Consider the following 288,358-nt stretch of genomic DNA (forward strand, 5'->3'; position numbering starts at 1 on the left):
AAATGTGTGCCTAATCAGTGTTTTTGTGTGTACAGTGTGCTACTTTCATTAAGGGATGTGCTGGATTTATTCCCTGCTTTGCAGGTAAACAAAATCCAGCACATCCCCCGCTGACAAGACAGAGCTCTGAATTGTTTACATAAGCAGAGCTCCGTCCAGTGTGTCACCTTGCCAATCAGTGGGTGCCTATCCATTGGCCGGCACCCACTAATTGGCTTATGCTGTGACTTATCACATCAGAAGTGGCGCACCTTCTATCCGGCAGAGCAGAATCATGTATATATAGAAGATTCTGCACAGAGTGGCCGCCGTGTAGCAGTAAAGCTACAATGGGGGCGGTAGTTAACTGGCTTAGTGTGGTCAGTTTTCTGACTGTGCTGGAAGAACAGCTTGCCTGTCCTCCAATGATCAGACATGTGCCGACATGCTCCTCTGCACAGCCATTCACTAGGAAGATCAGTGTACTGCTGAGAACAGAGATTATGTTCAAAAAATATAGAAAAGATGGGGCTTTCAAGACCAATGGGAGGAGGAGGATCATGTATAACACAAAATGTAACTTTATTGTACATGTTATTATGAAACTAGTACATAATGTACTAGTTTTATAATAACATGTACAATAAAGTTACATATTAGATACATTTGGTGTTATACAGGTCCTTCTCAAAAAATTAGCATATTGTGATAAAGTTCATTATTTTCTGTAATGTACTGATAAACATTAGACTTTCATATATTTTAGATTCATTACACACAACTGAAGTAGTGCAAGCCTTTTATTGTTTTAATATTGATGATTTTGGCATACAGCTCATGAAAAAACAAAATTCCTATCTCCAAAAATTAGCATATTTCATCCGACCAATAAAGTGTTTTTAATACAAAAAAAGTCAACCTTCAAATAATTATGTTCAGTTATGCACTCAATACTTGGTCGGGAATCCTTTTGCAGAAATGACTGCTTCAATGCGGCGTGGCATGGAGGCAATCAGCCTGTGGCACTGCTGAGGTGTTATGGAGGCCCAGGATGCTTCAATAGCGCCCTTGAGCTCATCCAGAGTGTTGGGTCTTGCGTCTCTCAACTTTCTCTTCACAACATCCCACAAATTCTCTATGGGGTTCAGGTCAGGAGAGTTGGCAGGCCAATTGAGCACAGTAATACCATGGTCAGTAAACCATTTACCAGTGGTTTTGGCACTGTGAGCAGGTGCCAGGTCGTGCTGAAAAATGAAATCTTCATCTCCATAAAGCTTTTCAGCAGATGGAAGCATGAAGTGCTCCAAAATCTCCTGATAGCTAGCTGCATTGACCCTGCCCTTGATAAAACACAGTGGACCAACACAAGCAGCTGACATGGCACCCCAGACCATCACTGACTGTGGGTACTTGACACTGGACTTCAGGCATTTTGGCATTTCCCTCTCGCCAGTCTTCCTCCAGACTCTGACACCTTGATTTCCGAATGACATGCAAAATTTGCTTTCATCCGAAAAAAGTACTTTGGACCACTGAGCAACAGTCCAGTGCTGCTTCTCTGTAGCCCAGGTCAGGCGCTTCTGCCGCTGTTTCTGGTTCAAAAGTGGCTTGACCTGGGGAATGCGGCACCTGTAGCCCATTTCCTGCACACGCCTGTACACGGTGGCTCTAGATGTTTCTACTCCAGACTCAGTCCACTGCTTCCACAGGTCCCCCAAGGTCTGGAATCGGTCCTTCTCCACAATCTTCCTCAGGGTCCTCTTCTCGTTGTGCAGCGTTTTCTGCCACACTTTTTCCTTCCCACAGACTTCCCACTGAGGTGCCTTGATACAGCACTCTGGGAACAGCCTATTCGTTCAGAAATTTATTTCTGTGTCTTACCCTCTTGCTTGAGGGTGTCAATGATGGCCTTCTGGACAGCAGTCAGGTCGGTAGTCTTACCCATGATTGCGGTTTTGAGTAATGAACCAGGCTGGGAGTTTTTAAAAGCCTCAGGAATCTTTTGCAGGTGTTTAGAGTTAATTAGTTGATTCAGATGATTAGGTTAATAGCTCGTTTAGAGAACCTTTTCATGATATGCTAATTTTTTGAGATAGGAATTTTGGTTTTTCATGAGCTGTATGCCAAAATCATCAATATTAAAACCATAAAAGGCTTGCACTACTTCAGTTGTGTGTAATGAATCTAAAATATATGAAAGTCTAATGTTTAACAGTACATTAGCATATTGTGATAAAGTTCATTATTTTCTGTAATTTTTTGAGAGGGACCTGTATATGATCCTCCTCCCATTGGCCTTGAAAGCCCCATCTTTTCTATTTTTTTGCCTATATTAGTCAGGGGTATGGGCCCACCAACACGGTAATCTGCTATCTAGAGATTATGCTCACTTTTTAAAACGCCATTTCTATAAAGGTATTTTGAATGTGCTAGACGCTTGGCTGTCTTTGGCTTCAATACTTTAAAAATCTCAAGTCATTGATCTGAAACAAATTCAGATCCGGAAAGTCAGAAATAAGTCAGAGCTCTTTTCAGCATACTTGTTCCTAGGCAGTGATTCAGATTACTGAAGCATTTGGATCAGCATGCTAGCCAGGGAGCCTGTATTTTTAGAAGGAGACTTTAGCAAATTTGGAGTCTTCCACTAATTTTAAACTGAAGATTGTGTCCCGTTTTATTCTTTTGGCGTTCATTAATGCCTGCTCTGGGTGTACACAGAGGTTCATACTATCCTTGAATTCAGCATGGCATAATTTCACAGTTTAGGCCTGTGCAATATAAAGTGCATATAGGCTTCCTATGTGCAGATTACCTATAACAGCAATAGCTCTGCTGGTACTGATCCTCCATCTTCGTACGTGTTTGGACTTCCCTTCTTTCATGTAACTGCTGTGTGTGTGTGTGTGTGTGTGTGTGTGTGTGTGTGTGTGTGTGTGTGTGTGTGTGTGTGTGTGTGTGTGTGTGTGTGTGTGTGTGTGTGTGTTTTGGTCTGGTGATGTCAATATGTACATACATATTTTATTATGCTCGCTTGCATTATCTGAAAATATTTGTTTACATATTGTGTTATTTTATGGTGCAGTAAAATGTGGATGGTTTTTATTGAAATGCTTTTGTTAAATAGCCAATTTTGACGAAGTGGACTTTTGTACATGTGAATGATGGGTATTGCAGATGTTATTTTCCGCAAAATGCAGCTTCCATTTATTTCATTATGTGTGTACTTGCTTAATCTGCGTCCTTATCATGAATGTAAGGACTGAATTGCATATAGATTGTATGATGACTTGTTGATTTTTGTTGACCTACTATTGGATTTAAAGATTGACATCTTTCCTCTTTTGTTGACCTACTATTGGATTTAAAGATGACATCTTTCCTCTGTATCTAATATCACATAAAGCTGTATCAAGAACAAACATAGCATTCAAACTACACTTAATATGCAGCTATTAAAATTGTGTTCATTTAGGCAGATACAGATATTTAGTGAAAGATGGCAGTGATTGGTCACATTAGTGCAAAACATTAGCCCTTCACAGACTGGAAATGAAAAAACCTATAATTTAAAAAAATATATATACTAGCTGATGGCCATTTGCCAAAAGACTGACCTTTTTGTGGCTAGTCTCAGTACTGTAGTGGAGTCATAATGCACTGTAAACAGTATAAAAGTGACTGCAAAGCACTAGGAAGAATACCCTGAGAGCTGAATAGTGGCAGTGCTGGAAGTGGACCATTATCATTCGGTGACCACCAATATTAAATGCTCCCTAACACACATGTAGCTCTCTTTTGGGTGCAGGGACAAGTATTAGAGGTAAGTAAACATGACAGAAGCAAAGCTGACTTACTACCCAACTATATTAAACTTGTATGGAGTTATGGAAAACATCAGGTTTGTGTACAGCAAGAGGCTGTGGATCGCTAGGTATAGCATTCATTTGTAAAGAAGCGCTGATGGCCGTAACCTTTAGCAGTCTCGGGTAGCTTGTCTGCACTATCTTACACTCTTATGTACTAATTATAGCTTCCTATGTTCAGCACTTTGTTAGACATATAGGACCTCATTTGTGACCCCGATTTAATAAATTTGAATGGTACAGGTTTAGGCTTTCAGGAACCTGCCAAAGCTTGTAGTTTAACTTTTATTCCCATAGACCAGGGTTTCTCAACCAGGGTTCCTCCAGAGGTTGCTAAGCGTTTTTTTTGAGCAATGAGCACTTTCTGCCTCTCCCACTGACACCATTGATCTTTTTTGTTATCTGTGAGGGGGAATTCTTCCCAATGACCATCACACTAATGTATCATGAGTTGTAGATAGACATTTTTTGCAGAGGTTTCCTGAGACCTGGAAACTTATTTCAAGGGTTTCTCTGTGTTGAAAAGGTTGAGAAAGGCTGCCATAAATTCACTTTATTGTGCCTTTACAGTAAGACTTGGACACAAAATATATATATATATATATATATATATATATATATATATATATATATATATATATATATATATATATATATATAATTTTGTTTAACACAGTGCACTACATGAGCACCCTGCTGCATTGTATACATTTCATTGTGACAAAACTATACATCAGCGTGTGTGTCCATTAAAAACACTAACCTCTTTCCCTAGTAACACCTTTTGAAAACCACATCCATCCATCCAATGAAACCAAAGTAAGTTTCTCTAATTTGAAGACCAAGTAGTGATTTAACGTTTCTAGGTACTATGTTGTACAGACAACCATAGAAGATAATGGGATAGTTTGTGTATTTTGTCTTAACCTTTTTGATGTTTTATAACGTTCATGATTAAATCTAGTGTGCCCCAGACATAAATGAAGCTTTGAGGCAATGAATCTTAAGGAGACGCTGCATCCCTCCTAGATTTTGTGCATTACTTTTCCAGATAGTAACAGTGTTATTTATCAAGATTTTTAAATGTGCACTATTTTAACAATGTATTCAAATGGGTTTTGCATTTAAAACAGACCCTCAAACTCTTGATGAAAGCAAGGAAGAGGAGTCCTTCCCTCTATTACCTTTTATCTCCACAGGATAGGACAGAGAGCTATATGTTTATATTTCACCTGGTGAAAACTGGTATTGCAGAAGGTTGAATATAGCTATAATAGGGATCTTGGTGCACAACTTAAGATATATTGGTGTAAGAGCCCCATAGTAACTACTTATTTGGTAGGGGGAATGAAAGGGTCACTCCATTATATTGCACAGGCTGGTCCATGTTCTTCTTAAGTGAAAAACCCATTTGATTTCATTACTTGACAGATCATTTGTTGTATAGTGTTGAGAATTAAAAAAAATAAAAAAAATACAGAACATCCGATATCTGTAGAATATGTTTACATTGAGTGTAATTAGGATAACTGTGTTGAACACTTGCAGCTTTGAAATGCATATGATATACTATTTGCACAATGTCCTGTGGGTGTATGAAACAAGTGCACTATAATCACTATAGCCGTAATACTGCATTTTTAGCTATTTGCCTTATTGTACATTTTATATTTAGTTTTATGAAGTGTGGTACCTTTAGTGTATCTTCAAATGATTTTAGGCAGTTGTGCTTCCAGTTAATCAAGATTCACACCTGATTTATATTTGCTTAATAAAAACACAGCTATAAAATAATGAATGTATTGCAATCGGTGTTTAAATTGCAATCAGTGTTTAAATAATGAATGTATTTACAATTTGTGGTGACGTTTTTTCAGTATAGTGGCAGTTGTACAGATTTATTGAAAAAGATATTAAATTTATGCTTAGATTTCAATTTGTGTACTGTCTTCTTTTTTTTTTTTTTTTTTCTTTTCTCTCCTCCGACACATTAGATAAGACCATAGGATACCGGATACACATTTGGAATATGTTGACCAAATAAAAACCTTTTATTGAGCGCTATGCTGAGCTTGTGACTAGATGGACGTGCCCAGCATGGCAGTTTTCCACTTTTTTGTTTCGAATGATCACAAGCAATATACAGCACACGAGGTGTGTCTAAAAAGTTTGGTGAATGGTATCAGAAAATAAACAAAATAGAAGATACAAAAAATTACCTTTTTATTGGCCTTAAAAATAATCGCCATCCTTCACAACACACTTTTGGCAACGTTCATAAAGCTTCTGAGACTGTCAGTAAAGCCCTCTTTGGGAATCGATCACAGAACCGTTGTCACACATTCTTGGATTGCCGCCACGTCCACAAAACGTGCGCCTTTTTATGACGCTCTTTAGGTGGGGAATGCCATTTTATTGATTGCCGCTTGGATTTGGATCGAACTGGTAGCACCAGGTTTCATCCCCTGTGAAAATGGTTCACAGAAAAGATGGGTCCTGGTCACACTTGGTAATGAAATCTCCACAGGTTTCCATCCATTTTGCTTTCTGTTCGTCTGTCAGCTTGTGCGGCACAAACCGGGAACAGATCTTCCCCTTACCCAAATCTTAGCAGACGAAGGTGTGCACCATGTGCTTGCTAATGCCCAATTCCTCAGCCATCAATTGTAGAGTCAGTTGCCGATATTGTGCCAGAATTTGCCGCACTCGCTCGATCATGTCTGCGGTTCTGCTTGTCAATGGCCGAACGTGGCTCATCCTCAGTGGTTTCCTTTCTGTGGTGAAAGCGTTTTGAACCAGTTGTAAACACATTTTCTGCCCTGTACGCTTGCACCAACATTTCTTGCTTCTCCATCGTCGTTTTCCCCAATTTGTAGCAGAGCTTAATGTTCACTCATTGCTCTATTGCACTGTGACCTTATCTCTCACACTGACTGTTTAACTGCACGCAGCTGGTTTACCCTGACTGTCATGTGTACTCCATGCTGGGTGGTGCTTGTTGACATGTCCCTGGATAGCCAAGTGCATGTGCGCCCACCTGGCCCATGTTGCTGTTGAGATATCGGACCATTTACTAAACTTTTTAGACACGCCTTGTATGCTATGGGTCTGATATACTAAAGGCAAATAGTGTAGTTGCTCTAGATCTGAGGGGAACATGCAAGAAAAAAAAAAAAAAAACATAATTTTTGCTTACACATGATTGAATGATGGAAATCAGCAGAGCTTTCCCTCATTTCAAAGCTTCCCCCTCAGATCTGGTGCAACTGCTTTTGCAATACACTTGCAGTGCAGACTTTTTGTCTAATTTACTATTTTGTAAATGAACCCCTATGTGTGTTATGTGAGAAAAGGTGGTGGGGACCTTGTTAAATGAAAACTTTCCTAAGCGAATTATTGAGGTTGAAATTGCAGAGACTGCAAATGCAAGCTGCTTGGTTGAAACGCTGACCCCTTTGGCTGAAGCCAAGACATGTTTTGGGTTAGTTACATTGAGTTACTAATCTAGAACAAGTATGCAGACAAGGCCTTTTGACATCTCTCTGACTTTCTTCATCTAATCTGCAATTGCAGCCTCTCTGAGAGCGCCAAACAGTTTGATAATCTGAAAATGTTTAATATTGGTATTGGTTCACAACCAACAACACGAAACAGCCAAAACATTCTTAAAGAAGGGGTGGAGGTTGTTGAGCCCCAAAATTCATGTTTTTGTTTGTGATCCAATACTAAATAAATGTTTTCTGAGCTCAGACTGTTTGGTGCTTTCATTAGACTTTATACACCTAAATATTGAAATCTGGGCCCTTTGTTTTAGAGGAATAGATGTCACTGTAGATGAATCTGATGGACGCAGTCAGATTTAGCAATGGCTTTTTGCAGGGAGGAACTCTAAGCCCCTTGTGTAGCAGAACACAGTGATCAGCTTGCATTCTTCCTCCTGTGGCTACTGGTCCCAGCAGCACCTCTTCAGGCACTGCCAACTCACCTGGCTGCAGCTGCCCCTTTCACTAGCCCTCCAGGCTAACTTTCCTCCACAGTCCTCCAGACGGTCCCTCTCACCAGCCCACCTGGCAGACTCATTGCAGAAGATCTCCCAGGGAAGGGATCAAGACTTGGCACAACGCTGTCTTCAGGGAGAACTGGCTACGTATTGCAGTCTCCCCCCTTGGAAGTCCCCAGTAGTGCAGCTCTACTTACTGTCCTGCACTTGCTTTCCTCTGTGTGTTGTGGCCGGATGCTTCCAATCCCTGGCCCAAGGTCACCCCCCCCCCCCCCCTCACCCCAGACTAGGAGGTACCCCAGAGGAGCTCCGACAGTCTCCACAGCACTAAATCTCCATCTTCTGCTGAACTTTCTACAACCTTCTAGACCAGAGGGAAACACCAACACTGAACCCTGACTCAGAATTACAATTTAGACTTCGCTCTGAGCTAAATAAATGGACCTTCACTAATACCTAGAACACACCTTGAGGCTGCTATACTTTTATCATACTAATGATATTATAAGGTTTGTGAGTTTAGAAATCATGTATAATGTATCTGTTGTATTTAATGCTGGCATGGCTTTTTCATTTGTATATATTTGCTATCTACTGTGACTGTAATAATGAATTCCTTAGTTGAGGTGTATTAAATCAGCTCTACGTAGATTTTTTTCTTTAGCTAGCCGGAAATGTTAACATTTTTTTAGACCAGAGTTTCTGTGAGAAATCTGCAACAAATCAACATTGGTTTTCCGGCACAAACAACAATTGTTTTCTTGAGAGTGAGTACTATAAGTGCACATTGATATCCAATGCCACCCCTGTAGTTGGGGCTCCTGTGAACTCAGAGGGTGGTGCCTGGCGAAGTAGAGAGAGTGGGCGCGTGTTGCTGAAGGAGTTGAGATGTGTATGGAAGCGCTGTATACAGACTGCAGAGAGTGGGAACACATGACTGAAACAGGAGATGGCATCCTATGTTTGGCTTTGCAAAATGCATACTGCAGAGAATGGGAGCACGTGGCTGGTGGTGGTGGCCGGGTGCCAGTGCCGTGTGATGAGTCGGGCCTGGCGCGTCTGGCTGTAGTGCTGCAGCTGCAGTGCTCTGGTGAGGTCAGGTGACTGGTCTAGAGTCGACTCTCTTGTAGTAGTCCACTCCTCACGTCGGACGTCACAGGACACGCCACGCCAGATGCCACACAGGCGGAGCTCCGTGAAAACCAGAAGTTGGGTAAACGTCCCTGCCTCACATTCTTGTTTAGTTTTTGTTCATTAACGAAATTGGATTTGATTTTCGTCATAGTTGTCGTCATTTGACGAAAATGTACTATACTTTTGCGTCTCGTTTTTCGTCAGTTGAAAAATGCCGGTGGCGAAAACGTTTTTTGTTGACGAAATTAACACTGCTGTAAACTCCATTGGCTGTAATGTCATAGCACAGATTACCTGAATATATTACCAACATTAAATATTAGGGAAAAATATAAGAAAAGCCTTTTTCCTAATTGTTTAATTTTCAGCAGCTTAGTAGATGCCCCTTACTTACGCGTATGCGGTGGTGCAATACATGTTTAAACTTTAATGTGCTATTATTACATACTCTGGATGGAATTGTGTTGCCGATATAGAAATGGCCAGCAGAGGAGTGTTAATTTTGATGTCAATTTTTTATTTAGTTTTAGTTAGTCTTATGACTAAAATGCCATTTTAGTTTTAGTCATATTTTAGTCTACTAAAATTGTGTTAATTTAGTCGACGAAAACGTTTTCGTCGACGAAATTAACACTGCTCCGCACGCAGTGCGGCTCAGTGGGGATCGGCGGATCGATTCCCCGCTGAGCATAGCATGGTCCGCAACGGAATGCGGACCGTGTGAAAGAGCCCTTACTGTAAATTTTTATTTTTCCAAGAGCAAAGAAAAACTCCACCGACTGGAATCCTCTTCAATATGTGTAAATAGTTTACTGTGCACTTTATTTTAAAATATGATTTTTCCCTAATTTAAAGCAGACCCAGGCCATAACTGGATGACATTTTATTTTCCAAAACCCTGTGTAGCACAAACATTTGCCATGTTTTTTTTTTTTGTACTATATACATTTTAGTTTTTTTCATCTTTTTTAATCTATTTTGTGAATTTGTATTTATGAGAGGAGCCTGATAATAAGCATCTGCATGGCTGCTTACACGCTCTACTGGGTTGGATGTACTCTAATACTGTATCAATCTGAAGCTCATGTGAACTAGGCACTTGAGACTGTTCAATAGATGTGCATTCAATCACTAAAACTTTGGTAAATCTTTAAAGGATAGGTTCACCTTTTGAACATGTAACACCCATATTTAACCACTTTACCACCAGAGGATTTTTCTGTCTTACGTCCAGGCCACTTTTTGCGATTCGGCACTGTGCGACTTTAACTGACAATTGCGCGGTCGTGCGACGCTGTACCCAAAGGAAATTTACGTCCTTTTTCCCACAAACAGAGCTTTCTTTTGGTGGTATTTGATCCCCTGTGCGATTTTTTACTTTTTGCGCTATAAAAAAAAAAAGCGTACATTTTGAAAAAATAACTATTTTTCACGTTTTTTTTTTTTATATGAAATTCCCCCCCCCCCCCCCCCCCCAAAAAAAATGTAAAAATCTAAATTTTTTTAAATTTTTTGGCCAATTTGTTTTCTGCTACATATTTTTGGTAAAAAAAAATCGCAATAAGTGTATTTTGATTGGTTTGCGCAAAAGTTATTGCGTTTTACTAACTAAGGGAAAGATTTCTGTCATTTTTGGTGTTTTTTTTTTTTTTTTTAATGAGTAATGGCGGCGATCTGCGATTGTGGGACTGCGACATTGCGGCGGACAGATCGGACCCTTGACTGTCATTTTTGGGGGTACCAGTGACATTACTGCAGTAATCAGTGCTATAAATATGCACTGTTACTGTAAAAATGACACTGGCAGGGAAGGGGTTAATTTTATTGGAGAGGGAGGGGTTAATGTATGCCTGGTGCTTACTGACATGTGTGGGGGGAGGTGACTGAGTGACACAGGGACAGATCGCATGTTCAGCTATGCTGAACCATGCAATCTGTCACTGTTTGTCCCCTCGACGATCGGGGAAGAGCAGTGGCGATCGCCGCTGCTCCTCCCCTGGCCCGACTCCCGCTGTGACTGAACACAGCGGGAGCGAGCCTCCAGCGGCGCGCAAGCGCCGCCCATAAGGGGAGGAGTCCAGCGACGTAGTACTACGTCGCTGGACGATAACGAGCCACATTGCTGCGGTAGCAGCAATGTGAGCAGACGTAAAGTGGTTAATATGTGCCATGTTCAAGCAGGCCCCCCCTTGATTATGACAGTGAGCAGGGTTCTTCCCTTTGCAATCATTGTCACATGTGATATTGACGTGGCTGCGTGGGATCTGTTTATGAATAGACTACAAGTCAAGCCTGTCCCCACGGCAGACTTCTAGTTTTAATGGAGTGCAAGCATGCTGATGCCTCCCTCTTAGATTGTAAGCTCTAACGAGCAGGGCCCTCTGATTCCTACTGTATTAAAGTGTATTGTATTTGTACTGCCTACCCTCAAGTTGTAAAGCGCTGCATAAACTGTCGGCGCTATATAAATCCTATATAATAATAATGCTGATCAAAAAAAGCTCATAGTCCATTCACACTTCCCACACAGAGCTGTAGGAAGAGTGAGCAGGAGCCTGACATTGAGCCCATGATCCACTGCAATGCTCTGCAGACTCCCCTGAAAAAAAAAAAAATGCACACTTTTTTTCAGCAAAATGAATTTAACCTTTAACATATTCTTTGCAATTTATTTTTATTTAGGAAATATGAGATATTACAATATCTCATATAACATATACAGTAAAACATAACCTTTAAAAATTATTTTAAAATGTAGCACCCTTGTCTTAATGCAAGGTTGCTGTTAAATTTAGTTTGCTGAGCCTTAGCTAGCTTGGCTGTGATTATTCTGTGGTCATTGAATTTCCCTTCTTAATCTGTTTGACTGCGTTTCTCCCTTCCGTCAGTAGGTGGCACTGTAGCCTCTGGCACTAGAGTGAGAATTACAGTTAAACAAACTGTTAATGTCCATGTGTCCCTCAGCCAATCACAGTGTCACTACGGCATTGTGGGGGATCTTATTTAAAGGATGGGAGGTCCAATAATCGGTCTCTTCCCGCCCGGACCCCCCTTGGGGGAGGGTGTGTGCTGCTGTTTGCTGCTGACTTGGCCTGAAGCCTGAGGCCTGGTCAGATACCTGGGATTCTGCTGAGGAGAGCCAGCGACCCACAAGGGAAAGATCATCCACAGACATCCAGTAACCTGTGTGAGTAACCTGCTTGTATCTTATGGAGCTTATACAGCTGTCCAGACAGTACAGACCACAGAAAGGGATTGTGTCTAGTGGAGAGAAGATGTCTCCCAGATCAATCTGAAGCTCATGGATACCTAATAATTCTCTAAGGTCTGCTATCCTGTACCGCTGTCTGAATAACCTGTCTTTTGCAATAGGAGTCTGCCTAATAGACTGTTCTTAAAGGGTGTCCTGGACCCTACCCCTCTCTCCCTCAGTTTATTCTTGTCCTGTTGAGAAGAAATAAACGATTCCTTTATTTCAGCATAAAAGTGACTGGCGCCCAACGTTTATTTTACCTGCATCACTACCCACCATGCCTGACAATCCACACCCACAGGAGGTATGTAGCCCCTCTCTGCCTCTGAAGGTCATAACTAGGCCCTAAGGGGTTCTGGGGGGTCCGCTACAAAAATTACATTAATATATTAATTTAACTGGCACTTGGGGTGAAAAAGTTCCATCTTTCTCCCTATCGCTGTCCTATGTTGTCACCCGGTCATAAATGATTCAGGTGGATGCTATAAGTGGCCGGGTTCACACAAATTGCACAAGCATGTTGTAGTTCTGATCAACAAATGATAAAAATAGGTAAAAACAGTAAAAAAAAAAAAAAAAAAAACCCACACACAACCAAAAACTTGCCAATCTATTATCCGCATTAGGATCTTTTGTAAGCTGCAAACCATAACATGTTTGGTTCAGATACACTTTAAGTTTGCGCTATTCTTTATTGCCCCACAGCTACCACTTTGGTTTTAATCCTCATTTTTCAGATGTCATTTAATGGTGCAGGTTGAATCAGATCAATGGCTGTGGGGAACAACAAAAACCTTACCTATGGTAAATAAGAATGTGATTATAAAAGATTCCCAGGCAGAGACATTAAAACATTTTATTTACAATTTCACAGCAAAAAGAGGCAGTAATTTGATGAACTGCCCCAGAGCAAGGCTCAGTTCTTCTGGAGGCAGGAAACACTACATTCAGAAAATGAATGAGCCAGAAGATATAAATGTGGCAAATAGTCTTTTTCTGTCATTTGATAGGTGGATTGCTACCATTGTCTTATTTTACAAGGCAAAAACAGCTGTTCTTGTTTTATATGTAATGCTGAATTTTCTATTCCTTTTTTATTTGGTTCGCACGGCAAAGGATACTAGCTGCTGCTCATCCGAATCCTAAAAGAAATCAAAAATGGAATAAAATAAACCCATATTTGCAATGATGCCTATCGTAGTGAAAATATACAGATTCACATGACCTGAATATAAAATGTATGTAGTTTGTGAATGGTAAAATCTAGCTAACACACTGTACAAAAAGTGGTTGTTGAGCTCTGTGCAGCAGCCAGAGTTATTTTGTTTGCTTTTTCTAGTGCCACTGAGCTGCATGCAGGCAGCCTATAGAATTCAGTGATGGCAAACCTTGGCATCCCAGATGTTTTGGAACTACATTTCCCATGAAGCTCAACTGCACTGCAGAGTGCATGAGCATCATGGGAAATGTAGTTCCAAAACATCTGGGGTGCCAAGGTTTGCCATCGCTGCTATAGATAGTCATTCTCGGTCGTGTGGGTGAGTCTGTGTGATCAATGCGTACCTATTCACTGACTGGTGTACATGGGCAGGGGCATGGAGCTGGATGCACAGGGTCTGTGTCTGGGTTCATTCACCTGTCACTGCATACCTGTCTGTCTGTATGGTCAGTGTGTACCCATTTACTTTTTATGGGCTGCCTGCATGCAGCTCAGGGGTGGAAAAAAGTAAATAGATAGTTTTACAGTAAATGCTGTATGGATCACCCATGTAAATGAACCTGAAAGCAAACCAGCATAAACAAAATTTCAGGATTAAGAGAAAAGATAAAACAAAGTCAACTAATTCTGTTAGTGTAAAAAAAATCCACTTCTTGTAGAACACAATATTTTGCAACATAATTGCTTATATAACCACGTATTGGCTTGTGTAGACAGCAGTTTATATATAGTGTAGTATGATGTACTGCTGTATTATAGAACATTTACTTACACTAATCTTGTTCCTTTTAATTTTATTCAGATTCACTTAATGCATCCCCTTGGACAAATCTACATATAATTTATTTAAAGTAGAATTCCGGGCTCAATCTAACCTTAAAATTGCTTCTATCCCCCTTCTAACACCTATACTAACTACCATGTACAAAAAACATGTATATGCTTGTCTATTCTCAGGCTGCTCTGGTCCGGTCATCCTCCCCGTGTCAGCCAATGCCAGCTACAGGGAAAAGGAGAGAGTGCCGACAATAGCTTAAATGCCTGTGTAGTGACATCAAACATAGGCTTTTTATGGGCCATCCGTTGTTGCCGCTCCCTCCCCTTCCCCAAAGCCACTGGTAGTTGCCAGAGGGGAGCCAATCATGTGACCAGAGCAGCCTAAAAACAGGTAAGTATATACAGCTTTCTTCCATGGACATGTTCGTGTAGGTGTTAGAAGGGGGGTCCGAGTTTGACTATCCTTCAGTGCTGAAAATGTGAATATCTTAGCTATTGTGACCAATGAGTTGACTGTCAAACTGTGGGTAGACCTTCAGGGTCTATTTACACTTGTCCATTTTAATGCAGCAGCAAAACTCATGTATTTTGTTGCATGAAGATGCATTACAAGTAGAAATGCAATTCTCTATGTGGCAGGTTTACATCAATGTAATGTAGTATAGGAAAGCGAAACTGCTGGATGTGGATCCATTCAAAAAGCAAATACAAAAATATCTGTGCTAACCCTAAACCCCCCTCAGCCCAAGCTACAAAGTTACATAGTCAGGTTGAAAAAAGACACAAGTCCATCTAGTTCAACCAATAAAAAACCTGTACAATCCCATATACACAACCCTATACCCACAAATGATCCAGAGGAAGGAAAAAAAAACCCCAGCAAAGCATGATCCAATTTGCTCCGGCAGGGGAAAAAATTCCTTCCTGATCCCCTGAGAGGCAATCTGATATTCCCTGGATCAACTTTACCTATAATTGTGAATACACAGTTATATTATATTTATTTAGGAAAGAATCCAGGCCTTTTTTTAAAGCAATATACTGAGCTGGCCAGAACCAACTCTTGGGGGAGTCTATTCCAAATGTTCACAGCTTTTACTGTGAAGAAACATTTCTGTATTCGGAGATTAAATAAAGAGTGCCCCCCTTGTCCTCTGTGATGACCTTAAAGTAAATGCCTCAACACCAAGTTCACTATATGGACCCCTTATGTATTTATACATGTTGATCATATCCCCCCCTTAATCTCCTTTTCTTAAGAGAGAATAAATTCAGTTCCTCTAATCTTTCCTCATAGCCGAGGTCCTCCATGCCTCTTATCAGTTTGGTTGCCCTTCACTGCACTTTCTCCAGTTCCCTGATATCCTTTTTGAGAACTGGTGCCCAAAACTGAACTGCATATTTCAGATGAGGTCTTACTAGCGATTTGTACAGGGGCAAAATTATATCTCTCTGCTGTATAAATATCTGAATGATATTAAAGAAACATATGCAACATACAGTGCTACACAAAATGTATTATATAAAAAATGTATTATGTATACCAAAACCATATTTCTATAGGTTATTTGTTAAGGTATGAATTATTTGTTGTCATATAGATTTATTGTGGGGTAGCGCTGTATGTTGTACATAGATTTATGCACATCTAGGCATACAAAGTGTGAATCCAACTTTACAGATCATAAACATGAACACACGTTGAAAGGAAGGGCAGCACATCTCTGTCACTCTTTCTCCTCCTATCAGCATGCATCTTGTCAGCACATGAACAGATTGGATTCCTTGTGCTGCTTTTTCTTACACTCCAACCCTGCTGTACAAGTGTACAAGACTGAAGGAGGCTTATACCAAAAACTCAGGTACATATACTGCTTGCATTTTAAAAATGCATTTCATGATGTATAAATGATTACAGAGCTACATTAAAGTGATTGTAAATGAGTTTGTAAAAATAACAAACTGGTTTATACTTACCTGCTCTGTGCAATGGAGTTGCACAATGCGGCCTAGAACCTACTCTTCTCGAGTCCTCCCCCGGTACTCCTGGCTCCTCCTCCCCAGCGAGTGCCCCCAAAGGAAGCAGATTCCTATGGGGGTATTTATGCAGGCTCAATCCTGAGCAGCAGCAGCAGATGCGTCTATTGACACAGAGAGCGGGACTCAGCCCTGCCCCCTAGTCACTGGGTTTGATTGACAGCAACGGTAACCAATGGCTCCCACTGCTTCAGAAAACCCAGTGAGACTCTGAAGTGAGGGCAAAGAAGAGCTGTAGATGTGCACAGAACTGGATTAAATGAGGGCTCAGGTAAGTAAAGAGGAGTGGCGGGGGGGGGGGGGTGAGGGGATGATAATGATACCTTAAACATTTTTCCCCTTAATGCATTCTTTGCATTAAGGTAAAACATGTTAAGTTGTATATTATCTCTGTCTAGAGTTCAGCTTTAAAGAAAAATTTTGCTTAATGCAAATATTATTACATATCCAATGTTTGTATATTGGATGATTTAGAAAGGAGCTTTCAGACTTTGTGACAAATCGGCAAGTGTTCCACTGCACGAGGCCCTGTAAGCACTCAGAAATTTAATAGGAGGATCTTTAAATAGCTGATCTTTTTCTTGCCATCAGTGTGTCATGGTTTCCTGCACGAAGCACTGTCTGCCAAGTACAACACGTCATATGATAGTGCATTCATTTACACTATAGGGTCTATTTATCAAAGGTCAAAATTGGTATTCAGAGCCTGATTTGTAATAGAAAATAAACTGTTTTTAAAAAATATTTTTTGCTAAGCACGCTTTAGAGACAAGGTATGATTTACATTTTTTTCAATTTACTACAGTTTTTTTTGCATAGATCAGGGGTCTCTAAACTGTGGCCCACAGGTCAGATGGGGCCCTTTGCTTGCTTTTATTAAGCCATTGGGGCACTATTCCTTCCTCTTGACACCAAAGATGGGGCACTATTCCTCCCACTGACACCAACAGTGGTGTACTATTCCCTCCCACTCACACCAGAGATAGGGAACTAATTCTCCCACTGACAGCAATTATGGGGCACTATTCCTCCCATTCACACCAATGATGGGGCACTGATTCTCCCAATGACATTAATGATGTAATTTGTTTTACTCCCACTGACCACCAAACCTACGGCATAATTTACTACCACTGATGCCAGGGAATTTTCTACTCCCACTGGCCACAATCCGGCCCCCTCTAAAGTTTTATTTTTTTATTTATTTATTTTTTTTGTGTGTGTCCTTTATTAGATCTTCAAACATAGGACTTTTGGCAGTGAGTACAAGATAAGCCAAGCTACAAGATAGCATTATATGGTATACATTGTTAGGGAGAACAAAACATATGATTTGTGCACATTATCAGACGATTAAGCGGGTCTGCAAGTACAAATCTGTCATTGCCCCCAAAAGTTTAAAGGGCAGTAAACTGGCTCTTTGTTTTGAAAGTTTGGAGACTCCTGGCATAGATCATTGATGTTGCAGCATGGACATTAAATAACTGATTTTTGCTGTATTTTATATATAAAACCAAGTTTAAGATAGGCACAAAATTGCACTGAATACTTACAGAAAATGGATGATAAGCTGAATCTGATGTGGGCTCAGCTGGAGTGGTTGCTGTTGTGGCACTTTCATACATAGGGTTTGCAATGTTTGATGATGGTTTTGTGTCAAACTCAGACACAGTCACAGAGGGTTTATCTTCATCCTGTATTTATTAAAAAGAGAACTATGTTTATTATCACATGTTCAAAAAAAACACTACATTAATTATACCACGGGGGTGTGTCCGATGAGGTCCGATCTGCTCAGCAGGGGGATCGATCTGCCGATTCCCGCTGAGCAGACGGATGACAGCTCTGTCTCCGCTCTGTGTGCGGAGAAGGAGCTGTCATATTCCCCACTGTTCTCTATGGGGAGATCAGGCAGTCCGTTCTCATCCGATCCAATCCGCCAGATGGATGGAAAATAGGGTTTCCATCCGCCCGGATTTCATGGATAGGATCGGAAGTGGATAGCAGCGGGTGTCAGTGGAGATGTCTCCGCTGACATCTGCTGCCCCATAGGGATGCATGGAGCATCCGATCCGGTCCGCCTGAAAAACTGACAGGTGGATCTGATTGGATCGTTCGTGTGAAAGGATCCTAAGAGAGACCTGAAAAAATACAAAATTACTCAATTTAACTACACAGTTGAAGGAGATGAGTAGACTGCCATCTCCTTAAAATAATTATCTGGCTCTGTGGCTTGAGTCCTGAGTGGAGCTGGCTATTGACTGTTGGTTTTGGACTGAACAGAAAAAACTGATTTCTCCATCCACACAAACACTGCCGATAGAGAAATCCCCTACATCCCCGTCATTCATTGTATTCTGACAGGAAGACTCACTGTTGCCCAAATATTCTGGGGACAGGTGATGGGGGTGGATAGAGTAATGGATTAGGGAAGAAGAGGGGGGCAATATGGAAAAAGGGGGGGGGGCAGAAGAAGAGGAGACCCAACTGGGAGGGTAGCCACTGTAAAGTTAGATGAGAGAGAAGGGACCTGTAATCTTTGGAACTGGATAAGTCCTAGGCAACTAGAATTTGCCAAAGGTAGCCTATATGCTATATTTCTCTGAGTACAGGTTTCCCTGAAGTGCACCTTTGCCCAGACATTAGGCATTAAAGTATTTGCATATTGGAAAGCAGTAAAGGAGATTTAAAGCAAGCCATATATGACCTCTCCCTAGCTGCATGTATTGTGAAGTTAATTATTCTCAAAGATCACAATTGAGGCCCCAGCTGTGTGTTTGCATTACTGTAGAAGGCTGTCCGGCTGCCAAGATTGTGCTGAAATAATAAGACAGAAAGCTAAGATTTTAGCGCCTCTGCTGTGAAACATGAAAAGATTTTTTCCTACAATGTCTACAGCTGCAAAAATGATAGGTGGATTTTTTTTTTTATTGTGCTTTTACTACTTGTTGAGAATACACAAATAATTAAGTATGCATAGTCTGGGCACAGGTTCACTTTAATTTCCCCCTTGTCCTGGTAAGATTCCAATAGCCATAGGGTAGTTAATGACGTAGGGCAGGGTTAACACTTATGGGAAATGGATGCGGGTTTCCCTGTATCCAGTTCGCATGACAGGAGGCTGTGACTGGCTCTCAATGAAGCCGGTTCACACAGCTCCGGGGTGGCTGCGGACCACACTGGAAAAGGATCCTGTGCGTCGTTGGCTTCATTTCATATCTGAATTCAGGCAAAAATTCTGACCTGATTCACACCTTAAATGGTGAACTGGGACGCACGGGACCCCTGCTGTGAGCCGTGGCTGCAGTTAGTGCAAACTCGGCCTGAAACAGCTGGATTACTTTGGTTTACTTCTCTAGCACAGCACTCCACATGTAGTTTGGCATCACCAGCATTCTTTTAATTGTACTATAATTTTAGGTTGAGCTGCTTATTAGGCATTCAATAGATGAAATGAAAGTCATTCCTTTTGTGGCTCATTGTTGAACAATACAACAGGGACCATTCACCCTTTGCAGTACTGAAGCTTGTGTTCACTGTCGTACATTAATGTAGGTTGAATTAACGCAGTCCATTCAAAACAATGAACTGCCAATGCGCCATATTGGACAAAAAAATAACAGATGCAGCTTTTTTTCAGGTGCAGTACACTCCAATGCCAGTAGTGTTTTTCTGGCTTTGTGGTTTGCCGCATGTTTGTTGGAGGTGCATTGGTTAGTGCCTGGGGATACCATTAAAAATTATAATAAAAAACGTTTAATTTTTAAACGTGTGCTTTACGAAATGCACGGCTGTGGAGAGGTGTGAATGGGTCCTAAGGGATGTCAAACACAACAATATTTGGATCCCTCTGGCATAGAGGGGCATGCCAAATGAAAATTTAGGGAAACACAAGCTGTCATGATCCTGTAATTGTCTTTTGCCCTAGTACATGTCGGTATGATCATTTAGACTAAGGCAAACAGTTCAGCGTGCTCTGGTTCCAATGTAAAAATAAACAGTAATAAAAAAATATCTACTCTTTTTATAGTTTCTGTATTTCAACTACATTTGATGGCATCAAATAACGCCTAAAGGTGTGATAGGCTGCTAATGATTTTCAGGGCAAGTTTGATGAATACCTATTTTAGTACGGTATCATGTGGTGGTATTTACAGTACTGAAGTCACAGGCTTAGTGAGCTGTGTGATTACAGTCACAAGGGTCTGTGTGTGAGTGAATGGCTTCATCCCAGCCAGTAAATAACACAGACATCTGATTTATACATTTCTCTGCTGGAAGTGGCATTTTATTGAACCACCCCATATTTATTTACCACATTCTGACATTTACCGGTGACATCATGGTGTGCTGTTTTCATGAAACGTCTTGAGCTTGTGAGGTATTATCTGTATGTGCAAAACAAAATAGCATTCGGGGTATATTTTTGTAATTGTTACCTCGTGAAACTGCTGGAACTGGAAATCCTTTCTGCTGAACTTCTTATAGGCGTACACTGCTAATGCCAGTAAACCAACGACAAAGACGATGCCAAAAAATATGCCTGCTCCATGGCCAGCATGTAGGACCTAGTCACAGAGACATTGCTGAGTAAGGGTAGAATGTATTTCTAGGTAATAAACAATATTGCATGAGGTACAGTTCATAAGAGTGGGGAATGATTTTCTTGATGAAGATAGGTATGTACATCACGTATGAAAAGTATGCCAATAAGATACGTGCTTGGGCTGTTACCAAGCAATGAGGGAACTTTAAGGCCTAGTTCGCATCTATGCAGGTTGCAGTTGATGCATATTTCATCTACATTTTGCGTTTTTCAATAGGGGTTTTTGAGCCTGTGAAGTCTACGGAACCAAAAACTAGGGATCGACCAATCATCGACAAAGCCAATATATCGAGGGCCGATATTCACTTTTCCGGATATATCGGAATCGGCCCAGAGGTTACCGATATTGCCGATATTTCAAAAAAAGTGCATGTACCGGAGTGATGCCTGCAGCTAGAGGCATTACCCCGGTACCAGCGTCCATTGCCGACGGTCAGCTGTCTTGTAATGACAACCGATGCGGCCGAGAAGCCGCTCAGCTGTCATTACAAGGAGCGGGAGGGGACGCCACCGGGAGACCCAGGCAACCATCCTGCACGGCCGCCGAAGACTCGATCAAAGCCACATTTGGCTCTGATCAGGTCTCCATGCAAAAACCCGGAAATGATGTCATGAGTGACATCACTTCCGGGTACTGTTTGGTGCCAGATTAAAAAAAATGACAGCATTCAAAACAGCCAAACTTGGCGTTTTGGATGCTTTTAAGTGTAGAGGAGGGGCTTGGGGTCTTTTAGATCCCCCAGATCCCTCCACAAAAGTACCTGTAAAAAAAATAAATAAATAAAATAAAGTTTTTTTTTTTAAATATACAAAAATATCGGGCCAATATCGGTCGATACCAATATGCATTGGCCAAAATATCAGTATCGGCAATGAAAAACCGATATCGGTCGATCAGTACCAAAAACACAACCTGCTGGTCCCTGGGCCTTTCCATAAAATTCACAGATGAGAACGGGACCCATAGGAAACCATGTTAAATGGACTGTAGTGTGTTTCTGAAAAAACACTAAAAAAAATGCATAAGTACGAACCAGGCCTTAAAATTCAACTCCACACTTCAATACAGTTGGAGTCTTATTGGCTGCTATAGGCACCAAAAACATTTAGTGTTAGCAAGTTTTTTAAATAGTTTCTTCAGTTTCAGCCCATTTCCTTCTAAGAACTGGAACCATTGTTCCTACAATCACAAATCAGATTAGGGGCCCCTGTAGCATATTTCTGGTGCCCGGGATGCCCTAGAGCTGCTTACAGCCACCTATAGACTGTACGCAGCTATTTGCATAAAGTAGCTCACGCACACGCAGCTATTTGCATAAAGTAGCTCACGCACACAGACGTAATGAACTAACACACCCAATGTGCATGTATGGTGCACATCACCATGGCAGTATAAACCCAAAGTGTAGTTCAGGTGAACTTACACATAGACACACTTTACTTTATTTTTGAATAATTAGTAGTGATTCATGTTATACTCACTATTGGGGCAGGAGGGGCTTTCAATGGTTCAGATATCATATGTATTATTCCATTTGAAGCAATGTAGTCCCATTGTATTATACGCTTTCCACCTACATATCTTGTTTGATCCTAAACAAATAAGGGATCAGAAAACATAAGTATTAAGACCTTCTTTACAAACCAAATGACTAATCAGCAAGGTTCTCTGAATTTTTTTTCTTTTCTAAGGTTAAACTTGATGGACTACTGGTACTACTGATGGACTACTACTGGTTTCCTACCCCCTTCAGACTGTGCATTATAGTGATTAGTTATCTTGGCGCAGAAAATCGGCTGGCAACGTAATTGCTAGAGTATGTCATTAAATTGTTTGGGTTTTTCATATCAAGCATTTATATTTTAAATTACATTTTTATTAGCAAGTAGTTGATATTGCTAAATGTCTGGACATTTAAAAATAAAGATGGTACTCTATAATATTCTGTTGCGAGTATCTGACATCCTGGAGATTCTGTTCCTAGCAACTGTTTTTTTTTTTTTTTTTTTTTTTATTTATTTCTGTTTTTTTATCTATTTCTGGTTACTGAACCGTTACAGATCTCAGTCGTAGAGCCTAGACCAAAAAAATGAAAGAAGCAGGAATCATAGGTAGTTGTATCTGTACAAAGTGAATCGTTTAGCACAGCCTTTTTCAACCAGGGTTCCCGCAGATATCTTCAGGGGTGCCTTAGCAAAATGCCTAAAAATTGCACAAAAATTGTATACAAGCCAGCAAGTAGAACAAGACTGCCATCTAGTTACAAAAAGTCACAGATGTTTATTGTGCACCATTACGACCTTCTAGCTACCGGTGTCCTAACAACCAATGACGTCAATTAATAAGGAGGATAACAGTTGCCTGCACAGCATCCTTATTTGACCCTCCCCTGCCCCTCTCCATCAGTGTTGGGTTCTCATTAGCTGAGTGATGGAGGAAAACTGAGGGAGAAGAGAAACATTGGAATACTTAGTCAGTACCAGTGTTGAAAAGTTTTTGCTTTGGAAGAATAAATCACCTCTAACATTTGGAGTCCTACATGTGTGGATGTTGCTGCACTAAGTAAAACTACTAGAATAGTTTTTCAAATTTTAGAATGGGGTGCCTCGAGATTGTTCAGAATTTTGGAAGGTGAAATTGGTAATAATTTTAAAGGGTGCCTCGACTGAAGAAAGGTTGAGAAACACTGATCTAGCACATAGCTGGTAAGTTACAATATGTGTCATTTATGCAGAAACTGGTGTTTTTTCAAATGTATAGAGAGTAAATACTGAAATGTATATACACTATGAGGATAGGATGCTTTATTCTCAGAAATATCAGCTGTAAAAACAAAGGGGGGGAAAACATAGCATCCACTTCTAGTAATTCTGGTATATAGGGTGTATTTAACATATAAGGTATAAACATATTAACTTTCTGTAATGACATTGTCGAGGTATAATAGAAACAGGTTTCCCTCACCTTGGTTTGGGAATCTGAGGAAGTGTCGCCAAACAAAATAAGGAGTTTGTCACCCAGCCGTGTCTGAAGTGATGTTCCATTACTGAGGTCCCCAAAATATACTGTGCTGACATTTGCAATATGATATTCTATATCCCGTCCAGAAAGAGTCTATTGAATTAAACAAATTAGGAAATCGTTAAGACAATACTACTATGCAGATTAAGTACAATCATTTTATTGTGTTATATAAATATGTATCCTTCTATTTTTACAGCTCTTTTGATTGCATATGTTGAAGACATTCTAATTCCACCCACCAATAAAAATTTTGGAAGAAGAGTCAATTGCAAAGGCAGGCAAAGTGTGGGTCCAAAACATCTACCATCCAAATTTTGACTGTGCATTTCTTTTTGATTAAAAGGAGAAGTACAACCAAAGCTTGTTTGGCTGTACTTCTGTGGGTCACAGGAGTGCAGTTCATTCTACACTCCTGTGACCCATTGTGAGCCTGGTTTGGTTGGATTCCCCGACATGCTTGGTCCGGCACCCAGCTCAGCCTTTGCTCAGGGAGCTGTGAGGACCCAGCGATTGGCGATGTTTAATTGCTCCGTTCGCAATGTTAGAGCCGATGGGGGACAGATGCAGCATCAGACCGATGCTGCATCCACTTAGGTAAGTATGACTAAATAAAAAATAGGATTCCCATACTTCTCTTTTAAGAATGGCACCATTCGCTTTGCCCACCACCGAGCTGCAACTAAACTGTCCATCATTTTTTCGAAATATGGGGAATGATTTTCTAAAGGCAAATATACTGTTCACTTTGCAATTGAAGTTGCAAGGGAATATTCCACAGAGCCTATTGAATGAGGTGAGGCTCTACTGGTCTCCATCATCCAATCATGTGCAAGCAAAAACACATTTTTTTTATTTTTTTCCCTGCATGTGATTGGCTATTCTTTACAAAGTGATGATTCACCACATTAACCTAATCTTGCATGCATGGTCTTTGTGTGAAGTGAAATGTGAAGGTTGCACTATTTGTGACTATACATAGAAGTAATGATAAAATAGATAGAAAGTCATCATCTTCACCAATATAAAACCCAACAGAGAGTCAGATGTAGCATTCTCCCATACAACTCTTTATTATGTATGTGGCCACACTGTTGCTTTGAATCAAAAGTTCAAAGTGGATATTTCTTTTTTTTAAATCAACTCCACTGACCACGAGATAAGGAAATTTAAAAAATAAACTTAAAAACTAGTATTACATTTGCCTCAACAGTCTGCACACTGGACCTATTATTTACTCAAACAATGCACATACTCCTGTGATAATGTAAATGTTTCAGCTCTTAAATTGACCCATTTAAAAGGTCCCGTGTTCTCCTAATTACCGTTTATCGCATTCTGAATGAAGCAAACTGCAGCAATCAACGCATGGATTTTCTTCAAGGGGACAAACGGAGGGCATTAGCAGCAGATGTAGCTGCATTATGAACTTACAGAGGATAGATTTTGTCCCTGGAACCCCCAGAGTAAACCTTTAATTGCAGCCAGACATTAAACTGTGACTCCAATCAAAACACTTTCTTATGGGGTTGAACAGCATGGGGTATAGTTAGAGCCTTCATTCCTGTTTATGACCCTACTGAAGGGGTTCCCTACACTGTATGACCCCATACACATCTGTGAGGCACCTTAAAGCGGAGTTCCACCCAAAAGTGGGATTTCCACTTTAAGGCCTCCTGACCCTGACATGCCACATTTGGCATGTCATTTTTTTGGGGGGGGGGGGGGGGGAGCGGGTACCTAGTTTTAACACTAGGCCAGACAGCCCGAGCTGAAGTTCTAATCTCCCCCTCCCTCCCTGCAATCTTCTGGGACATGTCACAGGTCCCAGAAGACTGCCGTCCACTAAGGACGCGCAGCTTGTCACAGCTAGATGCCCACAATAGAGATGTCGGTGCCGTGGGGAGAAGAGGGAGAGAACGGAGGCTCTCGCTGGCCACATTTCTGGATCGTGGTACACTTTTTGTAGCTGCGGACTTTTAATAAACACAAAACGGCTGGAACTCCACTTTAACACGCATTTTGTCATTGCTTTAGTGCATTTGGGTGGCATATAAAATGAGTGACACCCCAATGCATGTCTGCATAGTGAGCTACCTTGCATTGAAGTAAAGCCATTCTAAGTTACAGTGGTCATGAGGACAGAAACTGCGAAAAAATCTCTCCAACAGGGACAAAAGACAGTAATGAAAAAATTCACAGAGCCTCTAGCACTATTTTATTAAATTGATTGTTAATTATTTCTGTATGTATGTCAGTTGAATATATGTTCTTTCTTAGTGACCACCATCACTAGGACAGGAAGCTTCCCAGTGATTTTGCAGACAGTATTAAAAACCTGACAGAAGTTTTATCCCTTCTTCACTATTATTTACAAAAATGTTTTTTGTCTACAGTTCAAATTTGAGAAAATCTCAAAGCTGGTTCCCTATTGGTCAGTCAGAAGATGCATAATTACCACATTCTCATTGAGGCTATCATTACTGGGGGCAAAAAGGGTTGCTTGTATGGACAGGTCACTGAGGTAGCTTACAAACTCTTTGCCTTTCACTGATGAATTTGAGTATTTGAAGATTTCCTGCAAGAAAAAAGTAGTGACAATCTATTATATCATCAGCTTTTCTTATTTACCAAGGCAATTCTGCAATTAAACATTTGATGTAAAAATATCAAACTCATTTTTTTTTTTATTATTTAGCCCTGGGAGAGCTGAAATGGAAAAAAAAAAAAAAAGGTCTTATATATGTTAACCAATTGCCACTGGTAACTATAGTTCAACATGATCACAGTAAATGATAGCTCATGATAACCCATGCTGGCACATTTGTTTCACAACCTACCAGAAGGAAGTTAGAGAACTCGGGGAAGGTCATGAGCATTTGAAGTAGGTTTCCATTGCACTGGTAGCCATCTCCCACATAGCCAGGCTTGCAGGTACACTGCACATCTGAAAAATAGCATAATTATATTCACAGTGGAACAATAGAAGATACAGTTATGGATACATTGTTTCACAGCCTGCCTTCACACATTGAACATTGTTTCAGTTGTTTAAAGATGGATTCCAGGTATGGATATTTTTGCATAGTGGCATTATTCCAGCTTAGACCTAAATAAATATGTACAGTATGTGCCATACCTTTGGAATCCTCTTAGAAGCTGGAAATCACTTTAGAAGGCACTGTCACCACAGTGATCTCCACTTGCTTTTGTGTCCTGTGATGAGCTGCTGCCCTGCTGCTTACTGAATATATGAGATTGCTCGCACCTCAAGGATGCCATTCTGAGAACGCTTTGTATTTTTGCATTCTCTGATTGGACAAGGTGTAGATCATGATGTCACTGCCTTGCCTCTCCCCTTCAGCCCATCAGAGAATGCTTTGCAGTCATTGAGAAAATGCAAACTGTTCTCTGAATGGTGCCCATGCCAAGCAAGTGTCCACCTATGTTAACAATGTAGCAGTGCCATTTGGCACAGAAGCTGGTGGAGATCCCAGGAGTATCCATTTCTACTTTAGATATTTCCAGCTTCCAGGGGGATCAGCCAGGTACATGCATTAGTAAATTGGACCAATGTAACTATGTAAAAATAACCATAGCTGGAATTCATCGTAAACAATCTGCAGCATCACGATCATTAGCCTGCTGACAATCCAGAATCCTACTTCCATGATGCAGGCCTCTGTTTTTCTATCATTCTACCTGCAGAATGCCTTCATTGCAGGACACCAACAGGTTCACAAAGAGTAGTGGCCCCAGAAGCAGGACACACTCAATTGACTTTTACTTTCCTGTACCTCTGCCATGAGTAAAGAAAACCTAGTACTTTTAGGTATGGTAGAAAATGAGACTTCCTTATATGTATCAGCTTGATGTTCTTGATGTGTGACCGCTCTGGCATCCTGTGCTGGCACATGGGCAGCAGGGTAGATTCTTAGGAGTGAGCTTCAGGTTGCACTAAGATCTTATGCTCAATTCACACCTATGCATGTTGCTTGTAAGTGTTTCTGCAGTGCATTTTTTAACCACTTTAGCCCAAATCAGTATTTTTTGCTAAAAAAACTACTTAGAACCCCCAAACATTATATATATTTTTTAGCAAAGACTCTGGAGAATAAAATGGCGGTCATTGCAATATTTTTTATCACGCTGTATTTGCACAGAGGTCTTTCAAACGACATTTTTTTGGAAAAATTACGAAAAAATTACATTTCACTGCATTTAAAATAAACTAAACAGTAAAATTAGCCCATTTTTTTCTATATTGTGAAAGATGATGTCACGCTGAGTAAATAGATACCCAACATGTTACAGTTTAAAATTGTGCACACCCACGGAATGGCGACAAACTACAGTCAATAAAAAAGATGGGTTGATTAAAAAAATGCAGATCGTGGTAAAAACACAGTAAAAATGCATTACATGCTTTTCTGCAGCTTCTCCTTTGACGTCTGTTGTACCAAGAATGCAAAAAATAAACAGTTTTGCATTTAAAAAAGTCCCTGACCCTTTCCAAAAATGCAGAGGTACAAAAATGCATTGATGTGAACATGTTCCATAGGAACCCATGTTAAAAAAAAATGTAATACAATCCTGCAAAAAGCATGAAAAAAATGCATTGGTGTGAAAGGAGCCTTATAGAAGGATCACGCTCCTTAGATAAAGGCAGCTCTCTTTATCCCTGACAACTGAGTGGAGTCGGTAAGTGAACAGAAAGCTGGTGGTGGGACTGGTATTGATGTGAATCCTGCATCATGGGCAAAGCACTGATGGTGCCTTGGCCCAGTACAAGAGGGCAGGCTGTAAGGCCTTATCAGCGGCCCTGGGCTTGCTAGTTAACTTCTTAAAAAAAAAAAAAAAAGGGCGCCGCGCCCTTGGGACCTATGTCCTGTTCCTTGTTGTTCAGGTAGATCTCCACCGCTCAAAGGTTACCTACCCCTGATCTAGATGAAAGCCACAGAGAGGCTAAGTTTTACAATATAACAATAAAAGATGCAGTATTATGTAGCCCATACTGTGTTCCTAATGGTCAGACAGTGGTCTCAAGGAAGTCTGCGTCTAAAGCCTCGTACACACGCGCCGAAATTCGGCCGACGACCGATCTGCCGATTTTCGGCTTGTTAGTATGATGCTTCCGACAACGGACTCCGACTTTTCGGCCGAAAAAATTCTGGTGTGCAGGCTATAAAATTTTTGTCCTCCGATTTTCATGCAGTCAGTACAGATTTCGACAGGGAAAAATCTTATGAGCAAGGCTGGGCATGCTCAGAGAAGAAAGAACACAAAGAAAGCAAACCAACCCATGACATCACTTCTGAAGTAGAATTTTGTCGTGCGGGAAAATTTGTGTGCAGTCTAGGCACATTCCAACCAACAAAACACAACTCTGGACAAAAGATGGACGACCGGTCGGCGGAAATTCGTTGCGTGTGTACTAGGCTTTAGATTCTCAACACACATCCAGTTCCATAGAGAACATTCACCAACTAGACCATGTATTCATAGTAAATTACAGCAGGAAGTATAGACATACATGTATATAGTAATTACCTTTAAATCTGTAACAGAAAACATCCCATGTCTCAGACATATTAGGACGAACCCCATAGTCCACAATGCCAACATATCCAGATCCACAGTTTGGATTAGGGTATGCTGTAGGATAGCCCACTCTTGCTTCAGCAAGCCACCCAGCTGCACAAAAATGATAGTTAGCCTGTAATAAAATAATATTAGGCTATTTAATATTATTTAAAATAAACAAAAATGCAATTATTTTCTAAATATTGAGTGGTTGTCAAATCAATTAAAGGGTGTTTAGGTTTTTATCTCTTTATATGCATGTCTTATGTTGATTATGTATATATAAATAATGTAACACAGATAAGCACTCCAAAGACATACTGGTAGGTTAATTGGATCCTGTATAAAAAAATAAAAAAAATTGACCCTACTGTGTATGTATGTGAGTTAGGGACCTTAGATTGTAAGCTCCTTGAGGGCAGGGACTGATGTGAATGTACAATGTATATGTAAAACGCTGGGTAAATTGACAGCGCTATATAAGTACCTGAAATAAATAAATAATAAATAAATAAGTATAATTTGCCATCTTGCAATACGTTCTAATAAATGGTCACCTGCTGAGCATAGGCTAGTTGGTTATATGTAGCTAAGGTTGCATCTTCTTCTTTGCAAGCTTGTGTAGCTTCACTGTAATTGTATTTGTACTGTCCTTTGGGAGAACGTAAATGAAATACTCCAACCTTTGCATCTATGGGAAAAAATATAATCAGAAAATACTCTTATAATCTTAAATCTCGTCTGTAATGTACTACCTGCCACATGGTACGGTATAGTAACCTCTACAAACCTTTTACATTTCAATGTTCTTAGCTTGTGTTGGAGATAAAGTAAAAATTCAACTTTTTTTTATTATGTGAAAAATCACCACTATAGGATAACAGAGGGAGAACTCACATCTTTGTTTCTTCATTGAATTGTATCATTGTTTAAAATTCTTACTGCTTTGCAATATAATTGTTTTTATGTTGTTCTGGCAGTGCTGACATGCAGGCTCCATTTCAGTGCAGGGATTAAGCAGCAGAGTGGTGAGACTGGCAAGGGCTGGTATTGAGATCTTCAATGTTACCATGAAATGGAGGGTGCAGGAACAAGCATAATACACAGTGAAGAGGTGCATTTGAATTACTAAAGGATTACACAGAGTGGGGTGGCTTCATTAGAGCAGTCAATGATATACAGTACAATAACACAATGAAGCTGTTAGAGACAGTAGAACTCTGTTTTGCAAAGAGAATAGGCACACGTTTGTGAGTACTAATATTACTGTGAAAGGTAATCCCAGAGTAATGGTGGGCACACAATGACTGACATACTACACTGTAAAGCAAGGTTGCACAGCATATATAGCTTGTTCACCAATGAAGGCCTCTATGGCATCTTGTGTGGCCCAGCAGACAGATGAACTTAGTGTGAAGGTTTGACCAGTTGGGTCAGTATACTGATACTTTACTCTCTTTTCTGCTCCCCTTCTCCCCCTACCACTTTTTTTTTTTTGGGTTATTGGGTCACTCCAATTGCCTCCTGTGTTATAACTGTACAAATGTCCTTCCTTTCAAAGAAGGTAGGGTTCAGCTCTGGGAGTAGGTGGTCCTAGGGGGAGAGGGGCTTAAGCTTCAAGGGCAGAGAGGGGCTCATGTTGACAGTTGACAAGGTTAAGGGGGGGGGGGGTTCTGCAGCAAGAAGTAGGTTGCCCATGTTGTCAAGGCCAGAGGGAAGTAAGGAGTATATGGCCTATGTTTTCAAGGACAGATAGGGGCAGGGAATCTGTGGCTCTGGGGAGGGGAGAGGGGCAGGGAGTAGGTGGCTCATATTGTAAAAGGAGAGAGGCCAAAGCTGAATGCTACATCGGCTATTGATGGCCAATATTCCATTTTTGTTTTTGGGTTCAGTTTTCCTTTCTGTAATCCTTTACATAATTCCACTCAATTTGCCTATGGTTTCATTTAAGTTTGGCATGATTGTTATAAACTAACCAGGAAAACACTAGGCAAAATGCAGATGGTTGTTATGAACATACAAATGTATGAAGCAACTGCTTTGTCAACATGACATAGAACTGTACAAGATAAACAGAGGCTAAGCATGGAGCCATTATTTCTATGTGGCATTCATCATACATTATTGTTGTAATATATCTTTATTAATGACATATTTATCTATTCTTTACCTACCTAGAAAGTGTAAATCTGCACATAATGCATCTGTGTGACATTGTCCATTATCCTGCATACATCTGTCGATGGGTGTTTTCTTCAATTCACAGTTTATACCATCTCCAATGTATTGGTCCTTACATTCACATTTACGTTTGTCCTAAAAATACAGCAAACACCATGTTTATAGAGAATACTAAATGCAAAACACAGTAAAAAAACAGGAATAATGCTACTGGTACAGCAATACACCAGCTGAAGACCCCCAGTATGTGCCGTACCTAATCCAACAAATCAAAGCAAAAGGTGCTAAGGTTCTTAAGCTGCCTTCAGCCAAAATACTTTACAGTTAGGGACACCACTTTGCAGAGGTTCGTGGATCCAGTAGCGTGTATCTGTGAATGTATACATAACTAAAACCATACCTTGGTTTTACCCTTAGGCTTTTTGTACTGACTAGCTGAAGAAAATGCTGGGGAATATTTGCATTGCTTAGTATATTTACGTACCCCAGTGCACGTTTTCTTATGCTAGTTTTAAAAGCATCAACTTCAAATAAGGGGTGCTACCTAGCTGGTAGAATTGGGATTTATTGCAAGTGTTAATAAAAAAAAATTACACGATATTACCAAAAGTATTGGGACGCCTGCCTTTACAGGCACATGAACTTTAATGGCATCCCAGTCTTAGTCCATAGGGTTCAATATTGAGTTGGCCTACCCTTTGCAGCTATAACAGCTCCAACTCACAAGGTTTAGGAGTGTGTCTATGGGAATGTTTGATCATTCTTCCAGAAATGCATTTGTGAGGTCAGGCACTGATGTGGCTTAGAAAGGCCTGACTCACAGTTTCCGCTCTAATCCATCCTAAAACAGCTTCAACTCTTCTGGGAAGGCTGTCCACAAGGTTTAGGAGTGTGTCTATGGGAATTTTTGACCATTTTTCCAGAAGCGCATTTGTGAGGTCAGGCACTGATGTTGGAGACTAATGTCACAGTCTCTGCTCTAATTCATCCCAAAGGTGTCCTAATAGGGTTGAGGTCAGGACTCTGTGCAGGCCAGTCCAGTTCCCCCACCCCAAACTCTCTCATCCATGTTTTTAAGGACCTTGCTTTGTGCTCTGGCCCAAATCATTTGATGGAGGGGGGGTTATGGTGTGGGGTTGTTTATCAGGGGTTGGGCTTGGCTCCTTAGTTCCAGTGAAGGGAACTCTTAAGGCGTCAGCATACCAAGACATTTTGGACAATTTCATGCGCCCAAATTTGTGGGAAGAGTTTGGGATGGCCCCTTCCTGTTCCAACATAACTGCACACCCTAGCACAAAACAAGGTCCATAAAGACATAGATAAGCGAGTTTGGGGTGGAGGAACTTGACTGGCCTGAACAAAGTCCTGACCTCAACCCGATAGAATACCTTTGGGATGAATTAGAGCAGAGACTGCGAGCCAGGCCTTCTCCTCCATGTCAGTGCCTGACCTCACAAATGCGTATATATATTATACACACAGTACTATGGTTCAATCTGTACTACAAAGTACTATCACACTATAGAGATATAGTATAGAGAGCTTTGTTTAACACAATCACCCTATTAATTTACCAAACTGAAAAAAGGCACAGTGATATGTAATAACTAAGACATCACGGTGCTCTGTATTGCTATTAAAGCTCTGTTACTTTTCAGTTTGGATCTGACTGATGGACTAATGTTTGCTCTGGAAAAGGTTAGTGGTAGTAGAAGGAATGTCTAAGAGGCTAAAGGAGGAATATGGAAGTGCAGATCATGATACTGCCAAGGTATACATATTAGTCTACATTGATCAGCCAAACTTTATGACCACCTACCTAATATTGAGTAGGCCCCCCTTTGCCACCAAAACAGTTCTGACCTGTTGAGACATGGATGCCACTAGACCTCTGAAGGTATTGCTGTGGTGTCTGGCACCAAGCTGTCAGTAGCAGATCCTTAAGGCTCGGTTCACAGCAGGGGTCTGGTGCGTCCCTGTTCTCCATTTCAGGACCATGTTCTCTGTTGCACCGGCTCCCTGCTGTGAGCTGCATTCGATTTAAGTGGGAACCCAGCCTTATGGATGAATCAGGCCCAAATTTTTCCCGGAATTCGGACCTGTTATTGGAGCCAAAGGTGCACAGAACCCCTGTGCAATCCACTCTGCAGCCGCCACGATGATGTGTGACCAGGCTACACTGAGAGCCGGGCAAACTCTCCTGTCATGCGAATTAGATGCAGGGAAACCTGCATTCAATTCGCACTAGTGTGAACCCAACCTCAATTAAACGGACTTGATTTTCCAGCACATCCAACAGAGACTCAATTGAATTAGAATCTGGGGAATCTGAGAGCCAAGGCAACACTTCAGACTTATTGTGTTTCTCAAACCATTTTTGATCCATTTTTGCCTTGTCGCAGGGCGCATTATCCTGCTGAAAGATGCCACTGTCATAAGGGGACACTATTTCCATAAAGAGGTGTACTTGGTAAGCAACAATGTTTAGGAAGGTGGTACATGTCAAAAGAACATCCATATGAATTGCAGCAGGAAGGTTTCCCACCAGAACATTGCCCGAAGCATCACACTGAGTTCGCTGCCTTGCCCTCTTCCTATATTGCATCCTGGTGCCATTTCTTTCCCAGGTAAGCAACGCACACACACCCAGCCATCCACATGTCAAAGAATATGTAATTCATCAGGCCAGGCCACTTTCTCCCATTGTTCTGTGGTCCAGTTCTGATGCTCATGGCTCAGGCACTTTTAGCTGTGGAACAGTCACAAACACAATGCCTCCTGCGATTAGGAAAATAGCCTCTCCAGATGAGTATATTTATATCTTCATTACACTTGAAAGCGCATAGCCATGGTCTTGCTGCCCTCAAAGACTTGGGAAGTCTACAACACTGCAACCATACAAAAACACACAGAGGGCGCACCGACCTAGTGCATTATCCTGAGACAAATAAGAAGAAGAGGAATTTCTTGAAATGCGTCAGCCCACGGGGGACTGCAGTATCTGTTGTACACGTTTACACAATTTGGACGGAACTATGCTGAGATCAGTGATGCGCTTTTAACAATTGCAACTTTGTGAGTAAAATACTTACCATGTTTTAATACAATAAATTATTTATCTCAGGATAATGCACTAGGTCGGTGTGCCCGCTGTGTGTTTTTGTATGGATGCACTTTTGGCTGTGGACATGGGTCAGCATGGGCACCTGGACTGGTCTGTGGCTACGCAACCCTATACACAACAAACTACAATGCCCATTTTTTTCTGGTTCAGGGACAACATGTTTACTCGCTGCTTAATATATCTAATCGACTTTCAGATGACATTCTAACAAGATGAATGAATTCAATTAACCTGTCAGTGGTCATTAAGTTATGGCTGACCATTGTATGTAGTGCATTTGAATATTGCAAGCCCCTTGTTTTATTACTAACAATATAATTAGCATTATCAGCCAAATTGTCTAAACTATGGAAAACATTAGTAAAGACTCAATTCAAAAACATGCAGTCTATTTTGTTGAGGTAAATCATGATTTTATACTTTAATAATGAGACAATCATTTATGTTAGATCCCTTTAGGAGGAACACTGCCTTACTATAACTAAAGAATAACTGAATTAAATAAATGAATATAGTAACACTCTGAATGTTTGTAAAACAAAATATTTTTCTCCGTCAATAATTGGAATTAACAGACCATACCGGTCCAGTCATGGTACAGATGGCATGTTCATGGCACCCGCCGTTTAGTCCATCAGCACATGGGTTAATGGGTGTGCAGATAGTTCCATCTCCACTGTATCCTTTCAGACAGCTGCAAGTCACTTTCACACCACTTTGTGAGCACTTAGCATTCTTATCACAGCCACCATTATTTGTCCGACACAAATCTACCACTACAGGGAAAAGAAAAAAAAATAATAATAATGCCATGATCTGCTATAAAATGGGTGCAAATGTCATATTTGAACCATACTAACACCACTGCCCATCATTCTCTTCTCTATATACATATCTGCAGGTATCTCTCTTTCAAAGGACTTTAGTAAAAGGTGAAAAGTAGCTTTCAGGAAAAAAAGTTAGACTGTGCACAGTAAGAATGAAACATTTTATCTGCTACTTTGCTGACACCCATTGAGTGTTTGGAACATCACCTACATTATATATATAAAGTATTCGGCCCCCTTGAACTTTGCGACCTTTTGCCACATTTCAGGCTTCAAACATAAAGATTCAAAACTGTAATTTTTTGTGAAGAATCAACAAGTGGGACACAATCATGAAGTGGAACAAAATGTATTGGATATTTCAAACTTTTTTAACAAATAAAAAATGGAAAAATTGGGCGTGCAAAATTATTAAGCCCCCTTAAGTTAATACTTTGTAGCGCCACCTTTTGCTGCGATTGCAGCTGTAAGTCGCTTGGGGTATGTCTCTATCAGTTTTGCACATCGAGAGACTGAAATTTTTGCCCATTCCTCCTTGCAAAACAACTCAAGCTCAGTGAGGTTGGATGGAGAGCGTTTGTGAACAGCAGTTTTCAGTTCTTTCCACAGATTCTCGATTGGATTCAGGTCTGGACTTTGACTTGGCCATTCTAACACCTGAATATGTTTATTTGTGAACCATTCCATTGTAGATTTTGCTTTATGTTTTGGATCATTGTCTTGTTGGAAGACAAATCTCCGTCCCAGTCTCAGGTCTTTTGCAGACTCCATCAGGTTTTCTTCCAGAATGGTCCTGTATTTGGCTCCATCCATCTTGCCATCAATTTTAACCATCTTCCCTGTCCCTGCTGAAGAAAAGCAGGCCCAAACCATGATGCTGCCACCACCATGTTTGACAGTGGGGATGGTGTGTTCAGGGTGATGAGCTGTGTTGCTTTTACGCCAAACATAACGTTTTGCATTGTTGCCAAAAAGTTTGATTTTGGTTTCATCTGACCAGAGCACCTTCTTCCACATGTTTGGTGTGTCTCCCAGGTGGCTTGTGGCAAACTTTAAACGACACTTTTTATGGATATCTTTAAGAAATGGCTTTCTTCTTGCCACTCTTCCATAAAGGCCCGCCCCGGGTGCCACACATTAGGGGGGTGTCAGGGAGCACCAGGGTGACACCCGGGGCCGGCCGCCGGACTGCCTTCGCCGCTCGCTGACACAGGAGCGCAGAGGAGGAGAAACTGTACAAAGCAGAGAATGGAAGAGAGACTCACTTCGCTCACGAGCCCTGCATACACAGCGGGAAATGTGCTAGATAAAGAGAAGGTGATTGGTTGCTAGGACCGCCTAGCAACCAATCACCGGCTCATTAACTAGCACAGTTAACTCCGGCATTTCCCGCCGACCGCTGTGTATGCAGGGCTCGTGAGCGAAGTGAGTCTCTATCCCATTCTCTGATTTGTACAGTTTCTCCCTCTCTGCTCTCCTCCTAATAAGGTAGGAGGGGGAGGGGCAATTGTATTGTAAAGTCGTTCTATTGGGGGGGGGGTCTGCATTGTAAAGGGGTTTCATTGGAGGGGGGGTCTGCATTGTAAAGGGGTTTTATTGGAGGGGGGTCTGCATTGTAAAGGGGTTTTATTGGAGGGGGGGTTGTTTGCATTGTAAAGGGGTTCTATTGGGGGGAGGGGTGTCTGCATTGTAGAGGGGTTTTATTGGGGGGGGGGGGTCTGCATTGTAAAGGGGTTTTGTTGGAGGGGGGGAGTTGTCTGCGTTGTAAAGGAGTTCTATTGGGGGCTTGTATTGTAAAAGGGGTTCTATTGGGGGGCTTGTATTGTAAAGTGGTTCTATTGGGGGGGAGGTCTGCATTTTAGAGGGGTTCTATGGGGGGGTTTGTATTGTAAAGGGTTCTATTGGGGGGGTTTGTATTGTAAAGGGGTACTATTGGGGGGGTTTGTATTGTAAAGGGGTTCTATTAGGGGGGTCTGCATTGTAAAGGGGTTCTATTTGGGGGTTTGCATCGTAGAGGGGTTCTATTGGCGGGGGTTTGTATTGTAAAGGGGTTCTATTGGCGGGGGTTTGTATTGTAAAGGGGTTCTATTGACAGGGGCTTTGTATTGTAAAGGGGTTCTATTGGGGGGGGCTGTATAATGTAAAGGGTTCTATTGAGGGGGGGGCGAGGGCTATGTCATGTAAAGGGTTCTATTGGGGGGGGGTGGAAACTGTGTAATGTAAGGGTTCTATGGGGGGGGCTGTGTAATGTAAAGGGGGTCTTCCTACATTTTACTCGCAGTTATTTTTTTTCTGCATTTTCTGAAAGCGCACCAAAAGTCTTGCATGCTACATCTTTGGCACGCTTTCAGAAAACAGGAAATAATTTTTTTGGGGGGAGTGACACCATGGTTTACTGCACCAGGTGACACCAACCCTAGCGACACCACTGGCAGTAGCACACAGTAAGTATGCCACTGCCAGTTACATGTATTTCTGTCTGGCGCCTCAGGTCAATCGGCGCCGTTTTTGCAGAGGAGGAGGGGCCTGGTCGCCGGGTCAATGTGCGGTTTCGTCGCCTGCACGCCGGGGGGGGGGGGGGGAGGGAGGGTGTCAGATATAGGATCCGCCCCGGGTGCCAAATGCTCTAGGTATGCCCCTGCCCACTTGTTGTTGATTCTTCACAAAAAATTACAGTTTTATATCTTTATGTTTGAAGCCTGAGATGTGGCAAAAGGTTGCAAAGTTCAAGGGGGCCGAATACTTTCGCAAGGCACTGTATCTATATATATATATATATACACACACACACATATACACACATATATATACAGGGCTTTTTTTCCTCAGAGAATAGGTACAGGAACTCCCCCTTTCCAAGTCACCCTTTGTCTCCACCCCCTACCCATACCCCAAGCACTGTTCCTTGGTTTCACCCCCTACCAACCTCCCAAGACCACCCCTTTTAGGAGAATACAGAGGCATGTAACATTGGTACTAACTAATTTGTATTGAACTTGTTAATGGTAACAAGAAAAGCAGTAAGACAAGATCCCCAGCAGCCAGCAAAAATGGACTACCAACAACCAAATACCCTCCCCCCAGCAACAATAGATCCCCTGCAGCAACAACAGATCTCCCAGTAGCCAGCATCACCAGACCCCCAGCAACAACAGATCCCCCAGCAACAACGTACCACCTACAACAAATTACCACCCCCTTCCTTCAGCAACAATAGATCTTTAAGCAGCCAGCAACAATAGACCACTCTCTCATCAGTAGATCCCTTCCAGCAACAATTGACTCCCCAGAAACCCAAGACCCACCCCTAGCAACAATAGAGCCCCTGCCAGCAACAATAAACCTCTCTAGCAACAACAGCCCCCCTCCCTGCAAAAAAATAGATGCCCTTCAGTTACAGTGGATCCCTCAGCAGCCAGCATCAACAGACCCTGTAGCACACCCCAGCACCTCTTTCCAATACATACATTCAGTCCTGGAAGTGGCGGAACTGTGTTCCCCCGCGTTTCTGCTGAAAAAACTGGATTTTTTACTTACCGAAAAATCCTTTTCTCTTAAGTTCATTGACGGACGCAGTTCCCTGATCCATATCAGTAGGGTTATACTGCCCCCAGTAGGAGTAGGACACTAGGCAGAAAAAAAAGTTCTGGCTATGCCTATGGGCAGTCCCGGAGGGTACACCCTCTCTCTGCCTGCATAGGATGTCAGTTTTGTATCAAAGCATTGTCAGAAAGTAACACCAACCCAACTCAAATAGGAGCGGGTACTGCGTCCGCCAATGAACTTAAGAGAAAATTATTTTACGGTAAGTCAAAAATCCAGTTCTCTATCGTTCATTGACGGACACAGTTCTCTTATCCATATCAGTAGGGACGTCCCAAAGCAGTGCCAAAAAAATTAGGGGTGGGAACAACAGAAAAGAACAAGTCCCCGAGGCTAAACATTGCCGACCAGGCAACATAAGACTCAACAGAACAAAAAATGAGGCCTACCTGAAACAAACAGTAAACACCCTCAAGGAAGGCCAAACGATCTCCAGACAGCAACCAGCAAAAACTTGCAGCCAAAAGAGGCATCTGCAGATGCCAGCACATCCACCTCAAAAATTTGGTAAAGGTGTGAACAGATAAAGTACTAACCAGGCCCAACCCTGCTTAGCTGCCGAGAGCAGATGAGACCGGGCGCATTCAGGGTGGTGTGGCCGTAGGCCCAGGTGACCGTCTTTCAACCTGAAGCACAGATGCCTGTATGGCGAAAAGCCCAGGAAGCACCAGGCGCCCGAGTAGAAAGCGCCGAAACAGGGGAAGGTAGGACCTGACCCTTAATTGAATAAGCCTGCACCACCGACTGTTCGATCCATCTGGAAATAGTCGCAGCAGGCACAGGCAGCCCTGTTCTTGGGCCATCCGTGAGTAAAGAGAGTGAATCTGACTCACGAAAAGACTCAGTAGTCGCCAAGTACACCTTGAGTACCCGAACTCTATTCAGAGTATGCAACGCACATTCCTTAGGATGTGAGGACTTAGGACATAAGATGGTAATACAATGTCCTCGTGCAAGTGAACACCAGAAACCACCTTCAGAGGGAAGGACGAATCTGGATGAAGTTCCACTTGGCCCCATGAACCAACACATAGGGAGAACGACGAGAGTCGCCAGTGCCGAAACCCTGCGCACAGAGTGACAGCAACCAAGACGGCCACCTTCTATAATAAGGTAGGCAGGTGATACCCACGAATACTCGCAAACGGAGGTTCTTGAAGAACCGACCGCACCAAAGCAAGGTCCCCAGTTGGTGACGGAGGTCGCACCGGAAGTACCAAATGTCGCACCCCCTGGAGGAAGTTACGCACCAGAAAATGGGCGACCAACGGCCTTTGGAAGAAAATTGCCAAAGCCGAAACCTGACCCTTGACAGTACTCAAGGCCAACTTTTTGATCAACTCCCCATTGAAGGAAGCCAAGATTCAGGCCACCGAGTAAGAGCGAAAGAGGTCCGAAGGGACGACCATGTGCAGGACAGCAACAGCTGAACCGCAGTCCGAAGTTTTTCCCCGGAGGGAGAAAACTCCCTGACTGAGGACGAGTCCAAAGTCAGCCCCAGATAGTCCAGTTTCATGGAAGGGACCAGGGATGACCTCTGAAGGTTCAGAACCCACCTGAACTCCTCCAGAGTTCTCATGGTGACTGCCAACTGCGTTGCCAGCATCGTAGGGGACACCACACAGAGAAGCAGATTGGCCAGGAAACCAGGACCAATACGCTCCGCTGCCGCAACAGTGCCAAGACCGGAGCCAACACCCTTGTGAAGACCTGAGGAGCAGAGGCGAGACCAAGGGGTAATGCCCAAAACCGATAGAGATTCTTCCCCGCGGCAAAAACTGAGAAACCGTTGGTGTCCAGAACATAACGGATGTGAAGTCCATGGAGGCCAGGAATCCCCCTGATGTAGGGAAGCCACCATCATGCGAACCGATACCTTCTTGAATTTTTGATTCATACGGCACCATCAAAGGGCCAGTAGGTCCAGCTTGTTGAACCAGAGCCTGAACTGCCCCACAGAACGCCTGCAAGCAATCCGGGAACAGCCGTACATTGGAAGGGAAAACCTTGCTGGATAAAAACGTATCGAAACTCGATCTTGCAACCGGACCTCAAGACCTCCTGAACCTAGCTGCCTGGGAACCAGGCCAGCTGCAGGTCCAAGAACCGACAAAAATGTCCCCCCACCCCATAAATGGGTGAGGACACACCTTCAGGCCGAGTAGGCCTTGTCCGCAGGTCTGGAAAAAGCTGATCTCTTGTTCGCCAGACCAGGGCCGTTTGGAACCACCCGAGGATGTCTTGAAGGACTTCAACTGTCCTCGAGAGCCAAAAAGGAGGAACCCCGTCCACGACAAAGGCCCTTACCCCTGTTAGCCTGTGGAAGAAAAGGCACTCTTACCCCTGTGAGACCCTTATATAATGTCATCCAGGGGAGCACCAAACAGGTGATCCCCCCGAAAAGGGAGAGCCATTAAAGCCTTCTTAGAAGTTTGATCCACAGACCAACACTCCGGTCAAGTATACGCCGGACCACCACCGCCGAAACCGACAAGTGACCCGTCCAGCACGGTTTCGCAAACAAATTGCAGCCCCTGTGCCAGCTGGACCAACAGCTCCCCCAGGGCAGAAAGGACTTGCCCCTCACCAAGTCACGGCATTGGAACTCCGCCCTTCAGGCAGAGTCTGCGTGGTAAGGGCAATCATGAACACCGTTTCCAGTGCAGACCCCACCAGGGAGTACAGATCATGGGCCAGAGCCCATGCCATCCTATCCCCCAAGTCCTTAAAGGACGGGGATTCCTCCACCGGAACAACGGTGGTCCTATGCAGCCTAGAGACCGTACGCCCACCAACGGCGGAACAGAGAGACTCGTCTAGCAGCTGCTTAGACACCCCAGGGGAACGTCTCAGATGGCCCCATCCTACATGAGCATGCTAGCAAAATAAGCTGAATATGGCAGGTGAGTGCCAGATGCTTCCTGCGCCCCAGGTGCAGCCGCCGCTGCATCCTCCAAATTGCAGGGTGTCACGCACCGAACAACCAGTGCATCCACCAGCGCCTGTATCATGCGTGGCAGGGGAGGTAGAAAGGTCATCCTCATTATCCGAGGAGACAGGGCGCAAGGTAACAGATCCAGCAGGGAGGCCCACGTCTGCAGCAGCTGAGTCAGACTCAGAATCCGAGACATCAGATGAGGTATATAATGTGAAACTGCAAACAGAATGGAGCAATATAACAACTGATTAAGTGTATTACCTTTACAGGTTCTTCCATCACCTTCATAAAACTTCTTACACTCACAGGTTTTATCCTTTTTGCACACAGCCTCTCTTGAGCATGGAGGTGTGCAGACTGGAGGCAAATCTATAAGTAATTAGGGAAAAAGTTATATTGACATTATTATATGTCCAATACTGAAACCACTCAGTGCTTGAAGATACAAAAATAATTAAAAGTAACCGAATTTAGTTTCGCAGCGTCTTCCAATCCATCCTCTTTTACAGTTGCACTCCCCAGTTCCAGTGATGCCCTCGTCACACTGCCCATTTTCCGTGCAATCACAGACTACAAGACATAAATGGTGAGCTTGGCTCAGAAATAATCACGATTCATCAATGCATAAGACACCTTACACTATTCACATTATTCATGTGCAGAAAAGGAATGAGGAGCACACAACACAGAGTGTTAACCTTGTTTGTGTACAGAAACATCTCTATGGCATGCAGTAGTACAAACATTCATACAAAAATAATAATTATTATGTCAGGCTTAGTGAAAAAATACAGTGAGAAGTATGTGAGCTGCCATTTCTGAGATACCTCTGAAAATGCCAGTGCCTGGCTGTCATGCTTATCCAATGGCTTCAATGCCCTAAAGGGCGAGTCTACCACAGGGCTGCTGTTAGAAATTATCGGGCCCTGTACAGCTTTCCTGATTGGGAGCCTAACCCCCCCCCCCCCCCCCCAGAGGTGCAGCAGAACAGCGGCACTAACTTTATCCGCCTACACCCCGACAAAAAAAAAGTCCTAACTCCTGGGCCCCTCTGTTGACATGATGGAGCCCAAGGAAATGTAATTTAAGCCCTGGTGGATAGGAGTGGGGTGTGGCCCAAGAAAATCAATTTATTCATTTAGGCAGAAATTAACAAAGCTGCGCTGGGCCACCCTGTTTAGCTGATGGGGCCTGGGCCCAGTACAACAGGACCAACTGTACTGCCCTATCAACGGCCCTGGTCCACCATAATGTAATATTTTAGTTATAGGCAGAGCCTGGTAGACTAACATGTGTCTTAAATAAAAGTGAGATAACTCTACCATAATTCCTGACTTCACTTCTATCCACCTAGAATTTAGTTTATCTTATCTGCCTTTGAGTACCCCACCCTCTTTTGGTGTAATCTCCATAATGTAAAATAAATAAAAACTTCCAAAAGGAGGGGTGGAACCCCTAATATTGGTCCTAGAGTGTTAGCAGAACCAGGAAATCAAGTGCAGATGTCTGGCATATGTGCTTAAGTGTTGACAGAAATGTGCACACAAGTGGTCATGACTATAGACTTGCTGTGATCAGACAGGAACATGGACACAGGAAAAGCCTTTGAAGATTAGCTGGTGTTCACACTGGAACTGATTCTTTTCCAGTGAGCTTGATGCAGCTTAGCAGGTCAATGCAGGTGAGAAAGAGGCTAGGTGCAGATCAAATATACCTGTCAATACACTCTGAATGATCTCAAATTTCCCAAATGCATGGAGAATGTACCTGAAATCAAGCTACATTTGTCCATTAACACAACTCCAAAGCTTGCCAACACAGAGACTAATTCCTCATTGAGACACGAGAATGAGAGCTAAAAAGCTGCTGTGATCAGACACAAAAGAACTCTATGCTAATAATATGCAAAAAGCTGCAGCCTTTTTGTATGTGGACAGAACTGCAGTCCCTGTTTGTGTCCAGCACCAGTCATAACCCCTAATTAGATGTAACTGATTAGATAAACGGTTACAAGAGAACAGATTCCTCCATCTACGTTATACAGTGTGAGTGGATGAATCTCCCTCTTAGGCTATTGTATTCTGACAGCCACTGGTGCTGATTGTCAGTGTACCCAAACAGAGCAGCTCAATCTAATTGGATGCAGCTGTTTGGCCAACACGTTTCAAGCAAAAAAATTTTGGGCAAGAGGGGGTCCATTGGGGCCACCAAAGAAGTGAAATTCGCACAGTTTTTGGGCAAGATCATCAATGTATTATCTGTGCACACATAAAGTACCGTATTTATTGGCATATAACACACACCTTTTCTCCCTGAAAACAGAGTGAAAATAATATGTACGTGGTATACACCGATATACGCATTGGAGGGGAAGGGGGGCGAGTGCCGCTGAATAACACAAAGTGGGGATCTCCCGTTTATTCGGCTGCCGCTGTTATACGAAGTCCCGCCTCCTGGACCGGCTCCTACGATAGACAGCACACTGGTTCAATGCCGGGACATGTACTGTCTATAATAGAAGTCAGTCCAGGAGGCGGGACTGCATATAACAGCGGCAGCCGAGTAAACGGGAGATCCCTGCTCTGTTTAATCCAGCGGCTCTAATCTCCTGAGGTTGCAGATGGGCACTGATCAGGCTGCAACGGTGAGGCTGCAGATGGGAACTGATCAGGCTGCAATGATGGGCAATGGTGAGGCTGCAGATGGACACTGATCAGGCTGCAATGGGGAGGCTGCAGATGGACACTGATCAGTGGTGTATTTAGGTTTTGTGCTGCCCTAGGCCTGACTAAACTTGTGCACCCCCTAATTTATATATGACCCACCCCTACCTGTAAAGGCCACACCCCTTACTGTTTATGACCCGCCCTGTCATCTGTGAACCACAGACCACAAGTCTATCAGTGCCCATCAGCGTAGCCTTATCGGTGCAGACTCATCACTGACCGCTTTATGGGGGTGTCAGACTGATTTGCCTCCTGGACTCTGCCCTCTGGCCCAATTCACCCCATAAGATTCACACTATACTAAAAGTGTAGCCCAAGCCGGCGGGGACCCTTTTCGCGCGGGACTCGGGAGGAGGCTGTTTTTTTTTTTTTTTCGTGCAGGGTGCAGCTTTTTTGCTGCCCCCCTGCAAAGTGCCGCCCTAGGCCTGGGCCTTGTTGGCCTAGGCCAAAATACAGCACTGTGTAAAACTGTGATTTGCAGCGCTGCTTAAATTAGTTTATAAATATATCAAAATATATCAAAAATTCATATAAAATAATAAAATAAAATACTTCATATAAATTAAATAAATAATACAATACATAAAACTCATAAAGTGCTGTAGTATTGGTGAAAATAAATATATGGCTCAATGTCCATTATATCATCGTGTTGCCGTGATGAATCTTTTCACTTGAACTCATACAGGTGCTAAAGTGCTTGATTTGTGCTTTGTTCGGGGTCTCCCCCTTTGGTTATCTACTCACCGCTAGATGGTAGTTTTCAGGCATGTAAGGATAGTTTTGCCCTGCTTCTCCGCTTGATGTATAATTATTTCTGTGAGTATTGATTCCTCCCCGATGTCCTCATGAAAAGAGAGTCATTCATGGTGAAGATCGTTTAAAAAGGGGGGTGTTTATTGGCAAAAACAATGGGAATATACTCACAAACATAGTATAATATCATGCAAAAAAATGTGAATGAATGAAGAGAGCGGCTCGGCGGCTGACTGCTCCCGCAGCATCCACTACACCGGCCGGAGGTCACGTGATACGCTCGACCAATCACTAGACGCGTTTCGATGTGTAACACATCGTCCTCTGTAGCTGCACATCGAAACGCGTCTAGTGATTGGTCGAGCGTATCACGTGACCTCCGGCCGGTGTAGTGGATGCTGCGGGAGCAGTCAGCCGCCGAGCCGCTCTCTTCATTCATTCACATTTTTTTGCATGATATTATACTATGTTTGTGAGTATATTCCCATTGTTTTTGCCAATAAACACCCCCCTTTTTAAACGATCTTCACCATGAATGACTCTCTTTTCATGAGGACATCGGGGAGGAATCAATACTCACAGAAATAATTATACATCAAGCGGAGAAGCAGGGCAAAACTATCCTTACATGCCTGAAAACTACCATCTAGCGGTGAGTAGATAACCAAAGGGGGAGACCCCGAACAAAGCACAAATCAAGCACTTTAGCACCTGTATGAGTTCAAGTGAAAAGATTCATCACGGCAACACGATGATATAATGGACATTGAGCCATATATTTATTTTCACCAATACTACAGCACTTTATGAGTTTTATGTATTGTATTATTTATTTAATTTATATGAAGTATTTTATTTTATTATTTTATATGAATTTTTGATATATTTTGATATATTTATAAACTAATTTAAGCAGCGCTGCAAATCACAGTTTTACACATTTCAAAAGAGCACCCAGCACTTTTACACTGCAGCTAGCAGCTTTTTACACACAATTCACTAGTATATTGTTGCACTCAAGCACTTTTTCCATAAGCGCAGGGTCCTCTCAGTCTCAAAATACAGCACTGACACTGATCAGACTGAAATGATGGGCAATGGTGAGGCTGCAGATGGACACTGATCAAACTGAAATGGGCAATGGTGAGGCTGCAAATGGGCACTGATCAGGCTGCATTGATGGGCAATAGTGAGACTGCAAAAAGGCACTGATCAGGCTGCAAGTGGGCACTGATCAGGCTGCATTGATGGGCAATGGTGAGGCTGCAAATGGGCACTGATCAGGCTGCATTGATGGGCAATAGTGAGGCTCCAAATGGGCACTGATCAGGCTGCATTGATGGGCATTGGTGAGGCTGCAGGTGGGCACTGGTCAGGCTGTATTGATGGGCAATGGTGAGGCTGCAGATGGGCACTGATCAGGCTACAATGATGGGCAATAGTGAGCCTGCAGATGGGCACTGATCAGGCTGCAATGAGGGTCATTAATGAGAGTGCAGATGGGCACTGATCAGGCTGCATTGATGGGCACTGATCAGGCTGCATTGATAGACACTGTCCTTATGTTGCTTCAAAGTTCTTTATTTTAAATGTATGTTTTTTTTAGGAAACTTTCCTCTTAAAATTAAGGTGCGTGTTATACTCCTATGCGTGTTATATGCCGATAAATACGGTAATTAAAACGAAGTGCCAACTGGAGCAAAATCATTGGTGCACACAAATGTAAAGGAAGCAGGAGCTGATTGTATTATGTGCAGAATGGAAGAGGTGCCATTTCTATCAATATTCGGTGCTCTGCTGTTTGCGAGATCCTATTATCGGCTTCTTTTCCTTGTCTTTAGATAAATGAAATGCTGTTCAGTGAACCTCTTTTCTTTTTTTGTTAAATCAGAATAAAAGTTTACTAAGAATTAATAAACAGTAGAAAAACATTTTGAATTCTGGAGAGTTTTGTCACTCAGTACATTGGAAGAAATTGAAATACAGAGATACTGTTACATGTCACCTAAACCTTTATAAATGTCAGCCCAAACAGAGTACACCATCAAAAGTTGTTACTCCCAGTCGATGTAGTCACTTATACCATAAGTATTGATGCCCCCTATACAACCCCTACTTTGATGGTTGTGCTATGAAGAGTGTGAGCATGTCAACCTCATAGCAAGAGTCTACTATCCAAGACTAAATCCAATGGAGTGAGACCTGGAGTAGCTAGCCAGCATTCCCAAATCTTGTTAAACCGAGTCAGGCTGCCCCTATGCTGGTAGATAAGGTGTTCATATCTTAATATTACTCCCATATTAGTTAACCAAATTTCTGATGTTGGGGGAGACTGAGATCCAATGTTGCAATGTCAGCTTACAAGCTTGCAATAGGGCCCTGGATTCTGCCTCCCTGACATATACATCTGACATCATCCTAAAAGCCCAATAAACATGGCTTAGAGTCAAGGGATATGTCCAATTGAAAGGTACTGTCAATGGTGTGCACTGTACTAGTCCAGTACCTATGCAACTTGGTGCATATCCACATAAGATGTAAGAGATCATCGTTATCTCTACAGCACCTTGCACACAAGGGGTCAGGATGAAACCCAAGATTTACAAGAAAACAACAAGAGAAGGGCGCACCGACCTTGTGCATTACCACTTAAAAGGTCATTAAAATCTAAGAAGGGTAGCGTACAATATACTCACAAACGTAGCCTATGAACGAGCATATATGAAATGGGCACCGCTCGCTTCCAGGACACTTCTCTACTGCTGGATAGCGTGATGGCGTCCTCAAAACCTGATGTGGCTTACACGTTTCGAGGGAGGACCCTCTTCCTCAGAGCCAAAACCACCACGATCAATGGTGGCGATTTTGGCTCTGAGGAAGAGGGTCCTCCCTCGAAACGTGTAAGCCACATCAGGTTTTGAGGACACCATCACGCTATCCAGCAGTAGAGAAGTGTCCTGGAAGCGAGCAGTGCCCATTTCCTATATGCTTGTTCATATGCTACAATTGTGAGTATATTGTACGCTACCCTTCTTTGATTTTAGTAAACTTTTAAGTGGTAATGCACAAGGTCGGTGCGCCCTTCTCTTGTTGTTTTCTTGTAGTGCCTTTTGGATACCCTTGGTCCTGAGGGGGGGCAGCAAGACCACTTCATTTGTGACATAAAACCGCCTAGAACATTCACCTTCCTGCATACCACTCGAGCGCAGGAGAGATATTGTTGAAACCCAAGTTTACACAGTTTAAGGGGGTTGCACTGAGCCCATAATAGAATATATAGTTGGGACAGCCTTTGAGTGAAATTCAATGAACAACTGCGTACCGCCTCCAGGGCCAGACCAATGATTCCCAGTTATGACACCTAAAACTTTCTCCCACTTTTCCATTGCCTTGTTAGGGAATCCATCCACATATTCCTCCAACACCATCATATAATATCCAATAATGAACCCTTTGGTGGAAGTCGACTGCCGCATCATGTTAAAAAGAGGGGTTGGGGATATCAGTGAGCCCCTTGATAGCAACTACAGATGCAGATACAGATTGTCATTTGAGTAAGCTGTGAGTCTGACTGCTATCTTGGATGCCATATCCAAGATGGTGGTGCCCAGCAGCATTATCAGCCCTGTTTCATATCATACCATCTTCTACTGTATAATTACAAGGGGATTACATATATGGTACAAGGTAATTTATTATATAATCTTATGTGAAAATAGTAGTATTTGGTTCCTCAGGCCAGTAAGTGGGACTTTAAGGCCTTTTTGCCTTAAAGTCCCACTTACTGGCCTGAGGAACCAAATACTTCTTTGTATACATACCAGGGATGTTGGCGCAACTACTCTTAGGAATCATCTACCTACATTAACAATCTTTCAAAAGGTTTTCTAGAGCTCTAAACTACCAAATCGCATGTGAAAATAGTAGGGGGACAGGGTCTTATTCAGGCAAAAAAAACCCCTCCAGTCATAGAGGGGTCATCGTCAAGCTGTTTCAGAGGGCACAATTTCTATAGATAAAGTAGAAATTAAACCCCTTCTAATATAAATTAATACTTTTATTAATAAACTAGGCAGCCTGTATTAGCATTGTTTTCGTCACCATCTTTATACAGAAATTCTTGAGGACTAAAGCAGTGCGAATTATATTCATGTTTGCTCACTTCAGAGATCCGGCTTCTTGTGCAAATATAAAAATAAAGAGATAAACCTACTTTTACAGTCTGGTCCATATCTCCCTGGCATGCATAGCTCACAAGCTGTTCCATTAAATTCCGGGCTGCATCTGCATTCTCCAGTGCCAGCATATCCTTCATCACATGTTCCATGTTTATTACATGGAGTCTCAGGGCTCCCAGGACAGGCTGGCAGAACAAATACATGAAAACACCTTAGAACTTACTGAGAGATAAAAGAGATGCAAATGTGTATATTCATTCAAAATCAGGTTAAAAGTATAATGCATTTTCGGTACTGTTATTACAAAATTTTTCTTAAAATGAACCTGTACTTTGTCCACACAAAGCAACAGGTTCACTGTGACCTAATTTTCCCAGCATTTTTTTTTAAGCAGGTACATTTATTTATAAGCATATATCATGTTAAACATAGCAGTATACACATTGTTATAGCATGTAAAGCATACAAGCAGTATCAATGGCGTGTGCATCATAATAAATGAAACCGGGTATAGAGCCTCATGAGTCATACAATACAAAACAGAACTGACACAACGTTAATGAAACGAATAGTATTTTTTGCATAAAAGTGAATGTAGAGCTGGAGGGAGCATAAACATAGACAGTAGGGGAAATAATTATTTGATCCCCTGCAGATTTTGTAAGTTTGCCCACTTACAAAGAAATTAAGGGTCTATAATTGTTATCATAGGTGTATTTTAAATTATATCAACCACAAATCCAGAAAAAACACATGAAACAAATGTTATAACTTTTGTTGCAGTTCAGTTAAAAAAATAAGTATTTGATCTCCTACCAACCAACAATAATTCTGGCTCCCACAGACTGGCTACAGTATGTGCTCATGTGGTACACAGATTAGTACTGACAATTTAGGAAGGTGCTCCTAACAAAAAAAACACCTGTCCACAGAATCTCTTTCTTCCATTCAAACTTCACCATAATGGGCAAGACCAAAGAGCTGTCAAAGGACATAAAGGACAAGATGGTAGACCTGCACAAGGTTGGAATGGGTTACAAAACCATCAGCAAGAAGCTTGGTGAGAAGTAGACAACTGTTGAAGCGATTATTCGCAAATGGAAGAAATACAAAATAACCATCAATCGACCTCGATCTGGAGCTCAATGCAAGATTTCGCCTCAGGGGTTAAGGATGATCATGAGAAAAGTGAGGGATCAGCCCAGAACTACAAGGGAGAAGCTTGTGAATGATCTCAAGACAGTTGGAACCACAGTCACCAAACAAACTATTGGTAACACAATATGACCCTAAGAACGTCATCCCTACAGTCAAGCACAGAGGTGGAAACATGATGCTTTGGGGCTGTTTCTCTGCTAAAGGTACAGGTCGACTTTGCCGCATTGAGGGGATGTTGCCATGTATTGTAAAATTTTTGATGAGAACCTTCTTCCCTCAGCCAGAACACTAAAGTTCGGTCGTGGATGGGTCTTCCAGCATGACAATTACCCAATACTTACCGCCAAGGCAACAAAGAAGTGGTTTAAGAAGAAGCACATTAAGGCCATGGAGTGCCATAGCCAGTCTCCAGACCTTAATCTTATAGAACATTTATGGAGAGGGCTGAAACTTTGAGTTGCCAAATGACCGCCAAGAAACCCTAAGGATTTAGAGAAGATCTGTAAAGAAGAGTGGACCAAAATCCCTCCTGAGTTGAGTGCTAAACTGGTAACCAACTAAAATAAACGTCTTACCTCTGTGCTTGCCAACAAGGGTTTCACCACCATGTACTAAGTCATGTTTTGCTTGGGGATCTGTCAGGGTGCTAGGAAACCAGACCACATGGAGATGCAGGTAAAATAAAGCAGTTTATTAGAGCAAACAATAAACGCACAGCAAGAGTGAGGAGCGAGATCAGGAACAGCCGGGGTCAAGTCCAGAAATGGGTAGTCATCCAAGCCGGGGTCGAGTCCAGAAGCAGGTAGTCTGCAGATGTGGGGTCGAGAGCCAGGAGAATCGTCAGCCAAACCTGGTCATACATGGAGGAACACGGAGAACAGAGGGCTGCTAGCAGTAATGCACCTTGGAGCACAAATGCAAGGGCAAGGACTGCAACCCATCAGGTGATTGATATAGTCAGGTGTGCAGCATCATCACTGAGCGACACCCAAGCAGCAGGCAACTGATGAGGCAATCAGAATTTATAATAGACAGCAGTCTGCACATGTCCAAGATGGCTGCCAACAGGAGGGCAATGTAAGATCTTGACAGGATCAAATACTTATTTTACTCACTAAACTGCAACTCAATTTATAACATTTGTTTTATGTGTTTTTTTCTGGGTTTTTTGCTGATAGTCTGTCTCTATCATTTAAAATACACATATAATAAAAATGATATACCCTTCATTTATTTGTAAGTGGGCAAACTTACAAAATCTGCAGGGAATCAAATTCATATTTTCCCCATTGTACCTGAGTTTTTCCCTGCAACATATAATTACTCTCCTTATGCTCGTTTGCTGCCTTGTTTAACAGCTGGAATTGAAGGCAAAGCCCTGACTAAACTACAATTTGGTGGTGTTATATTGTGTTACACCAGGCTAACGACTCCCATTGTGACAGTGCTGATTGGCCAACATGGAGTAAGTCACATGCTCCTCCTATTTTAGCTCCCAATGTCATAGTTCCAAACTGTCATTTCTTTGAAGGGACTATTCCTCTTTTGAGACAAAATCCCTCTGTCCCCCTTGTAGCCTTAGTTTTCCCTTTTTTGGGTCTGATGTGTACTTCTCTATAAAAAAAAATATGCTGCACTAAACGTTTTATCCAACCTCTAAATTACTGCATTTGATTTTATAAAAAGCAAATATAAAGAAAAAATAAAGGTAAAAAAGAACTTTTGTGGTTTAGCCAACTATTTTCTGCACATCTTTGTGGCCTATGTAATTGGGCTGTGGCAGCAACATCTCCTTTGCCTACATACTGTATGCTTTAACATTTCAGAAAGTTGGAAGGTATGCCCAGTGCTGAACAGAAGGACAATGTGTAGGAAAGGTAAGCTTTATGCTGGGGAGGTATATGAAGGATTAAAGCCAACTTTTTGAGTTGCCATGAATGGGAAAAGCACAGGTTTTTTTTTAAGCTAAATATTAATTGTAAGTTTATTATTTTTTACATAATTGATGTTTAATTTTTTGTATTTTTTTTTTTTTTGCATTAAATGTAGAGATTTGTTGATTAGCCACTAGAGAGAGTTCTGTGTACCCCTACAGTCACTCAGACCTCCCTGCTGAGATTAGATTGTTGAGATAGAATATTAGTGACACTGGGGAATGCTTTCATTGAGTCCACTGATTTTCAAAGTGATATAGAGTTGTTAAGCAGAACTGTTGTGTAACATTTCAAAATAGGAAGCACAGCCTGTATAAACAGTGATCAGTGTATGGTACCAAAAGCAAGCCCAATCTATAGTAAAAAAAGCAGGTAGGCTAGAACAAGGAAACCAAAGTCAAACAAACTGTGGTGTCTCCAAAACTGAAAAATTATCTTCAGATTTGTCACACTTAGCCTGCATAGTTCTCACTGATGGGGCTGGATTTTTTATAGGCAAAGTTCATCCATGTGGATTACCAAAACTCTTTATATAATCCCCATCACATCAGCATGCATGTTTTGCTGGACCACATTTTACTTTCTACACAAGAAAATCAGCATGAAAAAAGCCAATGCAAACTTTACGGCAGTAGTAACACTATGCTGACTTTCGATCTGGACAATCCAAGACCATTGTGCCCATTCCTCCCCAGTTGATTCCCGTATGCTCTTTTTACTTTACCACAATATTGTTCTGTTAATCTTTGTGATATAACATTAATGAAAGTTGGGATTGTAATATAACTATACTTTTATTTCTGTACTTTTTACTTGTAACTACCCTATGCAGAATATCAATCTAGTAAGCTTGAACCAATAAAGAGACAATGCATAACTGGGTGGGGATTGGGTTTTGTGTTGACATACCTAACTTTTACTGAAACCCTTTTGAAAGAGTGCACTCACAGTCATAGATGTGAGGGGTAGGTATTTATATTCAGCAGTACCCGGAACAGCATTAAATATGATACAGCTTCCACTTATTGACCAGAAAGCAAGGTGAATGGCTGGAAATGAATTCATAACGCATACCTTGGCAATCTCTTCCATAGTATCCTTTACAGCATTTGGCCATCCACAGAACCAGGGAACATTCCTGGCGGCAGCCCTGTATACTCCGCCTGGAGCTTAAGTCATACTGACATTTGGTTTTCTGGCCCTGTGCAATGGAGGTTAAATACAAGTTATACAGTATTCTTAGTTTATTCAGTAACAAAATTTGCAAATACACCTAAATGACTGATCATAGGAAGAGTTCCAGTTTATTCTCTGACCAGGGCCACATTACGATACGATGTTCAAAGCTGGCTAGTGGCATACCTAGGTTGGGGGGGTACGGCCCTACCCGGATACAGACAGTTGTGGCGTGTTCTACAGGTGTAAGCACAGCTAGGCAGCAGTTTTGTGTACTGTTTTGCAGGCCTATCTGAATAGCAGTAATACAGTATGCTGCCCTATACAGACTCGAGCTTTGGGGAAGCCTGGAAGATGCTGCTCTGTTTCTGAGGTCTGGTAAAACTCTTTGCATAGCAGCTCTGGAGAGATTTTTGCTAAAGGAGTGGGAATATATTTCTTCTGGTGGGTGTTGAGAGGGAGATTTTTTCTGGGAATATGCGAGGGAGGAATTTTTGCTCGGGGGAAGGGGGTTGTGGCAAAATTGGTGCTGGGAGAATTCCTATACACTGTAATGATTGCTGCTTTGTTGCCGTTAATTGGCTGTTTGATGCCCACCTATTTAACCTTTGCCTAATGGTTGCCCATGTATTTTTGTTGCCCTTGTATTGTCAAATACACAATGTTTGGTGGACCATGTTACTATAATTTATTCCTCAGCAGGCCTGTACTATCCAAGCACACTGCTATTATCAACATGTTTCACCATGGTGAACTATATGGCATGTTTATACATACAACATACAGATAAGGAAATATGGCACATCTCAGTATTTTTTATTTTTTTTTATGTCTGTTCATTCTTTGTATTAATCTTATTTTTGTTTATTAGTGAAAATAATTTTGCAGTACAAAAGAGTGCAAGAAGTTGTCAAATATACTAGATACACTACTGTAGCAGGTCATGCATAGATGTAATTCTGATACTTTACACACAACATTTAGTTACATTACCTTGGGCTTGCTTCCTGATGGGCACTTTGGAACGTTAAAGCACATACCACAATCACCCTATTAAATATACAGACAGAAGTGTTACAAGGTGGATAAATCTATTTCAATGGCACAATAAGGAAGAAGTAAATAGAAGGAGGAGACAAAAAGAAGCAGAATATTAAAGTAGAATTCCAGTTAAACTTTTCTCATTAGAGTAGAGCTCCATTTATGTTATGATGCGGTCATTGGGCTTGTTAGGGAAATATTCACTACTTCCTGAACCAGTGACACAACAGTAGCAGACAGTAAGAATATCTACCTAATTGGTGGAGACAGAAGCAAAAGCCTGAGGTGATAACCCTTTCATAGCCTAATAAGAAAAGTATTTTTTTGCTGTCTTGTATTCCCAATGGAGAGATCCCTTTTATCTCCTGTTATGGGGACTCAATGAAGACAGTCAGCAATAAAAAAAATAAAAAATCTAACCCTTTACCTCAAAATATGTTTTACTTATTAATGTGAGATCTTAAGGATTCTTACAACAGTTAATTTAAACTTACGGACATATCCAAAGTAACTAAGTGGTCACATCGTCCACCCAAACTAAGAGGTGTAAGAAGGCAGTCAATGCCATAAGCTATTCCTCCATCGAAAAGAAGCTGTCGCTGGATGATCTTGCACTGTCTATTGTCCATAAAAATATCCCCCTGAGAAAAGGAAAATATGTTATCAGATATGTATAGATTTCATTGATAATAATCACCCTCACATCTGCACAGATCCCACAGTTATTGCCCAACTGCTTTGCTTATCAGAGTTTTTAATCTTAAAATATATGCATCGTAAACATTGTTGTTCAATAACAGAAAAGCTGGTGATTGGGAAACGCTACTTAGATTTAAAAGAAGACTGGGTAAATCTTGGACTATATATAATTAATTAATGAGTTATGATAAAAGATTAGTAAGGGTCTGTTCACACCATAAAATGTTGCCTCAATACATAGAAGTGCATTGTTTTATGTGTTCTGCGGTGCATTGTTATGCAAAGTTTATTGCACCCACTGCAAGCCTACAGTGCGCTATAATGCATATCCATTTTGGTTTACCGCAACACTCAGATGCATATGGTCTGTGCACCATGTTGTCCTTTGCTAAAAAAAACAAAACTTGCCGGATCTCTTTTTGCACATTTAGTATTGGGTTCCCTCATGCAGTGCATAAAAATGTGAGCATAACAGCACACTGAATTATTACCCAAATGGGCCCTTGCACATTGATCCCATGTGAAGGCTAATACCTAGTACATAGGGAACGAATGTCAGGAGACATTGGCCGGTTCGATAAAAATCGGCCTGTGTGTATGGCAGCTGGTCCGACAAAAGCCGGCCAAACGGCTCCTATCAGACGAGGAAAACCAGCAGCCGACTGACTCTCGATCAGCGCACTCAGCCCATGACTGAGAGGGCTGACCGGAGTGTTCTGGCAGGGGGCATCCCCTGCACAACAGCTCAGCGGAGAAGATCGCTGTACTAACGTCGGTTTGAATGAAAAAAACTATTAGTTTATAGCTAGTAGTCTATTTAGCTATATGCTATAGCTAAACTTCATGCTGGAAATGCAGTCACTCCCTTTTCCTGGGGCAGGAAGGTGTAAGTAGTTGATGTGAAGCATGTACAACATTTAAAGCAATTCCTTCAAAAGAAACTTGCGCTTAGAAAAATGGGGGCTGCCGTTGTTGACCTACTTTTCAAAATGCTGGCCGCCTGCCTCTCATGCTGAACCTGTGACTTCAGGAGTCGCTGACCTGGTGAAGCTAATGAGGTCAGAACTCCTAATTCCCAGGTAGTAACTAAAAAAATATTGACGTAATTTGACCATTATGTTGGCACGCAACTATCATAAGGGGAAATCAGCAATGGCAGCCTATATACAGTACCTCTCTTAAAAATTTTAAAATTTGTCATTGTCTGTCCCCACAACTAGGTCCATAATCTTTTATTTTCATGCAGATCCTTGATTTTATCTTGTTTACATGAAATGTCACTGTATTGTGTGCTCACGTGGTTTTGTTCACACTAGCCTGCACGATAAAATGCAACATTTTACTGTGCAATATAGTGTAGGGTGGGCTCCAGTAGTGACAATTCGCTGCACAGCTTAGCTGCACTAAAGATGATCCAATAGGGACATGCCCCTCCTGCCCTCTCTTCCATTGAGAAATGTTCTTTCACCGACTGCTCTGCCTGTAACACAATCTGTGAATGGGGGAGATAATCCTGTGACAGATCAGACTCTCCTCCACTCACACATCATGTGAGTGGAGCCCTGCAATGAAGGTTTCTATAGAATCCAGCAACCTGCACATTGTGGTATATACTTCACTACAAGTAAGCAATGCAACTTAAACTGTAGAGAAATAATTTTTTGCAACTAAACTTCAGCTTTAAAGTGTAAATTCAGCCTAAAACGAAAATTTCTAAATCTACTTGCATCCACAATATAAGACTAACCTATCTAGCCCTGTAAAGCAAAAATCGCTATACATACCTTTTCTGAAGCCGCTACGGTCCAATCTCAAGCGGCAGCAGCTCTGTGCAGGAGACTTGGAAATGCCTGGGAAGTGATGTCACCCATAAGGCTACTATGGGGCTTTCATTTTCGCGTTGTCGGCTGCCTCTTCCGCAACTGCCTACACAGAGAAGCTATCGCTGAAGGCTCAGTGTGGGACAAGACTGAATAGCATCAGGAGGACATCCTTGACTAGGCTAGGGTTCTCTGAACAGTCTTTCTGCTAAGGGTTAATAGAAATTGCCAGAACAGACACCCAGTAAGTTCCCAGAAAAACTACTGCTGGTGCCTGGCCCAGAAAAACTACTACTGGTGCCTGGCACTTATCCTTAAAAGTAGCACATAGTCACTTTGATCTTGAGCTCAGGTCTATTCTCACAAAGTCTCTCCAGGACAGCTGAACTCCCCCAGTTTCCTCCAGACATCTCTATGTCCCAGGACAACTGCTCAGTTCCTACCTTTCATCAGACATTCTTCAGTGAAGGAAGGATTAATACTCACAATGCCCCCCGACAGCTACACATTTTCCAGCTTCCACCGGGCACTCTTCAGTAAGTCTTCCAGACCAGTCCTTAGGTGAGACTGCTTGGTTAGCTCCAAAGTTAATTAGGAATAGGCTCTCCAGCTCTGCCACAGCTGGGTTCTCCATAATCACCACCAAATTTCAGCAAAACTGTCTCAGAGGGGCAGAGACCCAGAGGCTGGGAATTTAAATTAAAGCCACCTATTTGACTTTCCTAGCCCCTTATATTCAAGAAACCTTTAGATGGTAGGAGGAGAGCACTCAAACCTGCAGGCTGTGAGATCCAGAACAGCCCAAAGAAATCAACAGCTGCTCCAATGATTACAGGGTAGACAAAAATAATCACCCTAGCAACTTACCTAGGAGGGTGCTACTGTAGCACTGTTACACATATGCATAGATATGAAAGACATATACATATAAAAAAGTCTTTAACTGTAGAGTGGCTTCACACTGCCCTGCTACGCTTTTGCTAAAGTGCAGTTAACCCTCATTTTTTGTGCAGATTAGCTGCATTTTCCTATAGACTTCTATGAGGTCCTGTAGTTTTGCTGCAGTTTCAGTAAGTGCTTGCATGATACATCTCCAGAATCATGCATCTTTGGTGAACTTTCTGAAACCAAACCAAAACCACAAGAACTCCTAAAAGTCTATGGAACATGGAGCTAACCAGCACAAAAACAGTGGGTAAGCTGCGCTTTGCACAACGCACAGTGGAACTGCACTGGGACAGTGTGAAGCCACCCTTAGAGCACAGAAAATATGTAAGATTTACGCTAAATTGGGAAAACACAGGCATGGCAAGACTTGGCAGTATTTAACATGCTTGATAACCATTTTTATACATGAGCTACTTACAATTGTAGAATCCTTGTCTCCACATTTCATACTAAGGTCAGAACCTTGAAGTGTTTTTATTGATCCCCTAATAAGGAGGTCATTAGCTGTAATCTGAAATAATTGATACACAAATGTTAAACATAAATATAAGTGCAAACGCATGCAACAGAAATAGTTTAAAGGGTTCCTTTTCATCTTCTGGTTTTGCAGGTCGACTCTTTAGGACATTTATTCCACGAGTATGTTTGTGTATATACTGTTTATATATATATTCATGTAGACATGGTGAATTAAAGGTGATTATATTATTTCCTGTCATCTTACAAGAAATCCCCTGTATGCACTTTGCTAAGGCTATGGGAACTAATATAAAAGTTTTATATTAACTTTATTTTTAATAATAACTTTATTTATTATTAATGCAAAAAAGAAAAGAAGATGTTTTTGATTGCGCATCTTTAATAAATTGTGGAAACTGCCAGAGATGAATGTTTGTTAAAACACTTGTATGTGAGCTATTCTCAATAAGCACATGAATATTCACAATATCCGTCCATCACTATAAGCATCAGGTCAGGAAAGGCTTAGTCACTGAACCCAATCCGATCTCCTCTAACAACTTTGGATACACTTTCATTCAGCTGCCATGATACCCGAGCCCATGTTGCTGACAAGCTTAGCAAGACTCATCCGGCCTGGGAAGACAGCTCTCAAGCTCACACTTTGCACACACTTAGCTGCAAAAGTAACTTGCTGACAACATATCTAGTGCAATTCACTTCAAGTACATATAAACCTCAACAAAGAACGCTTGTTATTATATCAGTTCAATAGGTGATAAATATACCAGCTGACTCATCCAGAAACATACTGAGTTGATAACTTTCTGAGCTGTTATTAGCATAGTTCTCAGCTCCTTTTGTGGACTACAGAACACCTCCCATCTATATTATGGGGAAGGGGAAAGGTGTTATCAGAGGCGTAACTAGAACCTTCAGGGCCCCGGTGCAAGAAACTATGAAGGGCCCCCAGGACCCCTGGCCCGGGGACCTTCCCTTCAAGCCTTGGGGCCTCCCCACGGTAGTGGAATGCCAGGGCCCGGTCGCAAGTGTGACTTTTGCGATCCTGGAAGTTCACCCACTGGTGTCAGTAGTTTTTATTTTTTTGGTATTTTAATTGTATTATTTTTTATCGTTTTATTTATTTATTTTTTTACAATGTCACTGACTATGACTATGTCCATTCAGAAAAGGAAGGAGCTGGTAAATTACATATTTACCGACCCCTTCCTAGTTCTCAATTGTGACACATCCCCTGCAGCAGCCGGCAGGAGAGGGTAGGGAGCACAGTGGGGGGGGGGGGGGGCAGCACAGTGGGGGGGGGGGGGAACAGGGTAGCACACAGGGGCCCAGAGACAGCAGGACACAAGTGAAGTGGATAGGAGGGGCGGCGGGGGCAGCATACCGAGGAACCAATCTCCTCCATTTTCCTTCTGCAGCTACAAGAGGAAAAAGGAGGACAGTGATTGCTCTACATGCTGCCCCCGCCACCCCTTCTATCCAGGTCTACATGGGAGCCGCATGGGCCCCCTGGAGCATGGGGCCCGGTTGCGATTGCAACCCCTGCAACCCCTGTAGTTACGCCCCTGGGTGTTATACAGTCCTAACAAACCTGCTATTTTAGGGTGACAAGAGACACTGTAACTCCATAGATGCAGTACAGTGTTTGTAAGCCTTGCCACCCAAGGACGGGAAGTGTATTACTAGTAGGATCACCAGGTGAAAAAATAAAAATAAAACAGAACTGTGTATATATATATATATATATATATCCATAAAATGATTATGTGTTAAAATCTTTCAACATATGCCATGAAGATGACAACACCTGATGCTGCCTGATGTTGTCTGATCCCAATGCATTATGAACAGAACAATGTTTGAGCATGCTGAAAAGAAAAAGAAGATTCCTGTGACGGCTTCATCCTTCCTCCACACACTGGCAGATACTTTAAGGCCTGCTTATTGGGCTTCATGTACACTAGAAAGCTAAAAACTGTTTTAGAAACACTGGACGAAAAATGCTAATGTTTTAGCGTTTTTTTGCCAGTGTTTAGCCTGGCGTGCAAGCTACATTTAGTACTTTTGGTAATAAACCCACAACAGTAAAATCAGGCTGCATATAAAGTAAAGCATGCTTGGTATACTCACTGTATTATTTTTCCAAAGGTACAGCCTTGGTGTACTGTACATAAAGTACTAAGGGGTTAATCCTCAACAATGTTTAAAAAGGCTGTTTAAATCTGTCTAATCTGATCCTCCCCTACTTTTACTGTCCCCAATCCATCTGCTGATAGTACAGAGCCTTGGAGGCACTCTTCACATTCTCAGTTTGGTGTGTATTGCGAGAGAGTTTTTTTTTTTTTTCTTCTTTTGGGAGGGTGCATGTGTTTAGCACAGGGCCTATCAGCACTGCCCATACAGAAAGTCAGGGGTCACCCAGCCTCATAGGACAGTCAGAGGAGAGCGAAAAACTCCTCCTACAAGCTTTAATAGTGCTCAGATGGACACAGATAGAAGTCACTAGACTGCTATATACTGCTGATGAAAAAAAGGTATTTAATAGTTTATATTTACTAAAATAATGGCATTTTCATGTTCTGTGTACTGTGGGAGACCAGATATAGTGAATGCAGAGTCCTGGGTTTAGTAACACTTTAAGGAGCGCGGGCTACCAGCATCCTTAAAAACCAGTAAATGGCTGGTTGTTAAGGAGCAGGCAGGGAAGCCGCATCCTTAACAACTGATGAGCCATCAGCGGTCATCAGGGTTTCCCGCTGACAGCTGAATGTAAATAAAAAAAACATTGCTGGCAATAAGAAAATAAGAAAAAAATGGTGTGAGAGGTCGCACCTATCCACACTAGGCCCTTATGTCTGGTATAGATTTTAAAAGAAACCCCCCCATCAAAATTGATAAAAAATGGTGTGGGGTCCCCCCCAAAATCCATACGACCCTTATCTGAGCATGCAGCCTGCTAGGTAGGAAAGGGGTGGGGGAAAATGCGTGAGCACCCCCCTCCTGAATCATACCAGGCCACATGCCCTCAACATGGGGTGCTCTGGGGCATGGGCACTCTACCCCCCAAAGTACCTTGCCCTAATGGGGACAAAGACCTTTTCCCCACAACCCTGGACAGTAGTTGTGGGGTTCTGCGGGTGGGGGGGGCTTATTGGAATCTGGGACGATGACATGATGTGCTGATGTCATCAGGTGTTTTAATTCCCAGAAGTGTAGGTTGGCTGTAGGCTGTTTTCCAGCCGATGAGGATTTCTTTTAAAGCGCTATTTTCATTATATCTATGTAAATGCAATCTTATATTTTAAATAAATACATTAAAAGGTTTTACACTATGTGGATTGTTTTTTTCCCATGTTTTGGGGAGAAGCCTATGGAGATGATGTTGAGACAAACTTTACTGCTCAAACATCTGCCCCTAAAGGAATCCTTTAGGGACGCTTTGTGAAGACCTTGGCCGGGTTGTTTGACCAGACACTCTGCTGATCTTTCTTTCACAACTTTCTATTTGCACCTGGACTATACTTAGATTGTTTTTTTATATTTTATTTTTATTTTTATATTTTTGTGCACAAGTTATATCCACTTGCCGACCGCCGCAAGTACATTTACTGTGGCGGTCAGCCCCCCCCCCCCCCCTGGGCAAAGTGACGTAGTACTACGTCGCTCGCCCAGGAGCCTGTCCCCGGTCCCCGCACGAGTGACCGGCGGCTCCGATGTCCGCCGGTCACTCGCGATCTCCCGCTGGAGAGGGAGAAAGGCAGACGGCTAATGTAAACAAAGCCGCCTGTCATTCTCCCTGGTGTAACAGCAGAGATCATACGATCCTGCTATGTAGGATCGTATGTCTCTGTGGTTACATCAAAAGCCACACCCCTCTACAGTTAGAAGCACGCCCCTAGGGACACACTTAACCCCTTGATCTCTAATAAAGTTAACCCCTTCCCTGCCAGTGTCATTTTTACAGTAACAGTGCATATATATAGCACTGATTACTGTAGTAATGTCACTGGTACTCCCAAAAGTGTCAAAAATGTTAGTCAGGGGTCCGATCTGTCCGCCGCAATGTCGCAGTCCCGCAAAAAAAAAAAAAATTGCAGATCGCCGCCATTACTAGTTAAAAAAAAAAAAAAGACATAAATCTTTCCCTTAGTTAGTAAACGCAATAACTGTTGTGCAAAATACGCCCATTGCGATTTTTTTTACCAAAAATAAATAGCAGAAAACAAATTGGCCTAAAATGTTAAAAAAAATTAGATTTTTACATTTTTTTTGGGAATTTCATATAAAAAAATGTGAAAAATATTGTTATTTTTTCAAAATTGAAGCTTTTTTTGTTTATAGCGCAAAAAGTAAAAATCGCACAGGTGATAAAATACCACCAAAAGAAAGCTCTGTTTGTGGGAAAAAAAGGTCGTCAATTTCATTTGGGTACAGCGTCACACGCGCAATTGTCCGTTAAAGTCATGCAGTGCCGAATCGCAAAATAGGGCCTGGTCTTTGAGCAGCCAAATCCTCAGGGGCTTAAGTGGATATACACATTGTTTATGATTGTTATATCACTACTGCAAAGTAGCATGACTTTTTTACGTTAAACTTGAGTTGCACTGTGCCAATATTTCACAGTAGAGTCACTGCTTTTGTCACTTAAGGTTTTTTTGGGCTCATTTTCCTTTCTCCTTAACCATAGTTTCTTTTTTATTGTTAATGATTGGATAAGAGCCTGGTAAGGATTTTGAAGCAGGCCCTATGCCATTTTTTTTTTATTTTGGCGTGGGGGGAGGGGGGACACCCCACGCCATTGTTTTCACATTCTTTTATTGCCGCCGATGTTTTTCTCACATTCAGTTGTCAGCGGAGATCCCCACCGACAGCCAATGACTCATCCGTTGTTAAGGGCACGGCGGCTGGCTTCCCGGCCTGCTCCTTAACAACCAGACAATAACAAAAAAAACCTCTGCTTGACGCTGTACACTGGCATGTAGCAGAGTTTAGGAGAGTTTAGTAAAGTTTAGAAGCTGTCAGCATTTTTTCTGCCTAAACACCGCTGCTCCAGTACGCGCTGGCAGAGGGATTTTTTTTTCTGCCACTAATTTCTCCTTCCAAAAAATGCTGATAAAAGCCTCTGTACATGAACACATAGGATAACATAAAGGGGAGTTTAGAGGCAGTTGAGAATGAAATAAATATCTGATGCCCAAAACAGCAGCTGTAAAAATGCCCAGTGTGCATGAAGCCTTATTGAGAAGTTAGGTCTAAAGTCACATTTTCTATTTATGCAGGCTTAACCACTTGCAGACAAGCCGCCGTACTTATACTGCGGCAGGTAGGCTCTGTCCCATGAAATGACGTACCTGTACGTCATTTCGCAGAACAGTTAGTGAGGGCGCGCGCACACGCTAATTGGCCACAGGGGGAGCCAAACAGCGGGTCCGGTGGATGCGATGTCCGCCGGTCACCCACGATCGCTCCCCGTGGAGACATCGGCAGGCTGCTGTTCTGTCAGTGATGAACACAGGGATTTAGGAACACAGGTCTCTGTGTTCATCCAGCAAGTCCATCCCCCACAGTCCATCCATAACCCTTTGATCACCCTGGTGTTAACCCCTTCCCTGTCTGTGTCATTAGTACAGTAACAGTGCATATTTGTAGCACTGATTACTGTAGTAATGTCACTGGTCCCCCCAAAAGTGTCAAAAATATTAGTTGGGTGTTTGATCTGTCCGCCGCAATGTCACAGTCCCGCTAAAAATTGCTGATCGCCGCCATTACTAGTAAAAAAATAAATAAATAAAAATTACATAAATCTTTCCCCTAGTTTGTAGACGCAATAACTTTTGTGCAAACCAATCAATATACACTTATTGGGATTTTTTTTTTACCAAAAAAATGTGTCAGAATACATATTGGGCTAAAATAATTAAAACATTTGGTTTTAAAAAAAATTTTATTGGGAATGTTACAGAAAGTAAAAAATATTGTTTTTTTTTTTTTCATAATTGTCCCTTTTTTTTTTGTTTTTTATAGCACAAAAATTAAAATCGCAGAGGTGAACAAATACACCAAAAGGAAAAACTATTTGTTGGAAAAAAAAGGACATCAATTTTATTTGGGGACAGCGTCGCACGACCGCGTAATTGTCAGTTAAAGTAACGCAGTGGCGTATCGCAAAAAATGGGCTGGTCATTAAGGGGGGTAAAATCTTTCGGTCCAGAAGTGGTTAAATAGGAAGTAAAGCGCTGCTTTTTTTTTATCTGACCTGCAAAAGCAAAGGCATAATGTGCTAGCATGTATTGCATACTAGCACATTGTGTGAAACGTACTTGCAAATGAAGCCCTTGTTGAAGCCCTTGTTGAAGCCCATCTTTCTTCTGGGTCTGCGGACCCCAGCTGTGTGACACCGGAGCCGCGTGACGTCACAGGACTCTGAGGAAATGGCACGTGTGGCCATTTTTTCAGTATGCGCCAATGACGTCATTGGCTACATATATAATAAATATCTTCTAAATGGTGCACGTTTAGGAGATATTTACAGTACCTATAGTTACATAGTTAGTCAGGTTGGAAAAAGACACAAGTCCATCTATAATAAGGCTAACTGCAGGTATAGGATTGTTTTTATATGGGATTGTATGGTTAGGTTTTCAATACTGTTTGACACAAGTCCATCGGGTTCAACTGACAAAAAAACCAAAAAAAAACAAACAGTATTGAAAACCTATCCATACAATCCCATATACACAATCCTATACCCGCAGTTAGGCTCCGTTCACATGTAGGCGTTTTGGGCCGTTTTTGGGGAGTTTTTCTGCTCTAGGATCAGCTCTCAAAACGCCCAACAAGACAAATCCCATTCATTTCAATGGCCCCTGTTCACATATGAGTGTTTTGACGCTGTGAGCAAAACGCCCAACGCTCAAAAAAGTACATGAGCTTCTTTTGGGCAGATTACAGGCGTTTTCCATTGGTCTCTATTCAATCTAAAAACGCCTGCACAAAAATCGCGGTAAAATCGCGGTAAAAAAACGTGCGAAAACGCTACGCTCAGGTGTGAATGTAGCCTTAGCCTTATTATAAGTTTACCTATAAGTACAAACAATAGATGGAAGTTTAATTCCACGTTAAACAAGTCATAAACTGGACATTCTCTATGTATTGCAAGATTCACCAAAAAATATTTGTGTCTCACCCTGGCATCTCTGACAATGTGATACTTCAAGTATTGTGTAAGCTTATCTTTGTTTTGATTATTGTAAAGAAAATCTCTTTGCTCCTGGGGTAGGTCTCTTATTGCCTCATCTGTTGGCAGGAACAATGTTACTGGTCGATGTACAGGATCGTCAATAAATTTCATTAGCTCAGCATCCTAAAAAACATTAGAGTAACAATAAAAACATATATCATTACATTATACTCCAGAAAAAAACAACTAAACGACAATGCACATATAAAATAAGACCTCCAATCTCTATAGTTTAATTATAATAAATCCTTTACATATATTTATTCTCCATTTATATAAGTTCATAGCATTGTTTCAATGCTTGACATGATTATCTCCTACCAGATTATTTTTATTTGATCTTATTCAATAAAAAAATGCAAGAAGCAAAGCATTACCAGAAAAGTTCTGTAACATGACAACCAGCAAGAATCTTGTACTGGTCTGATTTCAGTAAAGTGATTAGTTGCTATGGATCCGTGGATTAGTGCACTTTTCAGATCACGCTTTGTTCTTTAAACTGTAGACTGCAAATATCCAACATGTAGGCCTACATCTCATCATGTAATACATACAGTATGTAACACCCAGGGACTATCTATAACAATTATTACAAGAATGCAGCATATTTTCTAGTGGTTATCACTACAGAGAAATCAGCCAGTTCCAGTGTTTTTCTAGCTGCAGCCAGAAATTGTTTGAGCTAACCAACATATTTTACAGCTCTTTCAGCCCCTTAGGTTAATAAGCTGGTTTACTGAAGGAGCCACTGGTTATAACCAGCCTTCTCTAATCCAGTGTAGCAATACAATACGAGACACAATAAACAGTACCAGTGGAATCATTTCTGTGCTACTTTCAAAAATCTACACTCCTCAGATTTGTATTGTTAAAAAAAATACCTAATAATAACAATATGAAACATTTTAATTTTATTAGTGTTCTCCTTAAGACCCCTTTCACACTGTCCACTCCGTCGGCGGACTCTGTTTTTCTCAGCGGGGGATTGATCCGCCGATCCCCGCTGAGCAGGCGGATGGCAGCTCTGTCTCCACTCTGTGTGCGGAGACGGAGCTGTCAGGTCCCCGCTGTCCTCTATGGGGGAATCAGATGAGAACGGACCGCCTGTCCATTCTCATCCGATCCCATCCAAATGGAAAATAGAGTCTTTATCCGTCCGGATTTGACGGACAGGATCGCATCAGATGTCAGCAGACATGTCTCCGCTGACATCCAATGCCCCATAGAGATGCATGGGGCATCCATTCAGATCTGCCTAAAAAACTGACAGGTGGTTCTGAACGGTCCGCATGTGTGAAAGGGGCCTTATGGTAAAGATTCAATAACTCACCAACACAACAGCAGTTACAGCATGGTAGTAAAAAAATTAGATAAAGTAAAAAAAGATTTGTTTTGTTAAAAAATTATACTTAATAATTATAACAATATGAAAAATGTACTTTTTATTAGTGTTTTCCTTTAAAGCGGTTGTAAACCCTGATTGGTCATTCTACCTACAGGTAAGCCTATATTAAGGCCTACCTGTAGGTAAAATGAATATCTCCTAAACATGCACTCTTTAGGAGATATTCACCCTACATGCAGCCAGTGACATCACTGGTGAATGTTCTCTGAAGGTCCAGCATACTTAACGGATCTTTAGAACATTGTGCTGGAACCAAGGGCTCCTGAGCAACTGCAAGGGATTGAAGTAATCGCGGCTCCGGCCAATCAAATATCCATATCATGCGAACCCAGGAGAAAGACAAGGGGAACATGTCAGTCCTCTCAGCCATGACATTACAGCGCTGGAGGGCTTAGTTCCATGGTGAATATTTCAAAATGTGCTAGTATGCAATGCATACTATCACATAATGCCATTGTCTTACAGGTTATTATTTTTTTTTGTTACAACATCGGCAGTTTACAACCGCTTTAAGGTAAAAATCCAATAAATCACCAACACAACAGCAGTTAAGGCATTGTAGTGAAAAATGAAATAATGTAAAAAGATTTGTATTGTTAAAAAAATTGTACGTAACCAATATGAAAAATGGCAATTTTATTAGTGTTCTCCTTTAAGGTATTACTCCAATAAATTAATAAATACTCCAATAAATAATACTCCAATAAATCAAAGATAAAGTAAAAGAAGCTGCTACAGCGGGATCTCAGACAGCAACAAAAATCTGACATGGGTTCTAACCCTTCCCTATTATATCCAAAACTAAAAACACTCTACTCTATGGCAGAAGGTGACATGACCATGGATGTTCACTTTGCTACCTATTTGAATAAATTGTTCATCTTACACAGAGACCATCAGATCCAACACAATACTCTCCCATTTCCATTGATATGCTTTTAAACATGATCTGAACGTGTATAACAGAAAACTAGTAACTAATGTACCTGTAGTAATTTAAACATTGTATTGTAGCCATTCGATTCTGCAACATTTTTGAGGATATCCTGAAAAGAAGATAAAAATGATGAATACAACTGTAAAAGTGAACATCTACAATATTTATGAGTTATCTAGAATTGGAGGAGACCTGCTACCTACAATCTCCAAAACAATAGACGACCTTTCACTTATTTTACAGGATAATAACATCATTTTAAACTTTGAAAAAGTGTAGTACTTAATGTACAGTACACCAAGGCTGTACCTTTGGAAAAATAATACCGTCATTGCCAGTCATACCTGAGAGCTCTGTGCATAATTGAGTCATCACACCCCCACACTGCACTATCTATAGGATGTAGGACTATTCACTCTACTTCCTAGCAGTTAGAATCAAATTTGATTTAACCACGTGGAACAAAAAAAAGTAGACCGTTGTTTTCAGTATAAGCAAATATTCTTCAGCCATAAATTTGCAAGTGTATGAGTTGTAAATTCTGTCTTGGGTTTCTTGCCCTATGTCAAGAAAATGGCAAGCCTGGGAAAATCTAGGTAGTATAGTCTGCTAGAACCCTTACGTTTTTAACCAATGGTATAATTACTGCAAATCTTATCTTCCATTAAAATTTAGGCAAAATGAAAATACTCCATAGCTGCATAAAGGCGATCTTTTAAAAAAATAACCCGTTTCCTACTTTATAGGAGGCGCCATTAGGATCCTTTAATATAATTGTGACATTAGCAGGCTTGAGAACATAAATTAACATTTCATCCACATTTATCAGATTTATATTGTGATGCGTAGCACCTCCCATGAGCCCTCAAGGAAAGGTATAGATCTTCACTACACATATACGGCCCAATTCACTAAACAGTGTTTATTCTAAAGTGCAGAAACTCACTGCAATCCTTTAGAATCCATCATATATGGATTTGACTTAGCAGAGTGAATCTTGATTGGTTGCATTCAAGAATCCGCACTCTTTTGAAGGAGACTGATAATGTGGACTTTGCTGTGTTTATAATGAGAATAACTAAACAGATGTATACCTTATACTGCTAATATGAAAGGTCACAAATCATCATGTATACTTCTTTATTGGACTGAGCCCTGTATAATAAAGGCCTTGGCTGAAACACCAAGCGTTTTCATACATGAGGGGCAACATTGACAGTGTTTTGTTATACATTCCCAATAGTTATTCTGACACCAAGGGGCCTATTTATAGAAAAATTGTGCTTGGAGAATGCTTAAGCCTTCACACAGTCATCATGAATAACCCCAACAATGTGGCTGATATGTATATATCCTATGATTTTCAGATTCATTTAGTGGCCATAATGCGGTCGTTTTTCAAAATACCGCAGTCAAGAAATACTGCATTATAGCCACTAGATGGAGCAGACAACCATAGGAAATACACATATTAGATACATTACAGGGATTCTTTGCAATGGCTATAAATAGACCAGTGGTCATCAGTGAAAAGAACAAAATGCTCTCAAACCGAAAGCGGAGTTTCACCCAAATGTGGAACTTCAGCTCATTTGCTTCCTCCTCTCCTCCGGTGCCACATTTGGCACCTTTCAGGGAGGAGGGGGGAACGGGTACCTGTTTTTGACAGGTACCCTTCCTCACTTCCGGGAACAGCACCGCGGCAAAGGGAGGACTCCTCCTCCACCGCCGAGCCAATCCAAATCCGAAGCGGGCTTCGCGCATGCACAGTAGGGACCCACCCGAGAAGCCACAAGGCTTCACTGCCAGGTTCCCTCACCGGCAATGGCAGCGGGAGCACCCGACAGCCGATGGAAACATCAGCTGCGGTGCCGACGTCGATGGACTCCAGGACAGGTAAGTGTCCTAATATTAAAAGTTAGCAGTTACAGTATGTGTAGCTGCTGACTTTTTTCATTTTTGGAGGGGGTAGGCTGGAGGCTGGAGGCTGGAACACCGCTTGAAGTTCACAAGCTAAGCATGTTCCACCAGAAATATATCTGTTATTCACTTAGTGAAAGGACCACAAGCACATGATTGATCTGCTGTGTTGATACTGGCCTGTATTCCCTTCGACATCATGAAGGAGCTTCAGCAGTTAAAAAAAATATGTGGTTCCTCCATGCCAAAGTAAGTAGTGAAAGATTCTTGAAGGGAGTTTAATATGCGTCATATATTGCTATCCATGCCTTTGTCCACATGTTAAAATATATCCAAAGCCAAAACTTTTGATAGAAAATCGAGGAGTTAGAACTCCTATTAGGGACACAGACCAAAAAAAAAAAAAAAAACACCTGTTAGGGAGCTACACTCTGTTTAATATCACCATGACTGAAAGTAAGGGAATATCCCAAATTTTGAGCTGCCACCAGAACAGCAATAGAGGGGTAATCTTACAAGAGGGACAGCTGTTTCAGTGCCAGCTGTCTGAAAGAATTTCTGTTTACTTCCTGTTGTCACTATAGAACAGGAAATTGTCCCATACATACACTATATTACCAATTATTGGGACACCTGCCTTTACACATACAGGAACTTTAAGGCATCCCAGTCTTAGTCTGTAGGGTTCAAATTTGAGTTGGCCCACCCTTTGCAGCTATAACAGCTTCAACTCTTCTGGAAAGGCTGTCCACAAGGTTTAGGAGTGTGTCTATGGGAATGTTTGACCATTCTTCCAGAAGTGCCTTTGTGAGGTCAGGCCTGGCTCAGTCTCCGCTCTAATTCATCCTAAAGGTGTTCTTTTGGGTTGAGGTCAAGACTCTGTGCAGGGCAGTGAAGTTCCTCCACCCCAAACTTGCTAATTTTTTGTGCACTGGTGCACAGTCATGTTGGAACAGGAAGGGGCCATCCCCAAACTGTTCTCACAAAGTTGGGAGCATGAAATTGTCAAAGATGTCTTGATATGCTGCCGCCTTAAGAGTTACCTTCAACTAAGGGGCCAAGCCTAACTCCTGATAAACAACCCCGTACCATAATCCCCCTCCACCAACTGATTCAGACCAGTGCACAGAGCAAGGTTCATAAAGACATAGATGTGCAGGTTTTGGGGTGGGGGAACTTGACTGGTTTGCACAGAGTCCTGACCTCAACCAGATAGAACACCTTTGGGATGGATTAGAGCACAGGCTGTGAGTCAGGCCTTCTCAGCCACATCAGTGCCCTGACCTCACAAATGCATTTCTGGAAGAATGATCAAACATTCCCATAGACATACTCCTAAACCTTGTGGACAGCCTTCCCAGAAGAGTTGGAGCTGTTATAGCTGCAAAGGGTGGGCCAACTCAATATTGAACCCTACGGACTAAGACTGGGATGCCATTAAAGTTCATGTGCATGTAAAGGCAGGCATCCCAATACTTTTGGTACTATAGTGTAGATAACTCACAGGGTTTTTCTTTTTTCATTTCCTACTCTAGCTAAATTAAAAAAAAAATGGTTTAGGGAGTCTGGAAGGCTTTGTTATAATGCATCTTATTATTAAATGATAAACCAGTCAGATTTAAATCTTCTACAAACTATATGTAAATCATGCATTACATAGCATGGGGAGTTTTATGCTTCCACATATAACCCTAGACTAGGTTTCCAAAAAAAAAGGAGTTCTGTGAAAGTTTTTTCAGAATAATTTGTAGCATGAGAGTGGGTTTTGGAGTTTTATTTTTTCTTTGACACATGGCTTCACATTTGTATTCTTTACCTGCTACAGTGGACAGGGAGAACAACATACTTGTCACCAAGCGTTTGCATTAATATTAAAGTGGATGTAAACCCCATACATGAAATCTGACCTGGGCACATCTATCTGTAGTGTTTACTTATCTCTGTCCAAAGCCCTAAATCCCATTCTTTCTGCTGCTCCATTCCTCTGTTATCAGCAGGATAACTTCTGACAAGCTCTCCAACACAGGAGATTAAAGCAGCTGAAAATTTGTGTCAGGAAAGGGAGAGACAGATAAGCAGAGAGCTTGTCTATTAACAGCACATTGTCTATTAACACTTGTCTATTAACAGCACAGCCAATTAGTTCACACACAGTGTATGCCACAGTGTATGTACTCCCCTTCCACTGCTGAATGAGGAAACAGAATTTGTAACATGATGTGCACTTTCTAAAGAATATAGAAAGCTGAAGAAAGCAGACATACATGTAAAGTAGATTTGTCTTATCTGTGTGTATCATCTGAGGCTGTTCACTTCACTGGGTATATGTGAGGGTTTACATCCACTTTAAGTTTCACAAACATTTAAACAGTATGCCTTAGATGGGCATAGGGCTAGTATTTTTGAGAATGAAGTCCACACTTTTTGGTTTTCACTTACTGTGTTTTTTAGTACTGTAATAATACATTAAAAGAGTGGTTTGGGTGCCGATTGAGTGACTGGGTTGAAACTCACAGTGAATAAGTTCTGCCCATGAATCTAAAAGTGAAAGTACCAGCGCTACTAAATATGAATTCTCACAAAAAAAAAAAATCGAAATAGTATAATTAATATTAATGATCGTGGCAGCTATATCCAAGCATGTGAATTACGGCACATAAAAAGATTATATAAATAAAGTGTTACAGCGCGACTGATCCAAATAAGGTGTAACAAGCAAAAATGATATGTGCAAAGTGTGCAAATGGGTGCCCTATTGCAAACCAAAATCAAATATTGCTATATATACTTGTAAAGTGCTCACATCATTAATAGATGTATACCTAACATAAATACAAAAAATATGTACAAAAATGCAGATATACTAAATTACCAAGTGTAAAGTGCTACTACAATATTAGTGTAAACTTTAGCAAGATGCATCAAATAAATGCAAATTGGCAAAAACAACACATATTACATATGATGCGTCACGCTAAAGTTTACACTAATATTGTAGTAGCACTTTACACTTGGTAATTTAGTATATCTGCATTTTTGTACATATTTTTTGTATCTATGTTAGGTATACATCTATTAATGATGTGAGCACTTTACAAGTATATATAGCAATATTTGGTTTTGATTTGCAATCGTATATAGGACACCCATTGGCACAATTTGCACATATCATTTTTGCTTGTTGCAGTTTATTTAGATCAGTGGCGCTGTATTACTTTATTTATACTGCCCATGAATCTGCCTTACTTAGATTCTCATATTTGGGGCATCAGTTCATTCACTGCAATCTATGTCTACAGCAATAAAATGTTAGTGCTTACATATGATGTACTAGGCCTCTGTTGCATTTTCTTAGGAACAAGAACTTTATCAATTAAGTGCACCACACCATTAGTTAGGACAATCATCTCCTCCCCTGATGCTAATTTGGCATCTCCATTCAGGACTAAAGTATTCTGAAACAGAAAAGAACAATGATCTTCTGAGAAAAAACATACCCATTACATGAACACAAACATCAATTATTAAATAAATACGAAAAAAGTATACATGTGTACCTAAAAAGGACCATTCTTGCAAAATATTAAAACCTACCATAAATATTTCAGGAAAAGTAAAAGCTCCTCATTTAAAATGAGACAGTGTCTTTCAATTACATAGCTGACCTACATGCATGTTGACTTAAAACGTATGTGAACCCAAAATGTACAATCTGATATATACATGCTTCCTTGCTATACTCTTTTCTTTTTATTGAAGTTTTAAACATAGCACAAACATGACACCTGTAAAGTGACAACACAAAAAGAAAAAAGAAATACAGTAATACCTTGGTTTGCGAGTAACCTGGTTTACAAGCGTTTTGAAAGACGAGCAACATTTTTTTTTTCAATTTGCCTTGATACGCTAGCGCTGTCTTGATATACGAGCAGTATTAGACTCACAATGTTAAAAGTTGTTTTAGCAATGCGAACGTGGTTTAGTACAGTATTAGCATGCCATCCCCTCCGATACATAACCTTATGTGTTCTTGTGTCTGTACTGTATAAAAAAAAAGCTGATTTCTACTGTATCAGAGCGTCTCCCGGCGCTCATGTGACTCCTCGTCTCTCTGCTCTCCCTGGCGGGTGGGGTCGAGCACTCCCGTTGACGTCATCCGGGGAGGAGAGAAGCAAAGAGCCAAGGAGTCACATGAGCGCCGGGAGACACTCTGATACAGTAGAAATTAGCATCTTTTATTTACAGTACAGGCACAGGGACACATAATGTTATTTAACAGAGGGGATGGCATGCTTCTACTGTAAAGACAAGAACTCACTGCTCAAGGTGGTGTGATTGCCTGAGGACCAGTGTTAATTTCGTCGACTAAAACCGACTAAAACTTTTTCGTCGACTAACATAATTCAGATGACTAAAATACGACTAAAACTAAAATGGCATTTTAGTCTTAAGACTAAAATACGACTAAAACTAAAAGGGCATTTTAGTCTTAAGACTAAAATACGACTAAAACTAAAATGGCATTTTAGTCAAAAGACTTAACTAAAGCTAAATGAAAATTTAGATTTTGAATATTAGATTTTTCACTCCAGGACCAGCAGTAGTATATAATAAGTTTGGAAATTGTAGAGAAATGCTTAAATAATGCATTACAAATTACAATTGAACTACACCCATTCGATTATAGATGACTAAAATGAGCTTTAGTCGACTAAAATGTAAGATATTTAGTCGACTAAAATATATTGGAGTTTTAGTCGACTAAATACGACTAAAACTAAAACACTTGCAGAAGACTAATATGGGACTAAAACTAAAATGCCATTTTAGTCCTAAGACTAAGACTAAAACTAAATTGAAATTTGCTGCCAAAATTAACACTGCTGAGGACTCATTGTCCTCAGGCAATCACACCACCCCTGTGCATGCCCCGGCTCGCCTCCGTGAAAACTTGATAAAGGAAAAGCAATTGGCAGCACTCCAGGTTGAGTCAAAATCCAGATTTATTGACTGGACATCCAAATATGACAATCGTGACAAGGTAGACGTGTTTCACACACTGACTGTGTGCTTAATCATTACCAATTACCAGTAATGATTAAGCACACAGTCAGTGTGTGAAACACGTCTACCTTGTTACGATTGTCATATTTGGATGTCCAGTCAATAAATCTGGATTTTGACTCAACCTGGAGTGCTGCCAATTCCTTTTCCTTTATCATGCTTCTACTGTACTTATAGATACCAGCATATCTTTATTTATACCAATAAATGGTTGTGGAAGGAATAATCTGAGGTTCTATTATTTCTTATGGGAAAACTTGCTTTGATATACAAGTGCTTTGGATTACAAGCATGCTGCTGGAACGAATTATGCTCGCAAAACCAAGGTATTACTGTAAAAAAGTAAGAAAAATCATAAAAGAGTCATACAACACAGCACAAGTGGCCAGCATGGCCCTGACTAATAGTAGAGGACTATCTCAGGAGAAAATCCAACTACAATTCCACATAAAGAATTATTTTCTTTTCATAATAGTATTATACACTACCGACTATGGCATCCAGATATAAAATCAACTCTTCACAGATAAATCCCACATGTAACACTGACTGATACATATTACCAATTAGATTATAAACCTGAAGCACTACATGCGATTTTATGGTATTGATAAACAATTGAACTACATATTCAAAAAGAGACAGCTCTCACTCTGATGCAGTAGATGCATCGCTCACCCAGCCTCCCCGTATTTTTTCCATTAACCCTCTACCGGCATATGTAGCCTTATAAAGAGGTAGGGCTTTGTTTATTCAAGCCTTCCAGGCAGTGATGGTTGGAGTATTCGATTAAAAAAAAAAAAAAAAATAATGCTTTTTCTCGCATAATATAACAACAAGGTTAGGAGAGTTTGGATGACGTTTTCAGGAGGCTAAGGGGTCAACCAATCCCAACAAGCAAATCTCCACAGGAGGGATTATATAGTTAATGTTGTGACAGAATTTACACTTTGTACTACATTGAGCCAAAATGGTTGTATTTCCGTACAATCCCAAAATACAGTATCTCACAAAAGTAAGTACACCCCTCACATTTTTGTAAATATTTTATTATATCTTTTTATGTGACAACACTGAAGAAATGATAATTTGCTACAATGTAAAGTAGTGAGTGTACAGCTTGTATATCAGTGTATATTTGCTGTCCCCTCAAAATAACTTAACATGCAGCCATTAAGGTCTAAACCGCCGGCAACAAAAAGGAGTACACCCCTAAGACAAAATGTCCAAATTGGGCCCAAATAGCCATTTTCCCTCCCCGGTGTCATGTACAAAGACAAATGTGTCTTGCTTACAGTCAAGCATGGTGGTGGGAGTGTCATGGTCTGGGGCTGCATGAGTGCTGCCAGCACTGGGGAGCTACAGTTCATTGAGCGAACCATGAATGCCAACATGTACTGTGACATACTGAAGCAGAGCATGATCCCCTCCCTTCAGAGACTGGGCTGCAGGGCAGTATTCCAACATGATAACGACCACAAACACACCTCTAAGTCGACCACTGCCTTGCTAAAGAAGCTGAGGGTAAAGGTGATGAACTGGCCAAGCATGTCTCCAGACCTAAACCCTATTGAGCATCTGTGGGGCATCCTCAAAAGGAAGGTGGAAGGTCTCTAACATCCACTAGCTCCGTGATGTTGTCATGGAGGAGTTGAATAAGCTCTGGTGAACTCCGTGCCCAAGAGGGTTAAGGCAGTGCTGGAAAATAATGGTGGCCACAAAAAATATTGACACTTTGGGCTCAAATTGGACATTCCCACTTAGGGGTGTACTCACATTTGTTGTCAGCGGTTTTGACATTAATGGCTGTGAGTTGAGTTATTTTGAGGGGACAGCAAATTTACACTGTTATACAAACTGTACACTCACTACTTTACATTGTAGCAAAGTGTTATTTCTTTAGTGTTGTCACATGAAAAGATATAATAAATTATTTACAAAAACGTGAGGAGGTGTACTCACTTTTGTGAAATACTGTACATGGATAAAATTTTCATGGGAGGTATTACATCGCCAACGGCTAGGTGACCAAAAAATATTTTAGCCAATCTGGCTGAAGTTAAATAAATTATGTGCAAGAATGTATATTGGATAAGGTCTCTTGCTCCAGTCTAGTTAATGAGGAGTCACAAATATTGTCCCAATCATCCGCATTCATGCTAGGAAAATTCGCCAACCAAGTATTACAACAGGGTAGAAGAAGCCTGGGAGTATCTACAAACAGTTGCTCCTTTTAAAGGGTGTCTTCCCTCTAAGGCCTCTAAGTCCCCCAAACGCACTACTAAACCTGAGGAGCCTAACTGAGTCTGAACTGCAGGTAGCAGAAGAGGTGAGTAGCTCAAAGAATGAGTTCTGGCGCTACTCCAAGGTTGTAATCTCCTGGGATATCCTTATACAGAGAGTGCACAGATGCATGTAAAAGAGAATGTCTATAACAATACTGTTCGCCCAATCCTAAACACTGGATAGCTTGTAGGTGAATAGAAAAAATGAAGGATGGCGCTCAGATATGTATATTGCTGACAAATGACCCCAATGGAGACTTGGATTGGACAGTCTAATAAAGATTTAATGAATAAGTCCACAATGGTAAAGACAATGTGTTAAAATAAATCGTCCTACCAATCCTTGAAGCCTCTGTGTCTCCTAGCTGCTTGTGACAGGGATCCCTGGTGTTGGTCCTGGGGGCCTGGCAGCTGCGTTTGACAAAGCTACAAATGTAGCGAAACATGTCGTTGTGGCAATTGGGAGGCTCTGTAGAAGCGAGTGCATTCAGTCCTCCGCTCCCCTTGGCCTCCAGGTGACCCCTCTGCCGGCTGCATACGGACTTCCGGCCGATCACGGTGACGTCATCCGCGTGCGCCTCCCGGTGCTCACGGCGGGCACTGGGTGAGCACAGCGCAGAGGCTCCGGTCTAGGAACGCGGCCGCACACTGGACCGTGCGAGCCCCCCCCCCCCCCGCTTTGGACCTGTTCCTTTCTTCCATCTGCCAGCCCCACTCTTTCTTATCAGCTGCCAGGCCCCCAGGACCAACACCAGGGATCCCTGTCACAAGCAGCTAGGAGACACAGAGGCTTCAAGGATTGGTAGGACGATTTATTTTAACACATTGTTTTTACCATTGTGGACTTATTCATTAAATCTTTATTAGACTGTCCAATCCAAGTCTCCATTGGGGTCATTTGTCAGCAATATACATATCTGAGCGCCATCCTTCATTTTTTTCTAAGCAGAAGAGGTGAGTGCTATTTATGCTCTTTTCTTAATTATGTCCCTTATTGTTTATTATTTCACCTGATGATCCAAAAATAATCTTCTCCAGGACTTCCTGACAACAATAACCATATGTAGATGAAGGCACACCTGATAATGCCCTTTGGCTCAAGCTCTGCCTCTTGTGTCATGTAATTATTTTAGTTAAAACAAATTTTGGAAAATGCTATGGGAAGGAGAGTCTGGGGTTGATTTACTAACTTTTTTTTTTTTTTTTTTGGTCAAAGCTTATTTAAACAAGCTGAAGTTAGAAGCTGATTGGCTACCATGCACTCACCAGTGTAGGTAAATAAACCCTACTGTCTGATTTATATGCAAAGCAACTTTTCAACTGCACAGGGCACAGACCACCAACTAGTTTTTTGAACTACTGAGAACCTTCTGTACCCTGCTTACCCCTGAAGTTCTCACACATGGCCAAAGCTGGCCAAAGGAGGAAAACAAATAATGAAAACAGTTTTCACGATTTGTAAATGATGAGGCATGCCTGGCCCTATAATTGCCATTATGGTATTTACAGCCCTGGAAACAATGCTTGCTGCCAGGTTCTCAAAGCAGGAACAGTGTTATCACTCGATGAAGCATGCTCTTGGTCAGAACTACAAGCTGACATGCAGTTGCATAGTTTAAGGCTAAATCACACATGGAGATGAGCATACTCATTACCTGGGAAGATGCTACTGTTACTTTTTCACCCTGCAGGGAAGTAAATGAGTTCATTGTTGAGAGGTCTTCCTTGGTGAACTGGGCACAAGCCACAATGTGATACAAAAGAACCTGCTCCATCATTCCTTTATTAGTCCAGTCGGTAGTCTGTACAGTAAACAAAACAACAAATAATAGCATTGTACCATTATAGACACATAAATATGCAGATATACTTTATATGCTAAAAATGTAATTTAATTTTACCCGTGGATCATTCTTCAAAGCATCATTGGTGGGAACAAACACAGTGAAGGGGCCAGCTGTTGAAAGCTCATTAAGAACATTTGCCTACATAAGATAAATGTCAAAATGTCAGTCATACAATGCATATATCTGTTAAATAGAAGGAATTCTGTACTGTCTGGCTAGATTTTTGTTCTCTCGTACATGGCAAGACAGTTCTCAGAGTTTCATTTACAAGACATATTGGGGTTGATTTACTAAAGATAAATAGAGTATTCACTCTGCAAGGAAATTTAATCTGGCATGGGATTATTTTTGCTAGTTTAGTAATAGTGGTGAAAATGTAGTTTGCAAAGAATACACAATTGTGTGCAAGGGAAATAAAAGAAAAAGTATTTTTGCTTGCACATGGTTGGATGAAATATGTCAGCAGAACTTCATCTCATTCACTAAGCTAAGGGAAAATTCCCTTGCAAATTGAGCAGCCTATGCTTGTGTCTATTATGGGGGAAGATGGTTTATTCTGATTTACAAGCCAAAACAGCTTGTAAGGAAATATAATTATTAACATGTGCAAATATGGTATATCAAAAACTGTGCTTGTATATATAAATTTAAAAAATGTTGTAAAGTAGCAACCACACTATGAAATATTTATCATAGTCAAGACAATGTCTTGTGTGACAGAAGATACCACATATGACGAAACATGTAGGGAAGCTCTACATGCTGCCATCACCACGTTACAGGAAGTGACCCAACAGTGTGTATATATGCTGGACTGAATTGTTTTTTTTAGGCTGCATAACAAGGTTTCCATGTCTGTAAGTGGGATTGAAGCTTAAATAAACATAGTTTATGGGATTTTACACTATGTGGAGCATCTGCTCTTTTACTTCTCTTTAGGCATATATGGTAACACAAGAGTTAAAGGAGGATCTATCAGGGCTTTACCTTGTCTGGCCAACATTTGAACTTGGAAAAGAGAGTGGGAAACGTGACTTGCAGAAACACCATATGCTTTACACCCCTGGTCCTCAACCCTGGTCCTCAGGGCCCACTAACAGGCCAGGTTTGCAAGATAACTGAAATACATCCCAGGTGATATCATTTGCTGCTCAGTGATTGCATTACTCTAGTCTGCATCTCCCAAGGTAATACTTAAAATCTGGCCTGTTAGTGGGCCCTGAGGACCGGAGATGAGGACCACTGCTTTACACCATATGATCTGAATGATAGAACACTTTAGGACTCTTTCACACGGGCGATCCGATCAGATCCGCCTGTCAGTTTTTTAGGCGGATCTGATCGGATCCTCCATGCAGCTCTATGGGGCAGCGGATGTCAGCGGAGACACCTCCGCTGACACCCGCTGCCATCCGCATCCAAACCTGTCCGTGAAATCTTCTGGACGGATGGAAACCCTATTTTTCCATCCGTTTAGTAATCGGATCGGATCGGATCTGATGAGAACGGACAGGCGGTCCGCTCTCATCCGATCCCCCATAGAGGGCAGCGGGGGCTGAGACACCTCCCTCTCCGCTCTGCAAGCGGAGACGGAGCTGTCATTCGCCGGCTCAGCGGTGATCGCGGATCGATCCCCGCTGAGCAACACGGATCCGCCTACGGAGGTGGACCGTGTGAAAGAGCCCTAAGGGTTGATTTAAAAATCTGCAGAAACTCTTTTCAAAATCCAGCCAGCTTCCAGGTTTTGTTGTCAAAGCTTAACTAAATAAACTGACGTTAGAAGCTGGTTGGCTATCATGCACAGCTGCACCAGATTCTGAGTGCTTCAGGTTTAGTAAATCTCCCCCTTCCCCTTTGATTGCCATTTTCTTTACAGTGTGGACTTTTTTCACTATAAATTGGGACTTTTTGCTTTTACTTTTATGATATGTTTTATGTTTTAGCACAACACAACTGGTTCAACATAAGTGAATGATAGAAGATAGTTTAACCTAGAAGGATATAATAACCATAATAATCAGATTAGAAAAAGATTAGAAGGAACCTCTTCTGCTCTGATGTAACATCACCCCAATTTATTCATACTTATAAATCACCATGTTAAGTAACCTTGCCATTAAAACCAGTATAGCAAGCATCTTGTAAGTGTGGACACTAATGCTGAACAATGCTCTGTGTACCAAAAAACATCTTCCAATCTTCATGCCAGTGACTAATGTGAACTCTTCCTTTTTGATCACAGGAATAACCTTGCAGAGTAAGAGTTTAATCTATTTTAAAGTATATCTAAAGCCAAAACATTTTATTCTTTTGGACAGAGTAGGGGGTGGTTAAAACCCCTGGCAGTTTTTGTTGCCTTCTCTGTCCAAATGTGGAGAACTCCCATCATTTCCCATTCTGTGAAGACAACAGGAATTTAGAAGAAATTTCTTCAAAGTGAGAGACATCTCCTCTTAGACAGTTCTCACTAGAACAAGTCCCCATTGGAAGATTGTCCCTCTATTGCTGTTGCGGTCACAATGAAAACGTTGGAATTGTCCCTTGGTTTCAGTCCCAGCAACAATGGTTTCTAGAACAAATAGAGAGGGTACATCTCAGCCAACTAAAAAACCTGATGGGTTCAAACCGCTTGCCACACCATTAGGAAAAAATATATATTTAGCCTTAGTCACACCTTAATAATACTTAGCTAATGTTACATTCAATACCTGTAGTAAATAGAAAAAATTTGATGTGTTGGTGTTTTTCCGCAGTTCCTAAAAGAATAGAGATGAATTAATCCTTTTACATTCTACGCAGTCATAACAGGAACACTAACAATTATGTAATTATATAAAATGTCAACATGGTTATTATTATTCCTACTACAACTCCTTTTTTTTAATTTTTAAACCATAATGTTAAACATTTACTTGGTGTGGTGATTGAATGGATGGGAGAGATTATAATTTGCATCAAAGCCCAGACATCTTTTACTTTTAAAAAGATCAGTAGATGTTGAGAACATCTAGTGAGCTCAAAGGCATGCGCACAGGGTGGGCCTGGACACAATCGAATCACCCCATGCGGTGCTGATTCTTCCTGCTTTCTGGTGCAGCCTATCCCCACCCCTGCAGTGCTGCAAGCTTCCCTCATCTCCCACTGGCTGCTGTGGGGGATGTTTCAGGGTTGAGAGCAGGGGAAGGGGCCAGTAAATATTAAATTTACAGTATCCTTGCATTTCTGAATGAACACAGTGAGTGATGTGTACCAATCTCTCCTGTGTTCATTCTGAACCCAAGCATAGTAAGCTATTTTTACTATGCTTCAGTTTGTGAATGAACAGGAAGCCGCTCAGCACAGAGCACTTCTTATTTATTCACTATCTAGAGCAGCTGAGGCTGCAGAGAAAAGGACTGGGGAATCTCTGTCCTCAGTTCCTTTCTCTGTCTCAAAAGTGAGACATCAGGGGTCTGTTTAGACCAGGGATCCTCGAACTACAGCCCTCCAGCTGTTGCGGAACTACACGTCCCATGAGGCATTGTAAAACGTCCCATGAGGCATTGTAAAACTCTGACATGCACAGACATGACTAGGCATGATGGGAATTGTAGTTACGGAACAACTGGAGGGCCATAGTTTGAAGACCCCTGGTTTAGAGGCTTGACATATCACAAAAGCCCCCCAAGGGGCTCCTAAAAAAAAAAGTAAAAAGAAATAAAAAATGATATTGTAAAAAATAATTTAAAAATAATAAAAATAAAAAACTTACATCATCCACTGCCCTTCTGACACCAATCTCTGCTCTACTGACACTGTCCACTGCTCTGCTGATATACACGCATGTGTGTTTGTGCTCTGGGGCGCACACCCTAATGCAGTAGGGCTGCGCACACCAATGAGTGAGCTACTGAGGACAAAGTAGTTGCTTAAATAATAAGGTCAAAAGTTAGTTCCCTGCTCTGCTGTCTCCCTTTTCTCTGGCAGCTTATGTTCACAACACTGGTCCCTAGATGTGTATTGACTATGCTGGCAGTTCTCCTGCTATCTGTCCTTGACTGAGTCACACTTCTTGTTAACATTAACAGTATGATCCCAATTGAAACTGCCAGGTGCCACATAGAGAGGTTGCTTGGGGGGGTCTGTAGTTACACCCCTGTATTCATGTGTCAGAGTTCAAAAGATTTTCTATGACATTGATACACTGCTGTTGAAGACTACATACCTCATAGATGTTGCCCTTGCATATTATTCCATCTCCAATGTAATTAGACTTGCATGTGCAAGTTCTTTGTGCTGGGCCAGTATGGTTACATGTAGCGTACTCACTACAACCACCATTTTTCTTTAAAAACATAAATAAAAAGATTTAGTATGAAATATATAGAAAATGTAAAACATTTACCAGTATGTACTGAAATTATGAAAATAAGCTGGTCATGAAACATTATTATAATCAGTATACACAAACATAGGAAGAGATGTGTTCTAAGAGCCGAGATTATTCATTCGGCATCGTTCAAATAGTAGTTGTTAAAGCTAATCAGACTGTTCTTGGGTTTCTGGAGAGCAAAAACCAAAATCAAATCTCTATTTCTACGGAATATATTACTATTTTTGAACCATTATAGTTAAAAATAACTGTCATAGCTTTTCCACAAAAAAGATGTATTTAGAATTTAAATTGCAAAAATGATAAAAACTATAATAATACTGTGATGTGTAAAAGAAGTGCGCTGGAAAATTAAATAGAAAAGCTGCGACCTTAGAAAAATAGAATGAACAGAATAGATATATATCAGGTGCGCTAAACTATAAAATTAATATCAAATATATAATTATATGGTGATATACCAATGATAAAAATATGGAAAGTCGGAGGACAAAACCTCCTTCACAATAAGTGAGTCACAAAACACAACAAAAACAAATGACATATGGTTGACAATATGTGAAAGGAAATAAAGTCCAAAATGATACAAAGTCATTCAAGAGTGTATCCAAAAAGTGGGTCCATGAATAGGGTGTGAGAGTCCAAAATCATAAACATCCAACATGCATGTGAAATGACTCCAGGGTGCAAAATTCAACACAATAGATGTGTGCAGCGAAGACCTCCACCGTGAATGAATAAGCCCCTTACCAGATGGGATAATACAAGGGCGTGTGTATTATCAGATCCAATACCACTATATAACCCAGGGAAGGTGAGAAAAAGCCCCAACTCCTTCTCTCCAGACAGGAGAGAGCAGGTGAGTCTCTTACCAAATGAGTCTTAATTCTGGGCAAATAATAATAATACTGTTGGACAGCACAGTGCCTTTGTGATTAGCACTTCTGCTTGGAGCACTAGGGTCTTTGGTTCAAATGCTAGCCAGGATAACCAGAGCCTTTGTTTATGTGGGCTTTAAGCATTCTGGCTTCCTATGACATGGTGGTAGATTAAAGTGATTGTAAAGTCTCGTTTTTTTTTCTATTAAAAACACAAGCATGTTATATTTACCTGCTCTGTGCAGTTGGTTTTACACAGGGCAGGCCCGAGCCTCCTCTTCTCAGGTCCCTCTTTGCTGCTCTTGGCCCCTCCCTCCTGTTGAGTGCCCCTACAGCAAGCAGCTTGCTATGGGGGCACGCGACTCGAGCTGCAGCTCTGTGTATTCATTCCGGCACAGAGCTGTCTTTTGGCCCTACCCCCTCTTTCTCCAGATTGGCTAACTGAGTTTGATTGACAGCAGCAGGAGCCAATGGCGCAACTGCTGAGTCTCAGCCAATTAGGAGAGAGAGTGCCGGATGGCTGAGCCACTCGTGGACATCGCTGGATAGAGAGGGGGCTCAGGTAAGTATTAGGGGGGCTCCGGGGGGCTACTGCACACAGGAATCATTTTATCTTAATGCATAGAATGCATTAAGATAAAAACCTTCTGACTTTACAACCACTTTAATTCAAAATTGGCCGTGTAGGGTATGTATGCATGTGAAGTAAGGCAGCTTTGAGGGCGGGGACTGATAGGAATATACAATATGTAGCTTGCTGGTGATACATAAAATACCAGTAATAATAACTATCTAAAACATACTCACAGTTAAACATGGGTTTATAGGCTTGCATTTTTGACCATCTCCATTATATCCTTGTAAGCAATTACAGACAGACTAAAAGAGAAAAAATAATTTTACTACTAAAATTGATTTTGGTGTTGCAACATTTATATTGTACCTTTGTTGACTATGTACAAGCATCTTAAACCCCAGCTCTGGCCATTTTTCCCTCAGCTTTAGATAGAACGAGGAAGGGTTAGAATCTATATCTAGGTTTATTGCTGTCAGGGTCCCCTTTCGGGCTATTAAAAAGCTAAAAAATCAAGATCTCTGAATGGAGGAGGGTGGGGGGGGGGGGGTTATCCATCATATGTCCAACCTCTATTTTTAGATCCTGTTTAATTTAAAGAAGTCTTAGTATGGTCTATAAATGGAACAGCTGGACGGAAAGGGTGGGCTTAGTCAGGCTCTCTTGATGAAAGCCTATGACAGCCTGACAGTAACACACTGACACACCTCGGATTGATTTACTAAAACTGGAGAATGCAACATCTGGTGCAGCTGTGTATTGTAGCCAATCAGCTTGTTCAATCAAGCTTTGACTAAAAAAAAAAAACCTGGATGCTGATTGGTTTATATGCAGAGCTGCACTAGATTCTACCTGCCTAATTTTAGTAAATTAACCCCATGGTGTCAGCAGGACAGGAAATAAGAAAGAATTGCCACAGAGAGCAATGAAATTCTGATGAAGCCTTCACTGTAATCTAAACTAACAAAAAACAATTTAGTTGGAACTGGGCTTTACATTAAGAATATATATATATATATAATATTACCAGTATGGGGAGCACTTAATAATAATATAATATAATATAATATAATAATAATAAAATTAACAAAAGGCTATCAGAAAACAGTGCTTTTAGATGTAAGAAATTGTATATGAATCTTGATTTGTCCTACTATAAAAGTAGCATTCTTGTTGTGTTTTAACATTTGGTAACTGATAGTGGTGCGCTGAATACAAGTAAAACTTGTTTTGGTTACCGATATCTGGAAGGGATGTGTTTACCTTATTTGGACCAGTTTTGGTACATTCTGCATTTTGATCACATCCACCATTATTTACCACACATGGGTCAATTTCTAGGAAGACATAAGATAAAAGCAATTATGCCAGAAGACTACAAAAAAACATATTGGCTATTCTGGGTACATTGATTAAAAACAGACCCTATTTCCGACCTGGATAACATCTGACTCCTAGAACTAGCTTGATCACTTATTATCTACTACTTAGTTAACTACAGTATGTGAGAAGCATGGTAAAATTTATAGCCCCCATAAACCTTCCAAGATCAAAAAGAATGAGATAATTATTACTTAAATAGGTTAGTATCCTTGATGATATTTTTTGATGGTTAAACTTGATTTGCTTCTCAGGATCCTTAAATAAATAGACATAAAACTAAACGTAAACTTTGCAATCTTTTGACTTCCTTGGACATTTTAAGAAGAAAATGGTCTGCTGGGAGTGATAGCACCCACTAAATTTCTTCACTTTACCATCCTTACCTTTCTATCTTCTTCAGGTTTTACAAAGAAGAGAGTTTTCCTTTACTTATATTGTACTATTATATATGTAACACGTGGATTCTGCATTCTACCCAACTATACCAACTATAATAGCTGCTGTAAATAATATTATTAAAGATTGTATATTGTGCATACAAAGTACTGTATATACCATTAATACCTGCAATAAATATAACTAATATCATTGTGCAATGAAAAAAAGACCCATTCTATTGGGCTAGAAGGAAACTTGGCATGGTTTACTCCAGAGCAAATAAAGAACCGAACATTTCTGCTTACTGGGCATTAGAACACAGCGCTGTTTGTCCTTCTTACTTATAAGAGGAAAAAACAACATGGTGTCTGAGTTTTGCCACTGGGATGCATATTGGAAGTTGTTGAATTATCAGCACGTTATTGTGGAATCATCAGCACTTTGCTACGCTATAACTAGAATTCTGTCCACTTGCAACAGATGTGGGATATTTTAATGGGCCCTGACATGTTGGAGGGATTTAGAACTATAATAAATGTTATTATATGATTTTTACTATTTATATGATAATCACTATTTATATGATATAACTGCAAGTGAAGACAGTGAAAATGCCAATCCCTCACTCGTACAATGCTTATAAACACTTGCTGTGGAGGTATTATAGTACGGCTGCTGTGGTGTTCTTTCGTTCATACATTTAATTGATTTTTTTTATTTAGGTTTAAATTGATTGTTTTTGCACTATACTTTTATAATCATTGTAACTACTTATACAGTATATTATTTATTCCCAAATTTATTTTAATTAATAATAGTTATATTTATTATGGGTATTGGTTGGATTATATGGGTAGTACTGTAGTTTTATAAAAAAGTGGGGAATCCGTGCTGTGGATAAGACTAGCCTGGCTGCAGCCTACCTTCAATATATAGCCCCAGTGAGGTTATATAAATGAGAAAAGGTGAAAAGCAAATCTCCGATCAGAGCCGGGATCACTACTGCTACTGCCTGCCTTTTAACCACCTCTGTTTGTGAGTACTATTGCTGTATTTAATAAATTATATTTTTAGCAATACTTCACTATGTTGGCCCTTTTTTCTTCCTAGTGATTTTGGGACCCCTATATGTAATCATACTTATTGATGCCATTTACCTGCGAGTATTACTTTAACCAAAACCTATGAGGGAAGAAGCTACTGGATGCCCATACACCATATTGATGCCTGTGATCTGAGGGAGATATACCATTGAGCATTACTACGCTTATTACACCTGTAGGGGTAATTCCATCTGGTGAGTGCGGTCTTTATTGAGAGGGGAGCACAATAGTTTCCTCATCTGCACCTGTCACCTTTGGACCACCCCAGGATCTACAGCCTATGGGACTCCAGTCAACTTATATTTTTTCACTATTACGGACTATTGTTTAAAGTGCACTCTTGCACTTTTGCACCGAGTCACCTTCATATTTATTTTTATATTTATCGTCATGGACTATTGTTTATAGTGCGTTAGGTCACTTTTACACTAAGCCACTTTATATTCATTAGAGGCTATTCACTGAGTCACCTAATTTATTTGTCCTTTGTCTACATTTTTTCATTCTATTATAGAGTATTTATTGATTATTGTTTACGGCACTATATACACTTTTTTGGATGTTAATTTTTGCACACTCCAATATTATTGGTTCTCAGTACATTTATTGTTGGGTAACCATGCACTTTTGCACCATGTCACCTTAACATGTCACGTTATATTATTTGATGCGTTTTATCTGTGCTAATGCATTTATTGCCTATATTATAGTGGAATTTTATTATTTTTTACTTTTATATATTTAATTTGACCTTTATTTTTGTGCATTATCACATTGGATTGGATATCACACTTGTTTAGGCAGCGCCACTGTAGTTTTATACACAATTACAAATTGCCTTGTAGTATTATGACCCTATCATTCAGAAAACACAATACATTACTGTATTATGATTCAATTAAATTACATATTGAAGTTTATGTTATATATAATTTTATGTTAAAGCAAACATTGGTGCTATCAACAATGAGCTATGCAGCTTATAAATAGCTCTCTGATTTATGAAACAAAAACTCCAGTCTGTTCCCGGATACTCAATTATTTCCCCATTGGGCACCACCATCTTTTCTGTCACACAGTATATACTGTAGAAGGTAAAGCCAGGCTGTAAATCACAACCCACACATATAATACCCCTCCTTCCTTCCAGTAACAGCCACTTATAAACACTACCTTCTCACAATGAAAGTCTGTGAGTTCTCCAACTCACTGAAGACAATGCACTCTCTATATTTAATACAATAATAATAAAAGTAAAAATATGAAAGTCAAATAAAAATCAATTCAAGGTACACATTGCTATAACGACTCAAAAAATATTATCACTGAAAATACACTATACTTTTCCTTGAACTAAGGAAGTATGGAGTTTGATGTTGGCTTCATATATGCAATGTACATACACTGCACTATACAGTATGTATAAAAGTTAAAGCCTCTTTACTTCATTAGCCTATCAATGTTCTAATTTGCCCTGTATTATCAGCCCAAAGAGCAACCTTAAGGCCCCATTAAGACTAGGTGTTGCGGAAATGCACTTTGCTGCCTGTGGGTTTTTTTTTTTGCGCATTTTTTGTGCAATGCGCATAGGGCAGCCCTTTCAGTTGAATGGGCTGTCCGATGCATGACAAACACACCAAAGAAGCACACACGCCTTTATGCCTGGAAAGCTTTGTGCTTTTTAACCATGCTCTTTGGCGTGTTTGTCATGCATTTTGTCATGTGACAAAATGCACATCTGCTAGCTGCATTAGGGGTGCCATTAAGAATTAATGTCAGCAAAATGCGCGTTTATAGCACGTTTTTTTGCATGTTCTAAGAGCGCACACATAAAAACATGTTTCTGCGCACGTTCCAGAATGCACATCCACTGGAGAAGCAATGGACACACCTTTGGACAGCAGCATTGCCAGTATGGGGAGAGGGTAGTGATAGATGTACTAGTAGATTTAGAAGCACTTGCCTAACAAATAAAAGCTGAATACTTTTTAAGCAGTTACAGCAACAGTTTTTTTTTTCTTTTAAAATAAAGGTTTTACATATATAAATAAAAGTTTACAATTGTAACCTGTCAGTGTTAAGTGGTTTGTATGAGCACTCTAACTGTCACTTTTGATGAACAGCTTGGTCTGTTGAAGGGAGTTAAAAAATAACAGACTTACTGGCCGGATAAACAGGTGAAAATAAAGAAAAGAAAATCTAACAAAAATAAACAAATGCAGCCACCACATCTAAAAACTGGTAAGCTGAAATATTAATTTTTGGGGGGTTTAATACTGCTTTGTACTGATACTGACAATGCAATGATGTTACTAGCTCGTTCTAGCTGTACAGTGAAGGTATATGGTTACTGCTTTCTTCAGTGAAATGGTAACCGTGTATCAGGTCCCCTCTTCCCTTTGAAACTAAAACCAGGACATATTTATCAAAATGGCACATGTGGACCAGTGCATAATGCAGCAGACTACATTAGGGGGCAGCACTGAGCCTCAATATTTACAAACTGATCATTTTTTCTTATTATTTTTCTTATTTTTCTGTAGCCATTATTATTTTTCTGTAGCCATTACTGAACTTCTGTGGCCAAATCTGCAATTTCATTGTGTGCAGGAAATGTTGAAAGCATTTAAAAGACTCACTAATATTAAGCTTCTTTTTTTGTTGGTTTTTGCAGTAAAGAAAAAAAAAAAAAAAGAAGGAAATTGGAATAAAAAACAGACAGCATGCTTCCTCTCATTCTAGAATTGTTTGTACTAAAATATTAAGAGGACACCAGTTGCAGATCTTGTCCAAATATGGATTGCACAATAGATCCTGGCAACTCCTCCAATTGCTTTTATGTGTAAATGTAAGCAATAAAATATAGCAAAGAAGACTGAAAAGAGGCACTTGCCATTGTTTAAACGAGAATTACAACTTTTCTGGTTTTATATTCAATTCAAAATAGTGTAAGATAAATGCTCACATTTCTGTACATACATACCAAGACACACTATGCCATCTCCGGTATAGCCCTGTTTACAGATGCAGTTCCTGTTGCCTGGGGTTGTCTTACTGCAGTCTGCATATGCTGAACACCCACCATTACTAGTTGCACAGGCATCAATAGCTAAAATAAAACACAATCATATTTTTGTTATGTTATTGATAAATGCTGCAGTAATCATATGAGAAAAGGCAAAAGATTACTTGTGTTGAGCTGTAATATCACAAACGGGATTATAAACTTACCGGCCACTTTATTAGGAACACCTATTCAATTGCTTGGTAACACAAATTGCTAATCAGCCAATCACATGGCAGCAACTCAATGCATTTAGGCATCTGGATGTGGTGAAGACGACTTGCTGACGTTTAAACCGAGCATCAGAATGGGAAAGAAAGGGGATTTAGGTGACTTTGAACATTGCATGGTTGTTGGTGCCAGACGGGCTTGTCTGGGTATTTCAAAAACTGCTGATCTACTGGGATTTTCCCACACAACCATCTCTAAGGTTTACAGAGAAAAATATCCAGTGATAGAGGCAGTTGTGTGGACGAAAATGCCTTTTTGGTGCCAGAGGTCAGAGGAAAATGGAAAGACAGCTATAAAGGCAACAGTAACTCAAATAACCACTTGTTACATGCAGAATGACATCTCTGAATGCACAACACATCGAACCTTGAAGCAGATAGGCTTCAGCATAAGAAGACAACACCGGATGCCACTCCTGTCATCTAAGTACAGGAAACTGAGACTACAATTTGCACAGGCTCACCAAAATTGGACAATAGAAGATTGGAAAAACATTTCCTGGTCCGAGTCTCGATTTCAGCTGCGACATTCAGATGGTAGGGTCAGAATTTGGTGTAAACAACATGAAAGCATGGATCCATCCTGCCTTGTATCAACAGTTCAGGCCCATGGTGGTGTAATAGTGTGGGGGATATTTTCTTGGCACATTTTAAGTCCCCTCAGTACCAACTGAGCATCGTTTAAATGCCATGGCCTACCTGACTATTGTTGCTGACCATGTCCATCCCTTTATGACTACAGTGTACCCATCGTGTGATGGCCACTTCCAGCACCATGTCACAAAGCTCAAATCATCTCACCACCGGTTTCTTTAACATGACAATGAGGTCACTGTACTCCAATGGCCTCCACAGTTACCAGATCTCAATCCAATAGAGCACCCTTGGGATGTGGTGGACCGGAAGACTCGCATCATGGATGTGCAGCCGACAAATCTGCAGTAACTGCTTGATGCTATCATGTCAATTTGTACCAAAATCTCTGAGGAATGTTTCCAACACCTTGTTGAATCTATGGCACGAAGAAGTAAGGCAGTTCTGAAGGCAAAAGAAGGTCCAACCCCTTCTAGTGAGGGGTACCTAATAAAGTGACCGGTGAGTGTATATTTCAGTTAATTATGTTTGTGATAGGTTTTGTCGGGATTATTGGGGATTAAATAATAGAAAAAAAAATGGATTTAAAAAGCCATGTATATTCCATCTTATGTATAGGGATTTTGAACAGTGCAGCTTCCATTTTGTTTTGGAGGTGAATGAAAGTTCATATGTGTTCTTTTGCAAAATGTCTGTTACAAGAGAGAGTAGAATTTCAACAGAGATCTTTGTATTTCTTTTAAAATCGTAAATAAGGGGTACATAGACATCTCATCAGATAAGACATAATGGTAGAACCAGACGTTTGTCTGTCTGTAAGTATTTAACAATGGACAATGGCTCAGTGTACTTCATCAGACATTTAAACTATAAGTGTTAAAGATACATTATCATGTGTGAGAAGATATTAGCAATAATTATGTCATATTATGTAAGGCATATACATATTTAGAAATTATCTGTATATCATATTTTGGGTTTATATTCTTACAGTAGTAATCTTACTTAGAATACTTTTCTATTAAGTGTAAGGACATGTGTATCTTGTAACTAATTACCTCATTTCAGAGAAGTTTGTGTGTAGGTCTAGTGTAAGTTTTTATGACCGCTATAGATCTTCCAATCCTAGCCTAAATGTCTGAAGTGTGTGACAGAATCTAAATAATTAATGGATCTTCACTGGCCAGACAGGTCAAAGGTCATCAGATAATAAGGGTGGCCTAATTATTATATATACCAAATCTAATGAACGGTACAATGTTGCCTCCTGTGGAGATAATACCAAATGCAGTCTTGTGGTAATTCAGTATTTTCCAATATAAATATATATTGTATTATTAATAATTATCTTTATAAATGGCATTACTTGCCAGAGTACATGATGGAGTTAGATGGACATTTATGTATGTACTGAGAGTATGGACAAGTTTTTATGTTGTGTTTTATGATTAATCTTGAATTTAAAGAAATCATCCTTTAATTTTATTATCCGAAGTATTGGGTTAATTATTAGGAGAGGTGTGACTATGACCTCACCAGTTAATGGATAGAATATCCCAACCAATGGGGATAATTTTCCTCCCTCTGGGTTTAACTTATGGTAATTTTAATAGTCCTTTGTTCATACTATATAAAAAGGAGAACCCAGATGTAATTATTATACATTATTACACTACTGACAACACACCTTACACTTGCAACATACACACTACTACGTCCATCTATAGACTCATCTAGACATACTCCATCTTGCTCCATCATTTATCTGAAACTTGGAGGGAAGCCACCATCTTGGGAAGGCATCCATCTTAGGACTCTGGTAACGACCATTTGAAGCTAGCAGCCATCTTAAGTGTGGTAAATATGCTTTGCTGTGTTATTTGATTTTATTCAATATTGTTTATTTCTTTCCTTATATGTTTTATATTGCATATTTAAGAGTAATAAGATTACAATCCCAGCCGTATAAACCATAGTAAATTTTTCTCTAAAAAGCGGATTTTTGTTTTTACACATTTTTATTAATATCAGATTTAGTGCATTATTTGCAATTTTAGTTTTCCGTTTTGCGTAGCTTATTCTCGCTCCATCTGCAGTGGAATGACTATTGGATATGCAATTCGCAGACAATGGGGTCTGTTTATATAGAACACTTACCTATGGTTTATGCTATACCTGGGGAGAAAAGGTAATCTTGCTTTCACTTTTATTTTCATTATTGAGCTAAACCTCACATTGCATTGATTGTTTGAAGTTTGTATTTTATGTAGAGTTATCTTTTTGTGTCATTTCCATTTTGATCATTTATTGTGAATACATGTCTTGTGAATAAATATTTTATATATATTCCATACTGTAGACTGTCCTCACTAAGATTGGTATGTGCTTTTAAAAAGAAATTAATCAATTAAAAAGAATTCGCTACATATTGATTTGTGGAAATAATTTGAGATTCTCCTACCTCACAGATCTTTGCTTATTGACATAAATAGACACTGTTCTATTCAGAGCAGTATAAATATTCTGACAGTTTGTTACTGTAGGTTATCTATCATATGTAAATAATGAGCGTAACATACAGCCTAATATTTTAGAGTCGTGTATTCCAAACTACATACATTTGTTTCAGGCTTGTTGATCAAGAGTATAGTGCGCAGAAACAATCCCAGGAATTCATAAAGCCTGGCGCAGTAAGATTTTGCGTAAGTGTCTTGCATGCATTCTAAAAATGGTGCAGCCTGCGCCAAATTCATGTACCTATCTAGAATTTGTACTTGAATTTGGCACATGCTGTGCCACTTTTAGAACACATGCAGGACAATTTCGCAAAATCTGTCTCTGTACTCCAAAAGAAAGTTTGTTTTAAGTAGCTCCACCAGTTACAAACTGTCAGTATTTTATTTTGAATTTGGTGCAGTTGTTGCACCACAATGTAGAAACAGAGAACTGCCTGAATTTGGCACAGTATTTGCGGTCAGAACCAAAACTGTTGCGAATAGTTATTGAATTGGGTGCAACACGTTAACAAAAATAATTAATGGCAGAAAAGTGGTCAATGAATCCCCCCCCCCCCCCCAATGGCTTCTATGGAGTAGTGCTAATAACCTGGCTCATCATACCTTCCATTCAGGTAATACAAATCTAAGAAATTAAAAATAAAAGAAATATCTGCGCTAAAACAAGTGATGTTAAATAGACTAATAAGCTGCTAGCATAATTTTTGTTGATTGCAAAAACACATGTATACATGGGCATCCGCAGGTAGGGGCAAGGGGGGGGCAAATGCCCCCCCTTGGAATCCCAACTTCCCCTTTTAAGTGGTTGTTTATACCATCCTGTCTGTTCTGTTTAGTAATCATGTGTGCCTGTGTGTCTGTGTTTTAAAAAAATAAGCTGTTCTTTACCAGTTTTCAGAGGGCCGAGCGCCGCTCAAGTGACCTGTCTGCTCTCTCCTCTCTCCGGCTGACAGCTGCCTGCAGCGGGCGGGGCCAAGGATTCCTCACTGATGTCAGTTGGGAGGGAGGAGGAGGGGAAGAGGAGAGGAGGAGAGAGATGGCGGGTCACGTGAGCAGCGAGTGGCACTCTATACTTGTAAAGAATGGCTTATTTTTATAAAAAACAGACACAGGGGCACACAGGATTATTAAACAGACTGTAGACAGAATATGAAACGTTAAATTAAACTACAGCAGCAGGAGAGGAGGGGGGGGGGGCAGGGCACTGACACAGGAGCAGACAGGCAGGGAGGGGGGGGGGGGGACAGAGGAGGACAGGAGGGCTGCGGATGATGGAGACACGTAAACTGACCACGGTGTCAGGGCTCAGTAGCCATGGTACTGTATACCTTGGTCAGTTTACAGAGGGGAGGACATAGCCAGGCATGATCAGCCAGGTATTTTAGGTGATAGAAGGGGCCAAATTACACAACAAAGCACTGTGCTGTATAACATGCTTTAAGGGAATATACTCAAAATAAGCACCTCCCCTCCACCTTAAAATTATGCCCTCCCCTGAAAAAAGTTCTACGGACGCCCATGCATGTATATAAAAGTCCAAATGCAGCGCCGCAAAGGTTGTTCTTGTGAAGGATCCTGGAAAGTTCAGTGAAAAGGAAAATTCCTCACCCACCCACTCTAGAATTCCTGTGCATTGTTACACGACATATCCAGCCAACAAGGGTGGTCTGCTTTTATGTTTCTACCTGGATTGATTCCTGCCCAGCTGAAGCGGTTAATGTGAGGGTATACATCTGATCACTGCCATTGTTTATGGTTCATTTCTTATATGCCTGGCATCCCTTTTGACTCTGGTAAGGAGATTTGATTGGCACTGTGGTATGTTACACTTTTCACACTGAAGCTGGTGTTGGGATTTCGTCCTTCCATCCTCTCTTATAATCATGGACTGTCATGTTCTGGTTTAAGCGCAGCATTTGGACTTTTAAATATAAATCTAAAGTTCGTAACCTTCCCCGAACTATTGAAAACATAGACATTTTTTTTTCCTGGGGTTGAACTTTAAATATGTAGTTTTTAGTAGCTTTTTCCATAATGATTAATAAACTTTTTTTTTTTAAATTCTGGATTTAAACTTACCTGTACAAATGGTGCCATTTCCTTGAAAGCCAGAGGCACACTGGCAGTAAGCAGTTCCATCTGTTTTCTCAAGACAGCTGACAGAAGAAAAGAACATCGGAGTGACTTAACAGACCATGCTAGTTGTCATCATAACCTTCTAACATTATAAAAGGCTAACTCATCAAAGTATAAAAAAACTCAAACACCCCAAGTAAAATAAAGGGAAATAAAATGTTTCATATAATTCATTCAAAATCAACATCGTAACTACTATCATATCTCAAAATTGGCTTTTTTTTTTTTTTTTTAGTGCTTTCAAAGCAATGTCGTTTTTAAATTTTAATATTAGAGACTGCAACTTAAAAAAAAAAGTATCCTAAAAGGTGTAGTCCAAATGGAAGGGTAAGCATATACCACATAATCTGGCATCGGAATCTGTCTCCTTAATGAACAATAGCGAGAATGAAGTAGAGAGAGAGCAGTACATTTACAATGACACTAAGTTTTGCCGCGGGAGTGTGTGTTTGGAGCTGGGGGTGACACCATGTTTTACCGCGTGGGTAGAGGGGCGAGTGGGGCGCTGGGGGTGATACCATGTTATACCCCACCAGGTGACACCAACCCTAGTGACGCCACTGCACCTAGGAGGCCAATATTGCTTATATAACAGTAGGTGCAACATAAAATGCTTCTGAAAATTAGAACTGGTACTTGGAAGGAGGCAATGGTGATGGGTTTTAAACACCCGAGATTTATGGAATACATCTGTATTTTCAGAACGGATGCATGCTTTCCATCATAGTTAAGTGACTGGAAAAAGCTTAGAAGAAGTTATGGAGAAACTGGGAGCACTTTACAAATGTTACTTTATGTACTTTGCTAATGATAATCTTTTAGATATATGTAGCTCTATATATTTTACTTATAGTTAGGGTTTATATAAGAAAAAACAACATACTTTGCACTGGTGTGGCAGGCTTTATTGCATTTATCCTCTGTGATTGCTAAAAGGAAAAAAAAAATAGCTTTAAATATTTTCATAAAATATATCACATATATGAAAAAGATGGGGCCATCCAGCTACAGTGTGTCCTTCCTGGCACTTTACTGTGCCCAGGAGGGACAGGTTCAGCATCCAACCCCACTGCAGGCACTCTATTAAAGTCTATGGCAGGTTGTGTCTGGATAGGGCTGAACACTGTAATGAGTGGTACCAGTCTTTAGAGCTCTGTGTATTAAGGAACAAGGTGAGCACCATGACACCTATTGCAAAAAATACATGGATTTGATAGATATGGATATGGATATATACATACTCCATTAATGCAATTTGTCTTCATTGTAAAAATAATATAAAGTAAAGTAAAAATACAGCACCATAGATGTGACATTTGCTTTTATTTAATTGAGAATTCTATGAAGACCCTACTGCTTACATGACTGAGCTAAGGGTAGGTGGATTCATGGAAGTGAAACCTACGTGAATCATCCGTCCTTACTCGAGATGGCATGGCCATGGCTAGGAGGTGTTTTTCAAAGTGAAAAACATTGGGACATGGAGTTTGGTTTGAATATTAAAAATGAATTGAATAGATTTTTTGTCTTGTGGTGCTCTGATGCAGTGTAGTTCCGTTTTATGGTGCCTAATGTCATGTGCTAATCTCTTCTTTAAAAAAAAAAAATGTTATCATTGTGACAATATTTTTAAAGTGCAACTATAGGCAATACTTTTTAAAATTCTGGATTCAGTGGAGAGGGATTAGAACCCCTGTCAGTTTTTTTTTTTTTTTTTTTTGCTGTCTGTACATCCGTTAACCACTTTAAGACCGGAGGATTTTCCTGCTTAATGACCAGGCCACTTTTTTCAACTTGGCACTGACAATTGCACGGTCATGCAATGCTATACCCAAATTAAATTTACGTCCCCCCCCCCCCCAAATAGAGCTTTCTTTTGGTGGTATTTGTTTACCTGTGCGATTTTTAATTTTTGAAAAAAAGAGCGACAATTTTGAAAAAAAAAACAATATTTTTCACATTCCCCCAAAAAAACATTTTAGGCCAATTTGTTTTCTGCTACATATTTTTGGTAAAAAAAAAAAAATCACAATAAGCGTATTTTGATTGGTTTGCCAAAAGTTACTAACTACGGGAAAGATTTGTCAATTTTTTTTTTCTTTTACTAGTAATGGCGGCAATCTGATTTTTTGCAGGACTGTGACATTTCGGCGGACAGATCGAACCCCTAACTGTCATTTTTGACACTTTTGGGGGGACCAGTGACATTACTACAGTAATCAGTGCTAAAAAATATGCACTGTTAGTGTAATAATGACACTGGCAGGGAAGGGGTGAACACCGTTGGTGATCAAGGTGTTAAATGTGTGCCTCATGCTTACTGACGAGTGTGGGGTGAGGGGGTTCTGTGACAGACAGAGATTGCAGGTTCAGCTATGCTGAATCCTGTGATCTGTCCCTGTCTGTCACAGAGAAGATCCGCCCACTTTGTTTACACAAGCGGGTGGATTTTCTCACTCTTTCCCCGATGATTGGGGATGAGAGACGGCGATCACCGTCTCTTCTCCTCCTGTGTCTAAACCCAGCGGGAGCGAGCCTCCAGCGCCGCACGCGAGCACAGCCGAGACAGGGAGGAATCCAGCGACGTAGGTCTACGTCGCTGGACCCAGGGCTGCCACCTTTGCTGCAGTAGCAGCAACGTGAGCAGTGTTAAATTGGTTAAGGTGATTCACCATCCCTTTTCTGGCCCACCTCACGTCAGCACACAGTGGGTTAACATCTCCTCTGGAACCCACAGGACCACCTCTTCCTAGCTAAATAAAAAACAGCCCCTCCCCTAACTGAGTGTTCTCCTTTTTTGGTCAAGCTCCAGGCCATGTGTGAATTGTAGGTAGTAAGTACTGATAAAGGTGCTTCTGAAGATTTGGACATGTCATACAGGTCCTTTCCACCTACTAAGAAGGCCTTTGCTTTCACTGCTCGCCAAATGTCACCAGCACCACCAAACCCGTTTCTGGTCAAATTCTTTTATGGCAAGGTCAGTGACAGCACCCCAGTCCAATGAGACTACTTTAATAACCTGGCTATGGAACAGGTCAGACTAAAAGTACAGGGATTCTCATCCGAGGTTGTTTAGACCTTGGTGAAGACCAGAAGATCATCCATGAGCGCTACATATGAGAGGATATGAAAAAAGTTTGTTTGTTTTGTTCAGTAAAAGCTTTCTCTCCTGTGTCCCCTGCTCTTGCCAATATCCTGGACATTTTACACTCAGCGCTAGAGGTTGGTCTGGCATACAACTCCATTTCTTTTACAGGCTGCAGATTGGTATGACCAGATGCTTCTTGCAGGCGACAATCTATATATGACATTGAAGGAAATCCTTGTTCCCTCTGTGGGATTTAAGCCCAGTACACACGCGTCGATAATTGGCCGTGAATTTTCAGCCAACGTCCGATCGGCCGATTTTCGGCTTGTTAGTATGATGCTTCCGACAACCGACTCCGACTTTTCGGCCAAAAAATTCTGGTGTGCAGGCTATAAAATTTTTGTTGGCCGTCAACACAACGGCCGATTTTCCGTCAGTCAGTACAGATTTCGGCAGACAAAAATCTGATGAGCAAGACTGGGCATGCTCAGAGAAGAAAAAACACAGGGAAAGTAAACCAGCACATGACATCACTATAGAAGTAGATTTTTGTTGGCCGAGAAAATTCGTGTGCAGTCTAGGCACATTCCAACCAACAAAACACCACTCTGGACAAAAGTCGGATGATCGGTCGGCCGATAATCGTTGCGTGTGTACGAGGCATTAGGCTTAGCTCTGAAAGCACTGGTGCCGACACCAGTTTCTCCAATGGTTTAATTTCCATTGAGGTTCCTCAAGGTAAACTAGTCCTTCTGACAGCAACTACTTCAGACAGACGGATGTTGAAGATTGCAACACCTTCCTGCAAGGGCCCTTTTGTGTCTTTTTTTTAAACCAGAAATAGGGATAATACGTCTATCTCCAAAGTTACATTTTAAAGCAGTATCCAGTTCTCAACATGACTGGGAAGTAGTTCCTCCGAGTTTTCGTACGAGAGTCACTAGGTGCACAGCAGGAAGTCTTCAGTTCCTTACACATTGTCAAGTTACTAACAGTGGACAATTCTTTCATTAAGCCATCAGGTCCTCAAGAGTCATCCACTGTTGGATTACCAGGGTGATTAGATTGACATGCAGAAAGTAGGCCTTTCTGCTCTGAAACAGTTGCAAGCTTATTTGACTAGAGAGGCAGCATCCTTTGGGCATTTACTGTATGCCAGGATTGCTTGGAAGATCTATGTAAGACAGCTAGCTTGAAGTTCTTGTGTGGCCTTCGTTCAACCTTACAACTTAGATGTGTGGTCAGCAAGTTTGGGACAAGAGAGATCAATTCTTTTTGGCTTTAGCAGCTTTTCTTTGATGGTCACTGACGGTCAGTGTCTCTTTTCATGTGCTCTCTCCCGCCCTGTATTCAGCTATAGTATATCCCATTGTGTGCTGACGTGAGGTGGGCCAGGAAAACAGAAAATTATTATCACATACTTACTGTACTTTTCCTTTCCTGGCCTATCCTCGCGTCAGCAAAGGACTCCCTCGCTAGTGGCCTGTCGCAGGCTAGGTTATCGAACACTTCAGTTAGGGGAGGGGCTGTCTTTTATTTAGCTGGGAAGAGGTGGTCCTGTGGGCTCCAGAGGAGATGTTAACCCGTTGTGTGCTGACGTGAGGATAGGCCAGGAAAGGAAAATTACGATAAGTATTTGATAACAATTTTCCATTATTTGTCCTATTTATCATTATCATTAGAAGTGAAAGTAAAAGAAAACCCCCAGGTTTGAGTTGTCTTCAGAAAAGTAATAGAGGGGAAATTTTCAAATGGGGACACAAGTTCTGGTGACCTGAGGGTCCCCAAGAAATTCTCCTAATTTGCAGGTATTTTCTCCCACTTCCTGTTTGGCTATGGGACAGGATGTGAAGGAATATCTCCCCAATTGGACACAGATGGCAAAAAAAATTTGACAGGGGTTATAACCCTTCCTTGCTCTATCCAAAATTTAAAAAAAAAAAAATCAGTTTTGCCTATAATTCTTTTTTTAATACCTAAATATTAGTTTTTATTTTTCATAAATATTTTTTATAAACATTTTTAAAGGTTGTGAAATAATATATTACATGCTGGTTAGAATTGGAGTGCATGGACATCCAAAGGTTTTTAATCAAATAACTAAACAGCCTTGATTTTGAGTAAAAGTCATGTACATTTAATTCCTCATTTAGATCACAGTGCAACGTATGAAAACATTTCCATTGGTCCTGCAGAGTATGCCGCTAAGGAACTTCTGACTGTAAACTTACCCGTGTCACATTTAACTCCTCTCCAGCCAACATTGCACACACAACTTCCATCGCCAGTTATCCCTTCACTGCATTTTCCATTGACACATGCACATGCTGAACACAACAACAAAATTGATTATTAGTATCTAAATTAATCAATTAAAACAACATGATTAATAAGCATCACTGAATATTTTACATTGAAAATAGTAACATACACAAACATATACCACTGTGGTAGGCCCAGTACCTAACCTAAAACTAGTACATCTGAACCTGAACTGGATGATTATATTTTCTAAACAGTTGGCATGTTTTTCACAAAAAATACAATTTCTGATCTCCTGCAGCCTCTTTCAGCCACTTCCTCTCTACCTACACTCACTTACTCCAATGTCAGTTGGGAGTGTCATGGCCTGGGGCTGCATGAGTGCTGCTGACACTGGGGAGCTACAGTTTCTTGAGGGCATGATACCCTCCCTATCGGAGACTTAGCTGCAGGGCAGTATTCCAACATAAAAACGACCCCAAACACACCACCAAGACGACCACTGCCTTTGCTAAAGAAGCTGAAAATAAAGGTGATTGACTGGCCAAGCATGTCTCCAGACCTAAACCCTATTGAGCATCCGTGGGGCATCCTCAAATGAAAGGTGGAGGAGTGCAAGGTCTCTAACATCCACCAGCTCAGTGATGTCGTCACGGAGGAGTGGAAGAGGACTCCAGTGGCAACCTGTGAAGCTCTGGGGAACTCCATGCCCAAGAGGGTTAAGACAGTGCTGGAAAATAATAGTGGCCACACAAAACATTGACTTAGGGGTGTACTCATTTTTGTTTCCAGCGGTTTAGACATTAATGGCTGTGTTGAGTTATTTTGAGGGGACAGCAAATTTACACTGTTATACAAGCTGTACACTCACTACTTTACATTGTAGCAAAGTGTAATTTCTTCAGTGTTTTCACATGAAAAGATATAATAAAATATTTAAACATATGTAAGGGGTGTACACATTTTTGTGAGATACTGTATATAAACAAAGCATTATAAATGCACAGCCAGAAAACTGTGAGTGTGCTCCCATGTCTCCTGTGGTCAATTTGAAATAGGAAAGCAGGGGGACTGGCAGGATCACAAGGTATTTCACACAAAGGAAGCAATACAAAAAGAACAGGATACTTTTTAAGGCCTCTTGCACACAGGCTTCCTAATTTACTTGACAGAAAGTCCACGAATAAAAAAAACTGTGTGTAAAGACATGAGTAATGTTGAGTAAAGGCGTGTAAGCGTATAGATGAGTAAAAATGTTTTTCTTCATTGTAATATATTTATACATTAAGACCCCGTTCACACTATGTCGGATCCGACTTTGGGGCGACCTGTGAAGTCGCGTGCAGCGCGACTTCGGCGCGACTTGCACGGACTTCATAACATGAATGTCTATGCAAGTCGCCTCCAGGTCGCCCCGAAGTAGCACAGGACCCTTTTTCTAAGTCGGAGCGACTTGTGTCGCTCCTATTAGAACCGTTCCTGTACTACACTATGGGACGTGACGGACCGCGACTTGTCAGGCTGACAAGTCACGGTCCAAGTCGGATCAGTGTTAATGGGCTGTTATACTTGCGTAAACATGCTTATAGATGAGTAAACACACGTATGAAAGTAAATTACTGCACTCAAATGTAGAATTCTCTATTTTTGTTTTTTGGCTCTGTAGACAACAATGCATCTCATTTCAAATCAGTAAAAAATGTGGCTATTTTTACTCTCATGTGCAAGAGGCCTAACACAAGTACATGGTACAACAGACACATATCCAGCATATGAAATGTTGGGGTAACATATTCTTTAAACTACTTTGTACTAGATGTGTATGCTTGCATCTTTTCTGTTTTGGTATATGTATAAAACATTTTGAACAAGCAATGGCAAATTACACACGGCTGTACAGTATATTAGAAGTACCTTGGTCACATCGTGGTCCATATTTCCCTACGACACAGCTTTCGCAAGCAGTTCCAGTAAAACCCTGTTCACACTGACATATTCCAGTGCCATTAAAACCATCAAGGCATATTCCGTTTCCAAAGCATGGGTTTCCAGATTTGCCTGGGCAAGACAAGCATTGTTGGCCATAGAATCCAGAGCAGCACTCCTTGGTCTGTATTTATTGAAATAATACAATTAATAAGGCTTACAAGAATCTAAAATCACCTGTCAAACCGCTTTGGTCTCTCAGGTGTTGTCGCTGTAATTAAACTGAAAAAGAACCCCCTGCAGGTCAAAGAGAGCTCTTATTATAAAAAGCTTATTAAAGTGGATCTTGTACCTCAGTGATGTGGTCTGCTCATTCAAAGTGCCCCTGCTTTTCTAAAATGTTGGATGAAAGTGCAAAAAACATATTTTCCTTTTCCTGGCTTCCTTCTGCAGCATCTAGGCTAGGGCGACATAATTTTCCTTCTGGCCAAATCCCAAAGAATGTCGAATAGCCGAAATCTCACAAGAAGATGATCTTGCACTATGCTGCAGCACCTTCTTATGGGATTTGGGCTACTCAGCTTTCCCAGAGATCATATTGGCAGAATGAAGATGTCACCATGGCTGTCTTAATAACATCATGGGCCCTTGGGCAAAGTAATACACTGGGACCCCTACCAGCCTGCCTCAATTTACGCACCTACTCTCAAGAATGGGAGAAGAAGGGGTAGCCTGTCTTAAGACCCCCCTTCTCTCATGGGATCATGGTGGTTGGGAAGTTTCAAGGCCCCTCTTTGATTACATTCAAAGGGGGGGGGGACCTGGGATAGGTCAGAAAAGGTCACATGGCACAGAACCTTCTGTAAGCCCCAAGGGGTCAGCTGTGATAGGTCAAGTGAGGTCAGCTGGATGTTTCTAGAACCAGGCTGAGCCCCTATTTAAGGGGATGGCTGAGGAGATTCAGGGCCAGTCGCCAGAGGATCCAGAGGAGCTCCCCACCCAACCGACCTTTTTTATGTGGTAAGTCTCTTTCTTTCCGAAAGGGGACAGTTAATTGAGCTGGAGTTGATTGTATTGTACGTCTCGAGTCTTAATGGCTGAGCACGGTTGTTTTGTTGTTCTTAACAGTTTTAACACATTTAAAGTTGTAAAGTGAAAAAAAAGATATGATGAATTACATATTAAAGTTTTATATATAATTTGTGAAAACCAATAAATAAGGCAGCTGCCATTTTGAAATTCAATGGTTGTCAATTATTTTATTATGCATGTCTGGAGTTCTTACTGCCTGCGATCCCATTAAAGTATCAATAATTGAAAGAATTTAAAATATATCGATTAGTACCTTCAATAAAATAAAATCATTTCTAAACATGCCATAAATCAAAGACTAATCAATACAAAGGGCACAGTACAGGGGGAGGCAGAAAGGCAAAGTACAGGGGAGGTCAGGAGGGCACAGTACTGGTCCAGGGACACAGCCATCCCGAGACAACTTAGTAAAAAGCATGACTGTCCAAGCAAATCCAGGACTGTTGGCAAGTATGATGTAATGCAAGATTATCATGGGGTCCCCATGCACCTGGGGCCCCTGGGCAGTGCCAGGAGTGCCCTTGCATTAAGATGGCCCTGGATGTTACCCCCTGTACTACAGAAGTCTTTTAGTGTCCATGTTGTGAATTTGAATATTATTTTTCTACAGTTACAGTGAATAATGGCTTATTTTAAAGGGCTTGTATTACTTGTTTAGAATATGTACATATTTTAGTGTACATCATCTGGACACAGGTTCATGTTAAGTAAATATTTCAGTAAGACCTATTGCACACTGCAGCTTATAAAAACTCAGTACAGCTGTACAGCTTTTTTTTTTTTTTACAGAGCTAAAATACAGCCCATTAATTGTAATGTGCCTATGCACAAAGGCACGTAAACAAGCACCCTGCATTTAGTAAAAAAAAAAGAAATTGAAAAATCTGCATTTTTGGTCAGTAATTTACGCCTCTTGCGTGCAAATACGTGTGGTTGCGCACAAATGTTCGCAAATGCCTATTTACATATTGTGCAGAACAAGAACACAAGAATAAGCTTCCGCGTATTTGCACGAAAATGCGCTCATGCGCGCGAACTTGTGTGACCGCATATGTGCGAAAATATGCGCAAATACATAGAAAAAAAAGTCTGAAAAAGTAGATGCTCAAACAGGAGTATCATGTACAAAAGGCCTAAAACTGTAAATATTCAACATGAACAAACAACAATTAAAGTGAGCTAGGCTAGCAATAAATAGTAAACATTTTGTGTACAAGCATTTGGTATTTTTTATTTATATCCTGTTGTCAAATGAGTCCCACTCTCTAGTTTTTATTCCTTGTTATAATAAAGATCCTGAAATTTGTTACAACAAGGAATAAAGGGCTCAAAATTAGAGAGTGGGACTCATTTGACAACAGGATATAAATAAAAAATACCAAATGCTTATTATTCTGAAACGGTAAATATTATGTATATAAGAATATGAGAATTACTGAGAAAAATGAAGCATTAGGTGATTAAAGTGGAGCTCCAAGCTCCTTCAGAAAAAATGAAAAGTCAGCAGCTACACATACTGTAGTCCAGCAGTGTCTTCACCCTATCCCATTTGCAGGCCCCATGCACACAGGGCATTTTTGCAGCTGCTGTTAGGAGCGTCAAACTTTTTTTTTTTGCAGCTTAAAAACACCCCTCCATGTTATTCTATGGCCTCATGTACACACAGGGTTTTTAGGAGCTCCAAAAGGCATAGGCGTTTTTGAGCTGCAAAAAAAACACAGGACCAGTGTGTTCTGGAGCAGCAGCGTCAAGCTGTAAAAGCGTCTGAGTCTGCTAATGGCTGATTAACGTTGCTCTACATTGCTTATACAGCATTAAGCCACGTTATACATTTTTTTGAAAATCAATGGTTCCCTATGGGAGCCTATTGATTTGAATGGAAGTCGCATCACAAGTCGGATCAGGATGATCCGACTTGTGGTGCGACTTGCGCTCTGAGAATCTTGAGGGGGAACTCCACGCTAAAATGGGGACAAAAACGGCGTGGGGGTCCCCCCCCAGGTTGCAAACCAGGCAATTCGGGTCTGGTATGGATTTTGATGTGAGCCCGACTCCGAAAAAAAACGGCATGGGGCCCCCCCAAAATCCATAGCAGACCCGAAGGGCCTGGTTTGGAACCTGGGGGGGACCCCACACCGTTTTTTTTCCCATTTTAGCATGGAGTTCCCCCTCAAGATTCTCGGAGTGCAAGTCGCAGCACAAGTCGGATCATCCTGATCTGACTTGCAATGTGCCTTCCATTCAAATCAATAGGCTCCCATAGGGAACCATTAATTTTGAATGGAGGCAGAAAAAACACTGCTAAAAGCAGTGTGGCCAAACGTGCAATAACGCTAAATGGCAAAAGCTACTAAAAGCACGTTTTTACAGCTACTTTTTCCTGGCGTTAGAAGTGGTTCTTCAGCTTGTTTTTTCTGACACCCTGTGTGCATGGGGCCTCAATCTTAGGTGCTTCTGCCGCTATTTCTTGTAAGGGAAACCAGCAGTGAAGCCTTGCGGCTCCCTACTGCGCGTGCATGAAGTGCGCTGCGCTTTGTGAATGGCCCGGCGGCAGGGGAAGGAGGAGGGGGGCGGAACTAACGAGTGACTTCTCTGCCCAGAAGTGGAAGCGGGTACCTGTCAAAAACCGGTACCCGCTCCCCCCCAAAAGGTGCCAAATGTGGCAGTGGAGAGGGGTGGGGGTGGGGAAGCAAAGAAGCGGACCTTCTCCTTTTTGGGTGAAGCTCTGCTTTAAATTACATTTTGCTATCATTACTTTAAATCTAGCTATTTAAAATGTGCATTTTTTCAGAATGTTGAGAAAAGTATTTTTTCACCTCTGTGAATAAGCACTTCTGTGAATTGGCAATTCTCAGTTGTCTCCTAGCCAATACTCTGACACATAGGACTTTACTAAAGGCAAATAGACTGTGCACTTTGGAAGTGCAGTTTCTCCAGTGCTTTGTTAATGAGGGAAAGCTCTGCTTACTTCAGTCATCCAATTATGTGCAAGCTAAAGTGCTGTTTTTTAAAAAGTTTTCCATGCATGTGATTGGCTTTTCTTTGCAAAGTGAAGCCTCACCTCATTAATTAAGCTCTGGAGAAACTGCACTTGCAAAATGCACAGTCAGTGGAACTCCTCCACTCTTTTAGCACATGAGCACTGCAGCACAACTGACTGTCTCCTTTTACTGCCTCTCCATTTCCCAGTTTGAGCTCTGCTGTACAAGGACTGCAAAAAGCTAATACCAAGTCAAATTCAGGTATTTACACTGCTGCATTTTGCAGCATGATATAACCGAACCCACCTTACCTCCTACCCTTCTTCTAAAATCTCCTGGGGGTGGAGTGGGGGAGGGGGATGGCGGGAGGGATTATATGCACTCAAAATTATATAATTCTTGTACATGTTCTATAAAAAAAATAAAAAATCTGTGAGATGAAAATGAAAAGGCATACTCACAATTACAGTTTTTACACAGAAGGTCTGACATCCAATAAATAGGAATTTCTTTCGCAGGCTGTACTTTGAGTAAACACAAGGTTTTTTTATACCAGGCTGTAAAATATTAGAAAAATATAAAAAAAATAGTTAAGAACCTTATATGCCATGCTGACCACTAATTAGGCACATTTGCCTTTCTAGTAACTGCTAGTCAAGGGGCGTGCTTGGTGATGGGTAGGGATAAGCTCAAGATTTGGTCCAATCACAAGTTCAGACTGACATTCATCTAAATCAGTGGTTCTTAACCTTGTTGGAGGTACTGAACCCCACCAGCTTCATATGCGCATTCACCGAACCCTTCTTAATTGGAAAAATAAAATATGATTTTATGAGTCTAGTCTCGGGAGGGGCACTGTCAGAAAATAAGGTGTTGTTTACAGAACTGAATTAAACGTATCATACAAAGTAAAATGTACAGAGGTCAGTAGTATGTAGGGCAGCGTACAGAGGTCAGTAGACTGTAGGGCAGCGTACAGAGGTCAGTAGGCTGTAGGGCAGCGTACAGAGGTCAGTAGGCTGTAGGGCAGTGTACAGAGGTCAGTAGGCTGTAGGGCAGCATACAGAGGTCAGTAGGCTGTGGGGCAGTGTGCAGTAGTGAGTAGTTTGTAGGGCAGTGTTCAGTGGTCAGTAGTTTGTAGGGTAGTGTACAGTGCTCAGTAGTTTGTACGGTAGTGTACAGTGCTCAGTAGTTTGTAGGGCAGTGTAGCGAGGTCAGTAGCATGTAGGGCAGTGTATAGGGGTCAGTAGTTTTTAGGGCGGTGTAGAAAGGTCAGTAGGATGTAGGGCAGTGTACAGAGGCCAGTAGCATGTAGGGCAGTGTATACGGGTCAGTTGATTGTAGGGAAGGATAGAGTGGTCAGTAGGCTGTAGAACGGTGTACAGAGAATAGGGCAGAGGACAGGAGTTGACAGGACAGAGGATAGGACAGTGTACAGGGATCAGTAAAGCCACACACCAGGGGGCTGGGAGGGCACACACCAGGGGAGGGTCAGGAGGGCACACACTGGGGGGGGTCAGGAGGGCACACACCGGGGGGTTATGAGGGCACACACCAGGGGGTTGGAAGGGCATACACTGGGGGGAGGGTCAGGAGGACACACACTGGGGGGGGTTGGGAAGGCATACCATGGGGTGTCAGGAGGGCACACTGGGGTGGGGTTGGGAGGGCATGCCATGGGGTGTCAGGGGGGCACACACTGGGGTGGGGGGTTGGGAGGGCATACCATGGGGTGTCAGGAGGGCACACACTGGGGTGGGGGGTTGGGAGGCATACCATGTGGGGGAGGGTAGTGAGGGCACACACCAGTGGAGAGTCAGGAGGTCACACACTGGGTGTCAGGAGGGCACACATCAGTGGTTGGGAGGGCACACACTGGGGGAGCCAGGAGGGCACACACTGGGGGGGGTTGGGAAGGCATACCATGGGGTGTCAGGAGGGCATACTGGGGTGGGGTTGGGAGGGAATGCCATGGGGTGTCAGGGGGGCACACACTGGGGTGGAGGGTTGGGAGGGCATACCATGGGGTGTCAGGAGGGCACACACTGGGGTGGGGGGTTGGGTGGGCATACCATGGGGTGTCAGGAGGGCACACACTGGGGGGAGGTGTTGGGAGGGCATACCATGGGGTATCAGGAGGGCACACACTGGGGGGGTTGGGAGGACATACCATGGGGTGTCAAGAGGGAACACACTGGGGGGAGGTGTTGGGAGGGTATACCATGGAGTGTCAGGGGGGCACACACTGGGGGGGGGTTGGGAGGGCATACCATGGGGTGTCAAGAGGACACACACTGGGGGGAGGTGTTGGGAGGGCATACCATGGGGTATCAGGAGGGCACACACCAGGGGGTATTCACAATGCTTATTGAGCTAAATGAAAAGGACATGCATTTCCATTTGTCAGCTAACAGCACCTCTATGCTAAGCTGAAGTAACTCAGCAGACTTAGCATAGAGGTGCTTGCAAACTAATCCACCATGTACAGCTAGCTGAGCCTACCTCCAGGAACATTCACTCGGCTCCCTCTGCTCAGCTGCTCACACTTCCCTCTTCCAGGCGGGCGCGATCTCCGTGGTCAGGTACATCCCCATCCCGCCCACTCAAGCAGCAAGCAGCCTGCAGGAGATAGGCTGGAAACCTGCTGGGGGAGGTACAGGGGGCAGAGCGTCAAGTGTCTATGTGTAATGGCTGTGAGTCGTCCCGACCGCAGCTCTGATTTCCGGGGGGGGGGGGGGGTTGGCCTCACAATCAGTAATATTTTCTCGGGGGGAGCAATTGCCCTGTTGCCCCCCCGCCGAACCCCTGAGACTGACTCACCGAACCCCTGGGGTTCGATCGAACCCAGGTTAAGAACCACTGATCTAAATGGTAGACTTTTTGCTTATCCAGTGAGAGCATATCGTTACTATATATGACAGCTTCCTTTCTGTCAATGTATGTTAAGGAAGCAGTGGGTGCTGGCACCCGCCATTTCCTTAGCAGCCTGTGAAGTAGCTGGCCCCATTCATTTACTGGTTGGGAATACCCAGGCCATGTAAACAAAGGGGTGGGAACAGCGTTGACATCACTGACAAAATATTATCACATGGCCATATTTGCACTATATATATAGCTTATAGTGAATAATATTCTGTGCTTAACTGGAATAATAAATTTAATAGAAAATAAAAATAGGGGAAAATTATAATTATGCATAAAAACAATAGAAAATCCCCATATAAGGCCCTTGTAAAAATCACTCCACATCAAATCCATTTGATAATACGTCCAATAATTACAGTAATGTCTCTCAGTGGCAGTAAAAATGAATTCTATTGTCGGTGAATGCAATCCATTCTGTGAATTCACACAACTGCAGTCCCACAACTGTGCGCTTACAAGAGATGCACGACCTTCAGTATATGAGTGGTCATAAACAGCATGTACTATATGGAGCACAAATGTCCGCAGATAGTCTACTGCCTTGTATCAACCCTTATAAGTTCAACTCAAGCATGGGAAAGAACACAAGCAGAAGACTTCCTTAGTGTGAATCGGTAATATGTCGTTTTAAAAATAAAACAGTTTAAAACACTCCTATTAAGTAGAGTATAACTGCAGATGTCCTGGTCTGTAAATTGCATTGTACTGAGTTTAGTGCATTTGGCTAATGCGTTTCGTCAGATTGTGACATCAGGGGGTTCATCAAATGTTGTGCTATCTGCTTGTTTATACAGTGCTTTGCGAAAGTATTCGGCCCCCTTGAACTTTTCAACCTTTTGCCACATTTCAGGCTTCAAAAATAAAGATATAAAACTGTAATTTTTGTGAAGAATCAACAACAAGTGGGACACAATCATGAGGTGGAACGAAATTTATTGGATATTTCAAACTTTTTTAACAAATAAAAAACTGAAAAATTGGGCGTGCAAAATTATTCAGCCCCCTTAAGTTAATACTTTGTAGCGCACCTTTTGCTGCGATTACAGCTGTAAGTCGCTTGGGGTATGTCTCTATCAGTTTTGCACATCGAGAGACTGACATTTTTGCCCATTCCTCCATGCAAAACAGCTCAAGTTCAGTGAGGTTGGATGGAGAGCGTTTGTGAACAGCAGTTTTCAGTTCTTTCCACAGATTCTCGATTGGATTCAGGTCTGGACTTTGACTTGGCCATTCTAACACCTGGATATGTTTATTTGTGAACCATTCCATTGTAGATTTTGCTTTATGTTTTGGATCATTGTCTTGTTGGAAGACAAATCTCCGTCCCAGTCTCAGGTCTTTTGCAGACTCCATCAGGTTTTCTTCCAGAATGGTCCTGTATTTGGCTCCATCCATCTTCCCATCAATTTTAACCATCTTCCCTGTCCCTGCTGAAGAAAAGCAGGCCCAAACCATGATGCTGCCACCACCATTTTTTACAGTGGGGATGGTGTGTTCAGGGTGATGAGCTGTGTTGCTTTTACGCCAAACATAACGTTTTGCATTGTTGCCAAAAAGTTTGATTTTGGTTTCATCTGACCAGAGCAACTTCTTCCACATGTTTAGTGTGTCTCCCATGTGGCTTGTGGCAAACTTTAAACAACACTTTTTATGGATATCTTTAAGAAATGGCTTTCTTCTTGCCACTCTTCCATAAAGGCCAGATTTGTGCAGTATACGACTGATTGTTGTCCTATGGACAGAGTCTCCCACCTCAGCTGTAGATCTCTGCAGTTCATCCAGAGTGATCATCGGCCTCTTGGCTGCATCACTGATCAGTCTTCTCCTTGTATGAGCTGAAAGTTTAGAGGGACGGCCAGGTCTTCGTAGATTTGCAGTGGTCTGATACTCCTTCCATTTCAATATTATCGCTTGCACAGTGCTCCTTGGGATGTTTAAAGCTTGGGAAATCTTTTTGTATCCAAATCCGGTTTTAAACTTCTCCACAACAGTATCTCGGACCTGCCTGGTGTGTTCCTTGTTCTTCATGATGCTCTCTGCGCTTTAAACTGACCTCTGAGACTATCACAGTGCAGGTGCATTTATACGGAGACTTGATTACACACAGGTGGATTCTATTTATCATCATTAGTCATTTAGGTCAACATTGGATCATTCAGAGATCCTCACTGAACTTCTGGAGAGAGTTTGCTGCACTGAAAGTAAAGGGGCTGAATAATTTTGCACGCCCAATTTTTCAGTTTTTAATTTGTTAAAAATGTTTGAAATATCCAATAAATTTCGTTCCACTTCATTGTGTCCCACTTGTTGTTGATTCTTCAAAAAAAAAAATTACAGTTTTATATCTTTATGTTTGAAGCCTGAAATGTGGCAAAAGGTTGAAAAGTTCAAGGGGGCCGAATACTTTCGCAATGCACTTTATGTGTGACTTAAAACTGCAGCGACTTCAAAGTATTTCATGCACTACTTTGGTCTGACTTTCATGCAACTTGAGGGCCATAGACATTAATGTTAACCTTCAAAAGTTGTTTGAAAGTCGTACCTGAATGTTATACAATGCAACAGTTAACAGTCCAATATCACTGGTCAAACCCATTCAAAGTTGTGTCAAAATTTCACCAAAGTTGCACTCCAAAGTCAACGCAACCTTGGAGTCGTACAAGTGTGAATGGAGACTAAATGAGCCCTTAAAGCATGATTAAGATCCCTGCTCCCAACCAAACAAAATAAAAAAAAACAACCCTGTGTCATTTATTTGATAACCCCTTGCCTATAAGCTGATCAAACGATGGACGTTTTTTGCCATTCTACTCCAATTGACTTCCAATGTGGTTTGGATTTGGCTCCTGTACTTCAGTATACTTTGCCAAACCCAGGTACATTAGCTCATCTCTAGTTCTTGGTACCATATTCTGAAAATATGATTTATTTGAATTCCTTGGCTCATAGGGAATTCTAATTTGGATCATTTACCAGCCACTCAAAAATGGGCTGATACCAATAGTATCTTCACAAGAATATTCAGATGCCCATGTGATCTCTGAATCAAACAAACTTTCAATTGGATGAAAACACGACATTGGCTTTTACCACTTACCATGGGAATTGTATTTTCCTCACATATTGATGAGAAAGATAAACAGTCACCGCATTTGCTCTGAAAAATAAAAAGTGTATGTACAAATTTTAAGTCAGATTTAAATGGTTAACAGTTTGAGACAAGGAAATTGGTTTATTCATTTAAATCACAGTCAGAAGCCCCTTCTCATCAGTAATAAATAGTGTGATGTAAAGAGATTCCAGTCACTTGTGTATATTAATTCAAGTTATTAATATCATATCAAGAGCAGACACTACAAGAGAAAGAGATCAAAGTCCGCCAGGATTAAAGGCATGCATGCATTCATATCGTTATATAAACAATAGCAAGTAACAATGTTCTCATTTGTTAAACATCTAATTATAACCAATAGACAGAAACCTTGTGCTTAATTATTTAAAAAACAGGTATTTGAATATTTGTTAGGAATGCTTTGGCTAGAAATACTGACATACTGTATCTTCTGTCTATTCACAGCAGATCTAAACCTTGTATTGATCCCTTTACAAAGTAGAAGTTTATTATTTACAATAAGTGTACTCGAATTTAAAGTGTACGTGAAGGCATAACTTTTTTGTTTTCCTTTTGTAGTAGGGAAAGGTTAAAACCGCTATCTGGATTTTTTTTTTTTGGGCTTTTTTTTTTTCCATTTGTGTCCCTTCGGGAAAATTTCTGTTCACTTCCAGTTCTGCAGATGTAACAGGAAATAACAAGAAATCTCCTGTATGTGAGAAATTTCCCATCTAACACAATTGTCTCCAGAATACATATCCCCAATGCAAGATTTACCATCATCTCTTGCTTTGATATCAACTTTAACATTTTGGATTCCCTATCACTTTGTCTCAGTGACAATTGTCACCAGGGCAGAAAGATGTGAAAATATCCAGTCGAATCACAGACAGCAATAAAAACTTGACAGAACTTCTAATCATTGCCTACTCTATGCAAAACAAAAAAAAGTTTTGCCTTTACATTATTATTATTAATATACAGGATTTATATAGTGCCGACAGTTTGTGCAGCGCTCTATAATATAAAGGGAGACAATACAGCGACAATACAATTCAATACAGGAGGGTTAGGAGGGCCCTGCTCCTGTGAGCTTGCAATCTAAGAGGGAGGGGCTTGTGAAACAAAAGGTAGTAACTGTGGGGGATGAACTGATGAGGGAAGTAGAAGATTTGGTTATTAGCTAAAGGCAGGATATGCCTATCTGCAGGGCCGATGCTTCCAGTAGGCAAACTAGGCAGCCGCCTAGGGCGCATTGCCACCTAGGGGCCCATGCCAGGAGTCGGCACTCTCTCTCCATCATGAATCATTATTGTGAGCTGAGGGGAGGGGTGGCAGTGGGGGAGTAAGAAGGGACAGAGGAAGATGCCAGGTGTCTTGGGCAGTGGCAGAACTACCAGGCCCTGGCTTTCCACCACTGTTGGAGGGGCCCCAAGAGGCAGGAAGGGAGCCCACCAGAGTGCTGCCTGCATAATGATCCTCTTCGGCTGGAGCTGAGTGGCCTTAACCCCGGGCAGGAAGTGACTCTCTGCACTGAGAGGGGATAGCTTGCGGAGAGGTAGGCCAATGGGGCCCACCTCATTGGCCTACGGAGATGAGAGATAACAAGGGAGTGAATAAGTTGCTTAGTGGTTTCAAAGTTAGGAAGGGGCTTATTTTGGACATGTTACGGTGGTGAAGTCTGCAAGATTTGGACAGCGATTGGATTTGGGGCTGAAATTACAACTTAAGCAGCATTTTAGGCCTCATGCACATAGACCCCTTTTAATGCCGCTTTCAGGGGCATCAGGTGTTTTTTTTTATTCTTGCTTCAAGACACCCCTCCATGTTACTTTATGTGTCCATGCACACTATATGGCTTTTAGAAACTTTTAGTAGCAGGGGCTTTTAGAGGCAGGGAAAAAAAAACACCTACTGCCAGTGCTTCCAGGAGCAGCAGAGTTTTGGCAGAAAAAGTGCTTTATGCTTGTAAATGTGTTTTAACGTTAGGCGCATATAGCACTTGAGCGTTAATTCATTTCAATGGCCAGAATAAATTATTTTTCTGGCAAATGAAATTAATTCATGCCCAAGCGCTTGATGCCTGTAAAAGCGCCGAAGCGCTGATAAAAGCATTAGACACTTTTACAAGCGTCAGATGTTTTTTTCTGCAAAATCATTGCTGCCACAAGAAAGGCTTCTTAGAGAGTTATTTATTTATTTATTTTTTAACATCCTTTGTGCATGAAGCCTTATGGGTAGCCCAAATGTTCTTTCTATCAGAGCATGCAATGTTTCTTCACTGTATTATGACTTGTGCCACTCATGGGTTGTAAAACAAACTGCACCATTAACTGGCACTCTATTGTGTGGCTAGACCAGTGTTTCTCAACTCCGGTCCTCAGGACACACTAAAGCCTCGTACACACGCAACGAATTTCCGCTGACCGGTCGTCCGTCTTTTGTCCAGAGTGCGTGTCTGTTGGTTGGAATGTGCTCTAGACTGCACACTAATTTTCCCGTACGACAGAATTCTATTTTAGAAGTGATGTCATGTGTTGGATTGCTTTCTATGTGTTCTTTCATCTCTGAGCATGCCTAGTCTGGCTCATAAGATTTTTCCCCATCAAAATCTGTACTAATGAGACGAAAATCGGATGTGTGTTGATGGAGGACAAAAATTTTAATGCCTGCACATCAGGATTTTGTCAGCCGAAAAGTCGGAGTCAGCTGTCAAAAGCACCATACTAACAAGCCGAAAATCGGCAGATCGGTCGTCGGACGAAATTTACCGGCTGAATTTCTTATTGTGTGTACGGGGCTTAACAGGCCAGGTTTGCAAGAAAACTGAAATACATCACAGGTGATATAATTTGCTGCTCAGTGATTGCAGTATTCTAGTCTGCATCTCCCCAAGGTAATACTTAAAATCTGGACTGTTAGTGTGCCCTGAGGACCGGAGTAGAGAATCACTGGGCTAGACAGAGCAACATATTAACCTATGATTGGGTAAACTAAGGAAGCCAGTAGGTAGCTAGGCTCCCTAACAGCATCATGGGCTTATTACTGCTATATGGTGTCAAACGTGTGATGGTGTTATTGCTGTTTTTGGCTGTACATTAATAATTGTTACCAGAGAAACAGTTGTATCATTGTTATCACATCTGTTCTTCTGGATTTCCAAAACTTTCCCTATCCCGTGAATGACTCCCTTGTCAGTTGCTGCATTGGTGTAGTTCAGTGGTGCATCATTCACAACGAGCTAGAGGAAGGAAAGAAAACTCACTGTTATTACCTTAATACAGGTCACAGAATGGCTTCACAAACACAATACTATCATTTTATTCTGGTGAAACTTTTAAAACAAAGTTTTTCTAGTGTCTACCCTAAGCTAATTGCAGATTCACCTTTGTTACTTTGTTATAACGTATACTTCAAAGTCATTAAAGCAGGTCCTGAAAGCTAGGGTCTTAATACCGGGAGGCAGAAGTGGGCTTACCAGTCATGTGACCACTGGTATTGGCTGTCACAGTGGTCACATGGTCAGGAGTTCTTGATAGTAAACAATCATCAAAAGCTGTCTGTGAATTTAATCAGAAACACTAACATTTACATTCAGTTACCCTAGCCCCCCTATATAAGCAGTGATGTATTTAGGTTTTGCACTGCCCTAGGCCTGACTAAACTTGTGCACCCCCTAATTTAAATATGACCCACCCCTTCCTGTAAAGGACACACCCCTTCCTGTTTCTGACCCGTTCTGTCATCTGTAAACCACAGACCACAACCACAGTGTATCAGTGCCCATCAGCGTAGCCTCATCAGTTCCCATCAGTGCCGCCTCAATACTGCCCATCAGTGCAGCATATCAGTGTAGCTTCATCAGTGGCCATCAGTACAGCCCCATCAATGGCCACCAGTGCAGCCTCTTAGTGGCCATTAGTGCAGCCTAAGATATTTGGACTTGTGTTTGCTGCCACTGATTGTAATTATAGGAATATTTCACTTATTCGTATAATGACTATGACGTCCATAGTCATTATACAAATAAGTGAAATAATCAGTGGCAGCAAATACAAGTCCAAATATCTTATAAGATAGGAGTAATCTTACTAACCCAGTGACATATTGCGATAGGACATATGAGGTAAGCAGGTCCAAAATATTGCCATCTTATACAATTAAAAGTCTTAATTGTATATGATGCAATTCAATATGCTTGCTCAAGGACAAGTATGTTTAAAGAAATGAAATTATATTGACATGATGCCTGCCATACCTGGGGGCAGAGGAGGGTAGACGGAGCATTAGTCTGCAGTGCCACACTTATTAGCATTGGGGGCCGTCGGGCCAGTTGTATTAAGTGTGGTTGGCGGCCTGCGGTCTGTTCGAATGTCCTCACCTGCCGGTATTATCATACTGGAAGGTAGCAGTGTGATGCTTTATGTGGGTGCCAGATTTATTTGCTTCCTGGACCCTGCCCTCTGGCCCAATTCACCCCATAAGACTGGCACTATACTAAAAAGTGTAGCACAAGCCGGCAGGGACCCTTTTCGTGCAGGAGCAGGGAGGAGACTGTTTTTTTTTTGTGCGGGGGGTGCAGCTTTTTTGCTGCCCCCCCAGCAAAGTGCCGCCCTAGGCCTGGGCCTTGTTGGCCTAGGCCAAGATACAGCACTGTATATAAGTCTAAAAGTATATGTATGGTCATAACGTTTTTTGTTTTGGATAAAGTAGGGACAAGAAAACACTCTATCAGGTTTTTTCTTTCTCTTTCTGTATACCACTGGGTAGATTAAACTTAATTTCCTCTCCTGGTGATGCAACAGAAAATAAAAGGAAATCTCCCAAAAGCAAAGGGAACACCTAATTTAGACAATTGTCACTACACATTTCTCCAAATTGAATGATTTAACCCTTGCCTCTTTCTTTGGTGACAGCTCCAACATTTTGGATTTCCCATCACTTTGAGGTTGATTTACTAAAACTGGAGAGTGCAAAATCTGGTGCAGCTGTGCATAGAAACCAATAAGCTCCGAGTTTTTTTTTTTTTTTGTCAAAGCTTAATTGAACAAGCTGAAGTTAAAAGCTGATTGCCTACCATGCACGCAGCACCAGATGTTTCAATCTCCAGTGTTTATAAATCAACAAAAGTAGGAATCTCTCAAATGTTTTGAAGTTTGGGTCCCATTGGGAAGATTTCTGTCTTGCAGACACAACAGGAAGTGAAGAAATATCTCCAAAATATGGAGAAACCCACTTTAGACAGTTGTCACAGATGGAACAACTTAAAACTTTGGATCTTCCTCCATTTTCATTACCACAATCAGATAGGGCAGATATCTCCAATTGAAACAGAGACAGCAATAAAACAGAAGACAAAGGCTCTAACTTTTCTCTATTCTGAAACTAAAAAAAATAAGTTAATTAGATAGCACACACTACTAACAGAGATTAGCAAGTTTCTATGTTATTACCTCTCCATCACGCATAAAAAAGCCAACTTGATATGAGAACCCCAGCAAGGTTTCCCGATGCATGCCTTCATGCATGTCATTCTTCATCAGCTGCTGACCCAATATGATATGGTATCGCATGGTCTTTTCATCCTGAATACCATTAAGAAACATGAGATTTTTAGAGACATTCATAACTTTTTATCTTTTATTACTCCCAAGCAAGGTAGGGACAAGGAACAGGTGCCCAGGGCACAGTGTTTTTATATGGGTAGGTGCCGTGTGACTATCACTAGCTTGTTGCTATTCTATAAACTGTTAAAGTCTATGCCAGTGTTTTTCAATATCCTATTGAATTTAACATTGCTGAATATTAGTGAATGGGACAGGATTAATAAAGGTCTGCCATTATACTTTGCCTTGACAGCTAAACCATGCAATTATAGTGTAGCATTTCTTCTATATCGTGCAAACATTTGTTAATACATTAATTCATATAATACAAACCAGAGTGGCTTGGCCTTTGCTGCGAATGTAAGTAGTGATTGCATCATTATGAGGGGCAAATACTGTGTATGTCTCTGATGCTTCAATCACGTTAGCTAATTTATATTCCTGAAATAAAAAAGAATAATTTATGCAGTATTAGTGATCATTTCATTGTAAAACTGAAATGTAGTTAGAGAGGTCTGTATACGTATGTAATTCCCCCAAGTAGTTTAGAAATCAATATTTCGGGGCATGTCGCAAAGAAAAGCGGGTCATCAGTGTAAGGCGCAACCTTATGATGAGTGCTCCTGCTCTGGAGACCCTAATGTCAGAGTTTGATTGAATAAGACATATTAAAGGCTCCAGCACTAAAGCAAATATTAGATGTGATAGGGTGCACCCCTGCCTGCTCCCATTACTCAAAGGGGAAGGCCTCTGAGATAGCCTCATTGGCCTGGCCTGCTGTCGTGGGATGGGAATAAATGACATCTATCCACTTACTCATATTGGCCTCCAGTCCAATATGATGAAGTGTGTGCTTCATAAAGGTCCAGTTGACATGGTCAAAGGTCATCTACTCATTTACTGAAATCAGCAATGTTGGAATAGCCTTGGGCCAGGCAAAGTGGATTAGGTTCAATGCCGTACAAGTATCATCTCTTTCTTCTGTACTTGGGACAGATTGCCACCTGGTTTCTTTGTACCAGGGAGGGAATGAAAGGAAGTAGATGATTAGCCAAAATTTTGGTAAATATCTTAAGTTCCAAGTTTACCAGGGAGATGTGGCATTAATTTGCACATTTCAAGCCATCTCTCCCTTCCTTCAGGCAGAGACCACCTCTAGTAGATACATTGTAAAATGTCCATGCCAGGGTTTATCCCAAGTTCACAAAAGAGCCTCTGGAAGTACATAAGCTTTTCTTTTGCTTTAAAATGAAAAAAACGTTCAGGGAATCCTGCAGAATCTTTAAATCAACTGCTGTTTTAACTGCCAAGGAGCGTTTCAGAGACCTCTCCAAGGTCCGAATTTGGTCCACAAGTGTTGTGATCTCCTGCTGAGTCTCCTTTTCCTTGGACCCTAATTTAGTCAGTGTGCCTTGGACTAAACACTTATGTCCCCCCCACTACACATGAAGAATTCTATGGGAGCTCATTTGTTGCAAAATACCGTATTTTCCAGCTTATTAGACGACTGGACGTATAAGACGACCCCCTAATTTTCAAGTAAAAACATAGGTTTTGGGCTATACTCACCGTATAAGACTACCCCCCTTCCGAAGCAAGGCAACACCATTGAAAAACATCAGATTTCTCATAGATCTCCAAGGTACCCTAGTACTGTAATACATGTAATCTCTCATAATATCTCCAAGATACCCTAAGTATTACCAGTAGATGTAATCTCAAGACGCTGGCTGTGCGGGAATCCTGGGTATACCGGTACATCTACCAGTAATACTTATACTTAGGTTACCTTGGAGATATTATACTCAGGATATAAGACGACCCCCCATTTTTGGGGGATATTTTTGAGGTTCAAAAGTAGTCTTATACGCCAGAAAATACAGTAGTCTTAAATTTCTTCCTCCACCATACATACATGATGTAGGTTTTTTTTATCAAACTATCATTTATTCTTCAATTTCCTGCTATTTTTTCTTTATATTTAACCAGCTTTTTTGCAAGTAGTGCAAACTCACAAAGCCAGACTGTGGCACATCGCTCACTTTCAGAGCCTCTCCTACTCCTTCATTTTGTTTCATGACTAGTCAGGTCACCTTCATTACTGATTCCCTATTGGGGATAAGTGATAATATCTTTATGCATGTCCAGATTTATACATGGGACCCAATGAGTTTACGTCTTATATCTTACAATGATGTATCCACGGAAGATTGAATAATCCGGCATCTGATCAAGTCTTGTCATAAGGTCTGGCATTACACCAGCAAGGAGTGGTTCTGGGGTCAACACCTGCAAAATGCAGAAATACCTATTCATGTTTCATCATGATGAAATATAATGAACATAATTAGTACACATATACTTGAGATATTTAGCAACTTTGAGCAGAAATCCAGCCAAAATGTTTTATAGCTTTGGATAGAGTAAACATGTATTGCTGTCTTTTTTCACCTCTGGGAGATTCTCCCTCACTTACAGTCGTAGAAAAATAATAGGTAAGTGAGAAGAAATCTGCCCAAAGGCAGGGGGATCCAATCTTTGACTGTTGCCACCAATCAGTATCCCTTCTGCACTCATATCCGTGTGGCAGATTTAACATTTTGAATTTCTTATTACATTCTGTGCTGCTGACAACAGAACAGCTGTCCAACAACTGGAAAATGAAAGCAAGAAAAACCTGCCAAATTTACTAGCTATTCTCTATGCTAAACAAAACTAGAAAAAAGTGTTGGCTGGAGTTCAACTTTATTTCCAAATTAGGAGAAGCCATGCTGTGTCTGGGCTCACCCATACATATGATATGGTTAAGCCGATCTAAAACATGTGCCATACACAATATTTTAAATTCTTCCAAGGAAGGGCACTCTATAAATAGTATTTGCCCCATTAAAGGAGGTGCAGAATTTTAAAACTACAGCCCTTGGAACGCCAGGATGTTTTAAACGGTCTTCCAGGAAATGTATTTTAGGCGTCTTCTGCTGAAACCTCAGCCTTATGCTGATGGGTATACTGTATCAGCAAATCAGATTGATACAGGTCAGTTCTTAAGCCACACTGATCATTTCAATTTCCTATTTGTAAATGGAATACAGTTATGATTATTAATGTTAACCATTCAATAGAAAAGTTGTCAGTCAATTACTCAGTGGCCCGTTAGTAATTAGTAACAGTTCTACAATGCTGCCAACCAGCTTATAATTGTACTCCTGTGCTAACCCTTAAGCCTGGTACACACTAGCAGTTTTTTTTCCATTGAACCCGGCGGGTTGAATGAAAAAAAACTGTTGTCTCTGGTGGAGCCGCTATACTAGCTATGCAAACGTACTTTTACGATCTCCCCTGAGCTATTGTGTTCTGACAGGGGGATGGCCCTCCCGCCAGAGCACTCCGATCAGCACTCTCTGCCATTGGCTGAGAGCGCTGATCAGGAGTTGGTTGGTTGCTGGTTTTCTGGGATGAACTTCCGAGTTCCGACTGAAGCCGGCCAAATGGCTGGCTTCTGTCGGACAGACCTACATACACATGGGCCGAATGTCAGCCGTTTTTTTTTGAACTGGCAATTCCGCCCGTGTGTACCTGGATTTACCCTACACTCTGTTATTGCCTATATAAAACAGGGACTTACCTTGTCAACAAGGTGCACAACTCCATTCACAGCTGCTATGTCACCAGCAATAATGTTAGCACCACCAACTGTGACAATCTGGAATAAGAGAAAAAAAAGCACAAATTCTTCAGTCCCTTTACCAAGTCCTCTTATAGGTTACATGGACTCTTTGCTTTATATGGCTATACATTAAAAGGGAATGTTAACATAGAATCTATTTTTTAGTATATATTTGCCATTATTTCTCACTGTACACAGTTTTCTTAATCACTTTCCCTTCGGAACAATTTTTTTATTTTTCACACACGTTTTTGCTAAAAAAGTTTTCTAAACCCCCACAGATTATACATTTTCTGAAAGCAGAGGCCCTGTAGAAAAAAAAATGATGGTAGGTTCAATTTTATATGTTGAACACAAACACAATTTAATCCCAAATTTTTTGTACAAACTGAAAGATGAGGGTGTGTCAAGTAGACAGATATCACATTAATTAGCTCTCAAAAGTGCATGCATCTAAGAAAAAGCTAAGAATTAGGCCTTATACATACTGTGCAAAACATGAGTTTAGGAGCTTTTGGCGTTTTTTTTTTGCCAAATCTCTTGAACTCAACTTAGTAAAAGCCTGTGTCTATGCACACGTAGACTTTTGCCAGAGTTTGGGTCACCACAGAGAGATCTGCTATCTGCACTTTACATAGGATTCCTGACAAGGTGTGGACTCATCCCCTCTGTGTGCTCCTCGTGAACACAATGTGCATATGGCCATTGGGGATTCGAGTGAACTGCCAGTATTAACACCAATACTCTGACAACGTGTGGAGGGACTTGTATCCTCTCAAGTTCATATACTTGCTGCACACACAAACCACAGGACTGCACAGTCAGACTGCATGAATATAAGGTATCCTTTGCTATACAAACAGCCATTTTTGCTGCATATCCTCTGTGAGGAGACAACTGGAAGGACGCTTTTTGCTCCATACTCCCTCTAGGGATACACAGGTGGTGAATGCACGGTTGTGTGTACATAAAACTTTCCTGAAGAAGGAATTATATGAACAAAAATTCCGAAACATGTTGGAGGACACACTCACCTGCTTCATGAACCCCTAATGTATTATCCCTATCAGGATATGTATATGGAATGTAATTTTAAAGTTTAAATATGTTATTCTTTGCATCTTGTTGAATTTTAATATAAATCAATAAATGTTGAAATTTTACATATTCTTTTCTATACTCTTCATTACGACATTAACTATTTCCAGCCCTTCCACTCAAATTCCCCAGGGACACCTACAGTTGTTTCTTTGCCAGAGTTTATTAGCAACAGAGTTTAGAGGCAGTAAAATACTCCTCTTCTGAACGCAGACGAATCGCGTTAAGGAGAGAAATGTTTTGACAGAGAAACCCCAAAAGCAGCAAAAATGTGCCTAAACGCTTCTAAACACGCCTAAACGCTAGGTGCTAGTGTTTATTTATTTCAAAGGCCAGAATAAATTAAAGTTGTGGCCAATTAAATAAATAAGCACCCAAACTCTAAACACTGCTAAACCAATTTTAAAAAAGTGCAGATTAGATGACTTTATAACTCAGATTTTTTCCTGTTAGGAGAAACATTGTTTAAAATAAAGCAATGTGCGTGAGGCCTTACAATACCCAACATTATCAATAAGTGACTTTACAACACATCAGTTTAGAGTTAAACTGTAAATGAGGGACCAAGAATTATGATTCTGGCTCCAGTGTGTGGGCCAAAAGCCAATATGTTGTTTTTGCAAGTGTTGTGAACATACATGTGAGAACCCTGTGTGTGCTTGTGATCAGATGTGTGTGTGTGTGGGGTGACGGGTGCTGTGAAATACTTTATTTAGTTTATTATAATTTAAATGTTTTTATTTATTTTTTTATACATTTAACTTTATTGCTATCACAAGAGGGCTAACAAGCCCCCTCTGTGATAGCATTGGGCAGGGCACAGGTATTCTTTATGGAGACATCAGGGGTCTATTAGGCTTGCCATAAATGGGTCGAATTTCGAAAAACGTTTCTTTCCAAAATCAGAAATTTTGTGCGTTTTGTGATTCGATGGGGCCACCACTGATTTCAAAATTTGACCAGCCAAGCCTTCAATTTCACTTCATGTTACTACAGAAAAAATTTTCATGGCTGGGAATCATCTTTTCTTTCCGGGAATTTTCTTTTCTTGCATTCATGCGCATTTCTTTTTCGATTATATTTCTCGGACGATTCTCCCATCATTGATTAGGAAAGTGTTTGTTTTTCAAAAACCTTACAAAATGCCCGATCACTGAAATTCGAAGACCGCACGGAAATCGTCCGTTGCTGCGGCTCACTAATGGTGCGAAATTCAACAAAAAGCCTTAGATAAGATTTTCGAAAGAAAATTCTTTCGAAATTCGACCCATGCCTTAGATCTCTATTGTCTCCTAAGCCCTCTGCTTGCTTTATAAGCTGTTTACCCCACTTTTTTAGCTGGGATTTTGACAGCTGTGTTTTATTATTATTATTTCTGGCTTTTTATGAGACCTTCCAGCATTTTGTAACTTACCCCATTATCCTTAGAAAGTTTGAGAAAGTTATTTTTAAGAGAGGTGGCCAACATGTCAGATGAAGATAGATTCTTTATGTCATCAGAACGGAAGACACCTGATAATATATGATACCTAGAAGGATAAAAATATAGCTTTAGACGTTAAAGAATAGGTTTTATGGCAGCAGCTACAGTGTGATATTACATTGGTCTTTGCAAACAGAGCACCTGGCACCCTAACTTTGCTCCAGTGAATTCCTCCTTTTGCTACACAATGGGCTGCTACCGCACTTTCCATTGTGATTTTAAAACATGTTTTGACTTCCATCTGTGGCACAAATAGAGAGGAGATTCACATGAATTAACATTGTTCATAGCCATAAAACATGGTCCCTTTTTACCTGGATTAACCTGCAGTAAAAGAAGTCAGCTGAAATATGGCAGGCTTGCTGTAAATCCAGATACACATTTCGGTGGCTAGAAAGTGTGAAGTTTTTGATTCACTATGAGTTTGAAGAATATCATTTTGGTGAATCAACCAAAAGGAAAAAACGATTTTAAAGGTGAGACTTTTGTAGGCATATTCAGACACCAAAAATATTGACAAATATGTAAAAAAACTTTTCTTTACTTTATTTGAAAATCACAATATAAAATATCTTCAACTAGGTGGAGATACAGGCTAAAGGGGTATAGGCAAGATAGAAAAATAAAAAAAAGAACTTCTACATAAGGAGAGACACATAAGATGAGACAACTGACGCGTTTCAAGACTTGGTATTGTGCGCTTCTTCAGGGATGCTCATGTACAATCATGAATAGAAGTTCAGATTCCCAGGTGATGCCTCACTGTCAGATAGAGCCCAGAATATACAGTATCTCACAAAAGTGAGTACGCCCCTCACATTTTTGCAAATATTTTATTATACCTTTTCATGTGTGTTACAACACTGAAGAAATGACACTTTGCTACAATGTAAAGTAGTGAGTGTACAGCTTGTATAACAGTGCAAATTTGCTTTCCCCTCAAAATAACTCAACACACAGCCATTAACCACTTTACCCCCGCCCACCGTACATATACTGCGGCACTCTGCCGCTGCTGGGCAAAGCGATGTATACCTACGTCGCTCGCTCCGCCGCTCGTTCCCTGGGGAGCTAGCGCGTGCTCCGATGGCCGCCTTACTCACTCCCGATCTCCTGCAGCAGAGGGAGAAAGACAGACGGCTGATGTAAACACAGCCGTCTGTCATTCTCCCTTACATCATCACAGAGGCTATGCAATCCTGCTATGTAGGATCGCATGTCTCTGTGATGATCTAACAAGCCACGCCCCCTGACAGTTAGAATCATGCCCCTAGGGTCACACTTAACCCCTTGATCACCAATAAAGTTAACCCCTTCCCTGCCAGTGTCACTTTGACAGTAACAGTGCATATTTATAGCACTGATTACTGTAGTAATGTCACTGGTACCCCCAAAAGTGTCAAAAATGTCAGTTTGGGGTCCAATCTGTCCGTCGCAATGTCGCAGTCCCGCAAAAAAAATCGCAGATCGCCACCATTACTAGTTAAAAAAAAAACAATAAAAATGACTTAAATCTTTCCCGTAGCTAGTAAATGCAATAACTTTTGCGCAAACCAATCAAAATATGTTTATTGTGATTTTTTTTTTACCAAAAATTTGTAGCAGAAAACAAATTGGCCTAAAATGTTAAAAAAATTTGATTTTTACATTTTTTTTAAGTATTTCATATAAAAAAATGTGAAAAATATTGTTATTGAGAATTCGAATTATAGATTTAGTTTTACAAGGTTGACACTCCTAGTTCCTTCATGGAACTCCTCCTCTTGCAGTACACAGTATGGGCTTCCCCTTTAAAAGTAATGGAGATTACTAAGAGTGACATTTTTGAATCGAAGAGAAACCATGTCATAGACATAATATCAGAATTGTGGAATTACTTTAGTAAGATTGGCATTTTATCCTTCCTCATCCAGTATGATTTGTCTTGCTCGCTCATACTTTCAAATGCTTTTTGTGAAGGGACTAACACAGTCACATTGGAAGATGATGAAATCAAGGATTTTATATCCGGATCCTGTAAAAGAAAATTCAGTTACATTAGGATGGCATGCAAACATGTGTAATGAGGTGTTGCGCAATGCCAATAGCAAACTTTTTAAGGAGGTTATTCTTAACAGGATAGGTATCTGGCTGTTTCCTCTGTGAAAGAAACATAGCAATGTGTATGGATCTGTGTCTATATATAATTGGCCATTGGTATTATTGTGTTATTAGTAAGAACTGGAGTTACTTCGATTGAAACACTAACTAGCATCAGACCTGCCCTGAATGTTTAAGGCTGGCCATACATTATGCAATCTTCTTGTGCAATTTTCCTTTAGATTTACCAAAACCATATAATATGAGGTCAGATCTAAACGGTTTAAATTTGTATACAACCGTACAGGACCTTGCACTACATAGTTGAAGGTAAATCTGAAGGAAATTGAACAATTGATTAGTGGCTGTAGAGAAATACCTCCATTTCTTAGTACATACATGAATACATTATGCCTACAGTCTTTTTTCTGTTTTGGGTAACAATTCAGGATTATCTATTGACTGAAACAAAGTTATGTTCTGCAGTGACCAAAATCTGGAATCTAGGAAGAAATAAAAGGCTAAAATAATGAAGCCATGCAATCAATTCTTAAATTCGTTTTTTAAAGCAGGCAGTGCAGATACCTGAAGTCTACTTGGCATCAGCCTCTTGCAGTCCCTGTACAGCAGAGCTCAGAAAGGGGGAGAGAGAAGAAGCACAAGGAACCCACAGGTTTGCTGTAGTGGCAGAAGCATGCTGCTAGGAGGAGAGAGAAGAGTGACAGAGAGATGAGGTCATCAGTGTGCTGCCTCTCCCTTCACTGCCCGGTCATAGGGTAGGGTGCAGAGGAGACCTGTTAGTGAAGATTAAAGTACAGTGGAGAAAGATCAGGTCCCCTTTCCTGCTAGACAGGGCTGTGCTGTGTGGCAAGGCTCAATCTCATGAATGGATGGACAGAAATAAAATTCCTTTTAGGGGTAATACAACTCCAATATGTATTATATCTGTGTATTTAGCTGGATGCCTGGGGGTTCATTTTTAAGTTGCACATTTTACAGGTAATTAGCCCTACATTTGTACACCGAAAGTTAAAATACGACTTACATAGTTTATTATTATAAGAAATGTTTATTGCTTTATGTATTTGGCTTCCAAATATTTGTGACTTCCCCTGCCTATACAACCCTGATTATTTCCATAGTTATTCAAACACCCAATACTTACTTCAATCCACTTATGAAATTCTGAGGCTTCTGGGAGTGATGCAATCACCTAGAAATATAATTATAGAAATATTTAATATAATTCACTGCTTAGGACTGGTTTATGTAACAATATTAAACCATTTCTGAGGTCGTGTGACCTGATTGTGGTGATACTTACATCTGCAACATTGCCATAACATATTTTCCCATCTCCTTGATATCCTTCATTGCACACACACTCCCAGAATCCTGAGGCTACTTTTTGACACTTGGCCTAAAACAGAAAAGTAGGTGTAAAAATATGCCGTACAACATTTCAGACAGTTTGATGTCTCTTGACTCATATTTTATCCACCTAATATCAGCATGTAATACCTCCTTAATTACCAGACCATTTCTCAGTTTTCGGTGGTGTGATAGTTTGGCTGACAATTACTCATGCAATACTGTACCTCAAAGAATTTTGAATCATTTTTTGAGACAGACAGAGCTTTCTTTTGATGGCATGTAAACTCTAAAGAATGGTGAAAAGACTAAACATTTTGAAAAACAAAAAATCAAAAAAAAGGTTTCCCTTGCGTTCTAGTACATATTTTATAACATAAAGACAGTGTAAACGCCCCAACATGCCTTTTCTTTTTTTGGAAAGTGGACACCTAAGGTTATCTAATTTTTTGCCTCAGTTTTTGGAAAGGAAGAAACATGCTGGAATTGGGTGGTTAAAAGGAGTTTTAAACTTTCATGGAAATGTCCTTATTGACAGATGTGCTAATTAGCTGCCGATTGGCCACTATGGACTCCCACTGGTCAGCAGTTTCTAATGAACTGTAAAATAGTTCTGCAGCTGTAGAAGGACTCCAAGCTATTTTAGCAAGAAACAACTGAGAAGCCCAGTGAAATGACCCGTCCTCTAACAAAGCTTTTCTCAGATTATTGATAACATTGTAAAAAAAAAATAAAAATAACTGGAAAAAAAAAAGAAATGGCGAATTGTATTACACTTTATTATATGACTCCACACTGGGCTGTAAGGCTGTAATAATAGTCATAGCAATCCACAGTTACTGTCATGAATCCTTTAGACATGGATGGATGCCTGCACTTTGGAGTCAAAAACTCTAGATATTTCCCTAAACTGCAAAGGAAGCTTAGCTACAAACCATAAGTTAAGGCTCCTTGCACATGTGAAAAATAATACCCAGTTTGTAACCATGTAGCATTTGTTTTTACGCAGATGCATTGCTGTTTATGGGACAATGCACCCAGTTGCATAAAGATCAGTAATGCAGTGATGCATTCAGAACCTTAAATAAAAAGAACATTTTTGAGGGTAGTAATTTACGCATATACTGTATTTGTGTATAGGCAAGCATTTATGCGTAAATTGAAACACTGGCGACTAGAAGTGGATGAAGTAGAATTTAACACATATATACTGTTTACACGTTTGTACATGTATATACACAAGGTCTTTTTACAGAACATACAGTGCCTTGAAAAAGTATTCATACCCCTTGAAATTATCCACATTTTGTCATGTTACAATCAAAAACTTAAATGTATTTTATTGGGATATTATGTGATAGACCAACACAAAGTGGCACATAATTGTGAAGTGGAAGAAAAATGATAAATGGTTTTCAAAAATAGTAAATATCTGAAAAGTGTGGCGTGCATTTGTATTCAGCTTCCTGAGTCAATACTTTGAAGAACCACCTTTCGCTGCAATTACAGCTGCAAGTCTTTTTGGGGATGTCTCTATCAGCTTTGCATATCTAGAGAGTGAAATTATTGCCCATTTTTCTTTGCAAAATAGCTCAACCTCTGTCAGATTGAAAGGAGAGCGTCTGTGAACAGCAATTTTCAAATCTTGCCACATATTCTCAATTGGATTTAAGTCTGGACTTTAACTGGGTCATTCTAACACATGAATATGCTTTGATCTAAACCATTCCACTGTAGCTCTGGCTGTATGTTTAGGGTCGTTGTCCTGCTGGAAGGTGAACCTCCGCCCCACTCTCAAGACTTTTGCAGACTCGAGCAGGTTTTCTTCTAAGATTGCCCTGAATGTGGCTCCATCCATCTTCCCATCAACTCTGACCAGCTTTCCTGTCCCCACTGAAGAAAAGCATCCCCACAACATGATGCTGCCACCACCATGTTTCACTGTGGGGATGGTGTGTTCAGGGTGACGTGCAATGTTAGTTTTCCACCACACAGCATTTTGCTTTTAGGCCAAAAAGTTTTGTTTGTAAAATTTGTAAAAACTTTTGAAAACCATTTATCATTTTCCATCCACTTCACAATTATGTGCCACTTTGTGTCGATCTATCACATAAAATCCCAATAAAATACATTTCCGTTTTTTGGTTGTAACATGACAAAATGTGGAACATTTCAAGGGGTATGAATGCTTTTTCAAGGCACTGTAATTTGTGTTTATTTGCTCAGGATCTTTCTGTCGGCCTCTGCCAGCAAGATCCTGTGTATAGACACAGTAAACTGTTACATCTGTGTACAAAAGGCCTTAGTATTCTAAAGATTGCAATCTCTGGTACGTAGGGATTGCTGTTTATAATGTGTTTCATTATGAAGCACATAACAAAAATGATATGTCCAACGGTAACCCAGTTACTGACATTTCAAAATTATAGCTGGAAACCCTAAAAAAGAGGCTCCTATATTACAATTTTAGGCCCCTTTCACACAGGGAGTCTGTTCAGATCCGCCTGTCTGTTTTTCAGGCGGATCTAAACGGATGTCCCATGCATCTCTATGGGGCATCGGATGTCAGCGGAGACATGTCCGCTGACATCCGATCCGATCTGATCTGTCAAATCTGGACGGATAGAAACCCTATTTTCCATCTGTCTGGCGGATCGGATGAAAACGGACTGACGGTCCGTTCTCATCTGATTCCCCCATAGAGAAGAATGGGGACCTGACAACTCTGTCTCTGCACACAGCGCAGAGACACAGCTGCCATCCGCCTGCTCAGTGGGGGATCGGCAGGTCAATCCCCCGCTAAGAAAAACTGAGTCCCTGTGTGAAAGGGGCCTTAATCTTTGAAGAATCCTGGAACTGGAGACTATGTAGGTTGCCAATGCTGACCACTACTTCTGAAAAATCGAGTTGCCTGGCTGTTGTGCTGATCAAAAGGCCTCAAAAATTTCTGAGTCTTAAACCAGTATAAAGATTAGGGGTTCCGACTTTCCATTCTATTCTAAATGCTTGTCCTACAAAGTTACATAGTTAGTCAGGTTGAAAAAAGACACAAGTCCATCCAGCTCAACCAATAAAAAAAAAGAAAACACAACCATACAATCCCATATACACAATCCTATACCCACAGTTGATCGAGAAGAAAGATTGTCCTAGGATTGACTCAGAAGGTATTCAAGCCAGAGACAGACAGGCTGCTAGTATTATCATAAAAAGACCAACAATGTCATGTTCTCTCACTAATGGCCTCCATTCAAGAAACTTACCAGAGCATGGCACTTGTCCTTCTCTTCTAAACAAGTATTTACAGGTTCACACTGAATTCCATCACCCCGGAATCCCTTATTACACTCACAATCACTCTGTGGAAAGACGAAAACACAGTACATACATTTTAATAATTATCAAATGTCTGTACAAAAAATATTCATACAGATCTTCTGTAAAAAAAAAAAAAAAAAAAAACACCTACTCAAAGCAATTGGTGCTTATATTAGCTGCAATGAGGAGTCATCCTTTCATCAGTGTTCAGTAGGAAGAAACTAGCATTTCAGGCATGCATTTTTACCAATAACATTTGGTAAAGTAAATCTAGTACCCGGTGGTGTAAAAACCAATCTATCAATAACCATATAGGTTTAAAGAGGTAGTAAACTAATTTGTTTAAATTTGTACCTACAGGTAAGCTTTTAATAAAGCTTACCTGTAGCTATAAGGAACATTTCCTAAAAGTGCACTGTTTAGGAGATATTCTCTAGCTCTGCAGCTGGTGACGTCACCCGGCGCATGCCCACTGTGCTCTGAAAGAACAGCATACTGAGCATGCCGTCCCTCCACAGCACTGTGCAGCAATCGTAGCTCTCGTGTACATGCGTGGGAGTGATTTAATTGCAGCTCAGCTATTCAAGCGACCGCAGTCCATGAACCCAGAAGAAAAACCAAGTGAAGGTGAAAGCCCCGTCACCGGTGATAGCGCGCCACTGGAGGGCTTTGTTTTGGGGTAAGTCTTTCATTATGTGCTAGAATGGGATGCATACTAGCACTTTATGACTTTGTCTTGGAGGAAGAAGATTTATTTATTTTTTTTAATCAGCCTTTACTACTGTTTTAAAGTACATGTTACTCCAAGCTGGATGACATGCAGTTAGGTAAAACACTGGGTATCATAAACTATGGCTTGAGGTGATTGTAGATGTATTAGTCACTTGTGACAGACACAACTGGGTACTGTTCGTGATACTTTTTTTATTTGCCTAAACATACAATATTTCAGGACAAGTTTTCAGGGTATGTCCCCTTCATCAAGGTCCAAGCAGTATTTTTTATACTTCAACCTGATCTCCTTCAACCACTACTCTTAACTAGGGATGATCGAACGGTTTGGGTCGACCATCGGTTCGACCCGAACATTGGGTGTTCGAAATTCGGCCGAATTCCGAACTTTTTGCTGAAAAAGTTCGGAATTCGGCAACCAGAACCGACCAAAATGCAATGGGACAGGAACTGAGCTTTAAAAGCCTGTGATTGGACAAGAACCATCAGTAAAAGCCAATTGAGGGGGCAGGAGAATGCTAGGAATGTGATTGGAGTGACTAGGGGGTCCAGAGGCCAATCATTAGTGAATACGCCCCCCAGTATATAAGATAGCCCCGCCAAATTCCTAGCATTGTAATACAGGGACGTGGAAGAGAGTGGAAGCAGTTCTGTTACTTCTGCTTCAAAAGTGTCATTTAGCAATTATTAGTGTGAGGAAAGGGATATCTAGTGTAGTTAGGGTGCTATTTTCCACTTTAGTTAGATTCAAAAATCTAGTTTCTGTAGGGAAAGTGTTAAGTGCCAGGGTGACCGTAGTGTAGTGTAGGGTGAACTGACACTGACTGCTATGGCAGGGTGACCAAACCCTTCCATTTCAGGGTGACCGATATAGAGAAAAGATAGTTTCTCTTAGGTGAATTATAGAACAGCGATATGGCTTCTCACCTGTCAGCCTGCTTTTTGCTGCAGGCGTTTATAGGGTTTTTTTGAGGACATGTTTGGAGTCAGGCATTACATCTGAACTTGTGTATAGGGGTATATATACACACACATGTATGTATATATACACCTACACATATATAGGTGTGAAAAATGCCCAAAAAAACGCCTGCGCCAAAAAAAAAATGCCCAGGTGTGTTATTGCAGGCATTTTTTGGGCATTTTTTGTGGGTCTTTGGAGGCAGGCAAAACATCTGAACTTCTGTATAGGGGTATATATACACACACACTTATATGTATTTATACACATACACACATATAGGTGTGAAAGGAGAGAAGCCATATGGGTGTTAATTATTTCATTAGCGCAAGTATGGTGTTCTGCTACTTTCACACCTATATATGTGTATGTGTATATATACATATAAGTGTGTATGTATATATACCCCTACACAGAAGTTCTGATGTTATGCCTGCCTCCAATAACCCCCAAAAAATGCCCAAAAAAACGCTTGCTACAAAACCGGCAAGGTGTGAAAATAGCGGAGCCATATCCCTGTTCTATAAGTGTTCTAATACAAACAATCTTTTTTTTTTCTTGTTCTGGACATGCTACAGAGCTGAAACTTCACAGGTACACTTTTTAGACCCCCAGACACTAAATCCAAAGAAATCTCATTTTTTTTTTCCAATAATTTTTTCAATAATTGTCTCTCTATCAAAAATGACAATTTTTAAGAACTTTTTTTGTGTGATTAATAGTCTCTGGGGCATGACCCAAAACCCTAGGCACTTTTTAGGGGCATTTATTGGATTTTAGGGCTTCAAAATGGTGTTTTTTGATTACCGAAGTTCGGGTCCCATTGATTTCAATGGGGTTCTGAAATCCGGGCCGAACTTTCTGGAAGTTCTGGTGTTCTGGTCGAACCGAACTTTTGAAAAGTTTGATCATCCCTACTCTTAACCAGCTTTCTGATAGTGGCAATAGTGAACCTTGCAGTCTTCACCAGGAGCGCATGTGAAAGGGTGACAACTAAGGCAGGCCATAGATGATGTGATTTTCTTTCCTGCAACCACGAGTTGGGGGAGCCATCCCCTCTGGGAGGACAAAGTGATTATTGATAGCGGCTATAGCCATTGACAATTGCATGTAAAAATACCACATGCTGGTGGTGCCCAAGTGGATCGATGGACTGACTGGGGTACAATCAACCTGCTCATATATGGTTTGCATCTCGGCCAGTCCCTGATGAACCAGTCGAGATTTGAACCATCTATGGCCAACTTTAAAGGCACAGAGAGAAAGACTATTGTCTGCTCATAGCATTAAGTGCTTGAACAAGGACATTCAAAGCAGGATCACCAGGTATTATTTGAATAAAATTTGCAGATTTAAAAAGATTGTAAATCATGTTTGAAATTTCATTATTTTGTGTTATATGGTGTTTTAGTGATTGGGTTTACATAAATGTTAATGCAACATGGTGAGATTTGACAGCAAGTCTGCTTTAGGTGCTATTTATAAACAATGGACAATGGATTGTAATAGTTTAGGCGATATCAGTGCCTGAACAAGGTCATCTAGTGCCCAGGGTGAAGATGTCAAACAGCGCCCCCCTCCCAAATGTATAAGCATTACATGTCAGCACAACCCCCCTCCCCCCAAAAGTGAGCACTAATTTTCATACTTGGCTCCTAAAAATAAATTCCCTTTGTAAGCCAAAATCCCCCTCACCCCCAAATAATTCCACCTCTTCCAGTACACATCCCCCTCCCAGCACAATCCCCCCCCCACACAAATCCCCTCTACTAGCACTTATCCTCCCCCCCAAATCCCCCTCCTTGCACAAATCCCCCTGATCCTCCCTACTAGCACAAATCTTCCCCCCAAATCCCCCTTCCTAACAAAAATCCACTCCTCTTCAGATTTCCTTTTTGAGCATAAATCCCCCCCAAATCCCCCTCTCCCAGCACAAATCCCCCCCGCCCCCAAATCCCCTCTCCCAGCACTAATCTCACCCCCCCCCCTTCAAATTTCTCCTCCTAGCACAAATTCCTTAAATCAATTCTTCTAGCACAAATCCTCCCGCCCAAATCCCCCTTCCTAACTGAACTCCACTCTCCCAGTACAAATCTCCCCCCATCACCCATTCTAGCACCACCCCCCAAAATCCCCACTGCGCCCAGGGTAGCCCTTCCTCCTGCCCACCCCTTGTCCCGGCCCTGGGCAATATTCATATGCAGTTAATTGCATGTAAAGCTGTAGGTACTCCCTGGGCTGAGGGGTACCTTATCTCCCAGAAAAATATGTAATGGTTAATAAGTGGTTACATCCTTTTGGTATCTTGTGTGTTATACTGTATACTGTATAGGGAAGCTATTTAGGACCTGAACACTCATATCTTAATTTCCACTGCATGGTGAAGGCCGGTAATTTAAAAAGGCAGGAATGCCTGAAGTGGCTGTATTCTGTTTTAATAAAGTTGTAAAGTTATCTTCACTGTGCTGTAACTGCTCTGTATTACATATTGATTATGTTAGTGGATTTATTGGGAGTCGGACCCACTTGGTTACTTGCATAGATATATGTACATGAAAAAACATTCATTAAAAAAATTTAGCAATATATTGTGTAATCACTGCCTCGTTGCCAGCTACAGCAGTATTTTGGACACGCATGTACTAAATTTCACTGTGATAATGGAATTTTCAAGGATTCTAACAATGGCAAAGTGACACTTTTCTGACATTGCCCTATGTGTAGCATCAAATTAGATATAAAGTGATATAGACATATATCACTTTATATCTAGTTATATTTATATCTAGATATACGGTGATATAAACATTTGTTCCATATCTGGTATATACATCAAGACTCAAACCAAACTCTCTAAGTCACAAATATGGAAACAAAAATAAATGATAAAAATATAAAACATATAAAAATATACTGTATATATAAAAAGAAAATATAGAAATATAAAGAGATGATTTTTATGACACACATGATATAGATTATCCTGGCACTTGACTCTTATATAGTTACCTGTCCAGGGCCAATATAGACACAGGTCGCATTAACATGGCATCCTCCTTTGTTATCAAGTAGGCAGTTATTGATCTCTGAGCAGTCCAGCCCATCACCTGTCCATCCCGGCCGACATACACATTTGTGAGCTCCTGACCCCAATGGAATGCACTCAGCCTGTGAGGATACACCATTGTCACCACACATATTACAGACAGTATTAAAGTTAGGATATTGTTCACATCCTCTGCAAGCTATGAGACTGTCATATTTGCCTACATGTAGCCTTAAAATTATTTTTATATTGTGTTCTTAGCCAAAACTTTTTTTTTGGTTAGAATTCTGTGTGATTTTTCTATTCTCTTCTGTGACTTCCCTAGGGAGATTCCCCCATTGTTTTGGTGACACGTTGGCATAAAATAAGAGGAAAAGTGGTTACCAGGACATGAAGACACAGACATAAGTAGAAACCTGAGTGAAGTTTTAACCTTATTCACTTGTCTTTGTCTCTGTAAAAGAGATTTTTAATCTCTTATTATTAATGTTTGTTTGGAATGAGCAGTGCACTTTAGTTGCGGTCACCTGCACTGCTCTAAGCAATCTACACATCTCATTGTCCCTAGTCAATCTCGGGAGTGAGCAAGAGAGGGTGGCTATGTTCCTACATACAGTGGGACCCAGTGGCGGCTGGGGAATGAAAATTTGGGGGGGGCGTCAAAACCAACACCCCCCCTCACGGGGCGGCTAGCTGGCCAGCAGTCAAATCTACCACCCCCTCCCAGGACAGATGGCTGGCTGCCCAGCCGAACCGCCAGCATCCTTACCTCCTCCTTCCCCGAGCGGCTGTACGTCTCCTCCCTCTTCCTGGCCAATGGCCAGTAAAATCACTTCTCTCTTCAGCCAATTAGGAAAGGGGTCTCATGACTTGGCTGGGAGGAAAATCAGTGTGATAATAGCGAATATTCATTTGCTATTGTCATACAACTGGAAGGGCTCAGGGTGCAGTGATCTGCACCCGAGCCCACCCTTTTTTTAAGCCTATTAGAGCCTCTGGCTCTAATCACGTGCTTCAAAAAAAAAAAAAAATACCCTATTGGAATCCTTGCATCTTGAACCCTGCATGTAGATTAGGGGGCCGAACGCTTAGATAGTGGGGGCAGCCCAATGGACGGGCCGCCACTGGTGGGGACCATAGAGAATGACTGTAGCCCCCCTAACAGAAAGAGCGATAACAGCAGCAGCAAAAAAAAAGGCGCAACTAAAGACTTAACCCATTGGCACCGGCTGAGTGCAAATATGCAGCCTCTCAGCGTGTGGGTCTTGGCGCCCGCATATTTGCATGAATTGATGGTCTACAGCTACAACAGCACAGTTACCAATGCTCAGTTGGTATAAAGGGGCCCAAAGTGTGCCAAGAAAATATACCCCACACCATTACACCATCACCACCAGCCTGAACCATTGATACAAGGCAGGATGGATCCTTGCTTTCTTGCTGTTTACACCAAATTCTGAACCTTTCGTCTTAATGTCGCAGCTGAGAATGAGATTTATCAGAACAGGCAACGTTTTTCCAATCTTCTATTGTCCGATTTTGGTGAACTTGTGCGAATTGCAGCCTCAATTTCCTGTCCGTAGCTGACAGGAGTGGCACCCATAGTGGTCTTCTGCTGCTGTAGCCCATCTGCTTCAAGGTTCTATGTGTTGTGTGTTCAGTGATGGTATTCTGCATACCTTGGTTGTAACGAGTGGTTATTTTAGTTATTGTTGCCTTTCTATTATCTGTAACCAGTCTGCCCATTCTACTCTGACCTCTGACATCAACAAGGCAATTTTGTCCACACGTCTGCCACTCACTGGATATTTTCTCTTTTTTGGACCATTCTCTATAAACCCTAGAGATGGTTGTGCGTGAAAATACCCGTAGATCAGCAGTTTTTGAAATATTATGGTTAGCCCGCACCAAAAACAATGCCACATTCAGTCACTTAAATCACCTTTCTTCCCCATTCTGATGCTCATCTTCAAGCTGTCTTCACCACGTCTAGATGCCTAAATGTGTTGAGTTGCAGCCATGTGATTGGCTAATTAACAATTTGTATTACCACGCAATTGAACAGGTGTCCCTAATAAAGTGGCCGGTGACTGTATACGCTTCTATTGCAATACTGGCATTGAAGAAGTATTTTACGCTAGTATATGCTTATGAGCCTTTACGTGCATTTACACAATGCCTTTATGAAACATTTTACTCAAGATATAAACATCAGTAAATTCTTACGTCTGTGTGCAACTGGCCTAAGAATGAGATTTTCAGTAAAAAAATAAGAAATGTAAGACACTAGAGTCTTGTGTTAACTGGATTCAGTTACCTCATACATTATAAAACCTCCTTCCCTGCTTTCTCTCCCCTAATAAAATTTCAGCTGGACATATTTTGTAAAAACAGAGATAAAGCAGAAGTGAGCAGAACCAGGGCTCAGGAAGGTGTACAGGGCACAGCTAGGCCTCTTGCACACTGCTGCCCATAAACATGCGCTGCATATAGATAAGTCATACCTCCCAACTTTTTGAGATGGGAACGAGGGACACCTGTCAGCAAAATTATGTAGGCATATGACACCCCCCTTAAAGGAGAATTATACCCAAAAAATGATTAGTTAAACCCATAAGTGTTTTTTTTTAACCACTACTATTCCTTTATATTGACTTTTGACATTTACAAATTAGGCAGTTTAGAAATTGGATGACAGGTTTAGCACCAGGAAACACTTCTTGAAAGATAAAAAGTGCATTTTCTATATAACTGTATAGATCGGACCAAAATGACAAATGAGGAGGAAAGAGGGACAGAGGGACTTTGTTCTAAATCAGGAACAGTCCCTCGAAATCAGGGACAGTTGGGAGCTATGGATAAGTAACTAACAAAAAAAACAAACAGAAATCTGATTTGCTGGTCAGTATTTTAGGCGTGTATGCACATATGTGTGCAAATACGAGTAAAATGGTAATTCGAAGATGTTAAAATTCCATTCTGAGAGCTAGAATTTATTTTACTTGTATACAACCAAATACACAAAAATAAGTGCAAAATAAATGCAAGAAATTTTTGGCCAGGAATACTGATGTTCAAACATCACTACTGTGTGCAGGTACCCCCAATTTACACAAACTGTCCCATCTCAAGCTGAGCTTTTTTTTTTGTACGATGCTCTCTTTTAAAGTGGAGTTCCGGCCTCAAAATCAAAAAAATCAATTTTGGGCCATCCGCTTGCTGAGTGCAACCTAAAAAAGAAATGGATGCTGCTGATTTTTTTTTTTGGTCACTTACCTTGTTATAGAAGAAAATATACTCACCTTCCTTCCACTTCCTCCTTCTGCGGCCGCGGCCCGCGCCGCCTCTTCCGGTTTGCGATGACTCCTGGGAGCTGAATGTCATCGCTCCCAGGAGTCAATGCACCTGCACCGGCCCCGCTCATCACTTCTGGTGCAGGCGCGGCATTCCCTGCTAAACAGCTTCTGGGCATGCCCAGAAGCTGTGCAGGGATGCCGCGCCTGCACCGGAAGTGATGAGCGGGACCGGTGCAGTGCATTGTGGGACTCCGACGTCACGGAAGAGGACACGAAGAGGGACGCTGTGGCTTCATCTGCCCACACCTGAGATGGCAGCGCTGGAGAAGAACTTTTCAAGGTAAGTATTTCTTCTTACAGGTAGGTGCGACCTGGGACATTTCAGAGGCTATCCATTATGGAATGTACTAGCCCTGACTGCCCCGGGGGTATTTTCTAGCTAAAATTGACCCCCGAGGCCGGAACTCTGCTTTAATTTCCCTATGTCACCTCACAGACTCAACGGGGTCATAAATTACAATAATCCATACATTTATTTTAGGAGCTAAATGTAAAAGCTGAAAGTAGCAGTGTGATCATAAACTCACATTAACACTACAAAGACTCTTTTCGGAATTAAGACAAGGATTTGTTTCTTTACAGTGAAATCCATCGCCTTCATATCCTGGTTTACAAACACAACTGAAAGACACATAAAACAAAAATGTAAATCCGAAAAAAAGGTGATTCACTTCCAAATACATATATATAGTACATGAGCAAAAATAAATACAGAATAAAAAGAAACTCGATTTTAAAGGACGTATATAGTATGTGAATAACATTTTGCAAATACATATATAGTACATCAGCAAAAATACAACACAGAATAAAAAAACACACCCAATTTAAAGGAAAAATATAGTATGTGAATCATATTTTGCATTAAACGATTGCGAATTACGTACTTGGGTGTCTTTTTGCTATATTCACATTCAGCGTGAGCGTGGCAGTAGGTTACAAGAGGTCCACAGGGAATGGTTTTCATATCACAGAATCTCCCTGTATATCCGCTCTTACAGGATGCGGTCAGACAGCTACCATCACTGTCTATATGGTTATTGCATCTTCCCTGGAGACAGTTACATTCTAAAACCAGATGACATTGTATTACAATAATAATCAGTAACATGCAGTTCTATAGAGTATTTTATTACACATCTAAAATATCAAATTAACAAAAACAGTTGGTGACCTGTTCAGGCCAACTGACTTATACTAGGAAGTTATCTACTCATTATGTTGGAACCATGTTTATAGAAAAGATTATCGGGCCCCAATGCCAAATGTGAATCAAATCCATGTGACATTTCCTCATTATTACAGTAAACTTCATACTGACATCAGAAAGTCAAACTAAACTGATACGCAAAGGTTAGCTTTAGTGTAAAATCAGCCAGTGGATCTAGCAATATAGTCAGAAATAAGAAATTAAGATTGCAAAAGCAATATAGCAGCCCATACATCTCTGGGTTTACTGACCATTTTTGCAGCTTGCACTAGTGGTAATTTCTTTATAGGCATTTTTTAATTATATTTTCATTTTGACTTGTTCAGGTTTGTGACAGGTGCATTTCAAGTTTTAGTATCCCACAAATTGATATTTCTCCCTTTGGGATATGCTCCAGTGTTAAAGGTTAAGGATAAGGTGTTAAGGCTTTTTAGGACTTCATTAGCTTGGTGTCTGATCCTGTAGCTCAACATTGGCCATTATGAGGCTTCACAACTCCATGTTGGATTTTCATTTATTTGATAATACACAGAATGCAAAAGAGCAAGTGGTAAGATTTGAAGGTGGACCCAACCACCAAGAAGGCTTGAAGACATTGGTCCCCAATCAGAATAAGAGGCTAATTGAGAACTTAGCCCACCAATTACAGACATATAACTTAAATGGGCTTAGCCTCTAACAAAACTTGCTGGAAGAAATTTTTGCAAAATAAAACAAGCATGTAATAACAATGATAACCACATGCTAAAACAATGCCAATCCATTAAATGCCCTGAGTAGTTCATGTAAAAGTAAAGTGATTATTATAGGGTGTATCTTCTACACTAGCCCAGAAAACATCTACTGTATGTTGGTCATGCATCTAGCTATGTACATAACATTAAAAAAAGCAAAAAATGTGTAGCAAAACCAACTTACTGTAACAAACCTTCAGTTAACCTCAAACTAACTCTATGGCAATAGCTCACTTTTTTTCCAATACAATTATAAATAAATCATAGCAAAATAATAGCGTTTGTATACCTTGTGTATGCCTGTAATTATTTAACGTTTGAAGAGGGACACTGCTGTTTCCAATAACAAATCACTATTGACAACACGGTTTTTGGTTTTCTAATGCCCGTTTCACACTGTTGCACTGCTGTTTGGCCGCAACTCAGGTGTACTTGCGGTTTTTGTATGGTTAACCAATAGTTTACCATAGACTTTCTATTAGATTTCGCATTTTTGGTGCTTTTTCTGAAAGCGTACCAAAAATCCTTCATGCTGCATCTTTGATGCACTTTCATAAAACACACCAAAAATGCAGAATCTAATAGAAAGTCTATAGGAAACTGTGATTTAATTGCATAAAAAATGCATGTACATCTGTGCAGTGGCCAAACAGCAGCGCAGCGGTGTGAAACTGGCCTAAGAATGAGATTTTCAGTAAAAAAATAACAATGTAAGACACTAGAATCTGGTGCTAACTGGATTCAGTTACATCATACGTTATAAAACATCCACCTACTGCTAACTGCTTCCTAGTTACAATACAGCTCTTACTTTTATCACATCGAGGTCCATACATGTTGCTGTCCTTACAACGGCGACAGTCTGGTCCAGTGAATGCTTCATCACAAACACATAAGCCATTGCCTGTCATACCATCGATACACTAAAACATGGTAATCAATGTAGGGAAGAAAAGAAAACCTATCAAACACAATGTTTATACGCAACTGCAAAGTAAAGTGTAATGATAAAGAATTAAGAGCAATGATAATATTGTTTGTACAATAAGAAAAAAAATGTTTGTGCAGTTGAGGATTGAGGACACATAACAAGTACTTGCTTTCCTATATCAAAGCTACATAGAAGTAAATGACAGATAAAGTAAAAACGTGCATGATCGCTATAGAATTTACTATAGCATTTTTTTGCTATAGTAAACTTAGCTGGGGAAATTTACTATAGCAGTGGGGTTGCTTGTAAGTGAAACTTCAAAAAGAAACTTTATAGAAGCATAAGAACCTCTGTATGATTTTATTGCTGCTGGTGTTTTTTAGGAAGACGTCCTATTCCATCCTGAGTTAAAAAGGGGTTAATCTGACAGGCAGCGAAGGGAATGTAGACTGCAAAAACACGTGTTTTTATAGAAGAATAGGAACCTAAACTTCATTTAGGTTTTTACTTCTGTCCCTATGGAGATGGCCTTTTCCTAGCCTATCCAAAATGATGTAAAATGTTTTTGATGTTCCACCTTAATCTATGGCTGTGAATGTGTTCTTCATTATACATAATATATTTACCTCTCCATTTCCAGAACATGGGCTGGTGAAACCTCCAGGGCAAGGTTTACATTCTGGGCCATAGAACCCTTTGCAACACTTGGGAACCTGTGATCAAGTTAAAATAAAGTGAGCATAACATAAAAATGGCCAGTGGCCAATGTAATTGTTTGTGCTTTATACAACATTTTATATGTGTGGTAAAGAAATGTTTTAGTAATGTAAGCCCTTAAAAATATCAGACTTTTAACGGGGTCTTGCTAGGTTATCTCCTTAAAAATAAAAAGTGTAGATGCACCCTAGTGATCTTTGATCTCTTCTCTGGTGTTCAGATCAGTCTCCACCTCTCCAAGGTTGCCCACCCCTTGTGCTAAAGCTTTGTGAATTGAGCCTATCGACCCACTAAAATGTAGAAGAGACCTGTATCTTCAAAAACAAGTCAGCAATGGCTGTTCTTATATTTCTATCCTGACAGGATGCCTTTGTAGTAGGACCTCTCATTGTTATTCATTAAACACATACTTACTGGAATAGTGGCATTGCAGTATCTAGAGCAGCCAATGCTGGGAAAGTCACTCCCCATAATAGAGCTCTGGTAGAGACATTTGTGTGTAAAAAGTGACTGCAAAGAAAGGAAAAATGTACTTTATTAGTTCATGCTCTAGAAGTGTATGATACTGTATGTAAAACAATCAAGATGTAAAAATAAAGGTTCTTACTGTCGTAGTTGATCCCTCTGGGCATTTACTGAAGAGGACCATACTACAGGTGGTACATGTTCCCTAGTAGAAAACAACATATTGCCATTTATTCAAAAGGCTGGAAATGTGAAAAATGAAGTATTACTTGTCCATGGTAAGAAAATGATTCCCCATCTGATTTTATTTTTTTCTATTCAGAAATCAAAAAGGGGCAGATTGTAAGGTATGCATGTGCAAAGGTGGATTTATTCGTAATATCACTGCAGCACAAGTCAAAGTATGTCAATACTGGCAAAGCCCAGATATCCCAGGATTTTGTGGAAGTAAAGGGCAATAGACATAAATATCCAGACTTTTTAAAGAATGAGCTGCTAGCTACCAGGTGCAGGCTGGATAGCCTTCATATGGACTACATATGGACTGCCTCTTTATCTATTTTACTTTTGGATAGAGCAGTTAGTGTTTAGTAACCTGTCAGGTTTTTACTACTGTCTTTGTTATGGAGCTTCACCCTCCCTATTTTGCCTGGTCACCACCATCATCAAGTGTTGAAAGTGGGAGTGAAACCAAAATTTTGAGTTGGCACCAGAACAGGAATAGAGGGTGTAATCAATTCCTTTCATGTAATCAACATGGAATCTTGAAGACACGCTCTAGTCTTCAGATGATGAGTATGTGTCGTATTCTGATGATAGTGATGATCTGGATGAGTGTCAGGCACGTCCACTAATCACTCCACAGAGAAAAATAAAAATAAATCGTGAGCATGGTGGACAGAATGGTTTGCGGAATAGTGCTCGTGATGAACTAAATTAAGTAGTTAAGGGTTATACCCAAACAGAGCTTAAGGAACAGCCTGCAATGGTGACCGAATGTTTGGAAGACACTGCAAGCAAGGCAAATGATTTAGGAAATAGCGCATTTAAAGTTAAACCTGCAGTGGCTTTGAAGTGTGTTCAAACTCTTGTAGGCAGAGCTGAAGATTAAAATGAGCGGTGTGCAGTCCTCATGAACAAGTCTAATGATGCCCTAACAAGGGACAAAAGCCCTAACCTTGTAAGCAGAAGTAGGACACGTGCCACTGTTACTTCCATAAGCGGGAGGATCAGCTCAAATAGTGATGGCCAACTGGAGTCAGATACAAGGAAGGCAAGGCCCATGGTCTTCAGGAGACACAAGTGGACTGATTTACTTAAGGCGGGGGTCCCTAGAGAGGAAATAGATGGGAGTCCTACACCAGCTTTGTTTGGGAGGTGGATGTAAGTGGTTGGGAATGGTAGATTCAGTCACATTAAGTGTTTTGTTGTCATAGAATGGGGCATTTTGCTTGATACTGTCATGCTGTGAAGATTGGACAACAGCAAGCTAGTGTTGGCAGGACAGCACGAAGAGACATTCAGGTTTATACTTTGCGTTGGAAGTCAATGCCTTTCCGTGAAAGTGTTTCAAGGCAACAGAGGGCACCTTACAATAGATTTGCAGTTAAAAATGGGCAGATTGAGAAATGTAAGCAGTGAGCTATGTTTTTTGGCACAGGTGGAATGAACATATAATCTGCTTTGTCTCTTACTCTTTTAAGGTACTGAGATTCGAGAAGTGGAGCAGGCAGAGCAGATGATCAAGCCAGATGGGATGAGGCAGACCAGAAGATCCAATAAGAGCCTGAGGAAGATGCGGATGATTTCCTGATAGTGGCTAAATTGGAGTGGACTTTCATCTGAGCATTTCCTTATGACCAGTAGGAGGAAAAAGAACTTTCATCATCTGGATTTTCTTTCCACAGACTGCCAAGGACATTGCTAACCCTGCTCAAAGTAATGTTGCACCTTCCAGGGACTTTGATTGCCCAGAAGTCGAAAGGGAATGTTTTTCTCCCATTTATAACACGGGGGGTTTATTTCACCCTTTCCTGGGGAAAGGCTTTAAGAGCTATTGAAAATCCTATAAAAGTCAAGAGGTGGAATGCGTTGCTATGGATATTTGATGATTTAATAGCAAATATATTTGTTAGATTCTGTGTTAAGAAGCTAGGTTCCCCCCATTAAAATACAAATAAACCAGTCTGATTGGTTTAGGAGCTAAATAGAGGAACAAGAAGTATGGGGAGGTAGTGTTTAAGACTTTTGAAACAAGCATGTGTTCAGACAAAGGAGAGTTGTTTTTGGAACACAAAAGAAACAATATGTCTGTTTTAGACTTGATCTGTGGACTTTGGAGAAAGCAGTTTAGACTCTGAGCAAAGAACCAAAATGATTATATCTTTATTCTATCTCCATAATAGGAAGTTAAGTAACTGTTTAGGATATTTATTAAATACACATTGTACCTGCTTATTTGATGATTATTAGCTTGTGCATGTTGTAGGCATAGTTTTGTAACTATGAATTGTGTGATGTGTGTGCTGTATATAGGGAAAAAAGAATTGAGGAAAGCTAGTCCCCTACAAGAAGTAGAAATTAATTTTAATTATTGCCTATGTATGGGATCAACAGGTGGATTGTATCAGTTGTGGATATTTTTTAACCGATTCATGACAAATGTTCCCATACATGTGTAATAATATCTCTCACCCACAGGTGGTTTAGTGACCTTTGACATTGTGTGTAGCGATGGCTGCCGCATATTAAATTGACCATGTGGTTTTGGGGGAAGTGCAACCATGACTTGCTGACTACAATCACAAAACAACCTGTGAGTGGTCAACAGGAATATTTACATCCTGTGGGTAGTCTCTGTTATTTGGGAAGGGAGGTTTGTGTTGGAGCTCTAGAAGGAAAGCATGTAGCAAAAACTCCTCATTGTCCTGTTCCAGTGTAAGCTGTTGCCAGAGTTAAGTATTTGACCTTTCTTTGGGATATTGGGAATGGGAGTGTATGTTTAAGTCTTGTTATTTGTTGTAACGTTTATGGTAACTTTTATGTGTAAGAAGCTTTATGTATTTTGATGTCCAGTAAAGTTTTGTTTTATGCTTTTTATCAAAACTGCTCTTGGTGTGTTTGTTCATTTTAAATATTCACTAGATATTTCAGTGGCTGTCCAGTATACCTTCATTAAAATGTTGTTACGGATGGAAAACCTTTCAATGGAAACACCAGTAAAAATTGAGAAATTTCCCCTTACTTACTATTGAGTCTACAAGACAGAAAGTGAAGGGAAATGCCACAATAAAATATACATATAAAAATAAATCGGGGTTTTCACATTAAAAAAAATTGACTTTAGTTATACATTAGTATTTATTGTATGTATAGATTTGAGAAACATAAATCAGAGTTCACTATCAGTGATTATTTTTTTTGCCAAGAAAAGTGGTAGAGTGGCCAAGCACCCTAATGAAATAAATATAAGTGATTTATTATTCCAGTAGTATACTTACAAGTATTATCTTATATGAAGTCTCATCACATCTATGAGGCAGAATGGGCAATATAGAGGGTGGAATGAGAACACCATCCAGTGTGTAAATGCGGCCATTTTTGGCAGCAACATCAGCTTCTTCAACCTCTTCTCCATTCACTAAGATTTGTCCCTTTAAGACAGAATGGTAAAACAATGGGTCAAATAAAAACTAAATGTAATTAATTGCAAATATCGCATTTCTTATTTCATGGAAAAAATATATTACCTTTTTTGAGTGTACATATAGATACACACACATGATATGCTTAAACATGACAATAACAATTCATTTACAGAATTTAATAGGCTCGAAAAAATAGGACATAAAATGTATGGGCACTCTTTCCAGCTCATCCACAAATGTTACTTGTTTGAAGGGTAAATGAAAAAAAATAGTTGTACTGGACCTTAGTTCAAGTCAAGGGAATAAATTAAAGTTAACCTGTGGCCAGGCTATGGACATTTGTAATATAAACATACTTTAATAAACCCTCGCTGTCCTTTAGCTGCAGACACTGTGGAGCAATTAATTCTCTAATTTTACAGCAGAAGCACTGAAGTTATTCTCAGACAGTAAGGCTGCTCTTCCTTCCTAGAGCACCTGCTCTGGATTTACATGAAAGATTGGAAGTCTGATTGTGGTGACTACTCCTACCTCATCGATTATTTGTAGTTTGAGAGTGGGAAGCCTAAAGGACAGAAAAGCACTGCAAGCTGATGATCTTGTACTCTTTCTAGCAGACCTAGGTCCATTCCGTAGGGAAACATAAAAGATAATGTATACCTTCACAATTTACTTGGGTCTAATCCTTAAATCTCAACCCCCGAATCATCAGTCCCTATAGTATTCCTTAAAAAAAAATTGGCAGGCGTGGAAAAACTTGACCTTGGGAGGGGGTTAACCCAATTATGAAGATCCTATCTGTATTTGTTTATTTGCTTGGCAATGCGATTCTGGAAAGTTATTTTAAATGTATTGACACAATGATTTCATCACTTTATGGTGTTACTCTATTAAAAGGGTATAAAAAATAATCCTACAGCTACCTTGGCTGCAGGGGGCCTGGCCCTGCTGAATTTCAGGAAATACTACAACAGGCCAAATTATGTTTGCTTACTGGTGGTTCATTAAGGAGGCTAATGATACTTCTGTAATTATGGAGGCAGGACAGCTGTGATCTTTTGAAGCATTACAGAAATTGTTATAGAATAAGTTTCTAGCACCTTATGATTTCACAATGTATATGAAAGCCACCATAAAGGTATGCAAAACTTACAGGCACTTTACACTTCTGATACTGGAAACATTTCCCCTACTCTCCCATTGAAGGAATCCTTCTTTCTCTCATTTCCAAACTGTCCCTCATCCAGTAGTATGGGCATCATAGGCTACTAAAAATATGCAAATTGTCCCTGATCCAGTAGTGTAGGCACCAGGGAGGATTTAAACTACTGGGATATCCTTCATGATAGCAATTCTGGCTTGTCTGACTTCAGAAAAAAAAAACTCAGCTCCCAAACAATCTATTTAGATATCTTCAACTCCAGCATCTGTTTCTTGCACAATTTGGATCCTTAGAAGTGGAGGCCTTGCCAGACCTCTATCCAATGTCTATCAGTTGTTATTTCCTGATGCAAACCAGTTGCTCTCGGTGTGCAGAAATACATGGTTGATGAATGCTTCAATGTTGGACCAGGATGACTGGGAGTATGTTTGTGTTGACAACCTTTTTATCATCCAAAGGTTGCTTGAATCACTTTAGATTTGTCCATAGGGCATACCTTACTGCAGCTAGGACAGCTAAATTCTCCTCAGATAACTCCTAAACTTGTTTGAACTGCTCAGGGGGCCAAGGTCATTTTATGCAGATTTTGTGGACTTTTACTATGAATTTGGCACATTGGAGAACCATCATGATTCATGAACTTTATTTCATATCTCATGACTATACGATTTCAACCTGCTATATAAATCTATTTAGGTCTAGTGAAGAGCCTTCTTACTACTTCAGCAACTATTAGTTTGTTGAGCCTTCTTCACTTTTATGCATGGAAATGGCCAGACTCAAATGGAAATAATCCAAACTTCTGGACTTACATACAGTATGCTAACAGGGGATATTCTTTTGGTTGGTCACAGTGTTTTTTTGTACTCTGATGAGTTCGGGATAAAATTGTTTAGCATGGTTTTATCCTATTGACTGTATGCTGCATACCAATGTATTATTGAGCACATGGTCAGGTATTTTTTTTTTTTTTCATTTGTATCACTGATATATCTTTGTGAAAAATCAATAAACATTATTGAAATAGAAAATCAGATCTCTAGCTGAGAAAGACAGTTGGTGCCTGTTGCCACTTTACGTGACTTTTAAAGCTCAAAAAATAGTGTCACTGATTTCTTATTTGGGCACATGCCTTTTGTTAATCCTGATATTCTCCCTGACTTGTAGTTATATGTATTTGTGGCAAAGGGTTCATTCACCCCTTTTCTAAAAGAGGATAATGAGCGACTTCCAAGTCAAGAAGTCTCATACCTTTTGGTGCTCACTAGCATTTTTATTGTGGAAATATGAATGAAATATATTTTATTCATATGCTTTTAGGAGACCAAATAAATGTGTCAGTTCCACATTTTATACAAAATATATTTTATTAATAGGCTTTTAGGAGACAACAGAAAGGTAATGACCATCAATTACATCCTAATGGGCTACACATGAACAGAAACATTCTACTACTTACATTACTGGTTGTATTAAACTGGATCATTTGGTTTGCCATACTCATAATCTGAGTGGATGATATGATATTCGCAACATCCAGCTGTAAAGATTCAAGATGATGATCAAATATTTATAAAAGATAATGGAAAACCAATAAAGTCTGAGTTACTAAACAAATTGAAAATCTCCACACAATAAACTTGGACCAATGTAAATATGCAAAAATATGCATATTGCATGCCTGTGGGATCACTGTGAAAGTTGGAAATCACTGTAGTAACTGCCACTGCTACAGTGATTGCTGCTGTCTTCCAGGTCCCATTTCAATCAGCTGACCAGGGAACATCCGATTGCCTCTTGGGGGATCAGGAAATAATTTTTTCCCCATGCTGGAGCAAATTGGATCAGGCTTTATTTGGGTTTTCTGCCTTCCTCTGGATCAACTGTGGCTAAAGGATTGTATATAGGATTGTATAATCCCCCCCCCCCCTTCTATTGATTGAACTGGATGGACTTGTGTTGTTTTTCAACCAGACTAATTATGTAACTTGCTTGCCAAGATCACCACTCAAAAAGCACTTTGCATTTTTCTCAATTAATTCAAATGTTCTCTGATTGGATGAGGTGGACATCACACCTTGACTAGAAATCCAAACAGAGAATGCTATGCATTATTTGAAAAAAAAATACAAGGTGTTCTCTGTGGCCAGCATGGGACCTGGAAGATTGCAGCCATCACTGTAGTAACGGTTACTACTACAATTCTTCTCTGTTTCGACAGCAGTCCCACAGGTATGGAATATGTATACTTACATTGGTTCAAGCTGGACCAATGTAACTAAACAAATACAAACCATACTTGGAATTCAGCTTTAAGGGAAAATTGTTAAGTTTTGGAAGCAAACACAGCAAGAAGTAAGAGGAGCTCGGTCCTAATAATGTGCCCTGTTAGACAGTTGTCATCACAACAGGTGTCCCCTTTAGAAGATTTCCTCTCACCTCCTGTTCGTGTTACAGCTTTTATTTTTCCATCACTTTCTGTACCTAACACAATGGTCGCCAGGACCAATAGTGAGGGTGAATCTACCCAGTGGGGACACAGAGAGCCATTAAAAACAGTTCTAACCCTCACACGTTTTATACAAAACAAGAAAAGAACTTTTGGCTTCATATACAGTAAAAAATGATTTATATACTCAGTTGAATTGTAGACTGTGTAACACACTTCTTTTAGCACTGGCCTTTTTCTATCACTTATTAATTTACACAGAACCACCAATAATTTTCAGAGAGGGTAAGCTAAATGGAAAAAAAAATACAGCCACCCAATATTTTCTGAAGATATCATCACTTGTTCCTCCCACATTTAAAGGATAGACAGCAGAAGTCCTACAAGACATGCAGGTATATTTTCTATTGTTAAAGTGGGACTACACCTATCTAATAGTTTCCAAAAACAGTTACATTCCAGGCATGATGTGATCGATAACTGTCACAGTTGGTTCTGCTCTTAACCAAACTGTCATGCCATCAAATGTCTGGTGTCATAGCTGATCATATGTGAAACACCATGGCAACTGCAGATGAAACAGAGGCTACGATGGCAGCTCCATTGGCTGTAAGGAGAGAAGAGTCTAGTTCTGTGTTAAGATCTTGATAGGCTTCAACTATCCCATCAATATTTACCATCTACACCTGGCAACTGACAAGTAAGCTGAGCTGTAAATTTTACTGATTTGCTACTAATTATCTAACAATTAGACTTACCTCAGCAGATGAGACAATGTGGTATCTCATAAGTTCTAAAAGTTTCCAAGAACCCTGTTTACGTACAAAGAAAAGAGGAAAAAAAACACATTTATGTAATAGTACTGTATGGACTGAAGAGTGCTAATGGTTGGACTTGTGAACTATTAAGTTTTCATCTGCATTATAGTCGTATTATGGATTGATTGTGTGTTTTTAGGCATTGCCTGATAGCATTTCATAGCTGACTGCTGAACTAAACAGCGGAAACTGAATTTCCCTGGGGATCGCTTTTACTTTTCATTGAGATAAAATGGCATCGAGGAAATCATTCTCTCCCCCTCCCACATCTACAAAAATAAACATGCACATGCACACAATCTGAGCATACACATTTATAAAAAAAGTCCTCTGAAGTTCAGACTTCCTGCACCCTTGACCATCATCTGATTTTTATATACACCTTTAATTATGTAAAATAAGCCATTAATAGTTAAATCTTTCCCACCATAACTTAATGATGGGACAAAAAAAAAAAACAGCACAGACCACTACCACACAATGGTAGTGGTAAATAGAGTGGATGATTAGTCTACCTTATCTGCAAACAAGTGTCCATAACCAGTGAAAACCTGTTATCATATAAGTTTTAAGCTACCTTTATCCCTGCTGTATGAGAACACTTAGCTGGTGCGAAAGCTCTATTCACAAGCTATTTTAGCCATACTGTTTCACATTATTTAAATGCTGCATTTTAAACATCTTGTCTTGACAGGTGAGACCATTTTAGAACATACAAGTCTCCATTTCTGTCCTCAGGAAATACATCATATACTATTTTCTATATGAGGATAGCACCTAACAAGGAAATACACTTTTTCAGTTTTAGGCCTGTTCCAACTCAGGGAGCAGGGATTCTCTCCCTATTATTAATGTTGGCCTTAAACTATCTGTCCCTTAAGCAACTGGGGCTATTACTGGGGAAGAACAAGGTTATACAGGTTACCATCACTAAACTCTAATTGTGAAGCTTGCCTAGCTGTTGCTAATGCAGCATCTTTTGTACTGTCTGTGACACTGACCCGCAACAAATATGCAGATCTGGAGTTCTGACTTTGGTTGTTCAATGCCTATTCCAGGTCAATGAAGGCAGAGACACCCAGGCAACTGGTATTATTGGTAGGAGGTCAACAATGACTGCCCCTTTTTTTTATCTTTGTCAGTTTCCGTTAAAAATGGGATCTCCAGTGGATCCCACTAAGGGGCATCTATTGGGGCAGAGAGCCTTTGCTCTCTTACAGGGTGGTCTTATATCTGGGGGGCATCTTGCCACTTAGCAGAATCAGTAGGGAATTTATAAGTAAAAATGTGACTAGTCTGGTACATTACATAGTTACATAGTTAGTGAGGTTGAAAAAAGACATCAGTCCATCCAGTTCAACCTATGATGTGTGTGTGTGTTTGCTTTTAACCGTACATTGTATACCCCTGTATGTTGTGGTCTTTAAGGTGTCCATCTAATAGTTTTTTGAAACTATCAATGCTCCCTGCTGATACGACTGCTTGTGGAAAAGAATTCCACATCTTTACCGCTCTTACCGTGAAGAACCCCTTACGCACTTTAAGGTTAAACCGCCTTTCCTCAAGTTTTAGTGAGTGGCCACGTGTCTTATTGTATCTCCTTTCTCTGAATAGTTTGTTCCTTATGCTAGGGTCACCAGTACAGTATTTGTACATTGATATCATATCCCCCCTCAATCGTCTCTTCTCCAGAGAGAACAGGTTCAGTGCTTGTAGTCTTTCCTCATAGCTGATGTCCTCCATTCCCCTAATTATTTTTGTTGCCCTTCTCTGGACTTTCTCCAGTTCCAGCACATCCTTCCTGAGGACCGGTGCCCAGAACTGGACAGCATACTCCAGATGTGGCCGGACCAGAGTCTTGTAGAGTGGGAGAATAATCTCTTTATTTCTGGAGTGAATCCCCTTTTTTATACAACCCAGTATTCTGTTGGCTTTGCTTGCGGCGGCTTGGCATTGCATGCCACTGCCAAGCCTGTTGTCTACCAGTACCCCCAAGTCCTTTTCCATCCTAGACTCACCCAGAGGTTCCCCCCTAGTGAGTAGCTTGATTTCTGGTTTCTGGCCCCCAAGTGCATTACTTTACATTTTTCAACATTAAATCTCATCTGCCATGTAGTTGCCCACCCCGTTATTTTGTTCATTGGATATTGGAGTCTTCTTCCCCAATCAGTATAAGAGCTGGTTTGCAATTATTCAGTCGTCTCTATTTATAACAGTTTTTTTGGCCAGAATTGCTATAGACAGTAACATCCAGATAGGATGGTTTAGTGAAATGATTATACCTCTTTCGACAGCAGGTATTCCAGAGTCCCATTCTCCATTCCAGAAAGTGCATTATTGTTGGGAACAAACACAGTATAAGGCCCATCCTTCTCTAAGTCAGGTCCCAGGTTAGATTTCTATGGAGAAAATGCAAATGACTAGCAATGTGGCAGTACTCCAATATTTGACTGAAGGGGAAAGAAGATAGGGAAAAAACTCACCTCCAACAGGGACCTGAAACGATTGTATCTACCATTTTCTAGCAGGATTTCCATGATTGTTTCCTGAAAAAAATAGGTAGTAGAATTAAAGAGAGGAACGTATATTTTCTACTTTTGCTGTTGTGGGCAAAAAGGATGCTGACTGTTCTTGATTCAGATAGGTGGCAATCAAAGTGGATTTTAAGTCGAATTCAGTGAGAGATTTACTTTTGTATTGCTAACCTGCAGGTGAAGTCCAACAAGAGGGTTATCTGACATACCGTGACATGTCACTAAATCTGGTGCAGCTGTGCAAGGTAGCCAATCAGCTTCTAAGGCTCCTTTCACAAAGGCTTTCCCATCCGGTCTGCCTGTCAGTTTTTCAGACAGACCTGATCAGATGCTCCAGGCATCCCTATGGAGCAGCGGATGTCAGCGGAGACATGTCTGCTGACACCCGCTGCTATCCGATTCGGATCCTGTCCGTGAAATCCGGACGGATGAAACCCTATTTTCCATCTGTCTGGAGGATCAGATTGGATAACCACCTGTCCGTTTTCATCTGATCTCCAATAGAGGTGGGTGGGGCTCTGACAGCTCCATCTCTAAAAAGTAAGCGGAGACGGAGCTGTCATCCGCCTGCTCAGCGGGGATCGGCGGATTGATCCCCGCTGAACAAAACGGAGTCCGTCAGGGCATCACCCGTGTGAAAGGGGCCTAAGTTCAGCTTGTTCAATTAAGCTTTGAAAAAAAAAAAAAACCTGGAAGCTGATAGGTTTCTGTGCAGAACTGCACCAGATTTTCAACATTTTAATTTTAGAAAATCAACCCCACTGTTTTCAATCAACAACTGGTCTTTCTGAAAAACTGCTGCAGTTAATTTGTTTTTTTCTCTAAAATCATATAAAATACATAGGTGGAAGAAGGTTGCTGAACCCCGAAGACTGCAAAAATTTAAGAGGCAGAAGGAGACATGCAGAAGAAAAGACCCTTAACATGAATGAAGGAATGAATTAGAAGAAATTATATACAGGGTATATGCAGTATAGATTTCTCTCCAGCAAGCAACACAGTAGTGACATTGCCAAATATTACCCCGAATCTGGGTAGACTAGTAGTCCCAGGTGACAGTGCCCTAGGTACCCTCATGGACCAGGAATCGCACTTGACTTTTCGTGTGGAACTCAAAACAAAAGGTACATTTTCAGTGAACCGCTTAGTACTATCTAATTTCTTGATGTTCCCTATAACATAGCAAAACTTCGCTTTTCGAGCTCAGGTCCACTTTAAAGTACACATTACTAAAATTATTCAAATTAATTCAAACTGATCAAATTGATTAACTTGTTTGGCTGCCTTACTTTTAAAAGACTATATTCTTTTTAAATACACAAGGCATGTAAAAAACAAGCAGTTACAAAATGAAACAAACTTTTTTTTTTTTTTTTTTTATGGAAAGCAGTCTGGTAATTTTCAAATGTTATAAAATGTTCATGTTGTAAATAAGAGAGATTAATAAGAGAAATGCAAATTGGTTTATCAGGCCTTTTTTTCTTCTATCATCATGAAGCACATGAAACTGTAGGGTTTGGTAACAATGAAGCTTTGACCAGAAACTCACACAAAAAAAACTTTTAACTTACTTTTTTGTTGCTTTCCAGAGTTGGCTCCACAAAATCCATGGCTTTATCAATAATGTGTATGATTCCATTGGACGCTATTAAGTTTTTTGCTAGAAATGTGCCTCTTTTTTTGCTTCCACGAATCCTTATTTTAAGCTCATTATCCTAGAAGTTACAAAAATCATAAATTGCAGTGGAAAGCAACAAGCTGAAGCAGGGGAAAGAATAAAAAACTGAGTATATTGGGGAACCTACACTGAGTGTAAATGGGGGCTACCACTGATACCATCTTCTAAAAATTCTAGCTGCCTGGCTGACTCTAACTTGGAAACAGAACACCAATTAGAAAGTCAGAGTGCAGTCAGAACTCTTGATATGCACACTTGTTTCAGGTCAGTGTCATTAATTTTTCAGGTGATACACGGAGAGGAAACAAATCCACCTACATAAGTTGTACCTGTTTATCTGAGTACTTTCTTCTATACATCAATTCAAAGTGCAGAATCTATAACGCTTGCCTAGGAGTTCAGAAAGAAGGGAGATCTGAAATAACACTCTGCAGAGTTCATTGAGAAGAGCTCTGACAGCTGATTGGAGGGAAATGGACACACTCCCTCCACGCAGCACACAGAAACAGACCTGAAGCTGTCAATGAGCTGGAGCTCCTTCCCTTGCCACCATTTTTCTCTTGGTGTCAGGAAAACTTGTCAGAATTGATTCATCCTGATTGCAGAGGAATGAAGCAGCAGACAAAAGTTTACACTTTGTGCTCTTAATTCAGACAAATACACGCTATACAGGGATATGCTTTGTTCATATTTCATGTCTGAGCTATACAACCACTTTAAAGTTAATTATTTAAGTGTCTGCCTGGAGAAAAAACAAAAATCCAAGCGGTGGCATGTTATGTAGTCACCAATGAGATCTCCGGGTCTATGGCTACCTGTCTGATAGCTCCAATGGATTGGTAAACATCTGCCTATCATTATACATTACCTGAGCACTGGACTGATCACAATAATCACTTGGCAGTGACATTGGTACATGTTAGGTTCTTTGATCTTTTGTTTCTAATCATAATCTTGATCATCTGCTCTGAAACAATTATTTGCAATCTATAGCCATTCTAACAAAATCTTACCGTCTCTCCAGCAGAAACTTCCCCTGATTTTCCAGTCAATGTATAAATTAAATCTGTGCTGTTAAAATCTTCAGCATTCAGCTGGCCAGCAATCATGTGCAGCTTGATAAAGTATAGCATATTCTCTTTGTTAGCAACAAGGTTTTTTATCTGGAATAGAAAAACAAAAATGGTTTTATAACTACATGAAACTATATTTTGCAACTTAACAATGTAGATCTAATCATTTTATTTTCTGAAAAAAAAAAAAAAGGAAAATGACGAGTAAGTCCACCAACCTGACTTTACAAAACCTTTTACAAGTCATCCTGAAGACCATTTTAAATTCCATAAAACTGCATCATTGTGTCATCATTACAACCCAACATGGATAATAAATTAATTGATCTTAAAGCTGAACTCCAGAGAGGCAGATAAATAGGCAGCAGAAATAAATATATGGGAGCTGATTTATCTTCCAAATTGAAATTCTGTTCAGCCATTCTTGGAAGTCTTCATTTAACGGTCTGAATGACCGTTACCTATGTATGCATCCTATTTAATCTGTGTTTTTTTATGTGAAATGGGGCTTCCTTATATCCCTATTTATACAGCCAAGCTGTATGGCAGTCTAGTTCTAAAGATATGTATTGTATGCATACTAGACATTTTGTTATAACTAGTTTCTTTTTCTTTTATACATGAGTATTTTAGTATTTAGTAGCAACTGTGCTTTATCACTATTTCATTTTTATGTTTGTTATTTTAAACTTTTTCTCCAGCCCTGATGGGTAGGGATTGTGTCACCTCTGAAATGCGTTGGTTGTGTTTTGCCCTGCTTTTTGTATTCAGTTTAACAAAAGAGACTTTGAACTCCAAAGAATTTTTATTTCGTGCTCTCTTTGACCTATAACACTTGGATTTCTCAGCTCGGGTGCATGTCCTCTTCTGTGGGGAGTCCATGACTATGGGGTGAGCTGCCGAATACAGGCCAATTGGGCTCAAGGAATGACTTTGTCCACATTTCGATACCCTGTAAAAATCCATGTCCAGCACCCTCCACCACTACTTCTTTGAATACTGTAATAAAGGCAGCTCTGACAGTCAGCGTAGTCAGATTATTAACCTCCACTGCAGTGCCAGAAAAGCTCAGCAAACAACAAACTCCCAGATTTCTGTAAAGGAGAAGCATTACACCGATAAGGTCAGCCCTCTGCTCATTCTGCTTTCCCCTCCTATGACCACATGTATGTAGCATAGCTTGACAGACTCTTGGTGCTGGTGCAGCATCTCCTGGTGTGATGTGCAGGGGATTACAGAAACCATTATTAGGCGTTAACCAGTGTTTCCTATTTCTGCCTGAAGGTCTGCTTTATTTATTTATCATATATTCCTGGTAAATCATAATTCAGCAAGCAAAATATCAGATGTACAGTATATTAAATTGTTTGCTTCTGGGCCTGTAGTGACTGTTTTACCTGCTATGATTACTATAAACTTTAAATTATCAACAATTATCACAGTGGTTTGATTTATTAAAAATGGAGAGTGCAAAATCTGGTGCAGCTGTGCATGGCAGCCAATCAGCCACTAACTTCAGCTTGTTCAATTAAAGCGGAGTCCCGGCCACAAAATCGATTGGCCACAAAATCGACATAATCGATTTTGGGCCATCCGCTTGCTCTTGGTCACCTGAAAAAAAAATGGATAGTTACGATTTTTTTTTTTGTTTACTTACCTTGTTATTGAAGAAAAATATACTCACCTTTCCTCCTCTTCCTCCCTCTGCGGCCGCGGCCCGCGCCGTCACTTCCTCTTTGCATTGATTCCTGGGAGCTGAATGTCATCGCTCCCAGGAATCAATGCGCCTGCACCGGCCCTGCTCGTCACTTCTGGTGCGGCGCCTCATTCCCTGCTAAACAGCCTCTGGGCATGCCAGAAGTGACGAGCGGGGTCGGTGCAGGGCATTCTGGGAGAAGAGGACACGGAAGAGGACGCAGAAGAGGACGCCGGGCTTCAGTTGCCCACATCCGAGATGGCAGCGCTGGAGAAGAAATTTTCAAGGTAAGTATTTCTTCTAAAAGGTAAGTGCGACCCGGGACAGTACAGAGGCTATCCATTGTGGAATGTACTAGCCCTGACTGTCCCGGGGTATTTTTAGCTAAATTTCACCCCCGTGGCCAGAACTCCGCTTTAAGCTTTGACAAAATATAAACCTGGAAGCTGATTGGTTTAGATGCAGAGCGGGATCAGATTTTGCACTCTCCAGTTTTAGTCAATCAACCCCAGTGCGTCATATGCTATGTATTGTGATTAGCTATTGCTGAATCAGGAGAATCCAGTCAATAGTGACTTCTGAGTTGTATGATTTCCTGCAAGTACAATAAATATCTATGCATATATTCAGGTGTATAAAAGAAAAAAACTTATTTATTTGATTTGTAATTGATTGCTATATAAAAATATGTAAAACATGCATAATATGGTTTTTGGATTAATGTAATATGATAAAAAAAAAAATACTCACATCTCTTGCTTTGATTCCTTTGTTTATAGGTACCAAGACAGTGAATGGCCCCAGTGAAGATAGTTGCCAAGAATAAGCCTCTATAGGTAAATAGCAACAGGTCAAATACATGGATAACTTTTAATATTAGAACAAACGTTATGTCATCTCTACCATGGTATTGTCATAAAATCTTTTACTCTCAGGTACAGATACCTCCCAACCTGTTAGTCAGTGATACCAAATGCTAGCACTATACATATGTAGCTACATAGGGAGACCAGACAAGATCAAGTAGTTTGACTCAAACTGATCTGAATTGAATTTTTCTGCATTTCAGAATAAATACACAACATGACGTATATAAAATAGGTTGTATCAAAAATATTGTTTGACCAATCAAAGGTTGGAAGCAACTACAGAAAGCTCAGAGTTAATAGTTAATAGTCTTGTGATTGCGGTATTTTTCCAGGGGGTCTCCATCAAAGATATTTATGTCTTGCAGTTATTTTGCAGACATGCCATCTGGGCTCTCTCCAGACAGGTTCCCCATTTGTAGATCAAATGTTTCAGCACTCATCAGATTTATTTATGGCCTTTTGCAAGTCTGCATGTAAAATAAAGAGATTCATATTCTCATTTAAGAAAGCTATTTTGTTATAAGCAGCCATCTTGTCACCTCAGTATCTAATGCCTAGATTATGATACATAGTAGCTAATTTAATTCCTGCCTAGAAAACAGACCCATTTAGAAATCTTCAGAAGCAAGACCAAAAAAACCCTGTTTGGTTCCTTTTGGTCATTTTCTGAAGTTTTACCAACTGATATTTTTGTTTATTTTTTTACATTTATTTGACAGGGAAATATTTATTAAAGGGTGCTGTTATCATACTTAGTTTGAATTCGTGCTGGGCTTTTTAATAAGAAAGCCTAGCATTGTCTGTGTGCTTTTTTCAAGTTTGTATAAATGAATTAAAAAAGAGACAGCAGTGTATGTGTGTGTGCATTTTTCATTCCCCTGCTATTCAGGTTTTTTTTCCATTCATAATTCATAGAGCATAAAACAATTGTCTAAGCTTCTTTTGATGGTAAAATAAAAATACTCACATATCACATTTCATACTTATCTGATTACAACTAAGTATCTTTTGGAAAGGCTTTGTTTATACTGAAAATACCTGGCAAACATGTTCGGGATCTATAATTAGCATTTATTGCTTACACAGTTTCGGTATTTCGACTAGTATAAACAAACTTTTTTACAGTTCTTTCTTTTGAAAGCAGTAGAACATGTTCACTATAAATGAGATCAAACAAAGCGAAAATTCACTTAGCAAAAAATACCCAAAAAAGTACAGGAAAAAAAAAAACAAGATTTTTACTTTCACATAAATAGACAATTGAAGTCAGCACAATTTTAGCTCTTTCACTTAGCTAAGTTAACTTTCCCCTAGTTTAGCGAATTTAGGTGAAGTTGTGCTGATTTCAATCACCCAATCATTGTTTTTGTATTGTTCCTTGCACATGATTAGATATTCTTTGAAAAGTTGATTTCACCTCTTTAAAAACTAACATGCTTTAATCTTTTAGTAGATCAAAGTTATTTAATTATAGTGATGCTAAACTCTGGTTTTTAAAAAAAAATTACACGGTGGCTGCCTGGGACACGCTTTCTATCTTGGAACAGGGAGTCGAATCGCCGATTAGTCCAAGTCCTTTGTCAGGGAACTCTCCCGCCTTTGTCAAATCTGATTTCTATACAGCAGCTATCAATCAAGCACTGGTTGGAATATCGGCAATTGTAGTTATTCTTTCCTCCTTTTCTCTATTAGAATTATTTACTAGGGAACCGGGTCCCTTCGAATCTCTTCTCCTGCAAGATTCTACACCTGACCATGTCCTTTCAGCGGTATATAAGGCCCTAGTTATGAAACTAAATGGGCATTAGATCTGAATTTTCAAATTACAGCAGAGAGGTGGGTGAAATCATTCACTCTTATCCGCAGTTTGTCATTAGCGACTAAGGCCCATGAGACGAACTTCAAGCTTCTCTCCCATTGGTATCGGTGCCCGATGCTGCTCCACCAGATATACCCGGATGCTTTGGATATATGTTGGTGCTGCCATTCCACCAAGGCTCCCTCTTGTATATTTGGTGGGAATGCCCTCTTATTCACGATTTTTGGGATTTGATTCTGCGGCCTTATACTACTGTCCCTGGGGTGATTGTCCCCAATATGCCACAAATTCCTTTGCTATCTATTTTTCCAAGTTCTTTTAAATGCATCAAAAAAGGTTTCCTTAGGCATTGGCTGACAACAGCGAGATCGGTTACACAACGCCATTGGTGAATGCCTCATGTTTCCCCTCTAATTAAGTGGGTTGCAGAGATGGATTGTATTGAGAGCATGGAGTCCCTTTTGGCACGTGAATTGGATACATATGAACAATGCCACCAAACATGGCTCTCTTGGAAGTTGTTCATGGAAACATCTCAAATGCGAAATCTCATTGCGGGACAATTGTAGGCTATCAATTTAGTCTGAGGTTGTGCTGTATGAAGCATTATCTGGTTCTCCATCCCTGGGTGTTTCAGTTTTTAATTTTTTTAATTTCTGATTAAATATTTTAATTTCTGAATTCATTTTTTATTTCTGAATTTATTTATTATTCCTTCCTTCCTCTCTTTTTTTCTCTCCTTCTTTCTTTCTTTTTTTTTTTGTGTCTTTTCACCTACACCCCTTTTGGAGTTGATGATTAATGCTAAAGACTAATGTACTATGGATTAAGACTTTTGCTGGTATCCTGATGTTGTGATGTTTCCACTTCCCTCTCAAGCCTAACAATAGATGTTGTCCAGGACACCTTCTTTGGTATAGACATGTTCCTGTACTGGTCCATCCTCTTGATTATCATTAGCACTAGTCTCTATCATACAAATGCAATGTTCCCCGTGGGGTGTTTATATGTTATATATCATGTACACTTTTATACTGCAGTACTTTCTAGTGTCTTGGGAATAGTCCTATTTTTTTATTTGTCCTTTGCTCATTTTTGCTGGTATGTGTATACCACTTCTGTATCACAATTTTTATTGGTAAAATGTTTTCCATAAACTTAGATAGAACATAAAAAAAAAAAATTGAATTCCGTTCAAGTATGTATTCTTAACTCAAAAAAACATCTTCTGTTGCTCTGTATTCCTCCTTTTTTTGCTGTCATCGGATGGCCTGTTAGAGGGTGTCTACTATATTTGTTTTCCATAGCCCCACTATATGTAGGAACATAGCCACCATCTCTTGCTTGCTCCTGAGATATATTAGAGGCTTTGGGAGTATGCAGCTAATGTGCATGGCTCAGGACAGTTCAGGAGCTCACAGAGTCAGAAAAACATAGTAAGACATGATTTAATGAAAATAGGTTACAAGGCCATAAAATAGCGCATGTGTATGGATTATTTTTTTAGAATAAGGATTTTTTTTTTTCAATTTGAGAAATGCATTTGAACACCACAACAAAATCTTGTACAATAGAATGGGTACTTGGGAAAAAAGCACTAAAAACAATTGACACACTCTGTGTGTCTCACGGGTCAATGAATGCAGTAAGGGCTGGTTCAGAGCACAATTTCTGTGCTCTGGATGCATTTTTGTATATGTGTTTACATGCATTTTCGATGCGTTCCAGTGCATTTTTTTTGTCTTTTTTATTTAAACACCTAAAAAATCTCAAGACAATGTGCATTCAGGTGTGTTTACATGCACTGTAAAATGTTTATATGCATTTTGCTGCATTCCAGATGTGTCCTATACAGAAAAAATGCTGCATGTTCTACTTTTGGTGACTACACTAGAACTGACTGCACTGGAGTGAACTAGGACCATTGGAATACATGGAAAACACTGTGCATGCGTTTTTGAGGCAGATGAAAAATGCACTGGACTGCATCTGGAATAAGTTCCAATATGCAATAATGGAATGTTTTCCCTTCAAATTAAAATGTTGGATATCAGTGCTTGAGAAACAAAGAAGAAGTAAAAACTTACCAAACAATGTGATAGCAGCGGCTATCTTTCCTTGCCATTGTCCTGGTTCTTTATTAATTTCTTTCATACGTTCTAAAAGGTTTCCATAGCAAACAGATCCGTCACCAGCATAACCCTTTTTGCATGTGCATCTGCAAAAATGAGATAATGAACATTTATATTACACTATACATACTTATAGTTGATAAAGCTATATGGGTTTAGAATATCATCCGTCATTGTTACTTACTCAATCTGCCCAGGAGAGATGGTAGTGCAGTTGGCATTTTTACTGCATGTGTTTTTAGTGGCACACACATCGGTCAACTGACATCCAATTCCAAGCTGAAAGTTACTGTAGCCTTCTTTACATTCACAGTAAGACTGAAAAACAAATATGATTGCTCAGAATCGATAAACAATAATGATTCTTAAAGTAGAGTTCTGGGATAAATCTACCTAATTAAAATCTCCCCCTCCCTATCTAACACCTATACTAGCTACCCTGTAGAAGAAAGATGTCTATGCTTACCTATTCCCAGGCCACTCTGGTCTGGTTACATGATCAGCTCCTCTCTGATAGCTAGCTAGTTAGTTAACTTAATGAGAAAAAAATGCTTGGCTTTGAAAGTACTTGAAGTCTTATGTCACACTGGATTGGTTATTTTGGTGGAACATGCATTAACTGTGTTTCCTAATATATAGATGTGAAGGATCATTCTTCATTTTAATATTTGCAGAGCTAAGTGGAGCCTGGTGGGTTGAGTTGGCCCCTGACTTCTTATAGGTCTTGGATACTCCGACAGCAAAATCTCCTTGATATTATTTTGGACTTTCTGCCCACCTGCATGTTCTCATCTACCTTTATGAGTTCCAGTTTCTCCAGCTGCACTCTCCATAATATAAAATACATTAGAAAGCCAAAAAGGACAGTGGGACCACTCCTAATGGTCAAAACACAACAGGTGTGCAGATCCAGGAACTCATACATATCACCAAAGGAGATCCCAAACAATATAAACAATTGTCACGTGGCTTATCTTTCCAGTATTTAAAACCTAAATTACCATTTTTTTTCTGTGTAATGACCCTTTAAGTCAGTTATCTTCCATGTAAGAGATATAACTTGCTTAGAACCAATCTGAGCGCAAATCCCAGACCTCTCAAGTACAGTCAGGTCTAGAGCTACTTACTGTCGTTGCTTCTATTTTGGTCCCTTTCTTCCCACCCCTGACTCACTGCCGCCATCAGACTATTCCTACTGGTTTTTACACGCAATATAAAAACTTGGACAACTAAGTTAAAGGTGAAGGACTGTTAGCTTAATCAAAATACAGCATGAAGCTGATCGGGTGCCTTTTACACAGAGTGCAATGGCTTTAAATACTTATATTTTCTATATTGTAAGATCTCTGTATTCTACTATGTACACTTCTACGTTTCATGCTCAAAATATTTTTTTTTTTTCAAAAATCAATAAAATTCAAGTGAAAATAAAAAAAAACAGTCTGAGCATATTTTCTGGAAGTCATCTGCATCTGCATAGAACATGGAAGGTGATCAAAGATGAGCTTACACAATTTAGTTAAGCCGGGTGGAAAATAAGCATAACACAATATAGGGTATGGTTCTTTAGGAATATAATTCATCTTTCCAGGCTTCCCTGTTGTATCTGCATCAAAATGTAGCTTTCATGTGGTGACAGACTGTTAACTTTTCAAGAGAAAATGCCCAAGAGTTTAGTGGATGGGGTGAAGTGCTTCTGACTTTTATCATCTAATCATGTCCAAGCAAAAATGTTTTTTTTTTTTGTATTTGTTGTTTTTATTGTTGATTTTTTCTTTGTTGTTTTTTTTTTGTTCATCTTCTTTAATAAGCTTTATTGCAAATTCCCTTGCAAAGTTCAACTTCCCTTACTAAGTAAAAAGCTTATTTGCCATTGGTAAATCAACCCCAATGTGTCCTAGGACTGTTTTAATCATTGCACTCTGTGTAAAAGGCACCCGATCAGCTTCATGCTGTATTTTGATTAAGCTAACAGTCCTTCACCTTTAACCAAATGTATCGAAACTTCTGAAGGGGTCGCAGTCGATTTTAAATGGTTCTTCCCCAAACAGTATCGAGGCAGCCAGGCACATACAGGGCCGGCCTTTGGGGCGTGCGAGCTGTGCGGCAGCACAGGGCGCCATGGGCAACAGGGGCGCCGTGCGGCCATCACAGCTTGCAGATGATCAGGCCCCACAGCGGGACGTAAGCGGCAACCGTGGCCTGGACAGGGTTAACACAGGCCGCAGCCGCTGCCTCCCTCCCGCTGTGTGGCTGTGCCTCAGTCTCCTATAGCAGCAGGGCTGAGCTGTGTATTTCACACAGCTCAGCCTCTGATCCACCACCGCTGACAGATCCCCTCCTCTCTGCAGGGAAGCCAGAGGAGAGATTGTCAGCTCCTCCTCCTCGCCGCCCCTTCTCCTCCTTCTCCTCCTCCTCCCGCCCCTTCTCCTCCTGAATTAGCTTGCACAGGGCGCCTGAACACCTAAGGCCAGCCCTGGGCACATAGCAACAGTCCATTCACTGTGGCTCAGTAAACAGTCTAGGGAATGTCTTTTTAGTATTTATTGCTGAAGAAACTTGGAGGAGGACAATGGGGAATGGGATACTCCAAAACATTTGAGCACAATTCTGCCACAGGGCACTTTATCAAAGAAGCAGTAACACAGTCTTTCACCCACAACTGAGGACCATGAGATCGTTTTCAGAAAAGTCTATTGGCTCATGGCTGGGGGCCATGAGGTATTTGGCAAAATAGTTAACATCTCACAGCTGGGGACCATGAGATAGCTTGCAGAATGGGTATAACTGGACTGGAACAGTCTATCAGTTTCAAGGCTGGAGACCATGAAGTAGTTTAAGTTCAGTACAGAAGGGAGGTTCTACTCACAGAATCCTGGAACAAGACCAGCCTTGTTCCTTGATGCAGTCTTGTTTAACCACTTCTGCACCAGACCTTTTTCTGACACTTGTCGTTTAGAAGTTAAAATCATTTTTTTTGCTATAAAATTACTTAGAACCCACAAACATTATATAGTTTTTTTTAGCAGAGACCCTAGAGAATAAAATAGAGATTGTTGCAATATTTTTTATCACACCGTATTTGCGCAGCGGTCTTACAAACGCAACTTTAGTGGAAAAAATTCACTTTTTTTAATTAAGAAATAAGAAAACAGAAAAGTTAGCCCAATTTTTTCCTATAATGTGAAAGATAATGTTACGCCGAGTAAATAGATACCCAAGATGTCATGCTTCAAAATTGCGCACGTTCGCAGTATGGCGACTAACATTGATACTTAAAAATCCCCATAGGCGACAGTTTAAAAATGTCTACAGGTTACCAATTCAAAGTTACAGAGGAGGTCTAGGGGTCAAATTATTGCTCTCATTCTAACGATCGTGGTGATACCTCACATGTGTGGTTTGAATACCGTTTACATATGTGGGCGTGACTTGCTTCTGCGCGCGAGCTAACGGGGACTGGGCGCTTTAATTTTTTCATTTATTTTATATTTTATTTTTAATTTTTACACTGTTTTTTTTTTAAAAAACATTTTTGATCACTTTTATTCCTATTACAAGGAATGTAAACATCCCTTGTAATATAAACAAGCATGACAGGACCTCTTTAATGTGAGATCTGGGGTCAAAAAGACCTCAGATCTCACATCTACACAAAAAAAAAAGAAAAAAAAAAAGTCATTTTTTTTCATCTTGAAAAAAATGGGCTCTTTAAATCGGTTGCTAGAAAGCGACGTATGACGTCGCTCTGGTCCTCCAAGGCCAAAGAGTCGAGTGAGAGCCATCTTGCCCTCACTCTTTTTCCTGCCTGAGGGGACCGGATTGTTTTCCCTGCAGTTTAAAAAAATACCGGGTTATGGCAGCTATCTGCTGCCATAACCCCGGTATTTAACGTCAAAGTACCAACGTAAAACTGCGGCGGGCACTCCGGAAGTGGTTAAAGTAACCCAGTCCAAAGGGTGCCAGGGGCAAGCAGCCCCCCTCCTCTCAGCTCACAGACCCATTGTCTTTAGGAGGGGAAAAGACAGGGGGGACGTACAGGGGTCGCAGGGGTCGCCATGGCGACCGGGCCCCATGCTGCAGGGAGCCTGAGAGGACCCCCTGTATGTACAAAGAGGAGGATCGGCAACCGCAGCTGAGACCGAGCTCCCCCGATCCTCCCGAAAGAGCTGATCGTGATCACATTGGAAATTGGAATGGAAAGTGAAAGCAAAGCACAGTGTGTGCTGTGCTCTCTGCCTCCCCCTACAGTGCAATACCCGGCTGGAAGTTACAGGAAGGTACAGTCCTCTCTCTGCCGTTCTGTATGTATGTCTGTGCATTATGTGTGTGTGTGTGTATGTATGTGTGTGTGTGTGTATGTGTGTGTATGTGTATGTGTGTGTATGTGTGTGTGTGTGTATGTGTGTGTATGTGTGTGTATGTGTGTGTGTGTGTATGTGTGTGTATGTGTGTGTGTGTGTGTGTGTGTGACTGTGTTTATATGTGTCTGCATATGTGCATCTATATATGTATGTGTGTGCATGTATGTATGTTTGTGTGTTTATATGTGTATGGATATATGTAAGTGTGTGTGCTTACATGCCAGTTGTGTGGGGGACACTTATGATCTAGGAAGCAATGTGTGGTGTGCTTGTCATCTGGGAGGCGTTGTGTGTGCGGGCACCAATCCTGGGGGGATGCTCTGAGTGGGGAGCTTGTCAACTGTGGAGTGCTGTGTGTGGGGTGCTTATTATCTGTGCGTGGGTTGCTTGTTATATGAGGGGGGCTATGTGTGGGTAACGCGTATCAGCTGGGAGATGCCTGTCAGCTTTGTGGGACACATCAACTGGGAAGTGTATGCTTTTATATATATGTGTGTGTATATGTGCTTATATATGAGTATGTATAGGTGTGTGTATGTGTGAACATGTGCGTTTATGTGTGTGTGTGTGTGCACATTACTTTTAATCCTGACCCCATATATGTGTACAATCAGAAGTAATTTTTTTATTTCAGGTTGTTCATAGTACCAGCAAGAAAATGCTATTCCTCTGAAAAGCGATCCATACTCATATCGCTTTTCAGAGGCATTTGACAGGGGGTGAAAAGGCAATATGTTGCTTCCTCACCGCCTGCTTTAACCCCCTAATGCAGGGGTGGGGAACCTGCGGCCCGCACAATCATTGCGTCTGCCCCCCCCCCGCCGCTGAGCCTGTGTATGCCAGTGGAGCTGTCAGAAGGAGCCAATGGCTCCGTCCTGACAGTGTGAGTCGCAGAAAAGCTTCAGAAAAGGGTGGACCCGGGACGCAGAGCAGTGCGCTCCGAGCCCACCCATTTGTGTGACAATAGCGAATGAAAATTCACTATTGTCACACAGATCCTCCTCCACAGACCCGCTTCCTGATTGGGTCTTGGACGAAAGGCAAACATATGCCATTGGTCGAGGAGGAGGCGGGAGGACTCGAGGAGAAGCCGCCGCTGCAGGTAAGTACACTGGCTTTCTGCATTGAAAGGGGGCACGCTGTGGTCAGTCTGCATTGAAAGGGGGCACGCTGTGGTCAGTCTGCATTAAAAGGGGGCACGCAGTAGTCAGTCTGCATTGAAAGGGGGCACGCTGTGGTCAGTCTGCATTGAAAGGGGGCACGCAGTGGTCAGTCTGCATTGAAAGGGGGCACGCTGTGGTCAGTCTGCATTGAAAGGGGGCACGCAGTGGTCACTCTGCATTGATGGGGGCATGCTGTGGTCAGTCTGCATTGAAAGGGGGCACGGTGTGGTCAGTCTGCATTGAAAGGGGGCATGCTGTGGCCAGTCTGCATTGAAAGGGGGCATGCTGTGGTCAGTCTGCATTGAAAGGGGGCACGGTGTGGTCAGTCTGCATTGAAAGGGGGCATGCTGTGGTCAGTCTGCATTGAAAGGGGGCATGCTGTGGTCAGTCTGCATTGAAAGGGGGCATCCTGTGGTCAGTCTGCATTGTAAGGGGCACGCTGTGGTCAGTCTGCATTGAAAGGGGGCATGCTGTGGTCAGTCTGCATTGAAAGGGGGCACGCTGTGGTCAGTCTGCATTGAAAGGGGGCACATTGTGTTCAATCTGCATTGATGGGGGCACGCTGTGGTCAGTCTGCATTAAAAGAGGGCACGCTGTGGTCAGTCTGCATTAAAAGAGGGCACGCTGTGGTCAGTCTGCATTAAAAGAGGGCACGCTGTGGTCAGTCTGCATTGAAAGGGGGCACGCTGTGATCACTCTGCATTGAAAGGGGGCACGCTGTGGTCACTCTGCATTGAAAGGGGGCACGCTGTGGTCAGTCTGCATTGAAAGGGGGCACAAACATTGCACTTGCGACCGGCCCTGGCGTTCCGCCACCAGGCTGGGAGGGAAGGGCCCCGTCCGGGGGGCCCTTTATGGTTTCTTGCATCGGGGCCCTGAAGGTTCTAGTTACGCCACTGGGAAAAGACATTCTCCTCACGGCTCCAGACCATTTAACAGCATCCGAGGAGCCACCAACTGTGCACACCCCCAGGGATTGGCTAGGCCCTGCTCAATATTTAGGCCGATCATTTGAATTACCCCTCACTAAGTTTCAAGAAACTCCCTTCTGGAAAGAGGAAGGGGGAAGAAATCAAGCTCCCAGCTTGTGAAGCCCTGAACAGACCAGACCAGACCAGACCAGACCAGACCAAACAATTACTGCTCCCCTGATTACAGCCAGAAATTAAATTTACCGAACACCTGAACTAGGAGGGTGTTACTCAAATATATCTGAACTATACAACTGACTATAACTGTACAGTATTCCTAGGTCACATGGGTATACCACGTAAACCATGCTAAAATGCTTGCAGGAGCAATCTAATAAATATATGAGATGAAAATTAGAAAATAGGCAGCATGCTTTAAGAGACTGTAGGCACTTTCAAAATAGGTTTAAGAAAATGAAACACAACTTTTAATAACAGAGAGCAGAGTTTATTGGGAAAGCCAGGGTTTGGACTGAATAGTGTGTTTAGCCTGGGATACATAGCCATCTATGGGAATGCAGTTTTGTCATGAAATGAAATGACATTTATTACTTGAACTAATCAAACGATAGAAGAAATCCAGACAACTGTATCTTTGTTCTCCTGCCAAAGGTTAAGTAATTTCCCTACACCTGAATGTTTTTTCTGTCTGTAAATGTGATCTGCACTGAAATAAATGATCAGAATGCCTGAGTATAATCACTACAATAGCTTGCTATAATGCCTAAATGTCACTGTCATGCTTCAAAGTAACTGTAACTTCTTTAGAATTGCAGGTCAGACAAGGTGACACAACTGGTATACTTAGAGAAAACAAACATTAAGAGAATGTACACATCTAATGGTCTTGAAGTATGAATATGGGCTCATGTGCATTTGCATAATTAAAATGTTCATATTTATGCTGAATCTTGCTGACAAAATTGGGCAGTAACACCTAATGTAAAAAAATGCATGTAATATCATGTAAATTCCTTATGTTTATGCACGTTTGCAAACATATACATCTATACAGCATAATTCTTCATCCACTCCACCTTATTTACTAGATGGTAGTGTCGCTTTGTTATTCCGGCTCAGCCAAGTTGTAAGTATGGGTCACCTTAACAGGGTCCCTTATGAGTTTTCATACCTCATTGGCCATCATGATGTATACTTTCAAATTGACATTATGTATTTTTTTAGACATGTCTATACACATCTACTCCAGAAAAAGTGAGCAGTGGCTCACAAAATGTGTCGAGTTAGAAAGATGCTTCCATATCATTATGTAACATTATAACTGTAATTTTTAAGCATGTATGTACATGTAAGCCTTCATGTACTTACTAGATATATGTATATGTACTCTATATATGATGATTTTTTTCATTTTTAAATACATTTGAAATTATATTTACCTTACTTTAGATGGCCACCCTTGTTCACCTAATTTAAAGTCCCAGGGATCAATATTCTGCTTCGCTTATATGCAGAGTTGTATAAAGTACTCGAAACCCATACTTGAGTAAAAGTACAAGTGCTCGATCAAAAAGTGACTTGAGTAGAAGTGGAAGTGCTCGATCAAAAAGTGACTTGTGTAGAAGTACTAAAGTATTCAACATTTTTTGTACTTAAGTATTGCAAGTAGTTTTTTTTAAAGATTTTGCTACTCAAGTACTGAAAGTAAAAGTACCAGTAGTTTTGAAAAAAAAAAATGCTACTCAAGTACTGAAAGTAAAAGTACAAGTACTGTGTTATGTAGTTACTAAAGAAAGAAATCAAAAGTTTGAACATCATATTGTTTTTTATTATTTCAAATGCAGCTTTTATTTATACATACAGTAGCATTTATTTTCGTATGCGCTGATAATACACATGTTTTGAGCTTCATGAAACCTGCCATCTACTGTTCTGGCAGTGGTAATTATTATAATAGTAACGAGTAACTATGCAGCACAAAAAAAAAAATATCGGAGTAGAAGTATTGAAATCATCGAAAAAATGTAGTGAAGTAAAAGTGGAAGTAGGAGAAAAAAATTCTACTCCAGGAAAGTACAGATACCGCCTTTCGGTACTTAAGTACAGTAGTGAAGTAGTTCTACTTAGTTACTATACATCTCTGCTTATATGCATATTTGGGGATGGAGGTGCGTCACTGGCAGTACTGGACCTTTTTAATCGTTGTATTTACCAGAATACATCTATGTGTGTATACATCTACTTTTTTATATGCGTTTATATAGCCCCTTACCAGATAACGTTGCAATGTGAACCTTAATCATGAACAAGCACTTTCCCCACGTGAATAAAGTGAAAGATCACCCAAGTGTTAGTGCAAACTTCTTCCCAGAAGCTGCTCCCCCCACGCTGTCATGCTATCCCACGCCACGCCACGGGGTCCGCACTGCAGGCGGCCACATTTTTGTATCTTGGAACCATTGTTTTTGCTTAGTTCCTCCTCTGCCATGTAAGTGTGTTTTTATTTTACCAGTCACATTTGCGAGTTGGATAAGGTATAGTGGAGGAATCCCTAAGTCCACGTATTGGAGCCGCAATTGGGCACCTTTCACCGGGTGCATCCATGCATCAACATTGGTTCATGTCTACCCTCTTCATACTTCTGGTAAGAAGTTTGCACTAACACTTGGGTGATCTTTCACTTTATTCACGTGGGGAAAGTGCTTGTTCACGATTAAGGTTCACATTGCAACGTTATCTGGTAAGGGGCTACTCCCTCTACTTCACATATAAGGATATATTGATTCATTAATGACTGGATTGAAGATCTCCTGATTCATTGAAGTTCCTTCTTTGGCTGTTTTGGGATCAGTGTGAATGATCCGAGGACTTTACTCATCCTAAATGTGTTATGGATAACATGCCTGTTTATATGTTTATTTGTACACTATTTTTTTTCATTACACCTTCATTTAAAGGTTTTTCATATTGTGTGCGAATCACCAACAATTTGGATTATTTAGATATGAATTTATTTGCATTTCTTATTCTTGTTGAGCACACTACACTATTTTCTATTTTCAATTATCCCTGCCTTGTATGTGAAGGAGACAGGAGTGTGACAGCGGCCAGGGGCATGTTGGATAGGAGGCTTCACAGGATGAATCACACTGCTAAAGGACCATACTGGAGCGGAAATAAGTTCAGTATTCCACTTTATTCATGCACCCTCTAGACTGCAATTTGGTAATTTTATTTTTTCTTGTGCCCACCCTAAATGGTGTCTTTGAAGATGGGAAGTTGTCTCCCTGACTGTCATTCTTAAGGAGATTATGCTATATCAGGAGAGGCATATGCCATTACCGAGTAATGATTAAGCACACATCTTAGTGTGTGAAACGCGTCTACCTTGTCACTTTTTTGCCAAATTGGGATGTCCAATAAACCTGGATTTTGACCACATCTGAGTGCAGCCATTTCTTTTCATTATTGACTGTTCACGGAGGCGAGCCGGGGCGAGCACCGCTGTTGGTCATCAAGCTTCCCATTACCTTGAGCAGTGTATCTCTTTCCTTTGTATGCATCACTTTATAAAAATACCTAAAAATGTGTTTACCAGCTTAAGTAAAATGTTTTAGGACAGCTATGTTTTCTATTGTACATTTTTTCCAATCTTACCTTTCCAGGTCCATTATATTTACAAATCGATGATTCTGTGGGACAAGATCCAAAGTTTTCCTGGCAGGGGTCAATTGGTAAACACACATTGCCGTCACCTCTGTAGCCCTCCTTGCATGTACATGTGTGTTTATTAGGACCCACATATGTGCAATAAGCTGCAGCATCACAAACTTTCTTCAAACATGGATTAATAGCTGAAAATGAAACAAGTGATAGGGATCAGATGTTTTGATAATGAGGAATATACATTTTACAGTTAGCAACAGTGGAGTGCAGAGAAGAGTAACAACCAGAGCTAGATTGCCATCACTGGAACTTGAAGGCAAACAGACTTTACTGCCAAAACATCACCCTTCTGCTTGTACCTTTAACAGCACATTATTTTTTTCCTGGTCCTAACCTGGCTTTCAATGTTGTGACAATGTATAACTAAACTCATAAGAGCTAACTTTATTTCTACTGGTGGGGAGAAAATAAACAATAAATATGCAAGGAAAAGTCACTTATAGACACAGGCCTACTATGAGTACATTGGTGCTGTAGAGTTGACATTAAAAAACATATTGTCTGACATACTAAAGTTGGCAAAGTTGGGTCACGAGTGGCCTTAAATCTCAATGTCATTTAAAAGCTTGATGAATTATCTCCCTAAAAAGGAACTCAACTCCCCTCTATATTTTTCCCTCTCCCGTTTTACCTCTAAGGCTGGGTAGTTCCCCAAAAAGATACTCACAAGCCTAGCAATCCAGTGGTGTTGTCTAGGGAACTGCCTCTTCCCTGCAGCATACTCAGTCCCATGACGTCACCAGGGGGCTGGCTGCTATCTTATCAGAGGAGGCAGCTTCTTCATCACATCATCAAGGGGGCAGCTGTAAAAACCATGAATAGGCAGCCACCCCCTGATGACGTGGCGCATACACTCTAGTGTATCCGCGGCCTCCCGGGACCCATTATATGGGTATCCCAGGAGAATGTGGACAACTGTTATGTCATTCTGGCCTTAGTCAGAAATAAGGGAATTCAGAGATGGTTTTGGGGACTATTTCTGCCCCACTTAGATTTCATCTGTCCAGTAGGAAGTCTTAGGTAAAATTTGAATTGTAAAAAGGAAGGGTGGAGCCCTTGAAGAATGAATCGATAAGGTGGTTAGATGGATTTAATCTGTTTTTAACTTTAGGAAAAGTTAGTAACCATGATACCACCCACTGCACATAACACATTTATTTATGCAATCAATACTACATATTTTGTATGGTACATTGAATAGACTGTATTTATGTCCCACGGTTTGAATGTGTATCCAGGATTCAAGCAATCCTGGCACCTCGTGTGTTCATATCACTCTGCCAAAGTGTACAGCTTCATGTCCAACTTTGTCCTTTACATAAAGAACAGACAACAAAAGAGCTGGCTTTCAGCCTCTTATGTAACTATCCTCTTTGTCAATTTCATGAAGTCTAGTTCTCCTCCTAGTTCAGCTCCAGTGAACCCATGAAAAATAGCTGGCATGCTATGTATGAGTAAACTAGTGAATTTATTTGTGTTGGGGCTGCACACTGTGCATACCCTTTGGGGGATTTTACACTACATAAGCACAGTTTTTTTTAACTAAATACATTTAGAACTAATATTAAAGACTAGCAGACAAAACAAGTGCAATCCCTTTTTCTGTTTTTGTGCCCAGGAGAGTTACATGGATTTAGATTCTGTACACAGTAACATAAACAATAAGGGTATATTAAAACATATGTTAGCAAAATGAAGGTGAAATGACAAAGCCACCAGCCTTGCACCTTTTAGCACTCAGAAATACTTAAGTATTATTTCCCCTCTGACCACCTGTCTAAAAAATTGCATTTTGTAGCAGAGTTGTACACATCCAACATCACTACTCCCTGTTGTGTTTGGCAGGCAGTGCCACAGTGAAACTTGGCCTTATCAAATGTATAGGGCCACACCGCAACCAAGAGCCAAAACACATGGCTTACTGCTGAGGCATGGTAATGACATTCAAATCCCCATTCAACTGTCCAAAAAATAAACAAATGAGCATTTAAGAGCCAGCAGTATAATCTTCTCAATACCTGGCAGCTGCTGCACTGCCAACTTCTGAAAGGTGAGCCACCGAAGACCACATTTTGCAGGGGCATCAAGGGCTGCCGCCCTTTAAACTAAAGTTTATAATTAAAAAACTTTGAGCAAGCAGGCTCCATCCAAAAGAAGAAGCTCTGTTTGTTCTCACCCCCACTCCCCTCCACTGCCACATTTGGCACTTTTTGGGTGGAGTTGGGAGCGGGTACCTGGTTTTGTCAGGTAACCGCTCCAACTTCAGGGTAAGATCGCCGATCGGTGATCTACGACATTTCTGGCCCCTCCTCCTTTCTCCACTGCCATCTGGGACACATAGAGGTCCCAGAAAACTGTGGGACCATTCAGAAAGCGCAACGCGATTCGCGCATGCACAGTAGGAAACCGGTTGTAAAGTTTCACTGTCGGTTTCCCTTACTTACAATACCTGTGCCTGCACCCAAAACCGATTGACAAATCAGCTTAGGGTGCCAACATTGCGGGATCCCTGGACAGGGAAGTGTCTTTATATTAAAAGTCAGCAGCTACAGTATTTGTAGCTGCTGACTTTTTTTTTTCCAGATTGGAGCTCCCCTTTAAGGCAGAAGACACATATAATGTCCCTTATGCGAAAAAATAAATCTACCTGCTTGCTCGCAGTCTTCTATAGAATGTAAGCTGGTGCATGCAAACCAGCCAATCAGCCAAAGACCTACACCTGGAAAAAGCTGGGGAGAAGATGCCAAAGCTGGCAAGGGACATTGCAGTCATCAGACTGCTGAAGCGGACAAAGTGCTTTCTACTGTAAAGTTACTGAAATTTCTGCTTTAATCCACAAATGTATTTTATATTCAATAGTATCAAGTATTTAGTAATTAAACAGTACAGTCCAGAATTTACAGCTTTGATACTGTATAGCCTTTAAGCCATGTAACTCTTTTACTGTAGTACACTGTAATACAATGACCGAAGAGGAAAAAATCTCTATACCTGAGCTCAGAAGTCAGAAAAGTTGCTGCAGACATAAACATCTTGTATCATCATTTTTCCAGATGAAATAATGCCAATATATAGCTAAAGGGTGGTCTTTACTTGCCAGGTAAGGCTGTCAGAAGCCTGTCCTCTCTGTCTCAAGTTATTCAAATAGTCAAAAAGAATATAAGCCCTTTCACAATGAGATGCTTTTTAAGCGCTTTGGCGCTAAAAAAGCGCCTGAAAAGCTCACGAAAACCTATTCTCGTTGAAATCAATGAATGCTTTCACACTGTGGCGGTGTGCTGGCAGAGCGATTAAAAAAATCCTGCAAACAGCATCTTTGGAGCATGTTTAAAGCATTAAAAAGAGCGCTTCAAAAACGCCCCTCTTCATTGAAATGAATGGGAAGCGCCTCAAAAGGGCCCAAAAAGCACTTCGAAAGCACCTCAAAATGGTTCATGAGCAGTTTTTAAGTCATGTGTCTATAAAAAAAAGCGCACCACTAATGCCTCAAAAGTGCAGCAAAAGCGCTGAGTTTTATGGCTCTATACATGTTTCAAACGTAGAGCCCTTTCACACTGAAGTGCTTGAAAACTGCTCATAAAAAGGTGAGTGCTTTTGCAGCCCTTTTCAGGCGCATATGAGTTGTTAGTGGTGTGCTTTTTTTAAGGACACTTTGCTCAAAAACTTGCTTTAATAACCATTTTAAGGGTGCTTTTGAAGCGCTTTTCAGGCACTTTTGAGGCACTTCCTATTCATTTCAATGGAGAGAGACGTTTTTGAGGAGCTTTGTTTAGTGCTCCAAACATGCTGCATGCATTGCTTTTAATGGGAATAGGTTTTCCTGAGCTTTTCAACAATTACATCACAGTACATTGTTCTAGTAGTCTTTAAATTAAAATGCTCTTTTTGCAGTTAACTAGACAACTGATAAAAGCAGACTTACGTTCACATGTTGAGCCTTTCTCTTCATAATTTGGTAAGCATTTACACTCCACAGCACCCGACGTTGACATTACACATCGTTTGTTTCCTCCGCAGTTTAGTACAACACAGTCTGGTAATGCTGAAAATATACAACAAATGAATGCAATGAAAGTGTTTCAAATATACAAAACATTCTCTTAAAGCACCTATGGGCATACGACTATTGTCATTTAATCTGGGCAGTAGTACTTGTATTGGGAGTGGGACCTTAACATATACCTTAAGGCTACATTGCCTATTCAGATATCAAAAGGCAGACCAATCTCTCAATCATTTGATCTCGGTTTCTGTTTTCCTGGCCATTTCCTATTATCCCCCCCCCCCCCCGAATAAGGGCAAGTCTGGCTGATTGCACAATATTTAAACCAGCAGACTTGGCCAGGGCAAACTGCATTTATACATGTTTATGCCACAATTATTTTACAGAGTAATCATCTAGCAAGCCCATCTTCAGAAGGACTTGAAAGCCCTTTTTTTTCCTACATGTTTGAGAATTGTGCTATCCATTCTTGATCCATCTAAATGTATTCATTTTCTTTCTCTTCAGATATACAGTACCTGGCTGTCACAAGTGACATTTTTTTTTTTGCCAGCAATAGAGAAACCAACCAGATTTAACATAGACAGCAAGCATTGTTTGACAATAAATTCAGAATACTCTCTGCACAAAGTGCATGTAATATATGCTCACTTTACTTTACAAATTTAGTGACTCCCTAACTGCTGGTCCTACCTCCAAGGTTATTTTTAAAGCACTTTGCAGAGTCCCTATATACATCAGGTGACTGAATTGGACAAGTTGGATACTAACTATCTTCCTAAAGCAGCAATACCAATTCCTTCAGAAGGTTGGGGATGTTGGAGCTCAGATTTAAGCCTAGGCTGAAGACCAGCTGGTATACACATGGGGCTCCAGAAAGGCCCAAACCAGGATCATACCATTTAGCACCTTCTTGGTGACAAGCATAGTAGGGAGGGGCCATTGAGGCAGCATTCCTGGCATGATCTAGGTGCAACCACACTCAAAAAAATAATATGTTGGATTTAATTAACTTTTTTATGTCAACAAGTTGCACATAACTGGGTTACGTTGAATTTAAGTAACATGGTCTATTTCAGTAAACTTAAGTACCCAGTTACTCAACGTAACCCAGTTATGTGCAACTTGTTGACATAAAAAAGTTAATTAAATCCAACAGATCATTATTTTGAGTGCAGAAATACTTTAAGGGACTACCTGAGTACTGGATGAGCTATGTTTAAATAGTTCTGCAGACTAAAAGATACATTGTGGAAATGCAAAAACACAAACATGAATAGTCTTTAGAATTAACCTCTTTATTAGCTTTCTTGGTATTCTGTACATTTAAGGGTGTATTTATATATATATATATATATAAATATATAAAAATTTACATAACTAATTACCCATTGAAACCGCATGTAAATTTGTTCTGGGTGAATGGGGCAACATTGAAGGTTCTCCGACTATATTCTCTGCAAGTCAAATGGGGAATATACCCAATTGTGACCTCTAGATGGCCCCGAAAAGCATATTTATTTAGTGTATTATAAGGGAAAAAAAGGTTCTCATGCACCTCATTTAAAGTCCCAATCTTTTTTCCTTATTTTCCATATACAGGGATGGAGACACAGAGGCATACCCAGCTTGTGTCTCATTTAAAGTCCCAAACTGCCTTTATTCTACATATAATAAGATGATGGAAGTGTGTGCTCCTCAGCCGGTCATTTTTAGTTTTGATCCATTGGCTATCACATAGCCATTAGAATGTATTTACAGGTGATGTTGTAATATATATTTAAGGCCAGTCATAGATGAGGGCAGGTTGGAGGAGGCTTGGGCTACCTCCAGGCCCACCTGTCCCTCATCTATCCATCAGCTAGCATGTGCTCCCACTGTGGAGACACCCATAAAGTAGTAGTGTTAGGACTGCAATACACACTCAAAAAAGTGATATGTTGGATTTAATTAACTTTTTTATTTCAACAAGTTGCACATAACTGGGTTATGTTGAGTAACTGGGTACTTAAGTTTACTGAAATAGACCATGTTACTTAAATTCAATGTATCCCAGTTATGTGAAACTTGTTGACATAAAAAAGTTAATTAAACCCAACATATCATTTTTTTGAGTGAGGGTGCCATGAAAGAGCCTTGCAGCTTACACATGCGTTTGCAAATGTATGTTAAATAAACCCCTAGTTTAGTTAATTTGATTTGTTAGCAGTCTGATCGGTGAGTATAATTTACTAAGGGCCGGTTGTTCTCACGCACCTCGTTTAAAGTCCAAATCTTTTTTCCTTATTTTCCATATACAGGGATGGAGGCGTAGAGCCTTACCTGGCTTGTGTCTGGTTTAAAGTCCCACACTGCCTTTATTCTACACATTTAGTGTATTAGTCATCGCCATCTGGTGGCCACAATGTGCTATTTACTGCATTCACCCCTTCAAATTGCAGAGAATATAGCTAGAGAACATTCAATTTTGCCATTTGCACACCATTACATGGAATCTCGGTGCACGAACAGCCAAGCAAATTTAAAGAAAATAAATAAATACACCCATTGCTGTCCTTGATGATACTTAGTAAAATGAACCAGTTTGGCTGCCAGATTTTAAAGCCAAATTCCCATCCCCATAAGTTACAGCTTTATTTTCTGGGTCCAAATGATTAACATTCCTTAATTAAGAATTTGGTGTTGCCTATTACCATCTAGCTTCAAGCCCACACTGGAAATTGCATTTGGCAAACACATGTAAATTCAAATACTTATTTCAGACATGTATGAGACCTGTTGCTCTTTAAACAACATATAGTCCTGTAGCATTACTTACGCTGGTCACACTTAGGCCCACCATATGCAGAGAGGCACAAGCATGTACCATCTCCATTAATCCCACTTTTGCAAATACCATGCACACAATCACAGACTGTGAAGAAAGAATATAGAAGATTAGATAATCACAATTACACACAAATAGCTAGCATGAAAAAAATAAGTAAGCAATTGGTTCTGGAAGAATTTCTATTTTGCAGCATTCTTGTATGGTTTACAACATTCTTAAGAACACATTATGCATTGCACACTTGCTGTGAATAATAAAGCAGCAATACAGCATAATGCAGTGCTGTACAAAGTGCATTTCCTCCAGCTTTGAATTGCTTTTCTCAAACATTCAAATATGTGACAAGAGGAAGACTGAACTGGAGGACATTTGACCCCTGGGCCAGTAATAATAAAATAAGTTGGACTGGGGGCCCTGAGTGAAGATACAGTGCCTTGAAAAATATTCATACCCCTTGAAATTTTCCACATTTTGTCATGTTACATTAAAAATGTAAATGTATTTTATTGGGATTTTATGTCATAGACCAATACAAAGTGGCACATAATTGCAAAGTGGAAGGAAAATGATAAATGTTTTTCAAAATTTTTTTTACAAATAAATATCTGAAAAGTGTGGCATGCATTTGTATTCAGCCCCCTTTACTCTGATACCCCTAACTAGAATCTAGTGGAACCAATTGCCTTCAGAAGTCACCTAATTATTAAATAGAGTCTACCTGTGTGTAATTTAATCTCAGTCAGGGCCGGCCTTAGGTGTTCAGGCGCCCCGTGCGAGCTAATCCTGTGGCGCCCCCCCCCACCGCGTGTGTGACCCCCCCCCTGCACATTTTCTTGCACTTTTTTGCACTTTATTTGACTTTTTTTTTTATGATCGCTAATAATTTAGCCCCCCTTACATTAGAAGAGACCCCTCACAGAGCCCCTCTTACATCAAATACCCATTTACATTAGAGATCCCCACAGAGCCCCCCACTTACATCAAAGACCCCTTACATTAGAGACCCCCACAGAGCCCCCCTTACATCAGAGACTCCCCCCACAGAGCCCCCCTTACATCAGAGACCCCCCACACAGAGCCCCCCTTACATCAGAGACCCCCACACAGAGCTACCCTTACATCAGAGGCCCCCACACACAGAGCCCCCTTACATCAGAGACCCCCACACTGAACCTCCAGGCCACGGTCGCCGCTTACCTCCCGCTGTGTGGCCTGATCATCTGCGAGCTGTGATGGCCGCACGGTGCCCCTGTTGCCCATGGCGCCCTGTGCGGCCGCACAGCTCGCACACCCCAAAGGCCGGCCCTGATCTCAGTATAAATACAGCTGTTCTGTGAAGCCCTCAGAGGTTTGTTAGAGAACCTTAGTGAACAAACGGCATCATGAAGGCCAAGGAGCACACCAGACAAGTCAGGGATAAAGTTGTGGAGAAGTTTTAGGCTCCATGCACACTGGGCTTAAAAAAAAAATCTCTAGTTCCCTTGGCAGAAAATAACGCTCATATAGAGCATTTTTTGGACAAAGTTTAGTTGAGTTTAGGAGAGTTTTGAATTTTTTACTGCCAGTAAGCTCCAATCAGGAACGCAAATCAGAAGTTTTTTTTTTTCCTGTCTCTAAACATTGAGCTCAAGATATGCCTGTAATTGTCCTAATGTGCATGGACACATAGGATAACATTGAGCTGCTTTTTCAGGCAGAACACAAAACTCCTGTAGAAGCAGTGGTTTTTAAGCCAGTGTGCATGGAGCCTAAAGCAGGGTTAGGTTATAAAAAAATATCCCAAGATTTTAACATCTCACGGAGCACTGTTCAATCCATCATCCAAAAATGGAAAGAGTATGGCACAACTGCAAACCTGCCAAGACATGGCTGTCCAATTAAGGCCGGGCAAGGAGAGTATTAATCAGAGAAGCTGCCAAGAGGCCCATGGTAACTCTGGAGAAACTGCAGAGATCCACAGCTCAGGTGGGAGAATCTGTCCACAGAACAACTATTAGTCGTGCACAGGGCAGCCATCAGAAATTGTGGGGCCCCTTACACAGTTTTAGGCCTGGCCCCCCCTGCCCCCCCCCTGGCCTGACCACCAACATTCAGCAGGACCTGCCCATGGGCCATCCCACCAAATCCACCCACTAGCCATAACAGTGAGTCCTTCAGTGCACACTTTTATTTTAACACTTACAGTGTAATATATGAAAATGAAAATTCTATTCCAAGTCATCAGTGCTATCAAGATTTAACAGTAAGGAATTATATTTTGTCCAAAAATATCCAAATTCAGCAGCTGTACACACTCAGCCCCCCCTCACATGTGTACGCACTCAGCCCCCCTCAGACATTTACGCTCTCAGCCCCCCTCAGACATTTACGCTCTCAGCCCCCCTCAGACATTTACGCTCTCAGCCCCCCTCACATGTGTACGCACTCAGCCCCCCTCAGACATTTACGCTCTCAGCCCCCCTCAGACATTTACGCTCTCAGCCCCCCTCACATGTGTACGCACTCAGCCCCCCTCAGACATTTACGCTCTCAGCCCCCCTCAGACATTTACGCTCTCAGCCCCCCTCACATGTGTACGCACTCAGCCCCCCTCACATGTGTACGCACTCAGCCCTCCCTCACATGTGTACGCTCTCAGCCCCCCCTCACACGTTTACGCTCTCAGCCCCCCTCACACATTTACGCTCTAAGCCCCCCTCACACGTTTACACTCTCAGCCCCCCTCACACGTTTACACTCTCAGCCCCCTCACACGTTTACACTCTCAGCCCCCTCACACGTTTACGCTCTCAGCCCCCTCACACGTTTATGCTCTCAGCCCCCCTCACACGTTTACACTCTCAGCCCCCTCACACGTTTACGCTCTCAGCCCCCTCACACGTTTACGCTCTCAGCCCCCCTCACATGTGTACGCACTCACCTCCCCTCACAAGTGTATGCACTCAGCCCCCCCTCACACGTGTACGCACTCAGCCCCCCTCACACGTTTATGCTCTCAGCCCCCCTCACATGTGTATGCACTCATATGTGTATATATTTCACACACACACACATGTACAGACACGTACACACACACAGTCACATGTACACACACATGTACACTCACAGATATATACACACACAGACATGTACGCACACGCACACACAGTCACGTGTACACACACATGTACACTCAAAGATATATACACACACAGACAACATGTACACACACACATGTACACTCACAGATACAGATATATACACACAGACATGTAAGCACACGCACACATAGTCACATGCACACACACATGTACACTCACAGACATGTACACACACACACAGACATGTAAGCACACGCACACACAGTCACATGCACACACACATGTACACTCGCAGACATGTACACACACACACAGACATGTACGCACAGTCACGTGTACACACACATGTACACTCACAGATATATACACACACAGACATGTACACTCAGATATATACATGCACACAGACATGTAAGCACACGCACACACAGTCACATGTACACACATATGTACACTCACAGATATGTACACACACACACAGACATGTACGCACAGTCACGTGTACACACACATGTACACTCACAGACATGTACACACACACAGACATGTACGCACAGTCACGTGTACACACACACGTACACTCACAGATACAGATATATACACACACACACAGACATGTAAGCACACACAGTCACATGCACACACACATGTACACTCACAGACATGTACACACACACACACAGACATGTACCCACAGTCACGTGTACACACACACACACGTACACTCACAGATACAGATATATACACACACACACACAGACATGTAAGCACACACAGTCACATGCACACACACATGTACACTCACAGACATGTACACACACACACACAGACATGTACGCACAGTCACGTGTACACACACATGTACACTCACAGATATATACACACACAGACATGTACACTCAGATATATACACGCACACAGACATGTAAGCACACGCACACACAGTCACATGTACACACACATGTACACTCACAGACATGTACACACACACACACAGACATGTACGCACAGTCACGTGTACACACACATGTACACTCACAGATATATATACACACTGACATGTACACGCACAGATATATACACACACAGATATATACACACACAGATATATACACACACAGACATGTACACTCACAGATATATACACACACAGACATGTACACTCACAGATATATACACACACACAGATATATACACACACAGACATGTACACTCACAGATATATACACAGACATGTACACTCACAGATATATACACTCACAGATATATACACACACAGACATGTACACTCACAGATATATACACACACACAGACATGTACACTCACAGATATATACACACACAGACATGTACACTCACAGATATATACACTCACAGACATGTACACTCACAGACTGAGACACCCACCCACCCCCATGTACACACACACACACACACATGTACACACACACACACAGTCACAGATATGTGTACACACACAGGTACATACAGAGACACACATGTACATACAGAGACACACATGTACATACAGATACACACATGTACATACAGAGACACACATGTACACAACCACCCCCTTTTCAGTTGTACATAGCCCTTACTTGTAAGGTGGTCTTCCCATCCCCCGCTCTTGTTTCCCCCATGTGTCTGTGACACAGAGAGGAGCTGCAGTCCAGGATACTGACAAGGAGTACAAATGCAGGAAGTAGCCAGAGGTGGCAGCAAAGAGCCCGATGTGAGCTCTCAGCTCAATGACACAGACGCAGCAGCTTCCGACTCACACTCAAAGCCAGGGCAGTCATGGAGCACCGCTGCATCCACCCCCCTCTTTTCCCATCCTCGCAGGGCCTGTCCAGAGGCTCGGGCCCCTTACAAACAGTATTATCTCATATCATCCCCCCCCCGTGGTGGGGGGAGGGGGGGTCGGGTGCGGGTGGCGGTCCTGTAAAGTTCGGAAAATTTTTTTTAAAGTGTAAGGGAAGCAGTCCCCGCCGGGCCCCTCTATAGGTTTGGGCCCCTTACATCAGTACTGCCTGTACCCCCCTGATGGCGGCCCTGGTCGTGCACTTCACAAATCTGGCCTTTATGGAAGAGTGGCAAGAAGAAAGCCATTTATGAAAGAAAGCCATAAGAAGTCCCATTTGCATTTTGCGAGAAGCCATGTGGGGGACACAGCAAACATGTGGAAGAAGGTGCTCTAAGTCAGATGAGACCAAGGGTGTAGGAACCCACACAAATCTGGGGGGAACAGCATTTTTACTCGCCAGGTATATGCTTTTTCAGTAAACTGCGAGAGAGAGAGTGTGTGTGTGTGCAATACAATTAATTCATCGAATTTGTTTATTATATCCCACATAACCCACATAGCATTAATAAAAATTAACCCACATAGCATTAATAAAAATTAACCCACCTGGCATTAATAAAAATTAACCCCCAAATTAATCCCATGGCATTAAAAAAAATTAGTGCTGGTGCTGCTGCTTGGCTTGCTGGCTGGGCTGGCATATGCTTGCTGCCAGTGCCTTGCCTTGCGCTGCCGCCGGAACCTCCTCACTGTCCGGTCCCGGTCCCCAACACACAGTGGACAGACTGCTAGGTAGTCAGTCAGTACTGTCCATGTGACGCCACTCCCGCATGCGCTTTAGGTCTGGCCGCCTAGGCTGGGTGCTTGGTGCGCGCCGCGCACTCTCCCTATGCTGGTGAGACGTCTTGCATGATGCCACTCCGCTGTGCACGCCCCCCTCCACCCGCCTGCCAGCCTGTGTTTGTAGGACAGAACAGGACCCCCCAGGGCAAGACAGGACCCCCCAAAGACAGGAAAGGACCCCTCAGGATAAGACAGGACCCCCCAAAGGAACAGGACCCCCAAGGACAGGACAGGACCCCCCAAGGAACAGGAAAGGACCCCCCAAGGAACAGGAAAGGACCCCCAATGATTGCAGAGTGCCAGCCACAGCATTGCCCCTAATGATTGCAGAGTGCCAGCCACAGCATTGCCCCCAATGATTGCAGAGTGGAAGCCACACATTGCCCCCAATGATTGCAGAGTGCCAGCCACACATTGCCCCCAATGATTGCAGAGTGCCAGCCACACATTGCCCCCAATTGCAGAGTGCCAGCCACACATTGCCCCCCAATGATTGCAGAGTGCCAGCCACACATTGCCCCCAATGATTGCAGAGTGCCAGCCACACATTGCCCCCAATGATTGCAGAGTGCCAGAACACAGCATTGCCCCCAATGATTGCAGAGTGCCAGCCACACATTGCCCCCAATTGCAGAGTGCCAGCCACACATTGCCCCCAATGATTGCAGAGTGCCAGCCACACATTGCCCCCAATGATTGCAGAGTTCCAGCCACACATTGCCCCCAATGATTGCAGAGTGCCAGCCACACATTGCCCCCAATGATTGCAGAGTGCCAGCCACACATTGCCCCCAATGATTGCAGAGTTCCAGCCACACATTGCCCCCAATGATTGCAGAGTGCCAGCCACAGCATTGCCCCCAATGATTGCAGAGTGCCAGCCACAGCATTGCCCCCAATCATTGCAGAGTGCCAACCACAGCATTGCCCCCAATGATTGCAGAGTTCCAGCCACACATTGCCCCCAATGATTGCAGAGTGCCAGCCACACATTGCCCCCAATGATTGCAGAGTTCCAGCCACACATTGCCCCAATGATTGCAGAGTGCCAGCCACACATTGCCCCCAATGATTGCAGCGTGCCAGCCACACATTGCCCCCAATGATTGCAGAGTGCCAGAACACAGCATTGCCCCCAATGATTGCAGAGTGCCAGAACACAGCATTGCCCCCAATGATTGCAGAGTGCCAGCCACACATTGCCCCCAATGATTGCAGAGTGCCAGCCACACATTGCCCCCAATGATTGCAGAGTGCCAGCCACACATTGCCCTCAATGATTGCAGAGTGCCAGCCACACATTGCCCCCAATGATTGCAGAGTGCCAGCCACACATTGCCACCAATGATTGCAGAGTGCCAGAACACAGCATTGCCCCCAATGATTGCAGAGTGCCAGCCACACATTGCCCCCAATTGCAGAGTGCCAGCCACACATTGCCCCCAATGATTGCAGAGTGCCAGCCACACATTGCCCCCAATGATTGCAGAGTGCCAGCCACACATTGCCCCCAATGATTGCAGAGTGCCAGCCACACATTGCCCCCAATGATTGCAGAGTGCCAGAACACAGCATTGCCCCCAATGATTGCAGAGTGCCAGCCACACATTGCCCCCAATTGCAGAGTGCCAGCCACACATTGCCCCCAATGATTGCAGAGTGCCAGCCACACATTATCCCCAATGATTGCAGAGTGCCAGCCACACATTGCCCCCAATTGCAGAGTGCCAGCGATCCCCCCGCACTTACCTCTCTCGCAGCTTCTCTTCAGTCCCCGGCTCCATGCGTCTCCGAGTCTTCAGTCCTCCCGCGGTGCCTCCTCCTCGTCCAATGGCACGGTGTTTGCCTTTCAGCCAATCAGGAAGCGGGAGGACCTGCTCCCTGATTGGCCGGGAGGAGGTTCCGTGTGACAATAGCGAATTCTCATTCGCTATTGTCACAGAATGGGCGGGTCGGGCGCACTGCTGCTCCCTGGCCGCCACGTCTGCGGCTGCGCGGTCCGAGCGCGGTACATTCAATTGTACTGCGCTCGGACGCGCCACGGCTAAACTGGGGGGGATTTCAGCATACCCGTCCCCCCCGCATTATTTCCTGGGGGGGATGTGTCCCCCCCGTCCCCCCCGGTTCCTACGCCCATGGATGAGACCAAAATTCAACTTTTTGGCCTAAAAGCAAAATGCATTGTGTGGCGGAAAACTAACACTGCACAACACCCTGAACACACCTTCTTCACCATGAAACATGGTGGTGGCAGCATCATGTTGTGGGGATGCTTTTCTTCAGCAGTGACAGGAAAGCTGGTCAGAGTTGATGGGAAAATGGATGGAGCCAAACACAGGGCAATCTTGGAAGGAAACCCGTTAGAGTCTGCAAAAGGCTTGAGACTTGGACGGAGGTTCACCTTCCAGCAGGGTAACGACCCTAAACATACAGCCAGAGCTAATTGAGAATCTGTGGCAAGACTTGAAAATTGCTGTTCACAGATGCTCTGCATCCAATCTGACAGAGCTTGAGCTATTTTGTAAAGAAGAATGGGGAAAAATGTCCCTCTCTAGAAATGCAAAGCTGGTAGAGACATACCCAAAAAGACTTGCAGCTGTAATCACAGTGAAAGGTGGTTCTACAAAGTATTGACTCACACTTTTCAGATATTAATTTGTAAAAATAAATTTGAAAACCATTTATCATTTTCATTCCACTTCACAATTATGTGCCACTTTGTGTTGATCTATCACATAAAATCCCAATAAAATACATTTAAATTTTTGGTTGTAACATGACAAAATGTGGAAAATGTCAAGGGGTATGAATACAAAGGTCCCCAGGCCTCCCCTGTGTGAGAGCTACGCTCTTTTAAACAGATCTCAAATGTTTGACTGCAGCACTCCAAAGATGAAGCATGATTTCACATTTCAATTTTCAGTGTCATCTATAGTGATATTGCGGTCCAAGTGCCAATAAAATATATTCCTAAGACTCTACTGCCATCTTGTGGTTAAATTGTGGCATTACACCTATCCATATCATAGGTTGCCAGGTTATCAACTCACACACATACATAATGAGAAACTATAGTAAGCTAATTGTGTATAATAAAAGAATTTAAGGCTAATGTTTTACAAATCTTGTTTCTAAGTATAAAGTATACTTAGAAACAAGATTTGTATGTGTGCATAGGACAGTAATTTTTGATGCACTATACAGCTTACGATTCCTAGGTAATACTAATGACCTACCTCTCTACTCAGTGCAGGTCTCACCTGTTTATAAAAAAACAGTCTCTTATCTGCAATCAGTAGACAATGATGCTAGTCCTATTTTCTGACATTCAGATATCCAATAAGGGGGGCATTTACAAGTAAACGTCATGTAAAAAATTGTTTCCCGTAATAATTATTTAAAATTTGTACACACCAAGAATACATTATAGTTTCCCGTTAACTTGTGTGTATTGAAAAAGTAAAGTAAACATTTATGCCTCATGCACAATAGACTTTATAGATCAGCCTTTCTCAATCTTTTCAACACAGAGGAACCCCTGAAATAACTTTCCGGTTTTAGTGAACCTCTGCTGAAAATTATTATATCTACAGCACATGATACATTAGTGTGACAGTCAGTGGGAAGAATGCTCCTTACATTGTGGTCATTGGGAAGAATTACCCCCTTACAGACAGCTAAAAAGATCAATGGTGTCATTGGGAACTTATCTGAGGCAGAAACTGCTCATTGCTCAAGGAACTCCTAGCAAACTCCAGAGGAACCCTAAGGTTCCATGGAACCCTGGTTGAGAAACCTGCTATAGATGCTGCTCATAGGGTCGCCTGACTTTTTTTTCTGCCTCTAAATGCCCCTGCATGTTAGCCTGTGTGTCCATGCACAGAGGAGTTTAGAGGCAGGGGCATTTACAGGCGAAAAAAAACCCTCCCACTGCCAGCACGTCCAGGAGCAGCGGCCTTGATGCGTGTAAACGTCTGTTAACGCGTCTAGCGGCATGTTAACATTAGGCGCATACTTGAGTGTTAAAGTAGAACTACGTATAGGTAAAACATTCCATTTTGGATAGAGCAAAAGGAGGGTTATAACTCCGATCAGATTTTTTTTTCGCCATCTGTGTAGCATTGCAGAGATTTCCCTTCACTTCCAGTCCCATAGCCAAACAGGAAGTGAGAGGAAATCTCCTTGGGGACCCCCAGGCCGCCAGAACTAGTGTACTCATTGGAAGATTTCCCCTCTAGTACTTTTATGGGGACAACCCAAAATTTGGGTCATTTCTTTTACTTTCACTTTCAATGATAATGGTAAACAGGACGAATAGACAGGGTGAATCTCCTTAACGGGGGCACAGAACGCAATAAAAACTGGCAGCTGTTCTAATCCCTCTCCACTCTATCCAAATAAAAAAAAAAAGTTTTGCCTTTCATTATAACTTAATTCATTTCAATGGCCAGAATAAATTATTATTCTGGCCAATGAAATTAATTAATGCCCAAGCGTTCCTAATGCCCAAGCGCTCCTAAACGTGCCTAAATCTTCTTACAAAACACTGCAGCTGGGAGGCAAGGCGCCTAGGAGAGATAGCAAACCCAACCAGTGTGCATGAGGTCTTAACAGAGAAAACTTGGAGGTCTTAACAGAGAAAACTGTGAAATGGATTTTAAAGGGTAAAGGTGTGCCTTGGTCATACCAGATCGGCAGTCAGGACCATACGCGTCATCATCTGCGCATTTCTCACAGTTTGTTCCACCAAATTTTTCCTAGACAAAGTTGAAAAAAGATGCACAATCCTTACTATTGTATAACTGTATATTCATGTATATGTACCTACATAAAATGCCAATGGATATTAGACAATTATTTATATGCTATTGAAAAAAAAGACATAAGCATGACCACTTGGTGTCTAATATGAGAAAAGAATGGACTCAATGCCTGCTGGAGAGGTAAGTATTCAGTGATTTCTATACCAGGATGCAGCTGCCTAACAGTTTTTAGAGAAGAAACAGGTTTTCTTTTGCCCCACAGTCTTTCTTGCATCTGATTCCAGTCGTGATGACCAAAGCTGATCTTCTTCCTAGTCTTTGACCAGTCTTGCTGCTACCACCCCTCTTGCGAATGTTATCACTCTACACTGTAATCAGTGCAGAAGCAGTATCTACATTCAGGGCTGCTGTTAGAAAACACTGGGCCCTATACAGCCAACCTGACAGCCCCCCCAAATAAACACAGTTTACTATGCTTCAGCTATGAATGAATACAGTGAGTGATCAGTACCAATCACTCATTGTGTTTGTTCATGTAAGGAAAACTCTGGTAAGTGTGACATTTTTTGGACCTTTCCCCCATCCTCAATCCTGAAGAAGCCTATTGTGTCCTTGCAGCTGCTGGTGGGAAGAAATGGAGGGGCGCTGACAGCACTGCGAGGGTGGGGTGAGCAGAGGGGCACACAGGGGGGCCTGGGCAGCAGGGATAAATGTATGGTGCACAGGGAGAGTGATCGTTATGGGGGGCAATTACTGGAATCTGTCCCCTGTATGACTCTCTCTGCAGCAGCTAAAAGCCAGTGGAAAGGAGAGGAGAAGAAGCCAGCTTTCAGCTGCTGCAGAGAGAACTATACAGGGGATCAGTTCCTGTAATTGCCCCCCACCCGCTGTTGATCACCCTCCCTGCCCACGTCTGATTCAACCAGCTGCCTGGGCCCCTCTGCTGGCCTGGGCCCTGTACAGGAGGACTGGTGGTACCCCGTTATCTATGGCTCTGTCTACAATATTGTGGTAGGATGTGGCTGTTGGTAGGAATGCTTGCTCACATTACAGCATTGGAGAGTAAAAAAACAGACTGTGGACTGTTGTAGGGTAGATATTAGTGTGCAGTTGATCATTTACCTACAGTTTTAGGAAATTGACTTCTTCCACTTGAAAGAGGTTGTAAACTATTACATATACCCAGTGACGTGACTAGCCTCAGGTGATACACAGAGATTAAACAAATCCTCCTACATAGGTTGTACCTGTTTATCTGCAGCTCTCTCCTCTACAGCTGTTCAACGTCCAGAATTTAGACAAATTTTCTCAGCTCCAGCAGGCAAAGGGGCAGGGATTTATTGGCACACATTGCACAGCATAGAGCAGGGAGCTAAGTGCAATCTGAGACCTGAGTGGAAGGGATTGACACCCCCCTCCCCTTACACAGTCTCATAGGGAAACTTGCGCAGCTGAGGCTGTTAATAAACATCTGTGTGCATGGGCATGGGATTGTCTGTTGTCCACACAGACTGCCGGAAGTTACTTATGCATGTAGCAGAGAAATAAAGGGGCAGACAGAAACCATTCTAGATGCTTTAGATAGTGGCAAGCACATTCTATAGAAGGATGTGTTTTGTTCATGTGTTATTTAAAAGGTTTACAACCACTATAATAATGAATGGGCCTTTTGTAGCCCATTTGTTACAGGCATTACATTATTTAATAAACATATGTGGCAAAAAACATTTTCCTTCAATAATAAAATAAAAATAGTGTTTTTAGTTATTATTGTAATGAAGTGAAAGTTACATGGTAATAGTGGCAGTAAGGATATTACACAACACTTACTTGGCAAATACAGGTCCCATTGCCGTCCATCCCATCGGAGCATATACCTCTGTTGTTACAAGGGGATGATGCCCCACCAGGGCACTCTGTAAAATGACAATTAGTAATATCATTACTTGGTTACTAGTTTAGGAAGATTGCACTGCTTATTATAGTACACATATTTTGGATAATGCTGAAGCCCTTATATAGGGTAATGGATGCTTGTTGGGCAGAAAAATGCCCAATCCCATTCGGCTAGCACAGTGACTACGTGGTTAGCACTGCCAGCTGCCAGCACTAGGGTCATTGAGTTTGAATCCCAACCATGCCACTATCTGCCTGGAGTTTGCATGTTCTCCCTGTGCCTGCCTGGGTTTCCTCCAGGTACTCCGGTTTCCTCCCACATTCCAAAGACATGCTGGTAGGTTAATTGGATCCTGTCTAAATTGGCTGTAATATACAGTATGTATGAATGTGAGTTAGATTGTAAGCTCCTTGAGGGCAGGGACTGATGTGAATGTATAATATACTGTATGTAAAGTGCTGCGTAAATTGATGGCACTATATACTGTAATAAATAAAATGTATTAATACAGTATGTGTTATTTATTAAATCCTATATGCAACCAAATTGTTAGTGGGGAAGGAAACTTTACACAAGCCCTGCTATGCGTGGCTGCCATTGTTGAATGCCTAAACATACCAGTTGCCTGCTTTTTGGATAGACTGGGGAAGAATTACTTTTCTGTTATATAGTTCTGCTCTGACAGGGGGAAAGGTATGGATTCTGTGTCCCTGCAAAGCAGAGACTCAAATCCATTTCTTCCCCTAGCAAAAGCAGCACACATAGTAAACACAAACACTGGCTAGACACACAGTTAACCCTTTGATTGCCCTAGATGTTTAACCCCTTCCCAGCCAGTGTCATTAGTTCAGTGACAGTACACATTTTTAGCACTGATCACTGTATTAGTGTCACTGGTTCCTGAAAAGTGTCAAAAGTGTCAGTTAGTGTCCAATTGTCTGCTGCAATATGTATGTGTCGCTATAAGTTGCTGATCAACGCCATAACTAGTATAAAAAAATAAAAAATAAATAAAAACTCCAGTATATATCCCTAGTTTGTAGACGCAATAACATTTGCGTAAACCAATCAATATATGTGTGTTGGGATTTTTAATTTTTTTACCAAAAGCATGTAGCAGAATACATATTGGCCTAAATTAATGAAGAAATTAGATTTTTAATTTTTTTTATTGGATAGGTTTTAAAGAAGAAAGTATTGTTTTTTTCCCCCCAAAATTGTCGGTCTTTTTTGTTTATAGCACAAAAAAAATAAAACGCAGAGGTGATCAAAAATCACCAAAAGAAAGCTCTATTTTTGGGGGAAAGATTATCAACATTTTATTTGGGCACAGCGTTGCATGACACCACTATTGTCAGTTAAATTAACGCAGAGCCGTATCACAATAAGTGGCCTGGTAATAAAGGGGGGTAAATCTCCCAGAGTTCAAGTGGTTAAAGTTCTATCCCTTATCTGTGATCCCATTGGAAAGCTTTCCAAACAAAGGGTAATAACAAGCTGGGAGAAGCTTTAATCCTTTGTGATTTTTATCCAAAATTAAATCAAACTTTCAAGAGATTTGAATATATATTTCAATGTAACCAGAGTCAGTACTTGAATTTCACTTAGAATCCGCCTCTTGTATTTCCCTGCACTGTAGAACTCAGCCTGTAAAAGGGAGGGGCAATGCTATGAGCCAATCAGATGTGCTGCATGAAATGAGCTGAGTGAGCAGAGGCATGAGCTCATCAGTCTGCTGCTGCTCGTTGACATGGGGGGGGGGGTCACGTCCCCCAAAAGTGAAGGACTACAAGTCCCAGCATGAACCCTTGAGATCTATGGATGTGTACTCCTCCCACCCCTTCGAGAGTGTCATCTGTCCTCTGCTGCCAGCTCATCTGCCGTGCAATGTAAAGCCAGCAGTGGAACAAGGTAAAACAGGTCTTGGCCGGCCAGGACAAGTACTGTAAGTGATTAGGTTGGCTGTGTCAGTTTCATTCCGGGACACTGTATTGTATTGTCCTGGAATGTAGGTGCCCAGGATCAGACCTGCAAAATGCGGGACTGTCCTGGTCAATCTGGGACACATGGTCACCCTACCTGAATCGCACCTGAACCGCTGAACACAAACGCACTGGACTCCAGACTGCAACCCACCGGACATGTGTGAACCCAGCCTAGTGCATTTTTATATTTCCATAACTCCTTATATTTGCCCACTGCTTGCATCAGAACTGAGAGCTCTTGAGAGGGGTACAGAGGGTTGTGTTGTTTTTTGGCAGCTATGTGCAGCATGCTGGCCCCTCCCATCAACCACGATATGCCTGCATTACATAGAGTAGCACAGAGTCCCACTGATGACATTGCTGGGTCTAAAATAAAGTATGTAATGAAAACAGAAAGTTTTTTTAAAAATGTTATTAGCATCTTGATGGGGAGGTGGGGGGAACCCGACTCCCCATTGGCCGAGGAGGAGGCGGCACGCGGGAGAGGACTCGAGGAGACGCGGGACCGCCGCTACAACAGGTAAGTCAAGTGCACTGGTCTGGGGGGCTTGGCAAGTTGGCACGCTGTTCACTCTGCATTGAAGAGGGCATGATGATTTCTGCATTGAAGGGGGCACGCCGCACGCTGGTCTCTGCATTGAAAGGGGGCACGAGCACGATGATCTCTGCATTGAAAGGGGGCACGCTGGTCTCTGTGCATTGAAAGGGGGCACGCTGGTCACTGTGCATTGAAAGGGGGCACGCTGGTCACTGTGCATTGAAAGGGGGGCACGCTGGTCACTGGGCATTGAAAGGGGGCACGCTGGTCTCTCTGCATTGAAAGGGGGCACGCTGGTCACTGTGCATTGAAAGGGGGGAACGCTGGTCACTGTGCATTGAAAGGGGGGTACGCTGGTCACTGTGCATTGAAAGGGGGGGCACGCTGGTCTCTCTGCATTGAAAGGGGGCATGCTGGTCACTGTGCATTGAAAGGGGGGCACGTTGGTCACTGTGCATTGAAAGGGAGCACGCTGGTCACTGTGCATTGAAAGGGGGGTACGCTGGTCACTGTGCATTGAAAGGGGGCACGCTGGTCACTTTGCATTGAAAAGGGGCACACTGGTCACTGTGCATTGAAAGGGGGGCACGCTTGTCACTGTGCATTGAAAGGGGGCATGCTGGTCACTGTGCATTGAAAGGGGGGCACGCTGGTCACTGTGCATTGAAAGGGGGCACGCTGGTCACTTTGCTTTGAAAGGGGGCATGCTGGTCACTGTGCATTGAAATATTCAACCATGCTTGAAAGTCGAAACTGGTTACTAAAATAGAGTAGATAAAACGTCAGCTTTAGACCCCTTTTACACTTGTACAAATCCAAAGTTGCACTGACTTTGTAGAGCAACTTTGGTGCAATTAGGGCCAGGTATCCTGTGGTTGCTTTAGGGGCAGTTAGAGATCGGCTGCAGTCACACACAAATCGCTAATTTTGATCTCACACAAATCGCTATGTCAATGTCCACAAAAGTCATTTAAGGTGCTCCAATGTCGTTTTAGGGTCTATTACAGTCTCTTTACTATAGGGGCAGGTATCCAGTGGTTGTCACAGATGTGTGAATGGATCCTATATGTATTAGACAATGTATTTACCGGCTGCTGTCAGTTCTGGCTGATTTATGAGTAAAAAATATATTTTTTGCTGTAAAAAAACAAACATTTAGGACAACTTTTTCAATTGCAATACTTCTGTTATGACATTGTCAGTGTGCTGGGACTATTTGTGGACAGCTAGTACGTGTTTTGTGGCTGCAAATATGACCTAAAGGTTTTTAAAGTTCGCCTCCCATTAAAGTCAATGGGGCCTGCCGCAAACTCTCGGTTCGCGGGCTTTTGAGAAAATTTGCGGCTGGCGTTCGCGAACTGCCCCGGGCCGATGTTCGTCCATCACTAGCCTCATGCTCCCTGAACCACTCTTTCACAATTTGAGCCCAATGAATGAATCCAGGCATTGTCATCTTGGAATATGCCTGTGCCATCAGGGAAGAAAAAATCTATTGATGGAATAACCTGGTCATTCCGTATATATTCAGGTAGTCAGCTGACCTCTTCTTTGGGCACATATCCAATAGGAAAGTTACTGTTGCCTTGTTTAGTTAGTTGCTTAGTTAATTCCAGGTGGCGACTTTTTTTTTTTTTGGCCAGGCAGTGTACTTTGAAGTTGCTGCAACTTTAAGTTGCGCATATATGAATGGGTATCATTGGAAAACATGCTGAACGACAAATGTGTGCAAATGGCCATTTACATAATGCACAAAACAAGAACATGAGAATATGTTTCCGCGCATTTGTGCACACATGCGCGTAAAATTGCGTGAACGTATGTGCGCGAAAATACATGCAAATACATAAAAAACAAAAAACAGATGAAAAAGTAGATGCTCAAACCGAAGTATCATGTGCAAGAGACCTTAGGATGTGTTTGATTTGTTTGCTCTAGATGAACTGTATAAACGACTTATTAAAAAGGAAAAAAAAAAAAAACAGAAAATAGCGCTGACAAGGAAAATAACTGCTGAGCCTTTTGTTATGTTGTATTTGCTGTTTTGACAATACAGGTGAACATGCTTACACAGTGAATTTGTTTCCATAAGACTAATAGAGCAATGACAGTCATTGTTCTCCTATAAGTCCCAAGGGGAACAAAGATTTCTTTTTATAATAAGAGCACATAACAGGAGAAAGGCAGTTGGTAACAGATGGAAAGCCAGGAAATTCATCAAAATATTAACATTCACTATTTCTCATCAACGGAAGAGTGCAGAAATCAGTGTTGTTAAAACAATGCAGTAACAAACCCAAAAACAAAAATGTAATGTATTTGAGCCTACCGATTCCTGAAGCCTAAGTTTTTGGTTGTTTTTAGGCATAATGAATGGTACTTACATTCAGTGAGAAGTATCCGTTGTGCTGGTGGCTGCTATCTTAGCCGAAATTTTCCATCCTCTGCACCCCACAGCAGTATTTTTCTGGTGCTGTGGGGGTTAATACAGCCTCTTGGCCCGTTATAGGCACTCATCACGAGTGCCAACTATACCCGCCCTTTCCGCTCCCCTACTCCATTCATAGAAGCTGTACTATAGCTTCCATCAATGAATCAATCAATCAATGAAATGGAGGAAAGGGACCTTTCTTTCATCTGACCATCCTCCAGCGCTTTTCATTGCTTGAAGCTTCAGTATCTCTCAAAAGTGAGTACACCCCTCACATTTTTGTAAATATTTTATTATATCTGTTCATGTGACAACACTGAAGAAATGACACTTTGCTACAGTGTAGTGAAGTAGTGAGTGTACAGCTTGTATAACAGTGTAAATTTGCTGTCCCCTCAAAATAACTCAACACACAGCCATTAATGTCTACCCAACTGACAACAAAAGTGAGTACCCCCGTACATGGAAATGTCCAAATTGGGCCCAATTAGCCATTTTCCCTCCCTGGCGCCATGTGACGGGTTAGTGTTACAAGGCCTCAGGTGTGAATGGGGAGCAGGTGTGTTAAATTTGGTGTGATTGCTCTCACTCTCTCATACTGGTCACTGGAAGTTCAACATGGCACCTCATGGCAAAGAACTTTCTGAGGATCTGAAAAAATAAATTGTTGCTCTACATAAAGATGGCCTAGGCTATAAGATGATTGCCAAGACCCTGAAACAGAGCTGCAGCATGGTGGCCAAGACCATACAGCGGTTTAACAGGACAGGTTCCACTCAGAACAGGCCTCGCATGGTCGACCAAAGATGTTGAGTGCTCGTGCTCAGTGTCATATCCAGAGGTTGTCTTTGGGAAATAAATGTATGAGTGCTGCAGCATTGCTGTTGAAGGAGTAGGGGGGGGGGGGGGTCAGCCTGTCAGTGCTTAGACCAGACAATTTTACTCCATCAAATTTGGCTGTATGGCTGTCATTACATAGTAGGTGAGGTTGAATAAAGACAATAGTCCATCCAGTTCAACCTGTGTAGGTGTGTGTGGCTGTAATCATCTCACATAGCCCTTAATGTCCTGATCCTTGAGATGTGCATCTAAGAGTCTTTTGAAAGCCACCATACTTCCCGCAGAAACCACCTCTTGTGGTAGAGAATTCCACAATCTTGTAGCCCTAACCGTAAAGAACCCCCCACGTTGCCTGAGGTTAAAACGCTTCTCCTCTAATCGCATTGTATGCCCTCTTGTCCTCATGCAATCCCTTCGACTGAACAGCTTTTTTTCTAAGCTGAGATCCCCATTGATATATTTATAAATTGCTATCATGTCCACCCTCAGGCGTCTCTTCTCCAGGGAGAATAAATCGAGCGTTTGCAGACGCTCTTCATAGTTAAGGTCCTCCAATCCCCCTAATCAGTTTAGTTGCCCTTCTCTGGACTCTCTCCAGCTCCAACACATCCCTCCTGAGGACTGGCGACCAGAACTGGACAGAATACTCCAGATGCGGTCGGACCAGAGTATTATAAATTGGAAGGATTATAGTCTTATCTCTTGAATACATCCCTTTCTTTATGCATGCTAATATTCTGCTGGCTTTGGCAGCTGCCGCTTGAAATTGCATGCTGTTGCCTAATCTATCATCAACCAAGACTCCCAGATCTTTCTCCATTTTTGATTCCCCCAAGGGTTCCCCTCCTAACGTGTATTGTCTTTTTATGTTTTTAGTCCCCAAGTGCAAAACCTTACACTTCTCCACGTTAAACCTCATTTACCATGTCGTTGCCCACTCCATTATTTTGTCCAAGTCATTCTGTAGGATATCTGCTTCATGCTGTGCAGTTATTGCCCAGGCCAATTTTGTGTCATCTGCAAAAACTGATATTGAACTACTGATCCCGTCCTCAATGCTGTTTATGAATAAATTGAACAAGGTTGGTCCCAGGACAGAGCCCTGGGGGACCCTGCTTACTACCTCAGACCAGTCTTAGTATGCGCTGTTTACTACCACCCTTTGGACACGCCCTCTTAGCCAGTTCCGTATCCAAGAGCAAACCCTGCTGTCGATACCTGCATCAACTGTATCAAACGCCTTAGCGAAATCTAGGTACACCACATCCACTGGTCTGCCCTTATCTAGCTCACAGCTCACCTCCTTGTAGAATGTTAAGAGATTGGTTTGACAAGAAGCCCATTTGTAAACCCGTGCTGATTACTGCTGATGATGTTATTGTCTTTAGCAAACTCTACGATATAGTCCCTTATCATCCCCTCCAGAAGTTTACATACTATCGATGTCAAACTGACAGGCCTTTCCTCCAATCCCCTGGTACATCTCCTGTCCTAATACTATCAGCAAAGATCAGGAACAGTGGTCTAGATATAACCTTACTGAGTTCTTTGAGTACTCTCGGATGTATGCCATCCGGGCCTGGTGATTTGTTTGTGTTAAGTTTATCCAGTCTTTCCCTGATTTCCCCCTCTGTTAGCCATAGTGGCAAGTCCTGTGTATTACTACTAACTATACAGTCATGGTCAGTGTACCCCTCCTTTTCCTGCGTAAAGACTGGCGAGAAAAAAAGCATTCAGCACGGTTGCTTTTTCAGTGTCCTTCGTAACCATCCTCCCATCATTGTTAATTATGTGTGCAATATGCTCTGCCCTAGTTTTTTTGCTGTTGATATATTTAAAGAATTTCTTTGGGTTTTTTTTTACTATCCTCCGCTATTTGTCTCTCAAAGTTGATTTTAGCCATCTTGATTTCGTGTTTACTTTTCTTATTTGCCTCCTTATATTGCTCGAAAGCCGATACTGTGCCCTCTGCTTTATATTTCCTGAAAGCCAATTTTTTTCCCCTAATAAGTTTTTTAACGCTACGGTTTAGCCAGCCAGGTTTGGCTTTGTCTCTTCTACATTTATTTCCCATAGGAATGCACTGCAAGATGCATTTGCTTAATATGTTCCTAAAGCATTCCCATTTTTCCTCTGTGGTCAGTGATCCCAGGGTTTGGTCCCAGTTTACCCTTTCCATCAATGAGCACAATTTTGGAAAGTTTGCCCTTCTGAAGTTTAGGGTTCTTATGTTCCCCACTTGCCTTGTTATATTGTCATCCCAGAAGGAAGCCTCTTCTAAAGATGATGCGCAAGAAAACCAAAGCAGTTTGCTGAAGACAAGCAGACTAAGGACATGGATTACTGGAACCATGTCCTGTAGTCTGATGAGTCCAAGATAAACGTATTTGGTTCAGATGGTGTCAAGTGTATGTGGCGGCAACCAGGTGAGGAGTACAAAGACAAGTGTGTCTTGCCTATAGTCCATCAAGGTGGTGGGAGTGTCATGGTCTGGGGCTGTATGAGTGCTGCCAGAACTGGGTAGATAGATTTCATTGAGGGAACCATGAATGCCAACATGTACTGTGACATAATGAAGCAGAGCATGATCCCCTCCCTTCGGAGACTGGGCCGCAGGGCAGTATTAAAAACATGATAAATGTACCCCAAACACACTTCCAAGATGACCACTGCTAAAGAAGCTGAGAATAAAGGTGATGGATTGGCCAAGCATGTCTCTAGACCTAAACCCTATTGAGCATATGTGGGGCATCCTCAAATGGAATGTGGAGGAGCGCAAGGTCTCTAACATCCACCAGCTCTGTGATGTCGTCATGGAGGAGTGGAAGAGGACTCCAGTGGCAACCTGTGAAGCTCTGGTGAACTCCATGCCCAAAAGGTTTAGCCAGTGCTGGAAAATAATGGTGGCTGCACAAAATACTGACACTTTGGGCCCAATTTGGACATTTTTACTTAGGGGTGTACTCACTTTTGTTGCCAGCAGTTTAGACATTAATGGCTGTGTTGAGTTATTTTGAGGGGACAGCAAATTTACACTGTTATAAAAGCTTGGGGCAAAGGATTAAATGTTTTAAATAAGACAGCAGCCACCAGCACACAGGAACTCTTCTCTTTGAATAGAAGTACCACCTCTTGTGCTGAAAAAATAAGAATAATTTTAAGCTTTAACCACCTCTTCCCGCCCGCTGTATTGTATACAAATTCCAACACATTATTCCCATCGCACACATTCCTGTAGAGATGTCTTTTTTTGTAAGTGAACGCTGAAGCGATCACCGGGTGGAACCGTGTGTAGTCAGAGAGTAATGTCACCAGCACATCAATATCTCCAAAAATGAGTCCAAAGCTTTAATCAGCAATCACATCATTACAGCAGATTACAGCAGAAAGCAGCATTTCAAAGTCACGCAGGACCCCTTCATTAAGCATGTAACAAATTGTGATACAGGCAAAAAATTGGGGGAGCAAACCCTGAACATTTATATCTAAAGCCGGTGCAGCTATGGACCAAGCGACATGTATATTGATAATGGGGTACTTTGACGCAGTAGTGGGCTTGAGCACGATATGGCCATATGGTGGGACTAAATCCCCATTTTTATTTATGGATTGTCTCCATATTTGATAGTCATTTCTTTTGCATGTGTGCGCTATTCTTTTTTAATATAAAATTGTGATACAGAACAAACAATATTTAAAGAACCATCCACCAATTAGTAAACAAGAAAAACAAGAAAAAGACCTGCCCTTTGACGTCATAATGGTGTCATATTCCCACCATATGCATGGACTATTTAAAAATGACATAACAGCAATCCCATATGTGTAATAAACAGGCAAAAAATTTGGGGGAGCATACCCATGTATTTCCAAAGCTGCTGCAGCTATGAACCAAAAGACATGTATATTAAAAAAGAATAGCGCGCAAATGCAAAAGAAATTACTACCAAATCTGAAGAGAGTCCATAAATAAAAATGGGGGTTTGGTCCCACCATATGGCCATATCGTGCTCAAGCCCACTACTGCGTCAAAGTACCCCATTATCAGTGGGTCCTACACTATTATAGTCTTTTTCATGGATAGTGTAGGACCCACTGATAATGGGGTACTTTGACGCAGTAGTGGGCTTGAGCACGATATGGTTATATGGTGGGACCAAACCCCCATTTTTATTTATGGACTCTCTTCAGATTTGGTAGTAATTTCTTTTGCATTTGCGCGCTATTCTTTTTTAATCCCATATGTGTACCGTCTGTAATGATGTGATCACTGATTAAAGCTTTGGACTTATTTTTTGGATATCTTGGTGTGCTGGTGACATGGCAGGAGGGTGGTTATCTTGATCTGGGACAACATTATTTGACGTTGTCCCAGTCTCACTGCGCGTGGATGCCCGTGGAGGCACGCAGTGCCACTATAGTGACAGAGGAAAAAAAAACATGGTGGCTGCATTTATTTTTCTTTTTTTATGTTTTTTTTTCTTTATTTTCACTGGGTGATTTGAACTGTAATGCCCTTCTTTACTTTTTTACTTTGGGTGGCTCCACTTCACTGGAGAAGCAACAGAGACACCTTTGGAAAGCAGCATTGTCGATCTGGGGAGAGGGTAGTGTTATGCAGTGAGCTGAACCAAAAAAAACTGTACAGTTTACAGTACTAACACAAGCAATGTTAGTGTGGAGATCTCCCTGCTGAGCTATTGTGTCCTGACAGGGCGGTGCTGATCTGATGCTGGTTTTCCAGCACACTCGTTTGACATAAGCCAAGTCATTAAACTGCCTTCTGTTGGACAGGCTACAGTACACAATGCACTAGCAGATTTAGATGGACTACACAAACAAATTAATTCCAAATTCCAGCTAACACTTTTACAGGGACATCAACAGTTTTTGTTTTCTTCTTGGAATAAAGGTTTTACATAAATTAATAAAAGTTGATCATTGTAAGCACCTCAGTCAATGTTAAAGAGGAATTTATATAATATAACAACTTGATAAAAAAAGAACTTTCTTTATCAAGGAACATACATTTCACATTATTAATTATGCTACCAACATCAGTGTATGCTGTAAATTGAATCCAGCAACTTCCTATTTCTTCTTGCTAGAGGCTGCCATTTTGCTGAAGACCTGCTGCAGATCAGCCTTATTGGCTTTGATTTTAGGCACAGTGCTGAAAAATATAGAGCAACTGAGCATGTGCAGAGCAGGGTGAGACAGTGCATTACCGGATTTTAAAAAGTACAGGCACTTATTTTTAATGTTTTATATAGCTATACCTGCAATAGGGTGATGTTTATAGAGCTCAAGAATTCTAGCTGAAATTTACTCAATACCAGGTGTCATAATCTTGCTCTCTGTGTAGGGTGTCCTGCACTTACAATGTGTTTATGCAGTAAGTGGTGCAAATGTCATCATCCAGGACAGTCTTCCTCTGGTAGAAGATGGAGGAAGAAGTGGACCCAGAGCATCACATAATGGGTCAGAATACATTAGAAAAAAAGTAAGTAAAAAAGAAGAAAAAAAAGAAAAAGTGCTGTAGGGGCAGCATAGGCAGCTTCAGAGGGGAGAAGGTTTCCTCTGTGGGAGGGAGAGGTTAAAGAGGAATTGGTCTTTATATGTGTACTTCTACAGCCATGGCCAAACATTTTGAGGATGACACAAATATCAATTTTTACAAAGTCTGCTGATTCAGTGTTTTCAGATCTTTTTGTCAGATGTTACTATGGTATACTGAAATATAATTACAAGCATTTCATAAGTGTCAAAGGTTTTTATTGACAATTACATGACGTTTATGCAAAGAGTCAATATTTGCATTGTTGACCATTCTCCCTGGCATGCTGTCAATCAACTTCTGGGCCACATCCTGACTGACGGCAGTTCATTCTTCCATAATCAATGCTTGAAGTTTTCCAGAATTTGTGGTTTTTTTTTGTTTGCCCCCCTCCTGAGGACTGACCACAAGTTCACAATAGAATTAAGGTCTGGGGAGTTTCCTGGCCATGGACCCAACATTTTGAAGTTTTGTTCCCCAAGCCACTTAGTTATCACTTTTGCCTTACGGCAAGGTGCTTCATCATGCTGGAAAAGGTATTGCTCATCACCAGTAGTGATGATCGAATGGTTTGGGTCGACCATCGGTTCGACCCAAACATTGACTGTTCGAAATTCGGCCGAATTCCAAACTTTTTGCTGAAAAAGTTCGGAATTCGGCAACCAGAACCGACCAAAATGCAATGGGACAGGAACTGGGCTTTAAAAGCCTGTGATTGGACCAGAACCATCAGTAAAAGCCAATTGAGAGGGCAGGAGGATGCTAGGAATGTGATTGGAGTGACTAGGGGGTCCAGAGGCCAATCAGTAGTGAATACGCCCCCCAGTATATAAGATAGCCCCGCCAAATCTTTAGCATTGTAATACAGGGATGTGGAAGAGAGTGGAAGCAGTTCTGTTACTCCTGCTTCAAAAGTGTCATTTAGCAATTATTAGTGTGAGGAAAGGGATATCTAGAGTAGTTAGGGTACTATTCCTGGGCGTTTTTGTTGCAGGCGTTTTTTTGGGCATTTTTTGAGCGTCTTTGGAGGCAGGCATAACATCTGAACTTCTGTATAGGGGTATATATACACACACACACTTATATGTATTTATACACATACATACATATAGGTGTGATAGGAGCGGAGCCCTATGCCTGCAAATTATTTAATTAGCGCAGGCATAGGGTTCTGCTACTTTCACACCTATATATGTGTATGTGTATATATACATATATGTGTGTGTGTATATATACCCCTACACAGAAGTTCAGATGTCATGCCTACCTCCAAAGACGTCCACAAAAAGCCCAATAAACGCCTGCAACAAAAACGGCCGGGTGTGAAAAGAGCGGAGCCACTATCCTGCTCTACTGCAATTCTAATACAAACAATCTTTTTTTTCAAATTCTGGACATGCTACAGAGCTGAAACTTCACAGGTACACCTTTTAGACCCCCCCAGACACGAAATCAAAAGAAATCTCTTTTTTTTTTCAATAATTTTTTCAATTATTGACTCTCTATCAAAAATGACAATTTTTAAGAACTTTTTTTGTGTGATTAATAGTCCCTGGGGCATGACCCAGAACCCTAGGCACTTTTTAGGGGCATTTATTGGGTTTTAGGGCTTCAAAGTGTTGTTTTTTGATTATCGAAGTTCGGGTCCCATTGATTTCAATGGGGTTCTGAAATCCGGGCCGAACTTTCGGGAAGTTCGGGTGTTCTGGTCGAACCAAACTTTTCAAAAGTTCGATCATCCCTAATCACCAGACTGTTTTTGGATGGTTGGGAGAAGTTCCTCCCAGAGGATGTTTTTGTACCATTCTTTATTCATGGCTGTGTTCTTAGGCAAAATTGTTAGTGAGCCCTCTCCCTTGGCTGAGAAGCAACCCCACACATGAATGGTCTCAGGATGCTTTACTGTTGGCATGACACAGGACTGATGGTAATGCTCACCTTTTATTCTTCAGACAGGGTTTTTTCCCGATGCCTGCATGCATCAAAGAAAAAGACTTTACCCCAGTCCTCAGCAGTCCTATCTCTGTACCTTTTGCAGAATATCAGTCTGTCCCTGATGTTCTTCCTAGAGAGACGTGGCTTCTTTGCTGCCCTTCTTGAAACCAGGCCATCATCCAAAAGTCTTCTCCTCACTTTGCATGTAGATGCACGTACACCCGCCTGCTGCCATTCCTGAGCAAGCTCTGCACTGGTGGTGTCCCGATCCCACAGCTGAATCAACTGTAGGAGACGGTCCTGGTGCTTACTGGACTTTTCTGGGCGCCCTGAAGCCTTCTTCACAAATGCAGTGGAAATGTTTTTTTTTTTTTATGGGATTAATTTTTTTCATGGCAAAGAGGGATTTCGCAATTAATTGCAATTCATCTGATCACTCTTCATAACATTCTGGAGTATATGCTAATTGCCATCATAAAAACTGAGGCAGCAGACATTGTGAAAATTAATATTTGTGTCATTCTCAAAACTTTTGGCCACAGCTGTACAATAAACATGCATAAGCAAGGCACATAAAACAATAAAAAAATGCATAAAGTTAAAAGATTAAAATATATATGACTCAAAAATAAGATACAGTAGTCTCTGTTTATAAGGGGAATAGCCAAGACGTTGACAGATACTTTATCAGAAGCAGTGGGATAAAGCAATGTATTCAGGGTAGGTCCTGGGATAAGTATATATTTCTTCTCAAAGTACAGCAACCATGAATGATATTAAACTTTATATTTTTTTCCTGTCATTTTCATTGCAGAAATAAGCCGTGTCAGCATGGTTCTGTGACTCGGTCTAACATGCAGTATCCACAATTGTTACCCGCAAAGAAATTTCCACTGTTTGGAATTTAAAGTGGATTTTTATGACGCTCTATGAAAGAGAGCGCCTTTCATCAAGTTCCTGACTGTTAAAAAGTGCTATCTCCTAAGGAAATGTATACGGTACAGATGAATATACTTTGTCATCACCTCCACAACCTGAGAATTTTGCTAATCAGCTAATTTTTCAGGCACAGGAAGGAACTGATTGCCAGTGGTGTTTTCAAAGCTAGCCTGCAGTCCCCTTATGATAAGCACACAGGCTATTTTTCTTCACCCAGATGACAGCAGTAACAATGTCACCAGCTTTATTCTCACAGACTGTCCTTCACTTTTATAAGCAGGATGTGTAAGTGAAGGAAGACGGGGGCCCTGCCGGATCTCCACAGCTTTGCAAAGCGACTAAAAATTTTTCTACTATAACCAATTATTTTTAATGGGAAACTTTTCCCGAGAAAGACATGGAGGCTGCCATTGCTGAATCCTTTTTCTGTGACTGTTATATGCCTAGCTGTCATACTGATCCCCTGGCTTTAATATATTTAATCACTAACCCAGAATTAGGCTCCATTCACACCAATGCGTTTTTTAATTCTTTTTGCAGAAACACAGGGCATGGGTTCCTATGGAACACGTTCACAACAATGCATTTTTGTGCCTCTGCGTTTTTTGGAAAGGGTCGGGGACTTTTTTAAATGCAACACGCTGCCTTTTTTTTTGCTTTTTTGGTCCAATAGACTTCAAGGCATGTAGTGCGTTGTTACCGCGATTTTGCCGCAAGTTGCGTTTTTAAATCTGCCCAATATCAAATTTGCCTAAAAAAAAAAAACCAGGATAAAAAATGCAAAATGTGAATCGCGGTAAAATCACAGTAAAATCGCAATATAAAAATGCAAAATGCACTGTGGAAACGCTCAAAAGAAAAATGCATTTGTGTGAATGGCCATACACACGATCGTACGAAAAATCTGATCGTTAGTACATAGCTTTCGAGAGCCGATCACGACAGTTCATCCGATATTATCCGATCGGGCAAGCAAAAAAAAAATTTCTCGTACGATTCCAAATCGTACGATTTTAGTTTAATCAGTACAGTTGTCGCTCAAAAATACAATACAAATACACTATACCTGCTATTAAAGTGGTTGTAAACCCATACAAAAATATATATATATTTTTTTCAACCTGAAAGAGAAACACATAATGAGCTAGTTTGCATCGCATACTAGCTCATTATGAAATACTTACCTTAGAACGAGCCCCCACCGTACTGCCCGCTTACCTGTATGATGGGCGACATGTTCAGTCACCCGTCTTCTGGGATCTCGGCATCCGGCCATCTGATTGGCCGGAGCCGCGGTGACGTCACTCCCACGCACGCGCGTGGGAGCCGATGGTCATGGCACGGGGCTCTGAAGAAACGGCACCAGCTGCTGTTCCTTCAGAGCGCATGCGCCAGTGACGTCACTGGCTGCATGTAAGGTAAATATCTCCTAAACGGTACATGTTTAGGAGATATTTACAGTACCTATAGGTAAGCCTTATCATAGGCTGACCTATAGGTAAAAGTTGCAGAGGAGGGTTTACTTCCTCTTTAAGTAATCATGCTTGCAATGCTTTGCAAGCTCCAATTAAAAAAATAAATAAATACAGGTAAATGCACATTTTTTTGCTTTTTGCAATACGACTGCATTTATTTATGTGTTATTATTGTTTATTTATTTTTGCAAAAGGAGGAAATAGCTTTTAAATATGGCTTACTTACTTATAAAAAGTAATACAAATGACTGCGAAATAAGGAGACTCATATACATCAAATTCGGTTTTCTCTGTAAGAGGAAGTTTAGAAGGCATCCAATGCTAAGATTAAGGCAGATGTCAATAGCCAGTGAGATGGAGGAAATAATCCTTATTTCTAATTGTGCTGTGTGCAGTATGAGTGTAAGGTGGAGAATGTGCACCCTCTTCCCTCTCCTTATCAGTAATAAGATAACAGATTTCACTCATGCAGATATTAATTATTCTGTCTACTAATTGAAAAGCAACAAAGTACCCACAGACATGCTGCCCAGCTAGGTGATGTACATCATGTAGGTGATTGCAAACACTGCTGCATGGCAATGATCAAAGAAAATATAATTTGGACATGAGTTGTTCACATCTACAGCAGACACAGACAGTGCCAGGACAAAGCCATCCAGTGCCCAGAGCAAAGATGCCAAACTGCGCCCCCTGACAATTGAAGATGATTTTCAAAAACTTGTTACTGCAGTTGATACCTATTGATGGCATGATGCACATAGCAATGGCGCAAATCTTTCACTACTGGTTATGACAAGTGCTCACATCTTTGTGCTACTATGCAAGATTTATGCAAGATTTAGTGGACTCAAGAGTCAAGACCTGCTTCTTTTTTAACCACTCCTGGACCGGAAGATTTTCCCCCTTAATGACCGCCGCAAGCAAAGCCAACAGATTACTGGGATGTATAAAAAAGGGGATTCACTCCAGAAATAAAGAGATTATTCTCCCACTCTACAAGACTCTGGTCCAGCCACATCTGGAGTAATCTGTCCAGTTCTGGGCACCGGTCCTCAGGAAGGATGTGCTGGAATTGGAGAAAGTCCAGAGAAGGGCAACAAAAATAATTAGGGGAATGGAGGACATCAGCTATGAGGAAAGACTACAAGCACTGAACCTATTCTCTCTGGAGAAGAGACGATTGAGGGGGGATATGATATCAATGTACAAATACTGTACTGGTGACCCGAGCATAAGGAACAAACTATTCAGAGAAAGGAGATACAATAAGACACGTGGCCACTCACTAAAACTAGAGGAAAGGCGGTTTAACCTTAAAGTGCGTAAGGGGTTCTTCACTGTAAGAGCAGTAAGGATGTGGAATTCTCTTCCACAAGCAGTCGTATCAGCAGGGAGCATCGATAATTTCAAAAAACTATTAGATGGTCACCTTAAAGACCACAACATACAGGGGTATACAATGTACGGTTAAAAGCAAACACACACACGCATCATAGGTTGAACTGGATGGACTGATGTCTTTTTTCAGCCTTACTAACTATGTAACTATGTAACTATGTAACCAGGCCCTATTTTGCGATTCGGCACTGCGTTATTTTAATGGACAATTGCGCAGTTGTGCGACACTGTACCCAAACTAAATTTACATCCTATTTTTTCCCACAAATAGAGCTTTCTTTTGGTGGTATTTGATTACCTGTGCGATTTTTTTTATTTTTTGTGCTATAAACAAAAAAACAGCTGATCGTCCTTCTCAGCTGGGAGAGATCAGGGCTGTCAGGTGGCAATCGGAGCCGCCTGACACCCGCATCGGCTTCCCCGAGTGGCCTTCAGGAGGGGGACGTAGACCTACGTTGCTGTGCCTGTCTGTGCCACCCTGCCACAGTAAAAAGTAGGCGGGTGGTCCGGAAGTGGTTAAAGAATGGAGCTTCTGAATGAAGTGATAAGTCACCCAATACTGATGTTACACTTTCGGGTGGATACAAGCAGGTGATATTATCTACTGCATCAGTAAGAATAGTTTAGAATGCACAAAATACATTTATTGCCTAGTTTGGGGCAGATAATCCCATCAATGCTTACCAAAAAACAACATTTTGGGTTTAACTACTGTCCCTTAATGTATTATTTTATTGTATGTATCTGAAGCTGCTAAAGGTTTTTCTTCAAAATTTATAATATTGTAATCCTAAAATAATCTAACAGTTTTAGAATATAAAATAACATTTTAAAATCGACATTTTACAATTTACAATCATTTCTACATTTTAAAATATACTTTTATAATGTTATATTAATCTTATAATAGTTATTTTTTAAAGTGGAAATTTAATCAGAAAAAGTCCTGATAACTCCTGATTACTTCATGCTGGCTCCTTTTGCAGGTATAGCTAAAACATTAAAAACAATTGCCTATTATTGTCTCACCCTGCTCTGCACAGCCTCAGTTATCCTGTATTCTTGGCAAAAACCACTGAGTCACTAGAGGTCGATCTGCTGACAGTCTAAAGATTTAGTGCTTGTGAGGGGGGGAGGCAGCATGGGGAATGACACAGCCTGCCAAGGTAACACAGATTAGAAAAGAAAAGCAGGAGAGGTTTAAGGGCAAACTCTGCTGCTAGGGAGACACAAAAGAGTTAAACTTACAAGGATCTTATCTTATCTTACCTTACCTCCCTGATAATTTCCCTTTTGCCCTCAGTAGAGGCAGCCTGTGAACCTCTGTACTGTAAAACTTCTGTGAGCCTTCCTCTCTAGCTGAGCTAGATCTTACAATCAAGGCTGGAAATGCACACATTTTAATTACAGAAAGTCACATCGTTTTTTTTAGACCAAGGAGAGGGGGGGAGTTTCCAATAAGGAAATGACCACTCTGGGCATCAACAAAATTATGGCTTCCAGCAAGAAGAAACAGGAGCAATGCTGGAGGCAATTTTACAGCACACTATAATTTTGGCGGCATAATTATTAATGTGGAATGTATGTTCTTTTGTTAAAGAATATTAATTGTTATCAAACTGTTATGGTTAAAGTTCTGCTTAAATTGATATATGAAGGGGACATGACTTCTCTACAATCCTTCAGATCTTTACAAGTCTCCAATCAGTGTGTAATTATACTGTTAACAAATTTGCGTTATACCAACATAGAATCGGTTTCTCTATTTCATGGGGTCATGGTGGACTCATGGAAGGTATAATCTGACTGGTTACTGTGGGAAACACAAATTTTTCCGCTTTCAGCTCTAATCATACATTACACACAATAAATCTCTATTTAAGTAGTCGGAATAGCTGTTGAACACTTACCCAAACAGTCAGGCCCCCAGTACCCAGGACAACACTTTGGCTGGGTTTCTAATTTTGTACACTGATGTCGGCATCCAGGAAGTGAGAGACTGTATGAACGTATTTCCAGAAAAAACCTAAAATAAGTAACCATGGTTGCATAGTTAAGAGAAAACATAGAGAAAAAGCAGTCACAAATTAGCAATTTTAAACATCTAAATCGGTTGCAACCCCATTGATGTCAATCTGTGAGCTTGACAGGTTGTGCTTCTACAGTCTGACTAAGGCAGTACAGTTAGAATTCAAGTGGGCGGCTCAAGGGTGGTATAAAAGGGCAGCTCACCTGTCTGTTTTTACCACCACCCTCTCCCGCCAGTGTGAAAAAGCCCCTACCCTCATTCAGTAGTATGTTCAGCTGCTTGTTTTTATAAAATAATAACACTTCGCATGTCTGTCCATATAAAACATTTTATGGTATACAGAAAAACACACTTTATTTTAAAAGCAGTCTTTCATTGTTGTACAGACTTTACTAAAATAGCTTACTCTGATTTCCCTGCATACTGTGAGCTTCTTAAAGTGTGCATTAGAAGTTGCATTGGTTCAGATAGAGATCTCGTTTCCTAGCTGAGAGATGCCCAGCCTTATCTAGCCATTTTACCTGGGCCATATTCTCCCTGGCCCACTCCTTTATTCATTTGGTTCTAGTTTTCTCAAGTCACGGAGGCTCAGGGTTTTACCTGGGGCAGTCTGTGTGCAGTCTCCCATCCATCCACCTAGTCATTTTAGAATTTCATAATTCCCCCCCCCCCTCCCCCCAAGAGCTAGCCCACTGCTTGCATCAGGGCTGAGGGCTCCTAAAGCAGACCTTCACCTATTCCGCCCCCCAAAGAGCTGGCCCACTGCTTGCATCAGGGCTGAGGGCTCCTAAAGCAGACCTTCACCTATTCCGCCCCCCAAAGAGCTGGCCCACTGCTTGCATCAGGGCTGAGGGCTCCTAAAGCAGACCTTCACCTTTTCCGCCCCCCAAAGAGCTGGCCCACTGCTTGCATCAGGGCTGAGTGCTCTTAGAGCAGACCTTCACTTAACCCCCCCCCCCCCCAAGGGCTATCTCACTGCTTGCATCAGGACTAAGGGCTCTTAGAGCAGAACCTTCACTTAATCCCCCCCCCCCCAAGAGCTAGCTCACTGCTTGCATCAGGGCTGAGGTAGGGTGACCACATTTCCTAACTGCCATTCAGGGACACTTACTTTCCCAAGTGCATTTCGTCAAACTTATACGTGAGACTGGCAAAAACATATCTGTCTGTGCATTTTTCAGTATTTCTGCACACTTTAACTGTACATTGTAATTGTAACCAGACAAATGGACGCACAGAAACAGAGGGCCTTTCTCAATGAGCTTACATGCTACAGGGAGTGGAAAATCACAGTTATCAATGAATTATTATCTGACAAATACTAGTGGGGCGGCAGTGTGGCAAATGTCCAATCTGTGGTATTTTTATGTAGAGAACTCTATTATGATTCATTCAAGCCTAAAATCTGGCCCTGGAGGTGCACTGACTGAACCCAAATGCCTCTTATCATCAGAAAATCTGGGCAGTTTGTGAAAGTGTTATTAATTTCTACATTTTATTTTAATCATTAGATAAACAAATTTTCACTGGAGAAGTCCAGTTCAAAGCACCTTTATTTATTTTTTCCTAATGCCAAAAACAATATTCCAGACTTGCCCTAACATCTACATATACATTGCTTATATGTTGCCTGAGCCTCTCTCCATTTATCTTTTTTTTTTATCTTACATTTCCATTTCCTGCCTCTAATTCCATGTAGTAACTAACTTACTACACGTTTTACAAGTCCAACTTTCTAAGTTTCTAAGCAATAAATATTTGCTGCCCTGAACACAAAGGAAAGAATATGCAGACATCCATTAAAAAGTTAAACTTACATTTTGTCCTCCTTAAATGCTGATAATAATGGCCGTTGGATTACAGACAGTCAGTTACAGCAGGCTGAGGCGCCGCACAGTAGAGATCCCGGCTCCGGCTGACGTCACCGTCGTCACGTGACTCGGCCGCGCACTGCGTGCAGCAAGGCAGGGGAGTAGCCACACACACTGGACAGTACTATGCGATGCCGATCTGATTCGGCGATCGCATAGTATAAGGAAGTGACTATCTGTCACAGCACAGCAGTGGTCGGCGGCTCACGGGCTCAGATCATTCCGGGACACTGCATTGTCCCGGAATGAGGGTGACCGGGACCCGGGACAGACTCTCCAAATGCGGGACTGTCCCGGGCGATCCGGGACACGTGGTCACCCTAGGCTGAGGGCTCTTAAAGCAGACCTTCACCTATTCCGCCCCACAAGAGCTGGCCCACTGCTTGCATTAGGGCTGAGTGCCCTTAGAGCAGACCTTCACTTAATCTCCCCCCCCCCCCCCAAGAGCTAGCTCACTGCTTGCATCGGGGCTGAGGGCTCTTAAAGCAGACCTTCACCTAATCTCCTTCCCAAGAGCTAGCCCACTGCTTGCATCGGGGCTGAGGGCTCTTAAAGCAGACCTTCACCTAATCTCCTTCCCAAGAGCTAGCCCACTGCTTGCATCAAGGCTGATGGCTCTTAAAGCGGACCTTCACTTAATACCCCCCCCCCCCCCAAGAGCTAGCAAGAATTACGTAAACTTGGCACTTTTTTCTCCCTGGAGGCTGCAGGACCAATCTGACAGTACAGCATGATCTCATGCATGCGCAGAGGGGGAGCCAGCTTTAAAACAGAAGGATGTCAAAGCTGCTATCTGCGATGATCTGCATGCACTGAAAGAGGAAGCACAGAGACCCAATGATGACTTCACTGTATCTCAAACAAGGTAAGTCATAAAAAGGCAAAGGTTTATTTTAAACATTTCATTAGCATGTTGATGACGGGAAGGAAGAACCAAGTAAATGCAAAACATAAACAGATTAAACTTCATCCTGAAAAGGTCCATTTATAAGGATAATCAAAAGAATTCAATTTTCAGCCCCTTTTATTGCTAAATTGAACCTGTTTCCAGTTTCACATAGAAAGCTGCAATGTGAAGTGTAATTAAGGTTGAGAATATAACCAATGAAATTTGGCAAAACAAGAAAGACAAATCGGCCTTTTTGACAAGCGTACTTTCTTCAACTTCCATTAAAGTGTTGCTAAACCCAGGACCCTGCATTCACTATATCTGGTCTCCCCCCCAGTACACAGAACATGGAAATGCAATAATTTTAGTAAATATAAACTGCTTAATACCTTTTATCATCATCAGTTAGAGCAGTCTTGTGACTTCCCTCAGTGTCCAGCCAAGCACTGGTTAAAGCTTGTGGGAGCGATTTTTTGACTGTCCTATGAGATTGCAAGACCCCTGACTCTCTGTCTGGACAGTGCTGATTGGCCCTGTTCTGATCACATGCACTTTCCCTCTCCCAAGAAAAAAAAAACCTCTATAGCAATACACACCAAACTGAGCATGTGCAGCCTGACTCCATAGGCTCTGTGTTATCAGGAAATTATCAGGGGACAGTGGAAAGAGGGGAGGATCAGAAAAGAAAGGATCAAATAGCCTTTTTGCACAATGCAGAGGATTAACCCCTTAGGTTCCACAGTGAGTATAACACGCATGCTTTACTTATTATTATTATTATTATACAGGATTTATATAGCGCCAACAGTTTGCGCAGCGCTTAACAAAATGAGGGCAGACATTACAGTTACACTACAATTTGGAACAAAAGGAATCAGAGGGCCCTGCTCGTTAGAGCTTACAATCTAAAAGGGAGGGTGAATTGATACAAAAGGCAATAGCTGTGGGGGATGCGCTGATGGAGCAAGAGAAACAGCGTTATTAGTTAGTAGCCGGGTAGGCTTCTTTAAAGAGAAGGGTTTTCAGGGATCGTCTAAAGATGGATAGATTAGGGGACAGTCGGACAGATTGGGGTAGAGAGTTCCAAAGAATGGGAGAAGCTCTGGAGAAATCCTGGAGGCGAGCATGGGAAGAGGTGACAAGGGAGCTAGAGAGCAGGAGGTCTTGGGAGGACGGAAGAGAGCGGCTAGGTTGATATTTTGAGATCAGGTTAGTGATGTAGCTGGGGGCAGAGTTGTGGATGGCTTTGTAAACTGTTGTTAGCACTTTGAATTTTATTCGTTGGGTGAGTGGAAGCCAATGAAGGGATTGGCAGAGAGGGTTGGAGGACACTGAACGGATGGTAAGGTGGATAAGTTTTGCAGCTGCATTCATTATGGATTGAAGGGGGGATAATCTATGTAAGGGTAATCCAATGAGGAGGGAGTTGCAATATACACTGATTTTACTGTTGTGGGTTTGGTAACACTTTAACAAATGGGTTGAATAGTTTGGAATGGTGTAAAACTTCTATAAACTTCTTGGCAAAAACAGTTGAAACCTATCCATACTATGTTTTCATGAGTGTGTCGCTTTAGAACTGCATGGAAATGATAGTGACATAGTGGCTTCCAGGTGGAACCACAGTGCATGTTGGGGACAAGGGCATCCAGTCCAACAAAACCGAAACTGTCAGATGTGGAATATTCTATTAGCACCCCAGATAGCAAGCAATTGGGCTGTACGTTTGAAAATGACTTGCTAAGCTATTGCTAGACCTGCCAGGCTTCACAAGTCTGATGCACAATTGCAGAAAGTCCACATTGCATGACTCCAGATCAACTTTCTATGCAAACATTTTGCAAGTCTGCTGCAAAATCTGGTTCAGTTATGTTGTGGAATAGTCATCCCACCACAGGGGTCACTGTGGCTGAATTCTCATGCTGTAGATTTGTAGAGCTCTTGCTTTAGACTCACCACTGCAACTTTGCTCTTACTAGAGATTTGCCATGCAAATTTGCTACAAATTGGAAAAGTGTCAACTAGAACTTGTCCTTCAAGTGCTCTGCAAATACACAACTTGCCAGTGAAAATGTGCAGCATCAAACAAGGTAAGTAGTAAAAAGGGAAAGGTTTATTTTAAACTTTTCATTAGCATGTTGAAGTGGATGTAAACCCCATTCATGAAATTTGACACGGACACATACTGTATATCTGTAGTGTTTACTTATCTCTCTCCAGCCCTAAATCCCATGTCTTTTTTCTGCTCTGTTCCTCTGACAAGACGACACACGAGATAAAAGAAGTTGGAAATTTGTGTCAGGGTGGGTGCATAGAGGATGATTAGCAGATAGCTGGTCTAATCACAGTTCAGCTCTGCAAGTTTCTTCCTTCCTCTGCGTATGTGGAGAGGGTGGTGTGTACCTTTCCTCCAATCAGCTGTTACACAGTGTATGCCCATACTCCACACCCACTGCTGGAACAGGAAGAAAAAATTCTAACACAATGTTCACTTTATAAACGGTCTAGAAAGCTGGAGACAGCAGATACACAAATAAAACGTATGTAGGGAGATTTGTTTTATCTCTGTGTATCATCTGAGGCTGTTTACTTCACTGAGTATATGTGAGGGTTTACATCCACTTTAAGTAAAGAGCAAACTAAAGGTTGCAGCAATCTAAATCTGTTTTAGATTGCTGCAGTTAAAGTGATATTAAAGTCTTGTTTTTTTTTTAATAACAAACATGTCATTCTTACCTGCTCCGTGCAAAGGTTCTACATTCCTCCTCTTCTCTGGTCCTCCGCTGGCTCTCCTAGCCCCTCTCTCCTGCTGAGTACCCCCAAAGCAAGTAGCTTGCTGTGGGGGCACCCGAGCAGGCTTGCTCCCGAGCCACTGCTCTGCATGTCCATTCACACACAGAGCCACTGCTCGCCCTCACCCCCTCTCTCTCATCATTGGCTCACTAGCTGTAATTGACAGCCAATAAGGAGTGAGAGTCCCCAGGGGAACAAGGCTCTCGTGCACATTGCTGGATTGAAATGGAGCTCACACACAGAAGGTTTCTTATCTTCATGCATAGAATGCATGAAGGTTAAACAAAAAAAACCTTTGAGCCTTTAGAACCACTTTAAAACATAAACAGTACGTGTCTTAAAAGACACCTGTCATTGAAATATCTGGTTTGTCGTTGCTGGCTTCCTTCTAAAAATGTGAGGGCGGCCTGTGACGTAATTACGCCTGCCAGTAACAATGGCGAGAAGTTAGATGCTTTATGTACCTTGTGATTTTTATAAAAAGCTTGCCAATCTTGTGAATTTTTGATTGATTGGACATGTTTAGAAAATGGCAGTGGACCCTGGGAGTGATCTTTTATAAGTAAGTTTAAGCGCTTTTGCTAAGAGATCTTGGTAATCAGGTAAGGCGGTGGTTTTCCTATAGAATACCGCTACCTATCAGATTCTGCAACTGGAAGGGATGTTCAGATGAGAACAACATACTGCGCACGCAGTCAGAATTACCCCTGAAGAAGAAGTCTTTTACTTCGAAACGCGTTGGGTTTCCTCTACTACAATACCTATGTCATCTGCATCATATGTAATGTTATTACTGTTTGCTTCTTTTTTAATCTAATATATTTTTTCAATAAAATTACTTTTGTATAACATTATTTGTTAAATTCATTAGGAGTGCATGTAAAGTCCCACCATTAGAGGAACCAACCTCTTTGCTATACTTATATGGGATGTGGCACCACTATCAGGGTCGCCGTTGAGAGCAACTTTTTCTCTGTAACTCATTATAGCCAGAAAATTCAGTGCAGCATTTCCTATTGCACCTAACGCAAAATATTAGGGTTAAGTAAAACTGTGAGTTGCCTCCCGGTCAAAGTGATTCTTTAACATCACTTCTCATCTCTGTGCTTTAACTGCTTGCCGACCGCCCCACGCAAATATACTGCCGCAGGGCGACTCAGCTCCGTAAAATCACGTAGATCTGTGTTTAGACACAGCGGGAGGCGGGCCGCAGGAGAAGCGACGATTATACAGTAACGGTGCATATTATTTAGCACTGATTACTGTATTAATGTCACTGGTCCCCAAAAAGTGTCAAAAATGTCAGTTAGGGGTCTATTCTGTCTGCCGCAATGTCCCGCTAAAAATCGCAGATTGCCGCCATTACTAAAAAAAACAAAAAAAGAAATAAAGTCCAAAAACCTATCCCGTGGTTTGTAAATGCTATAACTTTTGTGCAAACCAATTAAAATACGCTTTTTGGGGGTTTTTTTTCATCAAAAATATGTAGCAGAATACAAATTGGCCTAAACTGATAAAAACATTTGATTTTTAATTTTTTTTATTGGGAATGTTTTATAGCAGAAAGTAAAAAATATGGTGTTTTTTTTTCAAAATTGTCGCTCTTTTTTTGTTTATAGCGCAAAATCTAAAGACCGCAGAGGTGATCAAATACCACCAAAATACAGCTCTATTCGTGGGAAAAAAAGGACATAAATTGTATTTGGGTCCATATTTGGGTACAGCATTGCACGATTGTGCAATTTTTCGTTAAAGCAACGCAGTGCCGAATTGCTAAAAATGGCCTGGTCATTAAGGGGGTAAAACCTTCTGGAGCTGAAGTGGTTAAGTCAGTTAATCAAAGAATTTTTTTTTTTTTCAGAATTGAATTTAGTTTTGGATCTGTGACTCATAGGCTCTAAAGCCAGATATGACCAGGCAACTAGCATTTTCATAAGGTGTCCAGCAATCATAGTGTCAATATTTATTTTAACCACTTCTGGATCGGAAGGATTTGCCCCTTAATGACCAGGCCATATTTTGCAGTTCGGCATTGTGTTATTTTAACAGACAATTGCGTGGTCGTGCGACGCTGTATCTAAATAGAATTGATGTCTTTTTTTCCCCACAAATAGAGCTTTCTATTGTGGGTATTTGATCACCTTTGCGATTTTTATTTTTTGCGCAATAAACAAAAATAGAGCGTCAATTCTGAAAAAGAACAACACAATATTTTTCACATTCTGCTATATAACATTCCCCCCAAAATTTTTAAAAAAATCAACATTTTAAAACATATTAGGCCAATTTGTTTTCTGCTACATATTTTTGGTAAAAAAAAATTGCAATAAGCGTATTTTGATTGGTTTGCACAAAAAGTTATTGCGTCTACTAACTACGGGAAAGATCGATGCAATTTTTATTGTTTTTTTTTTTTACTAGTAATGGCGGCGATCTGCGATTTTTTTGCAACAGCTGACCATTCTTCTCTCTCAGCGGGGAACAATCGCAGGTGTCAGGCGGCAATCGGAGCCGCCTGCCCCGTGCATCGAAATCCCCGCTGCCGAGTGGGGGCGGGAGTGGGGGCTGCCCTAGCTGCAGGCGCGCGACCGACGTATACCTATGGCGGTTTGCGCAGGAGGGCCAGCCTGGCGCAGTATAACTGCGTCGGGCGGTCCTTAAGTGGTTAAAACAAGTGTGCTTTAATTAATACGCAAAATCTAGTAATCCAAGACAACCATTCAGATCAGGCTTTATCAAAGTCTCTTTGAGTATTAATTATGAAAACTGAATAGCTGACAAAGGTTTCTGCACTTTGCATTTTGCATTTTGCAGTGTCCAATACTCCAGCCCCACCTGAACCAGGCTGTATTGCTCAACTGCAGAGTAATCTGTAAAAAAAAAAAAAAAATCTAGGACCTGGCTGTGCTGCCTGATAGGAATGTCTGGATCACAAGACTAGCTGAACAGAACTACAAGTCATTTGGCAGGTAAACAGTTTGCATCTATTTATTTAATACATTTAGCCGTTTGCCTGGAATTCATCTTTAAATACCAAAATAGCCAAAGGAATGATATGGAATTAAACATATCATAGATTTCTGCTGTTCATTGTATTCAGAGAAATAATCAATAATAATCCACATGGATAATAGAACTTACCGACAGTCTCTTACTCCACTCCCACGGCTGACTTTCTTGTGGCCTTCAGAACAGTTTACAGCAGCATTTAGTGTACATGACATACACTCTGTCTTTGTTGTAAGAAGTTTCTTTTCATCACACCTGTTTTTTACCTGGAATGAGAAAAAAAAAATATTATGCATGGCATGAATACATTGCACACTGCATTTATAATTACACATGGACATATTTCTAAAGTGAAAAGAAGCAAGTGTCAGAAAATCAGACATTCAGCAAACATTCTCTGCAGGTGAATCTTCCAGGTTCATGTGCTTTAATTGGCAGTGACTGATTCTCCATCAGAGGATGATTGAGGAATGTCACATTCACTGCTTTATCAAAAGACCTCATAGTGTTTACTCTAGAATAAAAAGTTCAGAGTTAAAGTTATAAATAATTATTCATGTCAGGAGATATTTACTTCTCACTAGGACACAGTGTCGCCAACCCACCAGAATAATATTTTCTGACATGACACCCAAAATTTACTGGTGAAGCGCACCCCCTAAGGAGCCGCATATGAACTGGATCCCCACTCCTGCACAGCCAGACACACCAGATTTTCACAGGCACTCCAGAGTCAGAGAACAGTCTGTGACTTTGTTTTTGGCTTTTTTTATTAGAGGGTTAATAACTTGGATAGGAGATTATGGGATGCCCACTTTAACTTCAGCAAAACTTCTGGGACATTCCTCCTATATACAGCTTCAACTTCTTCCTCCAGCACACACTTGCTTGTTCCCACTATGTCACTCTGTGATGACCTGACAGGCTACAGTCAGATGTAGCGATGGCCCATTACAGGCAGGGACTCACAACCCTTAAGAGTGTAGAACAGTGGAGTGACACAGCTTGTACCTTCACATCACTTCCTCTCTGTGGTCACTGATCCCAGCACCACCTCTTCAGGCCCTGCCTGCCCTTCTGGCTGCAGCGGCCCCTTTGACTAGCTCTCCAGGAGATCTCACAGGGAAGAATGAAGACTTAAGCACATCACTGTTTTCAGAGAGACTGGCTACATGTGGCAGTCTCCCCCCTTGTTAGTCCCCAGCAGTGCTGCTCTACTCACACTGTCCTCTGTCTTGCTCCCGCGCCTCCAGAAAGGGCCTCCTCCCATGTGTTGTGGCAGGATCCTTTCAGCACATGAGTCCCGGCCTAGGGTCACCCCCCCCCCCGCCCCCCCCAGACTAGGGGGCACCCTGAGGGCCACCGACAGCCTCCTGAGCACTGTATTTCCTTCTTCCACCCGGCTGCCCTCTGCTGACATTGCACATGTCGATTTATGGAGTGGTCTTAGCCTTCTTCCAGCCAGCCTCTTGGGATTAGCTGAGGCTCCATAAATATTCAAGGCAGCTCCTCCTAACCTCCAACCACTAGCTCTAGAAGATTCTACAACCTTCTAGACCAGGGGGAGGCACCAAAGGAGCTGTCAGGATCAGTCATTCATCCCTGACTCCCTGAACCCTGACCCAGATTCAACAACTCAGGCTTAGCCCTGAGCTAACTAAATTTACCTACTCTAACAAAACCTGCACTAGCACACACTTGAGGGTGCTACACTGGCACAGCCAAGTTTTTACTGGCATTTCCAAAAATTACAAATCTACAGTTTTAAGTGCATATTTCAGTATTTAAGCTACAAACACATACAATATGCAATTAGCAATATGATTTAAGGTAGATATTAAGGAAAAAAAACATATTTCCTAATTTATTTTCGATATAGTAAGTAAGTAGCTCAAGGACAGGACACAAGAAATTAGAATAGGCAGGAACACACACACATGAAATTGACTCTCACAGTGACACTGACAGCAGTATGCAGCAGCACAGATGATCATAACACCTCACCGACATGACACATCACAGTGGCAGTCTCTTTCCACGGCAGGTGGTCTCCTCAGTCCACTCCAGCCCAAAAAGCACTGACAGTCCCGCTCCCAGCTTGTGTTGCTCCCGCCCCGCAGATCTGCACACTTGGTTCCCTTGTACCATAACATCACATGACATGCTCAGGCCACCCTCTGCCAAACCTGCCGGCATGCTCGAATACACTGTAACAAGCACTCGGATGGTCTTGGCCGGCTCTGCACCAGAACTGCATTCTATGCATTAAGGTGAAAAACCCTCTGTGCTGCAGCTGCCCACTAGACCCCCACTTTTTCTTACCTGAGCCCAATCCGATCCAGTGATGTGCAAGAGCATAGCGTCTACTCATTGGACAGATTAATAGCATCGGAAGCAATTGGCTGTTAATCAAATCTACATTAATCAAATCTACATGGGAGCAAGAGGTAGGGCCAACTCCCGCTGTCTGTGTCAATGAAGGCAGCAGTGGGACTCGGGAGCAAGCACGCGTGGCTGCCCCCCCCCCCCCCCCGGGAAAGTGGCTTTCCCTGGGGGCATGTGAGGAAGAGGAAGGACCTGGAGCGCCGACGGGGGACCCTAAAAGAAGAGGATTGTGTTTCTCTGTGTAAAACCATTGCACAGAGCAGGTAATTATAGGCATGTTTGTTATTTTTTTTATTTCTTTAAGCCTAGTCCTTACAACTAATCATGCTGTATGTTAAATTGTGTTATTGCCTTTTTAAATCCATTTGCATGCTTATCCTTTCACTTACCAAATCAAGTGACAATATATTAATGTAGCGCCCTCCTAGGTAGGTGCTAAAGTGAATGTATATAGTTTTTGGTTTCTCTGCTTAACAGAGAAACAACTAGGCAAATGTAAGTGCTGTCTGACTAACAGAGAGCTGTAATTATTTAGTGAGGTCTGCTAAGTGTGCTCAGGTTCTGCTCATGCTTTCTTGAAAGTTTCACACTGATCTAATAGCTATGGAGTATATTGGACAGTGGCTGGAAACCTGGCAGATGAGAGCATGGACGTCTGTACAGCCGTGGCCAATTGGAAGGGGATGTGCCCCAAGGCATGCTGGGTAACTGTATTTATACCTGAAGAGCACATGGGCTCGGGGACTTCCTCTACAGAGAGAGGTCCAGAAGAGGTATTGCATGCTTTGTACACTCAATCTAGTGTGTCAGAGGGGCTAACGTTCTTATGGAGGTCAAGGCAAAGAACAAAGGACCCATCTTAACCAGGGGCTCCTACAAGGGTAGCGCTACATTGCTGAAGAAACATTGGCCTGGCTATCTGAATATCAGATATAGGCTTGTCTAATGACCTGGTTGTTTTTAGTTAGACAGGACAATCCTTTTTCTATGGGCACATTCACTGAAATAGTTTGCTAGAGAGCATCCCAATTATGAAAATGTCTAGAAAGGAAATTGAATATTTCTTTGAAATTATAACAGTATCAGGGAGAACAGGGTTATATTTAGGTTTGTGGTTGGATGGAAAGATCACAGTACTAGGATACCCCTCTTGGAAAAAAAATGTAGTTAATGGAAACCAAATGTTTATTTATTTATTTTTTTTATCATATATGTGGAACATAGATGTGTTTTTCTTCTTGTATTTTAAACATGCTCATTTGTTTCAGAAATGATGAAAGATGATACTCATTACTATTAAATACCACTTGTGCAAACGTGTCCAATGTTTCATTGGGCCTTGGTATACAGTTTATAGGAAAAATGCACTTATCCTTTTCTGCTCCCCCATTTCCCCTCTTCACTTCAGTGGGTAGATAGATGGTTTATCAACCCTGTACTGCTACAGATAGCTCTGTTGACAATAGGCTGGGGAAGGCAAAAAACCTACTAATGCACCACACACACTTTAGTGCATTGCAGTCATTCATTTTCAACAGCACCTCAACCTATTAAGGCAACACAATTCCAACATACATTCCTTGCAGAAAACCTCTGCATCAGAAACGTAGGTGCATACCTGTTTTAGATTCATTGTGTTGCTTTGGCAGTCGATTCCAATAAATGGGTTTCCTTATTGTTACCAAAATGGGCCACCTTGCTGTGAACGGGCATTTAGTGGACTAAAATTGATTACAATAAGGTTGATGAAGAAAGAAGTTACTATGTTTTTTAATCTTAAATCCATATTCTTTTTATTTTTTATTTTTTTTTCTACAGCTGCCTAAAGAAGTATTCCTGGCATGGTATGATTTTACATACTTACATTGGTCCAGCTTGGAGCAATGTAACTATGCATATGACATACCTGGCCGATGCCCCTGGAAGTTAGAAATCACTACTCCAGTGATCTCCACTTGCTTTTGGTTCCTGTGCTGAGTAGCCGGTCTGATGCATTGTGAGCACAGGAAGTCGACTGCTCAGCACGGGCATCATTCATAGAATGCTTTGCATTTTCTGAATGAATGCAAAGCATTCTCTGATTAAACAAGGTGTAGAGGTGGGTTGGTGACATCATGCTCTCCACTTTGTCTAATCAAAGAATGATTTACGCTCATTCAGAAAATGTAAAACATCCTGTGAATAGCGCCCATGTTGAATAGGCAACCTTCTATATTCACAATGCATCAGGCCAGCCACTCAGCACCCGTAAGCAAGTGGAGATCACTGTAGTAGCTGTGTCTACTTCAGTGATTTCCAGGGGCATTGCCTAAGTATAGTATATACAGTACACAGTCATTGACTCCAGCTGGAACGTTGAATCTTTTAAAAAATATCCAATGCCTGGAATTCTTCTGGAGATCTTCAGTGTTGTCAAATATCAGGAGGCAACACTGCCATAGGATGATGTGTACCTTATAGACTAATAGCACTTCCTTAAGTGTACAGAAATGTACATAACACATACAGTAAAATTAACGCATATTCTTAAATTGCGGGAATATTCTTATATTTTTTTTCCATAAAAACCTGTGCAGCACTGTCCCCGTAGGGCTTGCTGGGTGATGACTTGTTGGGCCTCCTCTGATTACCTGCAGACAGTCACTTAGGGTACAGTTCACACATTCATCCTTACCCCAATGGTTTGTTACTCAATAAACAGTCCTGGGGTTTTGGTTTTTGGCATATATTGTGGATGGGAGAAGGAAATAGTGGGATACTCCAACTTGAACTACTTACAGTTGATAAGGACAACTCTCACTTATCCTCACCAGGTTACTTGTGGAAGTAGTCACGCTGCTTTAACCATAATGCCATGTGTATGGAAAAGGTTAAGTCTCCTTGCTCACTCTCCAGCAACAGACTTGGTGAACTACGTTATCTTCAGGATACTCATTAGATCCTTCCAGTCAGCTCTGCAGGACCTCTGGGTTCAGTTCTGCTCTAACTCTTTATGCCCTCAGGTCGACCATCTGAGCCTGCATGGCAACTACTACAGAGGAGGAGGCAGCTGTCCCCTCCCTCCAGGACTCTGCTCTCCAGCTGAAAGACCCTGAGCACATGTGCTCCTGGCATTTATACAGTATCCCAGCATGCACCGAGGCACTTTCCTCTGCCAATCACCAGGGCTGTACTAAATGCCTGTGCATTCATTTGTCAGGTTTCCTCCCACTGTCCAATATGCCTCCCTACTGGACCAGTGTGAAACACTTCAGACAAACTGAGCTGCACCTGAGCACCATGAGCAGACCTCACTAGCAGATCCTGCTCTCTGGTAGGCAGAGAACAATATAGATTTACCTGGCAATCCTCAGGTAAGCAGAAAAGATCCAAAACTATACCCTCTCTCTCTAGCACCTACCTAGAAGGGTGCTACACATGTATATATTGTTTCTGTAAGTAAACTGTATTGTTTTATGCTCTTGGATGGATAACATGCCAATGTGGTTGTCCAGCTGGCTGTAGCATGACAATGAAAACATCAACTAAAACAACACCAACAAGGGCATCAGGGTTTAAATAAAAAGCAAACTTGACCAATTGCATTCCAGAGATAAGGCTGGTAATGCATATGGTAAAATAACTCAATAGATTGAATGTTGGGTCTGATGTTTTGGGGACCCCTAAAACTTACTTTGGAGCCCACTCTACAAATTGTGATAACCTCCATGACTCATATTAGGTATGTTATATTTACATCTTTTTTTATTTTTACATACAATCTTCAGTTTGATTTCAAACTTAGGATAGTAACGTACAATACGTATTTGAATTATTTTGGCATTAAAATAAATTTTACACTCATGCACTGCACAATACCACTCCAGAAATACCGAACAATATGCAGTAAAAAAATCTGCAAGGCAATGCCTCACCATAGCTATGAATCAAGTGTAAGTAATAAGAAATTAAAGGGTTATTGGTTGCCATGGCTAGTGCTACATGTGTAGTGATTTACTGTTTTAATAACATTTATAGAATAATTTCATTTTTAAATACAGGGACACAGACATACCAAAGAACAGAACTGAATACGCCGAGCTCCTTTAGAGGCAGGAACTGATGTGAACATTTTATTGTTCTAGGCCTCATGCACGTGAGCAGAAAAAAACTCCACCTTAGCATTTTTCATTGTTTTGTCCTAAAACCAACTCCCTTTTAGACAATGTGTTCATGCTCATTGTGAAGTTTAGATTCATATTTATAGCAGTGTTCAGGAGCAAATAAAAAAAGGCCCCAAACCTGCGTTTGAAGAGAAGCTCACTGGCTTAAATACATGCATATAGGAGCATAAACACATAAATTCATTCAGGGGGCTAGAACAAATTAGTATTCTGACCAGTGGACTGAGCTTGCATACACTTCTAGACACCATGTGCCTGTTAATGTGTATTTACAAACCAAAATGTGCATTTCTTTACTTTCTGTCCCCTCCGTGCAGAAAGTTCTAGCATACATAGGAGTATTTTAATATGCCGGTGAACATGAAGCCTGAAGCACTGCAATAAAAAGAAAAGGCCAGCACTATAATGATGAGTAAAATAAACTAAATATGAGGACAATGTTGCCCCAGGGTTATCATTTTCAAATGCAGAAGCAAGGTCAACTCAAACTGCTGTAACAGCTTGAATAGAAAATCTTTCTAAAAGCCTGCATAAGATGTTTTTACATAAAGGAAATACAACATCACTATTCCCATCTTCTGATGACCTTCCTAGTATATGTCCTATTACTGATTTATTCCAGCCATCTCTACATTCTTACACAAGGTATTACAACTTTTTGAGGAAATGATGATCACATAAATAATACAAAATATATGCTTACTTACATACAAAAGGCAGAGTAAAGGGCAGGGGTGATGTGCATAATGCACTCACCAACTTTCAGCAAACTGAAATCAGAATACAGAAAGTTTAGCCTCTGTACTTTCCTTCACAGTAACATTAGTAAATGCCAATGGTTGCCATAGATTATATGATTCAGAGTGCTAACAAGGAAAGGATTTTTTCTATAGGCAGTAAAATATTTATTATAATAGGCTTTAGTTTAAGAGACATCTGTCATGTGAGAAATTCAGTATGTGCCTGTCTAAAAGAAAAAAAAATCTATTTGCTTTGCCATTCATTTAACCATTTGGCAATACTTTTTGAGTCGCCAAAACAAGTATGCTAATCGGAAGAGGCATGTTTTGATCTGCATGCTTTGTATGGCTCAATGGCATAAAGACATTTAGCATGGCAATGGGGTAACTAGAATTTTCAGAAACTGATCTGTTGTGCCAAACCTATAGCATTACTAATTTTTTAAGTTAACCTACCTAGGACGTGCATGTGGATCAGAAGAAACAAGTCCAGATCTGAATACCTTTTCAGGCTCAAAGTACTGAGGCAAGAGTTATCATTGCAGCCAAGTAGCTAGCATTTTCAAAAGAAAACCTCAACAATCCCACTTACATGTTTTTTCCATGACAGGCCTATGTTAAAGGAGACCTAACATAAAAGGATGCCATTGCTGTCCTCTCCTAAAAATGATAGTTGCCTGGTTGGCCTGGTGACCCTTTTGTTTCATTGTTTTAAGTCACAGACCTGAAACAAGCATGTCAATATATACTTCCAACTTTTCTCTAACTCAGTGGCTCAAATTAATAAAGTTAGCAGATAAACATAATAACCAAGCAACTAGAATTTACAAAAGAAGATATGGATTGGTGGAGCTCATATTTCTCTTTATATGTTCACGTGGGCACTGGAAACAGGTGAAGATCTACCACGTATGTATGACTTCCTCTCATGGGAGGTGGATGGAGAACCAGTAGAGATGAAACTGTAGTGTTAATCAATTTCTTGACGTTTCATAGAACACTTGAGGTCATTGAGATGCTTAGCTCCTTATAATTTGTTTGGATACTAGGAGCCTGATTTGGTTCTCTGTTATGCATTTGCATTTTCTGGCATTTTTTTTATTAGTTTTTGATGCATTTTTCATGCTATTTTCTTGTGTTTTTCAATGCATTTTTCTTGAGCTCCCATTGAAGTCTATAAGGGTCAAAAATGCACTATGTTGCACCTGCACTTTTCTCCAAGTTTCACAAAAGTATGTTGCATAGGCATAGACGGGATTCCTCTTATTTAGCATTTACACGCAATGACCAATTTGTCACAGATGGCATGGGCTTGTACAAGGAAGAACTAAAGTGTGAAGTAAGAATATAAACTTTCGATAATGTGCAGAATAATAATAATAAAAAAAAGAAGTTTTTCTTGTCTGTAAAAACTTTTAAAATTAACATGGGTCACTTTACATTTTAGTAGATCAATTTCAAATTATTGGGGAGCACCTGGCTAGTGTCAGCTAGGCACTAAGTCAGTGTTGGTATGTATAAAGAACCTATAACACAGTTCTATTACCACTCATCCACACTAACAGTCAACATCAAATACTATCTTCAAAAATGTAGTTGAAACAAAAAAAGACATAGCTGGCTGATTTCTAATCATTGATTTCTTATTGTACTATACTTATCAAACATTACTTTACTGTCATTTTTCGGTAGGTTTTATCAGTAAAAATATACCTGCTATAAAGATACTATTGTAGACAAAGGCATAGTGTTAGAAAATAATTCCATCAATAGATATTGCTATGCTATCAGGTCACTTCCAATAACCATAGTATTTCAAATCCACACACAAGAAATGATAACAAAGGTATAAAGCAAACATCAGGAAAACATAAATTGCAATACGACTTATGTTTGCATCTGAGTTGCTTTGCTATAAGTTAATGTATTAGGAACTTAAGCAACTCAGAGCAATTCAGAAGCAACGTGACGAGAAATTGAAAAGGAAAATCAGAGCAATTCAGAAACATTTGGAAACATACTGCGTTTGACTTCTGAGTCTGATGCTTATATATATGAGCCCGTAGTAACATCAATCATAAGCATACTGATCAGCAGTCATGATCAGCATCAACTACCGTCAACCTAATGCTTGAACCACAGCAGTACAGAGTGTAGAGTACCTATAGAAAACGAATAAGTATGGTGGGGATGACCATCCACAAAAGCATAGTAAACAGAACAAACAATATCTCTTACCTCTTTTGTTATGGAGTCTGCCGAGATAGGGAGAAGACAAACCACAGACAAAAGAACAATAAGAGGGATAGCCATGTTTTTCTTCATTATCCTAATCATTGTAAATTGGGCATAGTGCAGAAAAAAAATGATTAAAAAGACAGTTCCTGTAGTTTGAGCCTGCACTGCATCTCTATGAGTTTGTTGTGCCTTTAAATATTTTTCCCAAGATCCAGGCCCACCTCTCTTTCCTGTACAGGGTTAAACATCTGAACATGTGATATCTGCCAGTCACAGGAAAGCATGCAATTTTTCACTGTTTGACTTTAAAGAGGGACATTTGGATACAAACTCAATACCAGGATATCCTAAATGAGCCGCGTGGTCCTGAGACAGAGAAGCTGCTGACAGTGAATCTAGTTTGTCATTTGATATGGTTGATTGACCTGAATAAATATAAGACATTTTTAGGGGGCACTTTCAAGAATAAAGTAGATCTAAACTCTAAATGGAAGTTCATTAAAGTGCATGCAAAGCTAAAAACGTTTTTTTTTAATAGTTTTGGATAGAGTGAGGAAGGATTAGAACTCATGTAAGGTTTGTACTGCTATCAGGGGCTCAGTTAGATTTACCCTAACTTCCTAATAATTCTTTCAGACAGGAAGTAAGTAAAAAATCTGCAATAGGGACACAGACAATATAAAATATTATTTTAAATGGAGACTGTATAAAGTTTCGATTTCATTTTATTTAGAAGTTTGTGTTATAAAAAGCCAACTTGTTTCAAAGGTTCAAAGGGTACCCCTTCAATAGGGCTTGGTACTGTTCAAATGAGCATGTACTGGACTGATACAATTGGAGGGCTCCTGATGGGTAATTGGTTTGGTCACTCCAGATAATGGTCTGCTTAACTGTCATTTGGAGTGATAATCCTTATTACCCCTAATGATCCTTCCAATTTTATTAGTCTGCTATTGTACATGCTTTGTTCAACTGTACCAATTCCTGATAAAGTAAGACCCTTTGAACACACTGGACGTTTATGATACAAGAGTCTCAATAAAATTAAATTTGGACTTTGTATGTTCTGCTTTTGGCACTTTCTTCCTTGGACACCCAGTCCACACTCAATTAAAAAGCTGACCTTTGTCCACCACTCTTGGGAGAGATGCCTAAGGATAACCATTGCCTCCACTCTGCTAAAGACCTCACTAAAAGACCTACTGCTTTAAGGCTCGGTTCACATATATGCAAATTGGATATGTTTTAAACTGCATCCGGTAAGCATGACATGTGAACTGAAAGGGCTTTCTTTGGAGCCGGTTCACATAGGTGCTGGCCGGCCTCAGTTCATTTTTAAAAGGAGTCTTGTATGATTTTCAGTCTGGTTCAGGTGCAATTTCAAGTGTCATACACTTTAAAATTCGCACCCGAATCAGTGAACTAAACCGCACAGGACTCCTTTGAAAAATCCCAATGAAACCATGCTAGGACATATGTGAACCAAGCCTAGGCTATCCAGTTCCCCACACCTTTCTCCAACTTCCAGAAATAAAAGTCTGACAGGGGCTCAAGCACTCCCCTACTCTACTACAGAAAAACATTGTATTTCTGTTTGTGTTGCTTTTCAAAAGTTCCTCTTACTACCTTTCTCATAGAATGCTGTCAGCTGGATAGAAAGTAAGAGTAAAACTCTCTAACAGAGCCCCAGATAGCAGTAAATACTTGACAGTGGTTGGCTGCGCTGTACTTAAAGTGATTGTAAACAATCACCTTATAAAACAACTCATTCCATTTAAAGCGGAGTTCCACCCAAAAGTGGAACTTCTGCTTTAGGTAGTCCTAACCCCCTGACATGCCACATTTGGCATGTCATTTTTTTGGGGGGGGGGGGAGCGGGTACCTAGTTTTGAAAGGTACCCGCTCCCACTTCTGCTCGGAGCGCCGCGGCGCCCTGAACGGAAGTTCTCCTCTCCCCCTCCCTCCCTGCAATCTTCTGGGACACGTCAGAGGTCCCAGAAGATTGCCGGCCAATCACGGCGCGCAGCGCGACTCGCGCATGCGCAGTGGGTACCCGGCTGTGAAGCCGCAAACTGTCACAGCCGGGTGCCCACAGCAGTGATGCCGGCGCCGAGGGAGAGGATCGAGGCTTCGGGCGGCCGCATCGCTGGACCGTTGGACAGGTGAGTGAATGGCTGGAACTCCGCTTTAAAAAAGAAATGAAAGGCAAAACATTTTTGTATAGCTATAAAAAAAAACATTATAAATCCTTTTTTTATAAGTGATCACATTCCCTCTGTTCTCAGCTGCATAAGAGTTGGGGGGGGGGGGGATAGAAGCAGCAGCAGGCTGAGCTTTCCAATGACAGGTTGTGCAGGGGAGGTGTGTCAGGACATGTCTGATCATTGGTGAAGAGCAGCCTCAGAATAGCTAGAGAACTTACCACGATGTGTTCTCTTGCTTAGTGTGGTCAGTTTTTAATCGGAAAGCAAGGGGATTTCACACTAATGAAGCAATACAAAGCAAACAGGATACTTTCTCACACAAGTACATGGTACAGCACACACATATCAGGAACAGGGCTGCCATCAGGGGGGGACAGGCCATACACATGTAGGGGGCCCGGACGTACCAAGGGGCCCAGCCACCCAGGCCCCAACCAATGAGACCGAGTGGTTGCTGCTGTAGTAACTAGCAATTGCTAAAGCAGGGCAGCCACAGAGTGAGCCAATGTAGCCTTGCTCAACTCTTTGCTGAATACAGTATATGGGTCTGTCTCTTTGCTGTATTGGGATGTCTCATTTCTGAATTGGGATGTCTCATTGCTGGGTTGGGATGTCTCTTTGTAGAATATACGGGGTCTTCTCTTTTCTGGATTGGGATGTATCTTTACTGGATTGGGCCATTGTTTTGCTGATCATATGGGGATGCCTCTTTGCTGAATTGGATTATTTTCATAATATGTTGTAAGAGTTAAAAAAAAGTGGATAAACTGAAGGACTCGGTAGGATCACCAGTGGGCGGATTCAGTGGGACGGCCATTGGACGGGCTCTGGGGGGCCCAGGCCTAAAGCTGTGTGGGGCCCAAAAATTTCTGATGGCTGCCCTGATCAGGAATATGAAATGTTGGGGTAACAAACGCTTCAACTCTAACAAAAACTAAGCAAAAAAGTTTTAGCTGAGCATGCACTTAAAACCACTGTGTATCACAAACAATTACCATGTCTTTTTTCCCCAAAATATGTTTGAAAAAGTTGATTTCCTCTACTCTGGTAAACCTTCAAAGCACTAAATATTATCAAAGGATACAGGTACCATGCAAGTTGCTCAGGACTGAAAAATGGATGTTGACTTGGAAAAAAAAAAACGTGTGTTTCCCTCAGACATTGTGGCTACAACACTCTGACCAGATATAGTTTTGTGGTCTACAGCAAACAAGCGGGCATGTATTGTGGAATTAACAGTACCATGGGGAGATGATGTTAAAGACCCTTATGAGAGAAAGAAGACCAATTACCAGCCTTCTGAAGAAGATGAGAGTGAGGGGAGGCTCCCTCCAACAACCAATCAAGTTATCAAATGTATTAGAAAAAGCAGCATTTGAAATTGATTAAAAGGAAAGACAACTGGGCTACAAGATTAGATAGGAGGGTATGAAACTGAGATGGGGGTGACCTGGGATGCGATGTATCACTGTTGAGCCCTCTGGAGAAGTATGGATTATTAATGAAAAGCCAATGAAGGAGGGTGAACAACTGTTGACCCTGAAGATGTACCTACCCTCCCAGTTTTCACGATACCAATTCCATGATTGCTTACCATAGGGATAGAAACATCAAGTCCTACTTGCTTTACCGTCTGTCTGTTTTGTGTAAGAGCTGCTACTTGGGAATGCAAGCTACACAACTCCTTCTCCGTCATCAGGAGCTCTAGCGAGGACCAGGCTGATGCCCCTCACAGTAAATCTTTCACTTGTGACACAACTGTTTATGTCAATTTTGTAAGTTGTCATGTTATTTTGAATGGTTCATACAGCTTGGACCTCTGCTAGTCTGTCCAGTACATCCCCTGGAATTTGATCCTTTAGCAATTTTTTTGACATCCGTATTTTCTGTATTTCCCTTAATCTAAAACTAGGAGTATATAAGCCCCTATACCTGACCAACAGTGTTCTGCCAAGCCTGTGGGCTCATCAATGAAATGCCAAAGAATGATGACCATGGTGACATACCTACCCTCCCCCTTGTCACCAGTAGCAACATCAAGAGAGCTGATTTACCATAGGGATTGAAACATCAAGTCCTATTAGCTCTACTACAGTCACTTTCTGTTTATATGCACAAACCCCAGCCCCAAGTAAACATCATTGCTTTGGACCAGCTTCCTAATGGTGGCAAAAGTGGAGTGGATCATACCTTGAATATTCAGGCAGCCATTTCTCTTAACCAGAGGTGCATATGATAGGGTGACAATTGAAATGGTAGCAGAAAATAGATCTTTAACACTATAATGTTGTAAAGCAAACTAGCAAATCCACCAAGGAATAGCTTAAAAAGAAGAAAGACTGAGCGGGTTTTGCATGGAGGTGTGATCAAAAATGTTACCGATTGATTTCATTAACTTGTTGGCAGTTATGTTGAATGCTTACAAAAATGAGTTTCAGCTAATAGGATAAGAGCTTTTGAGGCCATAGTGTACTTACTTTGTCCACAGTATGTTATAGTGTACATACAGTACATCTATTGTTATTTTTTGTTGACTAAAATATTTGAAAAGGCAATTTTTCTTGTTTTTTATTCAAGCATATTATCTTTATCGTTAGGCACTGTTTAAATGAAGATCTAAAGTTTGCCAGTTCAAATGTTTTGAAAGAGTCAAAAATTTCCATTGGGTGTACTTACTTTTTACAGATACAATTGTATACATTTTGAAATGTGAAACTGTGAACCTTACTGCTACAGCTTTACTATTTTATTTGGCGGTCATCCAATACACTGGCTCATAAGCAGTTACTCATGTACCCTGGGAGTTACTACTGATGGGTTTCTAGGGTTCTTCTGTGTCACATAGTAAGTTCATCATACAGTGTATACAAATCATACAGTATATACAATACAATGGATTATTTATAAACCTTTAAATAATGGGCCTCATTGCCTCAAGGAGCACATACTTCTTAATCCCTTTACACTGGTGGGACTGGCACTTTAAATGGGCTGTGAAGTCCAAGGCCAGTAGGAGGGGCTCCTGAACATGCAGCACTGTGATTAGCTGCATAGTAATGACATAATCGAGAGCTTGTCCAATTGTTCCTGATTCTCAATAGTTGACTCTTGGCTGTCAGTGACAGCTCGATCACATTTCTGGGGGTGTTAATGAAGCACACCCCAGGACGAGACAGCAATACATATACAAGGGCTACCTACCCTGCCACCACATATACGGTATATGTATTGCTGTTTTAAAGGGTTAATGTGCAGTTTCAGTACAGGAGTTTTATAATTACTGTAAGTAGGTATCAGAGAATGGATTTTTTTGATGGACAGCTTTTATCTTGGGGTTTGGATTTCCTGGGCTAACCCCTCTGTTTCCATATCCAGGAATCTGAAATCTGTTTTTATGCACCCCTCATTTGTCCCACACAAATTGACAAAGGAGGTGGAGTTTGGGAAGATGGCACGGCCATTTGATGAACCCCTGATACAACAACACCCATCTCTATTGGGAGTAGTCCCAAAGAAGGAACATGATAAGTTTGGGCTGATTCATTTGCTGATAGGGCACATTTTAAACAGTTATTTTAGTGCTGCTATGTCAGCTATTCATCAGGTTGAATAGGGAGCACTCGAGAATGGGGCTGTTTGCAATTACATGAGGGAGGTTCAGCAAGGATTCCCAGTGATTAGCTGCGGGCGGCGATTCCATTGAAGGCATTGGAAGGCTGATGGCTCCCACAGCTAGTTCACAGCTTGCATGTAATTACTAATGGAGATTAGTAAACAATTGGGCCTGAACAAAGTCTTTGCTCGATTACATGTGAAGTTTGGGAGTACTTTCTGGCTCAGCAAATGACAGGCCGTTGTGGATGGCGCCCATGGTATGGGCATTTGACATTGATCTGCATACAGATGCTAAGAGCAGTACTGGTTTTGGAGAGTTTTGGCAAGGGGCATGGTGTACGAAAGAGTGGCTGAAGTGGAAGGCAGGATACCTGCAATTTGGCACTTTTTAGAGTTGTTGCCTGTCTTAGTTGCTATGGAGCCGAATATGGTTTAACTAAAATAATATGGGCGGTGCGAGTGGTACAGCTGGTGAACAGATTGTTGGCTTTTTCCCATCCAGTGGTGATATTGTTTAGACATTTGGTGTTAAGAGGTTTTCATCTCAACTGTTTTGTTTAAATAGTGCATATTCCCGGTACCAAGAATTATGTGGCTGATGTATTGTCTTGTTTCCAGTTGGACAGAGTCCAGATGCTGGCACTGGCAGAGGAGCAGTGAGGGATCCCATGTCCTGGGCATCTCTGGATAGTGGCATTTGGATATCAGTTGAGTTAGTGCGAGGAGGTGTAGAAACTTGGGGAGCATACTCTACAGCTTGGAGGCAGTTTGTAAGTTTTGCAGACAGCTCCTTTCGGGAAATGACATACTGACATTTTGCTGTACTGTTAGTTTGCCTCTGGTATGTCAGTTTAAAAAATTAATGGGCACTTAGCGGCATTTGATTTTCTTTTTACGTTTATGGGTGTGTAGGATGTCACAAATAATTACTTAGTGGTTGGACTTTGCACTGATCTGGGTATTGGTATTGCATATCAGGCGGTGAGGACATGGATGTTTAGGTTTTCAGAGACTTAATTTGGTATATCAAGTTTGACTTGCTTCACTTTTGCAGACAATGCCCAGGAATGGTGGTGGTCTGGTCAGACATAGCAGCTAGGCAGGTTTAAATTAAAGTTAGGTTTGGATATATGTCTGCTCAGTGGACTGCCACAACAAAGCTTGGATCAAAGTCAGTAATGAAGTAGGCATATTTTTGGGCTTCTTCATCAAGAGTCCCCCATACACCAGCCGCACTCATTATATTAAGGGCTCCCTCTACATCAGGAGCCGCCCCTTTGCATCAGGACTGACCCCATTACATCAGGAGTCATCCGTTTCATATTAGGAGTCCCCGTTTCCATCAGAGTTCCCCTTTCACATCACAGTCCCCCCAGTGCTGTATCTTGGCCTAGGCCAACAAGGCCCAGGCCTAGGGCAGCACTTTGTAGGGGGGGGGGGCAGCAAAAAATTTGGACTTGTGTTTGTTGCCAGTGATTATTTCACTTATTTGTATAAGGACTATGGACTTTCTATTTATTATACAAATAAGTTACATAATCCTAGGACTACAATCAGTGGCAGCAAACACAAGTACAAATATCTTAAAATAACTGATGGGGCTGCACTGATATGGCAGCACTGATGGTTGCTAATGAGTTGCCAGTGGTGGGTACTGATAAACTGCACTGATGGGCACTAATGAGGCTGCATTGATGAGGCTGCCCTGATGGGCACAAGGCGGCACTAATAAGCTTCACTGATGGGGCTGAACTGATATGGTGTCCTGATGGGCACTGATATGTTGCACTGATGGCCACTGACGAGGCGGCACTGATAAGCTGTACTGATGGGCACTGATATGATGCACTGATAGGCTGTAATGGTGGCCACTGATGAGGCTGTACTGATATGCTGCACTGATGAGGCTGCACTGATGGGCACTGATAAGGCGGCACTGATGGGCACTGATAGACTGTGGTTGTGGTTTACAAATGACAGGGCGGTTAATAAACAGGAAGGAGTGTGGCCTTTACAGAAAGGGGTGTGGCCTTTACAGGAAGGGGTGGGTCATATTGCAATTAGGGGGTGCACGTTTAGTCAGGCCTAGGGCAGCACAAAACCTAAATACACCACTGAGTCCCCCTTTACATCAGTAGTATCCCTATACACCAGGAGTACCCCTTACATCAGAAGGGATCCCTTTTACTTCAGAGTTTTCCCTTCACATCCGGAGTTCCCCTTTACATCAGGAGTTCCCCTTTACATCAAGAGTCCCTCTTACATCAGTAGCCCCCTACTTAACATCAGGAGTCCCCCTTTCACAACAGATTCCACCTTTAAATCAGAAGCCCCCTCACAGCAAGGTCCCCTTTACATCAGGAGCCACTCTTTATATCAAAAGTCTTTCTTTATATTGGTAGACCCTCTTTCCCTTAAGGGTTCCCCCTTACATCAGCAGGTTCCTTACATCTTGAGTTCTCCCTTCACATTAGGAGCCCCACTATATATCAGGAGTCCCCCCTTACATCAGGGTACATAAGACACCCCCTACTTAGCATCAGGATTTCAAGTTTCACATCAGAGTCCCCTTTTACATCAGGAGCCCCCTTACATTAGTAGCCCCTACTTAACATCAGGCGCCCCCTTCATATCAGCATTCCCCCTTTACATTGTGTGCCCCCCTTACATCAAAGGCCCTCTCTACATTAGGAGTCCCACCTTTCCCATCAGGAGCCCCCCCCCTTTGACATACCTTATACAGCAGCTGGTTTTGCAGTTCTGTGAGTGTCATTCCAATATGGAACTATTCAGTAGTTCTGGAACTGCAGCCAATCAGGAAAGGTCTGGCATTGTTACATGACAGTATCAGAATTTCCTAATTGGCTCAAGTTGCAGTTGAAGTTGCATCCAGGGCATCTGATTTATTACATATTACAATGACAGAGTACACTTACTGAACTACAGGAATGGCTGCAAATTCATGTCGGCTGTCATTTCTCCTGACTTGTGCCTGCTGTGCAGGAGAACAGTGAGCAAGGCAGTGGGGGTAATGAGGAATAATGCTCAGCTACATGGGACTGCAGGATTTATAGGTGCTTTTTCACTGCATGGTATGGCTCGGTATGGCTCGCTTTGGCGCTTTTCCACTGTATGGTACTGCATGGTACGTGTTTGAACGGTTCGGTACGGTTTGGTACAGCGGCGCTTTTCCACTACATGGTACGGCTCGGTACGGCTCGCTTAAACAATACCACCTCGGTTGGGGTTCCAAGCGGGCCGTACCTATACCATATCCCACAATCCTTTGCATGCAGCCTTGATTGTTTGTCACTACTAGCCACTGATTGGTCAGAGAATTGTTGTAATCCCACCCACTTACTACTTTAGTGGAAAAGCAAACCGAGCCGAATAGAGCCTATAAAGTGCTGAAATGTGCCGACTCGTACCACGCAGTGGAAAAGCAAACTGAACCGAGCTGGGCCAAGCAGTGCCGAGTGGAGCCGAGCCGGTACTTGCAGTGGAAAAGTGCCATATGTCAGCAGTCCCACAGAATCTGAAACTGTTGGGAGGTATGGGCATGAACTCATCAATGCAATTCTCCTTCTTTCACTATCCAGTCACAGGGTGGGAAAAGGACAAGACCTGTAAAAGGTAATAATGTGCAGCAGAGAAAATGTAGGTCTCCTCCCCTGCCAGACATGGCTTTGCTATGTGACAGAGCTGTGTAAGTCATAGAACTGGATAAACAGAAATGCAAATTCTTTGGAAGGTAAAACAGTCCTCTTTCATATATGACATCTACTGTCTAGGTGTAGTGGATGTCTTACACACTTCATGAACTTTAATTTACTATTTTAATTGTGCCTATGTAGCTTCAAGGTTCTCACAATATCACTGTATTTGTTTAGGATAATTGAATTAATAATTTATCTAAGATTTGTGTGTGTGTGAGTGTGTGTGAGGGGTGGGTCCAAACGTAGTTTCAGCAATATTGCCAATTTTTTGTATTTATTTTTATGATGAGTTTGCTAAATTTTTGGTAGAACAAACCAGGACAAATCTATCTGTTGCATAAGAGGTGAGTTAAAGAAGAAAATTGTGCATTTGTCAGCATGTACTAGCAGTTGTTTTTATAACAATCAGTCCTATAGGAGCATTGAGATTCAGTAGGAACTGTGAAAACAAAGGAACTTCCTGCAGACTCATCAGATTCCTGTTGATTACTTGGACAGGACAGGAAAACATGTACTCTGTCAATAAATAGGTTATAACACATAATGAATACACTGCACTATCTTGCTAATATGATATCATTCTATACAAGCTGGTGAAAATTTGTTCATGGTGAATTGAGGATAGCCAAAATGGAGAAAATTGCATTATTCTATTATTCACACTATAATGCACAAAATGATCTGTAATACACTACAATTCATATAACTGACTTTTACATCCTTTTTAAGCAGCTTCATACCTAGAAAACATCACGGATGTATACAATATACAACCTATGGTACAAGCACATCTTTAAAAAGTTAAAATCAATCAAAAGGCAGCGCTAACAGGCAGTGGCGGCTGGTGCTCAAAATGTTTGGGGGGGTGCAAAAAGAAAAATGTAATAGGTATTGCTTCACGCCAAAAAACGCAGTAAAAAAATTGCGTGACTTTGAAGCTGTGCCCCCTTCAATGCAATGAACACTGTGCTGTGCCCTCTTCAATGCAATAAACACTGTGCTGTGCCCCCTTCAATGCAATGAACACTGTGCTGTGCCCCCTTCAATGCAATAAACACTGTGCTGTGCCCCCTTCAATGCAATGAACACTGTGCTGTGCCACTTTCAATGCAATGAACACTGTGCTGTGCCCCCTTCAATGCAATGAACACTGTGCTGTGCCCCCTTCAATGCAATAAACACTGTGCTGTGCCCCCTTCAATGCAATAAACACTGTGCTGTGCCCCCTTCAATGCAATGAACACTGTGCTGTGCCCCCTTCAATGCAATGAACACTGTGCTGTGCCCCCTTCAATGCAATGAACACTGTGCTGTGCCCCCTTCAATGCAATAAACACTGTGCTGTGCCCCTTTCAATGCAATGAACACTGTGCTGTGCCCCTTTCAATGCAATGATTGCAGAGTGCCACAGCATTGTACCCCAATGATTGCAGAGTGCCCACAGCATTGTACCCCAATGATTGCAGAGTGCCACAGAACTGTACCCCAATGATTGCAGAGTGCCACAGAATTGTACCCCAATGATTGCAGAGTGCCCACAGCATTGTACCCCAATGATTGCAGAGTGCCACAGAATTGTACCCCAATGATTGCAGAGTGCCACAGCATTGTACCCCAATAATTGCAGAGTGCCCACAGCATTGTACCCCAATAAATGCAGAGTGCCCACAGCATTGTACCCCAATGATTGCAGAGTGCCACAGCATTGTACCCCAATGATTGCAGAGTGCCACAGCATTGTACCCCAATAAATGCAGAGTGCCCACAGCATTGTACCCCAATAAATGCAGAGTGCCCACAGCATTGTACCCCAATAAATGCAGAGTGCCCACAGCATTGTACCCAAATGATTGCAGAGTGCCCACAGCATTGTACCCCAATAAATGCAGAGTGCCCACAGCATTGTACCCCAATAAATGCAGAGTGCCCACAGCATTGTCCCCCAATCAATGCAGAGAACAGCGTGCGTGCTCCCTTCAATTTAATGCACTTACCTGGCGGCGGCGGCTGGTTCTTCCCTCCTCGATCCAGTCCGTCCTCTCTGCGGCGGCTGCAGTGGCGGCGGCGGCGGGAAGGTGAGCGGCTTCTCCCTCGTCCTCCGAGCGGCGGTGACGGTGAGTGACTGACTCATGCACCGGCACCGCCCCCATTGTGATGTCAGGGATCGGATGTCCTGGATGATGATTGGTCCAGGCTGGAGACTGGACCAATCACAGCCAGGATATCAGAAAGTTGGGGTGTCCAATCGCAAAGACTTGCGCTCGGGTTACGCCCCCAGAAGGCAGCCGATCGGCGCCTCTTCTGGGACGTAAACCCCACCCCCCCCCCCAGTCACCACTTCCATTACAGAGGCCGGCGAACCCAATTTTTTTTTTGTAAAACTTTATTTGTTCGCTTTGTCATTTTTTTTCTTTCTTTTTTTTTAGGGGTAGGGGGGCGGCGCCCTGGCGCCCCCTATGCACGGGCCGCCACTGCTAACAGGTATATATAAATAAATAGATCAGTGTATACTGTGATCAAAATATTGAGATACATACAAAATAAAGTGCATATTGTGATCAATAAATACAAAATGTGTACATAATAAAGTGCATAAATAAAGTGCAATCATATATCCATTGTGCAACCATGTGCAATAGTGCAAAAAATATAAATTAAGGTGCAGTCCAAAAAAATGGTTCCCTTCAGAGGAACTAAAGTGCTGAAAAGGTGCTCAGGTAATCCACATAGGTGCCCAGGTGCTCTCAGGAAGAAAACCCCCTATGGGGATGCACTCACCAAATCAAGGATAAAAACAAGCCTTATGCAGACACAGTATCCCCTGGACGGATGGATGGATCCAGCACAGCTTTTTAAGAATAACTTTCTAATGACTCCTCTCCACTTTCTCCACACCGGTATGTTAAAAGAAGGGGAAGAAGCCAAGAATAGTGAAGCCCGTAAGTGTTTTATTTCAAAAAGTTAAAAGAATATTACTCACAAACGTGAAGTTATAATCAGCATTGGTTTACAGTCACTGCAAGTCATTCCACTTCCGCGTACGCTGCCGGCGTGTGTTCCACGGTGGTTTCAGGAAATGACGTTGTGATGCTCCGCTGCCCGGAAGTGCGTCGACGCGTTTCGCCTGCCTATTTTGGGCGTTATCAAAGACATCAAAATAGGCGGGCGAAACGTGTCGACGCACTTCCGGGCAGCGGAGCATCACGACGTCATTTCCTGAAACCACCGTGGAACGCAGGCTGCCAGCGTACGCGGAAGTGGAATGACTTGCAGTGACTGTAAACCAATGCTGATTATAACTTCACGTTTGTGAGTAATATTCTTTTAACTTTTTGAAATAAAACACCTACGGGCTTCACTCTTCTTGACTTCTTCCCCTTCTTTTAACATACCGGTGTGGAGAAAGTGGAGAGGAGTCATTAGAAAGTTATTCTTAAGAGGCTGTGCTGGATCCATCCATCCGTCCAGGGGATACTGGACGGATGGATGGATCCGGGGGGATCCATCCAAAGCGGGGGGTTGAGCTGTACTGGGTGTGTGTGTGGGGGGGGGGGGGTTGACTCGAGAAGGGAGGTAATTTGTTGTTCTACTCTGTCTACTGACCCGTCTCTGTCTATTACACTTTTCTGACTCCTGTGCTCTGTGTTACACACTCCTAACCCCTGTACTCTGTACGTTACGCACTTCTGACCCCTGCGCTCTGTCATTCCTGACTGCTGAACTCTGAGAATTACATATTCCTGACCCCTGCACCCTGTGTGTTACGCACTCCTGACCCCTGTACTCTGTGCAATACGCACTCCTGACCCCTGTATTCTGCAGCTTAGGCATAGACCATAGCACTCTGTGTGTTACTTATTCCTGTCCCCTGCACTCTATGTTTTATGCACTCTGTATGTTACACACTCCTAATCCCTGTTCTCTGTGCAATACGTACTGTTGTCCTCTATACTCTATGCGACATGTATTTTTGTCCTCTGCACTCTGTGCATTATGCACGTCTGCCCTCTCGGTCTGTGTCTTAAACACTTCTGACCCCTGCACTCTTACATAATGAATTTATGCTGTGATATGGATATGGCTGCTAGCAAAAAGGGGTTGATATACATAAAAAAAATAAAAATAAATAAAACATTAAATATAAATCTTTCCAGCGCCAAATATTAAATTATAGTGTACCATAAACCACTGAATAAAGAGCAGTAATAATCACATTCACAAAGCAAACAGTGCATATAGTCATAAAAAAGTGCTACAATGACTATGCAAAGCAAATTTTAATGTAATATTTGGCGCTGCATAGATTTATGTTTACTCTGTGCAAAATGATCTCAAATTTAAAGCCCCTCCAACTGTTTTGCAGTTTTACTACATGCACAGTTTGCTGTCCGCCACCCCACCACTTATGTCTCCATGCTTTATTCTGTTGAGAAATCAACCCCCCTAACATCTCTAGCCACGACCATTTGAGTAAGGGAATATAATTAATGTAGAATTTACTTCCTGGATCCATCTGCTCTTAGCTCAGCCATGCAGGCAGAAGGGTGTGCTTAGCTGAGAAAGCTCCTCCTTCCCTCCTCCAGATAAAAGAAAAAAAAATGCCCCCTGAAGAATCCTGGGATGAATGATATCATTTTGGCCTCAGCCAGAAACCTACTGAAGAAATGTAAAAAAAAGTAAAAAAAAAAAAAATATATATATATATATATGATATAATATAATATTCCTTCCTATCTATTTACGAATGCTAGCAGCATAGGCATTATGGAGAATTATTGTTGATTGAGAGTTTAGTTCTGCTTTAATGCGTATATGGTCCAGTTGTTGCCTGATTTTCACAGAAAAATTTGAAATTGGGCTGCATGTGTCCCGACGAGTATATTATTTGTTCAGTTATTTTCATTCTGTAATGACATGCCCATTACAGAAAGTTATGGATATTACAAACAATATTGAAATTATTTAATTAAATAAATATCTGATCTTCTGGATTACGATGTATTGTTTCCTAAAGCCACAGCCCCTGTGTGGATGTTACAGTTGCTCTGATTTTTAATCAGTTTAGTAATTTTACTAAATCTCAATAAAATCTTTGAACAAGAAATGCTTTATACAGAGAAGTATCAAAAAAGTAGAAACAATGTTGTAACTTTTTTTTTTATATGCTTAACATCAATTGATTAGCATTATTTTTCTAGCCAATCCAAAGTAAACAAGCACCTCTTAAGCTGGCCATACATTTGCCAGTTTTTTTGTTCAGTCAGCAGGTTTCAAGGTAGGCCTGAAGCAAAAAAATATTGGCAAATTACTGGGCTAACAGTGGAGTCAATGAGTAAGGCTTGCAGGAAATGTAATTCGCTTGATTGCCCCGTCAACACAGACAGTGTTGATGCTGGAATCCACACTGCCGGGCCATTGTCTTCTCAGGACGAGGGGTGGAAAAGCTGTCCCGGCCCGGAGGAAGACAGTGAAATATTGCTAGTGACTATAGCAGCCTCTAGCGATAATCAAAGGTAAAACCCAGCAAGCTGGTTGTACCCAAGTTGATCGATTGATCAACCTGGTACATTCAGGCTGCCCATACATGGTTCGAATCTCGGATGGTTCCTGCTGAACCGGCCGAGATTTAAACCGAGTATAGCCTGCCTTACTGGGTTAACCCATATAGATCTTGCAGTGAGGGATTTTGAAAATCTTCAAGCAGTTCAAGGCAACAGATGATGAAGGAACATCTGACTATGCCTCCCTACTTTATGATTGTCGGGTGGTCATAGTGGCAAGGCATTTGGGGTCTTTGGCGGCGTTCAAAATTTAATGTGACACATCAGAGTATAGGCCCATCTATGCTAGGGCGTTCTCTGTTGACATTGGGTTAATCTGGAATTTTTGGAAATTGAAGTGTCAGCAGAGAGCTGGGATTGTACTCAGACCAGTGTTCTGCAGCTGGGGACCTTTAAGTGGCTCTACAGATAGAAACCTGTCTTTGGTTCATTAGTGCCTCCAAAGACTGGCAACCTTGTTCATTATTGGTTTATTATTATTAATATGGTTCTGTCCAAATGGCTGCAAGCGCTGACCAAATGGAAATGTTCCACCAGGACTATTCATGAGATCGATAGATCGACTTCTCATGACCAGGAATTGCCATAGATGAATCAAAATTCTTCTGATCCCTGCTGAACTGATCAAATTTCGATCCATGCATGGCCAACTTCAAATGGTTGTAAAGGCTGAGGATTTTTTTACCTTGATGCATTGGGGGAAAAAAAACCTTCTATTGTTAGCTCCCCCTCTCCAACCCCCCCAAATACTTACCTGAGTCTGGTCTTGATCCAGCGCTCCTGAAAGCAGCGGCACCGCTCTCTCTCTTCCTCCTCACTAGACTCAGTGAGAGCAGTGGGATCCGGTGACTCCAGGAAATATGGCATTGCTGATCTCTTTTCTGAAAATGTTAGTTGGCTGACATGCTCGTTCGTTGGCTTTAGTACTTTCTCCTTGACCATGAACAAGCATGCAGATTAGAAAGTCAACAGCTTTACTGGTGTGTCAGAACTCCCAGAACTTATTTCAGGTTCATGCCAGAAAAAGCTAAAGCCACTGGGCCAGCATGTTAGCCAGAAAGAATTTTCTGAAAAGAGGTCAACAATGGCAGTCTTCGTATTCCCACAATGAAGGTTACCTGTAAGCGTATGCAAACCCGAAATCTATTTTTTTTGTTTGACTTGCATTATGCCCCACTTTATGTAGTTTTTTCAATCTTTCAATCTTGGGGATTCTGTCAGAAGCAGCACTTCTGTTGCAAGCTCGCAATGAGCACCAGCATTGTCAGTCTGTCAGGGTTAGGGATCAGGCTCGGGGACCAGTAACTATAGCATTAGAGAGGCTCCCATCGAGCAGCTGGATAAGTACACAAGCAGGGCACCCTGGCATATGACACAGGCTCACACGAGGTACAGAGTCTATGCACTAACCAGTATTCACCAAAGTTTCTAATGGTGGAGATGGGTTTTGCTGCATGTCCTCAGGATCACCCCACCAGGAGGTGAACAAGCCAAAGATCATGGGGGGGAACAAGGAATTCAAGGTTCACCAGAAACAAGGCACAAGTTAAGATTATCCAAAGAACCAGACAGAATGCTTTTTATCATCTCAGGTGGCTCAGCAAGAAGAGCTACTGCCAGATACAACAGAGGTTGTGAGTGCAGATCCTGGTCCTAACAGACGCAAACAGCAATAAAGACACATCTTATGTTGTCAGGCATTTATTAATGTCTGCATACTCCCTTGTTGCTGCTCAATAGCATGTCTATATCCCGGTCCTACAAAAAAGATGAGCTTGTTGGAATACTAGTGAATAACATTCTCTCAGTTGGCAGAGCTGATCCATTTGGCAGCTCTTACAAACTTCTTATCTACCTTAACTTGTATCAATGATTTCCTGGAATCAATATTTTATTGCTCCCCAGAGATAATGCTGGCGCCAGAGGTGTCTTATATATGCACACCTGGTTGGTGCCATACCTCTCAATGCCAATCTTGTGTCTGTTTGTAACTTAAGGGACCCTCACCATTGATACTTTTAAAGTAGGCAATTTAAAACTGAACTCTAGATAGATATAAAATACACCCAAAATAACCCAGCTCTGTAATTATTAATGTTTCATTAAAATAATTTTTAAATGCAAGCAGTGTAAGTACAGTACCTGCAAGTGACCTGGTCAAGTTCTTGCAGCCCCTGTACAGAGGAGCAGAAGTGTGAAAAGAAGAAGCAGTTTGACTAAAGTTCGGTGGGGAGCAACTTAACATTATCTAGTAAAATCTTTTTTTTTTTTTTTACTGTAATTCCTTGTTTGGAATGCTGTGAGTGACCAAATACCTCCATTTGAAGCTATCTACATACAATATTTTAATATGTATATAGTTTCAGTGTATTCTGACAGCAGAGGAGTCATTGCTGTTACAGAATACAATAGCACAGCAGGGAGGAATTCTCTATCCACCTTGAAAATGTGGATGGAGTAATCAGTTTTTTTTTTTTGATCAGTTGGTTGGCTGATCAAAAAAAAAAGATCTATCTATGGCCAGCTTAAGAATACTACAAGTCAGAGTCATGCCTGAATTCACAATCTGCATTTCTGTTTCAACCAGCAGCTTAATCAATATTGAATACAATAAGCAGCAAATAAAGAAGATCCAACATCTTCCTGGATACACCAAGTGTACATACACCAACGCACAAGTTGACTGACTAGGCGTATGCCAAACTGGGTCCACTCACTCTGGTAAGCCTCCTCAAACGATTGGCGGTGGGTGGACTGTGTCACAACAATTTTGTTTTTGAAGAAATTCGATTTCACATTCACTGTGGCAATAAGAACTTTTACCCTTTTTACCACTTTATTGACATTTTTTTCACATTTGAGTTATTGTGAAGTTGTTTATTACATTTATACATTCTTTACTATTGAGTTATTATCTTTGTTACCTTATTAGGTTCATCATTTCCAGTATATTCCATTCACATCTAGCATTGCACATTTTGTTTACATTGTTTATTATTTGCACTAGTTCAAGTGTTGTGCTGGCTGCAGTTTTGTTTGGACATTACTTTTACGCGATAATTACTATTACTTTTGCAAATAAAGAAGCGTCAGAATAAATCTTTAGGGTTTGCTGGCATTGCAAGCTTTAATGACCAAGCAGATGTAGGTACGCACAGTAAACGTAACTCTATCTAACTTGAACTGTGAAACGTGAACCTATCTAACTGATTGTACACAGATGTACAATAAATACAGTGTGGTCCAAATTTGCGGTGCATGATGAGCATTGAAATAATGTTGCAATTGCGCCTAACATTCCTATCAAGAGCAAGAAATGTGTGTCAATATTTTACCTGAAAAAAAAAAAAAAAAAGAATTAAAGTGTTACTAAACCCACAACAGTAAAATCAGTTTGTATATGCAGTAAAGCATGCTTGTTATACTCACTGTGGAACCTAAGGAGGTTAATCCTCACCATTGTGTAAAAAGGCTGTTTGATCCTGTCTTTTCTGACCCCCCCCCCCCCTTCCTCCACTATCCCCAATCCATCTTCTGACAGTACAGAGCCTTGGGAGGCAAGCTGCACAAGCTCAGATTGGTGTGTATTGCTACAGAGGTTCTTGGAAGGGTGCATGTGATCAGCACAGAGCCAATCAGCACTGTCCAAACAGAGGGTCAGAGGTCCTGCAGCCTCAAAGGACAGTGAGAGTAGAATGAAACTCCTCCTACAAGCTTTAACCAGACACTAATATAGTGTCATAAGACTGCTATATACTGGGGATAAGAAAAGGTATTTAGCAGTTTATATTTACTGAAATAATTGCATTTCCATGTTCTGTGTACTGTAGGAGAACAGATATAGTGAATGCAGGCTCCTGGGTTTAGTAACACTTTAATGTGACTGGGTCATTAAGTAATGCGGCAAACATACAGGAGGGGTAAAAAGTATGCTGTGCTATCAGATCAAAAAATGCAGTGTACAGATAATTATTATTAGGGACCTGTTCGGAGGCAGCAGCACATGGAATTTTGTATGCTATACAAATGTATGTATAGCACAGTATGCTATACTTCAATCCGCTCTCTGCTGAAAATAGGTCACAGGAGTGCAGAACAAACTGCACTCCTGTGATCCATTGGAGATGTACAGCCAAATGAGCTTTGGCTATACATCTCCTTTAACTATATCAGTATGTATTGAGTTTTGTTCCTAGTTGAGGTACCAATGTAAAATCCCTAACAGAAGGTAGGAAACAATAATTATTGGACATTACATTTTTATTTTAGACATACCGCTGCTTAGGCAGCATACATTTGGAAAATAAACCACACCTGTTAGCAAAGTCAGCATACATATGCTGTAGTCTGTGTATGTGGCTACACATGTGCATAGTAAATACTTTGAGGATAGGGTTTTGTTGTCTGCACAAGATCAATGTGCTGACACTAAAATCCTTTAGCAAATCAGGCTCTCTGTGCCAACATGAAAACATGAAATCTGACAACAAAGGTTTTTAGGACAAGTTAACAATGCAGATTGTCTCAACCCCCCCCCCCCCTCCCCCCTCCCGTGGCATGTTGTGGATGGCTGCAGTTCATTTTTAATAACTGTGTGTGGACAGGAGGTTATCAATGCTTCAGAAGATATGGGACACAGGACAATTTGCTTTAACTTATGCAAATTTGTAGCAACAACTCTGTGGTATTTCATATATTATCAAAGAAAAGTTAATTAATAACTTGGCAAAATGTGGTTCTAATCAGCATTTGGTGCAGGTGATTTATTCAGGACCTCAATTGCATCTAATCTGTGCTTCCTTTCTGTTTAACCAAGATGAACCCTGCTACAGTATCATGGGGAAAGCTGCCAACACTCATACAAAACAAGCAATGCCACGTGAGTACTGATAACAATGACTGCAAAGCAATACAGCTCTGGTGTTTCCTTCCTAGCTCACAATATGGCCACAAGAAGTTTGTTTAATCTTTATTCACTCAACCTCCACAGGCCCTTTATATATTCTAGCATATTCTTCTCATTGTTGAATGCTGTAAAAAATAAATTAAAGAGTGCCTTTTTAAAATGTAATAACATACACTAGATGTTCTGGACTTCAAGCTTGGCTATCTTCAGAAGCACATTGGTAGTAGTTCTTCTAAAATGGATCTCAGGTTTGCGGAGAACACAACATGGAAAGATGGTCCCACAGGAGTGGGACTCACACAGCTTGAGAAGTTTTGCGTGAACAGAAGGAACCAAGCGCCACTCAATTCAAAAGTTCATATATCTCTAATTTTTAACTGTAAAGTCACAAACAGTGGAAATAAAGTATTCAATCTGTTCTTGGGGCAAAAAATATCCCTTCATTAGAGTTCAGACTTGGTTGTTAGAATTCCAATATGGACAGTGGTATACCCTCCCAGACAGATGTTGACCCAACAATGCCTGTATGAAGTGGATGAGTCAGGTGTGTAAGTTCACAACGAAAAGGCTAATAAACAGCTCATAAATAATGAACATGAAGAATATGTTGTCCAGTAGCTTCAGTAGCAGTGGGATCTGACCTAAAGCAGGACAAGTACATGTTTGACGGCAGGTAGGCGGATATCTTTCTCTTAGAGTTCCTTTTCTTGAGAGAGTCTTATGAGCACAGGAACCCACCACAATCCTCACCTCACCATGATGGCAGTACATGATTGGTACTCTTTTGAAAGGAGCTCTTTTTTGATGCCTGAGTTCCTGGATTAGGCCTGCTCACAGCAATCTGGAAAAAATCTATGCGTGAAAGCAAGTCTAAAGTGTTTATTGCAAGCAGATCAAGCGTGGCAAAAACACCAGCCATTTGGGTACCACATGCTTAACAAGGCATTTAACCACCCAACACAAATACAAGGCATTTAACCTCCCAACACACTTCGCACACCACCAGCTGTAGATTATAGCAGGCAAATTTCTCTGCCCCAGCTGCTGCAGCAAAAAAATAAAAATAATACACTCCCTGACACTCACATGCCCAGCGTCTAAATTCCAGCTTGTCCCTATTGCTGCCTTTAAAGCTCCAGCCTTTACAACTCCAGCCCTTCCATCCGGTTGATTCTGCCCATTTCTATGAATGTGCAGAATGTACTGTATCACAATGGAAGGTTCCAAGATGCTATTTCTTTTCACGTAAGGCCATTTAAAGCTCTGTACCATCACACAGAAGGCAATGTTTTGGCATCGTTGGGCAAGGCAGTCAGCCACAAGGTCCACATTACTGCTGACATGTGGTCCAGCAAGCATGGTCAGGGACAATATATTTAATTCAAAGCGCACTGGGAAACTCTGCTTGCAACTAGGAAGGATGCAGGACAGGGCTCAGTGCTGGAGCTTGTTTTGCCCCCAGGTCTCCATACAGCTGGTGGTGATGATGCTAGATCTGTCAGCTTTATCCCCCCTTCCTCCTTGATGCCCTCTTCTGCAGGATTGTCCTATGAACCACCAGTACCCCCTAAGCGTTCAAGGGCCCATTCGATGAGTCAGGCTAAAAGAGGCTATGCAGTGCTTCAGCTGGTCTGTCTAGGGGACAGGAGCCACACCAGAGCAGAGATTCTCTCAGCTCTGCAGGCACAGGCCCAGAGATTGTTCATGCCATGGAAGCTTGAGCCAGGAATAGTGGTGTACGATAATGGCACTAACCTTCTAATGGCAGAGGAAGACATACAGTATGTCAAAGCTTAAGAGATGCTTTTCGATCCCCAGAAACCTTGGGAGTAGTGTGTGGCTGGGAGGAGGCAGTTCCAGAATCCTGTGACCCTGAGGACAAACTTGCGGTTTGCGGTGCATTGCTTCCCTTTTTCTTCAAAGCCTGCGAAAGTACAAGAGATATTGTTGCATCAAGGATAAGGATCATTATTGGTTGGCAACCCTTCTTAATTACCGTTACAAGGGGAAAGTCTCTGAACTCATCCTGCCCTCGCAGGGGGAGCACAGGATTAAATCTATTGAGAACACCTTAAAGAGGAGTTTATGTAACTCCTTTCCAGACTCTGTTAGGTTACAGTCTCATGGAAAAGTTTGTTTTAAGGCTTCTGTTGGTCAAAGGAGGAGCGGTGGAAAAGGGGGGCCGCCTCAGTGATGCATTTCAAAATTGTTTTAATTCTCGGCGCCCAGGGCTGTCAGCTTAAGATCCCATTGGCAACGTCTGCATCATATGGTGGAAGATTATCTAGGGGCGAAAACAGACACGAAGAGCTTTCCAGTAGACGATCCACTGGGTTATTGGATCATGACAATAGACCACTGGCTAGAACTTGCCCAGTATGCAATTGAGCTGCTGGGCTGCCATGCATCCAGCGTGTTTTCCAAACAGGCATTCAGTGCTGTCGGAGGTTTTGTAACAGATAGAAGAGCACGTCTGTCCACAGACTCTGTTGACTGGCTGACACTTGTCAAAATGAATTAGTCCTGAATTAGCAGCAGCTATCAAGCCCCTGATGCCAATATTGCTGATTTAGTGTTATTGGGATCTCAAATCTCTGAAAGACTGTCTAGGCTGCCTAGCTTTTTTGGTATTGATTTTATCCTGAAGTTGTTTTTTGGTATAGGTTTCATGGGCACAATTAACACTTTTAATTAAACCAATTCTTGCTTTCAAGAGTACCTCTAGAAACTTACAGGGTGAAGGCACTACCAACAGTCAAAGCCCATTTTCTCCACAACTGCTTGACAGGGGCATCAAATTTAAATTTTTACAGCAAGGCCAATTCTTGCTTTCATCAAGAGTACCTTAGAATGTTACGGGGTGAAGGCACCACAAACATCCAAAGACACATTTTTACCCAACTGTTTGACAGGGGCATCACATTTTTATTTCTTACAGCAATGCCAAGTCTTGCTTTCATCAAGAGTAACTCTAGAAGGTTATGGTGTGAAGGCACCACCAACACCCAAAGCCCAATTTTTCCGCACCTGTTACTTTTATCTAAAGTCTGGGAACGAGACACCAGACTTTATCTAAAATAAAAAAATGTTAATCTTGGCTTGAGTGTACTATAATTTGGCTTCTTCACATAAGGCTTGCTCACTTTGTTATTTCCTTAGTCTGCCAAAGAGACACCATAATGTATCCAAAAAATCACTAATCTTGTTCCGAGTGTACTAAATTGTTTACAAAATTAAAGAAAGCTTGTGGGGAAAGTCAATTTAAATGTCATTTTGTTTTTTCTTTATAAATGTCAGCTTAGCGGCAGCAGATCCTATACATGGTACAGATGTGTCACAGGCAGACTAAGGGGTCCTTAGTCTGGCATAACCTGACTCCGATTACCCCCTGACCCGATCCAGACTCTCCCACAATCTTTTTCATCCTATCATTACTATATTTGCTGCATTCCACAATTGCTTACAACCTATGCCCTAATTTGTGTTTGCTTATATATTTTTCGTGCTATTGTATACCAGGTGACTACACTCCAAGCAGTCTACCACTTTAAATAGAAGACTGTTAGTCCAATTTCCTTTTGCTTCATCCCTCACACTCCGGGAACTCCCGGCATGGAAAGCCCCGAATCCTCCCTGGATCGGGGCACTCTAAAGCCGATTGGTCGGTCTCTGACCTTCCACTATCCCCATCGGGGATCCCGGCTTTTACTCCGTGTCGGCGGCCGCAAGGGCACGTCCGCACGGTCACAAGGGATGCAGCTTCTGCGTTGCGCAGGTGCATCTCGTGCTAGACCACAAACACTGCTCACTGGCGTCATGCAGCGCATCACTGCGCATGCGCGACAGCCTTTAAAAGGCCGGGGAACACCTCCGAGTCCTCAGTCTCTCCCGGATCAAGGGAGGAGAAGACCTGGAGGCAACGTGCTGCAATACCTTATTGAACTGTGCATCAGCAAGTGTAAGTACAGACTTGGAGAAGATTATGATATATCTTCTGACCAAGTCTAACCACTTATTTTTACTTTGCATTTTTTCCTCCCAATTTTTGTACCTCACTATCTATGATGTACCATTCACAATAGCCCCATAATTTCTATCTCTACTACAGATGACCTTCATCGATGTGGACTCCCACTATTCTTAGCCACATTGAATCTTTGGACCCAAAAGCGTGGCCCAAGAAGTAATAATACTATATTTTCTTCTATATATTTTCACTATATCATTAATAGTCCCATTTTGCTTGGCTTTACAACCCCAATCAATATTATACCCTCTCACCCAACACAGCACTGTTCCTGCAGCTCCGGGAGAAACTCTGGGGAAGCAATACTCCAGGAATTGGACAAAAAATATGTATGTAACATTACAATTTCATGTACATTCAAGTCTATTACAATTATATATTGCTACTACTGATATTCATCTCACTTACTTTTAGAATCGGTAGTATATCCTTGACAAAGGGAATGTAGCCGGGAGCGGACTACCATTATCTGATAATGCAGATTTAATTTATTTTGCTTTAGACTGTCTCTGTATCCCCCTAGTTTTGGTCTCAGGGTTCATACATCACATTGTTGAGACTGGGAGAAAGGCATCAAGGGAATTGTAGTCCTCTGTAAGGCTATGACTGTATTGCTGGATTGTTTAAGAACTGTACTTCCCAGCAAGCTTTGGATTACAGGAGAGCATCTTGGGAGAGACTATAGGGATCTGCTGAACAGGCCCGTGCTCTCTTGCTTCCTGGGATCCATTGTGTGCACATCAGTCTGCTGAGCAGAGAGAGAGAGAGAGAGAGAGAGAGAGAGAGAGAGATAGTTTGACTGAGGCCTACTGCACATCTGCCTTCAGACTCAGCCCTGGTGGAACGGATGTTCATCGCTGTATCGCAGACATCCCTGCAGTATCACTGATCGTGTGAAGTCAGCGTGACTCACTCAGATAGCAGAGTGCAGCCATCTCGGGGCTTCATAGCATGGAGGATTACTGTCGCCTGTTCTTCCAGGACTCGCATTGATGGACATCAGGATTTGGTGAGAGGGCACCTGCTCAGAGTTCAGACAACAGTTCTTTCATACACTGAACACAGACACTTCACAGTTGGATCAGTTACAGGATCTTCTGCAATCAGTATCAGCTATTCTGCCTTACCTGTTACACATTGTGCCACATTGGGAATCATTGTTTCATGAGCTCCAACTGCCGGTGAAGATCTTAGCATGCCCTTGCAATTAGAATATTGTTACATTATTTCTCTTAAAGGGGACATGTTAGTGGCAGCTAGATTACCTCATCTCCCATTAGGATACAGGTAGTATAGGCCGGCCCGGGGTTCCCCTTTAGCCAGAGTGCTTTTCTGTAATAATATATATAGTTTTCTGAGAGATCCATTTATATATTTCAAGGGACTGTGTTTATTGATGTCATTCCTTGTTATTAAAACGTGTTCCTCAAAGTCTCTTTGGTGTTGGTTCAACTAAGCCCTAGCTGTTTAACCAGGGTCTAATTGAATATTAAACTTATTCATATATATTGTGTCAGTGTGTTACTTAAAGGTATATACAATATGTCTGAACCTAGAGTGTCAGGATGGCTGGGCAGTTCACAGGGTCAAAGCAGCACAGAAGAACATACACTTACCAGCAACCCTCAAGGGGGTAGTACTACAGGAACATGTTATATGTTTCACCCGTTTTTAGGGTGGAACATGTAACTTGTTCCCACTGCTGCAGCTGCTTGCCTTCTCTCCCTGGGACAGCAGTACAGGGAGAAGTTCCTCGTACTAGCTGTCACTTTTTTAAAACAGTGTAGCCGTGCAGGTCGTCGCCCACATGGCCACGTCATGTATACACAGAGCTCTGTTTATGAATGAAGTACAAGTCCCGACATCCTTTGCGTGGTCAGTTAATAGTTTTAAATGAACTACCATGGCGATGTTGAGCGCCGTAATAATTCATTGAGTTTTCAGTCAGTTTCTGGCCTTACGATGTACGAGACCTTCATGGCATCAGAGATCTGTTAATTGCTGGTGCAATGCTTTCCAGGCTCCTAAAAAACAAATAGTAAATGTACATTTATTATTTTCTTTTATAAAGTGAACTTATGCTTTAAAGAGTAATTTTTTTAAAGCAACCAATTAAAATGTACTCTGCTGTAGGCAGAGCAGTACAAGATGGATTGAGATTTGTTGCCATCGGTTAGTCCATTTAGCAACTAGTATACTAGTTTTATAGAGCGCACTGCATTGTGTTTTAGTGATTCTGGCTGCACTGAGTAATGTTTTGGATGCTGTCTGCTTACTTTGTCTTGGCTTGACTATTTAGTGTTTACTGTCATCAATGAAATGACATATGATGCCTAAGCACTTTACTGGAACCAAATACTTAATTTATGTCAACAGTTAACCACTTCCCGATCACCCACTGCCTTTTTACTGCGACAGGGTGGCTCTCCTGCGCAAACCGATGTAGGTCTACGTCGGTCGCGTGCAGGAAGCTAGGGGGCGAGCGCGCACCGCCTGTAGTGCGCTCCCGCCCCCACTCGGCAGCGGGGAAGCCGATGCACGGGTCAGGCAGCTTTGATTGCCGCCTGACACCCGCGATCGTTCCCCGCTGAGAGAATGACGGTCGGCTGTTGTAAACACGTTCTTCTCCCTGCAATGACCATAGAGCTCATGTGATCCTTCTACATAGGATCACATGTCTCTACGGTCATTTCAGAAGCCACGCCCCCGACAGTTAGAATCACTCCCCTAGGGTCACATTTAACCCCTTGATCACCTATACTGTTAACCCCTTCCCTGCGCGTCTTGTAGTTACAGTAACAGTGCATATTTTTAGCACTGATTACCGTAGTAATGTCACTGGTACCCCCAAAAATGTCAAAAATTAGGGGTCTGATCTGTCCGCTGCAATGTCGCAGTCCCGCAAAAAATCGCAGATCACCGCCATTACTAGTAGAAAAAAAAAACAATAAAAACAACATAAATCTTTCCCGTAGATAGTAGACGCGATAACTTTTGCACAAACCAATCAAATTACGATTATTGTGATTTTTCTTTACCAAAAATATGTAGCAGAAAACAAATTGGCCTAAAATGTTAAAAAATTTTGATTTTTAAATTTTTTTTTGGAGAATGTCATATAGCAGAATGTGAAAAATATTGTTTTTTTTTTTTTTTTTAAATTGTCGCTCTTTTTTTGTTTATAGTGCAAAAAAAAAAATTGCACAGGTGATCAAATACCGCCAAAAGAAAGCTCTATTTGTGGGAAAAAAAGGAAGTCAATTTTATTTAGGTACAGCGTCGCACGACTGCGCAATTGTCCGTTAAAATAACGCAGTGCTGAATCGCAAAATAGGGCCTAGTCTTTAAGGGGGCAAATCCTTCCGATCTTAACGTGGTTGAATTGCAGCGTGAAAGTGACTAATCGTCACTGAAATAGAGCATATAGCCAAGAAGATGAAGGATTTGCGGGAGATGAAGATAAAGAATACGTCATACATCATTTGATTAGGATTAAAGCTATAGCTTCTCTTTTGTTTTTGTTTTTTTTGGGGGTTTTGATTTTTTTTTTCCTTGCACATTAGTTAAGCTTGTCCAATTAAATTGTAGCATTACTAGATTGTGCCACTTTACTTTTGCTATAGCCATATTCTGTCAGTTTATATACCGTATATGTTACACAATCATGAAAACAGTGACAGAAAAGTATTGATTCTGACACAGATGACCTGCGAGTCACAAAGTGATATACTGCAGTAAGACAAACAGGAATTGAGGGAAACAATGCTTCCGACTCCAATCTGCACACATATTTTCACGTGTAAAAGGAAACATGCCAAAAGATGATAGGAAATGGAGTGAAGTTTTTTTTTTTTTTTTTTTTTCAGAAAATAGCTTTGTTTTACTTCCCTTTCCCTTTTATTGTGACAGTCATGAATATTTTCACTATTTACAAGCTTCAAATAAAAATTCTACAGATGTTCACTATAAGTTTTAAGTGTATTTGACACTCATCGATTTAAATCAAGCATTTTTCTTTTAGTACACATGAAAAGGATGAAAACTGCAGTGGATTTAGTATTACATCGCTTAGAGTGCTTGTTAATTAAATTATACCTGTCATTAGAGTAATATGGAAGTTGCAACTGCTTGTCTCCTTATGAAAATTTCACTAGCTGTTCTGTGTCTGTCCTTGATTCTTCTAAAACACAGTCCTCCCGGGGCAAGCATGCAGAAAACAAGAGTGCAGATTTCCTTACATCTATATATGCTACAATCTACAACTACAATCCCCTATAAATCTACCAACAACTACATTGCATGTAGTGCAAGAGCCTGTCTGGGTACAAATTGCCTGGATAAATTTAAGTTTAACTAAAGGCGAAAAGGGATTAGAAACACTTTTAGTGCTGTGCAATAACATATGCGAAATACTAAATAATAATTATATAATTTATGTAAAGCAGCGCCTTACCCACTATATACCTTTTTTCACTATCAAACTACTTCCCTCAGCTAAGGAAGGTTTTTTGGGGAGGCAGGAGCTTTTAAACAGCTTTTCTAGTTTCTTCTAACATTGCGCAGAACCAAACCCCTCTCTTCTGAAAATGAGAAAGATGTAGTTTGGGTACAGTGTTGCATGACCGTGCAATTGTCATTCAAAGTGTAACAGGGCTGAAAGCTGAAAAAAGGCCTGAGCAGGAAGGGGGTAAAAGTGCCCGGTATTGAAGTGGTTAAGTGGAAGTTTTGTTAAATAGTTTTGTAAAGTCTAAATATAATTGTACAAAAAATGTATGCCAAGATGGAAATGTGAATGGTGACCATTAGGTTGCAACCTTTCTTGGCTCTGCAGAAATCTGACCCAGTTTACACAGGTGTCAGTTGGAAAAATATGGACTTCTAACCTGCTGATAGTGGGGTGATATGGCCCGTTACACTGGTAATAGTGGGAGAAAGACAGCCACATATGCTGGTGTCAGTGAGATGGCTATGGCCTCCTTCACTGGTATCAGTGGGATGGCTATGGCCTCCTTCACTGGTATCAGTGGGATGGCTATGGCCTCCTACACTGGTATCAGTGGGATGGCTATGGCATTCTACACTGGTATCAGTGGGATGGCTATGGCCTTCTACACTGGTATCAGTGGGATGGCTATGGCCTTCTACACTGGTATCAGTGGGATGGCTATGGCCTCCTACACTGGTATCAGTGGGATGGCTATGGCCTCCTACACTGGTATCAGTGGGATGGCTATGGCCTCCTACACTGGTATCAGTGGGATGGCTATGGCATTCTACACTGGTATCAGTGGGATGGCTATGGCCTCCTACACTGGTATCAGTGGGATGGCTATGGCCTTCTACACTGGTATCAGTGGGATGGCTATGGCCTCCTACACTGGTATCAGTGGGATGGCTATGGCATTCTACACTGGTATCAGTGGGATGGCTATGGCCTCCTACACTGGTATCAGTGGGATGGCTATGGCCTCCTACACTGGTATCAGTGTGATGGCTATGGCCTCCTACACTGGTATCAGTGGGATGGCTATGGCCTCCTACACTGGTATCAGTGGGATGGCTATGGCATTCTACACTGGTATCAGTGGGATGGCTATGGCCTCCTACACTGGTATCAGTGGGATGGCTATGGCCTCCTACACTGGTATCAGTGTGATGGCTATGGCCTCCTACACTGGTATCAGTGGGATGGCTATGGGCTCCTTCGCTGGTATCAGTGGGATGGCTATGGACTCCTACACTGGTATCAGTGGGATGGCTATGGCCTCCTACACTGGTATCAGTGGGATGGCTATGGCCTCCTACACTGGTATCAGTGGGATGGCTATGGCCTCCTACACTGGTATCAGTGGGATGGCTATGGCCTCCTACACTGGTATCAGTGGGATGGTTATGGCCTCCTTCACTGGTATCAGTGGAATGGATGTGGCCTCCTACACTGGTATCAGTGGGATGGCTATGGCCTCCTACACTGGTATCAGTAGGATGGCTATGGCCTCCTTCACTGGTATCAGTGAAATGGCTATGGACTCTTACACTGGTATCAGTGGGATGGCTATGGCCTCCTACACTGTTATCAGTGGGATGGTTATGGCCTCCTTCTGGTATCAATGGAATGGCTGTGGCCTTCTACACTGGTGTCTGTGGGATGGCTATGGCCTCCTACACTTCTGTCAGTAGGAGAACGGCAAGGCAGTCCCTTAATCAGTGTGATGAAGACTGCAGCTTAGTCAGTGGAAATAGTAATGCCCTGGCACAATGGCCACTCTGTCGCCTGCTGAATGATGTTAGTCCCAAAGCTTTTCTGGCACTGTGGGGCAAGATATTAATGTACCCAAAAAATGCCTGCAGCAAGTTAGGCATTACTGACTTGAGGCACCAAGCGGAAAACTTATTGCATTTGCAACAGGTGCTAGGATCTAGCGATGACCCTGGTCATGTGACATCTTGCTATTGTTGGCTAAGCCAGATGCAGTAGCGTATAGTTGAGGAAGCATGGCCATCCGGTTCTGTCTAAACTATTTCAGCCTCCCGAACATAGAAAAGCAAATACAGAACAGGCAGGCTTACCAAATTCTGCTCCAAAACCATCACAACTGTATATTCAAATATTGTACTGTTATTCTTTTTCTTCACGGTCTGAACAACCCTGCATTGCGCTGGGATTGCTTCTAGGTGCTAGTATGTTTTCTACATGTTCCTCCACCAGTTAAAGTATTCCTTGGATGGATAGTTCAGAACAGTGGAGTTAATAGAATATAAAAGCATGCACAAATCAACTAAGACTGGTACAATTTGATGCAAGAAATTCTAAGTCTCTGGAGAAATGAAATAAACATTAATGTAGGTCTGTTGCCATTATCACATTGTTAAAGCACATCTATGGTCACAAATGTAAAATCATATATTCCTTTCCACATTGTATTCAGTTATTTCTAGCCTTCCATGATTAGTTATATGATTTTGAAGTTTGTAAACTTACTTTGTGAAAATCCCCACGCATTTATTTCATTGAATTCATGCATGCACGTACTATACCCTGTGATAGGCACTGCTGTGTCACACATTTCACAGAGCCCCCCTCCTGAACTACAGAGGTGCTGAGAGGAGGAGTTACAGGAGGCGGAGTCAGCAGATGAATCACAGCTTGGAGGCAGCAAGGTGGGATATGTAGTCTTTAGAAATTGAAAGTGAACTAAAGGAATGAGCAAATGCAGATATGAAACCATGTGTTAGTGTATGTAATCTTAAAAATTACATTTTATTAAGGTCTTCTAAGTCTTTAACCACTTGAGCTCTGGAAGATTTACTCCCCTTTTTGACCAGGCCATTTTTTTGCGATACGGCACTGCGTTACTTTAACCACTTGAGCTCTGGAAGGTTTTACCCCCTTATTGACCAGGCCATTTTGCGATTCGGCACTGCGTTGCACGGCTGCGTTGTACGGCCGTGCAACGCCATACCCAAATACAATTGATGTCTTTTTCCCCGTTAATAGAGCTTTCTTTTAGTGGTATTTGATCACCACTGCAGTTTTTAGATTTTGCGCTATAAACAAAAAAAAAGAGCGATTTTGAAAAAAAAAAAACAATATGTTTTACTTTCTGCTATAAAACATTCCCAATAAAAAAATTGAAAAAAATCTAATTTTTTTTATCATTTTAGGCCAATTGATATTCTGCTACATATTTTTGGTAATAAAAATCCCAAAAAGCCTATATTAATTGGTTTGTGCAAAAGTTGTAGCGTTTACAAACTACAGGATATATGTATGGACTTTTTATTTATTTGTTTATTTATTGTTTATTAGTAATGGCAGCGATCAGCAATTTTTATCAGGACTGCGACATTGCAGCGGACAGATCGGACACCTAACTGACATCTTTTGGGGACCAGTGACATTAATACAGTAATCAGTGCTAAATAATATGCACTGTTACTGTATAAATGACACTGACAGGGAAGGGGTTAACACTGGGGGTGATCAAGGGGTTAAATGTGTTCCCTTTTGTGCTTACTAACTGTGTGGGGAGATGGGTTGGACAGAGGCAGAGAGAGATCGGTGATTCAGCTTAGCTGAATCACACAATCTTTCCCTGCCTCTCTGACAGAAAATGCTTTGTTTACATAGGCAGACGGCTCTTCTGTCATCCTAGCCCGAAGATCGCAGGAGGCCGGCGGCGATCGAGCCCGCTCCTCCCGCGGACTGACTCCCGCTGTGTCTAATCACAGCGGGAACACAACTCTCGCAGGGCACGCGCGCCACCGAGACTGCGTGCACAATCAAGTATATGTATGTATGTGATTATGCGCAGCCAAGCCGCTCTGCCGCAGTATATCTGCGTGGGGCTGTGGGCAAGTGGTTAACAGACACTGTACCAAAAAAAAATGTATGTCCTTTTTTTCCCCACAAATAGAGCTTTCTTTTGGTGGTATTTGATCACCTCTGTGTTTTGTTTGACATTTGTTTGGGTTTATAGCGCATTTTGGAAAAAAAACCCAATATTTTTCACTTTTATTTTATACTATTTTTACTTTTATTTTTTACTATGCTATAAAAAAATGTAAAAAATCTAATTTCTTCAACAATTTAGGCCAATATGTGTTCTGCTACATATTTTTGGTAAAATAAATCCCAGTAAGCGTATATTGATTGACTTGCGCAAAAGTTATAACGTCTAAAAACCATGGGATAGATTTATGGAATTTTAATTTTTTATTAGTGGTAATGGCGGCGATCAGCGACTTATAGTGGGACTGCGATATTGCAGTGGAAAATCAGACATTAATTTGACACTTTTTTGGGAACCAATGACACTAATACGGTGATTATTGCTAAAAATATGCACTGTCACTGTACTAAAGACACTGGCTGCAGGATGATCGGTGGGTGCCAGCAGACATTGAGTCCACCATACCTGCCAATCGGCTCCTGCTGTGCGAGCTGCCGGTGGTGTCCATTCGCACCCCTACCTGGAAGTGCGGAATCACGTATATATACGTGATCTTGAGCACAGTAAAACTGCTATAGGGCTGTTGATAAGTAATCAAATAATATATTTTATATATTTATTTGATTTTTTTTCCTGTATTCGATTATGAATTGGTATTTTTAAACAGTGCACTGGAACCCCACCTCTACCATAAACAAAGTGTAATAATCAATGTTTCTTTCCTTAGCAGCTGGAATCAATCTGTTCCCCATACGGAAATAGATATCAGTAATAAAAGTGACCAGCGCTCTCAAACTCCAAGATAACAAGTTCAACAATGTCTCTGCATAACCGAAGATCAGGTGTCATATGTTTATATTCCTTGTGACAGCAATAAAAGTGCTAAAAAAATTTTTTTTAAAGGGACAGTGTAAAAAAAACAAAATAATAAAATAAAATAATTAAGAAAAAAAAAGTTTAAAGCGCCCTGTCCCTTCGTGCTCGTGCAGAGAAGCGACCGCATACGTAAGTCGCACCCACATATGTAAACTGTGTTCAAACCACACATGTGAGGTAAAGCCCCGTACACACGTACCGATGGTCGGCTTACAAATGTTCCTCTTTTCTCCCCGGGATGTCGGTGTCTGCTGAAAAGTGCAAAGACAGCACAAGGACAGCACAAGAATTTTGTCCGCCGACTGCAGAAGTGATGTCATGTAATGGTTAACTTTCCCTGTGTTTTCTATTTTCTGAGCATGCCCAGTCTTGCAAATCTGCGGTCTGTCGGCCGAATTGTGTACTGACAGGCGAACAATCGTCCGTTCTGGTGTCGGCATACAAATATTTTCATGTTTGCAGACTTTTGTCCGCGGATTGTGCGCAGACATCTGTCGGAGGCACCATACTAACACGCGTACAATCGGCAGATCCTTCGTCCACCGACGTTTGTATGCCGACGATCGGTACGTGTGTACGGGCCTTAACTCTAAACAGGTAACCGTTAAAATTTTATAAAGCGTCGCCTATGGAGATTTTTAAGTACTGTAGTTTGTCGCCATTCCCCGAGTGTGCGCACTTTTAAAGCATGACATGTTAGGTATCTATTTACGCAGCCTAACATCATTGGGCTAACTTTACTGTTTTGTTTTTTTCTTAATTTATGCAAGTGTAATTTTTCCCCAAAAATTTTGTTTGAAAGACCGCTGTACAAATACAGTGGGACATAAAATATTGCTTCAGGTTTAAGTTAAGTGTTCTGGATTCATTTTTTCTGAGCTAGGTTAAGCTTTAGTGCCGGTTCACACTGCAGCGGCACGACTTTGGGGGCGACCTGTGAAGTCGCATGCACCGCGACTTTGGCACGATTTGCACAGACTTCATAAAGTGAATGTCTATGCAAGTCGCTCCAGGTCACCCCGAAGTAGTACAGGACCCTTTTTCTAAGTCGGAGCGACTTGTGTCGCTCCTATTAGAACCCTTCCTGAACTACTCAATGGACCGCGACGGTCCGCGACTTGTCAGGCTGACAAGTTGCCTGACAAGTCGTACTAGTGTGAATCTGCACTTAGGGTTCATGTAAAGGAAAGGATACATGTTAAAGCGGAGTTCCACCCTGGGAATACTTTTTTAATAAAAATACCCCCAGGACAGTCAGGGCTAGTACATTCCACAATGGATAACCTCTGATCTGTCCCGGGTTGCACTTACCTTTTAGAAGAAATACTTACCTTGAAAATGTATTGTCCAGCACTGCCATCTCAGGTGTGGGCAGCTTGAAGCCAGCGCGATCCTCTTCTGTGTCCTCTTCCGTCTTCTTCGCACTGCACCGGCCCCGCCGTCACTTCCGGTTCCGCAGCGTCATCCCTGCACAGCTTCTGGGCATGCCCAGAAGCTGTTTAGCAGGGAATGACGCGCCTGAACCGGAAACTGACGTCGGGGCCGGTGCAGGCGCATTGATTCCTGGGAGCGATGACGTTCATCTCCCAGGAATCATTGCAAGCCAGGAAGTGACGAATCGCCGTGGCCGCCGAGGGGAGGAAGAGGAAGTAAGGTAAGTATATTTTCTTCTAAACCAGGTAATTAAAAAAAAAAATAAAAAATTGCGATTATCCATTTGTTTTTCAGGTGACCCGGAGCAAGAAGATGGAGGTAAGTATAATTTTAGGGTGGAACTTCACTTTAAGGTGAGCAAAAAGATCAGGTGCAGTAGGTATCTATTTACTCGGCGTAACATCATCTTTCAGATTATACAAAAAAATGGGCTAACTTTACTGTTTTATTTTAATTAATGAAAGTGTATTTGTTCCCAAAAAAATGACATTTGAAAGACTGCTGCACAAATACCGCGTGACATAAAATATTGCAATGATCGCCATTTTATTCTCTAGGGTCTCTGCTAAAAAATATAAATGCTGTTTGGGGGTTCTAAGTAATTTTCTAGCAAAAAATACTGATTTTAACTTTTAAGCAACATATGTCAGAAAAAGGCTTAGGCTCCAAGGGGTTAATAAACCTTTATTACTTCTTTTTGCTGCTCTTCAGCGTGACTTGTGCCAGTAATTCCCAGAAGAGCTTGCACAAGTCACAATAAAGAGCAGCAAAAAGAAGGAACAGCGGTTTATTAAAGCACAGATTTTTGGAAGACCGATAAGGAGTTTGGAGTGTCTGAGCTGATAGGATTCACTTGGTGGAAGTTTTCAATGGGTATTAATAGGAAATGCACAGCTAATATATTATAGAGGTGAAAGGTTTTCTATCTGAATATCATTTTTGGAAAACAACATTGCACTACATTAGTATTTTTATTTTTGGGAAAACCGCATGGATCTTTATGCAAGATGGTTATTGAAGCACGGACACAAGGAGGCACAGAGTTGAGGAGAATCTGATAGCTGGTGACTGGACATACACGAAGTATATGAAGGGTAAGGGTATATATAAAAAAAAAACACTGGAGAACAAATACACATATGGTTATTTATTGACACAGAATTTTATTGATAAAGAGAGCAGATGGATAAGATTTGAGGAATGGTGGATTGAGCATACTACACTATATTATATTTATTTTTTTGAGATCACTGTAAAGGAAGATTGGATTCAGAGGAAGGATAAAGAGAGGAATAACAGGAAGAAGTTGATGGACATATGACTCCTGTTCTTCGGTTCTACAGAGACCTTATTGAACTTGTTATCTTGAGAGCGCTGGTCACTTTAATTGTTGATAACTTGTTATTAAATACCTGATTAATCCTGCCAGTTCCTCTCTTTCTGGTTGTAAACTGACCATGCTAAGCACGGAAGCATACATAGAATGATCTGTGCAAACATAATGACCTATTTTCATGTTTTTTTGTTTTAGAATTTATTTCCTTGAAACTGTATACTATTTTCATTTGATTTATACTGTTGTGATATGTTAAGCCCTGGGGGAAATGGTGGTCATTGATATGTGTGTGTTGCCTTCCCTATTAGCTTTCTTTGGTGACTGTCTGGACATGTGAAGGAGTGACTACTCCTACGTGTGCAGCATGGGTCACCCTGTCACAGGTGGGTGCTATTTTGTGGGTGTGCAACCCAGTAAGTGTGAAGGAAGTGTAATCCTCCTCCATGCTCGGTGTCCCCTTTTCTCTCCCTTCCGCTCCCCTACATGTGGTGACTAGCTTCCATTGGGAGTGCACTGCGGGACTGTGTACGCATGACATCAAAAGCCACAATAAGGCATATGAGAACCCTACGGACTAAGACTAGGATGCCATTAAATTTCATGCTCGTGTAAAGGCAGGCCTCCCAATACTTTTGGCAATATAGTGTGTGTGTGTGTGTGTGTATATATATATATATATATATATATATATATATATATATATATATATATACAGTATATATATATATATATATATATATATATATATATATATATGGATTTTTTTTCTCGGAGAATAGGTGCAGGTACTCCCCCCTTCCTAGTCACCCCTTGTCTCCACCCCTTACCCACTTTTGAGCACATCCCTTGGTACCACCCCCTAGCCACTTCCAAGTACCGTCCCTTTTAGAGAAGAAACCAAATATCATTTTTTTTTTGGCGCCAAGTAATTTGTATGGAATTTGTTAATTATGACAAGAAAATAAAAAAATTGAAATATAGATGCCTCCAGCAATTACATACCCCACCGCCAACAATAGATGCCCCCACAAAAACAACAGATCCACTTCAGCAACAATAGCCCTCCCAGCAAAAATATATCTTTTAGCAGCCAACATCAATAGACCCCTCACTCAACAGTAGACCCCCCAAGCAACAATGGACCCCTCCATCAACAGGAGATCCCCCAGCAACAATAGACCCTTCCATCAACAGTAGATCCAGCAGCAACAATAGATTCCCCACCAGAAACAACAGACCTTCCCAACTATAGACCCCTTCCAGTGACAATAGATCCCCCAGCAATTAGCCTTAATTGATCCTCCTAGCGAGTCCCAGAACCCCTTGGGGTTACATATATGCAGTGCTAGAGGTGTCAAAACTGCTTTCCCCGCATTCCCGGTCAAAAAAGCCCTATATATACCATTTCCAAACTGATATTTCTTTCAGCTTGGGAGAATCTCATGGGTTTGTGCCAGGATTCTGGAGCAGGTGGATGTTACTATCCATGATAACTCTAAGATCAAGTCGACGTACTTGCAATAAGAATTGAGGGGTCTCCTGGAGGTTCCTATAAAAGGTTCATGGGGCCTGGCAAGAGGGGAATCTCTCAGTTGATAAGTGTGTAACTGTAGGGTTTCAGTGTTATATAAAGTGTAAAGATAGTGGAGTGGGAAGGCGATGAAGTTTCAGACCTGGGGTACAGAGAAAGAGAAAAAAAGGATAGGAGAAGTCGCAAAGCATGTAGGGAATCCAGGAAGTTGTGGATAGAGAAGGCCAACAGACAGGCAGAACTCACAACCTGAAAGGAGATTTTTCAAGTAAGTTTATATTGGATTAAAAAAAAACCTATTGTTTGTATTGTTATTACAATGCCAATATTATAAAATGAAAGTGTATGCTATGACCCTAGACCTCCTTTAAATGTATTTTTTTTAAAAGAGAAGTACAGCCAAAGCTCGTTTGGCTGTACTTCTCCTGTGGATTTGTTCTGCACTCCTGTGACTCGCTTTCAGCAGACAGCTGGCTGAAGCAAGCTATCGGCTGACGTCAAACAGCTGGTCTAGGCTGTGGAAAGATCACGACCATATGGTCAGGATCCATCCAAATTCTTGTACCAACACCAAGCTCAGCCTTTCAGCGAATTAAAAGAAAGTGCAGCGTTGTGCAAAATAACACATATAAAATTATAAACAAGTGTAGTGTAACAGAACAAACTCATAGGAAATAATGGTGACAAGTGTAAATAAAAACAAAATAAATAAATTCATTATAAAAGGGCAAATTTAAAAAAGTCCCATGTAGATTCCATGCTAAGTGAAAATAAATCCAAGGACAGCAAACGTGACACCCAGAAAGTGATCACACTGGAGGCTTACCAACAGAAGGACTAGCGACCCCCCCCCCCCCTATTCAGGGAGGTCAAAAATAACTCTAACAACAAGCAAATCCAATGTCAGGAGCTCCAGCATCCCCTCAGGTGGCCCCAAGCAGGGAGCAATGAGAGACGGGGGATCAACGGTATTTGATCACTCGGTTCTCAGCCTTAGAGCCAGCAGGGGACAGATGCAACATCAGACCGATGCTGCATTGACCTAGGTAAGTTTCATTTAAAAAAAAAATGTTTTTCTATACTTCTCTTTTAAATAAAAGCAGTGTAAATGTTGAGGGTGAGGCCGCTTATATATTGAATGAAAGGAAATGCCCAGATTCGCCCATCCACACAATTGGGTTGAATGGGCGAATTAAGGTATTGTATTCTGGCAGTGGGGAGCCTTCTTGTCAGAATACAATGATCAGTGTTACTGCCTATAGCCTGCAGTGCTGATTGAGCGAGGAAAACCCGATAGGCTGTACATACACAAGTTAATTGATAGATCGACTTGTGAACAACCAACCTGCCCATACAGTATACAGAATCAAACTCAGCTAGTCCCTGCTGAATCCATGTGTAGCCGGCTAAAGTGCTCAGTTATGGAGAGGACAAAGCAGCACAAGGAGCCAGTCAGTTGCCGCAGAGCTCATGTGCTAAAAAAGGACCTGCTGATATGAGAAGAAAGCAGAGTAACTAAGAGATGGGCTCTCAGTTACAATGATTCTCCTTTACTGTTTTTTACCAGGTCTGCTGACCTGCCAAAGTTATGGACACTGTCACGCAAAGCTGCAAGGACAACCTGGTATAACACCTCCCACTCTCATTATGATCTAGTTTTGTAGCAAAGCAATTGTAGAAGTGGATAATATGAACAGAGGTGAGGGACTTAGATCCCTTAACCACTTCCCCTTCAGAACATTTTCCTTCTATTTTTTTTTGCACCCCAAAACATTATATATGTATTCAGGAAGGTGCCTCTAGAGGCAGGGGTGGGCTAGCATTTCACCCCAGGTTTGAGTCCTTGGCTATAATGGGGGACTTAGAAAGAATACTGGGTGCCAGTCACTTTGTCATTTTAGAGTTTTATTGCAGAACAGTTAAGAAGGTGAGGGTTTGGGGTTCCAGATACAACAGCAGATCGCATACAGACTCTCCAGATCAAGATCAATGTCCAGCTTCACAGTACCAAAACCTTTTAGCTGACCACTGTAAGCACGTTCACAAATTTCAGTGTGTTCTCCATCAAGCAGCACCTCTCTAGGCCATAGCCCAGGGGTAGAAAGCGAACACACATGGCCTGTGAGCTGCTCTCCAAGACCTAGACTGGGAGGGAATATTGGCATCGATGATCACAGAGCAAAAATAGGAATTCTTCAAAAAGACTTTATGCAAACTCACAGCAAAGTATTTTACCATGGGCAATAAGTTTAAAAGGCTAAAAATAAAACCTATGTGGATCACGGCCAAAGTTAAAAAAGCTATAAATATTAAGGAAAGAGCTTTTAAAAAATACAAAAATTAAGGAACACTATCATTGTTTAATTGTTACAAAGAATATAACAGAGTATGTAAAAAGGAAATCAAGGACGCACAAATTCTAAATAAATGGCAGATTGCAAAAGATAGTAGGACAAACCCCAAAAATTCTTCAAATATATTAATGGTAAAAAGGTCAGGTCTGAACATGTAGGCCCTTTACAATATAATCTGGATTGGGTCACTGGGGACAAAGAGAAAGCTAATTTATTAAACACTTTCTTCAGTTCTGTGCATACAAAAAAGCATGGGGGAGCTCATGACCATAATGAGGATGGTATTGACACAGCCCCAAATGATCCACAATGGCTCAAAAGTGAAATGGTCCACAAATATTTAGACAGAATAAAGGTGGATAAAGCACCTGGACCAGATGGCATCAACCCACGCATCCTAAAAATAATTGAGCTCTGTCATTTCAAAGCCATTGTTTCTAATTTTTAGGGACTTGTTAAGGACTGGAATAGTACCACTGGATTGGCGTAGGGCCAAAGTGGTGCCTATATTTAAAAAGGGATCAAAGTCTTTACCAAGTAACTACAGACCTGTTAGTTTAACAAACATCTGTAGTTGGGAAGATACTGGAGAGTTAAATAAAGGACCACGTTAATGAGCTGTATTATAAATATTAAATATTTAGCAACAGACAGCATGGATTCATGAAAGACAGAAGTTGTCAAACAAACCTGATTTCTTTTTATGAGGAGATAAGTGAAACTTTGAATAGAGGGGTGGCTGTAGATGTAGTATACTTGGATTTTGCAAAAGCGTTTGACACAGTTCCCCACACACGGCTATTGTGTAAGGTGAAGTCTTCAGGCTTGGAAAGATCAGTTTGTAAATGTATTGAAAACTGGATAAAAGATAGAAAAAAAGAGAATAGTGTTTAAGGATTCTTACTCTGAATGGTCTAAGGTTATCAGTGGTGTACCTCAAGGTTCAGTGTTGGGACCCTTACTTTTTAATATCTTTATAAATGATATAGGGTCTGGGATTAAAAGTACCATTTCAGTATTTGCAGATGGCACCAAGCTTTGCAGTGGAATAACTTCCTTACAGGATGTCTCCAACTTACAAGTTGACCTCAATGCACTGTTTCATTGGGCAATTATGTGGCAAATGAGGTTTAATATTGATAAATGTAAAGTTATGCACTTGGGGGCTAAGAATATGCATGCAGCATACATACTAGGGGGAGTAGAATTGGGGGAATCCAAGGATCTGGGTGTTCTGGTAGATCATAAGCTTAATAATAGCATGCAATGCCAAGCTGCAGTTTCCAAAGCAAGCAAAGTCCTTTCTTGTATTAACCACTTCCATACCGCGTCATGTAAAATGACGTCGGCAAAGTGGTTGTGAGGATCCGGGCCGCCGTCATATGACGTCGCCCGGATCTCCCCTCTACTGCGCGCCCCCGGGGGCGCGCAGCGCGGCGATCGGGGGTGAGGCTCGTCCCTCGGACATAGCCCATCCCTGATCAAGGTAAACAGCCAATAGAAATTGGCTGTTTACCACGTGATCGGCTGTGTTAATCACAGCCGATCACATGAGTGGCTCCAGCACGAGCCGCTCGTTCTCTCTGCAATGCGCGCCCCGGGGGCGCGCAGAGCAGCGATCGGGGACGAGGCTCGTCCCTCGGACAGAGTCGATCCCCGATCTAGGTAAAGAGCCAATGAAATTGGCTCTTTACCACGTGACCGGCTGTGTCCAATCACAGCCGGTCACAAATGTCAACAGAGAACACGGTAACTAGCTGTCACCGTGTTCTCCTCCTCACACACTGATCCTGTGTGAGGAAGAGATTGTGGTAACAGCTAGTTACCAATCATAGTGCACCCCAAACACACTGATTGCCCCCCCCAATAAAGAGCACCTGTCACTAGCCCATCAAAGTACCCGAGTACCTGTCACCAGCCCATCAGGTACTCAGATGACAGGTACTCGGGTACTCTGATGGGATGGTGACAGGTATTCGGGTACTCTGATGACAGGTACTCGGGTACTCTGATGACAGGTACTCGGGTACTCGGGTACTCTGATGACAGGTACTCGGGTACTCTGATGGGCTTGTGACAGGTACTCGGGTACTCTGATGACAGGTACTCGGGTACTCTGATGACGGGTACGCAGGTACTCTGATGACGGGTACGCAGGTACTCTGATGACGGGTACTCGGGTACTCTGATGACAGGTACTCGGGTACTCTGATGACGGGTACTCGGGTACTCTGATGACAGGTACTCGGGTACTCTGATGACGGGTACTCGGGTACTCTGATGACAGGTACTCGGGTACTCTGATGACAGGTACTCGGGTACTTTGCGTACCTGTCAACGGAGTACCCATCATCAGAGTACCTGAGTACCTGTCACCTACCCATCAGAGTACCCGAGTACCTTCCACCTGCTCATCAGAGTACCTGACGCCTGAAGTACCCGAGTACTTGCCGCCTGCTCATCAGTACCCATCACTACTCATCAGTACCTATCACGTATCAGTACTGATCATCAGTACCCATCAGTACAGTATCACCTATCAGTATCAGTACTACTCATCAGTACTTATCACCTGCCTGTCACCTGCCCATCAGAGTATCCGAGTACCTGTTACCTGCCTATCGGAGTACTCGAGTACCTGCCACTTGCTCATCAGTACCAGAGTACCTGTCACCTGTCCAACAAAGTACCCGAGTACCTATCACCCTTCATACAGCCACCATGTCCAAGTCCAAAAAGGTTTATATACGTCCTCCGTTTAAACCTAAATACCGGTGTTATGGCAGCAGATAGCTGCCATAACCCTGGTATTTTTTTAAACGGTGGACGGTTGGCTTTCCGATAAGGGTGGTCCCAGCGGCGGATTCGCCGTGGGATCACCCTTCCGGGATGGCGGAAGAGGCGCCCCCCCCCCCCCCTTCCCGCCACGTTCCGGTCCTTTTCCCCGCTTACCGGACCCGCCGGCAGCTGGGAAAACGATCCGGTCCCAGATCCTCACAGACAGGATGTCGAGTGAGGGCAAACTTGCCCTCACTTGACTCTATGGTCTTGGAGGACCGGAGCTACGGAAAATGTTGTTGCCTAGCAACCGGTTTAAAGGTCCTTTTTTTTTTTTTTCATTTTATATAATAATTTTTTTTTTTTTTCTATCTTTTAGTGTACTTGTGAGATCTGAGGACTTTTTGACCCCAGATCTCACAAAAAAGAGGTCCTGTCGTGCCTATTTCTATTACGAGGAATGTTTACATGATCATTTTTTTTTTTTAAACGGTGTAAAAATAAAAAATAATAAATAAAATAAATAGTAAAAAAAAAAAAAAAAATTAAAGCGCCCTGTCCCCGTGAGCTCGCGCGCAGAAGCAAAATCATACAGAAACCCCGCCCACATATGTAAACGGTGTTCAAACCACACATGTGAGGTATCGCCACGATCGTAGAGCAAGGGGAATAATTTGAGCCCTAGACCTCCTCTGTATGGGGATTTTTAAGTACCAAAGTTTGTCGCCATTCCGTGAGCGTGCGCAATTTTGAAACATGACATGTTGGGTATCTATTTACTCGGCGTAACATTATCTTTCACATTATGGAAAAAAATTGGGCTAACTTTACTGGTTTCTTATTTTTTAATTAAAAAAAAGTGAATTTTTTCCAAAAAAATTGCGTTTGGAAGACCGCTGCGCAAATACGGTGTGATAAAAAATATTGCAATAATCTCCATTTTATTCTCTAGGGTCTCTGCTAAAAAAAAAAATATATAATGTTTGGGGGTTCTAAGCAGTTTTCTAGCAAAACCACTGATTTTAGCTTGTAAACACCAAATGTCAAAAATAGGCCTAGGCAAGTGGCTAGGATGCATGATGGTGCGCCTTGGATGTTGGGCCCCTCTATATGGCTAGGCTGTGAAAAAGTCTCACACATGTGGTATTGTCATACTCAGGAGGAGTGGCAGAATGTATTTTGGGGTGTCATTTTTGCTGTGTACATGCTATGTGTTAGGAATATCCTATAAATTGACAACTTTGTGTAAAAAAAAAAAAAGTTTTCATTTTTTTCCCACATTTTCCAAAAACCTTTGGAAAAAAATGATATGTTCAAACGACCCATAATGCCTCATGGAATATACGTTGGAGTGTTTGCTTTCCAAAATGGGGTCATTTTGTGGACTTTTCCATTGTATTGGTGCTCTAGGGCCTTGAAAAGTGTGATAGGTAGTAAGAAAGTTTTATGTGTATTTATGCTCCTAGAACGCCTAAAGGTGCTTCTTGGACGTGGAGTCTCTTTTTGTGGCCAGGCTGTGTAAAAGTCTCACACATGTGGTATCGCCATACTCAGAAGGAGTAGCAGAATGTATTTTTGGGTGTAATTTTTGCTGTGTACATGCTATGTGTTAGAAATAGCTTATAAATTGACAACTTTGTGGGGAAAAAAGAAAAAAAAATTTTTTTCTTAATTTTCCCAAGAATTGTGGGAAAAAATTACAACTTCAAAAAACCCACCATGCCTCTTACTAAATACATTGGACTGTCTACTTTACAAAAAGGGGTCATTTGGGCGGTATTTGTACTGTCCTGACATTTCAGGGCCTCAAGAAAGGAGATAGGCCGTCAGTACATCTGGTGTGATCAATTTTCAGTAATTGGTACCATAGCTTCTAGACTCAATAACTTTCACACAGACTAAATAATATACACTAATTTGGGTTAATTTTACCAGAGACATGTAGCAGTATACATTTTGGCCCAAATGTATGAAGAAAAATTAATTTTTTGCAAAATTTTATAATTGAAACTAAAAAAAAGTGTTTTTTTTTTCAAAATTTTTGCTCTTTTTTTGCATATATCATGAAAAAAAACCCCAGTTGTGATCAAATACCACCAAAAGAAAGCTCTATTTGTGTGAAAAAAATGATAAAAATTTTGTTTGGTTACAGTGTAGCATGACTGAGCAATTGTCATTCAAAGTGTGAGAGTGCTGAAAGCTGAAAATTGGTCTGGGCAGGAAGGGTGTCTAACTGCTCTGTATGGAAGTGGTTAACAGAGGCATGGACTCCAGAGAGAGAGATATAATTTTGCCCCTGTATAAATCATTAGCAAGACTTTATCTAGAAAATTCAGTTCAGTTTTGGGCACCGGTTCTCAAAAAGGATATCGGGGAACTGGAGAAAGTGCAGAGAAGGGCAACCAAACTGATAAGAGGCATAGAGGAGCTCAGCTAAGGGGTCCATATAGTGAACTTGGCGTTGAGTTATTCACTTTAAGTTCATCACAGAGGACAAGGGGGCACTCTTTAGGTCTAGAGGAAAAGAGATTTTGTCTTCAAATATGGAAAGGTTTCTTTACAGTAAGCTGTGAAAATGTGGAATAGACTCCCTTCAGTGGTGGTTCTGGCCAGCTCAGTAGATTGCTTTAAAAAAAAAAAAAAAAGCCTGGATTCTTTCCTAGGTGTAAATAATATAACTGGGTACTAGTATTTTACAGGTAAAGTTGATCCAGGGAATATCCGATTGCCTCTTGGGGGAGCAGGAAGGAATATTTTCCCCCTGCTGTAGCAAATTGGATCATGCTTTGCTGGGGTTTTTCCCCTTCCTCTGGATCAACTGCGGGTATAGGATTGTGTATTTGGGATTGTATGGTTGTTTTTTCTTTACTGTTTTTTGTTTTTTTATTGGTTGATCTAGATGGACTTGTGTCTTTTTTTAAATCTGACTAACTATGTAACTATATCCCCAATATTTACATCCTCATCCAGCATGCACCAGTTGATTAGATTTGCTGAAGAAACTATAAATATTCATAGCTTAGTTTTGTTTGGAAAATCTCATACTATGACCAGTGATACCAGTGACATCTACTGGCAACAGTGAGAAGTCACAAGCCAACATAAGCTTAGGGTACAACCAAGTGAAAGACTATACAATCAGTCCAAGCTAACAGCCTAGCCAAAAATTTACATAGTAGCCCCTGTTTATGATGGGGTGGGGGGATCACTTCATTTTCAGAAAGCAGAGGACCTGTAAAAACAAAATTTAAAAAAAGGAGCTAGTTGCAATTATTAATGCTGCACAATAATTGTGCAACAAACACAATTTATTCCCCGGATTTACTGTACAAAGCATAATCACAAGGAAGAGTAAAGAGTAAATTGCTACCAGAAGTGTCAAGCATTAAAACTGTTTGTGGTAATTAAAAAGCATATAATATACAGTATATTAATATATAGCTACAATTGAGGGGGGCAAAGTGGGACTTTAACGGTGCAAAATGATGGAGAAAAATCTGAATTCTCAAAAATTGTACATTTTATTACACATAGGAGGTGAGGACAAGACAGTACATCAATATAAAATGATAAAATCAAGAAAATGCACTCGAAAATATCAACTCTACATGTTTCGCCATCTTCATAATAGCTTCTTCAGGAGTTTTCATAGACATTTCTCGAGAGTGAACATTTCTAGGTAACAAAAGGAAAGAACATAAAAGACATAGCATGTGTATATACATAGGGCTTATCTCAATGGTCCTAAAGTTGAGTGCCCAATTGATTTACATATTAGAAAGACAATGATACCAATAAAAGTACCTTAAGATGACCTGAACCCTTTCTTATGCCGAAGGTGGAGGCAATAAAGGTGACGCCACCCAAGCGAGCACAGAGGGGGAGGGGAACCGAGACATCCAACCTCTTAAAGTTGACCCATAGAGAGGGTGACAGCCAAGCTAGGAATGATGGGTAGAAATAATGAGACCAGAGCATGGAAATACACTTCAACCCAAGATTGCTATATCTCCAGTTGTATAGGACTAAATATCAGGTTGAAAAATTGCTAAAATATTCACCTGATTATAATGAATGTGCAGTTGATTCACTAGGTACCCCAATGTAAAAAAGCAGGGAGGGAAAACAAAGTTTCCTTAGTATCCCCAAATGGGAGGTATCCCTTAAAGAGAAAAATTGAGTTTATTAATAACAATGACAAACGCAATGCGGGTCTGTCAAGTGTTGAGGGTATGCATACTTACCCAAAATTGGCAAAATTGGGCACATGGATTATCATGCAGTATTCAAAAGTTCATGGCCATTGTAATTGAACAAATTTTCCAATAGTACGCTCAAAATGAAAGAGACTGCACGGGAGGAGAAAGAAGAGAGAGGCATGGAAGGACATAGTCAGCATCTAATATACAAAAGATTTCAAATAAAGAGTGTGTTTGTAGCACAAGATGGTAAATAGAGGTACCGCATCCCTAATCTGTATATAATCTATGCTGGGAAAGATATCCCAAAGAGTGAAACCGACAGCTAAAACCTGAGGTGTGCAGGTAAGTGCTGGGGTAAAAAAAGGAAAAGTATAGGAAAGGAAGGGAAAAAAGAGAGGAGAGAAGCAGGGGGAGGGGAGAGGGAAGGGAGAAGCAAGGAAGAGAAAGTAAAAGAAAAGGGACTGGGGAAGGGAACTGGAAAGGACAAGAAATGGGGAAGGATAGGACAGGGAACTGTAGGACAAAGGAGGTGGGAAGAGAAATGGGAGGGCTGGTGGGACTTTTTAGGTACCAGGTAATTCAAAATGGTAAAGACATGATTAAAAACTAGAAATGTTTATTGACATAACATCTTTAAAATCAAAGACCAACAGTGTAACATAGATACATATATTTTGACATATACAAATACAAAAGGAACAAATACATAAGACATAAGGCAGTAAATAAATGGTGAGGATGAATGCGTCCAATGATGAACATCAGACCAATCCCGACATGTTTCACGGGCAACAATGCTCCGTTTCTTCAGGGGAGTAAGAATATATCAATATACAGTGCCTGTATGATACAACAACAGTAAACGTTTGTTATTGGCTCAAATGCATATATATATATAACGACAAATATAAGTTGCATGCCACCATAAAATATTGAGGTGCATCCGAGACCACCACCAAGGAAAGACCCACTCACAGACCAGTCGGATAGAAGCACTCCCCAAGAAAAACGTCTCACCCGCGGATGTGGAGGGGCATATGGAGCAGGATAAGGATATAAACTAAAAAAACCTTCACCATCAGGGAAAATAGAGGAAAGTAAAAAGAAATCTGTATATTAAGCTAATATATATACCTCATTCGATGTATAAGATAGACTCGTTTGTATAGTCAAGATAGACAGGGTTAAAAGCAGGAGGGCTCAAGTATGGCGGCCATATTGGAACCAACACGCAGGGTAATGAACTATTAAAATGAAAATACAAAAACGTATACCTGTAATTAGGAGTCTATGGAATGACTCTCCAATGAGTAATTGGGAAAAAAGAAGGGGAGAGACAAAAGAGCAAAAAAGGGGGGCTTTACCTGCAAAGTAATAAATAGATAGATAGGCCCTTTCTAGTGCGGGTTTGTAACTAGAAGTTTGAAAGAGAGCCCAAATACTGGATTTATGTGCTGTTGTCGCTGGGTCAAGAAAGGCCAGCCGTTAGGCAGTTCTATAAAACATTATCGAAGAGATGAAAAAGTTCAAAAATTAGTGAACCATTCTGTCACCAGGTAACAAAAGAGCAATGTAGTACACAATTCTTACCCGCGTGGGACCGCCATACCAACAAACTCCAACTCCTGACTGAATAAGGCATCAAGTCCCGCTTGATATGGCCCTCAACCCGACACCACGCTGCGCATGACGTCATACGCAACGTGGGCGGGTCAGGTCCTCAACTGTGCGCGTATCCAGGGAGGCGCGCGCGCAGTGTCGCTCTTGTCGGGCCACAAACAGCAGCCCAGAGCGGCCACAACAGCGCCGAACGAAAGAGAACTTCCGGCCAGCGGTGTGTGAGAGGACCACGCATCCGCTGAGACGTCTGGGGAGCACACCCCCCAGTGGCCGGAGGGGAAATAACGGAGGTGGGCAAGGCTCAGATGCAAATCAATTACCCAAAGGGGGCCGTAGCATGTACAACAAAACACTTAACCAGTTACAAAATGCAAGAAAAAATTGTAACAAAAAACAAAAAACACCAGTTGGCATTTATATAGAATATAGAATTCCAATCTTAACAGTAAATTGAGGTTGTAAAAGAAACTTGTAGGGAACATAAAGATCCCCCCTAGTTTCTGCGTGTTGAAACCCCTATTGTGGAGTACAAGGATTTCCAATGTAGGGGAAACAAGAATCAACAAACAAATAAGAAGTATCATAATTTTAAATGCTACAGCACTAAAGGATATAGAATCTCGGAGAGACACCAATGAAAAAACATTTTTTATAATGTAAAGAAAAACACAACAGCAGTATTTCCAATAATTGGAATAACTGACTAACTTACCGATCTCCAGAATCGCAGTCGGGGTGTCGCAGGAAGTGGAAGGTCCGGAGATATATTGTGGGCAGCATGGGGGCATGGATGCCCGGAAATCACATGGATCGGGCTCAAGGGTATTCCCAAAGAGGTAAAAAGAATTTTTTAGGTAAGAAAAATAGGGGAGGGGGAAAAAAAGGGGGGAAAAGAATAGGGCTTTTCTAACCCAAAAATGGCTTATAAGTCAAAACCTCATTAATCCCGGGAGGTATGGTAGCCTCTAAGGATTCTATCCAAAACGATTCCCTTTGTAGGATTCGTTTGTCCCAATTTCCCCCGCGGGGGTCCTGGGGGATAACTTCCAAAGCAAAAAACGAAACCATAGAGTTGTCATACTTGTGGCAAAAAGCTATATGGCGTGTGACGCTCGTTTGTATGGTACCTCCCTCAGAATGATAAATGTGGTCATCTATGCGTTTGCTGAATTTCCTGATAGTCTTGCCGACATAAAATGCCCCACAGCGACAACTCATAAGGTATATGACCCCCTGAGTGTCACAGTCGGCGTAATATCTAGACTGGAGCCATTTCCCATTGGGTAGGCGGATACCTGTTCCAACTTTTACCCAAGGGCATTTGTCACAGGAACCACACCGATATGTACCTTTTTGGGAACCTGCACTGGTAGATTCTTTAATATAATGACTTTTCGTCAGACAGTCCCGAAGGGACATTGATCGTCTGAAAACCAGGCTAGGTTTGGCACTCAGATATTTGTGAAGGATAAGATCTTGGGTAAGAATCGGCCAGTGACATTTCAGGATATTTCGCAGAACATCTTCATGTGCAGAGTACGTGGTGATAAATCTAACACTTTTATCATCTTTTTTTGAGGTGGTTTTATATAACAAATCGGCTCTCGAATAGGTGTTGGCCCTATTATAAGCCTTCCTGAGCAGCGTCTTGGAATATCCTCTGGCAAGGAGTCGCTTACGAAGCAGGCCAGCTTGGACACGAAACTTGGCCTCCGCGGAACAGTTCCTACGGAGCCTTAGATATTGGGCATAAGGAATACTTGCGATCAAGGGGGCGGGATGGGCACTTGCTGCGCTGAGAATGGTGTTACCCGCACTAGGTTTGCGGTAAAGGTCCGTGTCAATGAGACCATCCGAGGAGAGGCTGATGTTCAGGTCCAGGAACGAGATCAGATGCCTGTCAAACGTATGAGTAAACTTAAGGTTTAAATTGTTGTTGTCAATAGCTTTCAAAAAAAGTGAAAGTTCATCAACTGTACCTGTCCAAATGATCAACAGATCATCAATGAACCTGTACCAGATTAAAATGTGAGACATCCATTGTTCCATTCCTTCATCAGAGAAGATCAGCCTCTCCCAGGCACCCAGATATAAGTTAGCATAGGAGGGAGCGCAGCAAGTGCCCATAGCTACCCCCTGGACCTGCAAGTAGGTTTGTTCCAAAAAGGTAAAATAATTTCTCGTGAGAATAAATCTTAGCAATCGAAGGACAAAGTCCATCAAAGGCCAAGTCTTGTAGTCCTGTTCCTTGAGGAAAGATTCGGCCATCCGGATGCCCTGGTCGTGCGGGATACTGGAGTATAATGCTTCAATATCGATGGCTACAAGCAGGGCATCCGGAGGGACCTGAATCTCCTCAAGGTGTTTCAAAAGGTCAGTAGTATCCCTGATGTAAGAAGGGAGTGCAAGAACATGGGGAAGTAAAAATGAGTCCACAAATTTGCTGGCGTGCTCCGTGAGCGACTCGTTGCCAGAGACGATAGACCTGCCGGGCGGGTGCACAAGACTCTTGTGCACCTTAGGCAAGGTGTAAAAAGTGGGGGTTTTTGGGTGTTTGTTTGACAAAAAGTTATAAGTGTCCCTGTCTATGAGGCCCTGGGAGAAGGCCTCGAAACACAGGGACCTATATTCACAAATGAAGTCCTTAATGCAATCAGACTCAATGGGAAGATACCATTCGCGATTGCATAAGACTTCTAAACACATTGTTTCGTACTGGGGGGGAGACATAACAACTATGTTGCCCCCTTTATCTGATTGTTTTATGAGGATGTCTTTATTTTTTTGGAGTGAGGTTAGAGCTAGAGCCTGGTCTTTAGTAAGATTTCTGGGAATGGTGGGCAAAGGGGTAATTTTTAAATCTCTGGACACCCGTTGAACGAACGTCCAAATGTTGGCATTGTTAGATAAATCTGGAAATTTTTCTGATTTGGGTTTGAAAACCTTTTTTGATGGATTTGAGGGGATAGGAAGAGGAGGAGTTTTATCCGGTGAATCCATCGAATCAATAATGGACACAACTTCGGTGTTGCCTTCTTCATATAGCAAGACTAGGTCTTTGATAGCCCTGCTCTCAGCCATGGTAAAGTGCTTGGTCTGTTCGGCTAGTTGTTTTTCTAAATTTTTTTGTTTCCTGTCTTCGTCAAACATAAACTTAAAAGTAAGATTTCTTGCAAAAAGATGCAGATCTTTTATGGTTTCAGAAGTATCAATAGCCCTGGAGGGGCAAAAGCCTAAACCCAGGCCAAGCACTTGTTCCTGGGCAGGAGTCAGGTCAATCGAGGTTAAGTTAATAATGTTAAGTTTATTCGACGAATTGATATGTATGTTAAGGTTATTTAGGTTGTTTTGGGTTTCACATACATGTTTAGGTTGCCCTGTTTGGTGTTCCTGGGTGTTTGGGGAGTGGGTAGTTCTAAAAAACCGTCATCCGAAGTGGCGGATGCGGAATCACTGGTGTTTAAAGGAAGTGACGTGTTTCTGGCTAATACTTTCTGTAGTGTGGGAGCTATATTGGGTAAATTCGTGGATGTGTTTAAATTGGCGAGTGTATCAGGTTTTTTCTTATTTTGACTCGAGGGTAAAGTGGGTGAAGGACCAGCACTGCCTCGTCCTCGTTTCTGGGCCTTAGTGCGTTTGTTGGAGGCTGGTGGACCTGATCGTGATGCTCGTGATTTGTGCGAAAGGGAACTACCCATGCTAGAATCAGATTCTAGGTTGTCATCTGTGGTTTCAGCGTGATGGATATTGCGTGTTTGATGTGTGCGTGTAGGACGAGTTCTAGAATTCCACTTATAAGCGTAACCTTCATTGAAAGCTTGTTTGTCTTTTTGAAATTTGAGTTGTTTTTTATGAATAATTTCTTTATTCATAGCCTCTAGTTTGACCTTCACTTCTGTCCAGGCTGGAGCAAAGTTGGGGGCCTCAAAGACCTGTTTATATTTGGTATTCATTTGATCTATTTCAGTGTCTAATGCTGTCATGTCCACCTTGTACTGGACCACAAGTGATTTCATCAAGTCTTGACTACATGTATTGAGTATGCTCTCCCATTCTTTCTTAAAGGTCTCTGATGGATCTCTCAGAGTAGGGAGGGTATGTATCCTAAGGCCCTGAGGGCTAATGTTCTCATCAATGTACTTGAGGAAGTACTCTATGTGCCAGTAAAGGTGTGATTTGCGTTTTAGTAAATTGAACATTTTACCTAGGTAAGTCCTAAGGTCTTCCTCTGTTTTGGTATGAGACCCACATGTGGAATGTATACCTTCCATGAAGCCGGTCCATGCTGTACCTAGCAAATCCATGCCTGTACCCACAATTCCAGACCAATCGACCACCAACGACTCCACAAATAGCGAAGCTGGAGAAAAGACACAACTACTCTGAAAAGTATGTGTCACGAAAAACAAAAACAAAAAGTGAAGTTACTGTCTCTCCGAGATATTGGTAAAGGGCTGAGCATGTAATGAATGCAATAAATCTATATAAAAATTGCTATAGAGAACTACATTTTTACAAACACTTGGCTAGAAGCCAAAAAACAAAGGCGCCCTCAGGTGTGTTATCCACCTAAAATTATTTCAAATAAAGAGTGTGTTTGTAGCACAAGATGGTAAATAGAGGTACCGCATCCCTAATCTGTATATAATCTATGCTGGGAAAGATATCCCAAAGAGTGAAACCGACAGCTAAAACCTGAGGTGTGCAGGTAAGTGCTGGGGTAAAAAAAGGAAAAGTATAGGAAAGGAAGGGAAAAAAGAGAGGAGGGAAGCAGGGGGAGGGGAGAAGCAAGGAAGAGAAAGTAAAAGAAAAGGGACTGGGGAAGGGAACTGGAAAGGACAAGAAATGGGGAAGGATAGGACAGGGAACTGTAGGACAAAGGAGGTGGGAAGAGAAATGGGAGGGCTGGTGGGACTTTTTAGGTACCAGGTAATTCAAAATGGTAAAGACATGATTAAAAACTAGAAATGTTTATTGACATAACATCTTTAAAATCAAAGACCAACAGTGTAACATAGATACATATATTTTGACATATACAAATACAAAAGGAACAAATACATAAGACATAAGGCAGTAAATAAATGGTGAGGATGAATGCGTCCAATGATGAACATCAGACCAATCCCGACATGTTTCACGGGCAACAATGCTCCGTTTCTTCAGGGGAGTAAGAATATATCAATATACAGTGCCTGTATGATACAACAACAGTAAACGTTTGTTATTGGCTCAAATGCATATATATATATAACGACAAATATAAGTTGCATGCCACCATAAAATATTGAGGTGCATCCGAGACCACCACCAAGGAAAGACCCACTCACAGACCAGTCGGATAGAAGCACTCCCCAAGAAAAACGTCTCACCCGCGGATGTGGAGGGGCATATGGAGCAGGATAAGGATATAAACTAAAAAAACCTTCACCATCAGGGAAAATAGAGGAAAGTAAAAAGAAATCTGTATATTAAGCTAATTTATATACCTCATTCGATGTATAAGATAGACTCGTTTGTATAGTCAAGATAGACAGGGTTAAAAGCAGGAGGGCTCAAGTATGGCGGCCATATTGGAACCAACACGCAGGGTAATGAACTATTAAAATGAAAATACAAAAACGTATACCTGTAATTAGGAGTCTATGGAATGACTCTCCAATGAGTAATTGGGAAAAAAGAAGGGGAGAGACAAAAGAGCAAAAAAGGGGGGCTTTACCTGCAAAGTAATAAATAGATAGATAGGCCCTTTCTAGTGCGGGTTTGTAACTAGAAGTTTGAAAGAGAGCCCAAATACTGGATTTATGTGCTGTTGTCGCTGGGTCAAGAAAGGCCAGCCGTTAGGCAGTTCTATAAAACATTATCGAAGAGATGAAAAAGTTCAAAAATTAGTGAACCATTCTGTCACCAGGTAACAAAAGAGCAATGTAGTACACAATTCTTACCCGCGTGGGACCGCCATACCAACAAACTCCAACTCCTGACTGAATAAGGCATCAAGTCCCGCTTGATATGGCCCTCAACCCGACACCACGCTGCGCATGACGTCATACGCAACGTGGGCGGGTCAGGTCCTCAACTGTGCGCGTATCCAGGGAGGCGCGCGCGCAGTGTCGCTCTTGTCGGGCCACAAACAGCAGCCCAGAGCGGCCACAACAGCGCCGAACGAAAGAGAACTTCCGGCCAGCGGTGTGTGAGAGGACCACGCATCCGCTGAGACGTCTGGGGAGCACACCACCCAGTGGCCGGAGGGGAAATAACGGAGGTGGACAAGGCTCGGATGCAAATATACAAAAGATGTAAGGAGAGAAGCAGGGTTTAGAAGATTTCATTTACCGCAAATGGTCTCGAAGCTCATATGTCGTTCCCCGGTGGTCTAGTGTAATACTGACCGTATTGCGCCGGCATTTCCAGCCTCTGTCCTTGTTGCCCATATGCACTTATTTTCCAGGAAAATTGGTATAACCTGGTCAGTAGCAGCACCGCTTTCAAACTCCCAGGTGTCCTTCAATGGAGTTTCATAAAACCTCTTCTTTCTAATTTTCATTTCTATCACAATACTGACTGATTTACTAATTGGGTTAATCTTCTTTTTTATGACCTTTTGTGTCTTTAGATTTTCCCCATTATACAGGCATTGTAGATATATCTTTTGAAATCCGGCCTTTAATAATGCTGTCAGTTTCATTTGGATCCATTTCAGATTGTCTCTGGCGATCTGTTACCTCCTCTGCATACATTATGTCCAGACCGGATGTTGCCACCCCCGACCTTCCGGTTCCGGCGGAACAATGCGATGCGGTCGCGTCTTGATGACGCACTTCCTCTTTGGTCTCCATTGGACCACTGGGCGTACCTCGCTCTCACTCCCTCGGTGATGTCAGACGCCGAGGGAGTGGAGAGGGTGTATAAATGCCGGCGCAATACGGTCAGTATTACACTAGACCACCGGGGAACGACATATGAGCTTCGAGACCATTTGCGGTAAATGAAATCTTCTAAACCCTGCTTCTCTCCTTACATCTTTTGTATATTAGATGCTGACTATGTCCTTCCATGCCTCTCTCTTCTTTCTCCTCCCGTGCAGTCTCTTTCATTTTGAGCGTACTATTGGAAAATTTGTTCAATTACAATGGCCATGAACTTTTGAATACTGCATGATAATCCATGTGCCCAATTTTGCCAATTTTGGGTAAGTATGCATACCCTCAACACTTGACAGACCCGCATTGCGTTTGTCATTGTTATTAATAAACTCAATTTTTCTCTTTAAGGGATACCTCCCATTTGGGGATACTAAGGAAACTTTGTTTTCCCTCCCTGCTTTTTTACATTGGGGTACCTAGTGAATCAACTGCACATTCATTATAATCAGGTGAATATTTTAGCAATTTTTCAACCTGATATTTAGTCCTATACAACTGGAGATATAGCAATCTTGGGTTGAAGTGTATTTCCATGCTCTGGTCTCATTATTTCTACCCATCATTCCTAGCTTGGCTGTCACCCTCTCTATGGGTCAACTTTAAGAGGTTGGATGTCTCGGTTCCCCTCCCCCTCTGTGCTCGCTTGGGTGGCGTCACCTTTATTGCCTCCACCTTCGGCATAAGAAAGGGTTCAGGTCATCTTAAGGTACTTTTATTGGTATCATTGTCTTTCTAATATGTAAATCAATTGGGCACTCAACTTTAGGACCATTGAGATAAGCCCTATGTATATACACATGCTATGTCTTTTATGTTCTTTCCTTTTGTTACCTAGAAATGTTCACTCTCGAGAAATGTCTATGAAAACTCCTGAAGAAGCTATTATGAAGATGGCGAAACATGTAGAGTTGATATTTTCGAGTGCATTTTCTTGATTTTATCATTTTATATTGATGTACTGTCTTGTCCTCACCTCCTATGTGTAATAAAATGTACAATTTTTGAGAATTCAGATTTTTCTCCATCATTTTGCACCGTTAAAGTCCCACTTTGCCCCCCTCCATTGTAGCTACTTTAAACAAAGGGATGTGGTGCTTTCTACTTCATCTCTAGCAATATTTCTTTAAAATATATTAATATTTATTTATTTATTTATTTCAGGTACTTGTAT

The 288,358-nt window shown here is 41.4% G+C and overlaps 1 protein-coding gene across 1 annotated transcript; it reads right to left on the reverse strand.

The window, feature by feature from the left end:
* Positions 1-13,255: 13,255 nt before the first annotated feature.
* On the reverse strand, positions 13,256-231,807 carry STAB2 (stabilin 2). The gene is made up of 69 exons (XM_082254467.1): positions 231,649-231,807; positions 222,255-222,388; positions 213,442-213,557; positions 194,367-194,452; positions 192,461-192,530; positions 182,032-182,127; positions 179,133-179,252; positions 175,142-175,338; positions 165,210-165,343; positions 164,981-165,111; positions 160,956-161,035; positions 158,450-158,599; positions 157,330-157,473; positions 155,708-155,770; positions 155,507-155,623; positions 153,165-153,218; positions 151,417-151,497; positions 148,649-148,801; positions 145,291-145,353; positions 145,098-145,193; positions 144,593-144,679; positions 143,847-143,958; positions 141,979-142,159; positions 141,619-141,712; positions 137,699-137,857; positions 132,942-133,037; positions 129,632-129,727; positions 129,473-129,520; positions 128,106-128,242; positions 126,160-126,274; positions 123,606-123,683; positions 122,171-122,269; positions 120,314-120,421; positions 119,828-119,959; positions 117,487-117,615; positions 114,360-114,419; positions 108,799-108,894; positions 104,253-104,448; positions 102,308-102,403; positions 97,872-97,917; positions 96,932-97,008; positions 91,432-91,557; positions 86,848-86,921; positions 85,818-85,889; positions 83,965-84,084; positions 82,469-82,516; positions 79,815-79,898; positions 79,569-79,715; positions 73,885-74,019; positions 68,694-68,753; positions 66,249-66,425; positions 59,001-59,093; positions 55,610-55,756; positions 55,068-55,124; positions 53,973-54,099; positions 49,842-49,991; positions 42,612-42,716; positions 42,408-42,515; positions 35,361-35,554; positions 31,648-31,789; positions 30,031-30,164; positions 29,441-29,606; positions 26,731-26,837; positions 26,349-26,468; positions 23,834-23,983; positions 22,351-22,461; positions 20,702-20,830; positions 17,816-17,956; positions 13,256-13,371 (listed from the first exon to the last, which is right to left on the reverse strand). Exons 1-69 carry the CDS (start codon positions 231,745-231,747, stop codon positions 13,324-13,326), a joined length of 7,698 nt encoding a protein of 2,565 aa, XP_082110593.1. The 5' UTR covers positions 231,748-231,807; the 3' UTR covers positions 13,256-13,323.
* Positions 231,808-288,358: the final 56,551 nt, after the last annotated feature.

The sequence above is a fragment of the Pelophylax lessonae genome (assembly GCF_965119305.1).
Source record: "Pelophylax lessonae genome assembly, chromosome: 4".
Taxonomy (NCBI): Eukaryota; Metazoa; Chordata; class Amphibia; order Anura; family Ranidae; genus Pelophylax; species Pelophylax lessonae.

Coding starts and splice junctions, on each gene's coding strand:
- STAB2 (XM_082254467.1), bottom strand. CDS start 231,747: ATGATTAGGATAATGAAGAAAAACATGGCTATCCCTCTTATTGTTCTT. Junction 142,160..143,846: donor TGGACCTCGATGTGATAAAA/GTAAGAGCTGTA, acceptor ATCTGGTTTTAG/AATGTAACTGTCTCCAGGGA. Junction 84,085..85,817: donor CTATAAACCCATGTTTAACT/GTGAGTATGTTT, acceptor ATGTTTTTAAAG/AAAAATGGTGGTTGTAGTGA.